The 242,016-nt window shown below is 46.0% G+C and overlaps 4 protein-coding genes across 11 annotated transcripts; 3 read left to right on the forward strand and 1 right to left on the reverse strand.

The window, feature by feature from the left end:
• Positions 1 to 4,478: 4,478 nt before the first annotated feature.
• On the forward strand, positions 4,479 to 31,659 carry mims1a (mitochondrial inner membrane scaffold 1a). Of its 3 annotated transcripts, XM_085992304.1 has the most exons (5): positions 4,479 to 4,692; positions 5,233 to 5,398; positions 16,959 to 17,487; positions 26,560 to 26,671; positions 30,869 to 31,659. In XM_085992304.1, exons 3-5 carry the CDS (start codon positions 17,003 to 17,005, stop codon positions 31,100 to 31,102), a joined length of 831 nt encoding a protein of 276 aa, XP_085848430.1. In that variant the 5' UTR covers positions 4,479 to 4,692; positions 5,233 to 5,398; positions 16,959 to 17,002; the 3' UTR covers positions 31,103 to 31,659. The 3 variants fall into 3 exon arrangements, with proteins under 3 accessions (XP_085848430.1, XP_085848429.1, XP_085848431.1); XM_085992303.1 differs by lacking the exon at positions 5,233 to 5,398 and having other exon boundaries at positions 4,480 to 4,692; XM_085992305.1 differs by lacking the exon at positions 5,233 to 5,398 and having other exon boundaries at positions 4,485 to 4,586.
• Positions 31,660 to 41,012: 9,353 nt separating this feature from the next.
• LOC147114563 (tyrosine-protein phosphatase non-receptor type 2-like) lies at positions 41,013 to 143,578 on the reverse strand. 5 transcript variants are annotated; one of them, XM_085992309.1, is made up of 11 exons: positions 143,289 to 143,576; positions 118,687 to 118,777; positions 101,792 to 101,854; positions 101,552 to 101,652; positions 83,353 to 83,451; positions 81,215 to 81,352; positions 79,742 to 79,951; positions 78,894 to 79,055; positions 67,141 to 67,349; positions 59,157 to 59,258; positions 41,013 to 41,271 (listed from the first exon to the last, which is right to left on the reverse strand). In XM_085992309.1, exons 1-11 carry the CDS (start codon positions 143,343 to 143,345, stop codon positions 41,256 to 41,258), a joined length of 1,248 nt encoding a protein of 415 aa, XP_085848435.1. In that variant the 5' UTR covers positions 143,346 to 143,576; the 3' UTR covers positions 41,013 to 41,255. The 5 variants fall into 5 exon arrangements, 4 of the variants coding, with proteins under 4 accessions (XP_085848435.1, XP_085848433.1, XP_085848434.1 ...); XR_015078957.1 differs by lacking the exon at positions 41,013 to 41,271 and adding an exon at positions 60,041 to 60,108 and having other exon boundaries at positions 59,202 to 59,258; positions 143,289 to 143,578; XM_085992307.1 differs by lacking the exon at positions 41,013 to 41,271 and having other exon boundaries at positions 41,765 to 59,258; positions 143,289 to 143,578.
• On the forward strand, positions 143,129 to 202,076 carry LOC147114564 (uncharacterized). The gene is made up of 2 exons (XM_085992306.1): positions 143,129 to 143,236; positions 199,968 to 202,076. Exon 2 carries the CDS (start codon positions 200,070 to 200,072, stop codon positions 201,753 to 201,755), a length of 1,686 nt encoding a protein of 561 aa, XP_085848432.1. The 5' UTR covers positions 143,129 to 143,236; positions 199,968 to 200,069; the 3' UTR covers positions 201,756 to 202,076.
• Positions 202,077 to 212,614: 10,538 nt separating this feature from the next.
• Positions 212,615 to 236,264, forward strand: seh1l (SEH1-like (S. cerevisiae)). Of its 2 annotated transcripts, none has more exons than XM_085992313.1 (9): positions 212,615 to 212,841; positions 214,158 to 214,208; positions 216,078 to 216,224; positions 218,064 to 218,275; positions 223,296 to 223,394; positions 225,742 to 225,882; positions 228,265 to 228,422; positions 230,331 to 230,493; positions 235,393 to 236,264. In XM_085992313.1, the coding sequence occupies exons 1-9, from the start codon at positions 212,731 to 212,733 to the stop codon at positions 235,601 to 235,603; spliced, it is 1,293 nt and encodes a 430-aa protein (XP_085848439.1). In that variant the 5' UTR covers positions 212,615 to 212,730; the 3' UTR covers positions 235,604 to 236,264. The 2 variants fall into 2 exon arrangements, with proteins under 2 accessions (XP_085848439.1, XP_085848440.1); XM_085992314.1 differs by lacking the exon at positions 235,393 to 236,264 and adding an exon at positions 234,539 to 234,931.
• Positions 236,265 to 242,016: the final 5,752 nt, after the last annotated feature.

Below are 242,016 nucleotides of genomic sequence, written 5' to 3' on the forward strand. Positions count from 1 at the left end.
CTGCTTTACGTCTTCAAAGCTTTGCTTTCTTTGTCCAGTGCTTTGTAATAATCGCTCAAATGTCTGGTACATTCACTGCCAGGTCAAGGCTGCTGAAAATGAAGCTATGCCTATCCGTGGAACAGTAGCAGAGCAAATTTATCCCAACTTATCTTTTTGTTAGAATCTTAAAAGTTCCAAGTATGTAGGAGGGCACAATACCTCAATATCCGTACAACACCCTGCCAAAGGTCAATTCTAGGGCTCTGGAGCACTGGTCCACTCTTCACATCTCCTCGCTATCACAAGTAAGTAGTAAAATGGCTTAAATTCTCAGATTGGAAACATTTATTTTAAATGTTTTCTGTTCTCTTGCAACAATAATTCAATTGAACCCTCAGCAAATTTATTTGGATGGTAAGAAAGCTTGGATCTATCGCAAAATAATCTCTTTAGCACAAATATCTCGAACCTTCCATTTCTAATGTAAAATTCCTATTACTGGGCAGCCCAGCTCAACCCAGAATAATTTAAACCAACAACCAATGAGAAAGTCACTTCATGTTCATACAGAAATCTCATTAGCACGCACAAGTCAAGTTCTTAACCTTGCTGCGATCATAAAGGGGCAGCTTCCTGCATGATGTGCAATCTGTTCATGCAATATACAATCACAGGGTGATTAATATTGATTTGACATTTGACGTTATCTTTTACGAACAAACCAAATCTGATTTTTGCTGGGGAGTCTGGAATTCAGGTTTAAAATCTAAGCAGATAAAAATTGTTCAGTTCAATTAGCTTATCTCAAATAATTCAATTAAGCCTACTTAACTGCTAGCCATAGAATTTAAGCTGGATAAATCTTTCTTTCAATCCCGACATGTACAACAGCTCCTTATACAAAACTGTATAGGGATATTCTATCTATTCTTGATAAAGAACAGGGACTAAACCACGTAAAAACTTGTGCTGGATGGTCCACAGAATACAAACCAACAATTACTTGTATTTATATAGCGCCTTTAATGTAGTAAAACGTCCTAAGGAGAGAGAAAAAGAAAGAAAGTCCCAACGCGGCAGCCAATTTGCGAACAGCAAGCTCCCACAAACAGCATTGTGATAATGACCAGATAATCTGTTTTTGTTATGTTGATTGACGGATAAATATTGGCCAGGACACTGGGGCTAGCTCCCCTGCTCTTCTTTGGAACAGCTGGAGTACTGTGTGCAGTTCTGGTCACCACACTACAGGAAGGATGTGATTGCATTGGAGAGGGTGCAGAGGAGATTCACCAGGATGTTACCTGGGCTGGAGCGCTTCAGCTATGAAGAGAGACTGGACAGGCTGGGGTTGTTTTCCTTAGAGCAGAGAAGGCTGAGGGGGAACCTGATTGAGGTGTACAAAATTATGAGGGGCATAGATAGGGTAGATAGAAAGGAACTTTTCCCCTTAGTAGAGGGATCAATAACCAGGGGGCATAGTTTCAAGGTAAGGGGCAGGAGGTTTAGAGGGGATTTGAGGAAAAACTTTTTCACCCAGAGGGTGGTTGGAATCTGGAACTCACTGCCTGAAATGGTGGTAGAGGCAGGAACCCTCACAACACTCAAGAAGCATTTAGATGAGCACTTGAAATGCCATAGCATACAAGGCTACGGACCAAGTGCTGGAAAATGGGATTAGAATAGACAGGGCTTGATGGCCAGCGTGGACACAATGGGCCGAAGGGTCTCTTTCTGTGCTGTATAACTCTATGACTCTATGACTATGAGTGCCATGGGATCTTTTACATCCACCTGAGTGAGCAGAGGGGGCCTGGATTTAACATCTCATCTGAAAGACGGCACCTCCATCAGTGTGGCACTCCCTCAGTACTGCAATGGAGTGTCAGCCTAGCACCTCATCTTCCGATTAGGCACTTTACAGCCTTCCGGACTCAATATCGAGTTCAACAATTTCAGATCATAACCTCGGCCCCTATTACATTTTTACTTATATTTTTTATCCACACCTTTGTTTTGGCCTTTCCCCCCCCCCCCCCACCACTTTCTTTTTTTTCTCTCTCCCACATGGCAGCTGTCTCCCATTCTGCCAGCACATTTCACACCTAATCTAGAGCCGTCTTTTGTCTCCACTAGTCCTATCACCATCTCGTCTCGTTTTGAATACCTCTTAATGTCTCTTCTTCTCTTTTGTTCTCTCCCAGTCTGGCCTCTTAATCTATTTCATTTCCTGTGCTTCTTTAGTCTTGACAAAGGGTTTTCACCCGAAACATTGACTCTATTTTCTCTCCACGGATGTTGCCTGGCCTGCTGAGTTTTTCCAGCATTTTCTGTTGTTATTTCAGCCTAGCTTTATGTGCTCAAGTCGCTGGAGTATTGAACCCACAACCTTCTGACTCAGAGGCAAGGGTGCTACCAACTGAGCCATGGCTGATACTATAAGGTGATATTGGGGCAGGTGACCAAAAGCTTGGTCAAAGAGGTAGGTTTTAAGGAGCGTCTTAAAGGAGGAAAGAGAGGTAGCGAGGCAGAGAGGCTTAGAGAGGGAATTCCAGAGTTTAGGGCCGAGGCAGCTGAAAACATGGCCACCAATGGTGCAGTGATTGAAACCGGGGATGAGCAAGAGGCCAGAATTGGAGGAACACAGATATCTCGGAGGGTTAAAGAAAGAAAGAAAGACTTGCATTTATATAGCGCCTTTCATGACCACCGGATGTTCCAAAGTGCTTTACAGCCAATGAAGTACTTTTCGAAGTAGTCACTGTTGTAATGCAGGAAACAGGGCAGCCAATTTGCGCACAGCAAGCTCCCACAAACAGCAATGTGATAATGACCAGATAATCTGTTTTTTTATAGTGATATTGATTTAGGGATAAATAGTGGCCAGAACACCAGGGATAAATAGTGCCATAGGGACTTTTAAGTCCACCTGAGAGAGCAGACGGGACCTTGGTTTAACGTCTCATCCGAAAGACGTTGTAGTGCTGGAGGAGAGAGGAAGGGTGGCGAAGGCATGGAGGGACTTTTGAAAACAAGGATGAGAATTTTAAAATTGAGGTGTTGCTTAACCGGAGTTGATTGAGGGATAAATATTGGGGATTACTCCAAACTGTGAAGTGGACAAGCTGCCATGGCTCTACAAAAGTTGAGCACAAACTCCTCCGGCTTTTGAATTTGACAAGACTTTTTCCTGCTTGCCTTCTTTAGCTCCCCTGCCACCCCACACTGCCAAGGTACTGACTTGGATAGAGAACTGGTTGGCAGACAGGAAGCAAAGAGTTGGAATAAACGGGTCTTTTTCCGAGTGGCAGGCAGTGACTAGTGGAGTGCTGCAGGGATCGGTCCTAGGACCCCAGCTATTCACAATATATATAAATGATCCAGACGAGGGAACTAGATGTAATATCTCCAAGTTTGCAGATGACACAAAGCTGGGTGGGCGTGTGTGCTGTGAGAAGGATGCCGAGAAACTCCAGTATGATTTGGACAGGTTGGGTGATTGGGCAGAAGCATGGCAGATGCAATATAACGTGGATAAATGCGAGGCTATCCACTTTGGTGACAAAAACAGGAAGGCAGATTATTATCTGAACGGCAACAGATTGGGAGAAGGGGAAATGCAACGAGACCTGGGTGTCCTTGTGCACCAGTCGCTGAAGGTAAGCATGCAGGTGCAGCAGGTGGTTAAGAAGGCAAATGGTATGTTGGCCTTCGTAGTGAGAGGGTTCGAGTACAGGATGTCTTGCTGCAGTTGTACAGGGCCTTGGTGAGACCACATCTTGAGTATTGTGTGCAGTTTTGGTCGCCTCATCTGAGGAAGGATATTCTTGCCATGGAAGGAGTGCAGCGAAGATTCACCAGGCTGATACCTGGGATGGCAGGAATGACGTATGAGGAGAGATTGGGTCGATTGGGCTTATACTCACCGGAGTTTAGAAGAATGAGAGGGGATCTCATTGAAACTTATAAAATTCTAACAGGACTAGACGGACTAGATGTAGGAAGGATGTTCCCGATGGCCGGGGAGTCCAGAACCAGGGGTCATAGTCTAAGGATAAGGGGTAAGCCATTTAGGACAGAGATGAGGAGGAATTTCTTCACCCAGAGAGTGGAGAACCTGTGGAATTCTATACCACAGAAGGCAGTTGAGGCCAATTCATTAAATATATTCAGGGAGTTAGATATATTTCTTAAGGCTAAAGGGATCAAGGGATATGGGGAGAAAGCAGGGACCGGGTACTGAGTTTGGATGATCAGCCATGATCGCATTGAATGGCGGAGCAAGCTTGAGGCGCCGAATGGCCTGCTCCTGCTCCTATCTTCTATGTTTCTATGTGATGTAACATTGCCAACTTTAGGACACACGTGGAGCCAGTCAATCAAGGGATGAGGAAGGCAAATTGGGAGGGTGGTGTGGGAACTAGCGCGGAGCCTTCTGGGAGGTGTAGTCCGACGGCCGCGGGCCTCCCAGGAGCCGGGCCGGGTGACGGACTACAATACCCGGAGTTCCGCGCGGCCCCCACGGCCGACGCATGCGCGGTGGCGGCCCGGGGGCTAGTGGAGGCAGCCGCCATCTGTATTTGCCGAACTGGAGCGTGGAGTCGGTGAGAGCTGCGAGCGGCGGCGGCCCGGAGGGCGGCATAAAGAGCAATATAACAAAAAAAAACACTTCTCAGCTCGCTCGGAAGGGGATGCGGGTTTTAATTACGGGTAAGAGGGGTGTTTTTAAAAATAAAAGGGATGGTGTTTTTCCTCCCCTCACACCGGAGCCGTGTGTCGCGGGGGAGCGGCCAAGGCCCGAGTTCAGGCGGCCCTTTAACCAGGGGGAGGAGAAGGTCTCTGCTCAGGGAGGAGGGCTGGTGCTGGTGCTGCAGGGTCACCCCGGCCTCAAGCAATGTCTGCCATGCCCTTTATAACCCAGCAAATCTAGAGTGGGTGGGTGCTGACTGGTATTCCTTCCCCAAGGTTAAAGAAAGAACAGACTTGCATTTATATAGCGCCTTTCACGACCACCGGACGTCTCAAAGCGCTTTACAGCTAATTAAGTACTCTTTTCCCCCCCCCCCCCACCCCCTGAAGTGTTGTCACGTAGGGAAAGGCGGCAGCCAATTTGCGCACAGCAAGCTCCTGCAAACTGCAATGTCATCATGACTAGGTCATCATGACTAGATCATCTGTTTTTTTTAGATTGAGCAATATATGTTGGCCCCAGATCACCGGGGATAACTTCTTTTGCTCTTCTTCCAATAGTGCCCGTGGGATCTTTTACGCCCACCTGAGAGGGCAGCCGGGGTACCTCGGTTTAACGTCTCATCCGAAAGACAGCGCCTCCGACAGTGCAGCACTCCCTCAACGCTGCACTGGAGTGTCAACCTAGATTGGAGTGGGACTTGAACCCACAAACTTTCTGACTCGGGTGAGGGTGCTACCCACTGAGCTTCTGGCTGTCACTTGAAGCATGTTAACAAGGGGGCGGAGGGTCCCTGCTCACGGCGAGCTGCTGTGAAAGGGTCACCCTGGCCTAAAGCAATATCTGCAATGCCCTTTATTAGGTTTGGAACAGATGGAGTGTCACTGGTATTCTTTCGAAGGTAGAGAGGGTACAGAGGAGATTTACGAGGGTGTTTGTTGCCAGGACTGAAAAAGTTTAGCTATGAGAAATGTAGAGGAACAGAGGGACCTTAGAGTGTAAGTCCACAGATCCCTGATGGTAGCAGAACAGGTGATTAAGAAGGCATATGGGATACTTTATTAGCTGAGGCATAGAATAAAAGAGCAGAGATATTATGCTAGAACTGTATAAAACACTAGTTAGGCCACAGCTAGAGTACTGCGTGCAGTTCTGGTCACTGCACTACAGGAAATATGTTATTGCATGAGAAGGTACAGAAGAGATTTATGAGGATGTTGACAGGACTGGAGAATTTTAGCTATGAGGAAAGATTGGATAGGCTGGGGTTGTTTTCTTTGGAACAGAGGAGGCTGAGGGGTGATTTAATTGAGGTGTGTAAAATTGAGAGGGGCCTAGATAGAGTGGATAGGAAGGACCTGTTTCCCTTAGCAGAGAGGTCAATAACCAGGGGGCATAGATTTAAAGTCATTGGTAGAAGGATTAGAGGGGATTTGAGAAGAACCTTTTTTTTTCACCCAGAGGGTGGTGGGGGTCTGGAACTCACTGCCTGAAAGGGTGGTAGAGGCAGAAATGCTCATCACATTTAAAAAGTACTTGGATATGCGCTTGAACTGCTGTAACCTACAGGGCTACGGACCATAGAAACATAGAAGATAGGAGCAGGAGTAGGCCATTCGGCCCTTCGAGCCTGCTCCGCCATTCAATGAGATCATGCCTGATCATCCAAATTCAGTACCCTGTCCTTGCCTTCTCCCCATATCCCTTGATCCCTTTAGCCTTAAGAAATATATCCAACTCTTGAATATATTTAATGAACTGGCCTCCACCGCCCTCTGTGGCAGAGAATTCCACAGGTTCACCACTCTCTGGGTGAAGAAATTCCTCCTCATTTCAGTCCTAAATGGCCTACCCCTTATCCTTAGACTATGACCCCTGGTTCTGGACTCCCCCACCATCGGGAACATCCTTCCAGCATCTAGTCTGTCCAGGCCTGACAGAATTTTATAGGTTTCGATGAGATCCCCTCTTAATCTTCTAAACTCCAGTGAGTATAAGCCCAATCGACACAATCTCTCCTCATACGTCATTTCTGCCATCCCAGGTATCAGCCTGGTGAATCTTCACTGCACGCCTTCCATGGCAAGAACGTCCTTCCTCAGATAAGGCGACCAAAACTGCACACAATACTCAAGGTGCGGTCTCACCAAGGCCCTGTACAACTGTAGTAAGGCATCCTTGTTCCTGTACTCGAACCCTCTTGCTACGAAGGCCAACATTCCATTTGCCTTCTTAACCGCCTGCTGCACCTGCATGCTTACCTTCAGCGACTGGTGCACAAGAACACCCAGGTCTCTTTGCACTTCCCCTTCTCCCAATCTATTGCCATTCAAATAATCTGCCTTCCTGTTTTTGCCACCAAAGTGGATAACCTCACATTTATCCACATTATAGTGCATTTGCCATGTTTCTGCACAATCACCTAACCTGCCCAAATTGTACTGGAGTTTCATGACCTCCTCCTCACAGCATACCTTCCCACCCAGCTTTGTGTCGTCTGCACATTTGGAGATATTACATCCAATTCCCTCGTCCAGATCATTAATATATATTGTGAACAGCTGGGGTCCTAGGACCGATCCTTGCGGTACCCCACTAGTCACTACCTGCCACTCGGAAAACGACCCATTTATTCCAACTCTTTGCTTTCTGTCCGCCAACCAGTTCTCTATCCAAGTCAATACCTTGCCCCCAATCCCATGTGCCTTAATTTTGCACGCTAATCTCTTATGCGGGACCTTATCGAAAGCCTTCTGAAAGTCCAAATACACCACATCCACTGGTTCTCCCTTATCTACTTTACCAGTTACATCCTCAAAAAATTCCAGTAGATTAGTCAAGCATGATTTACCTTTTGTAAATCCATGTTGACTTTGTCCGATCCTGTCACTGCTTTCCAAGTGCTCTGCTATTACATCTTTTATAATGGACTCTAGCATTTTCCCCACTACCGATGTCAGGCTTACCGGTCTATAATTCCCTGCTTTTTCTCTGCCACCTTTTTTGAATAGTGGGGTAACATTAGCTACCCTCCAATCCATGGGTACTGTTCCAGAGTCTATCGAGTTCTGGAAGATGACCAGCAATGCATCTACTATTTCTAGGGCAACTTCCTTAAATACCCTGGGATGTAAATTATCAGGCCCTGGGGATTTATCGGCCTTCAGTCCCATCAATTTTCCTAACACCATTTCCCTACAAATACTGATTTCTTTCAGTTCCTCCCTTTCATCAGACGCTATGTTCCCCGGCATTTCTGGGAGGTTATTTGTGTCCTCCTTTGTGAAGACAGAACCAAAATATGTATTTAGTTGGTCTGCCATTTCTTTATTCCCCATTATAAATTCCCCCGATTCTGACTGCAAGGGACCTACGCTTGACTTCACCAATCTTTTTCTCTTCACATATCTATAAAAGCTTTTACAGTCAGTTTTTATGTTCCCTGCAAGCTTACTCTCATATTCTATTTTCCCTTTCTTAATTAATCCCTTGGTCCTCCTTTGTTGAATCCTAAACTGCTCCCAATCCTCAGGATTATTGCTTTTTCTGGTCAATTTGTATGTCCTCTCCTTGGATCTTATGCTATCCCTAATTTCCCTTGTTAGCCACGGTTGAGTCACCTTTTTTTGTTTTATTTTTATGCCAAACTGGGATGAACAACTTCTGTAGTTCATCCATTCGGTCTTTGAATGTTTGCCATTGCCTATCTACTGTCAACCCTTTGAGTGCCATTCCCCAATCAATCCTACCCAACTCGCTCCTCAGACCATCGTAGTTCCCTTTATTTAAATTGAGGACCCTAGTTTCTGAGTCAACTACTTCATTCTCCATCTTAATGAAGAATTCGATCATATTATGATCGCTCCGACCCAAGGGGCCTCGTACAACAAGATTGCTAATTAATCTTTTCTCGTTACATAATACCCAGTCTAAGATGGCCTGATCTCTGGTTGGTTCCTCGACATATTGGTCCAGGAAACCATCCCGTAAACACTCCAGGAATTCCTCCTCCACAGTATTGTTACTAATTTGGTTAGCCCAATCTATGTGTAGATTAAAGTCACCCATGATGACTGCTGTGCCCTTATTGCACGCTTCTTTAATTTCCCTTTTAATGCCATCCCCAACCTCCACCTTACTGTTGGGAGGTCTATATACCACTCCCACTAATGTTTTTTTCCCCTTATTATTTCTCAATTCTACCCATACAGATTCCACATCATCAGAGCTAATATCCTTCATTACAATTGTGTAAATCCCTTCTTTAACCAGTAATGCTACCCCACCTCCCTTTTTTGCCTATTTTTCCTGAATATTGAATACCCCTGGATGTTGAGTTCCCAGTCTTGGCCATCCTTGAGCCACGTTTCCGTAATCCCAACCAAATCATATTCGTTTACCTCTATTTGCGCAGCCAATTCATCCACCTTATTACGAATGCTCCTCGCATTAAGACACAAAGCCTTCAGGCTTGTTTTTTTAACGCTGAAAACCAAGAGCTGAAAAGTGGGATTATCCTGGGTAGCTCTTTTTCAGCCAGCACAGACACGATGGGCGGAATGGCCTGTTTCTGTGCCATAAATTTCTATGATAGTAATTATTGCACATGGACTGATCTGAGTAAGATTTACATTTCTATAGCGCCTTTCACAACCTCGGGATGTCCCGACGTGCTTTACAACCAATGAAGTACTTTTTCTGAAGTGTTGTAATGGAGGAAACGCAGCAGCCAATCTGCGCACAGCAAGCTCCTGCAAACAGTAATGTGATAACGACCAGATAATCTGTTCTAGATGTTGATTGAGGGATAAATATTGGCCAGGACACCGGGGATAACTCCCCCGGCTCTTCTTCGAAATACTGCCATGGGATCCTTTACATCCACCCGAGAGGGCAGACGGGGACCTCGGTTTAACGTCTCATCTGAAAGACGGCACCTCTGACAGTGCGGCACTCCCTCAGCACTGCACTGGAGTGTTGGCGTAGATTGTTGTGCTCAAGTCTCTGGAGTGGGACTTGAACCTGCGACCTTCTGACTCGGGCAAGAGTGCTGCCCGCTGAGCCACGGCCGACGCCGAGCTCCCGCAAACAGCAGTGTGATAATGCTCAGACATTGGCCTGGATTTTGAGGTCAGTGGTGAAGGGACGGCGCTCGCCGCCGACCTTGAAAAGCTGCCCACAGTGACTTAGTCGGCTCTAGAGTGCCGATTTCCTCTATTCTGATGTAACTTTGAATCAGCAACAACAACTTGTATTTATTTAGCGCCTTTAACGTAGTCCCAAGGTGCTTCACAGGAGTGTTGTAATGAAATCTGTTTGTCTTGATCCTGTATTCGTTTTGCACTCATGTATATTACCCTCCCCACTGTGTATAGTTTCACTTCCTCTTTCCTGACTAACCTGGGAGGTTCCAGGTCTTGGCTCTTGGCTCCGCCCCTGACTTCTCTTACATAAGGATCCCAGGATCTGTATGACTCATTCCTGTGAACCAGTCGGTGTGTTGAGATGTTAGCTCTGATCTTAGTGATTAAAAGCCAACTTGTTTAAGTCTATAACTTCTAGTTTTGTGGTTATTGAAGGCCCATCAAGTGTTAAAAGAAAAAAAAATTGACACCAAGCCACAAGGAGAAATTAGGGCAGGTGGCCAAAAGCTTGGTCAAATAGGTAGGTTTTTAAGGAGCGTCTTAAAGGAAGAAAGAGAGGTAGCGAGGCAGAGGGGTTTAGGCAGGGAATTCCAGAGCTTGGGGCCCAGGCAACAGAAGGCATGGCCGCCAATGGTTGAACGATTATAATCAGGGGTCCTCGAGGGCAGAATTAGAGGAGCGCAGATATCTTTGGGTAGGGGTTGTGGGGCTGGAGGAGATTACAGAGATGGGGAGGGGCGAGACCATGGAGGGATTTGAAAAAAAGGATGAGAATTTTGAAATTGAGGTGTTGCTTAACCGGGAGCCAATGTAGGTCAGCGAGCACAGGGGTGATGGGTGAACGGGACTTGGTGCGAGTTAGGACACGGGCAGCCGAGTTTTGGATCACCTCGAGTTTACGTAGGGTAGAATGTGGGAGGCCAGCCAGGTGTGCGTTGGAATAGTCAAGTCTAGAGGTAATGAAGGCATGGATGAGGGTTTCAGCAGCGGATGAGCTGAGGCAAGGGCGGAGACGGGCGATGTTAGAGGTGGAAGTAGGCTGTCTTTGTTATGCTGCAGATATGTGGTCGGAAGCTCATTTCAGGGTTAAATATGACACCAAGGTTGCGGACAGTGTGGTTCAGCCTCACAGATGTTCGGGAGAGGGATGGAGTCAGTGGCGGGGACTGAAAACAATGGCTTCGGTCTTCCCAATTGGAGAAAATTTCTGCTCATCCAGAACTGGATGTTGGACATGCAGTCTGACAATTTAGAGACCGTGGAGGGGTCGAGAGAAGTGGTGGTGAGGTAGAGCTGGATGTTGTCAGCGTACATGTGGAAAATGATGCTGTTTTCTCAGAAGATGTCACCAAGGGGCAATATGTAGATGAGAAATAGGAGGGGGCCAAGGATCGATCCTTGGGGGACACCAGAGGTAACAATGCAGGAGCGGGAAGAGAAGTCATTGCAGGTGATTCTCTGGCTACGATTAGATAGATAAGAATGGAACCAGGCGAGTGCAGCCCCACCCAGCTGGACGACGGTGAAGAAGGATGGATTGGTCAACTGTGTCAAAGGCTGCAGACAAGTCAAGAAGGATGAGGAGAGATACTTTACCTTTGTCACAATCACAAAGGATGAATCTTGAGAGAGAAAAGAAAAATAAGAAAATTAACATTTAAAATAAAATAAAAAATCTCTGCACCAATTTACTGTGCGCACGAATGAGATTGAACAGTTTAATTGTTCCCTTTTCTGGGCTGGAGAGATTGAGTGGCAATGCAGGTCCATAAATCACCTAACTAAAAGGGTACTTGCACTGTTAAATCACAACCCTAACTTTCTGTGGTGAGTTTCATTGGCAATTAATGTACAAATCCAGTAATTTCATGAAACTCACGGGGAGCTTGAGGGCGAGCTGCCATTTTCGCAAGGCGAGTGGTGCAAATCATCCAGCAATATGTGGAGATTCACAATTCACTGCGTAGCTCTTTTTAAAAATTGAATTAGTTCCTGGGATGTGAGCATCGTTGGCAAGGCCAGCATTTATTGCCCATCCCTAATTGCCCTTGAGAAGGCAGTGGTGAACCGCTGCAGTCCGTGTGGTGAAGGTACTCCCACAGTGCTGTTAGGGAGGGAGTTCCAGGATTTTGACCCAGCAATGATGAGGGATCAGCAATTTTTTTACAATTCAGGATGGTGTTCCCATGCGCCTGCTGCCCTTGTCCTGCTAGGTGGGAGGTGCTGACAAAGAAGCCTTGGCGAGTTGCTGCAGTGCATCTTGTAGATGGTACACACTGCAGCCACGGTATGCCGGTGGTGGAGGGAGTGAATGTTTAAGATGATTAATGGGATGTCAATCGAGCCGGCTGCTTTGTCCTGGATGATGTCGAGCTTTTTGAGTGTTGGTGCTGCACTCATCTAGGCAAGTGGAGAGTATTCCATCACACTTCTGACTTGTGCCATGTAGATGGTAGAAAGGCTTTGGGGAGTCAGGAGGTGAGACACTCACCGTAGAATACCCAGCCACTGACGCGCTCTTGTAGTCACAGTATTTATGTGGCTGGTCCAGTTAAGTATCCTGTCAATGGTGACCCCCCAGGATGTTAATGGTGGGGGATTCGGCGATGCTAATGCCATTGAATGTCATGGGGAGGTAGTTAGACTCTCGCTTGTTGGAGATGGTCATTGCTTGGCACGTGTGTGACGCGAATATTACCTGCCACTTATCGGCCCAAGCCTGAATGTCGTCCAGGTCTTGCATGCGGGCATGGGCTGCTTCATTATCTGAGGAGTTGCGAATGGAACTGAACACTGCAGTCATCAGCGAACATCCCCACTTCTAACCTTATGATGTGGGGAAGGTCATTGATGAAGCAGATGAAGATGGTTGGGCTTGGAACACTGCCCAAAGGAATTCCTGCAGCGATATCCTGGGGCTGAGATGATTGACCTCCAATAACCACAATCAGCTTCCCTTGTACTGGGTGTGACTCCAGCCAGTGGAGAATTTTCCCCCTGATTCCCACCTGGAATTCAGCTCCTTTGTCCATGTTTTGACCAATGCTGTAATGAGGTCGGGAGCCGAGTGGTACTGGCGGAACCCAAACTGAACAACAGTGAGCAGGTTATTGGTGAGTAAGTGCCATTTGATAGCACTGTCGATGACACCTTCCATCACTTTTCTGATGATTGAGAGTAGACTGATGGGGCGGTAATTGGCCGGGTTGGATTTGTCCTGTTTTTTGTGGACAGGACATACCTGGGCAGTTTTCCACATTGTCGGGCAGATGCCAGTGTTGTAACTACTGGAACAGCTTGGCTAGAGGCGTGGCTAGTTTTGGAGCACAGTTCTTCAGCACGACAGCAGGGATGTTGTCGGGGCCTTTGCTGTATCCAGTGTGCTCAGACGTTTCTTGATATTTTCCTCGCCACAAGTTGTTGGACGATTCACTCATTAATAACGACGAACGCCATTAAACTCTCTGTTATTTTGGCAGCAAAATCTGGGCCAGTGTTTGAATAGTTTTCCTGAGATGGGTGAACATCCTTTAACGTCTGCGGTAATGCACTACTTCTCCCCAGTGTCCTGACTTCCAGTAACATCCTCTCTCTATCCTGCAGAAACAAACTTAACATCTTTCAACATAAATATGTACAAACACATTATAGTTTATATATACAAACTATACAAAAATAATTAAATATATAAAATGTCAATTACTATTGTAATATAATACTTAAATTTAAACTAATCATGGTAATTTGTGTATATTAGTTCACTAAAGGAATAAAACGAATTATCTAACACTTATAGCTTTGATCCATTATATTTTTAAGTCCATGCATAAACTATAAAATATCTCATGGAAAGAAAAGCAGCCTTAATCATCAGCTTAATGACTAGTGTTAGTCAGTGGCTCATTGGTAGACCCTTGCCTCTGAGTCCGAAGGTTGTGGGTTCAAGTCTCACTCCAGAGACTTGTCTCATCTGAAAGATTTTTGTGCTCGTTAAACCGAGGTCCCGTCTGCTCTCGCTGGTGGACGTAAAAGATATTTCGAAGAAGAGCAGGGGAGTTCGCCCCAGTGTCCTGGCCAATATTTATCCCTCAATCAACATCACTTAAATCAGATTATCTGGTCATTATCACATTGCTGTTTGTGGGAGCTTGCTGAGCATTAATTGGCTGCCATGTTTCCTACAACAGTGACTACACTTCCAAAAAAAAAGTACTTGGCTGTAAAGCGCTTTGGGCCATCCGGTGGTCGTGAAAGGCATGATATAAATGCAAGTCTTTCTTTTCTTTCCTTAGTTCAGTTAGGCTTAATGAGTTTTTAATCTGCTCTCCTTGTGTCCGAGAAGGTAGGTACTGCATAGCAGGTAATACCAGTTATAGTCAGGAGTCAAGGTTTGACATGTGGAAAATGGTGGCCCTACCGTGCAGCACAGAAGGCAGTGTAGGGAGTGGTCATTTTTGCTTTTAATTGGAAACTTGTTTTGTCCCAGACTTTATTTCAATTTTGTAAACTCAGCTGTTGAAATGAAGGAAGCCTGCAAATGGGCAGCACATTTTCCAGAGCGTTGGACCTAACCGCCTTCCAACAGTCCCTGTACTTTCATTGAGCAACTTCTGCATTTTAATGTTATCGTTCAGTTATAGTGACTGTAATCTTTCTGATAGCTTATTATTCCTTGAACTTATTTGCTGTATGATGCCTAACCATTTCAAGCTATTTTTCAGCAGTATATATTCTTGTACAGGAAACTTCGTGATATCCGGCACCGACGTGATGCCGATCTATGAAAACTTCCGGATAGACCAGCGCTAATGTTGAAGGATACGGAGGTTTTCATCTCCGTATCTGACAACAAACACTGTTGCTTAGCAACAGCTTGTAAACAGTCGGCCCGTACCTTGGAAGCGTCTCTAGCTTAGCAACAGCTTCAGAGAGGCTTTCCAGAGACTGACTGACTTTAAAAAATGCTAGGAGAAGAAAAAAAAACTAACAAAACGGCTGCTGATTTCTGCTGTTAGATCGAGGTTTCCGGCCATACAACCTCCGGATAAACCAAAGTTTCCTGTATATAGTTGTTCCTGCTGGTATTTGTAATTCATCCCTGTATCCAATCATGTTGTGTAACTTTGTTTTACGTGCCATTTCTTGTCATTCTTCCTGTGCCTCCCCCAACGCACCCAAATTTCATTGTGTACACTTAGCACACAATCTAGGCTAACAATGCAGTACTGAGTGATTTCTGCATTCTTGGAGGTTTGAGGTATTAAACTCCCTGTTCAGATGCAAGCAGCAGATCCCATAAAAGAAAGACTTAGATTTTTGTAGCACCTTTCATGACCACCGGACGTCCCAAAGCACTTTACAGCCAATGAAGTACTTTTGAAGTGTAATCACTGTTGTCGGAAATGCGGCAGCCAATTTGCACACAGCAAGCTCCCACAAACTGCAATGTGATAATGAGCAGATAATCTTTTTTTTTTACTAATGTTGATTGAGGGATAAATATTGGGCAGGACACCAAGGATAACACCCCTGCTCCTCTTCAAAATAGTGCCGCGGGATCTTTTACGTCCACCTGAGAGAGCAGACGGGGCCTCGGTTTAACGTCTCATCTGAAAGACGGCACCTCCGACAGTGCAGCACTCCCTCAGCACTGCACTGGAGTGTCGGCCCAGATTTCTGTGCTCAAGTCTCTGGAGTGGTGTAGAGATTAGGCCGATTAGTAGCTTTTCTCTAGTCTTCCAAATAATCAGGATCAACTGCAAACCAATATGGTGGGTTTAATCAGAGTTTAAGATGGAATATAACATGCTGGTGACCAGCAGCTGGTACCGGTCCCGATCGGACAGACTGCTGGCGTGCGTGAACAGTTCTCTGGCTTGTGGCCTCTCTCCCTCTCGTCTAGAACCTCCGAGTTGGTGAGCATGGGATCACTCTCGAGCATTCGACCAGCCCAACTTCTGCTTGGCTCTGCCCTCCACCGTCTGCACGGACAAGCCCCCACGGTGTTACTTTTATTCACTTTATAGGGGTTGGCTTGAGGCCAAATTATCGACAAGACCATTTAACCTATAGAGGTTCCCCATAAACCTCAGTACCCAATGTGGCATCAAGTTCTTTGTCTCGACTTCGAGATGAAGATCCTCCCTCCAGGAGGGGTCTTCACAATCATTACACATGCTTTATTGTTTATACGTTTTGAAGGCCTCCCTATCGGAATTTCTCTTACCTCCCTTGTCCCTGTCCTCCCTAGTTTGGAGTCAGATAAGCCATTCTCGGCCATCGGATGTTCGTAACTGCTTGTTATCAGTTATTTATGTTCATGCTGTTCATGCAGCTTTAGCTATGCAAAACTAACTATTGTATTGTCAGTCTATTGTACCATGGACTGGATCATTAAATTCCCAAAGATACCTTCTATTCTCATACACTGGTTAACTTACATATTTTAAAGCAGTTTTGTTAAACAAAGTCAAAATCCTAACTTAGGATTATAATATGGTTATTAGTAGTAATGGAAGAAATATAGGCATTGGGCCTTGGTTGGTTAAATTAAAGATACATAAAGCAACCTTCCTAGTACACAAACAGCAGACAGCTAGCCGAGAAGCAAGGTTATATGTGACCGTCACAGTGCAAAATGTTATAACATCCGCAGGGAACCAAAACATAAGCAGACTCTAAGCATCTATCTAGTTATTCTAACACTAGTCTGAAAGAGACTTTTTGACTCCAGTTCTAATACCATCTTGTAAACACAGCATTATTCGTGTCACAATTTTGTTCGCATAACCATATACATTTTGGATACCCCTGATTTCTAATGGTGGGACTCGAACCCACGACTTATCGCTGCTGTTTGTGGGACCACTCTGCACAAATTGGCTGATGTGTTTGACTACATTTCAGAATAATTATCATTGATTAAAGTCCCTGTAGGGTAGAAGGCCCAAGTTCCTCGGTCTGGGTCTCTCATGTAAGTGGAAAGGATTGGGTTTATTAATATAAAATGGAAGGTCAAACACATTCTATTGAAAGCGAAAGGACAGCATTCGGTATGTGGAATGACTGAAATAGGTGCAAAACTGGTCTAGTAGTCAAGGACTGAGAAATGTTTCTCTAACACTTCCCTGTTTTCTTTCCAGTTCTTCATCACTGAACCAGAAATTGTTAGACTGGAAACTTCAAAATGCAGCGGTACTTCGTTCAGGCTGTCCTCTGGCACTCGAAACGAGCTTGCAGTGCCCGACCATGTGTCACTCGCATATTTCCAGCTGCGTGTGGGAAAATGCCTCTTATACCACACCGCGGGCAACTCCTGCACACATCGTGGCCAGTCATTGCCTCCGAACAGAAAAGGCCAAATCTGCAGGAAGAACCCTTCTCCACACAGCTCAAGGGCATCGACCAAACCAAACTACAGGAGCCCAAGACTTTGCCGGGGAACGACCCACAGCAAGATACCTTGTCGGACTCGGTTCAGGAAACGTACTTTTCCCACACAAAACTGACTCAAGAGGCAGCAGCTGTGGAAACGGATCCCCTTCAGGACCCTTCAATCGGGCTCTTTCAACGATTCAAAAAGACATTCAAACAGTATGGGAAAGTCATGATCCCAGTGCATCTGCTAACGTCCACTATATGGTTTGGTACATTTTATTATGCAGCAATTAAGTAAGTAAGTTGCAAGTTATGTCCACCCGTGGGTTTTAAGCTTTCAAAAACTCTCTAGGTTGGAAACACCTATTTATTGGAGCCATCCTCCAAAATCTAGTACAGGAAACTTTGTGATATCCGGCACCGATGGGACCGAGCTGTTGCTGTCCCATTAAAACTGCCGGACAAACCAGCGCTAATGTTAAAACATACAGAAGCTTTTGAGCTCCGTATCTAGCAACAAACCCTGCAACAGCTTCTAAACAGTCGGCCGTAGCTTGCAAGCGTCTCTGTAGCTAAGCAACAGCTTTAGCTAGACCTTGCAGAGCCTGACTAGTGGGAAAAAAAAGCAATGAAAAGAAAAAAAGCTTACTGAACCGACTCCTGAATTTTGCCGGTGGCTCGAGCATTCCGGACAGTTAACCTCCGGATAAACCAAAGTTTCCTGTATTGGGAATTGTTTTTTATAAATTGCTCTGAGAATTTTATTTATTTTTAAAGCTAATAGGATTATGAGTTAAAAATTTGCCGAACCCAGAATCAGCGCTGTAAGCACCTCTGCGGTGAGACATAAGAACGTAAGAATTAGGAGCAGGATTGGCCATATAGGGCCCCTCGAGCCTGCTCCGCCATTCAGTAAGATCATGGCTGATCTTCGACCACAACTCCACTTTCCCGCCCGATCTTCATATCCCTTGGCTCCCCTAGAGTTTAAAAAATCTATCGATCTCAGCCTTGAATATACTACCACAGCCCTTTGGGGTAGAGAATTCCAAAGCTTCACAACCCTCTGAGTGAAAAAATTCCTCCTCATCTCAGTCTTAAATGGCTGGCCCCTTATCCTGAGACTATGCCCTAAGAAGGCAAATGGTATGTTGGCCTTCATAGCGAGAGTGTTTGAGTACAGGAGCAAGGATGTCTTGCTGCAGTTGTACAGGGCCTTAGTGAGACCACACCTTGCGTATTGTGTGCAGTTTTGGTCGCCTTATCTGAGGAAGGATGTTCTTGCCATGGAGGGAGTGCAGCGAAGATTCACCAGACTGATACCTGGGATGGCAGGAATGACGTATGAAGAGACATTGGGTCGATTAAGCTTATATTCGCTAGAGTTTAGAAGAATGAGAGGGGATCTCATTGAAACTTATAAAATTCTTACAGGACTGGACAGACTAGATGCAGGAAGGATGTTCCCGATGGCGGGGGAGTCCAGAACCAGGGGTCACAGTCTAAGGATAAGGGGTAAGCCATTTAGGACAGAGATGAGGAGGAATTTCTTCACCCAGAGAGTGGTGAACCTGTGGAATTCTCTACAGACAGTTGAGGCCAATTCATTAAATATATTCAAGAAGGAGTTAGATATATTTCTTACGGCTAAAGGGATCAAGGGATATGGGGAGAAAGCAGGGACAGGGTACTGAATTTGGATGATCAGCCATGATCTCATTAAATGGCGGAGCAGGCTCGAGGGGCCGAATGGCCTACTCCTGCTCCTATCTTCTATGTTTCTATGCCCCCCTAGTTCTAGACACTCCAGTCAGGGGAAACAACCTCTCCGCATCTGCCCCTGTCAATCCCCTTCAGAATCTTGTATGTTGCAATGAGATCACCTCTCATTCTTCTAAACTCCAGAGAGTATAGGCCCAATCTACTCAATCATCACAGGACAGCCCCTCTCATCCCAGGAATCAATCGAGTGAACCTTTGTTACACCGCCTCCGATGTGGAGACCAAAACTGTGCACAGTACTCCAGGTGTGGTCTCACCAAGGCCCTGTACAATTGTAGCAAGACTTCCTTACTCTTATACTCCAACCCCCTTGCAATAAAGGTCAACATGCCATTTGCCTTCCTAATTGCTTGCTGTACCTGCATGCTAACTCTGTTTCCTATACGAAGACACCTAAATCTCTCTGAATACCATTTTAAAAATATTCTGTTTTTCTATTCTTCCTACCAAAGTGAATAATCTCTCATTTCCCCACATTATATTCCATCTGCCACCTTATTGCCCACTCACTTAACCTGTCTGTATCCCATTGCAGCCTCTGTGTTCTCCTCACAGCTTACTGTCCCACCTACCTTTGTATCATCAGCAAACTTGGATACATTACACTCATCCCCTCATCTAAGCCATTAATATATATAATAAAAATAGCTGAGGCCCCCCAAGCACTAATCCTTGCTGTACCCCACTAGTTACAGCTTGCCAACCTGAAAATGACCCGTTTATTCTTGCTCTGCTTTCTGTCCATTAGCCAATTCTCTATCCATGCTATCAATCCCGTGAGCCCTAATTTTGTGTAGCAACCTCTTATGTGGCACCTTATCAAATACTTCTTGAAAATCCAAATACACTACACCCACTGGTTCCCCTTTATCTACCCTGCTGGTTATAACCTCAAAAATTCAACATACAGGAAACTCTCGATTTACCTGCACCTTAATAACTGGAAATCTCTGTTAACCGGCAAAATTCAGGAGTAGGTTCAGGTAAGTTTTACTTCATATTAGTGGCCGTTCCTGGATCTGTGGCTGTGTAACCGGGGTTCCTGCACCTGTTGCTAAGCAACAGGGACGCCTGGATCTTGTGGCCGGGGTTCCTGCACCTGTTGCTAAGCAACAGGGATGCCTGGATCTTGTGGCCGGGGTTCCTGCACCTGTTGCTAAGCAACAGGGATGCTTGGTCTGTGGCCGGGGTTCCTGCACCTGTTGCTAAGCAACAGGGAAGCCTGGATTTGTTGCTGTGTACGGAGCTCTCGTACCTTTTACTATACCTCTCTGTAATCTGGACTTTTTGATAAACCGGCACCACGCCGGTCCCGTCAGTGCCGGATTTTAAAAAAAAGTTTCCTGTATTTGTCAAACACAATTTCCCTTTCATAAATCTGTGTTGACTCTGCCTAATCATAATATTCCAGATCATCATAGCTCGCGTTTTTAAAAAAAATTCTCATGTCACCTCTGGTTCTTTTGCTAATCACCTTAAATCTGTGTCCTCTGGTTACCTACCCTCCTGCCACTGGAAACAGTTTCTCCTTATTTATTCTATCAAAACCCTTCATGATTTTGAACACCTCTATCAAATCTCCTCTTAACCTCCCCTGCTCTAAGGAGAACACTCCCAGCTTCCCCAGTCTCTCTACATAACTGAATTCCCTCATCCCTGGTACCATTCTAGTAAATCTCTTCTGCACCCTCTCCAAGGTCTTGGCATCCTTCCTAAAGTGTCGTGCCCAGAATTGAACACACTGCTGAGGGCTAACCAGTGTGTTATTAAAGTTTAGCATAACTTCCTTGCTTTTGGACTCTCTTCGTCCATTCATAAAGCCAAGGATCCCATGTGCTTTTTTAACGGCCTTCTCAACTTCAAAGATTGGTGTGCGTACACCCCCAGGGGTCTCTGTTCCTGCACCCCCTTTAAAATTGTACCATTTAGTTTATATTATCATAAACAAATTGATCTGTTGAGTTGACAAATTCCGATCTTTGTTGCTCAAGGTGAGGTGTGGTGGTGGGGGGGTGGGTGGAGAGCAAGGCCTGACATCCTTATGGTTGACTGTGTGTCAGGGAAACAGAACCCAAAATACCTCTCTCCTACCGTCATTTGCTGCACTCCGTGTGTTCCTGCCGCTCGCCTCCTCCCTGACCCTTTTTGTGCTCTCAGGTACATCTTGGTTTTATGAGAATAAAGAAAAGATCTTGCATTTCTATAGCGCCTTTCACAACCTCAGGAAGTCCCAAAGCACTTTACAGCCAATGAAGTCTTGTTGTAATGTAGGAAACGCAGCAACCAATTTGCGCATGGCAAGCTCCCACAAACAGCGATATGATAATGACTGGATAAGCTGTTTTTAGTGATGTTGGTTGAGGGATAAATATTGGCCAGGACACCGGGGAGAACTCCCCTGCTCTTCTTCGAAATAGTGCCTTGGGTTCTGTTATGACCACCTGAGAGAGCAGACAGGGCCTTGGTTTAACGTCTCATCCAAAAGACGGCACCTCTGACAGTGCAGCACTCCCATAGCACTGCTGGGAGCGTCAGCCTAGATTTGTGTGCTCAAGTCCCTGGAGTGGGACTTGAACCCACAACCTTCTGACTCCGAGGCGAGGGTGCTACCCACTGAGCCACGGCTGACAGTTAAAGTATTTAAGGGAAAACTTGCACTTTCAGTACTCCTGACACGTGCCGGATTAACAGATGGAAAATATCAGCTTGGGCACGTGCAGTTTCTCTGAGCCTCTGGCATGTGCCAGGAGCACACAAGCCAGAAATCTACCCGTTGGAGCACTTAGTGAGTTTTCTGACTGATGGGAGGAGATTTTCAACTTGCTGCCCGAGAGTAAACTGGTGTTGTCGACCCACCCTGTTCCGCCACCCGCCCCATTATTATTTCAATAGTAATGAAAAGCAGGCGGTTTCTAGAACAGGCAGGCAATCCGCAACACCTGCTTTACACCTGGGCAGCAAGTTGAAAATCTACCGCATAATCTTTAATAAACCCAAACAAACACAAATGACCTCAATAGTCAGTAAATTCAGTTACTCAAGTTTCATATATTAAAAAAAGGTTGACATTTTTTTAAACTGAATTCTTGGCAAAAAACAAACGCTGGACAATCTTCAAACCGCACTTGTTCTAATTACAACTATCTATCTGTAAGAAGTTCATGCTAGAAAACATAATTTGTCATGCTAGAAAACATCATTTGTCAATACATTTAAACATTAACTTGCCCAAAAATAGAAGCCGGGAATTTCCTTGGAGCTGCTGGACTTGAGTTTCCGCCACCGCTTCCGGTGACGTAGCAGGGAGTAACCTCAAGGTCATTTGCAGAACTCCGTCTCCAGTTTGTTTCAGTAGTGATTTTGGAAAAAGCACGAAACTCAAATCCTCAGCAGATGAGACGCAAACGCCCTGTGCCCTGCGACTTGTTCGAATGCACAGATTGCATGTTCGGACATCCTGCAAGCTCTAGCTGGTTAGAATACGGAGGTCAAAATATCCAGTCTGAGCCCAGGCTTTCAAGACGTGTGTTGTGTGCCCTTGGGTAAAAGCCTTTTAAGGCATAAAAGGAGATTTAAAATGTAATCATATAACTTTCTTGACATTTTAATTTTATTTAAAACCTTAATTTTTTTTAAAAAGGCCGGGCAAAAATGTTTCCAAAAAAATCATTTTGAATGATTCGATTGGTTCATGAATTGTGGCTTTGAAAGTTGATGCAACAAAATAGGGAAATAATGACCTACAAATTTACAATTCAAAAAGTTCAACGTGTGACCAAAAATTATGACCCCAGCAAGTAACGTTTGTCGATGGGAAAAATATGCCCTACCCAGGATTTTTAATAAAATAACAAAATATATGCAGTCGTAGTTGTAGTCCAAGTTGTAAATAATTAAAAATGGTAACTAGCAGTAAAAAAGTTTTAATTTTTGTTACAAGATTTTCTTTCCTCCCCTTTCACAGTACCAATCAGTACAACTGTACAATGCTCCACAAATTGTACAAGGAATGGTACTGCTGGAGGATGAGTATCAATAAAACCAGGCATTTAAGTGTGGGAGCCGCACTGAATTTATCTAAAAATATTCTGGTAATTCGACATGATCTATATTCACACACAGTCTTAAGTTTTTTTTGTGGGGTGGTGGAGGAAGTGAGTGGTGGGGGGAAGAGAAGAGGAGGTGTACTTTCATGCATAATGGATAAAACAACTTGGCATTAGACAGAAAGTTGGTCTGATATTATGAAGCTACAGCAGTGACAGTGACCAAGAGCCTACCCAATGTCAAAAGTTCCTCGTTAGTCCTGTTTTTTTTGTTTTGGTCGATCAAACCAGTGGTTTGAAGAAAAACTTCGATTTGGAATATTAAAAGTTCTTTGCAATTGTCACTGTGCAGCACCCTTCTCCAGTCAGGAAGGGGACATTTACTCCCAAGATTGGAGCTTGCTGCACAGGGAAGCACGACCAGAAACGGTGCACTTTACTCTACCTCGGTACCTGCCCCAATTAATATTTTTCAGTTTTGTACTCTTTCATAGAATCATAGAAACTTACAGGAGGCCATTCGGCCTGTTGCGCCTGCACTTAGACCCACATCCTCGCCTTCTGTCCGTAGCTTCCTCATCCTCAAGTACCCGTCCAACTCCCTTTTAAAATCATTTATGGAATCAGCTTCTACCACCTGTTCAGATCCCGACAACTGAGTGAAAACATTTCTTCTCCTCTCCCTGGTTATTGATTCACATGCCAGAGGGAGTCATTGGTCCATATTTATTCTTACCAAAACATTTCATCATCTTGAAAATCTCTATTACAATTCACAATTCAAATCGCTTTATTGGCATGATAAGTTACATCTTATGTTGCCAAAGCATCAAAATACATTTATGGTTGAGCACATAAACGCAGTTCTATTCATACAGTGTATAAACAGGTATATCCCTGAGTGTATAAATATACATTCGCATTGTTTATATATATTCATTTCTTAGTTTACTGGTTGTCCCTCTGTTCATGGCAAGCTGTAACATAGTGTGCCGCCAGTGTTACACAGCTTCTCTCTTCTCCCAGTAGGAATGGGAGTTTTTGGTTGTCATTCAGATTTCTGAATTCAGGGCATATTTGTGAGAATTTTTGGTAGAAATTCTCCCTGATGTCCTGATATTTTCCACAGGCTGTGAGGAAGTGCATCTCTGTCTCCACTACTCCCTGACTGCAGTGAGAGCATATCCTGTCTTCTCTTGGCAGCCTGGTCTGCCTGTGTCTGCCTTTTTCGATCGCTAGGCTATGTTCGCTAAGTCTGTACCTTGTCAAGGTTCTTCTCCGTTTGTTATCCTTTACCATGGTCAGGTAATCAGCTATGTTGTATTGTCTGTTTAGGGCCAAGTAGCAATTGAGTTTGCTTTGGGTTTTTGTTGTTTCTGCCCAATATGTCAGATATTTTTCCTTTTGCTTAGCGACGATTGTGTTGGGTCGAATTCTTTGTGTTACCCTGTCACTGTCCTGGGGCTGGTTATTGTTAGTATTGTTAGTAGTTACTTCACTGAGTCCCAGGACTAGTTGACTGAGGGTATTCTTCTTTATGGTCAGCTCTTGGCATTTCAGGGCGTCATAGTGATAGCATTGGGGGTTGCTCATTTGTAGGTGATTCCAAAATTTGGTGGCTCTTTTTTGGATAGTGATTATTAATGGATATTGGCCTAGTTCCGCCCTGCATGCATTGTTTACTGTTTTCCATTGAGTCCGGAGGATACTTTTACAGAATTCTGCATGTAGGATCTCAATTGGGTGTTTGTCCCATTTTGCGAATTCTTGTTGAGTTAGCGGTCCCCATACCTCACTGCCATAGAGTGCAATTGGTTCAATTACTGATTTGAAAATTTTGAGCCAAATGCTAATTGGGATTTCTATTTGGATTGATTTTTTGATGGCATAGAAAGCCCTTCTTGCTTTCTCTTTCAGTTCATTCACAGCCAGTTTGAAATTTCCCGTAGAACTGATTTTTAAGCCCAAGTATGTGTAGTTAGTGGTTTGTTCAATTTTGGTTGTTCCTACTGTGAAATTTATTTTGGGTCCCTGATGTTTGGATCTTTGCTGGAACACAAGGACTTTGGTTTTTTGGGGATTTATTGTCAGGGCCCAAGTCTGGCAGTACGACTCCAGCAGGTCCAGGTTCTGCTGTAGACCCTCTTTAGTTGGTGACAGCAGAACCAGGTCGTCTGCATAGAGGAGGAATTTAACCTTGGATTCATATAGGGTGAGGCCGGGTGCTGTAGATTGTTCAAGTAGTTTTGCCAATCCATTTATGTAAATATTAAAGAGTGTCGGTGAGATTGGCGAGCCCTGCGTCACCCCCCGCCCCTGTGGGAAGTATTTTGTTTGTTTGTCTCTATTAGGTCACCTCTTAACCTTCTCTGGTCCTAACTTTTCCAACCTTTCCTCGTAACTGAAGTCCCTCATCCTCCTCTGCACCCTTTGTAAGTCTTTCCTGAAGAGTGGTGCCCAGAATTGTCCACAATACTCCAGCTTTTTTTTTATACGTTCCTGGGATGTGGGTGTCGTTGGCAAGGCCGGCATTTATTGCCCATCCCTAATTGCCCTCGAGAAGATGGTGGTGAGCCGCCTTTTTGAATACAACTGAGTGGCTTGCTGGGCCATTTCGGAGGGCGGTTAAGAGTCAGCTGTGGGTCTGGAGTTGTGTATAGGCCAGACCGGGTAAGGACGGCAGATTTCCTTCCCTAAAGGTCATTAGTGAACCAGATGGGTTTTTACGACAATCCAGTGGTTTCATGGTCACCATTACTGAGATACTAGCTTTCCAGATTTATTTAATTAACTGAATTTAAATTCCACAACTGCTGTGGTGGGATTTGAACTCGCGTCTCTGGATTACTCGTCCAGTAAGCTAACCACAATGCTACCGTTCCCGTAAGGTTTATAAAGTTCTGTGTTGTCTCCTGAGCACTTTATTTATTCCTACAACATCCCTCTTTAATCAAAGCCCCCATTATTAATCTCGTTTGTGTATTACAGTATTCCAGTTGACTGGGTTATCCAATGAAAGGTTCAGTAACTGTTGCTCATTAAGTAGTTACAAATAATAGTTTTCATCAATTGAATTTCCCTTTTTTTAAGTCCTGCAGCATTTGGAGTCAGTGACGCACAGCACCAGAATGTGAGCTTTTGCCCAATGTTTAGCATCTGTTGTTTCACTGTAGGTCAGGCACTCCACTGCACAAAAGGGGACCAATTAAAGGGATAGCCATCTCCTGGTAACTCTTGCACAGTCCTGAGCACCCAAATAGGGCATGGGCAACCATCCTCGTCATTTGATGTATATTTCCCAGTAAGACACGGTTCGAAAAAGGAAGAGAATTACTTTTATAAAAAAACCAGAAAATTGGAAATAAATGAATTACGTTCAAAAATTGCGTTTAAAAGTAACTCCACGGCCAGTATGTGTTCAGTGTAGTACTTGCACTGTGGTGATCAGCGCACTGCTGTATTTATTAAAAGTAAAATGGAGTTTTCTTTTTTGAAAAAGACACATTAGATGCTGAAAAAAACTTCTTTTTATTTTCAGAGGTATTAATGTGACTCCGTTTCTCGAGTTTATAGGAGCACCGAAAACTATAATACATATTTTGAGTCATTCTCAGAGTGGACATGCATTGACTGCTTATGCATTGTATAAGGTGAGTAACGTGTTAAATTGAGCAGGGTTTTGCATTGCTAGTAACTTGTTGATCTGCTGCACTGTATAGTATTTACAGCACAGAAACAGGCCATTCGGCCCAACGGTTCCATGCCGGTGTTTATGCTCCACACGAGCCTCCTTCATCTAACCCTATCACCATATCCCTCTATGCTTTTTGCCGCAACCACTCCCTGTGGTAGCGAGTTCCACATTCTCACCACTCTCTGGGTAAAGAAGTTTCTCCTGAATTCCTTATTGGGTTTATTAGTAACTATCTTATATTGATGGCCCTTAGTTGTGCTCCCGCCCACAAGAGGAAACACCTTCTCTACGTCTATCCGATCAAACCTTTTCATAATAAATCTATCGGGTCACCCCTCTGTCATCTCTTTTCTAGAACATACGAATTAGGAGCAGGAGTCGGCCCCTCGAGCCTGCTCCGCCATTCAATAAGATCATGGCTGATTTGATTACTCCACATTCCCGCCTACCCCCGATAACTTTTCACCCCCTTGCTTACCAAGAATCTCTCTACCTCTGCCTTAAAAATATTCAAAGACTCTGCTTCCACCGCCCTCTGAGGAAGAGAGTTCCAAAGACTCACGATCCTCTGTGAGAAAAAATTTCTCCTCATCTCTGTCTTAAATGGGCGACCCCTTATTTTTAATCAGTGACCCCTAGTTCTAGATTCTCCCACAAGAGGAAACATCCTCTCCACATCCACCCTGTCCAGACCCCTCAGGATCTTATGTTTCAATCAAGTCACCTCTTATTCTTCTAAACTCCCAACAGATACAAGCCTAGCCTGTCCAACCTTTCCTCATAAGACAACCCGCCCATTCCAGGTATTAGTCTGGTAAACCTTCTCTGAACTGCCTCCAATGCATTTACATCCTTCCTTAAATAAGGAGACCAATCCTGTACACAGTACTCCAGATGTGGTCTCACCACTGCCCTGTACAACTGAAGCATAACCTCCCTACTTTCTGTATTCAATTACCCTCGCAATAAACGATAACATTCTATTAGCTTTCCTAATTACTTGCTGTACCTGCACAGTAACCTTTTGTGATTCATGCACTAGGACACCCAGATCCCTCTGCCTCTCAGAACTCTGCAATCTCTCACCATCTAGATAATATGCTTCTTTTTTATTCTTCCTGCCAAAATGGACAACTTCACATTTTCCCACATTATACTCCATTTGCCAGATCTTTGTCCACTCACTTAACCTATCTATATCCCTTTGTAGCCTCCTTATGTCCTCTTCACAATTTACTTTCCTACCTATCTTTGTGTCATCAGCAAATTTAGCAACCATACCTTCGGTCCCTTCATCCAAGTCATTTATATAAATTGTAAAAAGTTGGGGCCCCAGCACTGATCAATGTGGCACACCACTCGTTACATCTTGCCAACCAGAAAATGACCCATTTATGCCTACTCTTTGTTTCCTGTTAGCTAGGAGAAAAGAGCCCCAATATAATAGCAAAATACTGTGGATGCTGGAAATCTGCCTGTTCAATCTTTCCTGATAGGTATAACCTCTCAGTTATAGTATTGTTCTAGTAAAGCTTTTTTGCACCTTCTCTAGTGTCTCTATATCCTTTTTATAATATGGAGACCAGAGCTGAGTTTATAATTTGTTTTTTTAAATCAGGGTAGTGTTTGGGTCTTATTTTGTTACAACAACAACGACTTGCATTTATATAGCGCCTTTAATGTAGTAAAACGACCCAAGGTGCTTCACAGGAACAATTATCAAACAGAATTTTGATCTGTTAAGTGGCTAGGCAGACAAATGGCGAATGAAATTTAATACTGATGAATGTAAAGTACTGTACTGTGGAAGAAGGTATAAGGAGATAATACAATTAACATAGGGAGACTTGGAGAGATGGCCGAGAGTGACAGTAACCTTGTCACTTTCAATGTCCAGACAATGTGGAGAAGCCTAACCAGATCACTGGCGTGAGGGTGGGGGGGGCAGTAATGTGTTCTTTGGCACCCATCGCACTGCTGTGCATCAGCTCCTAGCATTATGGGATGCTTGGGCCTGTTCATTGACCCTGTGTGAGGCATATTAAGAGCCAGCGTACCTGTTGTGCACTAGGCTCATTAAGGTCCTGTTTTTAAAAAAAAAATGTAAGTAATGCTACGCACCATTAAGTGTTCACAGCACCTGACCAGTGCTCCAGATATTCAGCATTTATATCAAATCACGTCACTCCCCTCAATTTGGGTCTTGCAGTGTTTTGCTGTTGATCTGTTTGCCTCTTACTGATTCACTGCCTCCCATGCTGCATTGCTGTAGTGGGAGACCGTTACTGGAAGTTCGCCGAGAGCGCTTGAGCTTCACCAGATCTGTTCCTGTTTTTCCCAGGGAACAATAAGAGGTGTTTTGGGCATCTCTCTGGGCATTCCTCCGCTTGCAGTTTGAAGAGGAGACCGGTGCATTTGCATCTCGATAGAGCAGTGAGCCACCCATCCTTGTGCTTCTGCAGCCACACCTGAGAAACAAAGTTTTTTTTTTTTTTATATTGCCCACCTCTAATTGCCCTTTGATACAACCGAGTGGCTCGCTGGGCCATTTCAGAGGGCAGTTAAGAGTCAACCACATTGCTGTGGGTCTGGAGTCACATATAGGTCAGACTGGGTAAGGACGGCAGATTTCCTTCCCTAAAGGGCAAACCAAATGGGTTTTTATGACAATCTGGTAGTTTCATGGTCACTAGCTTTTTATTCCAGATTTATTTAATTAACTGAATTTAAATTCCTCAGCTGCCGTGGTGGGATTTGAACTTGTGTCTCTGGATCATTAGCCCATTAACGTAACCACTATGCTATCATACCCTTTAATATCAGGAACTGCTCTCCAGGTGACTACGGCCTTGATTTTCTTTTTAAGCCATTGGGTCTTTCCAAGCAACAGGAGGAGATAGTTGTCAAATCTCCCAACTTGGAGTACAACTTGCATTATGTAGGGGTGGGAAGCCTCGTTTTGCTGGCTCCCACAACTCCTCAACTAACCCATGGAAAACAGGCAGCGACATCATCTGGCTGGATTTCCCAAAGTGCTACCCCTTTAATGAACAGAATGTGGTTTCACTCCAATCCAGTGTAGCTACCTGTGACCAGTGGGAACTGAGCTGTGCATGTGCTACTCTGGAGTTGCCATGATCTATTTCATGGCAATCCATGGCATAGTTATTCATGGGCCATGGCGGTGGACCAAGGCACCCACTGCCTGGGGAAAAACCCATAGACAAGAAATGAAAAGCTGCATAATGAGGCATACTGTGCTACCAGAATCTTGATGGAGCATGCCATCAGCATCCTTCTTAGGCAGTCCCTCGGGACCGAGGATGACTTGCTTCCACACTAAAAATGAGTTCTCAGGTGACTGATGAGTCCAATGCGGGACCTACAATCTCTGTCACAGGTGGGGCAGACGGTGGTTGAAGGGGTGGGTGGGTTGACATGCGCTCCTTGCGCTTGGCTTCCGCTTGCTCCCGGCAAAGGGACTCGAGGTGTTCGGTGCCTTCCCAGATGCTTCTCCTCCACTTTGTGCGGTCTTGGGCCGGGGATTCCCAGGTGTCGGTGGGGATGCTGCACTTTTTCAAGGAGGCTTTGAGGGTGTCCTTGAAGCGTTTCCTCTGCCCACCTGGGGCTCTCTTGCCATGTCGGAGCTCCGAGTAGAGCGCCTGTTTTGGGAGTCTCGTATTGGGCATGCGGACGATGTGACCCGTCCATCGGAGCTGATCGAGCGTGGTCAGAGCTTCAATGCAGCATCGCTTAGAATTGCTACCAATCGGGGAGTGCTGCAGTGCAACCCGGCAACAGTGTCTAAAATTATTGCCGCCTGTTGTGTTTTACACATTTGCCCTGAAAAAAAAAAAAGTCCTTGCTGTAGAGCAAACAGCAGAAGACTTTTCAAGGAAGTTACAGTTTTGTGAAATTAATACTTGACACCCCCATCTCTTTCCCCCCCCCCCCCCCCCTTCAGTAAAACTCATGGCTATCTGACGATACAATCTACACTTATCAACTTCTATTTTTGGTCAGGATTTATGTGTGTTTTATTATCCCTGGCTAACCGTGACATTCAGCCCTGCATCTTTACAGGATCTGACTTTTCAAATCTTTAGAACTTCTACTGTATATTAATTTTTTTTTAAACTTTTCTATTCTATAGCTTGCCACACCAGCCAGGTACACTGTCACTTTGGGAGGAACGTCCTTTGCAGTTAAGTATCTCCGCTCTCATGGCTACTTGTCGACACCACCTCCCATGAGGGGATACATACAGGATAGAATGGAGGAAACCAGAGAGCGATTTTCAGAAAAAATGGAAGAAACAAAAGAACTGCTAGCTGATAAAATACAAGAAACCAAAGACATGGTCTCCTTTAGGAAGAAAAAAGAATAAATCTGCGGACGACAAGCTTAAAAAAAAATTCCAGCCATTTTAAATTTGAAAAATCTACCACCTCTTCTGATTTTCGAAGTGGTGATGGTGTACACTTTGTGAAGTAACACTGTAAACTTTTGCTATCTAGGAATTGCCAATGGTTTGTTGCGGTACAAAGTACTGTTGAAACTGTTTTCGAACAACTAGATAATTTTGGGGTGTAACCTTTTAATAACGTGGGGTGGTGGTGAAAGGTAACCAAAAAATGGGAGTTGCCTCTCGACAGATTTCCTATATCCAGCAGTGTAAGGAGAAAAGGAAATACTGCAGATTATTCTTGTACTGTAGCCACTAAATAGTCTGATTTAACTTTAGAATATTTCAAAGTAGTTCAAAACCCTGGTTGTATACTGTAATACCTTTTAAAACCATTTCAGTCACTGACTGTCTGGACTGTCTGCTGAAGAAATTCTATTGTGTGTAATGTGATGACTTCAAAAAAAATAAAATACAATCACTTCTAATATGAATCACTTAAAAATAAGTGGTCACATTTCAGTGATTTTCAGCATGGCTATAGATGTGAATTACTAAATGCTGGCTATTTCTGAGCTGCAATCTGAAGCTGACCAGCACACTCCACTCTGCAAAGTTCCCTGAACAAGCAATTGAACTCTGACTGACCTGCATCAATGTTTACTTAAAGAAGGGACACTACCCACCTTAACAGAATAATATATTGTGCATTACATGGTATAACACTCCTGTCATAACTATTTCAAGGGTGCAATTTCTTGCTGAGCAGGGAGGGAAGGATCAACTAATGAGGTGCTGTACCTGATCTGATTATCAATTGCCACGGCACGCATTCTATTTTTTTTTAATCTAGACAATTGGGGATTTTATCTTCACAATATTATGTTTGTTATATAATCACAGAATCACAGAAACCCCACAGTGCAGATAGAGGCCATTTCGGCCTCTATCCACGTTACCCCTACACCGACACATATCCCACCCTATCCCCGTAACCCCCCGTATTTAATCCCCCTAACACTAAGGGTCAATTTATCATAGCCAATCAACCTAACCCGCACATCTTTGGACTGTGGGAGGAAACCGGAGCACCCGGAGGAAACCCACGCAAACACGGGGAGAATGTGCAAACTCCACACAGACAGTGGAAATGTTTTGTACAAATGATACTTGAACTGAATTTTGACCGTACCAAAGTCAGTCTCAACGTTTGGTCCAAGATGACGTTTGGTAGTTGAGTTGTTGAGGATTGTGGTCTCTTGTACACAACCATCTATTTGAAGAACAAAATAATCCGCCTACTTTGAAATTCAGCCTTTGGCTCTTGATAAGAGCTAGCTGTCCCAAGCTGGCCTGTAAATTCCTCTTCAAGGAGAGGGAGGCCCAGTAGAGCTGTATCAATGATTAATGCAGAATCAGACCTACATCTGCCTACTTAAAAACTCCCAAATTTTGAGATTGTATATCCACTTCTGTACATAATCTGTTTAAATTATATCTTATATATCAGATGGAACTTGCCAACATCCATTTCCTTAATGTCATAATGAGACTCGAGTTGAACTGCAGTGGCTCATTAAGATCATTTAATCTTTATAGTTGCTTCAATATGGTTTATTCATTAATAAACGAGTTAGAAAATTAATCAATTATTTGCTCTTTTTGTTTTACTCCACTATCTTGGGTAATTTTTTAAAAAGGTTTTCTTGCTCCCTAGTGATGCAGAAAGTATATGCAGTGAGAAACTGAGAAATACAGTCCAGGCAGGTGCCAGATTTGATCCCTGAGTTGGGTGAACTCAGCCAGGGAAGCAGCTGGCTATACAATTAGCCTCCGTGCCGTTGGAATAAACGGGTCTTTTTCCGAGTGGCAGGCAGTGACTAGTGGGGTACCGCAGGGATTGGTCCTTGGACCCCAGCTATTCACAATATAAATAATCTAGATAAGGGAACTAGATGTAATATCTCCAAATTTGCAGGCGACACAAAGCTGGGTGGGCATGTGTGCTGTGAGGAGGATGTCGAGAAACTCCAGGATGATTTGGACATGTTGGGTGATTGGGCAGAAACATGGCAGATGCAATATAACGTGGATAAATGCGAGGTTATCCACTTTGGTGGCAAAAACAGCAAGGCAGATTATTATCTAAATGGCAACAGATTGGGAGAAGGGGAAGTGCAACGTGACCTGGGTGTCCTTGTGCACCAGTTGCTGAAGGTAAGCATGCCAGTGCAGCAGGCGGTTAAGGCGGCAAATGGTATGTTGGCCTTCGTAACGAGAGGGTTTGAGTACAGGAACAAGGATGTCTTGCTGCAGTTGTACAGGGCCTTGGAGAGACCACATCTGGAGTATTGTGTGCAGTTTTGGTCGCCTTATCTGAGGAAGGATGTTCTTGCCATGGAGGGAGTTCAGCGAAGATTCACCAGGCTGATACCTGGGATGGCAGGAATGACGTATGAGGAGAGATTGGGTCGATTGGGCTTGTACTTGCTGGAGTTTAGAAGAATGAGAGGTGATCTCATTGAAACTTATAAAATTCTGACAGGACTGGACAGACTAGATGCAGGAAGGATGTTTCCGATGGTCGGGGAGTCCAGAACCAGGGGACACAGTCTAAGGATAAAGGGTAGGCCATTTAGGACAGAAATGAGGAGGAATTTCTTCACCCAGAGAGTGGTGAACCTGTGGAACTCTACCACAGAAGGCGGTGGAGGCCAGTTCATTAAATATATTCAAGAAGGAGTTGGGTATATTTCTTAAGGCTAAAGGGATCAAGGGGTATGGGGCGAAAGCAGGGACCGGGTACTGAATTTGGATGATCAGCCATGATCGAATTGAATGGCGGAGCAGGCTCGAGGGGCCAAATGGCCTACTCCTCCTATCTTCTATGTTTCTATGCTCTTCTGGATTCGGGAGGTAAGTTTGTTCAGGATTCTGGCTACTGCCTTTCTCTAGTGACTTCCAATATGAGTGTTGATATTAGGAGAGAATAAGATCAGGCTTGGGTGTGATGCCCTCCACCTCCTGTGAACAAGTGGCCAGATAAGACTCGCTGACTAGGATTGTGCAGAAATAATCACCAGCAAAAGGCAAGGCTGAAGCGTTTGCAGCCAGAAGGGCCGAGTGGATGATCCTTCTCTGCCTCCCCGAGGTTCCCAACCGGTCTTCAGCTAGTTCAATTCACTGCCGTGATGCTAAGATACAGCTGAGCACACCACACACGAGAGGCTACGCTGACAACAACCTGGCAGTAGTGCTGAAGATCTGTGCTCTAGAACTCACTGTGCCTCTAGCCAAGCTGTTCTAGTACAGGTACAACACTAGCATCCACACGACAGTGGAAAATTGCCCAGGTATGTTCTGTCCACAAAATCAACTTGTATTTATATAGCACCTTTAATGTAGTAAAATGTCCCAAGGTGCTTTGCAGAAGTATAAGACACAATTTGATGCCGAGCCACATAAGGAGAAATTAGGGCGGATGACCAAAAGCTTGGTCAAAGAGGTAGGTTTTAAGGAGCATCTTAAAGGAGGAAAGGGAGGTGGAGAGGTTTAGGCAGGGAATGCCAGAGCTCAGCTTAGGCAACAGAAGGCATAGTCACCAATGGTTGAGCAATTATAATCAGAAGTGCACAAGAGGGCAAAATTCAAGGAGCACAGATATCTCGGGGGGTGGGGGGAGGTGGAGGTGGTTTGTGGGGCTGAAGTCAATGGAGATCAAGGGAAAACTCCAGTGGCTGGAGTCATACCTGGCACAAAGGATGTTGTATGTTGGAGGCCAATCGATTCAGCTCCAGGACATAAATAAACATTAAAAAAATAGGAGCAGGAGTCGGCCATTTGGCCCTTCGAGTCTGCTCTGCCATTCAACAAAATCATGGCTGATCTACCTCAACTCAACCATCCCGCACTATCCCCTTAATTCCCTTAGTTTCCAAAAAATTATCGACCTCTGACTTGAAGATACTCAACAACTGAGCATCCAAAGCTCTCGGTAGAGAATTCCAAAGATTCACAACCCTTTGAGTGAAGAAATTTCTCCTCATCTCAGTCCTAAATGGCCAACCCCTTATTCAGAGACTGTGACACAGTATTCTAGATTCCCCAGCATTTTCTCAGCGTTAACCCTGTCAAGCCCCTTACTGCAAGAGTTCCTCAAGGCAGTGTCCTTGGCCCAACTATCTTCAGCTGCTCCATCAATGATCTTCCCTCCATCATAAGGTCAGAAGTGGGGCAGTTAGTTGATGATTGCATAGTGTTCAGCTTCATTTACATTTCCCCAGATAATGAAGCAGTCCATTATCACATGCAGCAAGATCTGGACAACAGCTGGGCTTGGGCTGGCAAGTAACATTCGCACCACCTAAATGCCAATGACTATCTCCAACAAGAGAGAGTCCAACCACTTCCCTTTGACAATCAACGGCAATACCATCACCAAATCCTCCACTATGAATATCGAGGGGGGGTCACAATTGACCAAAATCTCAATAGGACAAGCCACATAAATGCCGTGGCTACCAGATTAGGTCAGAGGCTGGATATTCTGTGACAAATGGCTCACCTCCTGACTCAACAAAGCCTCGCCACCACCTGCAAGGCACATGTCAGGTGTGTGATGGAATACTTTCCACTTGCCTGGTGGGGTTCAGCTGCAACAACACTTAAGAAGCTCAACGCCATCCAGGACAAAGCAGTCCACTTGTTTTGGAAGTCCATCCATTGCCTTAAACATCCATTCCCTCCACCACAGGTGCACCGTGGCTGCAGTGTGTACTAGCTTCAACAATACCTTCCAAACCCGCGACCTCTACCACCTAGAAGGACAAGGGCAGCAGGTGCATGGGAACACCACCATCTCCAAGTCACACACCATCCTGACTTGGGCCATATATCATCATTCCTTCATCGTCGCTGGGTCAAATTCCTGGAACTTCCTACCTAACAGCACTGTGGGGGGCACCTTCACCACACGGACTGCAGCGGTTCAAGAAGGTGGTTCACCACCACCACCACCTACTCAAGGGCAATTGGGGATGGGCAATAAATGCTACTCTTGCCAGCGACACCCACATCCCAAGAATTAATACAGAAAATATATTTTTAAGCTATCTAAATTTCCACAAGATGGCACTAGAATCTCAATTCTCTCAAAAAGGGTTACTGTAATATTATTGTTCCACCACTTCACAAGTACTTCAGTCCACTGCATGGAGTCCTGATAGTAAATGCCATTTGAAGATTATTACTTGACTAGTTTTATGTCTTAATTTGTAATGGTTTGGAAGGAATGCTACTTGTTTTTGAATGAACACCTACAAATCCATAAGTAATAGCAACTAACTAAATAATTTAACAAATAGATCTACTTTCAATTAAATCTATGTACCTCCAGTTAGCTGCCTAACTCTTAAACTCCTCCAACTTACTATCTCCCCCTCCACCTTCAAAAGCCTCCTCAAAAATCTCTCACCATGCTTTTGGTTTGGTAATCTCTAGTCTGTTTAAAGCACGATAGGGCATTTAGTTATGACAGATGGTAATTGGAACATTTAGTCAGATGGTCATGGCCCTGGGAGTTCTCAATATAGACACTGGAGCCCATGAGGTTTCACGTCTTTATGTCAAACAAGGCCAAGGAAACCTGGTGATTACTCCCTTCTGCCTCCCACCGCCCAAACTAACAATGTTGCTCCATGTTGGAACATCAAAGACCTACCCACCAATAACCTACTTGCTAAAACTCAGTTTACATTCCACCAAAACCACTCGGGTCCAGCCTTAATCCAGACATGGATACAAGAGTTGAATGTCAGAGGAGAGGTGAGAGTAGCTGCTCTTAACATCCAGGCTGCATTTAACCAAGTATGGCACCAAGGAGCCCCAGCAAAACAGAGATCAATGGGAAAATCCTCCAGTAGCTGGACTCATACCCAACACCAATGAAGATGGTTGTGGTTGTCAGAGGTCAATCATCACAACCCCAGGATGTCGCTGTAAGAGATCCCAGGACAGTATCCTTGGCCCAACTATCTTCAGCTGATTGATCAATGGCCTTCATTCTGTCATTAAATAATTAAAGGGCTGGATAGCATCCCTATTGATAGATTATTCCAGTTTAATAGATTGGGGAGGACCAGGGGACAAGAGTTTAAACTATGAAAGAGTAGGAATAGATGGGATGCTGGGCGGTTCCTCTTTTCCCAGAGTAGTGAGCCTCTGGAATACATTGCCCGCTGGTGTGGTGGGTGCTGACTCTACATGCCTTCAAGAGGGAGCTGGACCAGTTCTCAACTAGTGCAGAGATTGCATCCATTAGAAATCAGGGGTGTCCAAAATGTATATGGTTATGCGAACAAAATTGTGACCTGAATAACGCTGTGTTTATATGATGGTTTTAGAACTGGAGACAAAAAGTCTCTTCAGACTGGTATTAGAATAATTAGATTCAGGAAACTCTTTGGTATCCGGCACCGACGGGACCGGGATGTTGCCGGTTGATTAAAATTTCCGGATGACGGAGAGGGTTATCTACCGAGGCTATTTTTAACAAACAAAAATAAAAAAATCAAGAAATGTGCAGTATACAGTAATTGGGTACTCATCTACAGAATCATAATCAACTTTATTGTCATTGTTAGTGCACAAGTGCAGTACAACAAAATGTAGGCTTGCGGCTCCCGAGAGTGTACATTTAGATTAAGACATTTAAACATTCAACATTCATTTGGCTTGTAATACATTAACATAAATATAACCATAATAAAGTGCATTGGCAGATGTGCAGGCTTTAGCGTTTATTTGTGGAGTTCAGTAGGATGACAGCCCTGGGAAAGAAGCTGTTCCTAAATCTGGTCGTTCGGGTGCGAATGCATCTGTAGCGTCTCCCAGATGGCAGGAGGGCGAACAGACTGTGGCTGGGGTGGGTAGGGTCTTTGATGATGGTCCGTGACCTCCGTAAACAGCGTTTCTGGTATATGTGCTCTATGGTCGGTAGCCGGGTGTTCTGTTAAATGGATGGTGGAAGATGCTTGATTAAGTACAGTACTGCCAGTTGAGGGTAATCCATAACTCTTTAATTACTTAACAGTAAAACAAAACTTATAAACAGAAAAATGGCAGATCGGAAGAGACTACCAGCAGCGCGGGAAAGTCAGACTCCTGTTACTGAGGTGTTCCGACTTCCGACAGCGCCAAGAAGCCGAGTAGTGGCAGTTTGGAGAACTACCCCCCGACTAACTCGGCCACCGTGGGGGACTCGGCAACATTTCCGGTTACTGAGGTGTTGTTTTCGGAGTATGAATTTTGTCGCTTAATAGAGAATTCCGGATATTTAGGTGCCATTTAAACGAGTTTCCTGTAGATGCTTAGAATCTGCTTATTTTTGGTTCCCCGCGGATGTTATAGCATTTTGCACTGTGACGGTCACATATGACCTTGTTTCTCGGCTTGCTGTCTGCTGTTTGTGTGCTAGGAAGGTTGTTTTACGTATCTTTAATTTAACCAACCAAGGCCCAACTTCTTCTTCCATTATTGCTAATAACCATATTATAATAACAGAAAATGCTGGAAATACTCAGGCCAGGCAGCATCCGTGGAGAGAGAGAAACAGAGTTACCAGCATTTTCTGTTGTTATTTCAGATTTCCAGCATCCGCAGTATTTTGCTATTGCAACCATATTATAATGTTGTTAGGATTTTGACTTTGTTTATCAAAACTCCTTTAAAATGGGTAAGTTAACCCGTGTATGAGAATAGAAGATATCTTTGGGAATTTAATGATCCATTCCATGGTACAATAGACTGACAATACAATAGTTAGTTTTGCATAGCTAAAGCTGCATGAACAGCATGAACATAAATAACTGATAACAAGCAGTTATGAACATCTGATGGCCGAGAATGGCTTGTCTGACTCCAAACTAGGGAGGATAGGGCCAAGGGAGATAAGAGAAATTCCGATAGGGAGGCCTTCAAAACGTATAAACAATAAAGCATGTGTAATGATTGTGAAGACCCCTCCTGGAGGGAGTATCTTCATCTTGAAGTCGAGACAAAGAACTCAATGCCCAATTGGGTACTGAGGTTTATGGGGAGCCTCTATAGGTTAAATGGTCGTGTCAATAATTTGGCCTCAGGCCCACCCCTAAAAAGAGAATAAAAGTAACACCCTGAGGGCTTGCCCACACAGACGGTGGAGGGCAGAGCCCAGCAGAAGTAGGGCTGGTCGAATGCTTGAGAGTGATCCTATGCTCACCAACTCGGAGGTTCTAGACGAGAGGAAGAGATGCCACAAGCTAGAGAACTGTTCACGCACACCAGCCGTCTGTCCAATCGGGACCGGTACCAGCTGCTTGTCACAGTCGTATGTTTTTGTTGTATAACTAGCATGTTATATTCCGTGTTAAACTCTGATTAAACACAATATACCCACGATATTGGTTTGCAGTCAATCCTGATTATTTGAAAGACTAGAGAAAAGGTACTAACTGGCCTAATCTCAACACATCCTATAGAAGGTAAGTGTCTTTATAGATAACACTTAGTCCATGTGTTCTCCTGGACTGGTTTAGATAACATGAGGGGATCAGAGAGAAATTTTCCAGAGTATTTTTTTCCTCATTGGACTTGGTTTTTTTTCCTCTCCCAGGAGATTATATGACTGCGATGGGAGGGTTGGGGGCGGGGGGGAGAAGTTTTTAGTCATGATGCTCAGGCCATCATGGTGTGGAGCAGGCTTGATGGCCCAGCCCGTCAATTTCATATATTTGTATATGATCAGGAGTGGAGCCATTTGCTGATTATTCTACAGTGTTTGACTCCATTTACAACTCCTCCAATAATGGAGCAGCCTATGCTAACGTACAGCAGGAGCTGGACAAAATCCAGGCTTGGGCTGACAAGTGGCAGGTAACAAGTGGCAGATAAATGGCAGGTAACAACCATCTCAAACAAGATAAAGCAGCCACTTCGCCCTGACCGTCTCCATCACCAATCAATGTGTTGCGGGGTGGGGGTCTCCACTGACCAGAAGCTTAATCAAAACAACCGTATCAATACTGTAGCTACAAAAGCAGGGCAGAGGCTGGGTACTCCGCAATGGGTGGCTCACCTCCCGACTCCTCAAAGCCTCGCCACCATCTACTCAGCTCAAATCAGGAATGTGATGGAAAACTCACTACTTGCCTGGATGGCAACAACATAAGAAGCTATACATCTGGACAGAGCAGTGTGCTTGATTGGCATCGGTTACTGGGCCCGATATCCACCCTCTCCACTACCAGGGCAGTGTGGCTGGTATTACCTATAGGATGCACTGCAGCAACTCGTCCAGGTTACTTCGACAGCAGCTCCTAGTCTGATGACCTCCAACACGGAGGACAAGAGCAGCAGGATCATGGGAACATTATCGCATCCAAATCACATACCATCCCTACTTGGACACATATCTCCATTCCTTCATCCTGTATTTCCCAAGCTAACAACACCAGAAGGAGTGCAGCAGTTCAAGGCGGCCATCACCATGAATAATAAGTGTAGTCTTGCCAACATCACCCATATCCCAAGAACAAAAATAAATATATATATTAATAGAGGGGAGAAATAGAAAAGGAAATAAGAAATCAACATCACAGGCATAGAAATGAAAACTAGCCATTTCAGTATGAACTGAAATGTGTTGTGCATTAAAATGTAGTATTAACTACATTAAAAGGGTCACTTGAAATTTAAATCTTGCCAATGATGTACAATACTCGTTTCCTTTATAAAATACAGCAACAATTTGTTTTCAATTCAGAACATTTAATGCAGATCAAAGGTATAAAAATACAACACAATGAAATGACTAAAGTACAAAGCCTTTTCTATTATTAATTTTTTTTTGTTGCAACACAGGCTATAATAAGCATTATAAAACATGTGACAATACATGAAATCCACTCCCTCCGCAGAAGTCCCGTGGGGCCAGGTGTGTGTTTTGTCTCCTGCATCTAGTAGTTTACGCTGTAAACAGTTACATGTGAGGTCTCCTACAGGAGCAGACCTCACTGTCCTTGTAGGTTTTTTTTTTCCTGTTTTCCACGGCCGATAAAAATAGTTGCAGAATGTGGCATCTGTTCTGTGGAGTTAGCAGTCAGACAGTCTTTAGCCTATGACATACAATGCAGAACATATATTCAGTGCAACAGTTCCACTGTATCCATACATTAATAAGTACTTCACAAGCATAGTCATTAAGAACCCAATGGATAATATTCATGGCGGCTGGAGATCAGTTATTGAATTCAAGTTCTTTATGACGTTCTCTCAGAGATTGTAACAGCTGACTTGCAGAACTTCAGTTTCCAGATCATTTAAAAAGAGCTGTTGTGTTAGTTGCTAGCATATGAATCTAAATTTGTATGAGGCTTGGATTTGTTCTCATTTCACGCTAACTTCTCTAATTCAACAATGCGTACAGAGTGAATCAGTCTGACCATGGGGCCTGAGCAAATATCGAACCATTTCAGGGTTTCCTCTTATTTTGGCTGCAACACTTGTCCAATGTGATGAACACGTTGCATCTTAGAATGCAACTCTCTGGATCCTGAAGCATGTTTAAAACAGTGAGAACGTTTTAATAAAAGAGAAGTAGAACAGTAACCAAGGATTTCAAATCATTTTTAATACTTTATATAGGAAAACAGCCTAAATATGATTGGCATTTGTACACGGTTACAAAGGAGATTTACTACCTCTGATTATATGCCTTTACAATACAGAACTGGGAGCAAACATTAAACAGTAAATTGGTGTATTAGGAGGTAAATTTCCAAACAATGACTTTGCTTTACAGTGAAGACAATCTAAAATATTTGCATAAATCTATTTTCTGGTAGTTACCAGTCTTCAAAACATACCAGTAGAAGATGGGGAAACATTTTTTAACCCCTTAAATAGACTGAGCTGATAATTCATGAGCTGGTTATGCTTTATACCAGAGGCAAGTGGGGTACGGTACCATAGTGGTTATGTTACTGGACTAGTAATCCAGAGGCCTGGACTAATGATCCGGAGACATGAATTCACAATCCCACCATAGCAGCTGGGGAATTTAAATTCAAAATAATTAAGTAAATCTGGAATAAAAACAGTAATGGCGGATTGTCATAAAAATCCATCTGGTTCACTAATGTCCTTTAGGGAAGGAAATCTGCTGTCCTTACCCGGTCTGGCCTATATGTGACTCCAGACGCACAGCAATGTGGTTGACTCTTAACTGCCCCTCTGAGATAGCCTAGCAAGCCACTCAGTTGTATTCAAGGCAGTGGCTTCTCAAGGGCAATTAGGGATGGGCAATAAATGCTGGCCTTGCTGGTGACATCCACATCCCGTGAATGAATAAAACTAAAAATCCCTCAGATCACAAGATAGCTGCGGACAAGAATGGCCATTTGGCCTAGGCATCCAGAAAGAATAGTCTTCCCCCATCACAGCTTTCAACCGTTTGTTAAATGCTTCCGGGACTTTTGCCTGTACTACCCTATCCAGAACCTGTAGACGTTCCACGTGTTAATTACTTTTGTGTGTGAAGGACTGACTACCTGACATCATCCATATGATTTTTTTTTGACACCATACCTAAAACATGCAAAACAAATTGCGTATTTTTTAATTATTAAAAGGTATTCAAAGGTGCACATGTGGATACATTCAAGTGATAGAACTAATGCAATAATCTTTTTTTCTGTGATGCATCACTGAGGACAAAGGTTTGTACAGATTTTTATATTGTTCTGCCTTAAATTCAAATATTCTAACACTGTGGTATCAGTCTTTACCAGGCACAGACACGATGGGCCGAATGGCCTCCTCCTGTGCTGTAAATTTCTATGATTCTATGAAATATGAAAAATTACATTATATATATATTTTTTGATGTCATTGCAAAGTATTATTCTCCAAAATGTAATGAAACCCTATATTAGGACTAAGACCACACACAATGAGATTTAGGGTGATGCCCTATGCAAATCTGATAAAATATAGTTTTAAAAGTTTTAATTTTCCTACTGTTTCCTCTCAGAGTGGGACTGAAGTTGAAATGAAACATCTTGTTTTTAAATGCGCTTCTAAGAAGCCTGATTAATTACATGGATTTTTAAAAACCTTAGTTCTATACCCTGATTTTAATTAGAAATTACTTCCAGGGTGAAAACTGGAATCAAATACTATATATTAACAATTCTTGCATTTGACACAAACGTCCTGTCCAGACCTCGCTACTGTGAGTCACACTTTTTGTAATCACATTTAACATCAAAACTGCCTATGTCAACATTTATAATGGAAATCTTCATGTGAACATTATATTAGCAAAACCCCCTCTCAACATTGTCGACCTTTTACCATTGTGTTTGCTGGTGATTATCTGCCATTTGTTCCTCTTTCAAAAATTCAAATGATTAGATATTTGCCAATAACATTGAAGTTATCCATTAAATGTTTTTACACCTTTCAAGTTTTTAACTTGAAGGCCATGGCCGGGACTTGGTATTTGTGCCTGGATCGGTGACTCTGTAGCTGAAGGTGGATCTCCAGTCTGGGCATGAACAGCCTGTACAATTTACCAGCTGTAACATTTAAGCTAGCCAAATGATAAGAGAATGAGAGGGAACTATTACAACAAAATCAAATTACGGAGGTGAGTGAAAGAGAGAAAAACATACTTCATTAGCTGTAAAGCGCTTTGGGACATCCTGAGGCTGTGAAAGGCGCGATATAAATGCAATTCTTTCTTTCTACTGATTTATGATTGCTTTAAAAGTCTTATTCAGGTAAAATGTGTGCGAGTGCATGAGAGAAAACGAGAGAAAGAATGGAAGAAAGAAACATGGACTACTGATTTGCGATTGCTTTAGTTGCTGTGTGAATTATAAATACACTCTATAGTCTTCAGAAAGCTATTCATCCGAGTGGGATAGAGACACACACACATATACGTACTCATTTTAACTGATAACACGGATCCCGATTTTAATTCTTACAAAATCACAGTTGAACTTTGAAAGCAAACAAAGCCTTTAATGATCTTCTGTGGTTCACCGATGCTTAGAAAATATAAACATTTTAATTATGGACACATGCGAGAGGGTGGCAGGGGGGGGGGGGCGAAGTAGAGAGACTGACAGAGAGGAGAAAGAGAAATGTGTTTACACAGTGCCTTCTACATCATCAGGACTCCTTCAAGTGGTTCACTGTTAATGAATTACTTTTTCCGAGTATAGTTTTTTGGTCGGAAAATGCAGCAACCAATTAGCACACAGCAAAGCTCCAAACACAACAATGAGTGAATGAACAGTTAATCTGCTTGTTGGTTGAGGGATAGATGTGGGACGAAGATTCCCAAGGTATACATACACCGGAACCTGGAGGTGCCAAAGATGGTCAGCTCACCGAGCATCACCCCCAGGACCTGGATTCAGTGTAGGACCCGCTTCAGCGACCTGACAAAAGCAGCAAGGATGAGTGCAACTCTTCATTTCTCCATTTCTCTCAGTAACACCTGGCAGCAGTCCTCCCCTGCATTACATCCTTCACCACCAATGACAAGGGCACATGACACCATCACATTCTCATTCCAATCACACACATCTTGCTTGCTCCCTTCATAGCAACCACCAAACGGCATTCTGTTCTCGCATGGTAGCAATTGCAAAACAATTAACTCCTCTCACGGGTCCTTCCTCACTTCACACCCCAGCCACTTGCTTTCCATTCAACACCCCCCCCCCCCATCCTGCTTGCTTCTTCTCCCTCAGCAGATGCACTACATGCAGAAGCCCCACACGTGCACTTTCTTGTTCAGTAGCCGCTCATTAACTCTCACCCTCTCTTCCTGCAGGACAAAACAGCGCACAACACAAAAGCAGAGGCGTAAGACTGGGAGAGCACCAAGCAGCAACATGGCCCTTGTCTAATGGAGCAGGAATCTCTGAAACCCAGTGGCTCTTCAAGAGCGATGTGCATTGGAGATGACGAGGCTGGTGGCTTATCTGATTAGGGTCTCTGCCTATTACTTGTACCACTTTATCTACCTCAAAAAAAAACAATCACACATTCAGCCAGCACGACAACTTCAGGCTGCATTGTGAAGCCTGTTATCTGCTACTGTCCAGCCTGTCAGCACCATGCTAACGTTTCTCCCTTTTCTCTACATCCTTCGCCAGAGCAAGACCCTCTCGAAGACACCACAGAAGAGAACAATCCTCCTGAAGATGCACCGTCGTGCACTTCATTCCTCCCGAATACTAGCAGAGAGACTGGCAGCCCAGGTGGGTTAGACAGTCAGTTAGAGGAGTCTGCACTGGAGAGCAGGAGTGGGTTACGGTGGCAGAGACAGCCCAGGACACGGCTGGCCGGAGGGCGAGGTCATCAACCAGCTCTGCTGAGCGGGTCAGAGATGCTGACTTCAAGGGTCCAGCCTTGGAAAGAAAATGGCTTGCATCATGCAAGTGATTCTATGTGGTATTGGAGGGCCTACCATGGCGTTTCTGCACCGTAGCTGAATTTACAGAGCAGTCCACTTGCAGCTTGTCGTCCTGTTGCAAGGCACTCCACAGTCTACCTTGGACTTCGTGGCCACCTCCAGGGATGCTGCAGCCAGGCCCTCACACCAGGAGTCTGTTACAAGCCTTAGCAGGCTTTGATGGAAGCTGAAACGGTTGTCATCCAGACTCGGGGCTCTAACGTGTGCGCCACTTGGAGGGACTGATCGGCCACATGGGGTTTTCAAGGCACCACTCATCTCCTAGTCTGCTCTCCCTCAGTTCAGTGGGAGTAATGAGCTGCAGCCCCCATGGGACTGGCAGTGTGGCGGCACGCGTTGCCTTCTCTCCAGATGTCAGCATGTCCACTCCCTCAGCAGCACCACCCCTACCATACTGCCAGAAAGCCAGTTGGACCGGACAGCCCCAGTAACAGCAGAAGAGCTAGTCTGCAGCCGGGCCCTTGATGGCTCGAGCTCGTGGAAGTCACTGGCCACGAGCATCTCAAGGGTCCCGACATGAGCAATAGCAAGCTTCCACCAGATTAGCTGATGCCACAGGGAGAGAATCTGGTACGAGTAGTCAAGTTAGAAAACCTTCAGAAAGGCACCATGGGTTGACACTTGAGTGAGAAATAAATTCAAGGCAATTATTGTGTTTGGCATTAATCACCTTTGGCACTTTGGTCTGCAATGTCTTTTCATAGCAGCTTCTGAGTCTGCATCATCAGCAGGTCATTCATGTAAAAGTTGGCTGAATGGTTTCAATGTTCTTTAATGCAGGATTAAGGGAATGGTAAAAGATGTAACAAGGACTGTTAATATAGAGGGTCTTTTGTGTAAATTTTATGGGGAAGGGAATGATCAGGTCACCGGAACTGTCGTGCCATCAACTGGTCCCTGGGATCTCTGGCTGCAATACGCTGCGCTGTGCTGGCCTCCTTCTTCGACACCCAAGCCTTCCTCGTCAGATGATGGCAACAGGTGCAATCTCTGGATTGCCAGGTTGTGGAACACGCAGCACACTACAACGATGCGGAAGACTTTCTCTGGAGGGGGTATTGTAGGGAGCCCCCAGACCTACCCAGGAACCTGAATCTTTGCTTCAACTGCCCGATAGTGTGCTCAATGATGGCAGGAATGACGTATGAGGAGAGATTGGGTCGAATGGGCTTATACTCGCTGGAGTTTAGAAGAATGAGAGGGGATCTCATTGAAACTTATAAAATTTTAACAGGACTATACAGACTAGATGCAGGAAGGATGTTCCTGATGGCGGGGGCGTCCAGAACCAGGGGTCACAGTCTAAGGATAAGGGGTAAGCCATTTAGGACTGAGAGGAGGAGGAATTTCTTCACCCAGAGAGTGGTGAACCTGTGGAATTCTCTACCACAGAAGGCAGTGGAGGCCAAGTCATTAAATATATTCAAGAAGGAGTTAGATATATTTCTTAAGGCTAAAGGGATCAAGGGATATGGGGAGAAGGCAGGGACAGGGTACTGAGTTTGGATGATCAGCCATGATCTCATTGAATGGCGGAGCAGGCTCGAGGGGCCGAATGGCCTACTCCTGCTCCTATCTTCTATGATGCTGCTGGTGGTCCCACGGCTCTGGTTGTACCCGAGATAACTGAGCATTGCAATGTTGTTAAAGTTTCACATCATAAATCAATTTGATAAAGTTGCAATACTTTTTTTTTTTTACGAGCTCCAAGCAGAGCTCAATATGCTGTTACCTCCCATCTATATTACTCAGAACCGCCATGTGTGTTATACAGTTCATGAGATCTCCGTACTATTGGTACAGTTTAGGGAGTCATCACTCACAGTTAAGGAGTCATAACCTCTTTCAGGCCAGTCTGTCTCCCACCAGCTGACCAGTGCAGCTGTTTAAAGGATAAAGTAAATGTGTTGGCTTCATCTCATGTTTGGATGCTGATGTGAGAGGAGTTGTGAAGCAAAAACAGACAAAAGAGAGTCTAGAAAATACAATTACTATTACTTTCAGTAGGGAAGAGACACGCTCTGTTATCTTCTGCTACATACAGCACAGCTCGATTACAGCAAGTTCATGAATATTGCAGCATTCTAAAATTTGAATGAAACTAAAGCACTGTTCTCACTGAACGCGAACAGAGGCTGCACCTCATTTCAAACTTAAGTTTCTCTTGCACCTTCAGAATCCAAATTTAAAGTAGAATGCAGACACGTAAATTTAAGGGTGCTCCGTGAACACTTAGATGCCAAAAGCTTTGAAATGCATGGCAGACACTTGAAGAAAGTCACAATTAGCAACTTTATTTCTGGCTGCCATAACTTTCGCAGGTGGGGATGGTTAACGTCTGTACAGGCCAGTGATCACAAAACCACATTCTGGCTTGTACAAGTGGATAGTGCCAATGTAGAAGAATCAACCAGCAGAATCTCTCTAGGTGACTCTTGACACCTCCAGAGATAGCAGCGCTGCCACTTAAAATCTGGGCTGCCATCAGCAAACAGTGCTGCAAGGTAGATGCAATTTTCACACAACTCTTGCTACAAAGTGTTAGACTTACCGTGAATACGTACATGTAACATGTGCATTATTACACAATATTAACAATGACTGAACAGGAAATAAATGAGTGCAGTATTTCCAAATGAGAGAAACTGGAAATATTGACAATTAATATGACTAATAAGGTGAAATAAAACATGAAGAAATACAGCAGCATTGCCACGGAAACCAGATGCCAAAACTAGGGTTACATTCACTGAAAACTGAAAAGAAAGAAATTAAGTAAAATATTTATGAAATTATAAATGAATTATTAACCCAGTTAACTTGTTACTTATTTCTGAGGCTCTTCCCCGAGAGTGGAAACCTCCTGTTTCTACGCTCAGAGCCTGCACCTGTTGGTCAAACGCACTGAATCTGCTCCTCAAACACATTGGGTCAGACTTTGCTGTGAGCAGCTAACGACTTGCACTTGCCCATAGACTTTCTATGTGGTTTTCGCACGGCAAGCTACAATCAGCGGGACGTCCAAACAGCCCAAGCAAACCGTGCCTCTCCTTAACCAATCAGATTGAAGAATCGTTAATGAGCAGCGCAGCGTCTAAACCAGGAAGTGCAAGTTAGAATCGTGAATTCAATGTCAAATCAGGTACAGAAAGCAAAAGTGAGGGGGAAAGAAAGATTGGATTAAGAGAACGAGATAAAAGAGAATGAGAGAAAATGTTAATTTTTTTAAAATCTTCAACATTAAAAGCTGAAGGAATGAGACTCCACACTTGTAAAAGTTAATATTCAGTGCTCGAGAGGTTGTCTGGCAGCAATTAAGACTTGTCACACCATTAAAAGGGCACTTAGGCTGGAATGGACAAGCTCTAACTTTCTGTGGCAAGTCTATCTATCATGCAAGTACAGGAACTTCACACCGTTCAATACATTTGAATGGGGAGCCAGGTGGCGAGATGCCGTTTTCGCAGAGCATACGGAGGAGTGATGCATCGCGGACGGCAACCTCCAGATTTTCGCGTCTAACTGCGAAGTTGTTGTCCGCTTTGTGCATAAATAACGGTGAGCGCGGTTAGCTGTAATAGGGCAATAGGAGGGAGTGCAGCGAAGATTCACCAGACTGATGCCTGGGATGGCAGGAATAACGTATGAGGAGAGATTGGGTCGATTGGGCTTATACTCGCTGGTGTTTAGAAGAATGAGAGGGGATCTCATTGAAACTTATAAAGTTCTAACAGGACTAGACAGACTAGATGCAGGAAGGATGTTCCCGCTGGCAGGGGAGTCCAGAACCAGGGGTCACAGTCTAAGGGTAAGGGGTAAGCCATTTAGGACAGAGATGAGGAGGAATTTCTTCACCCAGACAGTGGTGAACATGTGGAATTCTATACCACAGAAGGCGTAGAGGCCAATTCATTAAATATATTCAAGAAGGAGTTGGATATATTTCTTAAGGCTAAAGGGATCAAGGGATATGGGGAGAAGGCAGGGACAGGGTACTGAGTTTGGATGATCAGCCATGATCTCATTAAATGGCGGAGCAGGCTCGAGGGGCCAAATGGCTGACTCCTGCTCCTATCTTCTATGTTTCTATACCATAATCACCACTTCAATTACATGTTCCTTACCTTCAAATTAAAATGTTTAAGATGCAGTGTCTGTGATAGGCTTTCAAGCCACAATACTACACACTAGCCTGCAAAATGGTTTGAAGTATGCGGTATCTAGATTACCACCTTTACAAATCACAACCTAAAGTATTCTAGGCAAGGTTAATGAGAACTATTTGTAAATATATTACACTGTGGCGTAACGCTGAACAAATCATTAATATTTCAACACAGAAAATGTTGCCCCAACTCTTTTAGAAAGAACTGAAGAGCACACTTTGACTGAAAAGGTTTGAATATATACAGGAAACTTTTTTATCCAGCACTGACGGAACCGACATGGTGCCGGTTGATCAAAAAGTCCGGATTACAGAGAGGTATAGTTACCAAGGCACGAGAGCCCCATACATGGCCACAGGTGCAGGAACCCCGGTTACACGGCCACAGATCCAGGAACCCCGGTTACACGGCCACTAATATATAAGAAAACTTACCTGAACCTACTTCTGAATTTTGCCGGTTAAGAGAAATTTCCGGATATTTAAGTGCCGGTTAAGAGAGAGTTTCCTGTAATTTCTTTTGTTAGAAAAAGTTTAATATGATCTAACTTCATTCAACAAAGTAAGAGTATGGGTCACAAATCCGCAAGGAGTACACTATTTTCAGGGGTGCATTAAAAAAGGTACCTTTCCCTCTTTCCAATGGCTTAGACAATAAATTGCACATTATTTAAGAGTTTACATCTGCTACAATTACAAAAAAATGCTCAAACCAGTAGTAATTATTTTGATGCTTTTGCAAGTATCCCTTATAAAAGCGTACTGATCATCTAGTATTTGTAGATGTGCAAACTATTAAGTGCTCAGAAGATCAACTTAAGTGTCTAAGTGAGGTTTAATACAAAAAATATTAACGGGATACACAGAAATATTAGAGACCCCTATTCTGCATGTGTGTGTTAAAATTCATCAACTACTTTTCATGACACCGATTATAGATTTGCACCAATTCTGTTTGGCCTTTGTTGTCAGAAACAGCAATGTTCAGGTCCAATACTGCAGTTGTTATTCACAAGCCTTTAAGGGAGCTGAGAGATCACTAAATGGAGTGCAAGAGCAGGAAGGATTGCATGGATTAATATGGGGCACAACTTGCAGAAGTAAAACAACTAGAGGCAGCGCCTGCCAACATGAGCTGGACATTGACGAGCAATAGTGAGCTGTGTGCTGCACTGGTACCAATGATCTCTAGATTGGGGATATAATGCCAAATAGGATATAAATCAACAATGGAAGAAATTAAGGGATGGAAAAAGTACATACTAATGTCTAGTTCGATAAAAAATACTCCACGAATTCTTATCTGCTCTCATCTGAAGGCGCTGACTTTTAGCTGGGTACGATTCAAAGCTCACCCGTCCTTGGTACCAAGTGGCCATTTTTAAAAAAAATGTGGGAGCCTCAACAGTGTAATATATATATTTTTTAAATCAGAATGCATTGTAATTACTGACTGACAAAATTGCATTGTGCAGAAATCATGCATTCCTACTTCTCGCTTTTTTTCCTCCTTTTTTGGGCCCCCGAGTATTGGATTGGCTTAGGGAGGGCCACGACAGTCGAGTGCTCGCTAAACGAGAAGGTTTGAAATTACACATTAGGACATATCTAGGCAGTATTTTGGCACTAAATCTCATTTTAAAAGGCGCTTATGCTGATCTTCGGAACTCTTATTTGCTTGCAAATCTACAAGTAATCACTCGCATATTTCAACCACTGTGCAAAAATACAACCAAGCTCTTTAAAGGGTTAAGTTTGACGTGTATTTTAAATGTGCATTTAGTTTTCCTTCTGCGAATTCACAAGATTAGAAGTTCAGCCCATTTTAGCTCATCAATCTCGAGTTCCCCCATGACGGCATCCAACTGTTTTTTAAATTACCCCAGCTCTTCCCTCCACTGCCCTACAATGAATCACATTCCAGTGTTAATCACTCATTATGAAGGAGAAGTTCCTGGCATCAGTCCTAATTTCCCATGCGCCAGTTTGAACCTCTGCGTCTTTACATTACTTCCATGGCATACTATGATACATGTCTCTAAGCGCTCCCCACCGTTACTTTCTTTTATAGCTGAAAAGTCAACGTTTGCCCAATTTTTCTTTATAAATTAACTCTCGGACACTGCCGTCCATCAGCCGCGCCATACGCAGGGGACCTCAGCTCCGGACCTCAGGCGCTAGGCAGGGGGAGGGGCCGGAGAGAGGGACAGAGGGGAGTGGGGGAGCGGGTGGGCGAGGGGAGGGAGGGAGACAGGGGAGGGGAGGGAGGGATAGGACAGGGAGAGGACATGACAGGGAGAGGGGGACACACACAGGGGCAGGGAGACCAAGCGCCCCAAAATTGCCCTCGCAACGCGGGGCTCCCCAGCTAGTCTTATATAGTTTGAAATTTTACGTTGAAGGTGATTTGTAAAATCCTTACCGAAGAAACCCTCTGGCCTCGATTTTCCAATCGCACCTACCTAGAGCTGGCAGTAACGGCCAGTGGTTAAACAAGAACGATTGAAAATTCAAGGGTCCGGAGTCTCAGAGTCCAGTGCGGCGAGCGAAAGGAGTGAGTTTGTGTTGGATATTAGCCACTGGTTCAGTCCAGTCATATATTTACCATTAGAAGTCTGCTACTAACTAAATACACTGGCCTGGCTAATGCTCATTTCAAGAGGACAGAACAAATATTTCATGGCGCGTTCTTAACAGCTAAATCCTCCACCAGGATTTCTGTTCCGATCACTCCGAAACAGTTCCCACTGGAAAATGGACATATACGGGTGCTGGGTGAGGTCAGAATCAGGCTTGGATGCAATCCATCATTGAACAACCTGCTAACATTTGATGCGTGACCTCACAGTACAGAGTTATGGCTTGTCAAAGTGCATCTCAGCCCAAGTCAGAGGTTTCGGGAGAAATTGTGGACGTGGAGGGAAATAAGAAAGAGTTAAAGCAAGCTGTAGCAAAACACTGAAGCTTTGGTAAAGCATTATGATTTCAAGACCTCTTTCCTTCCGTCTACCTTCCATTCAATGTAATTTAATTTAATTTAAGGGGGGCTGCAACAAAGATTTGCTGTGTGACACCTCAAATCAGCTAAAATGGGCCAGATGCTTAGAAAGCAGATTTCAAGAATCACCACCGGCCTCATTTCCCTTCCCCAATCATGTTCTCATCTTCCCCTCTCCCCTCCAGATTATGAGCAATTATCCAAAGATTTTACCCTTCGATGTACAAAATGGCCAAAGCTTCCCTAAAGGGTGCGTCATTTCATCTTCCCATCAGGTGGCTGAAGTTTTTAAGGAAAACTGTCTGAATACACAAACTTGTATCTTTGACAGCAACCTAATCATATTGCTACAATAATACCACTAAAACTTCAGCTATTTTTCCTAGAAGTGTAATTACTTTGGTTCCATTTGGAAAAAATGCACTACGATTTCCCTCATTTTTGATACAGTATTACAATAGGGAAAGTTTTTTTTAAATTCATTCACGGGATGTGGGTGTCATGAGCAAAGCCAGCATTATTGTCCATCCCTAATTGCCCTTGAGAAGGTGGTGGTGAGCTGCTTTCTTGAATACAACTGAATGACTTGCTAGGCCATTTCATAGGGGCAGTTAAGAGTCAACCACATTGCTGTGAGTCTGGAGTCACATATAGGCCAGACCGGGTAAGGATGGCAGATTTCCTTCCCTAAAGGGCCTTGGTGAGCCAGATATGTTTTTACGACAATCCGGTAGTTTCATGGTCACCATTACGGATACTTGCTTTTTTATTCCAGATTTATTTAATTAACTGAATTTAAATTCCCCAGCTGCCGAGATGGGATTGCCCAGTAGAAGGCTTGTTGAATGTACACAGTTTTTGCTACTGCATCCTGCACCAAGGAATGATAATGCCACATCAGTATACCTACGGTTTTTCCACTTGCCATTCTCCTGACCTCAACCATGCAGTCTGGAAAAAAGGTAGCAGGTGCTTTATCCATGAGGAAAGTGGGAGGAAAAAGTATTTCACCCCAGCATTTTTAGGGGAAACTATAAGACTACTTGACTCATTGAAACATACAAGATTCTGAATGGGATTGACAGGATAGATGTGGAGAGGTTGTATCCCCTGGCTGGAGAGTCTAGAACGAGGGGGAATAGTCTCAGGATAAGGGGTCGGCCTTTTAAGATGGAGATGAGGAGGAATTTCTTCCCTTAGAGGGTTGTGAATCTCTGGAATTCTGTCCCAAGGAGCTGTGGATGCTCAGTCGTTGAGTATATTCAAGGCTGAGATCGATAGATTTTTGAACACTGGAGGAATCGAGGGATATGGGGATCAGGTGGGAAAGCGGAGGCGAGGTCGAGGATCAGCCATGATCTTATTGAATGGCGGAGCAGGCTTAAGGGACCGTATGGCCTACTCCTGCTCCAAATTCTTACATTCTCATACACTTTTTGTTTTATTTTTATTTCAAGTATTTTTATTCTCCCCCTCCTTCTTCTTAGGCAGTCCCTCGGAACTGAGGATGACTTGCTTCCACATTAAAAGTGAGTTCGCAGGTGACTGCTGAGTCCAATGCGGGACCTACAGTTTCTGTCACAGGTGGGGCAGATGGTGGTTGAAGGGGTGGGTGGGTGGGGTGCTTGGGTTGATGTGCGCTCCTTGCGCTGCCTGCGCTTGCTCCCGGCGAAGAGACTCGAGGTGTTCAGCGCCTTCCCGGATGCTTCTCCACTTTGTGCGGTCTTGGGCCATGGATTCCCAGGTGTCGGTGGGGATGTTACAATTTTTCAAGGAGGCTTTGAGGGTGTCCTTGAAGCATTTCCTCTGCCCACCTGGGGCTCGGTTGCCATGCCGGAGCTCCGAGTAGAGCGCTTGTTTTGGGAGTCTCGTATCGGGCATGCGGACAATGTGACCCACCCATCGGAGCTGATCAAGCGTGGTCAAAGCTTTGATGCTGGGGATGTTGGCCTGAGCAAGAACACGGACGTTGGTGTGCCTATCCTGTCAATGGATTTGCAGGATCTTGCGGAGGTAGCGTTGGTGGTACCTCTCCAGTGCTTTGAGGTGCCTGCTCTACATGGTCCATGTCTCTGTGGCATACAGCAGGGCAGCTATCACTGCTGCTCTGTAGACCATGAGCTTAGTGCCGGGTTTGAGGTCCTGGTCTTCAAACACTCTCTTCCTCAGGCGGCCGAAGGCTGCACTGGCACACTGACGGTGGTGTTGGACTTCGTCGTCGACGTCTGCCCTTGTTGACAGTAGGCTCCCGAGGTATGGAAAGTGGTCCACGTTGTCCAAGGCCTCGACATGGATTTTGATAATCGGGGGGCAGTACTGTGTGGCGGGGGCAGGTTGGTAGAGGACCTTTGTCTTACGGATGTTTAGTGTAAGGCCTATGCTCTCGTACACTTCAGTGTAGGTGTTGACGATGGTTTGGAGTTTGACCTCAGTGAGCGCTGACGCAAGCGTCGTCTGCATACTGTCATTCGACGACAGAGGATGGGACGACCTTGGATCTGGACTGGAGGCGACAGAGGTTGAACAGTTACCAGTTTGTTCTGTAAATTAGCTCCACTCCAGTGGGGAGCTTACGGAGGGTGAGATGGAGCATTGCTGCAAGGAAGATCGAGAAGAGCGTTGGTGCGATGACACAGCCTTGCTTGACCCCAGTTTGTACGTGAATTGGGTCTGTGGTGGAACCGTTAGTCAGGATCACGGCTTGCATGTCGTCGTGAAGCAGGCGGAGGATAGTGACAAACTTTTGAGGGCAGCCGAATTTGAGGACACTACTCCTAATCCCTCACGGTTGACAGTGTCGAAGGCCTTTGTGAGATCAAAGGCGGCCATGTACAGCGGTTGGTGCTGTTCCCTGCATTTCTCTTGTAATTGACGTGCGGTGAAGATCATGTCCATTGTGCCCTTTAGTGGGCGGAATCCGCATTGCGACTCTGGGAGGAGCTCTTCAGCCACTGGGAGAAGGCGATTGAGGAGGATTCTTGCGATGACTTTCCCTGTGGCAGACAGCAGGGAAACTCCTCTGTAATTACCGCAATCGGACTTGTCACCTTTCTTGAAGATGGTCACAATTACAGCGTCTGAGATCCCCTGGCATGCTCTCCTCCTTCCAGATAAGAGAAATGAGTTCATGAATTCCCGCCAGTAGTGCTTCTCCGCCATGTTTTAGTGCCTCGGCGGGGATTCCATCTGCTCATGAGGCCTTGTTGTTCTTCAGTTGTCGGATGGCCTTTTCAACCTCATGCCGGGCTGGGGTTGTGCCGAGGTGGTGGCGGGTTGCGTGCTGTGGGATGGAGTTGAGGACACTCGTGTCGAAGACAGAGTCGTGGTTAAGGAGATCTTCGAAGTGCTCCTTCCAGCGGGCACTGACTGCCTCTCTGTCCTTGATGTGTACCTCTCCGTTCTTGGCCCGCAGTGGGGAAGAGCCTTGGGTGCTTCGGCCGTTGATGATCTTGACTGCGCTAAAGAATCCACACACGTCGTGGCTGTCGGCTAGCTGCTGGATCTCCTGCGCGTTCTCCGCCCACCATCTGTTCTTTAGGTCGCGAGTTTTTTTGTTGGACCATTTACAACAAAAACCGGGTCCAGTCCTCACCTGATGTTTGTTTCCAATAATCAACTTCAGTGGTTAAAAGGAACCTCACCTATGGCTTTGCACTTCACTAGTGGATTAAGCTAACTGGTTCTGAAAAATATGCCAATTTAATTCAGTTTCAACCCAGATAGGTCAAACTTTACAAGTTCTTGCTCAAACCAGTCACAGTACCCAAAATGTGAAAGCCGTGCATATAAAATCATCAAAATAATGAAGACCGTTGTGGCCGTGGTGTAGCTGCAGAAGCTCTCTGCCATTTGATCTATCCATTTTTTCCCCAATTCGACAAGAACTACAATAGTGAACCTCGCTAAATGCATGTCAGCTGGATCAAAGATTTTAACAACACTGACACAATTTTCAGATGCAATTGCTTTTATGGTACTAAAATATGCCTAGAACATAGAAAATTCTTCATATATGGGACTACAACATCAGTCCTACACGAGAAGAAAAAACAGAATGAGAAATGGAACTATCAAATGTCCACAGTTCACATGCATACTAAAGAGTTCATGAAAAGGAACAGGAAGCGAGTGCACATCCAGTACATGAAAGCAAGTATTACCTGCAAATGTGCCTCCGGTCACATTCAGGAATGAGGCGGGGGGGGGGGGGGGGAAAGCAACCTTTACTCTTCAATACAAAATTGTAACGACAGTACTGGATATCCTTAATGCATTACATATTGCTTATGGTTGTCAGTTATTACTCAAGTATAAATTATTGATACATTCCATTTTTAGCCCAAGGCTTACAACTTCCCCCCCCCCCCCCTCCATGGGATTGAAAAAAAATAACTGGTCCAAGAACTGGAATTTTCTCTTTTTGTAAAAAAAAATGGAGCCACGCAAAAAATGGTCTGAACTCCACTGGACACATCAATAATAAATAGGAAATTGTAATGGGCAATACCAGATTTCCACCACTAAAGAATGCTAATGCATTGACAGAGCTCACCAACAGTGTTCCAGCTAAGCTGCACAGATGCTCAGTCATCTGGAGGGTCCCGTATGGGCCGCTCACTGGCTTTTCCATTGTAGATACTGCGCATGCGCAGAAATTTGAATGGGCCGCGCATTGAGGGGGGGGGGGGGGGGTGGGGGGAAGTCAGTGCAGCTTACGGGGGGGGGGGGGGGGGGGGTGACATTGCTCACTAATCATATCTTGCGGCAATGTTAGAGTATTGCAAGAGTACATTGGAGCGCAGGTCTGCACAATTTACGTCGTCAGGTCCTGGACCAGTAAGTTTACAACAACCCCTCATTTTATAATGTGATGCGTCGTCTCCAGTACAAAGATACAATAGAATGAAATACTCCTCAGACTAAATTTTATTCAACTGGTCTTACTGGAATGTAAAACTGTAACAAATTTTAAATGTGATCTGTTGGTGTTAACGTCAACAGATTGCCCCCTTCCCTACCCAATACATAAGCTTGTTCCACCATTTCATCTTAGGATAGTCACATTAACCATCACTAGCAGGAAACACTTCTCAACTCTTTAACCCACAGAAGCAACTTTGGATGTCTTGCCAGCATTTACACATCAGTATCTTTACAATGTGGTCAGTGTTTTGTTAAAAAAAGAAAAACTAAGATGTTGTTATTTCTAATTATAGATAGTATGTCTATGGAATCGAAATGCCAACTAAATAATTAAAAATAAGTTACTGTTAAGTTTTCATACATAAATTGAAAAACGTACTTCATACATCCATGAAAAATGAAAGCCCTGGCTACAGAAAGTTAAGGACAGCGCATTTCTTTTGGGAAACCTCTATGGGTTAAGGAGTTAACTAGCATTTTATACATACATAATGATCCAAAAAATAATCCACAAATACTTCAGTCACTGTTTGTTTTTTTTATATAAGAAATTAAAAATTGTATTTCCAAAAGGCTTCCTATGCCTTTGCTAAGTGAACACCTGTACTCTGTGTGCACAGCCCTATAAACAAAAACAAAGGGAAAATACATCATCTAAAAATAACTAATATTGAATATTTTAAGCCTGAGGTGTTTTCCTTTTAATCTATAGAAATGCTTTAAGTGTACAGCAAATTCTGCTGATTGGAAAGATGAGAAAAAAAAAAGTTTAAGAAATTCAGAACAGCAGCAGGCCAAAGCAATAAAGCAAGAGGCCCAGTGGCAAGGCAGCTAATGGTTTTGCTTTCTGCTGCTCGCTGGTTTGACATTTATGGGAATGAACACTCGAACCTTCCCACCAAATTAAATGTGCTTTGTCAGATGCCCAGGCTGCTAGGTACAGGTGTCCCACCCATGCAGCAAAAATAAAACGCCATCTTCCTCGTGGAAAACACCAGCTACAACAGGAGAAAGACTGCTTTTAATGGAAGCACAATTTTTAACTAAATGTTTATTGCAGCACAGGTCTGATAATGTATTTACAACAGGATTTTTTTTTTCTTCTCTGTTTGGTGGTTTTAATTATCCAATATAAGAACCTGAGAATCTGCGTTGCAAACTTTTGAGCGAAACCCAGTACCTCCACTCTAGGTGCGTCCTCCTCTGACCTGTCAATTCCTCAAAAAACAGCTCGTTCTTGTGCCAGGGAGATAGGATTCCTCGGCACCTTGCACCTCGGATGCAATATGCCACTGAACACCATTAAATGCACAGTTACATAATTTATCATTGGAAGTACATGGAGCAGCACACAACAGCTCCAACTGCAAGAGTAGCAACTGCAGCAATGTTAATGAGAACAGGTCTCCAATATAACCACCTTTTTCGCTTCATCTCAGTTTCACTTAGCTTCTGCTTCATTCGCTGTACCTTCTGCACCGTGTTGGCGATCCTATCCTCGCGAAGTCGTTTTCGAAGGTTACTGAAAAGACAAACGGGAAAATGATGCATCGAAAGCCAAGGATAAATGACCAAGCTCAACTGGAACTGTTCAACCAAAAATAAAAAACCCATTTAGTGTAGTTCTCTTGCATACAGCACAAAGGGGCAGCATGTGGCTCTGTGGGACACTGACTCACAACAACTTGTATTTATATAGCGCCTTTAACGTAGTAAAACATCCCAAGCCATTGTACAGGAGTATTTTAAGACCAAAAAACTTGACACCGATCCAATAAGGATAAATTAGGGCAGGTGACCAAAAGCTTGGTCAAAGAGGTAGGTTTTAAAGAGCGTCTTAAAAGGAGGAAAGAGGGGTAGCGAGGCGGACAGGTTTAGGCAGGGAATTCCAGAGCTTAGGGCCCAGGCAACAGAAGGCACGGCCACCAAAGGTTGAGCGATTATAATCAGGGATGTTCAAGAGGGCAAAGTTAGAGGAGCGTAGATATCTGGGGGGGGGGGGGGGGGGCGGTTGTGGAGCTGGAGATTACAGAGATAGGGAGTGGCGAGGACATGGAGGGATTTGAAAACAAGGATGAGAATTTTGAAATTGAGGCACTGCTTAACCGGGAGCCAATGTAGGTCAGCGAACACAGGGGTGATGGGCGAACGGGACTTGGTGCGAGTTAGGACATGGGCACACCTACGACTGAGACCCTGACCTCAGTCACGTCAAGTACAGCAGCACTGAGCAGACAACATTACCTCCCTGCATTGGCAGCAGGGTGGATTCCAAAGAGTAAATCATCAAGAGGCCAATCTTACACTAGTCACCCGCTCAGAGCAGTATCTGTAGAGGCTTGGGAACAAGTCACCCTCAGATATTGCAAGGTCTGAAAGGAAGGGAAAGAAAATGGAAGAGGTGCCAAAAAGAAAAATATATTAGTTCTATTACACTAAAGTTGAGTTTTGTTTTAGTAAAAACAGAATGCAACAATTATTTTTGATGTTTTTGTCTGCACATCTCCTATGATGCAAATAATTCCAATAGAAGCACACTATCAGATATGAAAATTGCTTTTTTTTTAAAAAGTCACTCATCCGGCCCTCTTCATGTCATGAAATTAAAGAAATCTCTCGTGTAAGTTCAAGATTACCTGCCATAGTTGTCGATCTTTGAACAAAGTTCTACCTCCACATACAAACATCAATTACTATTAATTCTGTTGGTTTTAGGGGAGAGGGTAAAATTCACTTAGGAACATGACCGCTCAAAAGAACTCAAGAAACCGTATAGCCATCTTTGTCAAGTGATCTTCCCCTACTCCAACATACAAGAGTTTTCATTTTAAACCATGACATGAGCTCCTTGACCAAAAAAGATGACATTGAGATTCAATACAGAACGGTGACAACACACAAAAAGTTAAGTAGCTTAAATAAATGCCAGGTCAGAAAGAGAATCAAAGGGTAAGCTAGGAGATAGCTCTGTATGCAGATGTTGGACTTCTTTCAGCGTGAGAAAGACCCTAAGTAATCAAACGTTCTGCTTCATTCACCTTCCACTTATGAACCTAATATGTTCCAGAAACAAAGAGAATTTACATATTCGGACCAGCCTTGGTGCATTGCAGCCCTTTTTAAAACAGTAATTTTTACTAAAAGCTGACATCTGCTTTCGGTCATTCCCCGCTCTACATGTTGGCCCATAATATAGTCAACCCTAACCTTGTAGCTTGCCAGTGAATAATACAAGGAAACACTACATTAACAACTTGTTAACCTCTGTTCACTGGGTAACAATCAAGAATGACAACTTTGGCTGATTTTTTTCCATCCCACGCCCAGGTGCTTTAAAGCCAATTATAGTGCTCGAACTGTTGTCCTGGCTAAGATCAACAAACTCAGCACAGGCCAAGAGTCGAATTTCAGACCTTGTACTGCACCACTGGTTTTACCCACGAGGCCACTTGGGGTTATATTTCAGGTTAACGGAGGGACCACAAATTGGCAGAAAAAGCATGATTTTCTGAGGCAAAGGGAACTAGGAGAAGGTGTAAAGGTGAAAAGACTACTCTGCCCATGTGCTAAACAAGTTACAGTGGATTCATCACTAAAAATATGCAGCTTCAAAATAAGGCATAGTGCAGCAACAGCTATACAAGGACATAAGAACATAAGAGGTAGGAGCAGGAGTAGGCCATACGGCCCTCTGAGCCCTCTCCGCCATTCAATAAGATCATGGCTGATTTTCAACCTCAACTCCACTTTCCCACCCGACCTCCACATCCCTCGATTCCCCTAAAGTCCAAAAATCTATCTCAGCCTTGAATATACTCAAAGACTCAGCATTCACAGCCCTCTGGGGTAGAGAATTCCAAAGAGTCACAACCCTCTGAGTGAAGAAATTACTCCTCATCTCAGTCTTAAATGGCCGACCCCTTATCTTGAGACTATGCCCCCTACTTCTAGACTCTTGAGCCAGGGTCAGTATCTACCCTGTCAAGCCCTCTCGGAATCTTACAGAAACATAGAAGATAGGAGCAGGAGTAGGCCATTCGGTCCCTCGAGCCTGCTCCGCCATTCAATGAGATCATGGCTGATCATTCAAATTCAGTACCCTGTCCCTGCCTTCTTCCCATATCCCTTGATCCCTTTAGCCTTAAGAAATATATCTAACTCCTTCTTGAATATATTTAATGAACTGGCCTCCACCGTCCTCTGTGGCAGAGAATTCCACAGGTTCACCACTCTCTGGGTGAAGAAATTCCTCCTCATCTCAATCCTAAATGGCTTACCCCTTATCCTTAGACTATGACCCCTGGTTCTGGACTCCCCGGCCATCGGGAACATCCTTCCTGCATCTAGTCTGTCCAGGCCTGACAGAATTGTATAGGTTTCGATGAGATCCCCTCTCAATCTTCTAAACTCCAGTGAGTATAAGCCCAATCGACACAATCTCTCCTCATATACGTCATTCCTGCCATCCCAGGTATCAGCCTGGTGAATCTTCGCTGCACTCCTTCCATGGCAAGAACATCCTTCCTCAGATAAGGCGACCAAAACTGCACACAATACTCAAGGTGCAGTCTCACCAAGGCCCTGTACAACTGCAGCAAGACATCCTTGTTCCTGTACTCGAACCCTCTCGCTACGAAGGCCAACATACCATTTGCCTTCTTAACCGCCTGCTGCACCTGCATGCTTACCTTCAGCGACTGGTGCACAAGAACACCCAGGTCTCTTTGCACTTCTCCTTCTTCCAATCTACTGCCATTCAAATAATAATTTGCCTTCCTGTTTTTGCCACCAAAGTGGATAACCTCACATTTATCCACATTATAGTGCATTTGCCATGTTTCTGCCCAATCACCCAACCTGTCCAAATCGTACTGGAGTTTCACGACATCCTCCTCACAGCATACCCTCCCACCCAGCTTTGTGTCGTCTGCAAATCTGGAGATATTACATCCAATTCCCTCGTCCAGATCATTAATATATATTGTGAACAGCTGGGGTCCTAGGACCAATCTTTGCGGTACCCCACTAGTTACTGCCTGCCACTCAGAAAACGACCCGTTTATTCCAACTCTTTGCTTTCTATCTGCCAACCAGTTCTCTGTCCAAGTCAATACCTTGCCCCCAATCCCATGTGCCTTAATTTTGCACGCTAATCTCTTATGCGGGACCTTATCGAAAGCCTTCTGAAAGTCCAAATACACCACATCCACTGGTTCTCCTTTATCTATTTTACCAGTTACATCCTCAAAAAATTCCAGTAGATTAGTCAAGCACGATTTACCTTTTGTAAATCCATGTTGACTTTGTCTGATCCTGTCACTGCTTTCCAAGTGCTCTGCTATTACATCTTTTATAATGGACTCTAGCATTTTCCCCACTACCGATGTCAGGCTTACCGGTCTGTAATTCCCTGCTTTTTCTCTACCACCTTTTTTGAATAGTGGGGTAACATTAGCTACCCTCCAATCCATGGGTACTGTTCCAGAGTCTATCGAGTTCTGGAAGATGACCAGCAATGCATCTACTATCTCCAGGGCCACTTCCTTAAGTACCCTAGGATATAGATTATCAGGCCTTGGGGATTTATCGGCCTTCAATCCCGTCAATTTCCCCAACACCATTTCCCTACAAATACTGATTCCTTTCAGTTCCTCCCTCTCATTAGTCCCTATGTTCCCCGACATCTCTGGGAGGTTATTTGTGTCCTCCTTTGTGAAGACAGAACCAAAATATGTATTTAGTTGGTCTGCCATTTCTTTGTTCCCCATTATAAATTCCCCTGATTCTGACTGTAAGGGACCTACGCTTGACTTCACCAATCTTTTTCTCTTCACATATCTATAAAAGCTTTTACAGTCAGTTTTTGTGTGTTTCAATGAGATCACCTCTCATTCTTCTAAACTCCAGAGAGTATAGGCCCAATCTACTCAATCTCTCTCCTCATAGGACAGCCCTCTCATCCCAGGGATCAATCATTGCACCGCCTTGAAGGCATGTAGGTCCTTTCTTGGATAAGTAGACCAAAACTGTGCACAGTGTTCCAGGTGTAGTCTCACCAAAGCCCTGTACAATTGTAGTAAGTCTTCTTTACTCTTGTACTCCAACCACCTTGCAATAAAGGCCAACATGCCATTTGCCTTCCTAATTGCTTATTTTGACACACGGTCCCAAGACCATACAAACCTGTAGATTAAAAAAAGTTCTGATCCCAATTTGTTGAGAATGATGCTTAAGTACCAAATGTTGCATTTTATGGGTGTCTTTCATCAGGCATCAATAACAGCAACATAGATGTTCAGTGAGCTTGAAGATGGTGCTTATTCCGACTAGCATTTATAGATACAAACTAATTGCTGATAAATCACGAACAGCCTGTGCTGGTAGTCTTAGCATCTGTGGTGCAACCTTTTCCATTAAGCCTTCATGGTGCAGGGTTGACTGGACGTCAACAGTATGGTCACTTTAGCCAGGCTCTCTCCTCAGTCATACTATCAGGTGGAAGGGTGCCAGATGTCATTCCATCCAAATTAGAAGATCATGACAAACTGACTGACACCAAGAGCTAAGACGTCAGACAGCCATGTCTTAGACAACCAGCAAGGATAGCAATTGTCTTTCCCATCTGATGTTGGGAAGGATCTGCACAGAGGGGAAAAACGTGACAAAGAGGAACACTTCCTTCTCGGAGATCAAAAGCCATCAAAGGCCACTGCTGTCAGGTTTTGAAACTTGCAGTCTCTTATTATGGAAGGTTATATTTTCAGCTATCCTCGTCCGTCAAAGATACAGCAAGTTGCTTTTATACAGACTATTTGTTTATGAGGCATCCTGAAATATATGATACCAAGTGGATTTGACAAGCCTAATTTGGAGGACGACTTAAAGTTAAAATATGACTGTGGAATAAGTGAACGCGAGTGCAAACTAGTAAAAGTCAAGTTCTAGACTGAGATCAGGAGGCATTTCTGCACACAGGCAGTGTTGATACTTGGAACAGTCTTACAGGTAGGGGAGTGGAGTTAAAAGCTCTTCAATCATTCAAGAAGCAATTAGATGTTGCGATGGCAGGACCATAGATCTCTATGAAACAATGAGCTCGGTGGACCCGATGGCCACCCTCATCTGTACTTATATTTGTGAGATCGACATGTCTACAATGAAGAATAAGCAGGACCAAATATCTCCTTGTTATGTATCTAACCACTGTAGTGTTGTCAATGAATATGTTCGCTAAATTGTTCTGGACATATCTTCCATCATTTCCAAACCCAGCTCCCTCTGGCACACAACATGCAAGCAAGGGAAATATTGGATAGCAACGCAAGGGGAAAGAGGGATTGCATCAGTCTATCAAGCATGTTGATTTTGTGAGACCACTGTCTTAACGCATTGAATGCTACATCAGTGGCTATTAATTATATGTTGTATAGATTATGATTGTTTATTTCTTTCTAGCCCTCGTTACAAATTTAGCATTTTCTATGCCGCCTGACAATTTAATAAGGACGAACAAACTTACATTTATATAGCACTTTTCACATCCTTATGACATTTGAAAGCGCTTTGCAACCAATTAATAACTTAAAAGTCAATCAAAGTTGTTTTATAGGCAAACACAGCAGCCAATTTTTACACAGCAAGATCCCACAAACAGCAAGATGAAGAATTGCCAGGTAATCTGTTTTTGGTGTGTGTTGGCTGAGTGAGAAATGTTGTCCAGGACACAGGAATATTCCCTGCTCTTCTTAAAAAGTACCACGGGGTCGCTTATATGCACCTGAACAAGATTGGCCCTTGGTTTAATGCCACATCTGAAAGACAGTGCCTGACAATACAGTGTTATACTACTGCATAGAATGTTAGCCTAGATTATATACTTAAATCCCAGAATGGGGTTTGAACGCACAATCTTCTAACTCAGAACAAGAGTGCTACCAACAGACCCGTGTTGTTAACTTACACAGAAGATATATAGAATCAATCTATAGGATGACTGAGGAACAACACTGAATCAAAATTTTATAATGATAAAAAATAAAATGTAAAAACACTCTGATTGAAGCTGCCCAATGGCTTCCCCCCTTCCCTTCCCTCCCCCCAAATCTCATCAGCACCATGTCTAAATTTAGGATCAAAGGGCATCTAGTAAGCTATCCAGCAAATCCAACAGTAACATACTAAAGTTCCAGTGTTGCAGTACTGTTATTCTTATTGAATTGTCCTCCAAAATAGGTGGATTTATTATGAAAAAAATATTGGTCAAGCTACCAGATAAAGCACTTTGCAGTAAATGAGGACCCCCATCTCCTGAGGGATGGTCTGGGAAACAAAAACATTCCTTTTGGCTAACCAATCACATGGATACTACAACATCAATTCCCCATTCTCCCAGCTGAAGGGGAAAAAATATGGCGTTGGATGGCAGATGTGGATTTGTTTTCCAAATATAAATAGCATAATGCACTACAGTGCTACATTACAAAGAGGGGACCAAGTTTCAAATCTTAACCTCAGGCATTTGCATTAAATCTGCTGCAAGTAAGGTGCCAATCTTATCTGGGCCATTTGGGAAGTACCAAGGCAAGGAAACTGTGGCTCAGTGGGTAGCACCTTCGTCTCCGAGTCAGAAGGTTATGGGTTCAAGTCCCACTCCAGGGACTTGAGCACATAAGACTAGGCTGACACTCCAATGCAGTGCTGAGGGAGCGCTGCACTGTCGGAGGTGCTGTCTTTCGGATGAGACGTCAAACCATCTGCTCTCTCAGGTGGACGTTAAAGATCCCGTGGCACTATTTTGAAGAGGAGCAGGGGAGTTATCCCCGGTGCCCTGGCCAATATTTATCCCTCAGTCCACAGAACAAAAACAGATTATCTGGTCATTATCACAGTGCTGTTTGTGGGAGCTTGCTGTGCGCACATTGGCCGCTTAGTTTCCCACATTACAACAGTGACTACACTCCAAAAGTACTTCATTGGTTGTAAAGCGCTTTGAGACCTCCGATGGTTGTGAAAGGTGCTTTCTTTCTTTCTAATAACAGGGAGCGTAAAAATAATAGCAGAAATATCACCACAGGCAACACTGGCATGGACCACCGAGATGGGAGATTCTAGGACTGGGGGGCATAGTCTAAAAATTAGAGCCAGAGCTTTCAGGAGCTAAATTAGGAAACCAAGGGTATTAAGGGATATGGGTCAAAGGCAGGTACATGGAGTTAGGTCGCAGATCAGTCATGATCTCATTGAATGACGGAATAGGCTCGAGGGGCTGAATGGCCTACTCCTGCTCCTATGTTCCTATGAGATGACCCCTGCTATGTTCCCAAAGGAGTACAAAGTATATACTAGATGGAAGAAAAAAAGGGTCACTGATCTCTTTTTTTTTTGAACAATCTCACTTTACATACTTTGTTTTGTTGTCTGTGTTTTCTTGTACTTTGCCAAAAGTTTCTTCCATGGATATGTTATTTTCTGCACCTGCGGTTTCCTCTGCTGGTAAATGAGGAGCCCTATTCTCATTATGCCGTGGAAGGTTGCGTTTTGGAGGTTGGGGAGGTGGAGATGCACGGTCTGTTACAGGATCCTGGTCTTCGTTAGAAAGCTCTTTCCACCTTTTCTGTGAACGTACAGAAAAACCAAGTAAAACCTTTTTTCGCTTCCCTGAGGATTACAGCACAGTGCAAAAACCATGCTCAGCCTTATCACAGCAACAATATCAATTTCTTTTCAAAAGACATAAGCTTACAAAAGGACTAGGGAAAAGCACCAAGTGTTTTTTGAATGAACAGTCTTGCCAATCTTCTCACCCATTTTCACAAACTTAATGATCCAATAGGTCACAAATTCACAATGTAGGTTTAGATTAAACTTTTCGGAACACCTCAGTTCAGTCTGCAAGCACGACTTCAAGCTTCCGGTCGCCTGTCACTTTAATTCTCCGCTCCACTCCCACTCTGACCTCTCTCTCAGCCTCCTACACTATTCCAATGAAGCTCAACATAAGCTCGAGGAACAGCACCTCATCTTTCGATTAGACACTTTACAGCCTTCCGGACTCAACAGAGTTCAGCTATTTCAGATCATAACCTCTGCCGCCACTTTTTCCAGACGGCAGCTGTTGTTGATTCTGCTTTTCCCATTTACACCTCCTCTAGACCCATCTTTTGTTTTCTTTCTTGTCCCATAACCACTCCCTTTTGCCTTGCACCATCATCCCTTTTGTCATTCAATCTCTCCTGCCTTCTACCCTACCACAGACCTTCCCTTTTGTTCTTTCCTCCCCTCCCACCTTTCCCTGCCCCTGCGCTTGCTTAAAACCTGTTACATCTCCAACTTTTTCCAGTTCTGACGAAGGGTCATCGACCTGAAACGTTAACTCTGTTTCTCTCTCCACAGAAGCTGCCTGACCTGCTGAGTATTTCCAGCACTTTGTTTTTATTTCAGATGAAGCTGGTTCTTTGGCTCATTGGTTTGATCCTTTCTCAATACCAGCCCTATTCGCTGTTACAGTATTAGCTTCTCAAATGGCAATGTTTCTACTATGTTATTGATCCAAAGATCTCATTTACCTGACCCACCCCAAGAGATAACATTTTGTAACAAAGCATCATATATTTCTTTGCATACAATAAGCATGAATCAAATGAACTAAATATTTTTTATGTTAAATCTTATAAATTGCTAACCCATGGAAACTTCAAATGTAGCACTCTAAAGATAGGAAGAAAATTCTCAAAAGATATGTTTTGGGTCACAAAACATTAAAACTAGTTTCCTGATTGGTCAGAAACAGTTTCTACAAACTGTGCTATATGTTTTGGTTTTACAATGCTGCACGGAATAGATCCTGGAATTTAAGAGGCTCATGTTGGATAATGACCTTTCACGTTAAGAAACAGTGTCACTGGCATCAAAGAAAAAGTTCAAAGACAACAAAAACAAAGTTTTACGGCTTATTTTTAAAGTTTACTTTATAAATAATCCAAAAGCAAGCTGTATTAAGAAGTATGTAAGCTTTATCTAGTAAACCACCTTCTATTATCTGTAAACCCGTGAGGGAGAAATTATAGCAAATCTTCCTAAAATAGGTTAAATATGTGAGGTAAAATCCACAATAAGGTAGATGCATATGGTCTGTGGTGCGTGGTCCCTTTAAGGGGCTGCGCGGCCCATTCACGCATGCGGGAACTTCAATATTGCAAAAGCCGGTCACGGGGTGCACGGGACCTGCAGAGAACGTTGGTGGCAATTATATAAATACTTGCTCTGCATTACAACAACAAGTAGTATTTATATAGCGCCTTTAACATAGTAAAATGTCCCAAAGCGCCGCACAGGAGTATTTTAAGACAAAAAATTTGACACCAATAAACATAAGGATAAATTAGGGCACGTGACCAAAAGCTTGGTCAAAGAGGTAGGTTTTAAGGAGCGTCTTAAAGGAGGAAAGAGGGGTAGCGAGGTGGAGGTTTAGGGAGGGAATTCCAGCGCTTAGGGCCTAGGCAACAGAAGGCACGGCCACCAATGGTTGAGCGATTATAATCAGCGATGCTCAAGAGGGCAGAATTAGAGGAGCGCAGATATCTCGGGGGGGGGGGGGGGGGGGGGGGTTTGTGGGGCTGAAGGAGATTACAGAGATAGGAAGGGGCGAGGCCATGGAGGGATTTGAAAACAAGGATGAGAATTTTGAAATCGAGGCGCTGCTTAACCGGGAGCCATTGTAGGTCAGCGAGCACAGGGGTGATGGGCGAATGGGATTTGGTGCGAGTTAGGTCACGGGCAGCCGAGTTTTGGATGACCTCAAGTTTACGCAGGGTGGAATGTGGGAGGCCAGCCAGGAGTGCGTTGGAATAGTCAAGTCTAGAGGTAACAAAGGCATGGATGAGGGTTTCAGCAGTGGATGAGCTGAGGCAAGGGCGGAGACGGGCGATATTACAGAGGTGGAAGTAGGCTGTCTTTGTTATGCTGCGGATATGTGGTCGGAAGAAAGTTTTCTTTGGGTGTAGATTTCAAATGTGCATGCATGGATGAAACATTTAGATTGATAATGTTAAAGGACAAATGTACATTTACAGTTAGCACTAAACACAATTATAACCCTTCACACGATAACACAGACAGACCAAGCGAGTGGGCAAAACTATGGCAGATGGAGTTCAATCTGGGAAGTGTGAGGTCATCCCTTTTGGATCCGAGAAAGACAAATCGGAATTTATTAATGGTGAGAGACTGCGAGCTGTGGAGGAGCAAATGGATTTAGGTGTTCATTTCAGCAAATCACTAAAAGCTAGTGCACGGGAATAAAACGTAATCAAAAGGGTTACTGGAATGTTGGCCTTTATCTCAAAGGGGCTGGAATTCAAAAGTGAGGAAGTGATGCTCCAGTTGTAGAGAGCCTTGGTCAGACCCCATCTGGAGTATTGCGCTCGGTTTTGGACACCGTAGAAAGATATCTTGGTATCAGGAAAAATATATTGGTCTTGGCGGGGGTACAGCGCAGAATGATACCGGGGCTTAAAGAGTTAAATTAGGAGGACAGGTTGCGTATTCCCTTCAGTTTAGAAGGTTCAGGAGTGATCGAACTGAGGTCTTTAAAATGTTAAAATAAGTTGATGTGGTAGATAGAGAGTTATCCGCAGCATAACAAAGACCGCCGACTTCCACCTCTGGTGGGGAAATGTAGAAAAAGGGGGCATAATCTTAAAATTAGAGCTAAACCATTTAGAAGTGAAATCAGGAATTCTCTCCTCCAAAATGCTATGGATGCTGGGTCAACTGAAATTTTCAAGACAGAGATTGAAAGATATTTGTTAGGGAAGGGTATCCAGGGATATGGAGCAAAGGCGGGAGATGGAGTTGAGATGCAGATCAGTCATAGAGTCATAGAGTAATACAGCACGGATAGAGGCCCTTCGGCCCATCGTGTCCATGCCGGCCATCAAGCCCTGTCTAATCTAATCCCATATTCCAGCATTTGGCCCGTAGCCTTGTATGCTATGGCATTTCAAATGCTCATCCAAATGCTTCTTAAATTTTGTGAGGGTTTCTGCCTCCACAACCCTTTCAGGCAGTGAGTTCCAGACTCCAACCACCCTCTGGGTGAAAAAGTTCTTTCTCAAATCCCCTCTAAACCTCCCGCCCTTTACCTTGAATCTATGCCCCCTAGTTATTGACCCCTCTACTAAGGGGAAAAGCTCCTCAGCATCCATCCTATCTATGCCCCTCACAATTTTGTACACCTCAATCATGTCCCCCCTCAGCCTCCTCTGCTCCAAGGAAAACAAACCCAATCTGCCCAGTCTCTCTTCATAGCTGAAGCGCTCCAGCCCTGGTAACATCCTGGTGAACCTCCTCTGCACCCTCTCTAACGCGATCACATCTTTCCTGTAGTGTGGCGACCAGAACTGCACACAGTATTCCAGCTGTGGCCTAACCAGTGTTTTATACAGCTCCATCATAACCTCCTTGCTCTTATATTCTATGCCTCGGCTAATGAAGGCAAGTATCCCATATGCCTTTTTTACCACCTTATCCACCTGTTCCGCCGCCTTCAGGGATCTGTGTACCTGCACACCCAGATCCCTCTGACTCTCCGTCTTGCCTAGGGTCTTTCCCTTCATTGTGTATTCCCTTGCCTTGTTAGACCCCCCAAAGTGCATCACCTCGCACTTTTCCGGGTTAAATTCCATTTGCCACTGTTCCGCCCATCTGACCAACCCATCTATATCGTTCTGCAGACTGAGGCTACCCTCCTCGCTATTTACCACCCTACCAATTTTAGTATCATCCGCGAATTTACTGATCATACCCTTTACATTCATATCCAAGTCATTAATGTAGACCACAAACAGCAAGGGACCCAGCACCGATCCCTGTGGTACCCCACTGGCCACAGGTTTCCAGTCACAAAAACAACCTTCGACCATCACCCTCTGCCTTCTGCCACTAAGCCAGTTTTGTATCCAATGTGCCAAGGCACCCTGGATTCCATGGGCTCTTACCTTCTTGACCAGTCTCCTGTGCGGGACTTTATCGAAGGCCTTACTGAAATCCATGTATACCACATCCACTGCGTTACCCTCATCCACACACCTAGTCACCCCCTCAAAAAATTCAATCAAATTAGTCAGACATGATCTTCCCTTGACAAAGCCATGTTGACTATCCCTGATTAATCCTTGCCTCTCCAAGTGGAGACAAATTTTGTCCCTCAGGATTTTTTCCAGTAATTTTCCTACCACTGATGTTAGGCTCACTGGCCTGTAGTTCCCCGGTTTTTCCCTACTACCCTTCTTGAATAATGGTACTACATTAGCGGTTCTCCAGTCCTCTGGCACATCCCCTGTGGCCAGAGAGGTCCTGAATATATGTGTTAGAGCCCCCGCAATCTCCTCCTTTGCCTCACACAGCAGCCTGGGGTACATTTCATCCGGGCCTGGGGATTTATCCATTTTTAGGCCAGCTAAAACCGCCAATACCTCCTCCCTCTCGATGTTAATATGTTCGAGCATATCACAGTCCCCCCGCCCTATTTCTATGTCTACATCGTCCTTCTCCATAGTGAAAACAGATGCAAAAAATTCATTTAGAACCCCTCCTACATCTTCCGGCTCCACACACAGATTGCCACTTTTGTCCCTAATGGGCCCTATTTTTTCCCTAGTTATCCTTTTACCCTTAATATACTTATAAAACATCTTCGGATTTTCCTTTATTTTGCTCGCCAGTGTTATTTCATGGCCCCTCCTTGATCTCCTAATTTCTTTTTTAAGTATCCCCCTGCACTTTTTGTACTCCTCTAGGGCTTCCTCCGTCTTTAGCCTTTTGTATCTACCAAAAGCCCTCCTTTTTTTCCTAATCCATTCCCGTATATCCCCTGACATCCACGGTTCCCTGTGGTTTTTGGAACCACTCTTGACATTTATGGGAACATGTTGCCCTTGTATGATCTCAATCTCCCTTCTGAAAGCCTCCCATTGCTCCGATGCGGATTTTCCTACAAGTAGCTGATCCCAGTCCATTTTGGCCAGATCCTGCCTTATCCTATTAAAATCGGCCTTCCCCCAATTTAGAACCTTTATTTCCGGCCCATCCCTGTCCTTTTCCATGACCACCTTAAATCTTACCATATTATGGTCACTATCACCAAAGTGCTCACCTACTAGCACTTTTTCCACTTGGCCGGCCACATTCCCTAGAATTAGGTCCAGTACCGCCCCCTCTCTTGTAGGACTTTCTACATGCTGGCTCAAAAAGCTCTCCTGGATGCACTTTAAGAATTCTACACCCTCTGAGCCTTTCACACTTTGACTATCCCAGTTAATATTGGGGAAGTTGAAATCCCCCATTATTATTACCCTATTATTTGCACATTTCTCTGAGATTTGCCTACATATCTGTTCCTCTATTTCCCCCTGACTGTTTGGAGGCCTATAGTACACTCCCAGCAAAGTGCTTGCCCCCTTTTTGTTTTTAAGCTCCACCCATATGGCCTCATTAGAGGACCCTGCTAATATATCATCCCTCCTTACTGCAGTAATTGACTCCTTAATTAATATTGCGACACCCCCTCCTCTTATACCTCCCCCTCTGTCTCGCCTGAAGATTCTGTACCCCGGAATATTGAGCTGCCAGTCTTGCCCCTCCCTCAACCATGATCTAATTGAATGGTGGATCAGACTCGAGGGGCTGAATGGACTACTCCTGTTCCTATGTTCCTAACAGTTTGCATACGTGTAGCCATTTAACGTAGAAAACATCCCGAGGCGCTTCACAGAGAGTAAGGGAAAGCAGGGCGAGATTAGGAGGATGCCAGAAAGTTGGATCGAAAAGATAGGCTTTGAGAAGGCTTTCCATAGGGCTGAGGGACGTGGAGAAGCAGAGGCAGCAGCTGACATTCAGTTCCATGGCAGTCAACGCAACTGAGTATCAGGCGCTGTGAAGAACAGGCGGCCTATCCGATACTGCCTGGTTTGCGGCACCTGCCGAGACGAATTTCTAGGCCAGAGAGTTTGTGTCTGCCTGATATGGCGTGCACACTCTGCCTCTAGGGACACACCAAACTCAGCAGTCAGGAGAGCACAGGCACAGGTTTACAGGGCCAAGCGTTAGGGAATTGGAAGTGTGTGCCGAGTTACTGCTGAAGTTTAACCAACTAAAACCATTCTACCTACGAGCACAGAGCAATGATAAGTTTCTTGTTGCTTGTTCACTGGATTCACCCTACCTTTGGCTCTACTGACTTTGAGTTATTTGGAGCACAATGGGAAGAATCTGGTTCCCACTGACAGGTTTACACCACCAAGTTCTATCTCTCATCAAGAACAACTTGTATTTGTAAGGCAGCCAAGTAACAGACATCTTAGAGCACTTAACAAGGGAGTAAGCGCTCTACTCGGAGCTCCGGCACAGCAACAGAGCCCCAGGTGGGCAGAGGAAACGCTTCAGGGACACCCTCAAAGCCTCCTTGAGAAAGTGTAACATCCCCACCGACACCTGGGAATCCCTGGCCCAAGACCGCACAAAGTGGAGGAGAAGCATCCGGGAAGGCGCCGAACACCTCAAGTCTCTTCGCCGGGAGCAAGCGGAAGCCAAGCGCAGGCAGCGCACGTCAACCCAAGCACCCCACCCACCTGCCCCTTCAACCACAGTCTGCCCCACCTGAGAGAGACTGTAGGTCCCGCATTGGACTCATCAGTTACCTGAGAGCTCATTTTTAATGTGGAAGCAAGTCATCCTCGGTTCCGAGGGGCTGCCTAAGAAGAAGTCTGCAACTCGAGGAACTTCGGCTCAGTTGTTGAGCTGGAGTCTGAGCTGCAGACACTGCGATGCATCAGGGAGGGGGAAGAGTTACCTGGACACTTTGTTCCAGGAGGCAGTCACACCCTTTAGGTTAAGTAGTACTTTAGAGTTCGTCAGTAGTCAGGGACAGGAGGGTGTGATTGCGAGTCATGTAGGTATGGGGACCCAGGATGTAATGATGGAGGAGCCTCAGCCCTGGACCTTGTCCAACAGGTACGAGGTACTTGCTGCCTGTATGGATGAGAAAAAGGACTGCAGGGAGGATGGACAAACTGACCATGGTACAGGGGGCCATCCAACTGGGGGCAGAAGGAAGGAATGTGGTAGTGGTAGGGGACAGTATAGTCAGGGGGATAGATACTGTTCTCTGCAGCCACGAAACAGTGTCTTGAAGGCTGTGTTGCCCGACCCTCATGGCTGGAGAAGAACTTGGAGTGGGAGGATCCAGTTTTCATGGTCCATGTAGGATCCAACGACATAGGTAGAACTAAGAATGAGGTTCTGCTGAGGGAGTTTGAGGAGCTAGGGTCTAAATTAATAAGCAGAACCTCAAGAGTAATAATCTCTGGATTACTACCTGAGCCACGTGCAAATTGGCATAGGGTCAAGCAGATCAGAGAGTTAAATGCGTGGCTCAGAGTGGTGTGGGAAGAAAGGGTTTCAATTCATGGGGCATTGGCACCAGTACTGGGGAAAGAGGGAGCTATTCCATTGGGACGGGCTCCACTTAAACCGGGCTGGGACCAGCGTCCTGGCAAATCAAATAACTAGGGCTGTAGATAGGGCTTTAAACTAAAAAAAGGGGGGTAGAGGGGAATTTTAGAAATCTAAAGAGAAAGGTCAAGGCAATAGAGCAGTGTAGCGATTTGGGTAAAAATAAGCAGAGTGTAACAGGAAGGGCCAGAGAGTTTAACAGTAGCAGTGCAGCAGAGAATAAGATCAAAGCTGGGAATAATGGTAAAACATTTAAATTAAAGGCTGTTTATCTGAATGCATGAAGCATTCATAACAAGAGATAAATGTGTTTGATCTAATAGCCATTACAGAGACGTAGTTGCAAGGTGACCAACATTGGGAACTAAATGTTCCAGGGTACTTGACGTTTCAAAAAGACAGGCAGAATGGAAAAGCAGGAGTGTAGCCCTGATAATAAAGGATGACATAAGGACTGTAGAGGGAAAGGATCTCGGCTCGTGAGATCAGGAAGTAGAATCATTTTGGGTGGAGATAAGGAATAACAAGGGGCAGAAAACACTGGTGGGAGTAGTATATAGGCCCCCTAACAGTAGCTATACCGTTGGACAGAATATTAATCAAGAAATAGTAGGAGCTTGTAACAAAGGTAATGCAATAATCGTGGGGGACTTTAATCTTCATATAGACTGGACAAATCAAATTGGCAAAGCCAGTCTGGAGGACTAGTTCATGGAATGCATTCGGGACAATTTCCTAGAACAATACGTCATGGAACCAACCAGGTAATGGGCTATTTTAGATCTTGTATTGTGTAATGAGACAGGGTTAATTAGCAATCTCATAGTAAAGGATCCTCTGGGGCAGAATGATCATAATATGATAGAATTTCACTTTAATTTTGAGAGTGATTTACCTCAGTCTGAAACTAGAGTCTTAAACTTAAATAATGCCAATTACATAGGTATGAGGGGCGAGTTGGCTAAGGTAGACTGGAAAAATAGATTAAAAGGTATGGCGGTAGATAAGCCGTGGCTAACATTTAAAGAAATATTTCATAATTCTCAACAAAAATACATTCCATTGAGAAACAAAAACTCCATGGGAAAAGTGATCCATCCGTGGCTAACTAAAGTAGTTAAGGATAGCATTAGAGTGAAAGCAGCAGCTTATAATGTTGTGAAGAATAGTAGCAAACCTGGGGATTGGGAGAGTTTCAGAAACCAGCAAAGGATGACCAAAAAGGGAACAAATAGAATGAGAGAAAACTAGCAGGAAATATAAAAACAGATTGTAAGAGCTTCTACAAGTATGTAAAAAGGAAGAGAGTAGCAAAAGTAAACGTTGGTCCCTTAGAGGCTGAGACAGGAGAAATTATTATGGGGAATAAGGAAATGGCAGAAACATTAAACAAATAATTTGTATCTGTCTTCACAGTAGAAGACACAAAAAGCATACCAAAAATGCTGGGGAACCAAGGGTCTAATGAGGGTGTGGAACTTAACGTAATTAATATAAGTAAAGAAAAAGTACTAGAGAAACTAATGGGACTAAAAGCCAACAAATCCCCTGGACCTGACGGCCTACATCCTAGGGTTCTAAAAGAGGTGGCTGCAGAGATAGTGGATGCATTGGTTTTAATCTTCCAAAATTCCCTAGATTCTAGAACAGTCCCAGCGGATTAGAAGGTAGCAAATGTAACAGCTATTAAAGAAAGGTGGGAGAAAGAAAACAGGGAACTACAGGCCAGTTAGCCTGACATCAGTTATCAGGAAAATGCTGGAATCCATTGTTAAGGAAGTGGTATCAGGGCACTTAAAGTCATCACACGATTAGGCAGAGTCAACATGGCTTTATGAAAGGGAAATCGTGTTTGACAAATTTATTAGAGTTTTTTGAGGATGTAACTAGCAGGGTAGATAAAGGGAAACCAGTGGATGTAGTATATTTGCATTTCCAAAAGGCATTTGATAAGGTGCCACATAAAAGATTATTACACAAGATAAGGGCTCATGGAGTTGGGGGTAATATAGTAGCATGGATAGAGGATTGGTTAACAGACAGAAAACAGAGAGTAGGGATAAATGGATCTTTTTCAGGTTGGCAGGCTGTAACTAGTGGGGTGCTGCAAGGATTAGTGTTGGGGCCTCAGCTATTTACAACCTATATTAATGACCTAGATGAAGGGACAGAGTGTAATGTATCCAAGTTTGCCGACGATACAAAGCTAGGTGGGGCAGTAAGCTATGAGAACACAAAGAATCTGCAAAGGGATATAGATAGACTAAGTGAGTGGGCAGTAAGGTGGTAGATGGAGTATAAGGTAGGGAAATGTGAGGTTATTCACTTTGGTAGGAAGAATACAAAAACAGAATATTTTTTAAATGGTGAGAAACTTTTAAATGTTGGTGTTCAGAGAGATTTTGGTGTCCTCGTGCAAGAAACACAGAAAGCTAGCACGCAATAAGGAAGGCAAATGGCATGTTGGCCTTTATTGCAAGGGGGTTGCAGTATAAGAGTAAGGAAGTTTTGCTGCAATTGTACAGGGCCTTGGTAGAACCACACCTGGAGTACTGTGCACAGTTTTAGTCTCCTTATCTAAGGAAGGATATACTTGCCTTGGAGGCGGTGCAACGAAGGTTCACTAGATTGATTCCTGGGATGAGAGGGCTGTCCTCTGATGAGAGATTGTGTAGAATGGGCCCACACTCTCTGGAGTTTAGAAGAATTAGAGGTGATCTCATTGAAACATACAAGAGTCAGAGGGGGATTGACAGGGTAGATGCGGAGAGGTTGTTTCCCCTGGCTGGAGAGTCTAGAACTAGGGGGCATAGTCTCAGGATAAGGGGTTGGCCATTTAAGACTGAGATGAGGAAGAATTTCTTCACTCAGATGGTTGTGAATCTTTGGAATTCTCTGCCCCAGAGGGCTGTGGATGCCGAGTCGTTGAGTATATTCAAGGCTGAGCTCGATAGATTTTTGGACTCTAGGAGAATCAAGGGATATGGAGATCGGGCAGGAAAGTGGAGTTGATGTCGATGATCAGCCGTGATCTCATTGAATGGCGGAGCAGGCTCGGGAGGCTGTATGGCCTACTCCTGCTCTTATTTCTTATGTTCTTAAAAAAAGTAGTCAATGAAGAAGAAAATAATTAAATTGCACCAGGGTGCGGAATCTTTGGTGAGGTTCTTTTTTTAAAAAAAGCTCCGATGAAAGGAATACCCATATGGGAGAAATTAACAGAAAAATAAATTCATGAGCAGTACTTTTATTTCCGACCAGTGCCACATCAAGAAACTCTATAGTGGGCGTATGCAATCATTTATCATTTTGGTAATGCCCACATCAGCCTGGGCACTGCCGACAGCTACTGGGGATGCCTGTGCTGTAGCTGCACTCATCTAGCCCAATAACATTCTTATTTGCAAGCTAACTTGCTGCTGCCCAAGTTCTTTAGGATATGAAACAATGTGGAAGTTGCAATCATGAAAAGAAACATGGCCAATTCCCTAAATGAAACAATGCTGAGAAAGAGTTTCTTCTTCCTGCTGCTCCTCCTCCTCCTCCTCTCCCACGCTTCACACCACCTTTCTCCTTGGAGAAGGTGAATTCCTATTCTGGGATGGTCAGTTATGTCACAGAGCAAAATTAATAACTAAATTTTTACCTGTACAGATGAGTCTCCCATGATATATTTTGCTCCCTCTATAACCGCCATGTATGAAAATCTCAACTGATCTGGAGTCTGTATAAGTCCCATCCGATACTTCCTCATTTCTAACAGTACTTGTCTGATGTCCACAGAAGAAGGATCTTTGCGTTTCTCCATCTAGAAGAAAAATACCCTGCTCAGCAGACAATTTAGTCCCTAAACATAACAGGTAGTTAAATAAAAAGGTTTGTTATGTTTCCTATGTTTGTTTATTCCCACAATGGCCTCAACTGTTTTAGGCACCATGGTGGGACAAACTATTGAAGTACCAGCATGCCTTTGCACAGAACTGGTTGACAAAGACTCAATGCCCTCTAAGCCACATTCAGATTTCTGCCATAATTTCTGTTGTGGGTAGAGGGAGGTGCGGTGCGCAGTGAGCAGGACTGGTTCCCTGCCCACAGGACAAAGGAAAATTACAGGGCGTTGTCCTAAGGCGATCGTACACACCTCCTTGTGGCAAGCTGACAATGGCATTGCCAAAGGCCTGGGAACAGATCATTTGTCCATATAATCAGCTCCAGAAAGTTGGCTCAGGGAGTTTATCCTGCTAAAATGTCAACTTGAACTGAACTCCACAAGTCATTTTATCAGCACCGTTCCAAATTTGATGGGTAACTTGTTCCACCGGCTGAACATTAAATCAACCTTTGGCATTAAAATTGGGCTTTACGTGGCATGCAAAATAATGCCATAATGGATCACAGGATATAAAAAGGTATCTAGCATAGAGTTAATGTACATCTAAAGAGGGAAAAAAATCATGGTATTTTCAATAACTCATTAACTGCACGATTACTCACCAAAAGAAGACATGTATCTACTAATGAGAAGGTACCAGATCGTCCAATGCCTGCACTACAATGAACTACGGCAGGACCACACTCGGCGCTCAAGGAGCCAGACTCTCTCACTTTTAACAGAAAATTAAGGAATGAAGCAGGGGATTCTGGTACTCCAAAATCAGGCCAAGTGGTATAATGAAAGTGGAAGATCTCTCGGGTCTCTCCAGTCTATTGAGACAAAATAAGAACAAGAGACACAAGTTAAATTGTTGCTAACAACATTTAAAAAAACAACTCAATTACAGCATTTCCAAATTTACAGTTCACCATTTTCAAGCTATATAAAAACTCCTAAGGTCAAGAAGTTTTAACTCTATAAAAAGGGAAATAACTCACAAACTGTAAAAATTCCACTTTCTTTGGGGCCATTACCTAGAATCAAGATTCTCTTTAATTAATGTTGAAAAAGGTGGTACATTCTGAGGATTTAATTTTTTAAGAAAGAGAACATTTACTTAGGTTTTAGACTTCGTAGGAGTCCTATTAAATGAGTTTCAGATAAAAGTCTTCCAGCAACTCTGAATCCAAGACAAATCGGTAGAACCTTTGTTGGAACCCAGTATCATAATACTCATTTACTAATATACAATCAAAGCAGTGTTTGCATTTATACAGTGGCTTATGTTGAAATAACTCAATATGAACCCATATTGGCCATCTTTTATGATTTTATTTCTATCCAGTTGTTCCATGATCTTATCTTTAAAAAGGGTTCCCATAATTTTACCCACAATGGACGTCAAACTCACTGGTCTGTAGTTTCCACTTTTGCTACCTTTTTTAAAAATAGGAATAACTTCTGCCTTTCTCCAGTCCCCCGGTACCTCTCCAGTATGCAGTGATTTCTGGAAGATTTGTGCCAGAATTCCTGCAATTTCCTCCCTTATTTCCAGGTTTTTCCCAAAAGGCAGGCTAGATGCTTGCAACAAACATTCAAAGGCTATGCAAATGAAGTGGGAGTGACCCCTCACTTCATTTTCCTAGATCTCCACTTGCCAGAGGCCTATAATTAGTGGGCCTTAGTCAGTGTGCTCAGGTCCCCCTCAGAATGAAGGATCCAGGAGGGGCAGGCTCAAAGTCATAAAAGCCAAAATCATTTTCCTTTTTCTTTCAGGGCCAGCAAGGTGGGAATTGGAAATGGGTGCTTTCCGGCCATTGTCTTTGAACAGTAGCCAGAAGGCCCTGAAACAACCTTCTCCCCCACTCCTCATCTCGGTCCACGGTTCTGCAAGTAGCAGGAATGAGCCAAATGAACATCAGGCCCAAGGTAATTCGGTAAATACAGGCAGTTTCAGGTCAGGCAGATCGCACATCGGTTGCGCTCTAGCTGACTTGTGAGGAGGTGGGAGGAAGTCAGCCCTACAAAGTAAGTTTAATCATCACTACCACCGCACTTGTATAATTGGCAATTTCAGTTACATATCCCCTTACAGAGGTTCTTTGCAATTGCAGCTGCCGCACAGTGTAGTATGATTTTACATCTTCAGACAACAATCTTAAGCTGAACTCAGTGTCTTCAAACAACATTACTTCCTCTTCCTTGCTTGGCCAATACTGTTCACACTTTACCTGCAATGCAAAAGATAATATTTACAGTTTCGTTTTTCAGGAGACTAAGAAACACATAAGCTCACTAAAACAAAAGCTGTAAATAGTTATAGGGTTCAGGTGCATTCATTAAATTGCAGTCAGCTACTATTCTGTTAGTACAGGAAACTCTCGATTTACCTGCACCTTAATAACCAGAAATCTCTGTTAACCGGCAAAATTCAGGAGTAGGTTCAGGTAAGTTTTACTTCATATTTGTGGCCGTTCCTGGATCTGTGGCTGTGTAACCGGGGTTCCTGCACCTGTTGCTATGCAACAGGGATGCCTGGATCTTGTGGCCGGGGTTCCTGCACCTGTTGCTATGCAACAGGGACGCCTGGATCTGTGGCCGTGTACGGGACTCTCGTACCTTTTACTATACCTCTCTCTAATCCAGACTTTGATAAACCGGCACCACACCGGTCCCGTCGGTGCCGGATAAAAAAGTTTCCTGTACCCAGTATTTTAATTGACCGAGTTCCACAGGGGAGGCAGATAGAAAATTTGATAAGTAGAAGACAGTTTTATCCCTAAGTGGATCAATTTAATGTCTTCAATATATGCGGTATTATTATGCAACATATAATATTGAAAACAATCAGTCATATACAAGTATCATTTTAATTAGAGGGATCTGCATATTTAAATTTCATCCTCCATCAACCAACTTCTTGGGACAGAAAGTATGTCAATCTGGGGGGGGGGGGGGGGGTGGGGGGGAACTATATAGCTGATAACACAATTGCCTTAAACCTCAGAATAAGACCCTTAAAAACTAAAAAAAACCTTTTGTAATGGCTACCTTCACCATGCATCTGAAAAAAGAATTGCGTAATGAACATGGCAAAATCACTGGCCAGAACTTACTATTTAGGGTTGGACAGGAAGAATGGCTACTTGAGTGAGGTAACGGAGGGTAGGCGGCTCCCCGTGGAACCATATCCCAGCGTGAATCAACGCCTTTAGGAAAGGAGAGAATGCTGGGTGGGGGGGGGGGGCGGCGAGTGTGGGAAGCAAGTCAACAGTAACTACATTGATTGAGATGAACTTTTTCCAGTTTAACTTAAATTGCAGTTAGTAAATTATTTTGAGTAGCCGATTATATTTGGACGGCACTGCTAACATTTTCAAAAAAAATTAGGAAACATAAATCATTGTCCTATATTCTTCTCCTCAACCATGTGGCACTGTCACCGCAAAATAGGATTTTCTTCCCCCGTCCACTAGGCTCCAGATTATCTTGCAAGCCAGTAAGGTTGTACTAGCTGGACAAGCAGGAGGGAGCTTATCAGTGCTCTGAAAAGGTAAGCTGCATTATTGTAGCGCTTAAAACTTCAGCAGTACCCCTGCACACACTTAGGAGTCCCTAAGCCTTGGCTCTGCCAATAGGCACTTTAAGCTCTCTGGATTTAGATAAGAGGGCTGTGTCCTTATGGGAAGAGTACACACTCTGTATTGGGCAAATAAAAATTCTATGGGTACAGATTTGTCAGTAGCTTTCTTCAGAGAAGGTTTCCATGCATCAAACATCTGGTTAACCAAAAAGAAACCCCACATATGTCGCAATATTTTCCTGACTGGAAGGGGAAGCAGGCAACCCGTCATCAGGTCGATACCAATGCTATCAGCCAAGAGAAGCTGTACAACATCACAGTCGGTGATGCTTTTCAGGGGGAGCAGTCATAACTCTATTCAGTGCCTCCTCCAGATGGGGTACACGAGATCAGGAAATCATGTGGTGACTCTACTTCCAAACACACAGGAAGTCTTGAACACCAGGCCAACTAGCGTGCTCATTTTAACTAGGGCAGGAGGGCAAGAACTTCCTCTATTTGCAGCTTATTACTCGAATGGCAATTTGTCATTTCGTGGCAACATTAAATCTAAGTTACTAGTTGGACATTTTGTTGGAGGCTTAACACCAAGTTCATGTGGTTAAAGTCAAGCTACAAATATTAAAAGTTCTATAATATTTCACTTACTGATCCCTTTTCAATTATACGATTCAGCATCACAACTGCTCTGCTTTTTTGTTCCCATACCATTTGCCAGAAATGACCACAGGAGTTGGGAAGGGGACCCTGTTAGGAGAAGCACACATATAGTAATACACTGGAATCAATGTCATTAAAAAGAGCGATGCATGACTGCATGTATAATACAAGGCACTGCCCTTACCTGTGAATCTGAAGTTACTTCACTATACATGGCAATAAATACAGGTTATTAATCCCTTATCCGAAACCCTTGGGGCCAGATGTGTTTCGGAATTCGGAATTTTTCAGATTTCAGAACGGTAGGGGTATCTGCAGCTCTTTTTGACATTTTCACAGTGAAATTAAACTCAAAATCACAAAAAATATCAGAGAGCAGCAGACGCATGTGTGACTGGTAGCAGCGCTAAGACACAACTGACGCCTCACACCTGCGTGGGTCAAGCATCGGCCGCGTCGGGTCATGTTTGGCGCCACTCGGTTCATGTCATGCACACGAGTGATGCTCTACGAAAAAACTTTCGGTGTTCAGAGCTTTTCGAATTTCGGAATTGCGGATAAGGGGTTGTGGACCTGTAATCTAATATTTTATTTTTAATTATTTTCAGATTTTACTGAACTACCATCAAACACTGTCAACTATTCACATCTCAAGGTAAAACTTTCAGGGTTGCTCAGCACTGTATGCAGTGTTACTGTTCTCAACTTCCGTCCCTACAAGCTGCCAGTGCTGTAGTAGCTGTTAGTGGCCTAATATAGAATCATAGAATGGTTACAGCACAGAAGGAGGCCATTTGGCCCATCGATCCCGTGCTGGCTCTCTGCAAAAGCACTTCAGCCAGTCCCGCTCCCCCGCCCTTTCCCCATAGCCCTGCAAATTTTTTCTCCTTCAGCCACTTGTCCAATTCCCTTTAGAAAGCCATGATTGAATCTGCCTCCACCACCCTTTCAGGCAGTGCATTCCAGATCATAACCACTCGCTGCGTAAAAATGTTTTCCCTCATGTTGCCTTTGGTTCTTCTGCCAATCACCTTAAATCTGTGTCCTCTGGTTCTCGACCCTTCCGCCAATGGGAACAGTTTCTCTCTATCTACCCTGTCCAGACCCCTCATGATTTTGAAAACCTCTATCAAATCTCCTCTCAATCTTCTTTGCTCTAAGGAGAACAACCCCAGCTCCTCCAGTCTATCCACGTAACTGAAGTCCCTCATCCCTGGAACCATTCTTGTAAATCTTTTCGGCACCTTCTCGAAGGCCTTCACATCCTTCCTAAAGCAAAGTGCCCAGAATTGGACACAAAACTCCAGTTGAGGCCGGACCAGTGTTAAGAAACATAAGAAATAGGAGCAGGAATAGGCCACTTGGCCCCTCGAGCCTGCTCTGCCATTCAAGATGATCATGGCTGATCTTGGGCTCAAAGCCACTTCCCTGCCCGCTCCCCATAACCCTTCACTCCCTTATCTTGCAAAAATCTGTCTATCTCCACCTTAAATGTATTTAATGACCCAGCCTCCACAGCTCTCTGGGGCAGAGAATTCCACAGATTTACAACCCTCTAAGAGAAGAAATTCCTCCTCACCTCAGTTCTAAAAGGGCGACCCTTTATTCTGAAACTGTGCCCCCGAGTTCTAGATTTCCTCACGAGGGGAAACAGCCTCTCTGCATCTACCTTGTCGGGCCCCCTCAGTATCTTATATGTTTCAATAAGATCACCTCTCGTTCTTCTAAACTCCAATGAGTATAGGCCCAACCTGCTCAACCTTTCTTCATAAGTCAACCCCCTCATCTCTGGAATTAACCTAGTGAATCGTCTCTGAACTGCCTCCAATGCAAGTATAGTGCTTTATAAAGGTTCATCACAACTTTTGCTTTTGTTCTCTATGCCTCTATTTATGAAGCCCAGGATCCCGTGTGCTTTTTTAACCGCTTTCTCAACCTGCCCTACCACCTTCAAAAATTTGTGCACATATACCCCCAGGTCTCTGTTCATGCACCCCCTTTAGAATTGTACCCTTTAGTTTATATTGCCTCTCCTACCAAATTATATCACTTCGCACTTTTCTGCGTTAAATTTCATCTGCCACGTGTCCGCTCATTCCACCAGCCTGTCTGTGTCCTCTTGAAGTCTATCACTATCCTCCTCACTGTTCACTATACTTTCAAGTTTTGTCTCATCTGCAAATTTTGAAATTGTGCCCTTGATATATATCAAGAAAAGCAGTGGTCCCAGTACCGACCCCAGGGGAACACCACTGTGTACTTTCCTCCAGTCCGAAAAACAACCTTTCACCACTACTCTCTGTTTCCTGTCACTTAGCCAATTTCATATCCATGCTGCCACTGTCCCTTTTATTCCATGGGCTTCAACTTTGCTGGTAAGCCAAGTATGTGGCACTTTATCAAACACCTTTTGGAAGTCCATGTACACCACGTCACCCGCATTGCCCTGATCAACCCTCTCTGTTACCTCATCAAAAAACTCAATCAAGTTAGTTAAACACGATTTGCCTTTAAACTCCAATTTATTTTTTGGAAAGTTTTTTGCTCCAATTTTCCTTATACTGTGACTTATGCTGAGAGTACACTGCCACAGATATCAGCAGCAACCACTGCTACTCCAGCAAAAATCAGATAACACAGAGTAGATATCAAACATTATTGGTTTCAAAAAAAATTCATTGAATTGGTATTTACATTTTTTTTTGTTTGTGTGAGGATAACTATTCCCAATATTGCAGTTTTCTTCCCTCCTTTCTCTGGTCTTCCAATACCACAGGTAGTCAAGAAGACAACCTGCTTCCAGAACTTCACTATGTATATGGAGCAGCCTGGAGACAAGACTCCCTATCTCACATCATATGGAGCGTCATCGGGTTTCAGCTCATTGTCCCCCAACCGCCACAGCAGTAACTCATCATGTGCAGAATCATAGGCAAACCCACTTTTACAATTCAGGCACATAGAAGATAGGAGCAGGAGTAGGCCATTCGGCCCCTCGAGCCTGCTCCGCCATTCAATGAGATCATGGCTGATCATCCAAACTCAGTATCCTGTCCCTGCCTTCTCCCCATATCCTTTGATCCCTTTAGCCTTAAGAAATATATCTAACTCCTTCTTGAATATATTTAATGAACTGGCCTCTACTGCCTTCTGTGGTAGAGAATTCCACAGGTTCACCACTCTCTGGGTGAAGAAATTCCTCCTCATCTCTGTCCTAAATGGCTTACCCCTTATCTTTAGACTGTGAACCCTGGTTCTGGACTCCCCCGCCATCGGGAACATCCTTCCTGCTCCACACACTCCATATACTTTCCCCCATGCCCTAGCGAAAGGTTCACAGCCACAGGCAAGATCCCATTCCCTGTGAACCGAAACATGATGTTATTGGTAAAGTCATCTGTAATCATGGGCCACAGGGTGAACAATGAACCCTTTTACCAAAGAGGTACATACTTGAAATAATAGATTACCACTATAAACTCCTGATCTATCCAACCGACTGTCAAATACTCTGACAGACCAGGGCCTCGATATTTATTGGGGCGGGGTTTCAGAGTGAGGAGGAGGAGGAGTTGTGGTCAGGAAACACGGAAGTGCAGTTTCAACAACCGAACCGCCTCCAGAGAGCGCATTGGCTGTCCGTCCCTCGTCCCACCTCCATTAAAACCGGTTGAGTTGGAGGAGGGTTGGGTTCCCATTTGAAAGTTTCAACATTTTTACTTCCCACCCGACCCAAACCCACCCGTTTTTGGTGGGTTGAAATTACCCGCCATATGTCTCAGGCTAAAACTACAAATCGGGTTTATTCAGAAACAAAATCAGCAGAAGAATCAAAAATAGCACATAGAAACATAGGAAAACTAGGAGCAGGAGTAGGCCATTCGGCCCTTCGAGCCTGCTCCACCATTCAATATGATCATGGCTGATCCTCTATCTCAATACCATATTCTCGCTCATTCCCCATACCCCTTGATGCCTTTTGTGTCTAGAAATCTATCTCCTTCTTAAATATATTCAGTGACTTGGCCTCCACAGCTTTCTGTGGTAGAGAATTCCACAGGTTCACCACCCTGAGTGAAGAAATTTCTCCTCATCTCAGTCCTAAATGTCCTATCCCGTATCCTGAGACTGTGACCCCTCGTTCTAGAACCCCCAGCCAGGGGAAACATCTACCCTGCATCCAGTCTGTCTAGCCCTGTCAGAATTTTATACGTTTCAATGAGATCCCCTCTCATTCTTCTAAACTCTAATGAATACAGGCCTAGTCGACCCAATCTCTCCTCGTACGACAGTCCTGCCATCCCAGGAATCAGTCTGGTGAACCTTCGCTGCACTCCCTCTATGGCAAGTATATCCTTTCTTCGGTAAGGAGACCAAAACCGCACACAGTACTCCAGGTGTGGTCTCACCAAGGCCCTGTATAACTGTAGTAAGACATCCTTGCTCCTGTACTCAAATACTCTTGCAATGAAGGCCAACATACCATTTGCCTTCCTAACTGCTTGCTGCACCTGCATGTTTGCTTTCAGTGACTGGTGTACAAGGACACCCAGGTCCCTTTGTACATCAACATTTCCCAATCTAGCACCATTTAAATAATACTCTGCCTTTCTGTTTTTCCTACCAAAGTGGATAACTTCACATTTATCCATGTTATTCTGCATCTGCCATGTATTTGCCCACTCACTCAATTAGTCTAAATCGCATCGAAGCCTCTTTGCATCCCCCTCACAACCCCATCTAGTTTCGTGTCGTCAGCAAACTTGGAAATATTACATTTGGTTCCCTCGTCCAAATCATCATTGATATATATTGTGAATAGCTGGGACCCAAGCACTGATCCCTGCGGTACCTCACTAGTCACCGCTTGCCATCCCAAAAAGGACCCATTTATTCCTACTCTCTGTTTCCTGTCTGTTAACCAATTTTCAATCCATGCCAGTATATTACCCCCAATCCCATGTGCTTTAATTTTGCACACTAACCTCTTATGTGCGACTTTATCAAAGGCCTTCTGAAAATCCAAATACACCACATCCACTGGTTCTTCCTTATCTATTCTACCAGTTACATCCTCAAAAACTTCAGTAGGTTTGTCAAGCATGATTTCCCTTTCATAAATCCATGTTGACTTTGTCTAATCCCATTGATATTTTCCAATTGTCCTGTTATCACATCCTTTATAATAGACTCTAGCATTTTCCCTACTACTGAGGTTAGGCTAACCGGCCTGTAGTTCCCTGTTTTCTCTCTCCCTCCTTTTTTAAATAGTGGGGTTACATTTGCCACCCTCCAATCTGCAGGAACTGTTCCATAATCTATAGAATTTTGGAAGATGACAACCAATGCATCCACTATTTCCATGACTACCTCTTTTAGTACTCTGGGATGCAGATTATCAGGCCCTGGGGATTTATCGGCTTTCAGTCCCATTAATTTCTCCAGCACTATTTTTTTACCAATACTAATTTCCTTTAACTCCTCCTCCTCCTCACTAGACCCTTGGTTCCCTACCATTTCTGGGAAGTTATTTGTGTCCTCTTCCGTGAAGACAGAACCAAAGTATCTGTTTAATTGCTCAGCCATTTCCTTGTTCCCCATTATAAATTCTCCCGTTTCTGACTGTAAGGGACCTACATTTGTCATCACGAATCTTTTTCTTTTTACATACTTGTATGCTTTTACAATCCACTTTTAGGTTCCTTGCAAGTTTACTCTCATACTCTATTTGTCCTCGCTTAATCAATCTCTTGGTCCTTTTTTGCTGAACTCTAAACTGCTCCCAATCCTCAGGCTTGCTACTTTTTCTGGCAACTTTATATGACTCCTTTTGGATCTAATACTATCCTTAATTTCTTTCGTTAGCCATGGCTGGGCCGCTTTTCCTTTTGTGTTCTTGCGCCAGAAAGGTATGTATAACTGTTGCAATTCATGCATTCATTCCTTAAATGTTAGGCATTGCCTATCCACCGTCATGCCTTTTAATGAAGCCCCCCAATCTATCATAGCCAACTCATTCCTCATACCTTTGTAGTTTCCTTTGTTTAGGTTTGGGATCCTAGTTTCAGATTGGGCTTCTTCACTTTCCATCTTAATGAAGAATTCTATCATGTTATGGTCACTCTTCCCTAAAGGACCCCACACAAGATTATTAATTAACCCCTTCTCATTGCACAATACCCAATCTAGGATAGCTTGTTCCCTAGTTGGCTCCTCAACGTACTGGTCTAAAAAACCATCTCGTACACACTCCAGGAATTCATCCTCCACAGAATTATTGCTAATTTGGTTTGGCCAGTCTATATGTAGATTGAAGTCACCCATGATTACTGTAGTACCCTTCTTACATGCATCTGTAATTTCCCGTTTGATGCCATCCCCTACATTACCACTACTGTTTGAAGGCCTATAGACAACTCCCACCAATGTTTTCTGCCCCTTGGTGCTTCTTAGCTCCCCCAGACTGATTCTACATCTAGATTTTCTGAGCCAATATCCTTTCTCACTATTGCTCTGATTTCATCCTTTACTAACAACGCCACCCTAACTCCTTTTCCTTTTTGCCTATCCTTCCTAAATATCGAATATCCTTGGATATTCAGCTCCCAGCCTTGGTCACCCTGCAGCCATGTCTCCGTGATTGCAATTATAACTTATCCGTTTACATCTATTTGCGCTGTTAATTCATCTACCTTATTACGAATGCTTCGTGCATTCAGATACAGTGCCTTCAGATTTGTCTTTTTAACATTTTTAGACTTCAACTTTTTTTTGTACTATGGCCCTATTTGTCTTATTACCATTTTTCTCACCCAGACCCTATTTGTTAGTGCACTCCTTTGCTTGTACGCTCTGCCCCTTCCTGACACAATCTGGTTATCCTTCCCCCAATCACTTTTCTGCACTGCTTCCTGGTCTTTTCTCTTTAGCATTTTAGATTTCTCTCCACCGGGACCCTCACCACCTCCCCCCCGCCCCTTATTTAGTTCAAAGCCCTATCTACCTCCCTAGTTATTCGATTCACTAGAACTCTGGTCCCAGCATGGTTCAGGTGTAGTCCGTCCCAACGGAGCAGCTCTCTTTCCCCAGTACTGGTGCCAGTGCCCCACGAATCGAAACCCACTTCTCCCACACCAATCTTTGAGCCACACATTCATCTCCCTGATCCTACGCCAATTTGCTCATGGCTCCGGTAATAATATCACCTTTGTGGTTCTGCTTTTTAATTTAGTCCCTAGCTCAAACTCTCTCAGCAGAACCTCTTTCTTTGTCCTACCTATGTCGTTGGTTCCTACGTGGACCACTACAACTGGATCCTCCCCCTCCGAGTTCTTCCCGTGTCCTTAGTAGGAGTGCACTAACAAATAGGGTCCGGGTAAGAAAAATGGTAATAAGACAAATAGGGCCACAGTACAAAAAAATGTTGAGATCTAAAAATGTTAAAAAGACAAATCTGAAGGCACTGTATCTGAATGCACGAAGCATTCGTAATAAGGTAGATGAATTAACACTGTAAATAGATGTAAACGGGTAAGTTATAATTGCAATCACGGAGACATGGCTGCAGGGTGACCAAGGCTGGGAGCTGAATATCCAAGGATATTCGATATTTAGGAAGGACAGGCAAAAAGGAAAAGGAGGTGGGGTAGTGTTGTTAGTAAAAGGATGAAATCAGAGCAATAGTGAGAAAGGATACTGGCTCAGAAAATCAAGGTGTCCTTTACCCTGGCACCGGGTAGGCAACATAGCCATCGGGGCTCACGCTCCTGGCTGCAGAGAACAGTGTCTATCCCCCTAACTATACTGTCGCCTACTACAACCACCTTCCTTTTTACTCCCCCCCACTTGAACGGCTTCCTGTACCACGGTGCCGTGGTCAGTTTGCTCGTCTTCCCTGCAGTCCCCGCACTTGTCCACAAGGGTTGCAAGAACCTCGAATCTATTGGACAAGTGCAGGGACTGAGGCTCCTGGATCCCCGTACCTGCCTCACTCGCAGTCACACCCTCCTGTCCCTGACCTCGTGTCAATTCTAAAGTATTTAATCTGAGGGGTATGGCTGCCTCCTGGACACACAGATAAATCACACTGGTTCACTAACTCATAAAATCTGTTACAAAACAATAACATTTCTTAATGCTCTCACAGATTTCAGAAGCAACACTTCTAGTTTAGACTGGCTTGCTAAGGCAAAGTTTATAAGTCAAATCAGATATTCACTGAATGTCAAACTAGCCTCTGCTTGTAGCTGCAGTATGAAAGTTGCTTCGTTTCAAAGGTGGAAACACTGCATCGGGAAAACCTGTCGGGCAGATACTGTGCGCATTAAAACCTTATTTGAGACTGACAACTTTATTTAATTGTGGAAGATACCTGTTTAATCTTCTTTTACCCTGGCGTAAATTTATTTTGAAATCTGAACTGGCACTGGTTTTCCGGTTTGCACCCGTGAAGTAACGCAACTTTTATCGAGGTGGGAAGCTTTCCCGCCCCTACTGATTTTAACATGTTCTGAAGTATGAAGTGTAAACTTCTGATTACATATTTTATACTACTCCTCCCAAGCAGGGGAAAAGTTTTGAAATGTAATTGGGGGGGGGGGGGGGGGGGGGGGGGGAAATCAGAAAACAAACTCCTCAATACTGTGCAGCTTTTACATTTTTCGTGTGATTTTACTAAAATACTGAATGTTTAGATTTCCCCCCACCCCATAAACCGGTCAACTACCATAGCTCCATAAAATATTAAATATATACATAAATAACCTTCTAATATTTAAACTAAGATAGATCTCCAATTTGTCAAACCCATATCCCACCGTTCTATGGGTCCATACATCACAGTTCCAAGTTTTCTTTATTGGATTGGAACAAAGTGTAAACGTAGCAAAAACTCTTACAACGAGCCATTAAAAGTTAAATGCAAATCATGTGGGGGTTTATTTGTATGAGGAAGAGATTAATTTTGAAAATCCAGTTCTGTCAGGGCCATTGTTTTGGAAAGCTACTGTATCAGTTGACTTAAAATATTTTTAAAGTAAAAAAAAACCAAGCAAGCGTTTTTAAGACTTCCCCTGCTCTGCTTCTATTTCGGGCCGTCCTTCAGCACAGTGCTAAAATCCTCTAAGATTATACTGCCAGAGTGTGGAAAGTTACCAGGGTCAATATCAGAGGGCAAGCATATCAAAATACATACCGTCAAATTTCTATATTGTGACAATCCTATTTGAGTCCTTATTTAGTCATAAAGTTGTCCGGTAAATCAGACAGACAGGGAAGAAAGGCAACATGCTAAGTTTTAGTATGCTGGTTCCCTCTCCGCGGATGCTGCCTGACCGACTGAGTGTTTCCAGCATCTTTTGTTTTTATACTAAGTTTTAGGCTTGATTGCGTAGAAAAGGGCCAAATGTAATTGGTTAAGTAACTCAATGACCTCTTGAACTGTCAAGCCGAGGTCAAGTCCCAGTCTTGACTATGTTTGTATTGAAGCTTCTCCCTTGTCCAGATAGCAAGCTTCTTCAGTCTCAGCGCAACCATCTGCGCTAAAAAGCCACTGCTGAAGCATGTGGCCAGGTCTGCAGGGTCAATCACTTCACCCTACCAAACAAGACAAACTGGGGATGTGGGAATAGGGACAAAGAAGGAACCAAAAAAAGGAATTTCTTATACTATTTAATATTACAAGTGCTTAGAAATAAAAAGTTCAAAAAATTCTTAAACAAAATTATAAAATACTACAATCTAGAACTCGAGATTTTAATAAGTTGTAACAAAACTATGGAATTTCATTTGGCAGCAATGTGCATCTGTATTTTTTTCTCTTCCATCTCTTGTTGCAGTACAGTACAGCCTTTTGGTGCCTCATCCAAGTGGCTGTTTATCGTGTGCAGGACTAGATGCTCAGTAAAGTCTTTTGACGGCAGAGACCATCACAACCTATCCGACCTGGCCTTCACACAAGTTACACTCGCGCACACTTTCCAACAGGGGTCACGGGATATTAATTAAGAGTGGAAACTCTTTCAGAGTTTCCCCTTCCCTATTCCAGCGGCACTGAGGCCAACTGTAAGGCTTTAAATGGCTCGGTGGCGGAGATCAGCTAACTCCACGCAGGGAAGGAAATCTGCCGTCCTTACCCGGTCTGGCCTATATGTGACTCCAGGCCCACAGCAATGTGGCTGACTCTTAACTGCCCTCTGCGGTTCACAAAGACGGCTCACCACCACCTTCTCAAGGGCAATTAGGGATGGGCAATAAATGCCGGCCTTGCCAGCGACGCCCACATCCCATGAACTAATTTTAAAAAAAACTACCATCGAACCTGCTGTGTGCGACTTGGTACCAAGCTGGACAGTGCCTTCATCTGTTATACTGTCAGGGAGTACGCGCCCGTCTTTGAACACACATGCACAAAAAATAAAACATCTGCGGCAAAGTTTAAAGCATATTGCCTTCCACCAACTCACTACCTATGGAGGCCTTATCCCAGGAGCCCACTTCAGTTCTTTTGAAAGGAGGCAGCAGCAAAGAAACTTGCCAAATTCCTTCAGATCAGAAGGCACAGGTTTAGTAAGCTTGAATATGGTAGTTGACCCATATCCACAGAATGAGTGAGACAATAACAGCAGTTGCAATTCTTCCTCAGCCTCCGTGTATTCAGGTTTCAAGTGGAAAATGATGCTTGAAAAACAGAAAAGCAAACCAGCAGGTACTAAACATAACTTCATTTCAAGGCCATCTTGGAGCACAGACGTGCAGGAACAACTGCCAATTTTATTTGGTAAGCTAGGTATCTGACACACAGAGAAACCCATCACCAAGCCACATACAGAAAGAAAAGACATGCATTTATATAGCGCCTTTCACGACCACTGGACATCCCAAAACGCTTTACAGCCAATGAAGTACTTTTTTTTGACGTGTAGTCGCTGTTGTAATGTAGGAAACGCGGCAGCCAATTTGCGCACAGCACGTTCCCACAAACAACAAAGCGATAATGACCAGATAATCTGCTTTTAGTGATGCTGATTGAGGGATAAATATATTGGCCAGAACACCGAGAAAGTCACACAGGTAAAGCTTTTTTGCGTGCCTGATATAAAGTCCCCAATCCCCCCCTCCCACCCACCCCAACACAAACAAAGACAAGTCCACTCACTTAACATTTTGTTGAAACAAACTTCTACCCAGATGACCAAATGTTCTTGATTCGATAAACTCAGACTGCTACGCTCTGTAGATATCAACAAAATGATAACCCTTTGAAAGAAATTAAGTATGTAATAACATAAATTTCTGCCAATTAAATTTCCCAAAATAAGTGGAACTCCAAAGTAATTTTAACATGAATTTTGTTTTGGTCTTATGTATTAGGTAGCTCTCTGTCAAAATAAATGAAAACATGAAGTGTACCAGCCCCATTTGCAGAAATAAGGGCAAGCAAACAGTTTAAAACTAAGTTTAGATCACAAGAAATTATTAAGTGGATGTAAAATAGTTTCTGCGACAAGATTAAAATCGCAATAGGTATCATTTACCAATTTTTAAATCACTCTTTTTCCATGAACTGAGCATACTGGGTGCTCACCAACTGACAGCCAACAGCCTGCAATAACTGCCACGTGAAACCCGAGCGAGACAGGCAACAGCCCTTAATTGAGTAACTGCTATAAATATATATAAGGATAAGTGCAGAAATATACAAGGCCCGCACCAGCGAGCAGTTTCCACTGAGCATCTCAACCCTTAATAACATAGGAACACAAGAACTAGGAGCAGGAGTAGGTCATTCAGCCCCTCGAGCCTGCTCTGCCATTCATTAAAATCATGGCTGATCTTTGACCTCAACTCCACTTTCCTGCCCGATCCCCATATCCCTCGATTCCCTTAATATCCAAAAATCTATCGATCTGTCTTAAATACACTCAACGACTGAGCCTCCACAGCCCTCTGGGGTAGAGAATTCCAAAGATTCACCACCCTCTGAGTGAAGAAATTTCTCCTCATCTCAGTCCTAAATGGCCGACCCCTTATCCTGAGACTGTGGCCCCTAATTCTAGACTCCCCAGCCAGTGGAAGCATCCTCCCAGCATCTACCCTGTCAAGCCCCTTAAGAATTTTATATGTTTTAATGAGATCACTTCTCATTCTTCTAAACTGTAGGGGCTATACAATCTCTCTTCCTAAGACAACTCCCTCATCCCAGGAATCAGTCTAGTGAACCTTCCTTGCACTCTCTCTATGGCAAATATATCCTTCCTTGTGTAAGGAGACCAAAATTGTACACAATACAGGAAACTTTCTGATATCCGGCACCGACAGGACCGAGCTGGAGCCGTAACATCAAAAGTGCCGGACATACCAGAGTTAATGTTTAAACATACGGAACTGAGAAGCTCCATGTGAATCAACAAACCCACAGCTTCAAAACAGTCAGCTGCAGCTGCAAGCATCTGTAGCTGAAGCCGTTGCTATAGCTACAGGCCTTGCAGTGCTTGACTGGGAAAAAAAAAGCAACGAGAACTAAAAAAATATAGAAAACAGCTCCTGATTTTTGCCGTTAGATCAAGTATTCCGGACATATAACCTCCGGATAAACCAAAGTTTCCTGTACTCCAGGTGTGGTCTCACCAAGGCCCTATATAATTGCAGTAAGACGTCTTTACTCTTAGCCTTTATTACAAAGGGTATAACAGCATTTGCTTTCCTAATTGCTTGCTGTACCTGCATGTTAACTTTCTGTGATTCGTGTACAAGGACACCCAGCATGGAAGGTCCCCTGGATACTATGAGGATATTCACTACTGAAGGGAGGCAACCCTCCTTTATCGAAGCTGACCCTCTTCACAGAAATTCCATCAAATGTAATTTCCCCAAATCCACTACTGGCTCAGAGAGCTTAATTGCTATGCAATACGATCATGCAATTCCCAGGTTTGAATTACGGTCTGTGCTGAATTTGCTAACCTCAGTCAGGGAGGTGAAGGGGTACATTAATTAGCTTCAGCTCCCCCAAATTCAGAAGGGATAAATACACTCAGGATTTCTTAATCGCTATCCAGTGATTCTTGCTGCAAGGGCACATAGCCTAAATTTGGCATTATTTTAACATTCGGGTGAACCCGATTTAAAAATAAAATACATTTAAATGGGCTAAAATAACACAGATTGCAAGATGTAAGCTTGTGTGGTACCAAGAAGATCTCAAGTTCAGTTCATGCTGAAATTAGCTGATCACAACCAAGGCAGCAATTGGGGCTCCAGTTAGTATCAGCATTCTGGAGCTAGGGATGGGGGTGGATGAATGAAATCAGGGTTCTTGCTCCGTACTGCTATGCAGTGATGACTATTGGAAGTGCGTGTGTGGGCGTTCTATGCGAACAGCATCTGTGATGCCCTCAATTGGCAAACACCCTGCTGACATTTACTGTCAGGTTCCATCTGAAGAATGACCATTTGCACAAGGTAACCAGGGGCTGTGGCACCTGTGGAACACTATGTCAGCCTGCAGGAGAGGACAGAAAATCAGAAAACAACTTTAAAAAAAGGAATCCTACTGAGATGCATTGCATAACAAGAGTTTTTTTTCTCTCATGTTTCTTTGCAGCGCATTGTTTCATTGACTCTTCACCATCAAAGCACTCTGATCCTACATCATTTGATTCATATAATTCACCAGGCTCAGCTGATTCATAAATCAATGAAAAGCCACTTCCATTAGGGCCAAAGGAGGCTTGGATGGTCTGTTGATTGGGCATGGTGCCCATAGCACTGCAGTACCCAAGTACTCGTCACTGCTATGGTTATGGCTACCTAATGCGTAACTAGAGGAAATTACAGCTCATCTAAGACTGGACGTTGTACAGGAAACTCTCGTTTAAACGGCACCTAAATATCCGGAATTCTCTATTAACCGGCAAAATTCTCGCTCCGAAATCAACACCTCAATAACCGGCAATGTTGCCGAGTCCGAGTCTCCCGCGGTGACCAAGTTAGTCAGTGGGGGTAGTTCTCCAAACTGCCACTACTCGGCTTCTTGGCGCGGTCGAAAGTCGGAACCCTCAATACCCCTGTAACAGGAGTCTGACTCTCCCGCGCTGCCGGTAGTCTCTTCTGATCCGCCATTTTGCAGGGGTACTGTGTGTCTCCCACGCTGCTGGTAGTCATTGCATTGCATTACCCTCAACTGGCAGTACTGTACTTAATCAAGCATCTTCCACCATCCATTTAACACAACATTCTGTAGGTGAGTACCCAATTACTGTATACTGCACATTTCTTGATTTTTTTTATTTTTCTTTGTTAAAATAGCCTCAGTAGATAACCCTCTCCGTCATCCGGAATGTTTGATCAACCGGCAACACGGCGGTCCCATCGGTGCCGGATACCAAAGAGTTTCCTGTACAAGCAATCAGACAATACAGAGGCAGCGGAGAGGTCAAGAGACACAGCAAAGCTGTAGAGCGGGAAGTCATCATGCATATGTGGAAGTGGACTCCCATGTCTTTAGGTAAGGTTACCAAGGGGCAGCATGTAGATGGGGAAGAGGAGAAGGGCAAGGATACATCCTTGGGGGACTCCAGAGGTAATGGTGAGGGGGCAAGCAGGGATGCCATTTCTGAAAATGCACTGGCTACAATCGGATAGGTTCAGAGTGGAACCAGCGAGTGCAGTCCCACTGAGCTAGACAACGTAGGTGAGACAGAGGAGGATGGTTTGGCCGGCAGTGTAAAAAACAGAGAGATTAAGAAACACGAGGAGGGATAATGCACCATGGTCACAATCACAGAGGATATCACTTGTGATTTTGATTAGGGCCCCTTCAGTGCTGTAACCTGATTTAAAGAGATTCAAACATGGGCTTGCAGGAAAGATGGAAGTGGATTTGGGAGGCGACAACATGTTCAAGGACTTTATAAATGAAAGGGAGGCTGGAGATGGGGAGCTGGTTTGCAAGGACAGAAAGGTCAAAAGGTGAGTTTTTATGAGGAGCAGGGTGATGATGATGGGTGTGAAAGGGAGAGGGACAGTACTAAGAGGGAACCATTTACAAAGTCAGCTGGTCTAGGGATGGAAGTTGGGTGTTCAGCAGTTTAGTGGGAATGGGGGCAAGGGAGCAGGCAATAGGGCTCATAGCCAAGATGAGCTCAGAGAGGACATGAGGGGAGATAGGAGTGAAACGAAAGAAAGACTGGTTCAGGGCTAAGGCAGGGGGATTCTGTTGGGAGGTTTGGCTTAGTGGGCAAGGGGATGGGGTGGTGGGGGAAAGAGGGGGAATGAGGTGTAAGCAATCAAGGCAGCTGAATGAATGGTCTCACCTTAGCAACAAATTAGTCCATGAACCCCTCACACTTGTTGGAGTTGAGGGTAGAGGGGGCAGGAAGAGTTTTAAGGAAGTTTTGGTAGTGGAGAAAAGAAGGTGGGGGGGGGAAGGAGTTGTGGGGGGAGGGGGTCATCACTGCTCTTCAGGATGATTCTGAAGTACAGGAAACTTTGGTTTATCCGGAGGTTGTATGGCTGGAAACTTTGCTCTAACGGCAGCAATCAGCAGCCGTTTTGGTTAGTTTTTTTTTCTTCTCCTAGCATTCTTTTAACAGGCAGGCTCAGCTTCAGAGACGCTTCAAGGTACGGGCCGAGTGTTTATGAGCTGTTGCTGAGCAACAGTGTTTGTTGTCAAATACGGAGATTTTCATCTCCGTATGCTTCAACATTGACTTTGCATGTCCGACACTTCTGATATATCGGCAACACACCGGTCCAGTCGGTGCCGGATATCAGAACTTTTCCTGTAGTGGGTTGTTTTGGCAGAGGACAGTCAGCCCCAATAGCGGCTGAATGTGGTCTAGCCAGATCTGGTGACTAATGGCTAAACCAGTTATGCACCAGACACGTGCAAGTCTGGGCCCCTTGGATTTGAGCGAGCAAAGATGGGGACCATACCAAGGGGAACGACCAGGATGGGAGAATAAAGGTTTTACTGGGGACAAGGGTTTCCAGCTCCTCTCTCCAATCCCTTAATAATTTTAAACACCACTATCAAAGCACCTCTTAATCTCTTCTGTTTGAATGAAAACAGCCACAATTTTTCCAAGTCTTTCTTCATATTAGTATTTCCTCACACCAGGTAACGTCCTGGTGAATTCGCTACTGCCACAATATCCTTCCTATAGTGTGGAACCCAAAACTGCACGCAGTACTCCGACTGCAGTCTTACCAAGGTTTTATACAGATTCACCATAGCATCATAACTTTTATATTCTATACCTCTTGGCGTAAGACCCTGTATCCATTCGCTTTTTTATGATCTGATTCACTTGCTTTTAATGTCTTGTGAGCTTCCACATCACCCAGCTTTCCCCCAAAGTAAAATTACTTTTAAAACCGAAGCATTCCACATCACATTTACCAACATTGAATTCTATCTGCCACCTTTTTGCCCATACCACCATCTTATCAATATCTCTTTGCAGCTTATACAAGGAGGTAAGAATTAGAAGCAGGAGTAGGCCATATGGCCCCTTGAGCCTGCTCCACCATTCAATAAGACCATGGCTGAATGTCGACCTCAACTCCACTTTCCCGCCCGATCCCCATATCCCTCGATTCCTTTGATTCCCAGAATTATTTACTATACCTACTATTTTAGGAAAAAAAAACTTGCATTTATATAGTGCCTTTCGCGACCACCGGACGTCCCAAAGCGCTTTACAGCCAATTAAGTACTTTTTGAAGCGTAGTCACTGTTATGAGGTAGGAAACGCAGCAGCTAATTTGCGCACAGCAAGGTCCCACAAACAGCAATGTGATAATGACCAGATAATCTGTTTTTGGTGATGCTGATTGAGGGATAAATATTGGCCAGGACACCGGGGATAACTCCCCTACTCTTCTTCGAAATAGTGCCATGGGATCTTTTACGTGCACCTGAGAGGTTTAACATCTCTTCCAAAAGACAGCACCCTCCGACAGTGCAGCACTCCCTCAGTGCTGCATTGGAGTGTCAGCCTAGATTTGTGTGCTCAAGTCTCTTTTTAGGATCATTTGTAAATTTTGACACCGCTCCCTCTAGTCCTATATCCAAATCATTGATGTAGACAGTGAACAGAAGTCGTCCCAGAACAGAAAACTGTGTGGCACCACTATATACTTCCAAACACTGAGAAACTGGCCTAACTCCTGCTCAGTTTCCTCCCTTCTTACCAATTTGCTACCCTCCTCCTAATTTTTATCAAAGAAGAAAATTAAGTTACAGGAAACTTTGTGCTATCCGGCACCCACGGGACCAAGCTGCTGCCGTTGCCTCAAAACTGCTGTACTCTCCAGAGTTAATGTTGAGAGATAGGGAGATTCTTATCTCCGTATTTGACAACAAACACTGTTGCTTAGCAACAGCTTCTAAACACTCGGGTGTGGCCCTAAAGCTCTGTAGCTGAAGCTGTTGCTATAGCTACAGACCTTGCACAGCTTGACTGTTCAAACAAAGCAAAAAAAACAAACAAACAGAATAAAAAACGGCTGCTGATTTTTGCCGGTGGCTCCAGATTGCCGGATAGCTCACCTCCGGATGGCACAAAGTTTCCTGTACTATGAACACAGCTATAAGTCACAGATGTACAGATTCCAACTCAGGCAAAACAGTAACTACATTAAAAAGTGATCAGACAGAAACAACCACATAGAAAAATTAATATATCAAGTCCTTTACCAAATGCAATGTAATAGCTCTCCAATTTGTCATAATGGCATTAGCCAAAGTAAAAAGACAAGTTGACTGAAGCAACATAGGCCTCAATCAAGCAACTGTGAACACCAAAAATAAACAAGTTTCAGGAGCAGCGATCTTGCAAAGTTTGAAACTTGCTGAAAAATTAATCTGACCTACTCATGCATAAATACTTTCTCCTTGCGCCAACCGAGGAAAAATAACGGTGGTACCCTCCCAAAACAAGGCCTATATATAGACATCTGCCAATTGCAAATGGATGACCATCAGCCTTTGAACTCCATGCGCAGCACTAAAAGCCTCAAAAGAAATGCATTCCTATAGGAATTTCCCTGTTCATTTGGGGGTTGGAGGTTAAACGAATTGGGAATCAACGCATTTTTCACATAACACTACCGCAAAAATTTCAATATTCTCAATCGCACTCTGCAACAATCACTCTTTGTGGTTCATTCTACATCTACCTACCTGGGTTAAAATGTAGTTTCTCTGGGCCTCTTCCATGACAATTAGGCTTGCATTGATATAATCATTGTCTGCTTTCTGAAGCTGAACACGGCTGTGGTCAACTACAATTAAAAAATAATTTAAAAAAATATATTAATACTTTAATGGAGACGTCAGATCACAATTAACATTTTAGATCATGTTACACTTATACATGCAGTATAAAATAAGAAGTACTAAAACTTAAATGGGGTGGTGGACCTGGATTTGAATCCGGATCAACTGATGAAATGAAAGTCTCCTTCCTCAATTGGCAGCAGGGGGCTGAAATGAAAGGAGAGGAGATTGAGCAGTCTCAAACCATTAACCTAGCTCATGGGATACCTGTTCTGGGAGTACTTGATCCCGACACTGGCTGCACGAAATGGAAAAATACTCCATCCTCACCTTGATTCAATAAGAATGGGGCACGGAGAACTTGAACACTCAACTTAGGGTTTATGAATACAAGATTTCCTCCCGAACCAACTCCAAGCAGCCAGCCGCCTGATCGTACCTGCCGCCCTGCTCCCCCCAACCCTAGCCCGATAGTCCCAGCAGGCGGCCCAGTCCATTTTGGGAGCCAGACCTCATCAGCATTCAGCCAGTGGGCTGCGGGTGGAAAACAAGCTCCGCGGGGCGTTCCACCGGCTCTGGCCGCCGCAACAACATGGAGTGGCCTCCGGGCCGGAGAAGCAGCAGCAGCGCAGGCTGGTTTTGTGGAGCCCCGGAAGAGCACTCCTACCCCGCCAAGCCACATAAAGATACAGAAAAACTTACCCGCGGGCTCCTCTCTGGCTGGACTGCCAGTTAATACTGGGCGAAGCGGGCAAGAGGCAGGCTTCAGCCAGTACTAAGCGGCGCGCCCGTTAAGCTGCGCTGTCTGGCAGTCCCGCGCGGGAAGCTTGCCAGCTTCACAATGAAAAAAAACCACGCATCCACGAAAATTTGAATGGGCCCCACACACCACCCCCCCCTCAAAAAAGAGGGAATATTGGCCATAATACCCCGATTTGCGTTATTAAAAGGGCGCACTGCCCGACTCAGGCAGGCACGCCAGCCACCCAGCGGCAGGCCCATGGGAAGATTACACCGGCCACAGCGGGAATAGGGCTGCAAGACATTCTCCACTATTTTTAAGGTCGCTACCTCCCCTGGCCTCAAAATCTCCCCACCCTCCCAAAGAATATATTACTTTTCTCTAATTTCATTCAAAGAACATTTTCTACTTCACAATTTCAAATACTTCTGTACATTCCTTGAATTATTTCATTCACAGAAAATAAAAAAAAGCTAAAGTAAAACTGCAAGTGATATTTGCTATTCAAAGGTTAAAAGGGAAACCTACACTAAAATTATGATTCAATTAACAGGGATGTTTTAAAACTCTTACCCAGTAATTTCAAAGTGCCAACAGTACCATAGCCATTTTTGAAGCTCACTCACTGTTATTATATTAGGGGCAAGTCAATTTGCTTTCAGTCTGGTCCTAGAAACAGCATGCAAGATAAAATGACCAGTTAATCTGGTTTTGGCGGTGCTGCCTCAGGAATAAACACCGGCAGGACAATATTTTCTTCAAATACATCCACCTGAACAGGCAAACAGAACGTCTAACAATGCAACACTCCCCGAGCACTGCACTGAAGTGTCAGCCTACATTATGTGTTCAAGTCCGTAGATGGGTTTGAACTCTCAATGTTCGACTTAGGGGCACCACCCCCAATGCTTCTGCACCCAGAGAGCTGCCCCAGTGGAAAAAAAGACAGACTTGCATTTCTATAGCGCCTTTCACGACCACCGGACAGCCAATGAAGTACCTTTTGAAGTGGAGTCACTGTTGTAATGTAGGAAATGCAGCAGCCAATTTGCGCACAGCAAGCTTCCAGAAACAGCAATGTGATAATGACCAGATAATCTGTTTTTGATGATGTTGAATGAGGGATAAATATTGGCCAGGACACCGGCGATAACTCCCCTGCTCTCCTTCGAAATAGTGCCATGGGGTCTTTTACATCCACTTGAGAGAGCAGACAGGGCCTCGGTTTAACGTCTCATCCAAAAGACGGCACCTCCGACAGTGCAGTACTGAGGGCGTCTCGGCCTGGATTTTTGTGCTCAAGTCTCTGGAGTGGGACTTGAACCCACAACCTTCTGAATCAGAGGCGAGGGTGCTACCAACTGAGCCACAGCTGACCCCCAGTGTTGCAAGAACCTTCCTCTCTGGTGCTCCCTGACCCTGTGACATCCCCCCCCCCCCCCCCACAAAATAATATTGCAAAAACCCCAAGCCCCCCACCCCATCCCAGTGCTGCTAGACCTCAGAGCCTGTACCAGTGCTAGATCTCAGTAGCACTCGCGATGCTGGTCACTATCTACTAATACTACTTGATCGAATGCATTGTGTACGCACACGACCTTGACTCAGTGAGCAATGTCACTCGAGATCTGCTAGTAAAGCAGAAAAACTAATTTGGCAAGAATCACAATAAACTGTTGTGGAGTATAGTGTGGGTGGGGTGAAGGAAAGCACAATGAGCAACATTTCCACTTGTGGTAGCCTGTAAGTTGCCACTATTATCAAGCCAGCCCAACTAAGGAAATATATATTTTATATATTACATCTGTATTTTGCTGTGCAGCAAGTTCAATAAAACTCAACCTGGGCCAAAGTTGAAAATGTAAGAAGAAGTGGTCTGAACTCCCTGCCAGCGTTCTATGGATGAGAATGATTTATAAAAGTTAAAGAGCAGCAGAAAAATAGACGACAATGGATATTTTGTTTAAATGAAAAATCTCTCATTTGGAACAATTAAAACCGACATAAGCCTGACCATTAATGTTTGCCTTCACCAGGTTCTCACGACATAAGTTACATTATGATGTAGAACTGCTTGTGCAACCACTCTGTGTAGAGAGTGTGTGTAATATTTTATTCACCCCAACAGTACCTTTAAATATATTTATAAAATTAAGAGTTAAAAATGCAACCTCCCAAATTTAAGTTTTAAAATGATGGTAACTATGTAGACGACACAAATATTCACTAATGGCTGTACTGTACTGAAAAGGCTTACATTTTAAATAAAACACAACTATCATTTGTTTGGAGTAATTTAACACAGCAGCATACGAGTCATTCTAAATAAGCTGCATTTTCCAAAATAGACACATGAAGCTCGTTTCTACATCATTATGGGTCCAATAACGTTTCCATAATCATGTTTACAATGCTTACATCTCAGGTGCCAACAGGAAAAGTTCTACTCTTTCTGGTAAACCAAAGCGCTAGTGTTCTCGGAAAGATGACATCACTGTTGCAGAAAGATGAACTAATGTAATACTATGAATAGTTCCTGATGCAGCCTACACATAAATACAGCTGCTTAACTCTTTAACTGCTGGGGAGATACATCCTTGAATTAGAATATTTAACATTAAATTATCATTGTGTGTAAAATTAGTGTACAAAAAGGTTTACACATTTTATCAGGTCACTAAATGAGGTTCATATCCCTGTGGAGTTGCTGATCGTGGATTCGGTATAGCCATGATCTTTAGGAAGCTCTTATTCAGTTGCAGCAAGCTGCTGCAGGGAACTGTGTTATCCGGAGGCTAAATGTCCGGCAAGCTCAAGCCACCGGCAAAAATCAGGAGCTGTTTCGTTAGGTTTTTTTTCTTTTGTTGCTTTTTTCTCAACAGTCAAGCTCTGCAAGGTCTCGCTGAAGCTGTTGCTAAGCTACAGAGACGCTACAGAGAGTACGGCCGACTGTTTAGAAGCTGTTGCCAACAGGGTTTGTTGCCAGATACGGAGCTCAAAATCTCCGTATGTTTCAACATTAGCGCTGGTTTGTCCTGCAGTTTTGAGGGAATGGCAACAGCTCGGTCCCGTCGGTGCCGGATAGCACAAAGTTTCCTGTACTTTCTTTAGTCGGGAAAATGGCTGGAATCTATTGTTAAGGAAGTGGTATCAAGCTACTTACAAAATCATAAGATGATTAGGCAGAGTCAACATGGTTTTACGAAAGGGAAATCATGTCTGACAAATTTATTAGAGTTTTTTCAGGATGTTCTTCTTCTTAGGTGTAACTAGCAGGGTAGATAAAGGGGAACCAGTGGATGTAGTATATTTACATTTCCAAAAGGCATTCGATAAGGTGCCACATAAAAGGTTATTACACAAGATAAGGGCTCATGGGGTTGGGGTAATATAGTAGCATGGATAGAGGATTGGTTAACAGACAGAAAACAGAGAGTAGGGATAAACGGATCTTTTTCAGGTTGGCAGGCTGTAACTAGTGGGGTGCCGCAAGGATCAGCACTGGGGCCTCAGCTATTTACAATCTATATTAATGACCTAGATGAAGGGACCGAGTGTAATGTATCCAAGTTTGCTGACGATACAAAGCTAAGTGGGACAGTAAGCTGTGAGGAGAACACAAAGCGTCTGCAAAGGGACATAGGTAGATTAAGTGAGTGGGCAGTAAGGTGGCAGATGGAGTATAATGTAGGGAAATGTGAAGTTATTCACTTTGGTAGGAAGAATACAAAAACAGAATATTTTTTAAATGGTGAGAAACTTTTAAATGTTGGTGTTCAGAGAGATTTGGGTGTCCTCGGGCAAGAAACACAGAAAAGTTAACATGCACGTACAGCAAGCAATAAGGAAGGCAAGTGGCATGTTGGCATTTATTGCAAGAGGGTTGCAGTATAAGAGTAAGGAAGTCTTGCTGCAATTGTACAGGGCCTTGGCGAAACCACACCTGGAGTACAGTGCAGAGTTTTAGTCTCCTTATCTAAGGAAGGATATACTTGCCTTGGAGGCAGTGCAACGAAGCTTCACTCGATTGATTCCTGGGGTGAGAGGGCTGTGCTATGATGAGAGATTGTGTAGACTGGGCCTATATGCTCAGGAGTTTAGAAGAATGAGGTGTGATCTCATTGAAACATACAAGATTCTGAGGGGGATTGACAGGGTAGATGCTGAGAGGTTGTTTCCCCTGGCTGGAGTGTCTAGAACTCGGGGGCACAGTCTCAGGATAAGGGGCAGGCCATTTAAGACTGAGATGAGGAGGAATTTCTTCACTCCGAGGGTTGTGAATCTTTGGAATTCTCTACCCCAGAGGGCTGTGAATGCGAAGTTGTTGAGTGTATTCAAGGCTGAGATAGATAGATTTTTGGACTCTAGGAGAATCAAGGGACATGGAGATCAGGCAGGAAAGTGGAGTTGAGGTGGATGATGATCTTATTGAATGGGGGAGCAGGCTCAAGGGGCCGTATGGCCTAATCCTGCTCCTATTTCTTAAGTTCTTATGTTTCTTTGTCCCCCCCCCCTTATGACTCTATATATCTTTGGCTCCAATCTTTGTTTTTGTACCTTGATTTGCCTCCACAATATTGAATCATGTCCATTGTCAGTGTTTGTCATGATCTGTCTCTCGCACGTGTATCGGTCTGTATTTCACTGTGTTCCATCTCTGTCAGCTGATCAGTCAATCGGCTATCGTGCTGAAGACTTGTGCTCCAGAACTAGCCATGTCTCTAGCCAAGCTGTTCCAGTACAGCTACAACACTGGCATCTATCCGACAATGTGGAAAACGGACCAGATATGTCCTGTCCACAAAAAACAGGACAAATCCAATCCGGCCAATTACCGCCCCATCAGTCTATTCTCAATCATCAGCAAAGTGATGGAAGGTGTCGTCGACAGTGCTATCAAGCGGCACTTACTCACCAATAACCTGCTCACCGATGCCCAGTTTGGGTTCTGCCAAGACCACTCAGCTCCCAACCTCATTACAGCCTTGGTCCAAACATGGACAAAGGAGCTGAATTCCAGAGCTGAGGTGAGTGACTGCGCTTGACATCAAGATAGCATTTGACCGAGCGTGGCACCAAGGAGCCCGAGTAAAACAGAAGTCAATGGGAATCAGGGGGAAACGCTCCACTGGCTGGAGTCATACCTAGCACAAAGGAAGATGGCTGTGGCGGTTGAAGGTCAATCATCACAGCCCCAAGACATCGCGGCAGGAGTTCCTCAGGGCAGTGTCCTAAGCCCAGCCATCTTCAGCTGCTTCATCAATGACCTTCCCTCCAACATAAGGTCAGAAATGGGAATGTTCGCTGATGACTGCACAGTGTTCAACACCATTCACAACTCCTCAGATAATGAAGCACTCCATGCCCGCATACAACAAGACCTGGATGACGTTCAGGCTTGGGCTGATAAGTGGCAGGTAACATTCGCGCCACAGAAGTGCCAGACAATGACTATCTCCAACAAGCGAGAGTATAACCACCTCCCCTTGACATTCAACGGCATTACCATTGCCGAATCCCCCACCATCAACATCCTGGGGGGTCACCATTGACCAGAAACTTAACTGGACCAGCCACATAAATACTGTGTCTACAAGAGCAGGTCAGAGGCTGGGTATTCTGCAGCGAGTGTCTCACCTCCTGACTCCCCAAAGCCTTTCCACCATCTACAAGGCACAAGTAAGGAGTGTGATGGAATACTCTCCACTTGCCTGGATGAGTGCAGCTCCGACAACACTCAAGAAGCTCGACACCATCCAGGACAAAGCAGCCCGTTTGATTGGCACCCCATCCACCACCTTAAATATTCACTCCCTCCATCACCGGCGTACCGTGGCTGCAGTGTGTACCATCTACAAGTTGCACTGCAGCAACTCGCCAAGGCTTCTTCGGCAGCACCCCCCAAATCCATGACCTCTTCCACCTAAAAGGACAAGGGCAGCAGGCGCATGGGAACACCACCACCTCCAAGTTCCCCTCCAAGTCACACACCATCCTGACTTAGAGGTATATCGTCGATCCTTCATCGTCACTGGGTCAAAATCCTGGAACTCCATGTAGGGTTCTCAAAATTCCCACATTCCCCAAAGGTTATGGATAAAGGGACCCTGTATGGACAAGTTATTAAAAAGGGTACCCAAAATGGCTTCTGAAATCTCGTGACCAAAACGTACAGGATTTTAAAAGCAAGGCCCTGCAAAAGGCAGGCACTTTCAAAACCCGAAACGAAACCTAACATGCATGAATCTGTGAAAGGCTTTGTAAAGCCAGACAGCTAGGTAAACACAGAATATGCATTCTTCATCTTGGAACAGATCAAGTCAGAATGCGCCTAATCTTGAGGCCATTAAGTTTCTGCATACATAATCGGTAACAGCTCACAGTAGCCATCAAGCCAGGAAAAGGACAACTAAATTTCATAAATAACAAACAGCCAGGATATCGGAGCCATTAAACCAGGAGACAACTGCCCTAAAAGCCGTTAAAGTGGATGACCGTAATCACTTTGGACGAGCCCGCCAAAAGTTAGAAAAGGGACTGACCTGATTTGGCGCACAGATAAGGGATGAAGAACCGGGTATAATTGTAGGCCCACCGGTAGCCAAGGTCTCTTGCTCTCTCTTGCCGCTTGCTCTTCGCTCTTGCCCCTGGCCTCGTCGCGGGCTCTCTTCTCCCTCCCCGCGCTGCTCGACACCAAGGACGCCCATTACTACACCGAGGGCCGAACGCGGGAGGAGAACGAGACCCGATTCAATTACGCACAGGACGTACGGGGCCACGAATGGGCAGGCAAGACGAGACGAGACAAGACGAGAAAAACGGTAAACCGGTAAAGGCAGAGAAGGGCAGCGGAAAGACGCATTGGGGGGACAAACGGCCTAGTTATAAGCTGGCGTTTGATGAATAAACTGGCATTCAAAGCATGGGTAGGAAAAGCATATTGACAATATAAACCACCAACCGAGCCCCAACCGTAATAAAACCATCGGCGACCAAACCGCCAGAAGAAGACGACGACCCATCGCGACAAAGTACCCAACGAAGACGTTAACGGAGGAAAAGGAGGGTGCTTCGCACAAACAACTCCATCGCCGCGCCCTGTGACCACATGACGACGACGAACCCCAAAGGACAACAAGAGTAAACCCCAAAACCCACAACCAGTTAAATCAACAGGTTTCGAATTGGTGAGCATGAATCCCGGGCCCCTCATAGCTTAATCTAGTTAGGTATTGGGGGTGGGATAAGGGTAAGGGGATTTTAATGTGTTTGTTCCCTCGATGTGCCGTGTGCTCCCCATTCCCAAAAAAGTGTATTGTTCTTATATGCCTGCAATTATCCTAGTAATTCTCAGTATTGTGATTTTGTTTTGCCTTTAATAAAAATTATGGTTTTCTTGCACCGAACCAGTTGTCTACTCGATTTTCTGTATCGCCGCCTGTACCTAAGTCCGGTGTCTAGAACCCAGGGGGTGTGGGAGCGATTCAAGCCGCTCAGAGACAGTCAGGGGCAGAGCTGACTGGGCACACGCCAAAAAACCCCTACACTCCCTAGCTGTGGGAGTACCTTCACCACACAGACTGCAGCGGTTCAAGGCGGTGGCTCACCACCACCTTCTCGAGGGCAACTAGGGATGGGCAATAAATGCTGGCCTTGTCGGCGACGCCCAGATCGCACAAGCGAATAAATAATTTCAAAAACCCGCATGGCCCTTTCTCGGTGCGCTTCTCTCTCCTATCTCACTGGCATAGTTTTCTTTCTGTATGTGTCATATTTGTATTATTTACCCTGGTAGTCTGTGCCTGATGTCTGCTTTTCTGAAACTGTATTTGTGTTATATAGATTTTTACACATCCGATTCTTTCCCTCAATGTATTGTGTTTTGTCCCTTTTCTGAAATGAATGCAAGGAATTCTCCCAGTGAAATGGAAGCACCACACAAAGCCCCAGATTGAGGATCTAAACACTTAGGTGCTCCAAAAGAAAAGGGCATCAAAGAAAAACAATGCCACGCATCTCTGCCGACGCCACTATATGCCGCCACAGCAGGGGAGTTGCCAGTGGTCTCACTTGGGTAATCCAGCATCTTCCACGGGTGGGGGGCAGCACAGAGAATGATTTTTATCAATATCAGCCAGTACAAACAATTCAGCTGCAAATCAACATTCTTATTTCACCATGCACAACCTGACGGTTCAGATTGAGAAAGCAGGAACAGGCTGGAGAAGTCCAAGAAAAATGACCTACCCGTCACAATCTAGATCAGGGTGTTTATTGGAATGTATCCCACACATCTGACAAAGTTGACATCGACCAGAGTCGAACTACCTAACCTGACAATCCCAGGCATATGGCTCTAGATTTAGAAGCATTCTGTTTTTTGGACTTACCGCCTGGGGCATCACTCAGTGGGGAGTCTTTCCAGTACCCAAAACTGTCAGGGCAGTTCTGACGAAAGGTCATCAACCTGAAACGTTAACTTTGTTTCTCTCCCCACAGATGCTGTCTGACCTGCTGAGTATTTCCAGCATTTTGTGTTAGTATTTTGGATTTCCAGCCTCCACAGTATTTTGCTTTTGTTTTGAATTATAGACCAAAGAAAAGGAGAATCCAACAGATAAAAATCCTTCTCTTCCCCTCCCTCCCAGAACCACGATAGGGTTTCCCCTTGTCCTCACATTCCACCTCACCAGCCTCCACATTCAACAGATCATCCTCCACCTCCAGCATGATCCCACCACAAAACACATCTTCCCCTGCCCCCGCACCCACCCCACCCCTCACTTTCAGCATTCCAAAGGGACCGTTTCCTCCACAACACCCTGGGTTCAGTCTTCAATCACCCCCAACACCTCCTCCCCTTGCCACAGCACCTTCCCGATCAAGCGCAGGAGATGTAACGCCTGCTCTTTCACCTCCTCCCTTCCCACCGTCCAGGGCCCCAAACACTCCATTCAGGTGAAACTTTGCAGCCTTCCGGACTCAACACCGAGTTAAACAAATTTAGATCATAACCACTGCTCCCATTTTTCTGAGAACAGCTGTTGCTGATGATTCCACTATTCCCATTTACACCCCCTCTAGACCCATCTTTTGTTTCTTTACTTGTCCCATTACCATCCCCTTTTGCCTCGCACCATCATCCCTTTTGTCATTTTATCTCTCCTGCCTTTCAAGCTGTCAGACCTTCCCTTTTGTTCTTTCCACTCCCCCATTCCCCGGCCTCTGTACTTGCTTAAAACCGGTTACATTGCAAACTTTTTCCAGTTCTGACAAAAGGTTATTGATTTGAAACGTTAACTCTGTTTCTCTCTCCACAGATGCTGCCTGATCGCCTGAGTATTTCCAGCATTTTCTGTTTTTAATATTAGATAAAACTTGATGCTGGTCATAATTATAGAACAGGATGGAGCATTGGAGGGAGGTTAGAGTTGACCAAGAAAAGTGAAGCAAAAACCTCAGCTGCCTCTTTTGTTAAAGCAATTTTATTAAAAGTGAAGTTGGCATTACTTTCATTACTCTGTTCTTTTTAACTACTGTGACTCATTGCGGAAAGTCCCTTCCATCATAACAGGTTTCAATCTTCAAATGAGAATCAAGTCACAGGAAGCAGGCTTTACGCAGAAATGAGTGTCTTCAGTGGCTTCATCTACCCCATTTTTAACCACCCACTGCTCCAGGATCATCCTAGGCCTATATTCTCCAGAGTTTAGAAGAATGAGAGGTGATCTCATTGAAACATACAAAATTCTTACAGGGCTCGACAGGGTAGATGCAGGGAGGATGTTTCCCCTGGCTGGGGAGTCTAGAACCAGGGGTCACAGTCTCAGAATAAGGGGTTGGCCATTTAGGACTGAGAGGAGGAGAAATGTCTTCACTCAGAGGGTGGTGAATCTTTGGAATTCTCTACCCCAGAGGGCTGTGGAGTCTCAGTCGTTGTGTATATTCAAGACAGCGATCGACAGATTTTTGAATATTAATGGAATCAAGCAATATGGGGATAGAGCAAGAAAGTGGAGATGAGGTAGAAGATCAGCCATGATTTTACTGAATGGCGGAGCAGGCTCGAGGGGCCGAATGGCCGACTCCGGCTCCTGTTTCTTATGCTGAAGGCCAAAGATAAACCTGGATTCTTTTCCCACCACCAACCACCTCCTTAAATTACACTCCCTGTCCCCTCCACTCTCACCTCAAGAATTTTTAGTCGTGCATGGACTTCTTTGTCCCCAAGATAAAATCTATCCATTCAGCTGCTTCTCCAGTTTTCCCCCTTTCCCACCTCCCCCAGACCCTCAACTCCCTTCTCTCTCTAGTTTCTTGCCCATCTCCCTCCAAGCTTATTGCATCAGAGACCCAACTCCTCCTTCCTTAACTCCATTCCCAGTTTCTCTTCATTCTAGTTGACATTTAAAGGGCTTCCTCTCCTCAGGAACCAACCCCTTTCCTTTCAAAGCTGTCATCGCTCCCCAGCTCAAAAAACCCACCCTTAACACCATTGTCCTTGCCAACCATCATCCCATCTCCAACCTCCCCTTTCTCTCCAAAGAACCTGAATGTGTTGTCACATCCCAGATCCACGTCCATCTCTCCCAGAACTCGGTTTCAATCTCTTCAATCAAGTTCACACCCCTCCCACAGCATCAAAACAGCCCTAACCAAACCTTCAAATGATATTCTCTGCGATCGCGATCATAGTGCATTATCCCTCCTTGTCCTCCTCAACTTCAGTTCAGCCTTTGGCACAGTCAACTACACCATCCTCCTCCAACACCCCTGCTTTGCTAAGACCGCCCTTGCATGGTTCAACTCTTACCTATTTGCCGATAGCTAGATCATCGCAACCAATGGCTCCTTTTCCCACCCCAACACCGTCACCTCATGTCAGGGATCAATCCCTGCCACCCACCCCCCCATCTCTCATCTACACCATTGTCAACATCATCGGCAGACACGGACTCATCTTCCATATGTACACGGATGACACCAACATCTACCTCTCCACCACCTCTCTCAACCCCTCCTCTGTGCTGGCAGACTTCTTGCCCAACATCCAGTCTTGGCTGAACTGCAATTTCCTCCAGCTTAATACTGGGAAACCCAACACCATCATCTTCAACCTCTGTCACAAACGGGAGCAGATCTTTTGCTTTGCACACCAGTGACTTGACGTCAGATAGGCAGATGTTAACAGGAATGCTCATTATTTGACTTCTTAAAAAATGTATATGAATTACCAAATGTTTTTTGGAAGAACTGTAATGCTAGTGATTGTACTAGCAACGCCAATGATACCTCTACTGGTGCACCCAGCCTCGACAAGTCTAAACAGGATACATAATTCTCAAGTTCATCAGAGGAAACTTTCGTGCAGAATCTAAACTCATGCTCCTATTTTGTATCTTGTCTCATCTTGTCTTTGTGTATTCACACATCACATGCCTAGCAATTGTGTGCAAGTTGCTGGGGTGCACTGGATGTCTGAAGCTGAATTATGACCCATATCTGCATGCATTAAGGTCAGCAGTTTTACTTGTGTGCCACATGGACCCCATTCAAGGAGAAGCATCGACTACCAGAGGAGGGGGCTGCGGACTCTCCACATGCATTTGTACTGAAGGTGCCAGTTTTGACTGTTCCCTGGAAAACAGGCACCTTCTATTGTACACAAGGGACGCACTGACTCCCAATCAAGGTTTGGATATGAAGTGCTTGAGGTGCATTTATAGTCTATTCGTAACTCAACCAGGAATTTCTACTTTCAATCCAAGTACACAGCGCTCCTCAGACTGAAGAACGAAATGCCACTGAGCTCTACAAACAGCAACTGCTTAGCTTGCAAAATCCCAGCCAGCAAATCTTTTTTTTTTAATCTGCCGTTGGGATTTTAGAAGATGAACTATTTCCATTTGCAGCACTCAGCTGGAGATTTGTAATTCATTAGAATACAGAAGTATTCCTACATACATTAATAGTGCTGCAGATTCTTCCGTCCTTCTAATCAGTTCCCTCGCATTTCCAATCCCTCAGACAAAAGAATTTAACTTTTTATAAAATCTAGCACACATTACGATCATTAAAAATCCTGCACATGGCATGCCCTTCCCAGCCATAAACATTATTTTCTGTCGCACTTTGTACGTCAACATTTATAATGGGAAACCATTTGCCAACATTTATAATGACAAAACCGTATATAAATGTTTTACCATTATGATCGGTTGATAAATTAATTGAATTATTCAAATGAATAATATTTGTTCACCGTTTCTCAGCTCAGTAACTGAAATTTCTAATGTCCAAAATAAAGTTTTAAACAAAATAAATAGAGCATATTTCACAATAACACTACAGAAATTAACCACTGACTTGTCCTTTGTGTCTTTTAACACCTTCATGAATGTTTTTACTTCAAGGCCTCAGCCCATCTCAAATGTCAGAGCTTTGACTGGATAGGTTTGCCTCAACGGTTAAACAGAGCTTTCAACCACATCTGTGCACTCTGAGCATGTGCACAGATGTACAGGGCCTTGGTGAGACCACACCTTGAGTATTGTGTGCAGTTTTGGTCGCCTTATCTGAGGAAGGATGTTCTTGCCATGGAAGGAGTGCAGCGAAGATTCACCAGGCCGATACCTGGGATGGCAGGAATGACGTATAAGGAGAGATTGGGTCGATTGGGCTTGTACTCGCTGGAGTTTAGAAGAATGAGAGGGGATCTCATTGAAACTTATAAAATTCTAACAGGACTAGACAGACTAGATACAGGAAGGACGTTTCCGATGGTCGGGGAGTCCAGAACCAGGGGTCACAGTCTAAGGATAAGGGGTAAGCCATTTAGGACAGAGATGAGGAGGAATTTCTTCACCCAGAGTGTGGTGAACCTGTGGAATTCTCTACCAAAGGCAGCAGTAGAGGCCAATTCATTAAATATATTCAAGAAGGAGTTAGATATAGTTCTTACGGCTAAAGGGATCAAGGGATATGGAGAGAAAGCAGGGACAGGGTACTGAATTTGGATGATCAGCCATGATCTCATTGAATGGCGGAGCAGGCTCGAGGGGCCGAATGGCCTACTCCTGCTCCTATACACTATGTTTCTATGTGCAGTTTGCAAACTTTCCCAGCACTCAATCTGACCATTAGCATGACACGGAGAGTGCGGAGAGAATTTGAGAGTTCCTTTTGTTCTTTTTCCAAAAGGCTTTCAAACAATGTGGAGAGATTGAATTCTGCAAGACTTATTTCAGGCAAACCTAACATTTATCTAAATTTATTAACAGACGCTATTTTTCCATTACGAACTGCTCACAGACAGACATCGAAGAAAAAGGAAAGGAAAGAGCTTGCAACCTCAGGACGTCCATAGTTAAAAAAGAAAACAAAGGCACAATTTGCAAAGACTGTATTTCTTTTTTAGTCATATACCTGTATGTTTGTGTTGAAGATTCAGTACAAAACATGATCTCTTCTGAGCCACTTTGAGGCTTAAAGATTTGAAAATTGTGCAAACAATGAACTTTGAAACATTTTGTGAGGCCATTTTTGTGTATGGAAATTGATGCTAATTAAAGGTTGTACAAGTTAGCAAACTCACCAAGTGGACTGAAGGGTAAATTATTCGTTTTTAAGTCAGGAAAATGCACACTTCCAGCTTGCAATTTTCCATCCATTCATTTTAAGAAGCAAAACATTTACCCCTTAAGTGCTTTAAGGCAGAAAAATAAAGACAAAGAACCCTCTAATCGGAAAGCGACATGAACACAAACGGGGCTATGAAAGGTTGGGGAGCACAGGCTGAGACATTCAGGAATGTAGTGAGGAGTTGTGACCTCAGGCTATGTGTCCCATTCTCCTGGGCTGCCTCCCCCACAAGGCTGCTAGATCTTGCTTCCCCCACGGTACTGCAAGATCCCAATAGCCACCCCCATGTAAGACTGTGCCCACCCATGTTCCAAAAACCCATCCCCAGTCCTGAACCCAGGAGCTCCTTCCCCAGACTTCCCTCCCCATCTTCCAGTTCCCAGCACCCCATCTCTGCTCACAACCCAGATTCCAGAGCCAGCCACAATGCTCACTGATCCTGAGACCACCCTCCACCATGCTCCCAAATCCAAGGATGTGCCTCATCATTCCCAAAATCTACCTTTCCAGTGTTCCTGTAATTTCCCTCTCCCCTCATTCAGACACTGGGACTTCCTTCTTAAAATACTGCTAGATTATTAGCCGCCACTCCAGTACTGGCAGACTCCAGGCCCCCATTACAGTGCTCCAAGATCCCATAACTTCCCCAATACTGATAAATCAGTGGCCATGGTAATGCTACTTCCCAAAACACACCTGGTTCTTATTTTTTTTAAACCTGTCTCATCATGAGCAATGCTAAGGGAGATCTGCTAGTGTAGTTTAAAGGCTGCAGCATACATCAAAAACCACTCATGGTTCACGCTACCAGTTTAGGTATGAGAGCCCAATATATTACAACCTTGTAACCTATAGGTTTAACACACTCTTTCTGATGCAACTACAAGGAACAGTTAGATAGATCACAGCCGACACTGTCAACAACTCCCCTGAGGATTTTGTCCCAAGATAACTAATCAGCAAGAAATAACATCATTTACTGGAAACAGATAATATACTTTCACATTACTCTGCAGACAGCTGCAGAATTTACATAGAACCAACATGTTGCACAGCCGGTACTTTTTATTTTCATCTCCGTACAGATCTGAATTCCTTTTGAGAATGTAAACAATAAGTGTTTAACCCTATAGACCTATGGTTGTATAAATTTAAAAAGGGAGTCTCACCTACATTATTCGTTTTTCTTCTGTTGGATAAATGCGTACACGTGCACCGAGGGGGGAGAATGCAATCCCCACAGTAGAACTGTCTGCTGACACTCACTAATTAGGCCAGTGACTCTCAAACTATGGGGTCAGGCATATCCAGGTGAAAGAAAGGGCGAATTTGCATTTTATATCGCACCTCTCATGACCATAGGACATCCTAAGGTGCTTCACAGCCAATTAAGTACAACTGAAGCATAAACACTTGTAATGCAGACAACAGTGGCAGCCAATTGATGCACAGCAAGATCCCACAAACAGTAATGAGATAAATGAGCAGCTAAATTGTTTTTGGTGGTGTTGGTTTAGGGATAAATGTTGGCCAGGACGCTGGGAGAACACCCTTGCTCTTCTTCAAATAGTACCCTGGGATCTTTTACATCCACTTGAGGGGGCAGATCGGGCCTCGGTATAATGCGCACGTCTCTAGACCGAGGTTTTAAACCTTTTAAGTCAGAGTCAAGAATGCTCGACGAAAGGAGGATCGACTGGTAATTACTAAATATCTTGCGTTGACTTTCTGGCAACTTTTGCTATTATAAATTCCAATCTCCACCCTTAAAATGCGAACTGCCTATGTAAACATGTCACCACTCTGTAACCCTAGTGTCAGCTGTGGCTCAGTGGGTAGCTCTGAGTCAGTGGGTTGTGTGTTCAAGTCCAAATCCCATTCCATATACTTGAGCACAAAAATCTAGGCTGATATTCCAGCGTACTGAGGGAACGTTGCACTGTCGGAGGTGCCATCTTTCAGATGAGACGTTAAACCGAGGCCCCGTCTGCTCCCTCAGATGGACGTAAAAGATCCTGTGGTACTACTTCGAAGAGGAGATGGGGAGTTCTCCCCGGTGTCCTGGCCAATACTCATCCCTCAATCAACATCACTAAAACAGATTATTCGGTCATTATCACATTGCTATTTGTGGGAGCTTGCTGTGTGCAAATTGGCTGCTGTGTTTCCTACATTACAACAGTGGCTATACTTCAAAAAGTACATCATATAATAAAGCGCTTTGGGACGTCTGGTGGTCGTGAAAGGCACTATATAAATGTAAGTCTGTCTTTTTTTTGTAATTACACTCTTCTGTCACTGCAAGTACGGCAGTGCCACTATTAGCAGGAAGATGCAATTATAGTGTGACAAGAAAACATTGGCAATTTCCGTTATAAATTTGCACAGAATTTATAATGGAAAAGAAAAATAATGTAAAACTTTAAAATAGGACATCTCTGTGCCGCAGTGCAAGTATCCCCTGTCCACTTCACCTGAAAACTATACTTAGTTTTGACTCTCCATGTGTAACACCACGATATCGACTGCTATTTAATATATATGTTGGCTTTATTGCTATTGTCACCAAGGTACCTGAAAAGGTAACATGTAACCCCGTCCACAGATTAGGCCATGTGACATTTACAGAGCACAACATCTAAAACATTCTACTTACAAGGGCTGACATCTCTGTATCTGTTTCGAATCCGGTTTTCTGGATGTTTGGCTACTTCGTAGGGAAAGTCTCGAGATTCATTTCGAATTTCCTGCCATCGAAAGTAAAAAACTTTCATTAACATTTGCACACAATAATCAAGGGGCACCACAATGCATCTTCTTTTTGACGTGTACTTTTTTCAATCCTGCAGCATTTATATAAACAGTTTTATACAAATTATTACAAACCTTTACAATTTCATGTAGGAAAGAACTTACATTGAACAAAAGAATCTAGCTTCCTGAAAAGTCGATCATACTGGTTTTATTCTGTAAGATTCCAGATCTGTTTTAATGACAGCGCCCATGACATCAAACGAACCAATTCAACCAGTTTGTATTAAGCTTCTGAATCAAACCAATTAACATTCATCTTTATGCTATTTTAATTAAATTATCAATAATCCAACCAAGAATGAAAAAGAACTTGCATTCATTGAATGTGAAATGTTTTTGGATATTTGAGATACAGGATAAGTGCCTTATTTCTCAGAAATGTCCCAAAGCACTTTACATCCAATGAATTACAGTACTTTTGAAACTCACCAAGGCTTCTTCGACAGCACCTCCCAAACCCACGACCTCCACCGCCTAGGACAAGGGCAGCAGGCGCATGGGAACAACATCACCTGCAAGTACCCCTCCAAATCACACACCATCCTGACTTGGAAATACAGGAAACTCTCGTTTAAACAGCACCTAACTATCCGGAATTCTCTATTAACTGGCAAAATTCATACTCCGAAAACAACACCTCAATAACCGGAAATGTTGCCGAGTCCAAGTCTCCCGCAGTGGCCGAGTTAGTCAGTGGGGGCAGTTCTCCAAACTGCCACTACTCAGCTTCGTGGCGCTGTCGGAAGTCCGAACACCTCAACAACAGGAGTCATAGAAGATAGGAGCAGGTGGTCATTCGGCCCCTCGAGCCTGCTCCGCCATTCAATGAGATCATGGCTGATCATCCAAATTCAGTACCCTGTCCCTGCTTTCTCCACATACCCCTTGATCCCTTTAGCCTTAAGAAATATATCCAACTCCTTCTTGAATATATTTAATGAATTGGCCTCTACTGCCTTCTGTGGTAGAGAATTCCACAGGTTCACCACTCTCTGGGTGAAGAAATTCCTCCTCATTTCTGTCCTAAATGGCTTACCCCTTATCCTTAGACTGTGACCCCTGGTTCTGGACTCCCCGACCATCAGGAACATCCTTCCTGCATCTAGTCTGTCCAGTCCTGTCAGAATTTTATAAGTGTCAATGAGATCCCCTCTCATTCTTCTAAACTCCAGCGAGTACAAGCCCAATCGACCCAATCTCTCCTCATAGGTCATTCCTGCCATCCCAGGTATCAGCCTGGTGAATCTTCGCTGAACTCCTTCCATGGCAAGAACATCCTTCCTCAGATAAGGCAACCAAAACTGCACACAATACTCAAGATGTGGTCTCACCAAGGCCCTGTACAACTGCAGCAAGACATACTTGTTCCTGTACTCAAAGCCTCTCGCTACGAAGGCCAACATACCATTTACCTTCTTAACCGCCTGCTGCACCTGCATGCTTACCTTCAGCGACTGGTGCACAAGGTCTCGTTGCACTTCTCCTTCGCCCAATCTATTGCCATTCAGATAATAATCTGCCTTCCTGTTTTTGCCACCAAAGTGGATAACCTCACATTTATCCACGTTATATTGCATCTGCCATGCTTCTGCCCAATCACCCAACCTGTCCAAATCATCCTGGAGTTAGTTTCTCGGCATCCTCCTCACAGCACACACGCCCACCCAGCTTTGTGTCGTCTGCAAATTTGAAGATATTACATCTAGTCCCCTCATCTAGATCATTAATATATATTGTGAATAGCTGGGGTCCAAGGACCGATCCCTGCGGTACCCCACTAGTCACTGCCTGCCACTCGGAAAAAGAGCCGTTTATTCTATCTGCCAACCAGTTCTCTATCCAAGTCAATACCTTGCCCCCAATCCCATGTGCCTTAACTTTACACGCTAATCTCTTATGTGGGACCTTATCGAAAGCCTTCTGAAAGTCCAAATACACCACATCCACTGGTTCTCCCTTATCTATTTTACCAGTTACATCCTCAAAAAATTCCAGTAGATTAGTCAAGCACGATTTACCTTTTGTAAATCCATGTTGGCTTTGTCCGATCCGGTCACTGTTTTCCAAGTGCTCAGCTATTACAGCCTTCATAATGGACTCTAGCATTTTCCCCACTACCGATGTCAGGCTTACCAGTCTGTAATTCCCCATTTTCTCCCTACCACCTTTTTTGAATAGTGGGGTAACATTAGCTACCCTCCAATCCATGGGTACTGTTCCAGATTCCATCGAATGTTGGAAGATGATTTCTAGGGCCACTTCCTTAAGTACCCTAGGATGTAGATTATCAGGCCCTGGGGATTTATTGGCCTTCAGTCCCATCAATTTCCTTAACACCATTTCCTTACAAATACTGATTTCTTTCAGTTCCTCCCCTTCATCAGACCCCATGTTCCCCGACATCTCTGGGAGGTTATTTGTGTCCTCCTTTGTGAAGACAGAACCAAAATATGTATTTAATAATTGGTCTGCCATTTCTTTGTTACCCATTATAAATTCCCCTGATTCTGACTGCAAGGGACCTACGTTTGACTTCACCAATCTTTTTCTCTTCACATATCTATAAAAGCTTTTACAGTCAGTTTTTATGTTCCCTACAAGCTTACTCTCATATTCTATTTTCCCCTTCTTAATTAATCCCTTTGTCCTCCTTTGTTGAATCCTAAACTGCTCCCAATCCTCAGGTTTACTGCTTTTTCTGGCCAATTTACATGTCCTCTCTTTGGATCTTATGCTATCCCTAATTTCCCTGGTTAGCCACGGTTGAGTCACCTTCTTTGTTTTATTTTTATGCCATACTGGGATGAACAATTTCTGTAGTTCATCCATGCAGTCTTTGAATGCTTGCCATTGCCTATCCACCGTCAACCCTTTGAGTGACATTCCCCAATCAATCCTACCCAACTCGCGCCTCAGACCATCATAGTTTCCTTTATTTAAATTCAGGACCCTAGTCTCTGAGTCAACTACTTCATTCTCCATCTTAATGAAGAATTCTATCTGACTCTTCCACGCTGCTGGGAGTCTCTTTAATACAACATTCTGCAGGTGAGTACCCAATTATACTGCACATTTCTTGATTTATTTATTTTTGTTTGTTAAAAATAGCCTCGGTAGATAACCCTCTCCGTCATCCGGAATTTTTAATCAACCGATACCATCCCGGTCCCGTCGGTGCCGGATACCAAAGAGTTCCCTGTATATTGGCATTCCTTCATCGTCGCTGGGTCAAAATCCTAGAACTTCCGCCCTAACAGCACCGTGGGAGTACCTTCACCTCACAGACCACAGCAGTTCAAGGTGGCGGCTCACCACCACCTTCTCAAGGGCAAATAGGGATGGCCAATAAATGCCGGCCTTGCCAGCGACACCCACATCCCATGAATGAATAGAAAAAAATGCAGTCACTATTCTGTACATGAACATGGCAGCCATTTTATGCACAACAAAGTTCCACACACAGCAATGAGATGATAGACTAATCTGTTTGTGATGGTATTACTGTAGTTACAAAGTTAGTACTGGACCAGGCCCACGAATTTAAAACACTAATCCAATCTTGCGTTTTGCTGAGGTCAATGTGTATGTCCACAAAGCACACAGAAAATATACATTATCTACCTGGTAGGGTCTTCTGCAAATGCTAAGCATTCCTTCCATATTTTAGGATTACAAAGTAGCTTGATGTGTATGCTCAACACATGAATCGATCATGTTGCAGATAGGTGATGTCTATCTTCTATGTTTCTGTTTCCTGAGGTTAGGTGCCCAAAACTGAACAGTACTCCAGATGGGGTGTGACTAAGGCTCCATAAAACTAAAGCATCACTTCCAACCCCTTTGAGATAAAGACCAATATTCCATTTGCCTTTTTGATTACTTTTTGTGCCTACTCTTAATCTGCCCCAAGCTTCTTCCCTGCAAGACAGTAGTAAGATAGGACGCATGCAACCATCCATTTGGTTATCTGCTGCTTAGTCATCTTCTGTTCTTGCACCATATGCAGGTCTCTGATTTCCTGTAACTGATTGGCCCGGAAATTCGGGTCTCCACGGGTGAGTACACACAGGGTACTTACCCGTGGGCCCGCTGGAAGTGCCGGTTTCCTGCATGCACTGCGCATGCGCGGGAAACCGGCACTTCCGTTCCCCTGAAAGCAGGGGTTCAGAGTTCGAACGCGTGCGCGGGGGAGGCTGCACGTGCGCATCAAACTTACGTTTTTTTTGCAGGTTTTCCCGGGAGGGTAAGTCTCCAGAAGTTACATTTAAAATTTGACATCCATAAGGTAACAGTGAATAGCGGCAGACAAAAAGCACTAGAAAATATTTTTATAGGAATACAAATATATCTCCCGTGCAATGTTTATTGCAAGTCAAAATATATACTTTTTATAATAGGAGTATCACCAACAAAATATGATGAGGAACCCCTACAGCAAGTGCGACACTTAAAGGAATAGGAGATGCAGTTTTCAAACTACGTAAACAGGTGTGGTTATCTTTACATTTGTTTTTTGCTAATCTAACAGTACTTTTTATACACTATAGCAACTATACACTATAGCTGCAACTATAAAGATTTAAATTATGTATATTTAGAATTGGGATTGTTAACAGCATTTAATGTGTGTATGTATTGGTTTGATAGAAACTGCGTATCTGTATTTGTAGCATAAAGAGCATTTTTGGAATAAAAGAGCATGAAGGCTGTATTAGAATAAAACCTAAATTAAACTGTTACTGTGGAATGTTGCTATTACATTGGTTAATTGTGTATTACTCACACAGTACAACTAGATGTACTTCACATGTATCTTTACTTAAACATCTACCACCATTCAGTAACCAAGGAAGTAACGCACTCACAATGATCAACAAACACTCGCACTCTGCCTTTCAATTTACCATTTTACCAATAAACACACAAAGAAAGGTTGAAGTACAGGTGCGTACACCGTGCAAACATGAGTACCGAGATGACATGCCCAATGAATGTGCCCATTATTCATTTTTTAATTCACTAATCAGGAATGCAATTGGCCACATCTGGATTCCCAATTAGCCACCTGTGGTTACCAGCTAACATTGGACGACAATGCACTAAAGCAGTGCAGCACAAGCAAGTCAGTACAGGAGAAGCGAGAGGGAGGGTAGGCCATCAGGCCTCATGAAGTGGCCAAGAGCAGACAAAACAGTGCCTGAACAAATCATGGTTTTCTCAAAAGGAACTCAGCATGAAGCAGTCATATTCAACCGGTTTCATTATTGTTGTTCATGGTTTTCATTTGAGCATAGATGGCAAAGTTTATGGAATAGCTTGTTTTACCCAGAGTCTGACTGAACTACAAGTGCAGCTGATAGGAAAAGGAGAACAAACATGATTACAGCAAAAGTTCTTATATTTTAAACCAAACAGTTTTAATGATATATCTAGAAGAATGTCAAGGCATACACGTATTTTTTTTTCCAGCATCACTGCTGATGCTTCAAAACATGCAGGGCAGTCAATCTGCTAATCGTAAGGAGATAGCAGGATGTTTCATGCAGTCGTTGACTCTAATATTCGGTTGGTCCGAATGTCTGAAGGAGATCTAACAGCTTCCCCCTCGGCGTCCATGACGCCTCCTTCTTCTTCCACCACGTCTTGTGTCTCTTCCACCACGTCTTCTGTCTTTTCCACCACGTCTTCTGGCTCTTCTATAACTTCTCCTAGAGTGGCTTCTTGGCATAGTGGTACTTTGGCTTCCCTCTGACTACTGCGACCACTGGAGAAATGTTGCCATTTTATACAGTGCTCGGGTTGTCATTTTCCCCATGACACCCATTGTGATGCGTACATGTGCATGACACCCATTGTGATGTGTACAAGTGCTTAACATGTTAACATATGCCCTTATATTGTGTTTCTGCCCATATTGATGTACACTGTGCATTTGCTTACATTTTGTGCCCTTTTATGGTATTGATGTGCATGTGTAACTTACATTTTGCTGCATTTGACCCTCATCATCCCTTATTAGGTATTGTTGTGGACGTTAAATGCAGTTATTTAAATGTCACTAATGTGGTGGTTGTGTGCAACCGTATAAAAATACTCCACTGCAGACCCTGTTTTTCTTCTGTAGTATAGCATAAAACAGGACCAAGGAGGTGGGCAGTTGAGTTTGAACAGGGAGGCAGCGGAGGTGGTGCCAGGACTAAAGCATGCCTGAGAAGTGCAGCTAAGATGGGGGCCTGAAACGAAGCAAAGGGATAAAGCAGATCCAGGGCATAAGCCAGATGAGCAGCCCTGAACTGGAGCCAAGGCACAGCCAGGTGTTGCATGCCTGAAGTGGAGCTTAGGATGAGGGCCCAAAATGGAGTGGAATAAAGCAGAACAAATGAAGTGGAGTCAGAGGAGAGCAGGCCTCAATTATAGCCACACACTGGACCTAAAGTGGAGCTGAAAGAAAGCCACCAGAATAGTCCTGAATCAGAACCATGTAAAAAGAGGCAATGATAAAAATCATACTTAAAAATAATAAAAATTATTTAAATTCTATTGAGAAAATGTGAGTTTCCTTTTCTACTGGGGGAACTTTCAGGCCCCCCCCACTGGGCAGAAATGGGGTGACATACCACCACGTTCCTGCCGGCAGTGTGGCCGACTATCTCCCCCAAGAATCTACTGCTGAGCACCTCCCCTCCTGAGTTTCTGCCCGGGGGTAGCCTGAAAATATCCCCTAAAGGAGTAGATTTTAACACTTGGGTGGCCAAATGTACCAGGATCACTCACCCGCCTGTACCAGGAGCAAAAGAGGCCAGAGCCATTGAGAGACCTGGACCTCATTTATTTGGAACCGACAAGCTGTGCCCGCCCCAAATGGCTGTTCTGATGCTGCTCGCTGGATCTGGACCAGCACAATATCAATTTATAAATGGAGGGAGAGGACTTAGTGGACATCCTTCTCCCTCCATTTCTACTCCCTATTTCCTCATCTACTAAGGGCTTAGTGTCGGCTGAGACCGCAACACATTTCCTCTTCTCTTTTGCCCCTTTATATTCCCGGCTGCCTCTTCTGCCCAATTTGACACAGGATAGCAGAGGAAAATCAGGCCCATATAATTACAGGTTTTTAAAACCCAAGCTTCGGGTCACTTGATCATTACCTTTTTTCTCCCACTTTGGTACCTGTGTTCAAATTGAGTCCACAAAGAAGGCATCCTCTTTTAGGAAGGTAAAAGTCTGGTAACCACTAACCCAGTAACAGTGACTGCATAATGCCTTTTTATTAACTATTTTTTAAACCTGGCCAGCCACTTTCAATCAGATTCCTACCCAGATGTTTATCCAGGTCTCTTTTGAAGGCATTAACTGCTTTTTCTTGAGCTTCTGTTCCATGTATGCAATACTCTCTGGGGAAATAAATATTATATGGAATGAAATCACATTGGCATGCTTATGTGTTGTAAAATTCCTTTGTCCACAATTTTAATGCAATTTATTTTTGTTGGGTGTTTACCTCTATTCAAACCAAAGGATTCTATTGAAATGCATGAAGCATTCCTATGGTAATACCGCACCTCACGGCTACCTCTGATGTGAATTTGCCTGGGAGTTCTCTCGCTGGCCCGCCATTAATTAGACAGAAGAGCTGCTGAATCCCCAGGTGTAAATGGTGTTCATGCCTCTTTGCTGGTGTTTCTGCAACTCTTCCGCCAAAGTTACGGTGGAATTTCACCCCTCTAGTGTCACTTGAGGCCTGTTATTTCTGAACCGGTGTCCTCCAGCTCTGTTAAATGGCCCGTTAGCACATACACTACATTGTTTTAGTGTCTGGATATCGGCTGCCTTTATTGCCCATCCTAGTCGTGAGAAGGTGGTTGTGGGCTGCTTTCTTCAGCAGTTATTTCTACAATTAGTTAAGTGGTTTGCAGGGCCACGAGTTGGGCTTTCCAAATTTTTGAAGAGAACATCACCAATGACCTGTACAATGTTAGGATAGTTTCCTCTGACTTATAATGAAATGTTGAGTTGAATCCCAGTTCTTGACTAGCTTCACTGAGGAGTTTCATATTGAAAAGTTATTTTTGAATTGTCAAAACCTTTTCCACTTTTGCTCATGGATGTCTCATGTTTCCTTTTCAAATGTGCAGCACCAATTTATCGCCAACCCTCAACACATTTGTTACTTGATCCATGACCCTTTGAACACTTCCCCCTTACACTCGTCACCTGGCCAAACCTTAGTGTCATCAACAAATGTTGTGGTATATATAACTGCTGGGCGTCATGAACATCAGGGGACTTTGTCATTCTCCTGAATCCAGAGCTTTCATTGTAGGTTGAAGAGACGATTGGTCAGTGCTGAATAAGCTCGCAGTAGACTGTGTACTCAGTGTAGAATTAAATTACATCGAATTTCCAGCACAGAAACAGGCCATTTGGCTCAGCTGGTCCATGCTGGTGTTTGTGCGCCACAGAAGCCTCCTCCCACCCTTCTTCACCGAACCCAATCTGCATATCTTTCTATTCCTTGCTCCCTCATGTACTTATCTAGCTTCGGCTTAAATGCATCTCTGCTAGTCGTCTCTCAACTACTCTATGTGATAGCAACTTCCACATTCTAACTACTCTCTGGGTAAAGACGTTTCTCCTGAATCGTTATTGGATTTATTTATGACTATCTTATATTTATGGCCCCTAGTTTTGGACTCCTCACAAATGGAAACATCAAGTAGAAAGAGGAGGCGGTGAAATCATCCAGAGTTTCCAATGCTGATAGTAGCCAGTAAATTCTGCTGGAAAAGCTTGTTTATAGACATGCATTGAGGACAGGGTTAGATTCATTTTGGGATGAGAGGGGTGTCCTATGAGGAGAGATTGAGTAGATTGGGCCGATACTCTCTGGAGTTTAGAAGAGAGGTGATCTCATTGAAACATACAAGATTCTGAGGAGGATTGACAGGGTAGATGCTGAGAGGTTGTTTCTCCTGGCTGGTGAGACTAGAACTAGGGGTCATAGTCTCAGGATACGGGGTCGGCCATTTAAGACTGAGGAGGAGGAGGAATTTCTTCACTCACAGGGTTGTGAATCTTTGGAATTCTCTACCCCAGAGGGCTGTGGATGCTGAGTCGTTGAATATATTCAAGGCTGAGATAGATTTTTGGACTCTAGGGGAATCAAGGGATATGGAGATCGGGCGGGAAAGTGGAGTTGAGGTTGAAGATCAGCCACTATCTTATTGAATGGCAGAGCAGGCTCGAAGGGCCGTATGGCCTACTCCTGCTCCTACTACTTATATTCTTATATATATAGGTGGGGGGAGAAGAGGGAGCGGAACTAGAATGGCTGAGATCAACGTGGGCAGGATGGAATGGCACCTCGAAGACTGCGATTGGGGAGCCGGAAGCAGCATGGAGGGTAACAAAGTCACGAGGCAGGAAAATATTAACTCTAAGTGTAAAAAAAAGATAAATTTACCCGAGGAAAGGGCAATAGTACAACAACTTGCATTTATATACAGCCTTAAATGTAGAAAAATATCTCAAGGCGTAATCAAAAAAGCATGCACTGAACCAAAGGATGTGATATTAGCAGGGGTGACAAACAGCTTAGTCAATGGAGATATGTTTTAAAGAGAAGCGAGAGTTGGAGGGAATTCCAGAGCATGGGGCTTAAGCGGGTGAAAGCACAATCGCCAATGCTGGGCAAAAGAGCTGGGGAATGCACAAGAGGCCAGCGTCGGAGGAACGGAGAGTTTGGGGGATGGGTTCTAGGGCAGGAATTTTAAAACAAAGATGAGTTTTAAATCTGAGGTATTGGAAGGCCAGGAGCCAAAGTAATCGAGCAAAGACAGGGATAATGGGAGAGTAGGATTTGGTGAGGGATAGGATGAGAAGAGAGTTTTGAATGAGCTGAAGTTTACAGAACTTGAATAATGGTAAGCCGAATACTCACAGCTGGAGGTGAAAAAGGCATAACTGTGGGTTTCAGCAGCGGGTGGGGTGCGGACGAGTGACGTTATCGAGGTGATGGGAGAGGATATGGGGACAGAGCTCAGTTTGGAGCCAAATAGGACGCCAAGATTACGGACAGACTGGATCTGCCAGGGAGGGGGATGGAGTTTGTGGCAGGGGCCGAAGATAATGACTTTGGTCTTCTCGATGCTTAGCTCAAAATAATTGCGGTTCATTCGAGACTGGATGTTGGGCAAGCAGTCTCAATACAGAGGCAATATAGGGGTCAAAAGTTGAAAAAAAATGGCAGGCATACCAGAGCAATTCATGCCACGGCACTATCTGGTAGCTGGGCACCTGCAACTATACCAGGACAAGTGACTGCTACATAAGAAGTCCCATTATAAATGTTTACATACAAAACCCCATTATGAATGTTTACACAGCAATTTTAGATGTTATATGTTGACATAAAAGCAACAGGAAGTAAGGTTTGTGGACGGGAAATACACACCATACACAAGGCTTTTAATGATATATTAATGGTAGATTTTCAATGGTTTGCTGATGAAGTCAGAGGTGAACACTGTTCCAAGGGAAAATGCTGGGGTGTAGAAGTTGGGGCAGAGTGCATATATCCAATGAAAGGCTTCAGAAAGGAATTTCTTAAGCATTCTGCCCAGAAACAGTACTTTTTAAATTGCTTCCTGGAATGTAACGCCCTTCAAAAAAAGGTCTTTCAGTAATTTTATTGGTTCAGCTTTCCCTTGCATAAGAAACTTGCGTGCAATTAATAAACTCCAATCATTAATAATTATTAATAACCAAATAAAGTGGAAGAAATCTCAACTAAGGAGGACTAAGTAATAATTACTATAGATAAATGTACTGAATACGGGCTCGATGCCAGAGTGTGACGGACTGGAAATAACGCTAAACATAGCATTTTTAATCGATAAAGTAACGAGCAGATCTCCATTTTGTCTTTAAATTGCTCTCTGGATTTGGCTGAAGACAGGAAAGCCGCATTTATTGCTCATTCCTAACTGCCCTGAGAAGGTGGTGGTGGGCCTTTCCTGTAGCCCTTGGTGATGCTGCTACCATACATAGATTGATTGTGCACTGAGAGTCTGAGATTACGTGGGCCGAGAAATTCGGGTCGGGGGCTTCCCGCGGGTGCAAGCCCCCGACCTGCACTTACCTTGCGCGCCGGCCGTTGAACTGTGAGCCCCCGTGGGATTCCGATCCTGGGCCTGCTCCAGCTGCCGGCGCGCAGTGCTTGCGTATCCCAGGGGCGCAGTTACTTTGATGCGTCCCCTGGGATCACGTGGGCCATGGGGAGCCAATCGGAGCAGGGAATGCTTCATTCATAAGTTTGACAGGAAGACCTGTCAAACCTATAAATACTATAAGCCCCAAAACATCACTAAATCTTCAAATAATTTTTTTTTTTTTTTTTTAAAAACATCACATTTTTAAAATAAACTATAAATTACATGAAATAACTATTTTAAATAATTTAAATTTTTGAAATTTTTTTTTAAATTTTCTAACGGGGTTAAAAATAAACTTACCTTTCTTTAAAGTATTCAAAAATAATAAACCTGTGGAAAAAATGTTTTAATTTTAATTAATACACCACTTACCTTGTAAAAAGCAGGCCTTACGACTGCTTTTTAAATGTCTAACTTCTGGAGACTTACCTTCCCGGGAAAACCTGCAAAAAAAACCTAAGTTCGATGCGCACGCGCAGCCTCTCCCGCGCACACGTTCAAACTCTGAACCCCTTCTTTCAGAGGAACGGAAGTGCCGGTTTCCCGTGCATGCACAAAGCCGGCACTTCCATTGGGCCTACGCGCGAGTACCCCGTGCGTACCCGCCCGTGAGGACCCGAAGTTCTGGGCCCAAGGAGAGTTGCTGGAGAGTGGGGAGTGCACAACTTCTGTGTTCAGAATTTAGAACGACGATTGTAAGAGATCGCCCCAGAAATCATTTGGTTTTGCTGATTCATTCCAGTGAAATAGAAGTTTTTCACTAGAAAACAATCCAGTCTACTCCTCTTAATTCAAGATTGCTAAATTGAAGTTACCAGATAATCCAATTTCTTAACTTGGAATTCGCAATTCACTGGGTTTTTTCTTAATTATCATGGATAGACAGTACCACAGTACTTCAATAAAGCTTATATTATATAAATAGATGCATTGAAAATGAAAGAGATCCTGGGTTACTGATTGCCAATAAATTGAAACCATCACAACAATGCTCGGCGGCAGTGAGTGAAGCAAATCAGACGTTGGGATGTATTAAAAGGTCAATATTCAGCCGAAACAGTGAGGTAATCCTACCTACCACTTTATAAATCATTGGCGCGACCGCACTTAGAACACAGTTCTGGCTGCCACAGTAAAAAAAGGATGTTGCAGCGATTTGAAAGGATACAGAAGAGAGCAACCAGAATGACTGAGGGAGTGGAGGGATTGGATTATGAGGAGCAATTGTGTAAAATGGGCCTATTCTCACTGGAAAAAAGGTTGAGAGGTGATATGATTGCTATTTTTAGGACTGTAACAGGACTAGATAATGTAGACCATGACCAAGATATTTCACCTTGTCCAGAACAGTAGAACCAGAGCACACAGCCTGCGCTTGAAGGCGGGTAAATTCAAAACCAATTTGCAGAAACAATATTTCAGTGAGCGAGCAGTCAATAAATGGAACAGGCTCCCTAGGCAGATGGTGGAAGCGGTTAATATTGATTCAAATGCAAATTAGATCCATTTCTTTCAGAAAATAACTTTTTAGGATACAGTTTAAGAGTTATTTGAGACAAGACCTATGGTTCCAAAGCTCTCCACCACTGGGGTTTTGCTCGTGTCATTTCTGGGTCTGTTGTTGACTAATTATTAGAGACTGATTGCTACGAATAGTCAACAACCCCATTATCATTGCATCATGCGGCTACCAGGATGGTAGAAGGTGAACTGGATGATTTTTTTTGGTCTAGCAATTCCTCTGTTCCCAATCAACAATCCATATTTTCAAGTTCTCAGTACAAAGGAAGGTAGAGTCATAACCATTTAGGGTGCATTACATAATCTAAATATTTCTCTGTCCTCATGCCCAGTGTGCCTCTCCAAAATTCATGCTCTACCTATTCTCAACTACTTATGAAAAAAAACGATATTTGCCACAATTTGATTGGCTTTGCTTCTGCTACTCGCTGTCGGCAGCTGTTGCCAATGCGCGAGGGGAAGTTTCGTGTTTGCAGTTTTCATTCCTGCTCATCAGAAATCCATGCATACATATAATAATTGTATTACAGTAAAATATCAGATCTTCCATAACGTTACTCGTGATAAGTCGGTTGGTGTACTGTTTTATGGCAGGAGTTTTATGTGGCGTGATGTAACACACAATGTATTATTCCGCTAATTGTTGATAAATAAATACAAGCGGAGATCCAAGTGTTTAATTGTTGTTTGAGCAGAGAACTTGGCAAACTTGTCAAGTTTCAGCACCAGGTCAGAGGCACCCAGCATTAAGTAACTGGCCTTTTTATCTCTTCTTTATGGATCATTTTGCATCTGTAACAAAGTATAACGTCTAGCCCTTGTACCAGTGGATGTCCTGTCACATTTCAGACTCATCATGCGCCGATATGCTTCTTTAATTCTGAGAACACGTTTTATAACAACAATATGGCGAGATTAGAAATCGATCATAAGGAAATAGCAGGCTTGTTAACTGAGTACTCTGTATCCACTTTCACAGAAGAGGACAACATATCAGCAGCACAAGGGAACCTAAAAATAAGTCAAGGGGAGGAATTTAGTGGATTTAATACAAGTTTCTAAAATGGTAATGGAGAAAATAATGGGACTTCAGATACACAAATCACCAGGACCCAATGGTTTTCACCCAAGCTATTAAAAGAAATAGGTGCGGAAATTGTGTTGGTTATAATTTTCCAAAGCTCACTAGATTCAGGAATTATGCCGTTGGATTAGAAAACAATGGAGTGACATTTGCAATTTAAGGGAAAAACCAGATAACTACAGCCCTATTAGTCTAAAATCAATTGTGGATAAGTTATTGGAATCTATCCAAGACTTGCGCTTTAAGGGTTAAATTTTGAGGTTAGGTTTTATAAACTTGGCTTCTATTCCCTTGAGTTTAGATGGCTGAGGGCTGTATCAGCAGATCAGAGTGTCACTATGGATTTGTGATTGGTAGGTTATGTCTGACGAATCTAGTTTCATTTTTTGAGAAGGTCACTAGCATGGTGAAGAGGGGGTTGTCTATGGATGTTGTCTATATGGAATTCCAGAAAGAATTTGATAAGGTTTTGCACAAGAGACTATTAACAAAAAAATGAGTGCGCACAGAATTGAAGGTAACTTTGTGACATGGTTGGGAAGTAGGAGACAGAGAGTAGAGATAAAGGGAATGTTTCCTGATTGGGGGGGGGGGGGGGGGGGGGGGGGGGATGTGACAACTGGAGTTCCCCAGGGACATGAACTGGGGCCTCAGCTTTTCACCATATATATTAATGGCTTGGATGAAGGAATAGAGTTGTATATCCAAGCTTGCAGATGCCACTAAGTGTGGAGGTACAGTAAGCTGTGTGGATGGAAGGAGGAAACATAAACATAGAAGATAGGAGCAGGAGTAGGCCATTCGGCCCCTCGAGCCTGCTCCGCCATTCAATGAGATCATGGCTGATCATCCAAATTCAGTACCCTGTTCCTGCCTTCTCTCCATATCCCTTGATCCCTTTAGCCTTAAGAAATATATCCAACTCCTTCTTGAATATATTTAATGAATTGGCCTCTACTGCCTTCTTTGGTAGAGAATTCCACAGGTTCACCACTCTCTGGGTGAAGAAATTCCTCCTCATCTCTGTCCTAAATGGCTTACCCCTTATCCTTAGACTGTGACCCCTGGTTCTGGACTCCCTGACCATCGGGAACATCCTTCCTGCATCTAGTCTATCTAGTCTGTCTAGTCCTGTTAGAATTTTATAAGTTTCAATGAGATCCCTCTCATTCTTCTAAACTCCAGCGAGTACAAGCCCAATCGACCCAATCTCTCCTCATACGTCATTCCTGCCATCCCAGGTATCAGCCTGGTGAATCTTCGCTGCACTCCCTCCATGGCAAGAACATCCTTCCTCAGATAAGGTGACCAAAACTGCACACAATACTCCAGATGTGGTCTCACCAAGGCCCTGTACAACTGCAGCAAGACATCCTTGTTCCTGTACTCAAACCCTCTCACTACAAAGGCCAACATACCATTTGCCTTCTTAACCGCCTGCTGCACCTGCATGCTTACCTTCAGCAACTGGTGCACAAGGACACCCAGGTCTCGTTGCACTTCCCCTTCTCCCAATCTATTGCCATTCAGATAATAATCTGCCTTCCTGTTTTTGACACCATAGTGGATAGCCTCGCATTTATCCACGTTATATTGCATCTACCATGCTTCTGCCCAATCACCCAACCTGTCCAAATCATACTGGAGTTTCTCGGCATCCTCCTCACAGCACACAAGGAAGTTATAAAAGGGACATAGGCAGAGTAAGTGAGTGGGCAAAACTGTGGCAGGTGGCGTTCAATGTGGGGAAGTGTGAGGTCATCAACTTTAGATCTAAGACAGACAAATTGGAATATTTTCGGAGCTGTGGAGGGGCAAAGGGATTTAGGTCTCCATGTACACAGCTCACTAGAAGCTAGTACATCGGTACACAAAGTAATCAAGAAGGCTAACGGAATGTCAGCCTTTATCTCAAGAGGGTTGGAGCTTCAAAGTGAGGTGGTGATTATTTCAACTGTTCAGAGCCTTAGCCACTCCCCATCTGGAGCACTGCCTTCATAGTTGGCATCGAACCCCAGGAAAGATATATTGCCAATGGATGGAAGAGGTACAGCGCAGATTCACCAGAATTAAAGGGTTAAATTTTGAGGTCAGGTTTTATAAACTTGGCTTGTATTCCCTTGAGTTTCGATGGTTGAGGAGTGATCTAATCAGGGTATCTAAAATTATAGAGATTCAACAGGATAGATACAGAGAAACTATTTCCTCTGGTTGGGAATCCAGAACAAGAGAGCAACATTTTAAAATTAGAGCTCGGCCATTTAAGAGTGAAGTCAGGAAGCAATGTTTCTACGCAATGGGCAGTGGAAATCTAGAACTCACTATTCCAAAAGGCTGTGGGTGCAAAGTCAATTGATATTTTCCAGACTCTCTCGGATAGATTTTTGCGAGGCAAGGATATCAATGGATATCGAACAAAGGCAGGTAAATGGAGTTGAGGTATAGATCAGCCAGGATCTGATTAAATGATGAAACCGGCTCGAGGGGCTGAATGGCCTACTCTTGTTCCTATGTAACAGACATTGTGCACTGCAGCACAAAACGTATTAACAGGTCCAGGGAGTTTGTCCATTTCCATGGCAAACAGATGTTATTCTGGACTTTTACCAGTGTTTGGGGGCCAAATTCCAGGAAAACCATAAATAGGTGGCCTTGACTACTGTATGTTCCTTCACTTACTTATTTCCTTTTTACTCTGCCATGATACATAGTAAGATGGCAGTCAATATATAGATGGCTGGCAGATACGTGAGGCTCAACAGTGGTGAGTTGGGGTGAGTTGGGGGTGGGGAGGCGGGGTCGCTGCTATTTGGTATATTTAGTGGGTGGATCGGTGGAACTGCATATTGTGGAGTGCGAACCTAGTTTGGTAGCACTACAGCAGGGCACACAGGGGTTGGTTTACTGGATTGTTCCTGGGATCTGGCAGTAGTCAGGGCTATGTGTTGGATGAGCAGGCACTGGGACGGCAGGAAATTACAGGGTTTGGGGGCATGGTTAACCGTCAGCTGTGGCTCAGTGGGTAGCACCCTTGCCTGAGTCAGAAGGTTGTGGGTTCAAGTCCCACTCCAGGGTCTTGAGCACAAAAATCTAGGCTGACACTCCCAGTGCAATGCTGAGGGAGTGCTGCACTGGCGGAGGTCCCGTCTTTTGGATGAGACATTAAACCGAGGCCCCGTCTGCTCTCTCAGGTGGACGTAAGATATCCCACGGCACTATTTTGAAGAGGAGCGGGGGAGTTATCCCCGGTGTCCTGGCCAATATTTATCCCTCAACATACATAACAAAAACAGATTATCTGGTCACTATCACATTGTTATTTGTGGGAGCTTGCTGTGCGCAAATTGGCTGCCGCGTTTCCCACATTACAAGTGACTCCACTTCAAAAGTATTTCATTGGCTGTAAAGCGCTTTGAGGCGTCCGGTGGTCGTGAAAGGCGCTGTATAAATGCAAGGCTTTTTTTCTTTATTAGGGTGGGGTGAGGGGAGCACTGGAATTTTTTTAATACTGTATTAGTTCTTGGTATGTGGATAATGCTGGCAATTTATTGTCCATTCTTAATTACCCTGAGGTGGTGGTACTGGGCCTTTTTCTTGAACCGCTGCAGTCCTTGTGGTGATGGTGCGCCTCCAGCGTTGCTATGTCCTAGTTAGTATAGTGCATGATTTGGAGGGCGCCATGGAGATAATGGTGTTCCCACAACACTGCTGCTCTTGTTGCCCTCAGAGGTAGAGACTGCGGGGAAGGGAGGTGCTGTTGATGACAAGGGAGTTGACCTGGCAGCATCTAGGGTGGATAATCCCATGATGACACAGCACTGTAGAAGGTGCCCGTGTCTGGAACATTGAACAGGATCCTAGGGTGTGTCACAACGAGGATCCAGGTTCCCAGGGTCTGGTAGCATTGAGAAAGGGTATAGTGAAGTGTTGCAACATGATAGGGCTCCCAGGGCATGTCAACACAGATCATTCTTTCCACTTCTCAAAAAGTGCAGCACATTTACAATAACGTCCATTTAGTTGGGTTCCGGGAGACCAGTGTCCACGAACGTACTCACCGCATTTATATTAAATATAGCTCCATTAGCTTAGTCAATGAAATCCAAGTCTATGATCCTGTGCCAGGATAAGTGAACCACATCTAGCATTGTAAATGCAGTGACAGAATCCAAAATAACAAGTACCAGTGTAAAACAACAAGTTATTATTATATTTATATAGCGCCTTTCACATAGTAAAACATCCCAAGGCGCTTCACAGGAGTATAAGACAAAAAATTTGACACCGAGCCACAGAAGGAGAAATCAGTGCAGGTGACCAAAAGCTTGGTCAAAGAGGTAGGTCTTAAGGAGCGTCTTGAAGAAGGAGAGAGGTGGAGAGGTTTAGGGAGGGAATTCTAGAGCTTAGGGCCTATGCAACAGAAGGCACGGCCACCAATGGTTGAGAAATTATAATCAGGGATGCTCAAGAAGCCAGGATTAGAGAAGCGCAGATATCTTTGATTTGGGGGGGGGGGGGGGGGGGGCGGCGCGGAGGCTGGAGGAGATTACAGAGATAGGGAGGGCCAAAGCCTTGGAGGGATTTGAAAACAAGGATGAGAATTTTGAAATCGAGGCATTGCTTAACTGGGAGCTAATTTAGGTCAGCAAGCACAGGGGTGATGGGTGAACGGGACTTGGTGCGGGTTAGGACAGAGGCAGCAGAGTTTTGGATGGCCTCAAGTTTACGTAGGGTAGAACATGGGAGGCCAGCCAGGAGTGCGTTGGAATAGTCAAGCCTAGAGGTAACAAAGGCATGGATGAGGGTTTCAGCAGTGGATGAGCTGAGGCAAGGGCGGAGACGGGCGATGTTACGGAGGTGGAAGTAGGCTGTCTTTGTTATGCTGCAGCTATGTGGTCGGAAGCTAATTTCAGGGTCAAATATGACACCAAGGTTGCAAACAGTGTGGTTCAGCCTCAGACAGATGTTAGGGAGAGGGATGGAGTCAGTGGCTAGGGAACGGAGTTTGTGGCGGGGACTGAAAACAATGGCTTCGGTCTTCCCAATATTTAATTGGAGAAAATTACTGCTCATCCAATACTGATGTCAGACGAGCAGTCTGACAATTTAGAGACCGTGGAGGGGTCGAGAGGTGTGGTGGGGAGATAGAGCTGGGTGTCGTCAGCGTACATGTGGAAACTGACGCTGTTTTCAGATGATGCCGCCAAGGGGCAGCATGTAGATGAGAAATAGGAGGGGGCCAAGGATAGATCTTTGGGGGACACCAGAGGCAACAATGCAAGAGCGGGAAGAGAAGTCATTGCAGGTGATTCTCTGGCTACAATTAGATTGATAAGAATGGAACCAGGCGAGTGCAGCCCCGCCCGGCTGGATGACGGCAGAGAGGCATTTGAGTAGGATGGAGTGGTCAACCATGTCGAAGGTTGCAGAAGGACGAGGAGGGATAGTTTACCTTTGTCACAGTCACAAAGGATGTCATTTGTGACTCTGTTAAGAGCCGTTTCGGTACTGTGGCAGGGGCGGAAACCTGATTGGAGGGATCCAAACATGGAGTTGCGGGAAAGATGGGCACAGATTTGAGAGGCAACAACACAGTCAAGGACTTGAGAGGAAAGGGAGGTTAGAGATGGGGCGGTAGTTTGTAAGGATGGAGGGGTCAAGGATTGTTTTTTGGTTTGACTCCATGAAGCCAGTGTCTGTAAGTCCCCTTGCCATAATTATACTACTAAATCTGGTTCACAGCAGCACAATCGGTGACCAAGTATAACTGAGCCTACGAGTCTGCTACTGGTCTATGAAAAGCAGATTTAAAAGTATAAACACTAGAAATTAGCTCTCAGACACCAAGCTCCAGGATTCCAAATGAAAAAGACAAATCATCGTGGCTCTAGTCAACAATCTGCCACCAAGATAGGACGTCACTGTTAACCAGTGTAAACACGGAGAGCCACCATACAGGTGCCAGTCAGTGTCCCACAATCCAAACTAAACAATTAGTGAGACCCTCTTTGCATTCCTATTCAAATTTGTGGAGAAGCGGTAATAGTTTTGAGTAAGAAATCACACAACACCAGGTTATAGTCCAACAGCTTTATTTGAAATCACAAGCTTTCGGAGCGCTGCTCCTTCTTCAGGTGAAGTGGAGAAATGCATAAAGACACAGCTTATATAGTCAGAGAATCATGTCAGATGTTTACAGGTAACCTTTCCAACTGCCATTTGTCACACCTCGGCAGAGAGATAATCACAGCAGTCAAAGGTGTGAATGGTGTCCAAACAGGTCAGTCAGGGAAACATTACATCAAAGAACAATGTCACCCGAGCACAACGCAACGCCATCCACGCTCTCAAGACCAACCGCAACATCGTCATCAAACCAGCAGACAAAGGAGGTGCCATCGTCATACAGAACAGAACGGACTATTGCAAAGAAGTATACCGACAACTGGACAACCAGGAACACTACAGACAGTTACCCGCAGATCCGACCAAAGAACACACCCGCCAACTCAACAGACTGATCAAAACCTTCGATCCAGACCTTCAAAGCATCCGACATGCTCTCATCCCACGTACTCGCCGCGTGGGTGACTTCTACTGCCTCCCAAAGATACACAAAGCCAACACACCTGGACGTCCTATCGCATCAGGCAACGGAACCCTGTGTGAGAACCTCTCTGGATATGTCGAGGGCATCCTGAAACCCATCGTACAGGGAACCCCCAGCTTCTGTCGCGACACTACAGACTTCTTACAGAAGCTCAGCACCCACGGACCAGTTGAACCAGGAACACTCCTCGCCACGATGGACGTCTCGGCACTCTACACCAGTATCCCCCACGATGACGGCATCGCTGCGACAGCCTCAGTACTCAACACCAACAGCCAATCTCCAGACGCCATCCTACAACTCATCCGCTTCATCCTTGACCACAATGTCCTCACCTTCGACAACCAGTTCTTTACCCAAACACACGGAACAGCCATGGGGACCAAATTCGCACCACAATACGCAAACATCTTCATGCACAAGTTCGAGCAAGACTTCTTCGCTGCACAGGATCTCCAACCAACGCTATACACCAGATACATCGACGACATTTTCTTCCTATGGACCCACGGCGAAGAATCACTGAAAAGACTACACGATAACATCAACAAGTTCCATCCCACCATCAAACTCACCATGGACTACTCCTCAGAATCAGTCTCATTCCTGGACACACGAATCTCCATCAAAGACGGACACCTCAGCACTTCACTCTACCGCAAGCCCACGGACAACCTCACGATGCTTCACTTCTCCAGCTTCCACCCTAACCACGTTAAAGAAGCCATCCCCTATGGACAAGCCCTGCGAATACACAGGATCTGCTCAGACGAGGAGGAACGCGATGGACACCTACAGACACTGAAAGACGCCCTTGTAAGAACGGGATATGACGCTCGACTCGTCGATCGACAGTTCCGACGGACCACAGCAAAAAATCGCATAGACCTCCTCAGAAGACAAACACGGGACACAACCAACAGAGTACCCTTCGTCGTCCAGTACTTCCCCGGGGCGGAGAAACTACGCCATGTTCTTCGCAGCCTTCAACATGTCATCGATGACGACGAACACCTCGCTAAGGCCATCCCCACGCCTCCACTACTCGCTTTCAAACAGCCGCCTAACCTCAAACAGACCATCGTTCGCAGCAAATTACCCAGCTTCCAGGAGAACAGCGACCACGACGCCACACAACCCTGCCACAGCAACCTCTGCAAGATATGCCAGATCATCAACACAGATACCATCATCACACGTGAGGACACCACCCACCAGGTACATGGTACATACTCATGTGACTCGGCCAACGTTGTCTACCTCATACGTTGCAGGAAAGGATGCCCCGGAGCATGGTACATCGGCGAGACCATGCAGACACTGTGACAACGGATGAACGGACACCGCGCAACAATCACCAGGCAGGAGTGTTCCCTCCCAGTCGGGGAACACTTCAGCAGTCAAGGACATTCAGCCTCCGATCTTCGGGTAAGCATTCTCCAAGGTGGCCTTCGAGACACACAACGCAAAATCGTCGAGCAGAAACTGATAGCCAAGTTCCGCACCCATGAGGACGGCCTTAACCGAGATCTTGGGTTCATGTCACGCTACATGTAACCCCACCTGATGCAGGGTCATCCAGACTCGAGTCGACATTGGCTTGTTCTCTCTACACAGATGCGGCTGGACCTGCTGTGATTTCCAGCCAAAAAAAATGTTTTTTGTCTGTTTTTTTGTTTTTCATACAGACCCCAGCATCTGCAATATTTGACCCCTTGTGACCCCACCCCATTGTTCTTTGATGTAATGTTTCCCTGACTGACCTGTTTGGACACCATTCACACCTTTGACTGCTGTGATTATCTCTCTGCCGAGGTGTGACAAATGGCAGTTGGAAAGGTTACCTGTAAACATCTGACATGATTCTCTGACTATATAAGCTGTGTCTTTATGCATTTCTCCACTTCACCTGAAGAAGGAGCAGCGCTCCGAAAGCTTGTGATTTCAAATAAAGCTGTTGGACTATAACCTGGTGTTGTGTGATTTCTTACATTTGTCCACCCCAGTCCAACTCCGGCATCTCCACACCATAGTTTTGAGTGGAATAGTTAAGTGTCAGCCATGGCTCAGTGGGTAGCCTCCGAGTCAGCTGGTCGTGGGTTCCAAGTCGCACGCCAGAGACTTGAGCACAAAAATCTACGCTGACACTCGACTGTCGGAAGTGCCGTCTTTCGGATGAGACGGTAAACCGAGGCCCCGTCTGCCCTCTCAGGTAGACGTAAAAAATCCCATGGCACTATTTCGAAGAGCGGGGGGGGTGGGGGGGAGTTCTCCCTGGTGTCCTGACCAATATTTCTTCTTCTTAGGCAGTCCCTCGGAACCGAGGATGACTTGCTGCCACATTAAAAATGAGTTAGCAGGTGACTGATGAGTCCAATGCGGGACCTGCAGTCTCTGTCACAGGTGAGACAGACGGTGGTTGAAGGGGCGGGGTGCTTGGGTTGACGTGCGCTCCTTGCGCAGCCTGCGCTTGGCTTCCACTTGCTCCCGGCGAAGAGACTCGAGGTGTTCGGCGCCTTCCCAGATGCTTCTCCTCCACTTTGTGCGGTCTTGGGCCAGGGATTCCCAGGTGTCGGTGGGGATGTTACACTTTTTCAAGGAGGCTTTGAGGGTGTCCTTGAAGCGTTTCCTTTGCCCACCTGGGGCTCTCTTGCCGTGCCGGAGCTCCGAGTAGCGTGTTTGTTTTGGGAGTCTCGTATCGGGCATGCAGACAATATGATCCGTCCATCAGAACTGATCGAGCGTGGCCAAAGCTTCAATGCTGGGGATGTTGGCCTGAGCGAGAACACCGACGTTGGTACGCCTATCCTTCCAATGGATATGCAGGATCTTGCAGAGGCAGCGTTGGTGGTACCTCTCCAGTGCTTTGAGGTGCCTGCTGTACATGGTCCCTGTCTCCATGGTACATGGCCTGACCAATATTTATCCCTCAACCAACATCACTAAAACAGATTATCTGGTCATTATCACATGGCTGTTGGTGGGAGCTTGCTGTGTACAAATTGGCTGCCGTGTTTCCTACATTACAACAGTGACTACACTTCAAAAAAAGTATTTCATTGGCTGTAAAGCGCTTTGGGACACCCTGAAAGGCGCTATATAAATACAAGTCTATTTTTCACTTTCTATTTGAATTGGTGGAGCTGTAATGAGTACCTAAAAGCAAAAATATTAAGTGACTGTCATACCTAAATTAGTAAGAACGTGCAGAACACTGAGCTGGGGAGGGAAGAAAGGAAAGAAAGAACAGACTTACATTCATATAGCGCCTTTCACGACCACCGAACGTCCCAAAGCGCTTTACAACCAACAAGTATTTTTTGAAATGCAACCACTGTTGCAGTGTAGGAAACGTGGCAGCCAATTTGCATACAGCAAGCTCCCACAAACAGTAATGTGTTAATGACCAGCGATGTTGATTGAGGAACAGATATAGGCCAGGACACCAGGGATAGCTCCCCTGGCTCCTCTTCAAAATAGCGGCTGTGTGGGATCTTTTACATCCACCTGAGAGCGCGCAGACCAGGGCCTCGGGGTTTAACGTCTCATCCGAAAGACGGCACCTCCAAACAGTGCGGCGCTCCCTCGGCACCGCGCTGCGAGCAAGCGTCGGCCTGGATTTAAATTGTGCGCAAGTCCTCACCCCCACGGAGTAGGAACCTTCTGACTCAGAGGCGAAGGGTGCTACCCACTGAGCCACTGGCTGACACAGGCAGGTGCGTGAAGTCCCAAGTTACAAACCACCTGCTGCTGGGGAGTGGGGAAACCACACACACATCCCCTTTAAAACCAAGCCATTAACCTTCGGCCAAAAAAAAACCTTTAAGCAGGCGCAGGCGCAATGCGCGGGGGCTCTGGCGCCCCCAGTGGGCTGACCGCGCTCGACTTCCGTTAGCGGACAGCCCGACTCGCACCGTCCGACTTTCCTGAGATTCCCGCAGTTCGGTGCACTTCTGAGAGGACGGTAAATAATAAGGCCCAACTTTACTCTCTCTCACACACACACACAAACTTACCAAATAGGACTGAGGCCAGCGGCTTTCCCCGTCGATCTCGGCGAATTTCTGTTCCATATTTTAAGCATGTAAAAAGGGGACGAAAGTCGATTTCCGTTTCGTTTCTCTTTTTTTTAACTATTTTCTTTTTTTTTTTGCTTTCACGCCGCCGGGTGAACTTTTCCCTCACACCATAAACACTGGCGGCCTCTCGGCTCCGCTCCGGCCGCTGACATGAAAACACAGGCCGCGTCGCGGGTAGCGGTGGCGCAACACGCATGCGTCCGAGCGGGAAGAGGGGAGGGGGAGAGCGAGCGCATGCGCAGTGAAGAGGGGGCGGGACCCGAAAGTGGCGTCACCACCTGTTCAGACTCAACTGGATGCTGCTGTGTTGGTGCTATCAACGAAAACTGAAACTTAACAAAAAAATACATCAAATAGAAACTTAACAAATTAAATTAAAGCTTTTTCCAGTTCTGATGAAGGGTTCCAGACCTGAAACGTTAACTCTATTTCTCTCTCCACGGATAAGCCATTTAGGACTGAGATGAGGAGGAATTTCTTCACCCAGAGAGTGGTGAACCTGTGGAATTCTCTACCACAGAAGGCGTAGAGGCCAATTCATTAAATATATTCAAGAAGGAGTTGGATATATTTCTTAAGGCTAAAGGGATCAAGGGATATGGGGAGAAAGCAGGGACAGGGTACTGAAATTGGATGATCAGCCATGATCCCATTGAATGGCGGAGCAGGCTCGAGGGGCTGAATGGCCTACTCCTGCTCCTATCTTCTATGTTTCTATGCCTGGCCTGCTGAGTATTTCCAGCATTTTCTGTTGTTATTTCAGATTTCCAGCATCAGCAGTATTTTGCTATTAAATTTAATTAAAGTTTGGTTACTGGGGTTGATGAAGCACTCCAGTCCCTACGGTGCCCACCGGTGACAGAAGGCCTCGAGCGTGCCAGCGAACACCGCGTGCTCCATCTCCAGGGCCGCCTGGGCGCGAACGTGACCGCGGAAGAGAGGCAGGCAGGCAGTCGGGCCGAACGACCGCCTCGACCGCCCTCTGCCTGGACTAGTTGATGGCCACCTTGGCCAGGCCCAGGAGCAGTCCCACGAGGAGGTCCCCCGATCTGCCCGCTCCCCTCCGCACCGGGTGACCAAAGATAACCAGTCTGGTGTGTGTGAGTCAGACACACTGCCAGTGAACTCTGTGTCTGTGAGAGTCAGACACACTGCCAGTGTACTCTGTGTCTGTGAGAGTCAGACACACTGCCAGTGTACTCTGTGTGTGAGAGTCAGACACACTGCCAGTGTATTCTGTGTGTGAGAGTCAGACACACTGCCAGTGTATTCTGTGTGTGAGAGACACACTGCCAGTGTATTCTGTGTGTGTGAGAGTCAGACACACTGCCAGTGTATTCTGTGTGTGTGAGAGTCAGACACACTGCCAGTGTACTCTGTGTGAGAGTCAGACACACTGTCAGTGAACTCTGTGTGTGAGAGTCAGACACACTGCCAGTGTATTCTGTGTGTGAGAGTCAGACACACTGCCAGTATATTCTGTGTGTGTGTGAGAGTCAGACACACTGCCAGTATATTCTGTGTGTGTGTGAGTCAGACACACTGCCAGTGTATTCTGTGTGTGTGAGAGTCAGACACACTGCCAGTGTATTCTGTGTGTGAGAGTCAGACACACTGCCAGTGTATTCTGTGTGTGAGAGTCAGACACACTGCCAGTGTATTCTGTGTGTGTGAGAGTCAGACACACTGCCAGTGTATTCTGTGCGTGAGAGTCCGACACACTGCCAGTGAACTCTGTGTGTGTGAGAGTCAGACACACTGCCAGTGTATTCTGTGTGTGTGAGAGTCAGACACACTGCCAGTGTACTCTCTGTGTGTGAGAGTCAGACACACTGCCAGTGTATTCTGTGTGTGAGTCAGACACACTGCCAGTGTATTCTGTGTGTGTGAGAGTCAGACACACTGCCAGTGTATTCTGTGTGTGTGAGAGTCAGACACACTGCCAGTGTACTCTGTGTGAGAGTCAGACACACTGCCAGTGTACTCTGTGTGTGAGTCAGACACACTGCCAGTCTATTCTGTGTGTGTGAGAGTCAGACACGCTGCCAGTGTATTCTGTGTGTGTGAGAGTCAGACACACTGCCAGTGAACTCTGTGTGTGTGAGAGTCAGACACACTGCCAGTGTACTCTGTGTGTGTGAGTCAGACACACTGCCAGTGTATTCTGTGTGTGTGAGTCACACACTGCCAGTGTACTCTGTGTGTGTGAGAGTCAGACACACTGCCAGTGTACTCTGTGTCTGTGAGAGTCAGACACACTGCCAGTGTACTCTGTGTCTGTGAGAGTCAGACACACTGCCAGTGTATTCTGTGTGTGTGAGAGTCAGACACACTGCCAGTGTATTCTGTGTGTGTGAGAGTCAGACACACTGCCAGTGTACTCTGTGTCTGTGAGAGTCAGACACACTGCCAGTGTATTCTGTGTGTGTGAGAGTCAGACACACTGCCAGTGTATTGTGTGTGTGTGAGAGTCAGACACACTGCCAGTGTACTCTCTGTGTGTGAGAGTCAGACACACTGCCAGTGTATTCTGTGTGTGAGTCAGACACACTGCCAGTGTATTCTGTGTGTGTGAGAGTCAGACACACTGCCAGTGTATTCTGTGTCTGTGAGAGTCAGACACACTGCCAGTGAACTCTGTGTGTGTGAGAGTCAGACACACTGCCAGTGTACTCTGTGTGTGTGAGTCAGACACACTGCCAGAGTATTCTGTGTGTGTGAGTCAGACACACTGCCAGTGTACTCTGTGTGTGTGAGAGTCAGACACACTGCCAGTGTACTCTGTGTCTGTGAGAGTCAGACACACTGCCAGTGTACTCTGTGTCTGTGAGAGTCAGACACACTGCCAGTGTACTCTGTGTCTGTGAGAGTCAGACACACTGCCAGTGTACTCTGTGTCTGTGAGAGTCAGACACACTGCCAGTGTATTCTGTGTGTGTGAGAGTCAGACACACTGCCAGTGTACTCTGCGTCTGTGGGAGTCAGACACACTGCCAGTGTATTCTGTGTGTGTGAGAGTCAGACACACTGCCAGTGTATTCTGTGTGTGTGAGAGTCAGACACACTGCCAGTGTATTCTGTGTGTGTGAGAGTCAGACACACTGCCAGTGTATTCTGTGTGTGTGAGAGTCAGACACACTGCCAGTGTATTCTGTGTGTGAGAGTCCGACACACTGTCAGTGAACTCTGTGTGTGTGAGAGTCAGACACACTGCCAGTGTACTCTGTGTGTGTGAGAGTCAGACACACTGCCAGTGTACTCTGTGTGTGTGTGAGAGTCAGACACACTGCCAGTGTATTCTGTGTGTGTGTGAGAGTCAGACACACTGCCAGTATATTCTGTGTGTGTGTGAGAGTCAGACACACTGCCAGTGTATTCTGTGTGTGTGAGAGTCAGACACACTGCCAGTGTATTCTGTGTGTGAGAGTCAGACACACTGCCAGTGTATTCTGTGTGTGAGAGTCAGACACACTGCCAGTGTATTCTGTGTGTGTGAGAGTCAGACACACTGCCAGTGTATTCTGTGTGTGAGAGTCCGACACACTGCCAGTGAACTCTGTGTGTGTGAGAGTCAGACACACTGCCAGTGTACTCTGTGTGTGTGAGAGTCAGACACACTGCCAGTGTATTCTGTGTGTGTGAGAGTCAGACACACTGCCAGTGCACTCTCTGTGTGTGAGAGTCAGACACACTGCCAGTGTATTCTGTGTGTGAGTCAGACACACTGCCAGTGTATTCTGTGTGTGTGAGAGTCAGACACACTGCCAGTGTATTCTGTGTCTGTGAGAGTCAGACACACTGCCAGTGTACTCTGTGTGTGAGAGTCAGACACACTGCCAGTGTACTCTGTGTGTGAGTCAGACACACTGCCAGTGTATTCTGTGTGTGTGAGAGTCAGACACACTGCCAGTGTATTCTGTGTGTGTGAGAGTCAGACACACTGCCAGTGTATTCTGTGTGTGAGAGTCCGACACACTGCCAGTGAACTCTGTGTGTGTGAGAGTCAGACACACTGCCAGTGTACTCTGTGTGTGTGTGAGAGTCAGACACACTGCCAGTGTATTCTGTGTGTGTGTGAGAGTCAGACACACTGCCAGTATATTCTGTGTGTGTGTGAGAGTCAGACACACTGCCAGTGTATTCTGTGTGTGTGAGAGTCAGACACACTGCCAGTGTATTCTGTGTGTGAGAGTCAGACACACTGCCAGTGTATTCTGTGTGTGAGAGTCAGACACACTGCCAGTGTATTCTGTGTGTGTGAGAGTCAGACACACTGCCAGTGTATTCTGTGTGTGAGAGTCCGACACACTGCCAGTGAACTCTGTGTGTGTGAGAGTCAGACACACTGCCAGTGTACTCTGTGTCTGTGAGAGTCAGACACACTGCCAGTGTACTCTGCGTCTGTGGTAGTCAGACACACTGCCAGTGTATTCTGTGTGTGTGAGAGTCAGACACACTGCCAGTGTATTCTGTGTGTGTGAGAGTCAGACACACTGCCAGTGTATTCTGTGTGTGTGAGAGTCAGACACACTGCCAGTGTATTCTGTGTGTGTGAGAGTCAGACACACTGCCAGTGTATTCTGTGTGTGAGAGTCCGACACACTGCCAGTGAACTCTGTGTGTGTGAGAGTCAGACACACTGCCAGTGTACTCTGTGTGTGTGAGAGTCAGACACACTGCCAGTGTACTCTGTGTGTGTGTGAGAGTCAGACACACTGCCAGTGTATTCTGTGTGTGTGTGAGAGTCAGACACACTGCCAGTATATTCTGTGTGTATGTGAGAGTCAGACACACTGCCAGTGTATTCTGTGTGTGTGAGAGTCAGACACACTGCCAGTGTATTCTGTGTGTGAGAGTCAGACACACTGCCAGTGTATTCTGTGTGTGAGAGTCAGACACACTGCCAGTGTATTCTGTGTGTGTGAGAGTCAGACACACTGCCAGTGTATTCTGTGTGTGAGAGTCCGACACACTGCCAGTGAACTCTGTGTGTGTGAGAGTCAGACACACTGCCAGTGTATTCTGTGTGTGTGAGAGTCAGACACACTGCCAGTGTATTCTGTGTGTGAGAGTCCGACACACTGCCAGTGAACTCTGTGTGCGTGAGAGTCAGACACACTGCCAGTGTATTCTGTGTGAGAGTCAGACACACTGCCAGTGTATTCTGTGTCTGTGAGAGTCAGACACACTGCCAGTGTACTCTGTGTGTGAGAGTCAGACACACTGCCAGTGTACTCTGTGTGTGAGTCAGACACACTGCCAGTGTATTCTGTGTGTGTGAGGGTCAGAGACGCTGCCAGTGTATTCTGTGTGTGTGAGAGTCAGACACACTGCCAGTGAACTCTGTGTGTGTGAGAGTCAGACACACTGCCAGTGTACTCTGTGTGTGTGAGTCAGACACACTGCCAGTGTATTCTGTGTGTGTGAGAGTCAGACACACTGCCAGTGTATTCTGTGTCTGTGAGAGTCAGACACACTGCCAGTGAACTCTGTGTGTGTGAGAGTCAGACACACTGCCAGTGTACTCTGTGTGTGTGAGTCAGACACACTGCCAGTGTATTCTGTGTGTGTGAGTCAGACACACTGCCAGTGTACTCTGTGTGTGTGAGAGTCAGACACACTGCCAGTGTACTCTGTGTCTGTGAGAGTCAGACACACTGCCAGTGTACTCTGTGTCTGTGAGAGTCAGACACACTGCCAGTGTATTCTGTGTGTGTGAGAGCAGACACACTGCCAGTGTATTCTGTGTGTGTGAGAGTCAGACACACTGCCAGTGTACTCTGTGTGTGTGAGAGTCAGACACACTGCCAGTGTACTCTGTGTCTGTGAGAGTCAGACACACTGCCAGTGTACTCTGTGTCTGTGAGAGTCAGACACACTGCCAGTGTATTCTGTGTGTGTGAGAGTCAGACACACTGCCAGTGTACTCTGCGTCTGTGGGAGTCAGACACACTGCCAGTGTATTCTGTGTGTGTGAGAGTCAGACACACTGCCAGTGTATTCTGTGTGTGTGAGAGTCAGACACACTGCCAGTGTATTCTGTGTGTGTGAGAGTCAGACACACTGCCAGTGTATTCTGTGTGTGTGAGAGTCAGACACACTGCCAGTGTATTCTGTGTGTGAGAGTCCGACACACTGCCAGTGAACTCTGTGTGTGTGAGAGTCAGACACACTGCCAGTGTACTCTGTGTGTGTGTGAGAGTCAGACACACTGCCAGTGTATTCTGTGTGTGTGTGAGAGTCAGACACACTGCCAGTATATTCTGTGTGTGTGTGAGAGTCAGACACACTGCCAGTGTATTCTGTGTGTGTGAGAGTCAGACACACTGCCAGTGTATTCTGTGTGTGAGAGTCAGACACACTGCCAGTGTATTCTGTGTGTGAGAGTCAGACACACTGCCAGTGTATTCTGTGTGTGTGAGAGTCAGACACACTGCCAGTGTATTCTGTGTGTGAGAGTCCGACACACTGCCAGTGAACTCTGTGTGTGTGAGAGTCAGACACACTGCCAGTGTACTCTGTGTGTGTGAGAGTCAGACACACTGCCAGTGTATTCTGTGTGTGTGAGAGTCAGACACACTGCCAGTGCACTCTCTGTGTGTGAGAGTCAGACACACTGCCAGTGTATTCTGTGTGTGAGTCAGACACACTGCCAGTGTATTCTGTGTGTGTGAGAGTCAGACACACTGCCAGTGTATTCTGTGTCTGTGAGAGTCAGACACACTGCCAGTGTACTCTGTGTGTGAGAGTCAGACACACTGCCAGTGTACTCTGTGTGAGTCAGACACACTGCCAGTGTATTCTGTGTGTGTGAGAGTCAGACACACTGCCAGTGTATTCTGTGTGTGTGAGAGTCAGACACACTGCCAGTGTATTCTGTGTGTGAGAGTCCGACACACTGCCAGTGAACTCTGTGTGTGTGAGAGTCAGACACACTGCCAGTGTACTCTGTGTGTGTGTGAGAGTCAGACACACTGCCAGTGTATTCTGTGTGTGTGTGAGAGTCAGACACACTGCCAGTATATTCTGTGTGTGTGTGAGAGTCAGACACACTGCCAGTGTATTCTGTGTGTGTGAGAGTCAGACACACTGCCAGTGTATTCTGTGTGTGAGAGTCAGACACACTGCCAGTGTATTCTGTGTGTGAGAGTCAGACACACTGCCAGTGTATTCTGTGTGTGTGAGAGTCAGACACACTGCCAGTGTATTCTGTGTGTGAGAGTCCAACACACTGCCAGTGACTCTGTGTGTGTGAGAGTCAGACACACTGCCAGTGTATTCTGTGTGTGTGAGAGTCAGACACACTGCCAGTGTATTCTGTGTGTGAGAGTCCGACACACTGCCAGTGAACTCTGTGTGTGTGAGAGTCAGACACACTGCCAGTGTACTCTGTGTCTGTGAGAGTCAGACACACTGCCAGTGTACTCTGCTGTCTGTGGGAGTCAGACACACTGCCAGTGTATTCTGTGTGTGTGAGAGTCAGACACACTGCCAGTGTATTCTGTGTGTGTGAGAGTCAGACACACTGCCAGTGTATTCTGTGTGTGTGAGAGTCAGACACACTGCCAGTGTATTCTGTGTGTGTGAGAGTCAGACACACTGCCAGTGTATTCTGTGTGTGAGAGTCCGACACACTGCCAGTGAACTCTGTGTGTGTGAGAGTCAGACACACTGCCAGTGTACTCTGTGTGTGTGAGAGTCAGACACACTGCCAGTGTATTCTGTGTGTGTGTGAGAGTCAGACACACTGCAAGTATATTCTGTGTGTGTGAGAGTCAGACACACTGCCAGTGTATTCTGTGTGTGAGTCAGACACACTGCCAGTGTATTCTGTGTGTGTGAGAGTCAGACACACTGCCAGTGTATTCTGTGTCTGTGAGAGTCAGACACACTGCCAGTGTACTCTGTGTGTGAGAGTCAGACACACTGCCAGTGTACTCTGTGTGTGAGTCAGACACACTGCCAGTGTATTCTGTGCGTGAGAGTCCGACACACTGCCAGTGAACTCTGTGTGTGTGAGAGTCAGACACACTGCCAGTGTATTCTGTGTCTGTGAGAGTCAGACACACTGCCAGTGTACTCTGTGTGTGAGAGTCAGACACACTGCCAGTGTACTCTGTGTGTGAGTCAGACACACTGCCAGTCTATTCTGTGTGTGTGAGAGTCAGACACGCTGCCAGTGTATTCTGTGTGTGTGAGAGTCAGACACACTGCCAGTGAACTCTGTGTGTGTGAGAGTCAGACACACTGCCAGTGTACTCTGTGTGTGTGAGTCAGACACACTGCCAGTGTATTCTGTGTGTGTGAGTCACACACTGCCAGTGTACTCTGTGTGTGTGAGAGTCAGACACACTGCCAGTGTACTCTGTGTCTGTGAGAGTCAGACACACTGCCAGTGTACTCTGTGTCTGTGAGAGTCAGACACACTGCCAGTGTATTCTGTGTGTGTGAGAGTCAGACACACTGCCAGTGTATTCTCTGTGTGTGAGAGTCAGACACACTGCCAGTGTACTCTGTGTCTGTGAGAGTCAGACACACTGCCAGTGTATTCTGTGTGTGTGAGAGTCAGACACACTGCCAGTGTATTGTGTGTGTGTGAGAGTCAGACACACTGCCAGTGTACTCTCTGTGTGTGAGAGTCAGACACACTGCCAGTGTATTCTGTGTGTGAGTCAGACACACTGCCAGTGTATTCTGTGTGTGTGAGAGTCAGACACACTGCCAGTGTATTCTGTGTCTGTGAGAGTCAGACACACTGCCAGTGAACTCTGTGTGTGTGAGAGTCAGACACACTGCCAGTGTACTCTGTGTGTGTGAGTCAGACACACTGCCAGAGTATTCTGTGTGTGTGAGTCAGACACACTGCCAGTGTACTCTGTGTGTGTGAGAGTCAGACACACTGCCAGTGTACTCTGTGTCTGTGCGAGTCAGACACACTGCCAGTGTACTCTGTGTCTGTGAGAGTCAGACACACTGCCAGTGTACTCTGTGTCTGTGAGAGTCAGACACACTGCCAGTGTACTCTGTGTCTGTGAGAGTCAGACACACTGCCAGTGTATTCTGTGTGTGTGAGAGTCAGACACACTGCCAGTGTACTCTGCGTCTGTGGGAGTCAGACACACTGCCAGTGTATTCTGTGTGTGTGAGAGTCAGACACACTGCCAGTGTATTCTGTGTGTGTGAGAGTCAGACACACTGCCAGTGTATTCTGTGTGTGTGAGAGTCAGACACACTGCCAGTGTATTCTGTATGTGTGAGAGTCAGACACACTGCCAGTGTATTCTGTGTGTGAGAGTCCGACACACTGCCAGTGAACTCTGTGTGTGTGAGAGTCAGACACACTGCCAGTGTACTCTGTGTGTGTGAGTCAGACACACTGCCAGTGTACTCTGTGTGTGTGTGAGAGTCAGACACACTGCCAGTGTATTCTGTGTGTGTGTGAGAGTCAGACACACTGCCAGTATATTCTGTGTGTGTGTGAGAGTCAGACACACTGCCAGTGTATTCTGTGTGTGTGAAAGTCAGACACACTGCCAGTGTATTCTGTGTGTGAGAGTCAGACACACTGCCAGTGTATTCTGTGTGTGAGAGTCAGACACACTGCCAGTGTATTCTGTGTGTGTGAGAGTCAGACACACTGCCAGTGTATTCTGTGTGTGAGAGTCCGACACACTGCCAGTGAACTCTGTGTGTGTGAGAGTCAGACACACTGCCAGTGTACTCTGTGTGTGTGAGAGTCAGACACACTGCCAGTGTATTCTGTGTGTGTGATAGTCAGACACACTGCCAGTGCACTCTCTGTGTGTGAGAGTCAGACACACTGCCAGTGTATTCTGTGTGTGAGTCAGACACACTGCCAGTGTATTCTGTGTGTGTGAGAGTCAGACACACTGCCAGTGTATTCTGTGTCTGTGAGAGTCAGACACACTGCCAGTGTACTCTGTGTGTGAGAGTCAGACACACTGCCAGTGTACTCTGTGTGTGAGTCAGACACACTGCCAGTGTATTCTGTGTGTGTGAGAGTCAGACACACTGCCAGTGTATTCTGTGTGTGTGAGAGTCAGACACACTGCCAGTGTATTCTGTGTGTGAGAGTCCGACACACTGCCAGTGAACTCTGTGTGTGTGAGAGTCAGACACACTGCCAGTGTACTCTGTGTGTGTGAGAGTCAGACACACTGCCAGTGTACTCTGTGTGTGTGTGAGAGTCAGACACACTGCCAGTGTATTCTGTGTGTGTGTGAGAGTCAGACACACTGCCAGTATATTCTGTGTGTGTGTGAGAGTCAGACACACTGCCAGTGTATTCTGTGTGTGTGAGAGTCAGACACACTGCCAGTGTATTCTGTTGTGAGAGTCAGACACACTGCCAGTGTATTCTGTGTGTGAGAGTCAGACACACTGCCAGTGTATTCTGTGTGTGTGAGAGTCAGACACACTGCCAGTGTATTCTGTGTGTGAGAGTCCGACACACTGCCAGTGAACTCTGTGTGTGTGAGAGTCAGACACACTGCCAGTGTATTCTGTGTGTGTGAGAGTCAGACACACTGCCAGTGTATTCTGTGTGTGAGAGTCCGACACACTGCCAGTGAACTCTGTGTGTGTGAGAGTCAGACACACTGCCAGTGTACTCTGTGTCTGTGAGAGTCAGACACACTGCCAGTGTACTCTGCGTCTGTGGGAGTCAGACACACTGCCAGTGTATTCTGTGTGTGTGAGAGTCAGACACACTGCCAGTGTATTCTGTGTGTGTGAGAGTCAGACACACTGCCAGTGTATTCTGTGTGTGTGAGAGTCAGACACACTGCCAGTGTATTCTGTGTGTGTGAGAGTCAGACACACTGCCAGTGTATTCTGTGTGTGAGAGTCCGACACACTGCCAGTGAACTCTGTGTGTGTGAGAGTCAGACACACTGCCAGTGTACTCTGTGTGTGTGAGAGTCAGACACACTGCCAGTGTACTCTGTGTGTGTGTGTGAGAGTCAGACACACTGCCAGTGTATTCTGTGTGTGTGTGAGAGTCAGACACACTGCCAGTATATTCTGTGTGTATGTGAGAGTCAGACACACTGCCAGTGTATTCTGTGTGTGTGAGAGTCAGACACACTGCCAGTGTATTCTGTGTGTGAGAGTCAGACACACTGCCAGTGTATTCTGTGTGTGAGAGTCAGACACACTGCCAGTGTATTCTGTGTGTGTGAGAGTCAGACACACTGCCAGTGTATTCTGTGTGTGAGTCCGACACACTGCCAGTGAACTCTGTGTGTGTGAGAGTCAGACACACTGCCAGTGTATTCTGTGTGTGTGAGAGTCAGACACACTGCCAGTGTATTCTGTGTGTGAGAGTCCGACACACTGCCAGTGAACTCTGTGTGTGTGAGAGTCAGACACACTGACAGTGTACTCTGTGTGTGTGAGTCAGACACACTGCCAGTGTATTCTGTGTGTGTGAGAGTCAGACACACTGCCAGTGTATTCTGTGTCTGTGAGAGTCAGACACACTGCCAGTGAACTCTGTGTGTGTGAGAGTCAGACACACTGCCAGTGTACTCTGTGTGTGTGAGTCAGACACACTGCCAGTGTATTCTGTGTGTGTGAGTCAGACACACTGCCAGTGTACTCTGTGTGTGTGAGAGTCAGACACACTGCCAGTGTACTCTGTGTCTGTGAGAGTCAGACACACTGCCAGTGTACTCTGTGTCTGTGAGAATCAGACACACTGCCAGTGTATTCTGTGTGTGTGAGAGCAGACACACTGCCAGTGTATTCTGTGTGTGTGAGAGTCAGACACACTGCCAGTGTACTCTGTGTGTGTGAGAGTCAGACACACTGCCAGTGTACTCTGTGTCTGTGAGAGTCAGACACACTGCCAGTGTACTCTGTGTGTGTGAGAGTCAGACACACTGCCAGTGTACTCTGTGTCTGTGAGAGTCAGACACACTGCCAGTGTACTCTGTGTCTGTGAGAGTCAGACACACTGCCAGTGTATTCTGTGTGTGTGAGAGTCAGACACACTGCCAGTGTACTCTGCGTCTGTGGGAGTCAGACACACTGCCAGTGTATTCTGTGTGTGTGAGAGTCAGACACACTGCCAGTGTATTCTGTGTGTGTGAGAGTCAGACACACTGCCAGTGTATTCTGTGTGTGTGAGAGTCAGACACACTGCCAGTGTATTCTGTGTGTGTGAGAGTCAGACACACTGCCAGTGTATTCTGTGTGTGAGAGTCCGACACACTGCCAGTGAACTCTGTGTGTGTGAGAGTCAGACACACTGCCAGTGTACTCTGTGTGTGTGAGAGTCAGACACACTGCCAGTGTATTCTGTGTGTGTGAGAGTCAGACACACTGCCAGTGTATTCTGTGTGTGTGAGAGTCAGACACACTGCCAGTGTATTCTGTGTGTGAGAGTCCGACACACTGCCAGTGAACTCTGTGTGTGTGAGAGTCAGACACACTGCCAGTGTACTCTGTGTGTGTGTGAGAGTCAGACACACTGCCAGTGTATTCTGTGTGTGTGTGAGAGTCAGACACACTGCCAGTATATTCTGTGTGTGTGTGAGAGTCAGACACACTGCCAGTGTATTCTGTGTGTGTGAGAGTCAGACACACTGCCAGTGTATTCTGTGTGTGAGAGTCAGACACACTGCCAGTGTATTCTGTGTGTGAGAGTCAGACACACTGCCAGTGTATTCTGTGTGTGTGAGAGTCAGACACACTGCCAGTGTATTCTGTGTGTGAGAGTCCGACACACTGCCAGTGAACTCTGTGTGTGTGAGAGTCAGACACACTGCCAGTGTACTCTGTGTGTGTGAGAGTCAGACACACTGCCAGTGTATTCTGTGTGTGTGAGAGTCAGACACACTGCCAGTGCACTCTCTGTGTGTGAGAGTCAGACACACTGCCAGTGTATTCTGTGTGTGAGTCAGACACACTGCCAGTGTATTCTGTGTGTGTGAGAGTCAGACACACTGCCAGTGTATTCTGTGTCTGTGAGAGTCAGACACACTGCCAGTGTACTCTGTGTGTGAGAGTCAGACACACTGCCAGTGTACTCTGTGTGAGTCAGACACACTGCCAGTGTATTCTGTGTGTGTGAGAGTCAGACACACTGCCAGTGTATTCTGTGTGTGTGAGAGTCAGACACACTGCCAGTGTATTCTGTGTGTGAGAGTCCGACACACTGCCAGTGAACTCTGTGTGTGTGAGAGTCAGACACACTGCCAGTGTACTCTGTGTGTGTGTGAGAGTCAGACACACTGCCAGTGTATTCTGTGTGTGTGTGAGAGTCAGACACACTGCCAGTATATTCTGTGTGTGTGTGAGAGTCAGACACACTGCCAGTGTATTCTGTGTGTGTGAGAGTCAGACACACTGCCAGTGTATTCTGTGTGTGAGAGTCAGACACACTGCCAGTGTATTCTGTGTGTGAGAGTCAGACACACTGCCAGTGTATTCTGTGTGTGTGAGAGTCAGACACACTGCCAGTGTATTCTGTGTGTGAGAGTCCAACACACTGCCAGTGAACTCTGTGTGTGTGAGAGTCAGACACACTGCCAGTGTATTCTGTGTGTGTGAGAGTCAGACACACTGCCAGTGTATTCTGTGTGTGAGAGTCCGACACACTGCCAGTGAACTCTGTGTGTGTGAGAGTCAGACACACTGCCAGTGTACTCTGTGTCTGTGAGAGTCAGACACACTGCCAGTGTACTCTGCGTCTGTGGGAGTCAGACACACTGCCAGTGTATTCTGTGTGTGTGAGAGTCAGACACACTGCCAGTGTATTCTGTGTGTGTGAGAGTCAGACACACTGCCAGTGTATTCTGTGTGTGTGAGAGTCAGACACACTGCCAGTGTATTCTGTGTGTGTGAGAGTCAGACACACTGCCAGTGTATTCTGTGTGTGAGAGTCCGACACACTGCCAGTGAACTCTGTGTGTGTGAGAGTCAGACACACTGCCAGTGTACTCTGTGTGTGTGAGAGTCAGACACACTGCCAGTGTATTCTGTGTGTGTGTGAGAGTCAGACACACTGCAAGTATATTCTGTGTGTGTGAGAGTCAGACACACTGCCAGTGTATTCTGTGTGTGAGTCAGACACACTGCCAGTGTATTCTGTGTGTGTGAGAGTCAGACACACTGCCAGTGTATTCTGTGTCTGTGAGAGTCAGACACACTGCCAGTGTACTCTGTGTGTGAGAGTCAGACACACTGCCAGTGTACTCTGTGTGTGAGTCAGACACACTGCCAGTGTATTCTGTGCGTGAGAGTCCGACACACTGCCAGTGAACTCTGTGTGTGTGAGAGTCAGACACACTGCCAGTGTATTCTGTGTCTGTGAGAGTCAGACACACTGCCAGTGTACTCTGTGTGTGAGAGTCAGACACACTGCCAGTGTACTCTGTGTGTGAGTCAGACACACTGCCAGTCTATTCTGTGTGTGTGAGAGTCAGACACGCTGCCAGTGTATTCTGTGTGTGTGAGAGTCAGACACACTGCCAGTGAACTCTGTGTGTGTGAGAGTCAGACACACTGCCAGTGTACTCTGTGTGTGTGAGTCAGACACACTGCCAGTGTATTCTGTGTGTGTGAGTCACACACTGCCAGTGTACTCTGTGTGTGTGAGAGTCAGACACACTGCCAGTGTACTCTGTGTCTGTGAGAGTCAGACACACTGCCAGTGTACTCTGTGTCTGTGAGAGTCAGACACACTGCCAGTGTATTCTGTGTGTGTGAGAGTCAGACACACTGCCAGTGTATTCTCTGTGTGTGAGAGTCAGACACACTGCCAGTGTACTCTGTGTCTGTGAGAGTCAGACACACTGCCAGTGTATTCTGTGTGTGTGAGAGTCAGACACACTGCCAGTGTATTGTGTGTGTGTGAGAGTCAGACACACTGCCAGTGTACTCTCTGTGTGTGAGAGTCAGACACACTGCCAGTGTATTCTGTGTGTGAGTCAGACACACTGCCAGTGTATTCTGTGTGTGTGAGAGTCAGACACACTGCCAGTGTATTCTGTGTCTGTGAGAGTCAGACACACTGCCAGTGAACTCTGTGTGTGTGAGAGTCAGACACACTGCCAGTGTACTCTGTGTGTGTGAGTCAGACACACTGCCAGAGTATTCTGTGTGTGTGAGTCAGACACACTGCCAGTGTACTCTGTGTGTGTGAGAGTCAGACACACTGCCAGTGTACTCTGTGTCTGTGCGAGTCAGACACACTGCCAGTGTACTCTGTGTCTGTGAGAGTCAGACACACTGCCAGTGTACTCTGTGTCTGTGAGAGTCAGACACACTGCCAGTGTACTCTGTGTCTGTGAGAGTCAGACACACTGCCAGTGTATTCTGTGTGTGTGAGAGTCAGACACACTGCCAGTGTACTCTGCGTCTGTGGGAGTCAGACACACTGCCAGTGTATTCTGTGTGTGTGAGAGTCAGACACACTGCCAGTGTATTCTGTGTGTGTGAGAGTCAGACACACTGCCAGTGTATTCTGTGTGTGTGAGAGTCAGACACACTGCCAGTGTATTCTGTATGTGTGAGAGTCAGACACACTGCCAGTGTATTCTGTGTGTGAGAGTCCGACACACTGCCAGTGAACTCTGTGTGTGTGAGAGTCAGACACACTGCCAGTGTACTCTGTGTGTGTGAGTCAGACACACTGCCAGTGTACTCTGTGTGTGTGTGAGAGTCAGACACACTGCCAGTGTATTCTGTGTGTGTGTGAGAGTCAGACACACTGCCAGTATATTCTGTGTGTGTGTGAGAGTCAGACACACTGCCAGTGTATTCTGTGTGTGTGAGAGTCAGACACACTGCCAGTGTATTCTGTGTGTGAGAGTCAGACACACTGCCAGTGTATTCTGTGTGTGAGAGTCAGACACACTGCCAGTGTATTCTGTGTGTGTGAGAGTCAGACACACTGCCAGTGTATTCTGTGTGTGAGAGTCCGACACACTGCCAGTGAACTCTGTGTGTGTGAGAGTCAGACACACTGCCAGTGTACTCTGTGTGTGTGAGAGTCAGACACACTGCCAGTGTATTCTGTGTGTGTGATAGTCAGACACACTGCCAGTGCACTCTCTGTGTGTGAGAGTCAGACACACTGCCAGTGTATTCTGTGTGTGAGTCAGACACACTGCCAGTGTATTCTGTGTGTGTGAGAGTCAGACACACTGCCAGTGTATTCTGTGTCTGTGAGAGTCAGACACACTGCCAGTGTACTCTGTGTGTGAGAGTCAGACACACTGCCAGTGTACTCTGTGTGTGAGTCAGACACACTGCCAGTGTATTCTGTGTGTGTGAGAGTCAGACACACTGCCAGTGTATTCTGTGTGTGTGAGAGTCAGACACACTGCCAGTGTATTCTGTGTGTGAGAGTCCGACACACTGCCAGTGAACTCTGTGTGTGTGAGAGTCAGACACACTGCCAGTGTACTCTGTGTGTGTGAGAGTCAGACACACTGCCAGTGTACTCTGTGTGTGTGTGAGAGTCAGACACACTGCCAGTGTATTCTGTGTGTGTGTGAGAGTCAGACACACTGCCAGTATATTCTGTGTGTGTGTGAGAGTCAGACACACTGCCAGTGTATTCTGTGTGTGTGAGAGTCAGACACACTGCCAGTGTATTCTGTTGTGAGAGTTAGACACACTGCCAGTGTATTCTGTGTGTGAGAGTCAGACACACTGCCAGTGTATTCTGTGTGTGTGAGAGTCAGACACACTGCCAGTGTATTCTGTGTGTGAGAGTCCGACACACTGCCAGTGAACTCTGTGTGTGTGAGAGTCAGACACACTGCCAGTGTATTCTGTGTGTGTGAGAGTCAGACACACTGCCAGTGTATTCTGTGTGTGAGAGTCCGACACACTGCCAGTGAACTCTGTGTGTGTGAGAGTCAGACACACTGCCAGTGTACTCTGTGTCTGTGAGAGTCAGACACACTGCCAGTGTACTCTGCGTCTGTGGGAGTCAGACACACTGCCAGTGTATTCTGTGTGTGTGAGAGTCAGACACACTGCCAGTGTATTCTGTGTGTGTGAGAGTCAGACACACTGCCAGTGTATTCTGTGTGTGTGAGAGTCAGACACACTGCCAGTGTATTCTGTGTGTGTGAGAGTCAGACACACTGCCAGTGTATTCTGTGTGTGAGAGTCCGACACACTGCCAGTGAACTCTGTGTGTGTGAGAGTCAGACACACTGCCAGTGTACTCTGTGTGTGTGAGAGTCAGACACACTGCCAGTGTACTCTGTGTGTGTGTGTGAGAGTCAGACACACTGCCAGTGTATTCTGTGTGTGTGTGAGAGTCAGACACACTGCCAGTATATTCTGTGTGTATGTGAGAGTCAGACACACTGCCAGTGTATTCTGTGTGTGTGAGAGTCAGACACACTGCCAGTGTATTCTGTGTGTGAGAGTCAGACACACTGCCAGTGTATTCTGTGTGTGAGAGTCAGACACACTGCCAGTGTATTCTGTGTGTGTGAGAGTCAGACACACTGCCAGTGTATTCTGTGTGTGAGTCCGACACACTGCCAGTGAACTCTGTGTGTGTGAGAGTCAGACACACTGCCAGTGTATTCTGTGTGTGTGAGAGTCAGACACACTGCCAGTGTATTCTGTGTGTGAGAGTCCGACACACTGCCAGTGAACTCTGTGTGTGTGAGAGTCAGACACACTGACAGTGTACTCTGTGTGTGTGAGTCAGACACACTGCCAGTGTATTCTGTGTGTGTGAGAGTCAGACACACTGCCAGTGTATTCTGTGTCTGTGAGAGTCAGACACACTGCCAGTGAACTCTGTGTGTGTGAGAGTCAGACACACTGCCAGTGTACTCTGTGTGTGTGAGTCAGACACACTGCCAGTGTATTCTGTGTGTGTGAGTCAGACACACTGCCAGTGTACTCTGTGTGTGTGAGAGTCAGACACACTGCCAGTGTACTCTGTGTCTGTGAGAGTCAGACACACTGCCAGTGTACTCTGTGTCTGTGAGAATCAGACACACTGCCAGTGTATTCTGTGTGTGTGAGAGCAGACACACTGCCAGTGTATTCTGTGTGTGTGAGAGTCAGACACACTGCCAGTGTACTCTGTGTGTGTGAGAGTCAGACACACTGCCAGTGTACTCTGTGTCTGTGAGAGTCAGACACACTGCCAGTGTACTCTGTGTGTGTGAGAGTCAGACACACTGCCAGTGTACTCTGTGTCTGTGAGAGTCAGACACACTGCCAGTGTACTCTGTGTCTGTGAGAGTCAGACACACTGCCAGTGTATTCTGTGTGTGTGAGAGTCAGACACACTGCCAGTGTACTCTGCGTCTGTGGGAGTCAGACACACTGCCAGTGTATTCTGTGTGTGTGAGAGTCAGACACACTGCCAGTGTATTCTGTGTGTGTGAGAGTCAGACACACTGCCAGTGTATTCTGTGTGTGTGAGAGTCAGACACACTGCCAGTGTATTCTGTGTGTGTGAGAGTCAGACACACTGCCAGTGTATTCTGTGTGTGAGAGTCCGACACACTGCCAGTGAACTCTGTGTGTGTGAGAGTCAGACACACTGCCAGTGTACTCTGTGTGTGTGAGAGTCAGACACACTGCCAGTGTACTCTGTGTGTGTGTGAGAGTCAGACACACTGCCAGTGTATTCTGTGTGTGTGTGAGAGTCAGACACACTGCCAGTATATTCTGTGTGTGTGTGAGAGTCAGACACACTGCCAGTGTATTCTGTGTGTGTGAGAGTCAGACACACTGCCAGTGTATTCTGTGTGTGAGAGTCAGACACACTGCCTGTGTATTCTGTGTGTGAGAGTCAGACACACTGCCAGTGTATTCTGTGTGTGTGAGAGTCAGACACACTGCCAGTGTATTCTGTGTGTGAGAGTCCGACACACTGCCAGTGAACTCTGTGTGTGTGAGAGTCAGACACACTGCCAGTGTACTCTGTGTGTGTGAGAGTCAGACATACTGCCAGTTTATTCTGTGTGTGTGAGAGTCAGACACACTGCCAGTGTATTCTGTGTGTGAGTCAGACACACTGCCAGTGTATTCTGTGTGTGTGAGTCAGACACACTGCCAGTGTATTCTGTGTCTGTGAGAGTCAGACACACTGCCAGTGTACTCTGTGTGTGAGAGTCAGACACACTGCCAGTGTACTCTGTGTGAGTCAGACACACTGCCAGTGTATTCTGTGTGTGTGAGAGTCAGACACACTGCCAGTGTATTCTGTGTGTGTGAGAGTCAGACACACTGCCAGTGTATTCTGTGTGTGAGAGTCCGACACACTGCCAGTGAACTCTGTGTGTGTGAGAGTCAGACACACTGCCAGTGTACTCTGTGTGTGTGTGAGAGTCAGACACACTGCCAGTGTATTCTGTGTGTGTGTGAGAGTCAGACACACTGCCAGTATATTCTGTGTGTGTGTGAGAGTCAGACACACTGCCAGTGTATTCTGTGTGTGTGAGAGTCAGACACACTGCCAGTGTATTCTGTGTGTGAGAGTCAGACACACTGCCAGTGTATTCTGTGTGTGAGAGTCAGACACACTGCCAGTGTATTCTGTGTGTGTGAGAGTCAGACACACTGCCAGTGTACTCTGTGTGTGTGAGAGTCAGACACACTGCCAGTGTATTCTGTGTGTGTGAGAGTCAGACACACTGCCAGTGTATTCTGTGTGTGAGAGTCCGACACACTGCCAGTGAACTCTGTGTGTGTGAGAGTCAGACACACTGCCAGTGTACTCTGTGTCTGTGAGAGTCAGACACACTGCCAGTGTACTCTGCGTCTGTGGGAGTCAGACACACTGCCAGTGTATTCTGTGTGTGTGAGAGTCAGACACACTGCCAGTGTATTCTGTGTGTGTGAGAGTCAGACACACTGCCAGTGTATTCTGTGTGTGTGAGAGTCAGACACACTGCCAGTGTATTCTGTGTGTGTGAGAGTCAGACACACTGCCAGTGTATTCTGTGTGTGAGTCCGACACACTGCCAGTGAACTCTGTGTGTGTGAGAGTCAGACACACTGCCAGTGTACTCTGTGTGTGTGAGAGTCAGACACACTGCCAGTGTACTCTGTGTGTGTGTGAGAGTCAGACACACTGCCAGTGTATTCTGTGTGTGTGTGAGAGTCAGACACACTGCCAGTATATTCTGTGTGTATGTGAGAGTCAGACACACTGCCAGTGTATTCTGTGTGTGTGAGAGTCAGACACACTGCCAGTGTATTCTGTGTGTGAGAGTCAGACACACTGCCAGTGTATTCTGTGTGTGTGAGAGTCAGACACACTGCCAGTGTATTCTGTGTGTGAGAGTCCGACACACTGCCAGTGAACTCTGTGTGTGTGAGAGTCAGACACACTGCCAGTGTATTCTGTGTGTGTGAGAGTCAGACACACTGCCAGTGTATTCTGTGTGTGAGAGTCCGACACACTGCCAGTGAACTCTGTGTGTGTGAGAGTCAGACACACTGCCAGTGTACTCTGTGTGTGTGAGAGTCAGACACACTGCCAGTGTATTCTGTGTGTGTGAGAGTCAGACACACTGCCAGTGTACTCTCTGTGTGTGAGAGTCAGACACACTGCCAGTGTATTCTGTGTGTGAGTCAGACACACTGCCAGTGTATTCTGTGTGTGTGAGAGTCAGACACACTGCCAGTGTATTCTGTGTCTGTGAGAGTCAGACACACTGCCAGTGTACTCTGTGTGTGAGAGTCAGACACACTGCCAGTGTACTCTGTGTGTGAGTCAGACACACTGCCAGTGTATTCTGTGTGTGTGAGGGTCAGAGACGCTGCCAGTGTATTCTGTGTGTGTGAGAGTCAGACACACTCCCAGTGAACTCTGTGTGTGTGAGAGTCAGACACACTGCCAGTGTACTCTGTGTGTGTGAGAGTCAGACACACTGCCAGTGTACTCTGTGTCTGTGAGAGTCAGACACACTGCCAGTGTACTCTGTGTCTGTGAGAGTCAGACACACTGCCAGTGTATTCTGTGTGTGTGAGAGCAGACACACTGCCAGTGTATTCTGTGTGTGTGAGAGTCAGACACACTGCCAGTGTACTCTGTGTGTGTGAGAGTCAGACACACTGCCAGTGTACTCTGTGTCTGTGAGAGTCAGACACACTGCCGGTGTATTCTGTGTGTGTGAGAGTCAGACACACTGCCAGTGTACTCTGCGTCTGTGGGAGTCAGACACACTGCCAGTGTATTCTGTGTGTGTGAGAGTCAGACACACTGCCAGTGTATTCTGTGTGTGTGAGAGTCAGACACACTGCCAGTGTATTCTGTGTGTGTGAGAGTCAGACACACTGCCAGTGTACTCTGTGTGTGTGAGAGTCAGACACACTGCCAGTGAACTCTGTGTGTGTCAGAGTCAGACACACTGCCAGTGTACTCTGTGTGTGTGAGTCAGACACACTGCCCGTGTATTCTGTGTGTGTGAGTCACACACTGCCAGTGTACTCTGTGTGTGTGAGAGTCAGACACACTGTCAGTGTATTCTGTGTCTGTGAGAGTCAGACACACTGCCAGTGTACTCTGTGTGTGTGAGAGTCAGACACACTGCCAGTGTATTCTGTGTGTGTGAGAGTCAGACACACTGCCAGTGAACTCTGTGTGTGTCAGAGTCAGACACACTGCCAGTGTACTCTGTGTGTGTGAGTCAGACACACTGCCCGTGTATTCTGTGTGTGTGAGTCACACACTGCCAGTGTACTCTGTGTGTGTGAGAGTCAGACACACTGCCAGTGTACTCTGTGTCTGTGAGAGTCAGACCAGTGTACTCTGTGTCTGTGAGAGTCAGACACACTGCCAGTGTATTCTGTGTGTGTGAGAGTCAGACACACTGCCAGTGTATTCTGTGTGTGTGAGAGTCAGACACACTGCCAGTGTACTCTGTGTCTGTGAGAGTCAGACACACTGCCAGTGTATTCTGTGTGTGTGAGAGTCAGACACACTGCCAGTGTATTGTGTGTGTGTGAGAGTCAGACACACTGCCAGTGTACTCTCTGTGTGTGAGAGTCAGACACACTGCCAGTGTATTCTGTGTGTGAGTCAGACACACTGCCAGTGTATTCTGTGTGTGTGAGAGTCAGACACACTGCCAGTGTATTCTGTGTCTGTGAGAGTCAGACACACTGCCAGTGAACTCTGTGTGTGTGAGAGTCAGACACACTGCCAGTGTACTCTGTGTGTGTGAGTCAGACACACTGCCAGTGTATTCTGTGTGTGTGAGTCAGACACACTGCCAGTGTACTCTGTGTGTGTGAGAGTCAGACACACTGCCAGTGTATTCTGTGTGTGTGAGAGTCAGACACACTGCCAGTGTATTCTGTGTGTGAGAGTCCGACACACTGCCAGTGAACTCTGTGTGTGTGAGAGTCAGACACACTGCCAGTGTACTCTGTGTGTGTGAGAGTCAGACACACTGCCAGTGTATTCTGTGTGTGTGTGAGAGTCAGACACACTGCCAGTATATTCTGTGTGTATGTGAGAGTCAGACACACTGCCAGTGTATTCTGTGTGTGTGAGAGTCAGACACACTGCCAGTGTATTCTGTGTGTGAGAGTCAGACACACTGCCAGTGTATTCTGTGTGTGAGAGTCAGACACACTGCCAGTGTATTCTGTGTGTGTGAGAGTCAGACACACTGCCAGTGTATTCTGTGTGTGAGAGTCCGACACACTGCCAGTGAACTCTGTGTGTGTGAGAGTCAGACACACTGCCAGTGTATTCTGTGTGTGTGAGAGTCAGACACACTGCCAGTGTATTCTGTGTGTGAGAGTCCGACACACTGCCAGTGAACTCTGTGTGTGTGAGAGTCAGACACACTGCCAGTGTACTCTGTGTGTGTGAGAGTCAGACACACTGCCAGTGTATTCTGTGTGTGTGAGAGTCAGACACACTGCCAGTGTACTCTCTGTGTGTGAGAGTCAGACACACTGCCAGTGTATTCTGTGTGTGAGTCAGACACACTGCCAGTGTATTCTGTGTGTGTGAGAGTCAGACACACTGCCAGTGTATTCTGTGTCTGTGAGAGTCAGACACACTGCCAGTGTACTCTGTGTGTGAGAGTCAGACACACTGCCAGTGTACTCTGTGTGTGAGTCAGACACACTGCCAGTGTATTCTGTGTGTGTGAGGGTCAGAGACGCTGCCAGTGTATTCTGTGTGTGTGAGAGTCAGACACACTCCCAGTGAACTCTGTGTGTGTGAGAGTCAGACACACTGCCAGTGTACTCTGTGTGTGTGAGTCAGACACACTGCCAGTGTATTCTGTGTGTGTGAGAGTCAGACACACTGCCAGTGTATTCTGTGTCTGTGAGAGTCAGACACACTGCCAGTGAACTCTGTGTGTGTGAGAGTCAGACACGCTGCCAGTGTACTCTGTGTGTGTGAGTCAGACACACTGCCAGTGTATTCTGTGTGTGTGAGTCAGACACACTGCCAGTGTACTCTGTGTGTGTGAGAGTCAGACACACTGCCAGTGTACTCTGTGTCTGTGAGAGTCAGACACACTGCCAGTGTACTCTGTGTCTGTGAGAGTCAGACACACTGCCAGTGTATTCTGTGTGTGTGAGAGCAGACACACTGCCAGTGTATTCTGTGTGTGTGAGAGTCAGACACACTGCCAGTGTACTCTGTGTGTGTGAGAGTCAGACACACTGCCAGTGTACTCTGTGTCTGTGAGAGTCAGACACACTGCCAGTGTATTCTGTGTGTGTGAGAGTCAGACACACTGCCAGTGTACTCTGCGTCTGTGGGAGTCAGACACACTGCCAGTGTATTCTGTGTGTGTGAGAGTCAGACACACTGCCAGTGTATTCTGTGTGTGTGAGAGTCAGACACACTGCCAGTGTATTCTGTGTGTGTGAGAGTCAGACACACTGCCAGTGTACTCTGTGTGTGTGAGAGTCAGACACACTGCCAGTGTATTCTGTGTGTGTGAGAGTCAGACACACTGCCAGTGTACTCTGTGTGTGTGTGAGAGTCAGACACACTGCCAGTGTATTCTGTGTGTGTGAGAGTCAGACACACTGCCAGTGTATTCTGTGTGTGTGAGTCAGACACACTGCCAGTGAACTCTGTGTGTGTGTGAGTCAGACACACTGCCAGTGTATTCTGTGTGTGTGAGAGTCAGACACACTGCCAGTGTACTCTGTGTCTGTGAGAGTCAGACACACTGCCAGTGTACTCTGTGTCTGTGAGAGTCAGACACACTGCCAGTGTATTCTGTGTGTGTGAGAGTCAGACACACTGCCAGTGTACTCTGTGTGTGTGAGTCAGACACACTGCCAGTGAACTCTGTGTCTGTGAGAGTCAGACACACTGCCAGTGAACTCTGTGTCTGTGAGAGTCAGACACACTGCCAGTGTACTCTGTGTCTGTGAGAGTCAGACACACTGCCAGTGAACTCTGTGTCTGTGAGAGTCAGACACACTGCCAGTGTACTCTGTGTGTGAGTCAGACACACTGCCAGTGTATTCTGTGTGTGTGAGTCAGACACACTGCCAGTGAACTCTGTGTGTGTGAGAGTCAGACACACTGCCAGTGTACTCTGTGTGTGTGAGAGTCCGACACACTGCCAGTGAACTCTGTGTGTGTGAGAGTCAGACACACTGCCAGTGTACTCTGTGTGTGTGAGAGTCAGACACACTGCCAGTGTACTCTGTGTGTGTGTGAGAGTCAGACACACTGTCAGTGTACTCTGTGTCTGTGAGAGTCAGACACACTGCCAGTGTACTCTGTGTGTGTGAGAGTCAGACACACTGCCAGTGTACTCTGTGTGTGTGAGAGTCAGACACACTGTCAGTGTATTCTGTGTCTGTGAGAGTCAGACACACTGCCAGTGTACTCTGTGTGTGTGAGAGTCAGACACACTGCCAGTGTATTCTGTGTGTGTGAGAGTCAGACACACTGCCAGTGAACACTGTGTGTGTGAGAGTCAGACACACTGCCAGTGTACTCTGTGTGTGTGAGTCAGACACACTGCCCGTGTATTCTGTGTGTGTGAGTCACACACTGCCAGTGTACTCTGTGTGTGTGAGAGTCAGACACACTGCCAGTGTACTCTGTGTCTGTGAGAGTCAGACCAGTGTACTCTGTGTCTGTGAGAGTCAGACACACTGCCAGTGTATTCTGTGTGTGTGAGAGTCAGACACACTGCCAGTGTATTCTGTGTGTGTGAGAGTCAGACACACTGCCAGTGTACTCTGTGTCTGTGAGAGTCAGACACACTGCCAGTGTATTCTGTGTGTGTGAGAGTCAGACACACTGCCAGTGTATTGTGTGTGTGTGAGAGTCAGACACACTGCCAGTGTACTCTCTGTGTGTGAGAGTCAGACACACTGCCAGTGTATTCTGTGTGTGAGTCAGACACACTGCCAGTGTATTCTGTGTGTGTGAGAGTCAGACACACTGCCAGTGTATTCTGTGTCTGTGAGAGTCAGACACACTGCCAGTGAACTCTGTGTGTGTGAGAGTCAGACACACTGCCAGTGTACTCTGTGTGTGTGAGTCAGACACACTGCCAGTGTATTCTGTGTGTGTGAGTCAGACACACTGCCAGTGTACTCTGTGTGTGTGAGAGTCAGACACACTGCCAGTGTACTCTGTGTCTGTGAGAGTCAGACACACTGCCAGTGTACTCTGTGTCTGTGAGAGTCAGACACACTGCCAGTGTATTCTGTGTGTGTGAGAGCAGACACACTGCCAGTGTATTCTGTGTGTGTGAGAGTCAGACACACTGCCAGTGTACTCTGTGTGTGTGAGAGTCAGACACACTGCCAGTGTACTCTGTGTCTGTGGGAGTCAGACACACTGCCAGTGTATTCTGTGTGTGTGAGAGTCAGACACACTGCCAGTGTATTCTGTGTGTGTGCGAGTCAGACACACTGCCAGTGTATTCTGTGTGTGAGAGTCAGACACACTGCCAGTGTATTCTGTGTGTGTGAGAGTCAGACACACTGCCAGTGTATTCTGTGTGTGAGAGTCCGACACACTGCCAGTGAACTCTGTGTGTGTGAGAGTCAGACACACTGCCAGTGTATTCTGTGTGTGTGAGAGTCAGACACACTGCCAGTGTATTCTGTGTGTGAGAGTCCGACACACTGCCAGTGAACTCTGTGTGTGTGAGAGTCAGACACACTGCCAGTGTACTCTGTGTGTGTGAGAGTCAGACACACTGCCAGTGTATTCTGTGTGTGTGAGAGTCAGACACACTGCCAGTGTATTCTGTGTGTGAGTCAGACACACTGCCAGTGTATTCTGTGTGTGTGAGAGTCAGACACACTGCCAGTGTATTCTGTGTCTGTGAGAGTCAGACACACTGCCAGTGTACTCTGTATATGAGAGTCAGACACACTGCCAGTGTACTCTGTGTGTGAGTCAGACACACTGCCAGTGTATTCTGTGTGTGTGAGAGTCAGACACACTGCCAGTGTATTCTGTGTGTGTGAGAGTCAGACACACTGCCAGTGTATTCTGTGTGTGAGAGTCCGACACACTGCCAGTGAACTCTGTGTGTGTGAGAGTCAGACACACTGCCAGTGTACTCTGTGTGTGTGAGAGTCAGACACACTGCCAGTGTACTCTGTGTGTGTGAGAGTCAGACACACTGCCAGTGTATTCTGTGTGTGTGTGAGTCAGACACACTGCCAGTATATTCTGTGTGTGTGTGAGAGTCAGACACACTGCCAGTGTATTCTGTGTGTGTGAGAGTCAGACACACTGCCAGTGTATTCTGTGTGTGAGAGTCAGACACACTGCCAGTGTATTCTGTGTGTGAGAGTCAGACACACTGCCAGTGTATTCTGTGTGTGTGAGAGTCAGACACACTGCCAGTGTATTCTGTGTGTGAGAGTCCGACACACTGCCAGTGAACTCTGTGTGTGTGAGAGTCAGACACACTGCCAGTGTATTCTGTGTGTGTGAGAGTCAGACACACTGCCAGTGTATTCTGTGTGTGAGAGTCCGACACACTGCCAGTGAACTCTGTGTGTGTGAGAGTCAGACACACTGCCAGTGTACTCTGTGTGTGTGAGAGTCAGACACACTGCCAGTGTACTCTGTGTCTGTGAGAGTCAGACACACTGCCAGTGTACTCTGCGTCTGTGGTAGTCAGACACACTGCCAGTGTATTCTGTGTGTGTGAGAGTCAGACACACTGCCAGTGTATTCTGTGTGTGTGAGAGTCAGACACACTGCCAGTGTATTCTGTGTGTGTGAGAGTCAGACACACTGCCAGTGTATTCTGTGTGTGTGAGAGTCAGACACACTGCCAGTGTATTCTGTGTGTGAGAGTCCGACACACTGCCAATGAACTCTGTGTGTGTGTGAGTCAGACACACTGCCAGTGTACTCTGTGTGTGTGAGAGTCAGACACACTGCCAGTGTACTCTGTGTGTGTGTGAGAGTCAGACACACTGCCAGTATATTCTGTGTGTGTGTGAGAGTCAGACACACTGCCAGTGTATTCTGTGTGTGAGAGTCAGACACACTGCCAGTGTATTCTGTGTGTGTGAGAGTCAGACACACTGCCAGTGTATTCTGTGTGTGAGAGTCCGACACACTGCCAGTGAACTCTGTGTGTGTGAGAGTCAGACACACTGCCAGTGTATTCTGTGTGTGTGAGAGTCAGACACACTGCCAGTGTATTCTGTGTGTGAGAGTCCGACACACTGCCAGTGAACTCTGTGTGTGTGAGAGTCAGACACACTGCCAGTGTACTCTGTGTGTGTGAGAGTCAGACACACTGCCAGTGTATTCTGTGTGTGTGAGATTCAGACACACTGCCAGTGTACTCTCTGTGTGTGAGAGTCAGACACACTGCCAGTGTATTCTGTGTGTGAGTCAGACACACTGCCAGTGTATTCTGTGTGTGTGAGAGTCAGACACACTGCCAGTGTACTCTGTGTGTGAGTCAGACACACTGCCAGTGTATTCTGTGTGTGTGAGGGTCAGAGACGCTGCCAGTGTACTCTGTGTGTGTGAGAGTCAGACACACTGCCAGTGTACTCTGTGTGTGTGAGAGTCAGACACACTGCCAGTGTATTCTGTGTGTGTGAGAGTCAGACACACTGCCAGTGTACTCTGTGTGTGTGAGAGTCAGACACACTGCCAGTGTATTCTGTGTGTGTGAGAGTCAGACACACTGCCACTGTATTCTGTGTGTGTGAGTCAGACACACTGCCAGTGAACTCTGTGTGTGTGTGAGTCAGACACACTGCCAGTGTATTCTGTGTGTGTGAGAGTCAGACACACTGCCAGTGTACTCTGTGTCTGTGAGAGTCAGACACACTGCCAGTGTACTCTGTGTCTGTGAGAGTCAGACACACTGCCAGTGTATTCTGTGTGTGTGAGAGTCAGACACACTGCCAGTGTACTCTGTGTGTGAGAGTCAGACACACTGTCAGTGTACTCTGTGTGTGTGAGAGTCAGACACACTGCCAGTGAACTCTGTGTCTGTGAGAGTCAGACACACTGCCAGTGAACTCTGTGTCTGTGAGAGTCAGACACACTGCCAGTGTACTCTGTGTGTGAGAGTCAGACACACTGCCAGTGTACTCTGTGTCTGTGAGAGTCAGACACACTGCCAGTGTACTCTGTGTGTGTGAGTCAGACACACTGCCAGTGAACTCTGTGTGTGTGAGAGTCAGACACACTGCCAGTGTACTCTGTGTGTGTGAGAGTCAGACACACTGCCAGTGTATTCTGTGTGTGTGAGAGTCAGACACACTGCCAGTGTACTCTGTGTCTGTGAGAGTCAGACACACTGCCAGTGTACTCTCTGTGTGTGAGAGTCAGACACACTGTCAGTGTACTCTGTGTCTGTGAGAGTCAGACACACTGCCAGTGTACTCTGTGTGTGTGAGAGTCAGACACACTGCCAGTGTACTCTGTGTGTGTGAGAGTCAGACACACTGTCAGTGTATTCTGTGTCTGTGAGAGTCAGACACACTGCCAGTGTACTCTGTGTGTGTGAGAGTCAGACACACTGCCAGTGTACTCTGTGTCTGTGAGAGTCAGACACACTGCCAGTGTACTCTGTGTGTGTGAGAGTCAGACACACTGCCAGTGTACTCTGTGTGTGTGAGAGTCAAACACACTGCCAGTATATTCTGTGTGTGTGTGAGAGTCAGACACACTGCCAGTGTATTCTGTGTGTGTGAGAGTCAGACACACTGCCAGTGTATTCTGTGTGTGAGAGTCAGACACACTGCCAGTGTATTCTGTGTGTGTGAGAGTCAGACACACTGCCAGTGTATTCTGTGTGTGAGAGTCCGACACACTGCCAGTGAACTCTGTGTGTGTGAGAGTCAGACACACTGCCAGTGTATTCTGTGTGTGTGAGAGTCAGACACACTGCCAGTGTATTCTGTGTGTGAGAGTCCGACACACTGCCAGTGAACTCTGTGTGTGTGAGAGTCAGACACACTGCCAGTGTACTCTGTGTGTGTGAGAGTCAGACACACTGCCAGTGTACTCTGTGTCTGTGAGAGTCAGACACACTGCCAGTGTACTCTGCGTCTGTGGGAGTCAGACACACTGCCAGTGTATTCTGTGTGTGTGAGAGTCAGACACACTGCCAGTGTATTCTGTGTGTGTGAGAGTCAGACACACTGCCAGTGTATTCTGTGTGTGTGAGAGTCAGACACACTGCCAGTGTATTCTGTGTGTGTGAGAGTCAGACACACTGCCAGTGTATTCTGTGTGTGAGAGTCCGACACACTGCCAGTGAACTCTGTGTGTGTGTGAGTCAGACACACTGCCAGTGTACTCTGTGTGTGTGAGAGTCAGACACACTGCCAGTGTACTCTGTGTGTGTGTGAGAGTCAGACACACTGCCAGTGTATTCTGTGTGTGTGTGAGAGTCAGACACACTGCCAGTATATTCTGTGTGTGTGTGAGAGTCAGACACACTGCCAGTGTATTCTGTGTGTGTGAGAGTCAGACACACTGCCAGTGTATTCTGTGTGTGAGAGTCAGACACACTGCCAGTGTATTCTGTGTGTGAGAGTCAGACACACTGCCAGTGTATTCTGTGTGTGTGAGAGTCAGACACACTGCCAGTGTATTCTGTGTGTGAGAGTCCGACACACTGCCAGTGAACTCTGTGTGTGTGAGAGTCAGACACACTGCCAGTGTATTCTGTGTGTGTGAGAGTCAGACACACTGCCCGTGTATTCTGTGTGTGAGAGTCCGACACACTGCCAGTGAACTCTGTGTGTGTGAGAGTCAGACACACTGCCAGTGTACTCTGTGTGTGTGAGAGTCAGACACACTGCCAGTGTATTCTGTGTGTGTGAGAGTCAGACACACTGCCAGTGTACTCTCTGTGTGTGAGAGTCAGACACACTGCCAGTGTATTCTGTGTGTGAGTCAGACACACTGCCAGTGTATTCTGTGTGTGTGAGAGTCAGACACACTGCCAGTGTATTCTGTGTCTGTGAGAGTCAGACACACTGCCAGTGTACTCTGTGTGTGAGAGTCAGACACACTGCCAGTGAACTCTGTGTGTGTGTGAGTCAGACACACTGCCAGTGTATTCTGTGTGTGTGAGAGTCAGACACACTGCCAGTGTACTCTGTGTCTGTGAGAGTCAGACACACTGCCAGTGTACTCTGTGTCTGTGAGAGTCAGACACACTGCCAGTGTATTCTGTGTGTGTGAGAGTCAGACACACTGCCAGTGTACTCTGTGTGTGAGAGTCAGACACACTGTCAGTGTACTCTGTGTGTGTGAGAGTCAGACACACTGCCAGTGAACTCTGTGTCTGTGAGAGTCAGACACACTGCCAGTGAACTCTGTGTCTGTGAGAGTCAGACAGACTGCCAGTGTACTCTGTGTGTGTGAGAGTCAGACTCACTGCCAGTGTACTCTGTGTCTGTGAGAGTCAGACACACTGCCAGTGTACTCTGTGTGTGTGAGTCAGACACACTGCCAGTGAACTCTGTGTGTGTGAGAGTCAGACACACTGCCAGTGTACTCTGTGTGTGTGAGAGTCAGACACACTGCCAGTGTATTCTGTGTGTGTGAGAGTCAGACACACTGCCAGTGTACTCTGTGTCTGTGAGAGTCAGACACACTGCCAGTGTACTCTCTGTGTGTGAGAGTCAGACACACTGTCAGTGTACTCTGTGTCTGTGAGAGTCAGACACACTGCCAGTGTACTCTGTGTGTGTGAGAGTCAGACACACTGCCAGTGTACTCTGTGTGTGTGAGAGTCAGACACACTGTCAGTGTATTCTGTGTCTGTGAGAGTCAGACACACTGCCAGTGTACTCTGTGTGTGTGAGAGTCAGACACACTGCCAGTGTATTCTGTGTGTGTGAGAGTCAGACACACTGCCAGTGAACTCTGTGTGTGTGAGAGTCAGACACACTGCCAGTGTACTCTGTGTGTGTGAGTCAGACACACTGCCCGTGTATTCTGTGTGTGTGAGTCACACACTGCCAGTGTACTCTGTGTGTGTGAGAGTCAGACACACTGCCAGTGTACTCTGTGTCTGTGAGAGTCAGACCAGTGTACTCTGTGTCTGTGAGAGTCAGACACACTGCCAGTGTATTCTGTGTGTGTGAGAGTCAGACACACTGCCAGTGTATTGTGTGTGTGTGAGAGTCAGACACACTGCCAGTGTACTCTCTGTGTGTGAGAGTCAGACACACTGCCAGTGTATTCTGTGTGTGAGTCAGACACACTGCCAGTGTATTCTGTGTGTGTGAGAGTCAGACACACTGCCAGTGTATTCTGTGTCTGTGAGAGTCAGACACACTGCCAGTGAACTCTGTGTGTGTGAGAGTCAGACACACTGCCAGTGTACTCTGTGTGTGTGAGTCAGACACACTGCCAGTGTATTCTGTGTGTGTGAGTCAGACACACTGCCAGTGTACTCTGTGTGTGTGTGAGAGTCAGACACACTGCCAGTGTACTCTGTGTCTGTGAGAGTCAGACACACTGCCAGTGTACTCTGTGTCTGTGAGAGTCAGACACACTGCCAGTGTATTCTGTGTGTGTGAGAGCAGACACACTGCCAGTGTATTCTGTGTGTGTGAGAGTCAGACACACTGCCAGTGTACTCTGTGTGTGTGAGAGTCAGACACACTGCCAGTGTACTCTGTGTCTGTGGGAGTCAGACACACTGCCAGTGTATTCTGTGTGTGTGAGAGTCAGACACACTGCCAGTGTATTCTGTGTGTGTGAGAGTCAGACACACTGCCAGTGTATTCTGTGTGTGTGAGAGTCAGACACACTGCCAGTGTATTCTGTGTGTGAGAGTCCAACACACTGCCAGTGAACTCTGTGTGTGTGAGAGTCAGACACACTGCCAGTGTACTCTGTGTGTGTGAGAGTCAGACACACTGCCAGTGTACTCTGTGTGTGTGTGAGAGTCAGACACACTGCCAGTGTATTCTGTGTGTGTGTGAGTCAGACACACTGCCAGTATATTCTATGTGTGTGTGAGAGTCAGACACACTGCCAGTGTATTCTGTGTGTGAGAGTCAGACACACTGCCAGTGTATTCTGTGTGTGAGAGTCAGACACACTGCCAGTGAACTCTGTGTGTGTGAGAGTCAGACACACTGCCAGTGTATTCTGTGTGTGTGAGAGTCAGACACACTGCCAGTGTATTCTGTGTGTGAGAGTCCGACACACTGCCAGTGAACTCTGTGTGTGTGAGAGTCAGACACACTGCCAGTGTACTCTGTGTGTGTGAGAGTCAGACACACTGCCAGTGTATTCTGTGTGTGTGAGTCAGACACACTGCCAGTGTACTCTCTGTGTGTGAGAGTCAGACACACTGCCAGTGTATTCTGTGTGTGAGTCAGACACACTGCCAGTGTATTCTGTGTGTGTGAGAGTCAGACACACTGCCAGTGTATTCTGTGTCTGTGAGAGTCAGACACACTGCCAGTGTACTCTGTGTGTGAGAGTCAGACACACTGCCAGTGTACTCTGTGTGTGATTCAGACACACTGCCAGTGTATTCTGTGTGTGTGAGAGTCAGAGACGCTGCCAGTGTATTCTGTGTCTGTGAGAGTCAGACACACTGCCAGTGAACTCTGTGTGTGTGAGAGTCAGACACACTGCCAGTGTACTCTGTGTGTGTGAGTCAGACACACTGCCAGTGTATTCTGTGTGTGTGAGAGTCAGACACACTGCCAGTGTACTCTGTGTCTGTGAGAGTCAGACACACTGCCAGTGTATTCTGTGTGTGTGAGAGTCAGACACACTGCCAGTGTATTCTGTGTGTGTGAGAGTCAGACACACTGCCAGTGTACTCTGTGTCTGTGAGAGTCAGACACACTGGCAGTGTATTCTGTGTGTGTGAGTGTCAGACACACTGCCAGTGTATTGTGTGTGTGTGAGAGTCAGACACACTGCCAGTGTACTCTCTGTGTGTGAGAGTCAGACACACTGCCAGTGTATTCTGTGTGTGAGTCAGACACACTGCCAGTGTATTCTGTGTGTGTGAGTCAGACACACTGCCAGTGTACTCTGTGTGTGTGAGAGTCAGACACACTGCCAGTGTACTCTGTGTCTGTGAGAGTCAGACACACTGCCAGTGTACTCTGTGTCTGTGAGAGTCAGACACACTGCCAGTGTATTCTGTGTGTGTGAGAGCAGACACACTGCCAGTGTATTCTGTGTGTGTGAGAGTCAGACACACTGCCAGTGTACTCTGTGTCTGTGAGAGTCAGACACACTGCCAGTGTATTCTGTGTGTGTGAGAGTCAGACACACTGCCAGTGTACTCTGTGTGTGAGAGTCAGACACACTGCCAGTGTATTCTGTGTGTGTGAGAGTCAGACACACTGTCAGTGTACTCTGTGTCTGTGAGAGTCAGACACACTGCCAGTGAACTCTGTGTCTGTGAGAGTCAGACACACTGCCAGTGAACTCTGTGTCTGTGAGAGTCAGACACACTGCCAGTGTACTCTGTGTGTGTGAGAGTCAGACACACTGCCAGTGTACTCTGTGTGTGTGAGAGTCAGACACACTGCCAGTGTACTCTGTGTGTGTGAGAGTCAGACACACTGCCAGTGTACTCTGTGTGTGTGAGAGTCAGACACACTGCCAGTGTACTCTGTGTGTGTGAGAGTCAGACACACTGCCAGTGTACTCTGTGTGTGTGAGAGTCAGACACACTTGCAGTGTACTCTGTGTGTGTGAGAGTCAGACACCCTGCCAGTGTACTCTGTGTGTGTGAGTCAGACACACTGTCAGTGTACTCTGTGTGTGTGAGAGTCAGACACACTGCCAGTGAACTCTGTGTCTGTGAGAGTCAGACACACTGCCAGTGTATTCTGTGTGTGTGAGAGTCAGACACACTGCCAGTGTACTCTGTGTGTGAGAGTCAGACACACTGTCAGTGTACTCTGTGTGTGTGAGAGTCAGACACACTGCCAGTGAACTCTGTGTCTGTGAGAGTCAGACACACTGCCAGTGAACTCTGTGTCTGTGAGAGTCAGACAGACTGCCAGTGTACTCTGTGTGTGTGAGAGTCAGACTCACTGCCAGTGTACTCTGTGTCTGTGAGAGTCAGACACACTGCCAGTGTACTCTGTGTGTGTGAGTCAGACACACTGCCAGTGAACTCTGTGTGTGTGAGAGTCAGACACACTGCCAGTGTACTCTGTGTGTGTGAGAGTCAGACACACTGCCAGTGTATTCTGTGTGTGTGAGAGTCAGACACACTGCCAGTGTACTCTGTGTCTGTGAGAGTCAGACACACTGCCAGTGTACTCTCTGTGTGTGAGAGTCAGACACACTGTCAGTGTACTCTGTGTCTGTGAGAGTCAGACACACTGCCAGTGTACTCTGTGTGTGTGAGAGTCAGACACACTGCCAGTGTACTCTGTGTGTGTGAGAGTCAGACACACTGTCAGTGTATTCTGTGTCTGTGAGAGTCAGACACACTGCCAGTGTACTCTGTGTGTGTGAGAGTCAGACACACTGCCAGTGTATTCTGTGTGTGTGAGAGTCAGACACACTGCCAGTGAACTCTGTGTGTGTGAGAGTCAGACACACTGCCAGTGTACTCTGTGTGTGTGAGTCAGACACACTGCCCGTGTATTCTGTGTGTGTGAGTCACACACTGCCAGTGTACTCTGTGTGTGTGAGAGTCAGACACACTGCCAGTGTACTCTGTGTCTGTGAGAGTCAGACCAGTGTACTCTGTGTCTGTGAGAGTCAGACACACTGCCAGTGTATTCTGTGTGTGTGAGAGTCAGACACACTGCCAGTGTATTGTGTGTGTGTGAGAGTCAGACACACTGCCAGTGTACTCTCTGTGTGTGAGAGTCAGACACACTGCCAGTGTATTCTGTGTGTGAGTCAGACACACTGCCAGTGTATTCTGTGTGTGTGAGAGTCAGATACACTGCCAGTGTATTCTGTGTCTGTGAGAGTCAGACACACTGCCAGTGAACTCTGTGTGTGTGAGAGTCAGACACACTGCCAGTGTACTCTGTGTGTGTGAGTCAGACACACTGCCAGTGTATTCTGTGTGTGTGAGTCAGACACACTGCCAGTGTACTCTGTGTGTGTGTGAGAGTCAGACACACTGCCAGTGTACTCTGTGTCTGTGAGAGTCAGACACACTGCCAGTGTACTCTGTGTCTGTGAGAGTCAGACACACTGCCAGTGTATTCTGTGTGTGTGAGAGCAGACACACTGCCAGTGTATTCTGTGTGTGTGAGAGTCAGACACACTGCCAGTGTACTCTGTGTGTGTGAGAGTCAGACACACTGCCAGTGTACTCTGTGTCTGTGGGAGTCAGACACACTGCCAGTGTATTCTGTGTGTGTGAGAGTCAGACACACTGCCAGTGTATTCTGTGTGTGTGAGAGTCAGACACACTGCCAGTGTATTCTGTGTGTGTGAGAGTCAGACACACTGCCAGTGTATTCTGTGTGTGAGAGTCCAACACACTGCCAGTGAACTCTGTGTGTGTGAGAGTCAGACACACTGCCAGTGTACTCTGTGTGTGTGAGAGTCAGACACACTGCCAGTGTACTCTGTGTGTGTGTGAGAGTCAGACACACTGCCAGTGTATTCTGTGTGTGTGTGAGTCAGACACACTGCCAGTATATTCTATGTGTGTGTGAGAGTCAGACACACTGCCAGTGTATTCTGTGTGTGAGAGTCAGACACACTGCCAGTGTATTCTGTGTGTGAGAGTCAGACACACTGCCAGTGAACTCTGTGTGTGTGAGAGTCAGACACACTGCCAGTGTATTCTGTGTGTGTGAGAGTCAGACACACTGCCAGTGTATTCTGTGTGTGAGAGTCCGACACACTGCCAGTGAACTCTGTGTGTGTGAGAGTCAGACACACTGCCAGTGTACTCTGTGTGTGTGAGAGTCAGACACACTGCCAGTGTATTCTGTGTGTGTGAGTCAGACACACTGCCAGTGTACTCTCTGTGTGTGAGAGTCAGACACACTGCCAGTGTATTCTGTGTGTGAGTCAGACACACTGCCAGTGTATTCTGTGTGTGTGAGAGTCAGACACACTGCCAGTGTATTCTGTGTCTGTGAGAGTCAGACACACTGCCAGTGTACTCTGTGTGTGAGAGTCAGACACACTGCCAGTGTACTCTGTGTGTGATTCAGACACACTGCCAGTGTATTCTGTGTGTGTGAGAGTCAGAGACGCTGCCAGTGTATTCTGTGTCTGTGAGAGTCAGACACACTGCCAGTGAACTCTGTGTGTGTGAGAGTCAGACACACTGCCAGTGTACTCTGTGTGTGTGAGTCAGACACACTGCCAGTGTATTCTGTGTGTGTGAGAGTCAGACACACTGCCAGTGTACTCTGTGTCTGTGAGAGTCAGACACACTGCCAGTGTATTCTGTGTGTGTGAGAGTCAGACACACTGCCAGTGTATTCTGTGTGTGTGAGAGTCAGACACACTGCCAGTGTACTCTGTGTCTGTGAGAGTCAGACACACTGGCAGTGTATTCTGTGTGTGTGAGTGTCAGACACACTGCCAGTGTATTGTGTGTGTGTGAGAGTCAGACACACTGCCAGTGTACTCTCTGTGTGTGAGAGTCAGACACACTGCCAGTGTATTCTGTGTGTGAGTCAGACACACTGCCAGTGTATTCTGTGTGTGTGAGTCAGACACACTGCCAGTGTACTCTGTGTGTGTGAGAGTCAGACACACTGCCAGTGTACTCTGTGTCTGTGAGAGTCAGACACACTGCCAGTGTACTCTGTGTCTGTGAGAGTCAGACACACTGCCAGTGTATTCTGTGTGTGTGAGAGCAGACACACTGCCAGTGTATTCTGTGTGTGTGAGAGTCAGACACACTGCCAGTGTACTCTGTGTCTGTGAGAGTCAGACACACTGCCAGTGTATTCTGTGTGTGTGAGAGTCAGACACACTGCCAGTGTACTCTGTGTGTGAGAGTCAGACACACTGCCAGTGTATTCTGTGTGTGTGAGAGTCAGACACACTGTCAGTGTACTCTGTGTCTGTGAGAGTCAGACACACTGCCAGTGAACTCTGTGTCTGTGAGAGTCAGACACACTGCCAGTGAACTCTGTGTCTGTGAGAGTCAGACACACTGCCAGTGTACTCTGTGTGTGTGAGAGTCAGACACACTGCCAGTGTACTCTGTGTGTGTGAGAGTCAGACACACTGCCAGTGTACTCTGTGTGTGTGAGAGTCAGACACACTGCCAGTGTACTCTGTGTGTGTGAGAGTCAGACACACTGCCAGTGTACTCTGTGTGTGTGAGAGTCAGACACACTGCCAGTGTACTCTGTGTGTGTGAGAGTCAGACACACTTGCAGTGTACTCTGTGTGTGTGAGAGTCAGACACACTGCCAGTGTACTCTGTGTGTGTGAGAGTCAGACACACTGCCAGTGTACTCTCTGTGTGTGAGAGTCAGACACACTGCCAGTGTACTCTGTGTGTGTGAGAGTCAGACACACTGTCAGTGTATTCTGTGTCTGTGAGAGTCAGACACACTGCCAGTGTACTCTGTGTGTGTGAGAGTCAGACACACTGCCAGTGTATTCTGTGTGTGTGAGAGTCAGACACACTGCCAGTGTATTCTGCGTGTGTGTGAGAGTCAGACACACTGCCAGTGTATTCTGTGTGTGTGTGAGAGTCAGACACACTGCCAGTGTACTCTGTGTGTGAGTCAGACACACTGCCCGTGTATTCTGTGTGTGTGAGAGTCCGATTCACTGCCAGTCTACTGTGTGTGTATGTGTGTGTGTGTGTATATTTTGGCCAGAACACCGGGGATAGCTCCCCTGCTCTTCTTCGAAATAGTACCATGAGATCTTTTACTTCCACCTGAGTGAGCAGACGGGGCCTTGGTTTAACATCTCATCCGAAAGATGGCACCTCCGACAGTGCAGCACTTCCTCAGTACTGCATTGGAGTGTCAGCGTAGATTTTTGTGCTCAAGTCTCAGGAGTGGGCGTCTCCCACAACAGTGACTACACTTCAAAAAGTATTTCATTGGCTGTAAAGCGCTTTAGGACATCCTGTGGTTGTGAAAGGCGCTATAGAAATGCAAGTTTTTTTTAACTGTGTGTGAGACTCAGACACACTGCCAGCCATGGCTCAGTGGGTAGCACTCTCGCTTCTGAGTCAGAAGGTTGTGGGTTCAAGTCCCACTCCAGAGACTTGAGCACAAAAATCTAGGCTGACACTCCAGTGCAGTGCTGAGGGAGTGCTGCACTGTCGGAGGTGCCATCTTTCGGATGAGACGTTGAACCGAGGCCCCGTCTGCGCTCTCAGGGGGATGTAAACGTTCCCATTGCACTATTTTGAAGAAGAGCAGGGGGAGTTCTCCCTGGTGTCCCTCAATCGACATCAATAAAACAGATTATCTGGTCATTATCACAATGTTGTTTATGGGATCTTGCTGTGCACAAAATGGCTGCCGCGTTTCCTACATTACAACAGTGACTCCACTTCAAAAAGTAATTCATTGGCTGTAAAGCGCTTTGGCTCATCCTGAGGCCGTGAAAGGCTCTATATAAATGCAAGTCTTTTTTACTTTGTGTGAGACTCAGACACACTGCTAACCTGCTCTCTGTGAGAGACAGAAGCAGACTCACTGGAAGTCTACTCCGTGTGAGGTCTAGACTGGTTGCCAGACTCCTTACTCCATGTGAGACTCAGCCTCCTTGGTAACATGCTCCGTGCGAGACTCTGATTCACGAGGGCACCTTGTGACTTTATACCAGATTGTGGAGTGTTGTAAAGCTCAGAGGAAGTCCACTTACATTGCTTTCATTAGGCTTTTTTGCTTCATTCCTCGTGGCGCACTCTATTATACCCTACATAGAATGGCTAAACCTTCATAGATCAGAGGGTAGATAATGATGCTGCGACCCAGAAGAGGGTGCCCTTCCTCACAAATTGTGGCATTACTCTAAAAATCTCTCCCGCGCACCGCCACCCGAGCCATGGGAATGGTGGTGGGTGCCATAGCCAGAGCAGGGGTGTTGCTATCGATAATGACCCTAAAATATGTTTATTGGGATTAATAATGGAGTTAAAAGTATTTATGCAGAATGATATCAGTATTCTGGTAGTGAAAGGCTCGGAACATAAGATATCCACCTACATATTCCCACTACAACAAAAACAACTTGCATTTATATAGCGCCTTTAACATAGTTTCACACTAGCGTTAACAAACAGAATTTGACACCAGGCCACATAAGGAGATATTTAATGGCCCAGAACTTCAGGTACTCACCCGTAAGCCCAATGGAAGTGCCGGTTTCCTGCATGCACTGCGCATGCGCGGGAAACCGGCACTTCCGTTCCCCTGAAAGCAGGGGTTAAGAGGTGGAACGCGTGCGCAGGAGAGGCAGCGCGTGCGCATCGAACTTACGTTTTTTTTGCAGGTTTTCCCGGGAAGGTAAGTCTCGGGGTACTCATGCGTGGACCCGATGGAAGTGCCGGTTTCTTGCATGCACTGCGCATGCGCGGGAAACCGGCACTTCCGATCCTCTGAACGAAGGGGTTCAGAGGTCGAACGCGCGCACAGGGGAGGCTGCGCGTGCGCTTTGAACTTAGGTTTTTTTTGCAGGTTTTCCCGGGAGGGTAAGCCTGCAGGATTTACACATTTAAAAAGCAGGCGTGGTCAATTAATTAAAATTAAAACATTTTTTCCACAGGTTTATTATTTTTAAATACTTTAAAGCAAGGTAAGTTTATTTTTAGCCCCGTAAAATTATTGTTTAAAATAGTTATTTAATGTAATTTATAGTTTATTTAAAAAGTGTGATTTAAAAAAAAAATTATTTGAAGGTTTACTGTTATTTTGAGGCCCGTAGCATTCATAAGTTTAGACAGGTCTTCCTGTCAATCTTATGAACGGGCTTTTCCCTCCTCCGATTGGCTCTCCATGGCCCACGTGATCCCAGGGGCCGCATCGAACTAACTGCGCCCCTGGGATACGCAAGCACTGCGCGCCGGCAGTTGGAGCAGGCCCAGGATCGGAATTCCACGGGGGCCCACAGCACAACGGCCGGCGCGCTAGGTAAGTGCAGGTCGGGGGCTTACACCTGCAGGAAGCCCCCGACCCGAATTTCTGGGCCATTAGGACAGGTGAACAAAGGCTTTGTCAAAGAGGTAGGTTTTAAGGAGCGTCTTAAAGGAGAAGAGAGAGGTAGAGAGGCGGACAGGTTCAGGGAGGGAATTCCAGAGCTTAGGGCCGAGGCAGCTGAAGGCACGGCCGCCAATGATGGGGCGAAGGGAGTCGGGGATGCGCAAGAGATCAGAATCGAAGGCGTGCAGAGATCTCGGAGGGTTGTGGGGTTGGAGGAGGTTGCAGAGACAGGGAGGAGGTGAGGCCATGGAGGGATTTGAAAACAAGCATGAGAATTTTAAAATCGAGGCGCTGCCGGAGCGGGATCCCATGTAGGTCAGCGAGCACTGGGGTTGCTGGGTGAAAAGGACTTGGTGCGAGTGAGGATACGGCCAGCAGAGCTCAAGTTGATGGAGGGTGGAAGAATGGGAGGCCAGCCAAGAGAGGCGAGTACAGTCCCCAAGAATATAAATCTGAGGAGACTGTTGACCATTTGACGTGCTGATGGGTTTCCACCCACGTCAGATACCTGGCTGACCAAAAATAAAGGCTCCACAATGGCTGAGTAAGTGTGGTAAACCACTGTTCTACCTGTCTGTGTCTGTATGTGTATTCCAATAGGTACAGGTCTGGACATGCCTCGGCTGACTCCTCCCACTATTCCAGGTATATAAGTGACTACCTCCCAGTCCCTTAGTATTCTGGACGGGTCGACCACTCGAGACAAGACCTTCATTCTTTAGTTAATAAAAGCCTGATTGTTACTCGCTCAACCTCAGTCTTTTGAGTAATTGATGGCGCATCAGTAAGTTTATCCAATGACTAGCTAAGCCATGCAGACCATAATCATCCTAGGTTGGATTTCTGGTCTCTGGTGGTTCAGCCGATCTCAGTAGAATCGTCAGTCGGAGCGCTGACATTGGCAAAAAAAAAAGAAAGGCTTTCAGTTCTACAGCGCCTTGCGTGACCTCAGGACGTCCCAAAGTGCTTTACGGCCAATGAAGTACTTTTTGACGTGTAGTCACCTTTGTAGTGTAACGGAGCGAGCTCCTGCACAGAAAAGAGACGTCTTTGTTTAAATTTAGATTTGTAACAATTTCCTCTAAACTTTCAAGTAATTTCATTTTTTTTTTACTGTTTTTAAACCTAGAATTATGTTTTATTTTATTCGGGGAAAACTTCTGTATTTTTAAAAGTGAAATAATTCAGCAGTTGATTAAAAAAACCTCCTCTGCCAAGTGTTGATAACTATGGGTGCTTTCTGAGAAGGATGATGTCAGCATGATACTTGTTGCAGTGCAGCGGTTCTATAAGGAAGCAGATGACCATGTGATCCCAATGCTTAAATGAAAAGAACTTGCATTTATATAGCGCCTTTCACCACCTCAGGGCGTCCCAAGGCGCTTTACAGCCAATGAAGTACTTTGTGGAGTGTAGACACTGTTGTAATGTAGAAAAAACAGAATGTAGGAATCGCGGCAGCAATTTGCGCACAGCAAGCTCCCACAAACAGCAATGTGATAATGACCAGATAATCTGTTTTTAGTGATGTTGGTGAGGGATAAATATCGGCCAGGACACTGGGGAGAACTCCCCTGCTCGTCTTCGAAAATAGTACCATGGGATCTTTTACATCCTCCTGAGCGAGCAGACGGGGCCTCGGTTTAACGTCTCATCCGAAAGACGGCACCTCCGACACTGGAGAGTCAGCCTAGATGTTTGTGCTCAAGTCTCTGGCGTGAGACTTGAACCCACAACCTTCTGACTCAGAGGCGAGGGTGCTGCCCACTTAGCCACGGCTGGTTGTTCTGTCCAACCTCCTCCTGCCTTGCCCCCGCCCTCTCTGCTAATGTTAAAGGCAAAACACTGCGGATGCAGGAAATCTGAAATATAAGCAGAAAATGCTGGAAACACTCAGCAGGTCAGGCAGCACCTGTGGAGAGAGAAACAGAGTTAACGTTTCCGGTCTGTTTTTACCTGAAACATTAACCCTGCTTCTCTTTCCACAAATGCTGAGTATTTCCAGTATTTTTTGTTTATATTTGGCATGGGAGCCACCTTATCCGGCCCTGAACTCAGTCCGGTGCTTTGAATTGTGCTCTCCTGTGGCCTGATTTGAATCAGACAAGTGCCTCTTTTCACAGTTAAACCCTTAAACATTCTCGTAAAGGCAGATTCAGAACGGCAAATTCCGGGAATTCAGTCAGTCAAGTTCGAAGCATTTCAAAGACTCTGATGAGGACTATTACATTCAGTACTCTGCCAGCTCTTCAGGTATCTATGGAAACACCAGCTAAGCCTTCCTGCTGCCATTGATCAACCGCAGAGAAAATCCTGGTGGTTCAGCATCGAGAAAGCAAGTTGAAAGTAGAAGTAACAATTGTGGTATGAATGAGATCAAGGCCCTGAAGTAGCCGAAAGGGATAAAAACAAGTAAATCCCCAGGGTGCTGAGAGAGACAGGGGTGCGAGCTGTTAACAGCACCTGCCCGGTTAATATGATGCCTGTTTTTAAAAAGATGGCAGAACATACCCAGCCAACCACAGACCTATCGATCCATCTCACACCAATATCAGGTAAAATAACGGAATTGATTATCGGGAGTATGCTTGAGGATTACCTGAATAACAATAACCGAGTAAATAGTAACCAACACGGACTCAGAAGGGAAGGTCCTATCTAATGTTCTCCCTAATTGTTTTCTTGGTGCGCAGCCGCTTTAAGGGGCTGCGCGGCCCATTCACAGTTTTGCGCATGGTTTAACGTTGGTAAAGCCAGTCCCGGGCTGCACGGGACCGGCAGAGAGCTGCGTGGCTGCGTAGCTTACTGGGAACGTTGGTCCTATCTGCCGGCGTTCCCTCTAATTTTTATTTTAGCTGGGCGCGCCCTTTAAATTTTCTGTACCCTCTCTTTTCCAGCGCCACACCCGGTGAGTGGCCTGCACAGGACCTCCGGATCGCTGCGTGGCCACGCAGCTTAGGGGGGAACGTTGCTATCTGCCATTTTACCTGACATGTGATATACCACAGTGTACGCAGACTTCCAAAAAGCCTTGAATAAAGTTCCACATGAAAGGCTGAAATTTTATCTTAAAGTGTTGGGGATTTAAGGTAGAAACTAATAATAGATAAAAATTGGCAATGGGCACTTGTTACTTGTAATGGGAGGAACGTCGGGGTGGGAGCAGTAAAATCTGAGCAGACACCAAGAGAACTTCAAAGGGAACTGGATGTCGGACAAGCAGCCTGACAATTTAGAGACTGGAGGGGTCGAGAGAAGTGGTAGTGAGGTAGAACTGGGTGTCATCAGCGTACATGTGGAAACTTACACTGTGTCACCAAGGGGCAACATGTAGATGAGAAATAGGAGGGAGCCAAGGATAGATCCTTGGAGGACACCAGAGGTAACGATGTGGGAGCGGGAAGAGAAGCCATTGCAGGTGATTCTCTGGCTACAATTAGATAGTTAAGAATGGAACCAGGCGAGTGCAGTCCCACCCAGCTGGACGACGGTGGAGAGGCATTAGAGAAGGATGGAGTGGTCAACCGTGTCAAAGGCTGCAGACAAGTCAAGAGGACTTCAAAATATAACTGAGCAAAACAACAACAACAACGTGTATTTATATAGCGCCTTTAACGTAGTAAAGGGTCCCAAGGTGCTGCACAGGAGTGTTACAAGACAAAAAATTTGACACTGAGCCACATAAGGAGAAATTAGGGCAGGTGACCAAAAGCTTGGTCAAAGAGGTAGGTTTTAAGGAGCGTCTTAAAGGAGGAAAGAGAGGTGGAGAGGTTTAGGCAGGGAATTCCAGAGCTTAGGGTCTAGGCAACAGAAGGCACAGCTACCAATGGCTGAGCGATTATAATCAAGGATGCTCAAGAGGGCAGAATTAGAGGAGTGCAGATATGGGGGTGGGGGGCGGGAGGCGGAGTTTACAGAGATAGGGAGATAGGCCATGGAGGGATTTGTAAACAAGGATGAGAATTTTTAAATCGAGGCATTGCTTAACCGGGAGGCAATGTAGGTCAGCGAGCACAGAGGTGACGGGTGAACGGAACTTGGTGTGAGTTAGGACATGGGCAGCCGAGTTTTGGATGACCTCAAGTTTATGTAGGGTACAATGTGGGAGGCTAGCCAGGAGTGCGTTGGAATAGTCAAGTCGAGAGTTAACAAAGGCATGGATGAGGGTTTCAGCAGCGGATGAGCTGAGGCAGGGGCGGAGATGGGCGATGTTCCGGAGGTGGAAATAGGCGGGCTTAGTTATACCACAAATATTGGCTAGGGAATGGAGTTTGTGGCGGGGACCAAAAACAATGGCTTCGGTCTTCTCAATATTTAATTGGAGAACATTTCTGCTTGTCCAGAACTGCAAAAATGGCATAATCTTGCTGCTGAAATAGGAGCAGGTGTTTGCCATTCGGCACTTGGAGCCTGCCCCAGCATTCAATAAGATCATGGCTGATCTTCTGCCTCAACTCCACCTTCCAGCACTATCCCATATCCCTTGATTCCCTTGATATCAAAATATCTTATCGATCTCTGTCATGAATATACTCAACGACTGAGCATCCACAGCCCTCTGGGGTAGAGAATTCCAAAGATTCACAACCTTTTGAGTGAAGAAATTTCTCCTCATCTCAGTCCTAAATGGCCGACCCCTTGGTCTGAGACTGTGACCCCTGGTTCCAGACTTCCCAGTCAGGGGAAACATCCTCCCTGCATCTACCCTGTCAAGCTCTGTAAGAATTTTGTATGTTTCAATGAGATCACCTCTTCTAAACTCTAGAGAATATAGGCCTAGGGGGAAAAATTCAGTTGCTTTGCCCCTCCCGTTAACGCCCCAAGGGGTGCAAAACACCTAGCGCCCGGGCGTGGCGCCACTAACGCCTCCCGCAAAATTCAGCGGGAGGTTAGCGGCGGCGAAAGCTGGTAGCGCCCTGCAGCCCTGCACCTCCAATGATGTCATCGCCGTGCACAGCGCCCCGGCCGCAGATTTGGCTCGCACCCCTGACCTACCAGCAGACGCTATATCTGACAGGGTCGGGGGCGTACGTGCGGCCGGAGCGGTGATAATTAAAGGTCAGGTGCCGGGCGGCCATTTTTTTTTGGGCCACCTGACAGCACCTGCCCCCTCTCACCTCCTGCTGTGGGGTGTCGGCCGTGATCGGGCATCCCGGCGCTCCTCTTGAGTGCCGGGCTCTTTTGCCGGCACCATGCTCCCCAGTGGTCCAGCAGGGCCCCGGTGTGCGCTGCGCTAGGCCCCTCCCCTTTATGCGCTGCTGCACGTAGCGCCGTGATATTCAATGGGAGCGCCCCAAGAGGGAGGGGGAGTGCTTCCAGTAGCGCCCCGCCTCCTGCTTGGGGTGCTACCATTGACTTTCGGGCGCGGGCGCGCTAAAAGTAGCACCCCGGCGAAGTTATTGCCCCAAAGGGGGCGCGAGCCCATTTTCCCCCCCTAATCTCTTCAATCTTTCCATGTAGGACAATCCCCCCATCCCAGGTAAGTTGGTTTAATTAGTGACAACGATTAACAACGAAAGCATGAAGTGAAAATAGGTTGTGCAGCACTATAAGCAATACCACATGACATGAATCAGTCATTCATGAAAGAAAGACTTATGAAATAATACTGAGCGGCCTATGGGTGGCGCTGTTCAGGGAGAGTATTAATACTCGGGCACGGGCCCAGCTTTGCAGGACATTCTTAACAGGAACTAGTGAAGGACAAAACTAGACCTCCATGTTGTAAAACAGTTGATTAAAGCTTTGTTTAACGCTTAGACCAAGTGCCTAGTAGTTTTCTTACGTCACCACACACCTTAATTAGTATGTTGGGCAGCATCTGTGGAAAGAACGTAGGAGGTAACATTGTCAAGAGGCCCAACTCATAATGTAAACTCCTTTATTCTCCCCACAGATGCTGCCTGACCTGCTATGTGCTTGCAGCATTTTCTGTTTCTGTTTCAAATTTGGTTTGGCCTCTGCAATTTTTTTGCTTTTCGTTAATTGGTATGTTTTCCGATTTCAATACAGTTAAACACACACACCTACCAATCTGAAACGTTTATTCAAAGGCCTTCAGGAATTTTGACGCCTATCCAATTCTTGGCCAGGACCGAGAATTTTATATTGTGATTAATAATCGCATGACAACAAAAGTGTCAGATTACTTGGAAAAAAATAATCTACTTTCATTTTTCTGCATTAAATTATGCAATCAATAAGTACAGTAAACACTGGGGGAAATTAATGAACTATTCAATTGAGCTCAATAGCTTGTGTATATCTCAGTGTCAACACTTGTAAGGTATTCTGCAAACTAAGGCAAGCCGTATGTCAATCATAACAATAAGGCTAAGAAGGAGGAACAACCTCTCTAGCAGGACTCGCTATTTTCGCCAGACAGTGCCATAGGCTGCTGTTAGATCGAGGAAGACAACACCTGTCTTAAGGCTTTTCTGAAAGTCATTTTCAATGAAGGTGATTGGAGCAAGTACTTGATCACACGGTGGAAACCAGCTTGGCCTGGGCTCAGCACAGCATCGACGACTGGAGATATACGTTGGAGGAGCAGTCGCTCAAGCATGTTATGGCAAACACTCAAGCAGGAGATTAGTCGACAACTCACTTCTAACTGTGGGTCCTTGCCTTGCTTAAGTAGACTAGTGATCTTTGCACAGCCTCATACTACTGAGATTTGGCCTTAAAGGACAACATGAATGAAGAAAAGTGGGGTTCTACAGGGCTCAGTAAGAACATAAGAAATAGGAGCAGGAGTAGGCCAATCGGCCCCTCGAGCCTGCTCCGCCATTCAATAAGATCATGGCTGATCTGATCCTAACCGCCAATCCACTATCCCAGAACCATCTCCTGAATCTAACAGAATTAGACACACGAAATAGGAGCAGGATCATGTGTATGTAACCGTTCTACCTTTAAGAGAACTATTGTATGTAACCGTCCACCTTTAAGAGAACTATTTTAGGTGTTGCACTACTTTATCTTGGCTGCTGTATACTGTAATACCGGGAGTGACCACACCGGTATATAAGTGCTGTGTAAGGATTTATTGGGCAGATTCGCCCTGACCTTCGAATAGTAAAGTCCTGTTAAAGTTACTCTTGTAGTCTGTGTATTAATTCACCATATAACCCACAGACTTTACAGTGGCGACGGGTTCGATCTTACCCTGCGGCAGCGACACACCCGAAGCAGTTAACGAGCGTCGAGAAGAGGCACCCGCCCTCGTCGTTCGGCTGAGAGAAGACTCGAGTCTGCAGAGCAAGGAAGAAGGAAGGATTCAGACACGAAGCCTTCCATCAGCAACAGGCTGTTATTGTCCCTTCTGCCACGGCGGTGAGTGAGCCGATCAGCCAAGAGAAGCAAGTCGGCCACGTTGACTGTGAGTAGGGGGAAAATAAAAAGAAACGGAGGATAAGGGCGGTGAACTCGACCACGGTCGGGGGAAAGGAACCGGACAGAAGTCGGGCCCAGAGGCGCTGAGACTGGGGCAGCGTAGGGCATGGAAGCCGCGGTACAAGCGGGAACGCAGCCGGTGTGAGAGACCGGGCTACAAGCGGGGACGCAGCCGGTGTGAGAGACCGGGCTACAAGCGGGCTGGGAGACGCAACAGCGTCGTGAGACAGCTAGACCACGACCGGCGAAAAAGGCCGGGCAGCTACCAAGGCCACGAGGCGCTGCGACCGGGATCGTAAGGCGCGGGAAGATATAAAAATAAATAAAACCGCGGAGAACTCAGCCGCAGCCGGGGGAGGAAAGGACCGGACTGCGAGAGGGCTGGGAGGCGCGATTGGAAGCCGCTGAGGGAGAGACAGAGCCCGAGTGAAGGGGGAACGGGACCGAGCGAGGGAAACCGAGCGAGATTCCGCCCAGCGGCTGGAACTGTTCGCCGCCAACGGGTTGTCCCCAGCGCCGGTTGCCGGCCGAGAAAAGGGAACAAGGAACGCACTGAAGCCGGCGCGCAGGCTGCGAACTCCGAAAGCCAGCGGTCGTCGCCCGAAGGAAAGCTTACCCCTCCCGCCAGGGGAAGAAACGCGGGAAGCTGCCAGTAGGCGGGGGAGAAGACAGAAGCGGGAAACCGCCATTTTGAAAGTGGGCGGGGAAGAAGACAAGCGCGGGAAACCGCCATTTTTGAAAAAAAAAAGTAACGAACAAATTCGTTGTGGTTTCTCAAAAAGATAGTGAAGATGCCTAAGCATGGTAACATCAACAACTTTGATTCCGAGGTGGAAGATTGGGCCACGTACGTAGAACGCATCGAGATATATTGTGAGGCCAATAAAATAGCAGATGATGATAAAGCTCTCACCTTATTAAACGCAATGGGGGCGAAGACATACGGGCTATTGAAGCATCTTCTATCACCAGCTAAACCGGCGGATCAGACTTTCGCTGATATTGTTGCTGTCCTGAAGGATCATTTGAACCCCACACCGCTGATGTTGGCGGAACGATTCAAATTTTATGCGAGAACGCAACGGAAAGAGGAAAGCAACGCGGAATACTTGGTCGAACTGCGTAGACTAGCGAAATACTGCCAGTTTGGGGAAAATCTGACAGAGGCATTGAGAGACAAGTTCGTGTGCGGGTTGTCGAAGGAAGGAACACAAAAGCGACTGCTCGAAGAGAACGATCTTACACTTGACAAGGCTGTCCTTATTGCAGCATCACACGAAGCAGCCGCGAGAGGCACTGTGGAAATGCAGCTGAAGGCAGCGGTACTCAGCGTGGATCAAATGACTTCGGGTACAACAAAATGTTATCGTTGTGGGAAGACAACACACGACCAGAACCAATGCTGGTTTAAAAACCAGGAATGTAGAAAATGTGGCAAGCTTGGTCACATAGCTAAAGTATGCCGGTCAGGAAAGAAGACCAACAACAGAAAAAAGTCACCGCAGGAAAAGTACAGCAAGGTACACAAGGTGGCTGAGAAGAGTTCAGATGAACAGAATTTGGATTCAGACCCGAACGGCCAGGAACTGGGTAGTCTGAGAATTTACAATGTGAGTAAGGAAGCTGACCTACAAACTATCTGGGTCACACTAAAAGTAGCCGGAGTCCAAGTGAAAATGGAATTGGACACAGGATCAGCCCTATCGGTCATAAATCGAAGGGATTACAACCGGCTATTCTCACATATACCCTTGAGAGATACCAAGATCGTATTGCAGACATACACGGGGCATAAAGTATACCCCATGGGAAAGATACAAGTCAAGGTGAGAGACAGGGGCAAAGAACACCAAGGAATGGACTTATATGTACTACCTGAGGGAGGTCCACCACTTCTGGGACGGGAGTGGATCAGGGAAATAAACATGGAATGGCACTATATACAATACAATACAAATCGCTTTATTGGCATGATAAGGTACATCTTATGTTGCCAAAGCATCAAAATACATTTATGGTTGAACACATAAACGCGGTTCCATTCATACAGTGTATAAACAGGTATATCCCTGAGTTTATAAATATATTTTCGCCTTGTTTATATATACTCTTGTCTTAGTTTACTGGTTGTCCCTCTGTTCATGGCAAGCTGTAACATAGTGTGCCGCCAGTGTTACACAGCTTCTCTCCTCCCCCAGTAGGAATGGGAGTTTTTGGTTGTCAGTCAGATTTCTGAATTCAGGGCATATTTGTGAGAATTTTTGATAGAAATTCTCTCTGATGCCCTGATATTTTCCACAGGCTGTGAGGAAGTGCATCTCTGTCTCAACTACTCCCTGACTGCAGTGAGAGCATATCCTGTCTTCTCTTGGCAGCCTGGTCTGCCTGTGTCTGCCTTTTTCGATCGCTAGGCTATGTTCGCTAAGTCTGTACCTTGTCAAGGTTCTTCTCAGTTTGTTATCCTTTACCATGGTCAGGTAATCAGCTATGTTGTATTGTCTGTTTAGGGCCAAGTAGCAATTGAGTTTGCTTTGGGTTTTTGTTGTTTCTGCCCAATATGACAGATATTTTTCCTTTTGCTTAGCGACGATTGTGTTGGGTCGAATTCTTTGTGTTACCCTGTCACTGTCCTGGGGCTGGTTATTGTTAGTATTGTTATTAGTTACTTTATTGAGTCCCAGGACTAGTTGACTGAGGGTATTCTTCTTTATGGTCAGCTCTTGGCATTTCAGGGCGTCGTAGTGGTAGCATTGGGGGTTGCTCATTTGTAGGTGATTCCAAAATTTGGTGGCTCTTTTTTGGATAGTGATTATTAATGGGTATTGGCCTAGTTCCGCCCTGCATGCGTTGTTTACTGTTTTCCTTTGAGTCCGGAGGATACTTTTACAGAATTCCGCATGTAGGATCTCAATTGGGTGTTTGTCCCATTTTGCAAAATCTTGTTGTGTTAGTGGTCCCCAGACCTCACTGCCATAGAGTGCAATTGGTTCAATTACTGATTTGAAAATTTTGAGCCAAATGCTAATTGGGATTTCTATTTGGATTGATTTTTTGATGGCATAGAAAGCCCTTCTTGCTTTCTCTTTCAGTTCATTCACAGCCAGTTTGAAGTTTCCCGTAGAACTGATTTTTAAGCCCAAGTATGTGTAGTGAGTGGTTTGTTCAATTTTGGTTGTTCCTACTGTGAAATTTATTGTGGGTCCATGTTGTTTGGATCTTTGCTGGAACACAAGGACTTTGGTTTTTTGGGGATTTATTGTCAGGGCCCAAGTCTGGCAGTACGACTCCAGCAGGTCCAGGTTCTGCTGTAGACCCTCCTTAGTTGGTGACAGCAGAACCAGGTCGTCGGCATAGAGGAGGAATTTAACCTTGGATTCATATAGGGTGAGGCCGGGTGCTGTAGATTGTTCAAGTAGTTTTGCCAATCCATTAATGTAAATATTAAAGAGTGTCGGTGAGATTGGCGAGCCCTGCGTCACCCCCCGCCCCTGTGGGAAGTATTTTGTTTGTTTGTCTCCAATTTTAACTGCACATTTATTGTTTGTATACATTGATTTAATTACATCATATGTTTTCCCTCCTACCCCGCTTTCGATAAGTTTCAGGAATAAACCGTCATGCCAGATGGAGTCGAAAGCCTTCTGGAAATCTACAAAGCATGCGTAGATTTTGCTTTTGTTATGGTGAACGTGTTTGTCAATTAGGGTCTGTAGGGTGAAGATATGATCGGATGTTCTATAGTTTGGCAGGAATCCAATTTGGCTTTTACTCAAGACATTGTGCTCTTCAAGGAAGTTTATAAGTCTTTTGTTTATGATGCTACAGAATACCTTCCCCAGGTTACTGTTTACACAGATGCCTCGATAGTTGTTTGGGTCGATTTTGTCCCCACTTTTGTATATGGGTGTTATGAGTCCTTTGTTCCAGATGTCAGGGAAATAACCGACACTCAGAACCAAGTTGAAGAGTTTTAGGATAGCCAGTTTCAGTTTGTCGTCTGCGTGTTTAATTATCTCGTTTAGTATGCCGTCTGTCCCGCAAGCTTTTCCTGGTCGCAGGTCCTTGAGTTTTTCAAGAAGTTCTTTTTCTGTTATTATGGCGTCTAGCGGGTTTTGGTTATCTTTTATGGCCATTTCAAGCTTTTCAAGTTTTTTGCGTATTTGGTGTTGCTCTGGTCCTAGTGTGTTTTTCTGGTATAATTTTTCAAAGTGGTTTACCCATGTGTCCCCATTTTGAATGGACAAATCGTCGTGTTGTTTTTTGTGTAGTGTTTTCAAGTTGTCCCAGAAACAATTCGACTCAATGGATTCCTCCATGGAGCTGAGTGTATTCTTAATAAATTGCTCTTTTTTGGTCCTGAGTGTGTTTCTGTATTGTGTTAGCGTCTGACAATAAGTAAGGCGTAATTCCTCGTTTTCTGGATGTCTGTGTTTTTGGTTTGATAGTTTTCTAAGTTTTTTCCTCATGTTATGGCAATCATGGTCAAACCATTTTTCATAGTTTTTTGTTTTGGGTTTGTTCTTGCGAGCTTTCAAGTTTGCATTTGTTGCCAAATTATCAAAAATATTGTTTAGTTTACTAACTGCCCGGTTTACGCCTTCTTTATTGTGAGTGTATATGTTATCCAGAAAGGTGTCTAAGAGAGCTTGAGTTGATGCATTGCTAATTGTTTTCTGGTATTTTTCCGTGTCGTTTTTGGCCCATCTGTACGATTTTTTGGTGTTGTACAGTTTACTGGGTTGTGTTTCTATGTTGTTTGTTTCTGTCTTTTTGAGAAACATAGTAATTTGACTGTGATCTGACAGTGTTGTTTGTGGTTTGACTGTGAATGCTCTGAAAGAGGATGGGTCCAAGTCTGTAATCATATAGTCTACTGTGCTGCAGCCAAGAGGTGAGCAGTAGGTCGATCTTCCTAGGAGGTCTCCTATGAACCTACCATTGACAATGTACAGACCCAGGTTTCGACAGAGCTGTAGTAGCTGTTTACCGTTGGTATTTGACTGCTTGTCGCAGTTATGCCTGTATGGAAGGGAAGGGATGTCAAAGTGGTTATTCCCGAATACGTAATTGTTTCCCTGATTATTGGTGAAGTCTGGTTCTTCGCCCGTTCTTGAATTGAGGTCCCCACAGATCAACACGTTCCCCTGGGCCTGGTATTGGATAATTTCCCCCTCCATGTTGGAGAAGGTGTCCTCTTTGTAGTACGGGGAATCGATTGGAGGGATATAAAGTGCGCAAATGTAAACATCTTGGGTGTTTGAGATAATCTCCCTCTCAAGTTTGAGCCACATATGGTTTTCGCCCTTTTTTATAAATTTGATGTAATTCTTAAGTTCTGTTTTAAACCAGATCAGTATGCCTCCGGAGTCTCTGCCTTGGGTTACACTTGGTAATTTATTGGAGGGGACCACTAGCTCAGTGTACCCTTGGGGACAGCCGGTGTGTCCTTTTCCTTTATACCAAGTTTCCTGTAAAATGATAATATCTAGATCTTTAGTTTCCTCTATGAACTCTGGGGTCCTACTCTTCACTTCTCGCAGTGAAGAGCGTAGACCTTGGATATTCCAGGTCGAAATATATAAGGATTTCATGTTAAGTTTTATCTTTTTCTATGATAGGTTAAAGAGTGGTACGTGTTTGTCGTGTCTAAGTGTGGGGAAAAAAAAGATCACCCCAGTTGTCTACAAAAGTTAATACAATTTGGTTACAGTTCTTTCTATTAATTAGTCCTTGATCCATAAGGCGGAAGTAGATGCTGCTGCACATCTGCTTATTGTCTCTTAATGGATTGTTTCTGTCTGAGGTATTGCGTACGTCCTGTGCATCTCTCCCTCTGTCTGGCTGGTAGCGGTCCTATTCCCCTGTGGGACAGGAGTGGTGCAGGTCTGATAATGTTGTTTTGCATGGGGATCCTCTCCGGTCTCGGTTGGTGTGGTGGTGGTCTTTGTAGTGTTCCTGATATGTACCCCGCTGATCTCTGGTGGTCGGGGGGGGGGTCCTCTTGGAGTCTGGGTATGGACCCGGTTAAAAGCGACGTCCTTCAGGGCTTTAGCAAAGATCGATATTTTTTGCCTTTGGATGTGGACGTGGTCGTAAAGACATTCTTCATCGAGGGTGGGGTGTTGGGCCAGGTGTACGTTGTGGTTTGATTCGCATTCTGTTGCTATGCTGGCATTTATCTCATGAATTGTGTTGTTGTTGAAGTCTGTTCTCGGCAATATTGTGGAAACAGTGATTCTAGTGTTTGGAAATGTACTGCTTGCCTTCCTAATCATTGCTCTGAGCGATGTTGCTACCTCTTTCTGTTTGGCCTTTAGGTCATTTGTGCCCGTGTGTATTATTATGTGTTGGGGGGAGCCTAATCTGGCTTTGGTCAGCCATCCCATGGCTCTGTCTGTTGTTGGGCACCAAATCTTTTCTACTTTACTTCTAGGGAAGAGCTTTTTCTCCCATAGAAATTTCCCATTTGAGTCTATGAGTATTACGACGTCAGCCTTGTTTGTGTTTACTGTCTGGTGGCTTTCGCCTGGACTCATAGTGTGTGTGCTGGGCTGGGGTGTCTGGTGTGTGCGTACCTCTTGTGAGCGGCTCGCTTGTGGTTCCATGGTGGTGGGGGAAGATTGCGAGTCAGCATGCTGGTCGGTCTGTGTGGCACCCCTTGTATTGTGTGTCTGTTGCTTTTGTTCCGTGTGGGAGTGCAGCCGTTCCGTCCGGCTCTGTCTTGTCTTATCTCTAGTCTCTGGTTGCTGGTCTAATGGTGTTTTCTCTCCTCTATGGCTCTCTTCTTTTTCCTGCAGCTCTTTCACCTGATTCTTAAGTAGATTCACCTGGTTATCAAGTCTATTCAGCTCTCTCTTGTGTCTCTCCCTCTCCTGCTTTTGTTTGTCATTCAATTTGAGGACCTCCTCTCTAAGTTTAACCATCTCTATCTCTAATTGATAAAATTTATCTTTTGGTTGTATCTGGCTGTGTGATCCCGGGGTATGTGTCTGGTCGGCCCTGGAAGGCTCACTCACTTCCTGGCTAAGCTGGTCGGCCCTGGAAGGCTCACTCACTTCCTGGCTATGCTGCTCTTCTCTTGGTGGGCTGGGAATGGTAGGGGAACTATGTGTGGCTTCCTCCGTGGTAGTTATGCTGGGGTTTGTCAGTTGTATCGTGTGGCTGTGGTTCCCCGGGGTTAGTGTCTGGTTTGAACTGTGTGGCTCGTTCATCCCTTGACCATGCAGATTTTCTCCTGGTAAGTTGTCAATGTTGGGGGGAGTGCGGGCCACTCTGGGGCTGTTCATTCCCCTCGTAGTTGATCTTTTCAGTGTCCTGAAGGCCGTTGCAAATTTGTCGAGGTTGCCTTGCACTAATATTGTTCCGGTATTGTACGCGTTGACAGTCGTGATTGAACTGTCTCCTGGTGTGTTAATTTTCATTATGGACCCATTTGCGGTATTTTTTAGCTTAACACTGGTATAGTGTGATTTTATTGCTCTGATCCAAGCCGCTGGCTGATCTGAGTAGAATATGAGGTTACTTTTTGTCCCATTGTTGTAACAGTCAGTAAAGAGAGTTTCTGGTTTTTCTCTCATCTGAGCATGCTTGATCGTTTTTATAGCTTTTTTTGTGGTGTTGGGGGGAATCTGGAAGCGGGGCTGTTGTGGATCTTCTGATTCGCTCATTTTTGGTAAAGTATTGTTGATCTTAGAATAAGCTTTTCTGGGGCCCCGGGTTTGGTGTTACCCTCTCCCTGTTCGCGAACTTTCCCGGTCCCCCTCTCCGACCCCGTGGTCCCTGGGCCTCGGCTCCTGGGTTCACCCTTCTCAGGTCTGAGTCTGTGAGCCACTGTTTCCCGGTGCCTTCGGGCTGTTCCCCTCCCCCTCAGAGGTCTCTGGGCCTCTGTTTCGGCCTGGCTCCTCGGGCCTTTCCCTGGGCCTCCCTCCCTGGGCCCTGTACTCACGGTCTTGGTTGCGAGCCTTCTGGTTGCTCTCCTTCTCCTCAGAGGTCTCTGTGCCTGCTGGCCTGGCTCCTCGGGCCTTTCCCGTGCTGGATTGTTGGGCTGTGGCCCGAGTCCCCTCGGCTGTGCTGATTGCTGGATTTCCGGGCTGCGTTCCGAATCTCCTCGGCTGTGCCGATTTCTGCAATGCGGCCCGAGTCCTCTCCGCTGTGCCGATTGCCGGGCTGCGTTCCGGATCTCCTCGGCTGTGCCGATTTCTGGGATGCGGCCCGAGTCCTCTCCGCTGTGCCCGTTGCCGGGCTGCGTTCCGATTTCTGGGATGCGGCCCGAGTCCCCTCGGCTGTGCCGGTTGCTGGACCGCTGGGCTGCGGCCCGAGTCACCTCGCCTCCTCGAACTCGGTCCCGATGCCGCCGACTCAACCACCGCTGCTGAAGCCCCGTGTGGCTGCCGTTCACTGGTTTGTGTAGTTCTTCTCTTGTTTCTTTTTTTTTTTTGCTTTGGCTTTTTTTTTTCCCTCTATTTTCCTCTGGGTTTTTTTTTTCTTTGGTAGTCTTTCTGGCGGTCTTTTCCTTCTCTACTTTGTCTAGACTAATCTAAACTTAAACTAACCTAAACTAAACTAACTTAACTAGAACTAAATTTAATTTTAAAACCTTTTTAAAAATTGAAATGAAATGAAACTTTTTTTCCCCCACTTTAGACACTAAAAACACTAAAATCTCAGCAGCCCATCTTCAGCACTACCTAAAAGCAATAACGAGTGAGAACTCGGTGAAGACAATCAGCTCAGACTCTGAAACGGATGACGACAAGACCAGCCCAGGTGCGAAAGACAAGTCTAAAAATGGACTTGCTGACTAAGGTTGGAAAAACGAAGGAGTGCATAAATACTAATGCTTCAAAGGAGAACAAAGTTTCAGAACAGAATTCCACTGAACAACAACAACATAGTTTGGCAGAGAATTCTGAGTCTGTCCAGTTTACAGACATGCACAAGTCTGAGGAACACCGGGCTCGAACTCAACTCCATTTCAAATTACAACAGCAATTAGAACAATTGAGTTGCCGTCTCGAGCAAGAGATAAAAGCAATGAAAACGTTCTTTGACACAGAGTGGGAGAATCTGGAAAGACAACAGAAACAGCTGAGGGAGAAAAGGGAGCAGGAGCACACAAACCGTCTGCGCAAGGAGGCCAAACGAATCAAAGCTGATTCGGTTTCTGAAGGTGCGTGCTCTAATCTGGTGGAGCAAGATGTTCAGCAACTGAAGGCGCTTGTTAGCAGATTGCAGGCAGAAAAGGCTGAGTTGGTCGCCATGAATTCCGAGCTCCTACTGAAGTTGGGTGCAGCATCACCGGACGATTCATTTGTGGAAATTCGAATGGGGGAGGCTGCGGATGATGGTGAAGTAGAAACAGCAAAGGAGCCCCAGGGCAAGGTTATAAACAGCCCTGCAGCTACTGGGAAACGGATGAGGTCAGAAGAGTTAACGGTCAGCCAACTCCTTCATATGCTGAGGGACAAGACTCTGAAATGGGAACAATTTGAACACGAGCTTCAATCTTCAAAGGAAAGGGGTTCGGAGCTCTCAAAAGTTATTGAAATAGCTGAGGTTGCAACACAGACTGAGAAGATGGCAGCAGAGCAACCCTTGGATGCCAAAAGTACGCTGACTCACGTCAATGTTGAACAACAAAATGCTGAAACAGCTGCTCCAGTAGAGGGATTGAATAGTACGATCAATCAATCTCCGAAGGAAGTTGAAGCATTGAAATCACGAATGAGGTCATTAATAAAAGACTTGCAGGAAGCCCAGAAAAAGCTGGAGGAAGCTGAACACATGAAGAAGTCTCTTCAGGAGAGATGTCGGGACTTGGAACAAAAGCTGGCTAACGTCCAGCTGGGCATGGAGGAAATAAAAGACCCTCTCGCTGGCCTAGCTCAGGACGACACCGATTATTACCATGTCCTGTTGAACGACACCGAATATAACGATGACCTGTTCTGCCCAGCTTGTGGGAAAATCTTCCGAAGTGCACAAACCCTGAAGAATCACAAAAAGTCTAAGAAACACTGGGAGATGGTGGCGCTGCTAAGGCAACAGGAGAAAGAGGAGGAGGAACTGTGCATGCGGCTGGCAGCGGAGCACAGAGAGTCTCCAAGAAGCAGGAAAGGAAAAGACGAAACAGAAGAAGATTTCCCATCTGAACCATTATCACCTCTACCAGATCACGCACGTGGTCCCTCCGAACGGAGCCAAATCAGTTTGGAAGTAGAAAAACTTCCCAAGGTACTCAAGCTTTTAGAAATCAACAATGCTGGTTCAGAAGTGACGGAAGTTCAAGCTGTTAAGTCCAGCGAAGGACTATTGGATGAGTCACTCCAGCAACGTGAACCGACTACACCACAGGAAACTGCTACACCACCGAGGCGTTGTCCGGACCGAGTCAAGGAGCACAGGAGGCGCCTCCAGAGACTGAATCTGTGAACTGTTTTCCGCAGAGACTGAATCTGTGAACTGTTTTCCGCAGAGACTACATCTGTGAACTGTTTTTAAATGAAGTTGGATAGATGTTATGATGTTATGTTTAATGGGGAATAAGTATGTTGTAAGCTAAAAAGGGAGGATTGTAGTGTATGTAACCGTTCTACCTTTAAGAGAACTATTGTATGTAACCGTCCACCTTTAAGAGAACTATTTTAGGTGTTGCACTACTTTATCTTGGCTGCTGTATACTGTAATACCGGGAGTGACCACACCGGTATATAAGTGCTGTGTAAGGATTTATTGGGCAGATTCGCCCTGACCTTCGAATAGTAAAGTCCTGTTAAAGTTACTCTTGTAGTCTGTGTATTAATTCACCATATAACCCACAGACTTTACAGATCAGGCTACATGGCCCCTGGGCCCGCTCCGCTACCCACAGGGCCATGACCGATCCGAACCTAGACTCATGTCCAATTTCCTGCCCGCTCCCCGTAACCTTTAATTCCCTAGGTCCCTTGCTTTTTGTGCTATGTCAATGATTTAGACTTCAATGTAGGGAGCATGGTTAAGAAGTTTGCAGATGATACAAAAATTGGCCATGTGGTTGATAGCGAGGAAGAAAGCTGTAGACTGCAGGAAGATATCAATGGACTGGTCAGGTGGGCAGAAAAATGACAAATGGAATTCAATCTGGAGAAGTGTGAGGTAATGCATTTGGGGAGGACTAACAAGGCAAGGGAATACACAATAAATGGTGGGACACTGAGAGTGCAGAAGATCAGAGGGACCTTGGAGTGCATGTCCACAGTGTTGCATTTGCAAAGATAATCCAGAGGCCGTAAGCAGAGTTCAGTTCATGTTGCTTTTTAATGGCTGCTCCACACACACACTCCCAGGCAAAAGCAATCGAATACCTATACACAATATAACAGCACTATCAAACTCCATGTGCTCAGGCCAAGGCAATCGAGTACCTATCACCAATGTCAGACATAACACACAGATCCCCGAAGGTAGCAGGGCAGGTAGATAAGATGGTTAGGAGGGCATATGGAATACTTTCCTTTATTCAAGATTCAAGATCATTTTTTGCCATATGTAACTAGTACAATGGAATGCTTACTCCCCACTCACTCCCACAATACAAGCATATAATATAAAAGCAAAAAAATAAAAACAAGTATAAATAAAAACAATAAGCAAATAAGCAAAAAGTATAGCAATAACAGTCCAAGTTGCAGGATATGATGAATAGTGCAAAAAAGCCTCAATTACCACTGGAAATAATAGTAATGTAATATGGTAAATATATGGTAATATGAATATAATATATATATTTACATAAACATGTAACTATAATATATGGGGCAGTGCGGTTAGCAGTTCAGTAGGCGCACTGCCTGTGGATAGAAACTGTTCTTAAACCTGCTGGTCCTGGTTCGGATGCTGCGGTACCGACGTCCGGACCGCAGGAGGGAGAACACTTTGTGCCCAGGGTGATTGGGGTCCTGGATGATGGAGTGGGCCTTGTTCCGGCACCTGGTCTGGAAGATCTCCTCGATGGACGGAAGTGCACACCCGATGATCTTTTCTGCCGTATTCACAACTCTCTGGATGGCTTTCTTGTTCTGTGCAGTGGTGTTACCATACCACACATTGACACCACTCGTCAGGACACTCTCTATGGTGCCGCGGTAAAAGTTCACAAGCCACTGTGTGCTTATGCCGCATTTCCTCAGGCACCATAGAGGGTAGAGGCGCTGGTGTGCCTTCTTCAGCATAGCCTCAGTATTATGGTTCCAGGCCAGGTCATCAGAGATCTGCAGTCCCAGGAATCGGAAGCAACTGACGACTTCCACTGGTGTCCTGTCTACGCTGATGGGGCGATGGTTCCCTCGGTGGCTTCTGAAGTCCACGATGAGCTCCTTAGTTTTGCCAACGTTCAGGGCAAGGTTGTTGTCATTGCACCATCTCATCAGCTGGACTATCTCATCTCTGTACTCCGTCTTGTCATCGTTGCTTATCAGGCCAATTACTGTGGTGTCGTCGGCAAACTTGATAATCCGGTTGTTGCTGTGTATGGCTGTACAGTCATGTGTAAACAGAGAGTACAGCCAAGGACTGAGGCAGCAGCCTTGTGGCGCTCCGGTGTTGAGAACCAGATTGGATGAGGTGTTGTTCCCTATTTTCACCACTTGAGGCCTACCAGTCAGGAAATCCAGAATCCAATTGCAGATGGGGGTGCCCAGGCCTAGGTCCCTCAGTTTCAGGACCAGCTTGGAGGGAACAATAGTATTAAATGCAGAGCTGTAGTCAATGAACAACAGGCTAACGTAAGTGTTCCTCCTGTCTAGGTGTTCCAGGGCAGTGTGTAGTGTTAGGGAGATGGCATCGTCTACAGACCTGTTCGCCCTATATGCGAACTGGAACGGGTCCAAGGAATCGGATATGATGCTGCTTATGTGTGTCATGACCAGCTTTCCCAGGCACTTCATGGCTATAGATGTTAGAGCCACGGGACGATAGTCATTGAGGCCTGTTACCTTGGTCTTCTTAGGTAACGGCACAATGGTTGTCCCCTTGAAGCACACTGGTACAACAGACTGCTGCAATGAGATGTTAAAAATGTCCGTGAACAGAGGAGCCAGCTGGTCTGCGCAGGTCTTGAAGACACGGGGTGAAACCCCGTCTGGGCCGGCTGCCTTCCGTGCTTTCACCCTCCTGAAGGTTCTCCGGACCTCGGATTCAGTCAGCTGTAATGTGTAATCCTCTGGGTGGCTGGGGGTTTTGATGGCTGGCTCAGTGTTCTCCCTCTCAAAGCGAGCATAAAAAGTATTCAGTATTAACCAAGTCATAGAATATTATAGCGGGGAGGTTATGCTTGAACTGTATAAAACACTAATTAGGCCACAGCTAGAGTACTGTGTGCAGTTCTGGTCACCACATTACAGGAAAGATGTGATTGCACTAGAGAAGGTACAGAGGAGATTTACGAGGATGTTGCCAGGATTTTAGCTATGAGGAAAGATTGGATAGGATGGAGTTGTTTTCTCTGGATCAGAGGAGGCTGAGGGAAGATTTAATTGAAGTGTATAAACTTATGAGAGGCCTAGATAGAGTGGCTAGGAAGGACCTGTTTTCCTCAGCAGAGAGGTCAAAGGGCATAGATTTTAAGTAATTGGTGGAAGGATTAGAGGGGAGTTGAGGAGAACTTTTTTCACCCAGAGGGTGGTGGGGGTCTGGAGCTCACTGCCTGAAAGGGTGGTAGAGGCAGAAACCCTCATCACATTTAAAAAGTACTTGGATATGCCCTTGAAATGCTGCAACCTACAGGGCTACGGATCAAGAGCTGGGAAGTGGGATTAGGCCGGAGAGCTCTTTTTCAGCCGGCACAGACATGCTAGTGCTGTTGCTGTTGAGGGTTTAAACTAGCTTGGCTGGGGGAGGGGAACCTGAGAATAGATTCAGAAGGGAGAGAAGCAAAGCTGACATTGGAAAGCTAAAAAGTAGAAAGTGAATTTGGAAGACGAGGAAACAACGGCTAGAAAATAGAAAACGAGAGTTTGACAGTGCTAAATGGTATATACTTCAATGCAAGGAGTATAAGGAATAAGGCAGATGAGCTGCGGGCACAGATAGACACTTGGGACTATGATATTATAGCTATTACTGAGACATGGCTGAAAGAAGGGCAGGTATGACAGCTCAACATTCCTGGTTACAGGGTTTTCATACGGGATAGAGAGGGGGGTAAAAAAGGAGGGGGCCTAGATAGAGTGGATAGGAAGGACCTATTTCCCTTAGCAGAGGGGTCAACAACCAGGGGGCATAGATTTAAAGTAATTGGTAGGAGGTTTAGAGGAGATTTGAGGGGAAATTCCTTCACCCAGAGGGTGGTGGGGGTCTGGAACTCACTGCCTGAAAGGGTGGTGGAGGCAGAAACCCTCACTTGGATGTGCCCTTGAAGTGCCGTAACCTGCAGGGCTACAGACCAAGGGCTGGAAAGTGGGATCAGGCTGGATAGCTCTTTGTCGGCCGGCGCGGACACGATGGGCCGAAATGGCCTCCTTCCGTGCTGTAACTTTCTATGATTTCTCTGAGCCACTTTTAGTAGGTGACTGGCAACGGCATTGGCTGGCACAGATAGTCGGCCTATGTTCTTGGATGTTGAGCAGCACCCAGGCGACAGATGAGACTCCAGCTTTTCCAACACGAACGAGTAAAATCCACCCACGGAGTTGGCTCTTCCCAACGGGCCCAATGAGGAGCATCAAGCGATTCAAGCAGGTGGTCCGCAGTATCTGGGTTGCTGGATTCCTGGTACGGTTTCAATACCGCAGTGCACTTTTTATGCAACACATCAAAGTTCTCAGTGCACCCACTATGAATAATCGCTTTATCAGTGAAAGAAATGATGCAACCAACAACTCAAGTCAAAGTTCCTGGTCAATCGGCTAATAACGAAAGCTCTTCTATGACACACAACTCAAGTCAAAGTTCCTGGTCAATCGGCTAATAACGAAAGCTCTTCTATGACACACATAGTAACGTGAGCTTTAAGTGACGTGTTCTGCAACCTTTCGGTTTCCACATAAACTCTGGCTTTGTTTCAGTTCTTTGCATATGTGATTATGTCTGGATTTTTCAACTTCCTCTTAATATTTTGACTAAAATTATATTCATTATCAACATTACTGGTGGGTTTTGGGTTGGGTATTCTTATCCAAAAAGCTCTGCCAGAAAAATATTTCTTAGGTTGTAATGTGGCTGGTGTGGTTTACAATTCCTACAAAGTTCTAACTTAAAAACGGAATATGTACCGGAAATATCGAGCATCCCCTGCCGCGTCCTGTGTCAGCAGTGGCTCAGTGGGTAGCACTTGAGTCAGAAGGTTGTGGGTTCAGGTCCCACGCCAGGGACTTGAGCACAAAAACAATCCATGCTGACACAGCGCCGCCTGACGGTCGCTGTGAGGTACAACAGGCGGACACAGTGCCACCTGCCGGTCACTGTGAGGTACAACAGGCGGACACAGCGCCACCTGATGGTCACTGTGAGGTACAACAGGCGGACACAGCGCCGCCTGACGGTCACTGTGAGGTGCAACAGGCGGACACAGCGCCGCCTGCCGGTCACTGTGAGGTGCAACAGGCGGACACAGCGCCACCTGACGGTCACTGTGGGGTACAACAGACGGACACAGCGCCGCCTGACGGTCACTGTGAGGTACAACAGGCGGACACAGCGCCGCCTGACGGTCACTGTGAGGTACAACAGGCGGACACAGCGCCGCCTGACGGTCACTGTGAGGTACAACAGGCGGACACAGCGCCGCCTGACGGTCACTGTGGGGTACAACAGACGGACACAGCGCCACCTGCCGGTCACTGTGGGGTACAACAGGTGGACACAGCGCCGCCTGCCAGTCATAGAAACATAGAAACTAGGAGCAGGAGTAGGCCATTCGGCCCTTCGAGCCTGCTCCGCCATTCAACGAGATCATGGCTGATCATCCAAACCCTAGCACCCGGTCCCTACACCGACAGCCATCCCACCCAAGCCCTATCCCCGTAACCCCACGTATTTAATCCCCCCCTAACAGTCACTGTGGAGTACACCAGGTGGACACAGTGCTGCCTGCCGGTCACTGTGGGGTACAACAGGTGGACACAGTGCTGCCTGCCGGTCACTGTGGGGTACAACAGGTGGACACAGTGCTGCCTGCCGGTCACTGTGGGGTACAACAGGTGGACACAGTGCTGCCTGCCGGTCACTGTGGGGTACAACAGGTGGACACAGTGCTGCCTGCCGGTCACTGTGGGGTACACCAGGCGGACACAGTGCCACCTGCCGGTCACTGTGAGGTACAACAGTCCTCACAGCGACAACTGCCAGTCACTGTGGGGTACACCAGGCGGACACAGCGCCACCTGCCGGTCACTGTGGGGTACACTAGGCGAACACAGCGCCAGCTGCTGGTCACTGTGGGGTTTGAATTGACAAACTTTTGAGGGCAGCCAAATTTGAGGAGGACACTCCATAATCCCTCACGGTTGACGATGTCGAAGGCCTTTGTGAGGTCAAAGAAGGCCATGTACAGCGGTTGGTGCTGTTCCCTGCATTTCTCTTGTAGTTGATGCGTGGTGAAGATCATGTCCATTGTGCCCCTTAGTGGGCGGAATCTGCATTGCGACTCTGGGAGGAGCTCTTCAGCCACTGGGAGAAGGCGATTGAGGAGGATTCTTGCGATGACTTTCCCTGTGGCAGACAGCAGGGAGACTCCTCTGTAATTACCGCAATCGGACTTGTCACCTTTCTTGAAGATGGTCACGATTACGGCGTCTGAGGTCCCCTTGCATGCTCTCCTCCTTCCAAATAAGAGAAATTAGTTCATGTATGTCACCATCCTCCGCCTGCTTCACAACAACATGCAAGCCCTGATCCTGACCAACGGTTCCACCACAGACCCAATTCACGTACGGACCGGGGTCAAGCAAGGCTGTGTCATCGTACCAACGCTCTTCTCGATCTTCCTTGCTGCAATGCTCCATCTCACCCTCAGTAAGCTCCCCACTGGAGTGGAGCTAATCTACAGAACAAACAGGAAACTGTTCAACCTCCGTCACCTCCAGTCCAGATCCAAGGTCGTCCCATCCTCTGTCATCGAATTACAGTATGCAGACGACGCATGCGTCTGCGCACACTCTGAGGCTGAACTCCAAACCATCGTCAACACCTTCACTGAAGCATACGAGAGCATGGGCCTTACACTAAACATCCATAAGACAAAGGTCCTCTACCAACCTGCCCCCGCCACACAGTACTGCTCCCTGATTATCAAAATCCATGTCGAGGCCTTGGAAACCATGGACAACTTTCCATACCTCGGGAGCCTACTGTCAACAAGGGTAGACGTCGATGACGAAGTCCAACACCGCCTTCAGTGTGCCAGTGCAGCCTTCGGTCGCCTGAGGAAGAGAGCGTTTGAAGACCAGGACCTCAAACCCAGCACCAAGCTCATGGTCTACAGAGCAGTAGTGATACCCGCCCTCCTGTATGCTTCAGAGACATGGACCATGTACAGCAGGCACCTCAAAGCACTGGAGAGGTACCACCAACGCTGCCCCCGCAAGATCCTGCAAATCCATTGGCAGGATAAGCACACCAACGTCAGTGTTCTCGCTCAGGCCTACATCCCCAGCATCGAAGCTTTGACCACGCTCGATCAGCTCCGATGGACAGGTCACATTGTCCGCATGCCCAATACGAGACTCCCAGAACAAGCGCTCTACTCGGAGCTCCGACATGGCAAGAGAACCCCAGGTGGGCAGTGGAAACGCTTCAAGGACACCCTCAAAGCCTCCTTGAAAAAGTGAACATCCCCACCAACACCTGGGAATCCCTGGCCCAAGACCGCACAAATTGGAGGAGAAGCATCCGAGAAGGCACCAAACACCTCAAGTCTCTTCGCCGGGAGCAAGCGGAAGCCCAGCGCAAGGAGCGCACGTCAACCCAAGCACCCCACCCGCCTGCCCCTTCAACCACCGTCTGCCCCACCTGTGACAGAGACTGTAGGTCCCGCATTGGACTTCTCAGTCACTTGAGAACTCATTTTTAGTGTGGAAACAAGTCATCCTCGGTTCCGAGGGACTGCCTAAGGAGAACTGTGGGGTACAACAATCTATCACAGTGCCGCCTGCCGGTCACTGTGAGGTACAACATGCAGACACAGCGCCACCTACCGGTCACTGTGAGGTACACCAGGCGGACACAGCGCCACCTGCCGGTCACTGTGAGGTACACCAGGCGGACACAGTGCCACCTGTCGGTCACTGTGGGGTACACCAGGCGGACACAGCGCCACCTGCCGGTCACTGTGGGGTACAACAGGCGGACACAGCGCCGCCTGCCGGCCACTGTTGGGTACAACAGGAGCTCCTCCCAGAGTCGCAATGTGGATTCCGCCCACTAAGGGGCACAATGGACATGATCTTCACCGCGCGTCAACTACAAGAGAAATACAGGGAACAGCACCAACCGCTGTACATGGCCTTCTTTGACCTCACAAAGGCCTTCGACACCGTCAACCGTGAGGGATTATGGAGTGTCCTCCTCAAATTTGGCTGCCCTCAAAAGTTTGTCACCATCCTCCGCCTGCTTCACGACGACATGCAAGCCGTGATTCTGACCAACGGATCCACCACAGACCCAATTCACGTACGGACCGGGGTCAAGCAAGGCTGTGTCATCGCATCAACGTTCTTCTCGATCTTCCTTGCTGCTATGCTCCATCTCACCCTCAGTAAGTTGCCCGCTGGAGTGGAGCTAATTTACAGAACAAACGGGAAACTGTTCAACCTCCGCCGCCTCCAGTCCAGATCCAAGGTCGTCCCATCCTCTGTCATCGAATTACAGCATGCAGACGATGCTTGCGTCTGTGCTCACTCGGAGGTCGAACCCCAAACCATCGTCAACACCTCACTGAAGCGTACGAGAGCATGGGCCTTACACTAAACATCTGTAAGACAAAGGTCCTCTACCAACCTGCCCCCGCCACACAGTACTGCCCCCGATTATCAAAATCCACAAGGCCTTGGACAACATGGACCACTTTCCATACCTCGGGAGCCTACTGTCAACAAAGTCCAACGCCGCCTTCAGTGTGCCAGTGCAGCCTTCGGTCACCTGAGGAAGAGAGTGTTTGAAGACCAGGACCTCAAACCGGCACTAAGCTCATGGTCTACAGAGCAGCAGTGATACCCGCCCTCCTGTATGCCTCAGTAACATGGACTATGTACAGAAGGCACCTCAAAGCACTGGAGAGGTCCCACCAACGCTGCCTCCACAAGGTCCTGCAAATCCATTGGCAGGATAGGCGCACCAACATCAGTGTTCTCGCTCAGGCCAACATCCCCAGCATCGAAGCTTTGACCACGCTCGATCAGCTCCGATGGACGGGCCACATTGTCCGCATGCCCGATACGAGACTCCCAAAACAAGCGCTCTACTCGGAGCTCCGACACGGCAAGAGAGCACCAGGCGGGCAGAGGAAACGCTTCAAGGACACCCTCAAAGCCTCCTTGAAAAAGTGCAGCATTCCCACTGACACCTGGGAATCCCTGGCCCAAGACTGCACAAAGTGGAAGGGAAGCATCCGGGAAGGCACCGAACACCTCGAGTCTCTTTGCCGGGAGCAAGCAGAAGCTAAGCGCAAGGAGCGCACGTCAACCCAAGCACCCCACCCACCTCTTCAACCACTGTCTGCCCCACCTGTGACAGAGACTGTAGGTTCCGCATTGGACTCATCAGTCACCTGCGAGCTCATTTTTAATGTGGAAGCAAGTCATCCTCGGTTCCGAGGGACTGCCTAAGAAGAAGAACTGTGGGGTACAACAATCTATCACAGTGCCACCTGCCGGTCACTGTGAGGTACACCAGGTGGCCACAGCACCACCTGCCGGTCACTGTGAGGTACACCAGGCGGCACAGCGCCACCTGCCGGTCACTGTGGGGTACACCAGGTGGACAGAGCGCCACCTGCCGGTCACTGTGGGGTACACCAGGCGGACAGAGCGCCACCTGCTGGTCACTGTGGGGTACACCAGGCAGACAGAGCACCACCTGCCGGTCACTGTGGGGTACACCAGGCGGACAGAGCGCCACCTGCCGGTCACTGTGGGGTACAACAGGCAGACAGAGCACCACCTGCCGGTCACTGTGGGGTACACCAGGCGGACAGAGCGCCACCTGCTGGTCACTGTGGGGTACACCAGGCAGACAGAGCACCACCTGCCGGTCACTGTGGGGTACACCAGGCGGACAGAGCGCCACCTGCCGGTCACTGTGGGGTACACTAGGTGGCACAGCGCCACCTGCCGGTGACTGTGGGGTAGACCATGCAGACACAGCACAGCCTACATTTCGTTGTACTGCACATGTGCACTAACAATGACAATAAAAGTTGATTTGATTTGAACAGGCAGACACAGCGCCACCTGCCGGTCACTGTGAGGTACAACAGGTGGCACAGCGCCACCTGCCAGTCAATGTGAGGTACACCAGGCGGCACAGCGCCACCTGCCGGTCACTGTGGGGTACACCAGGCGGATGGTGGCATAGCGGTTAGCACTGTTGCCTCACAGCGCCAGGGACCCGGGTTCGAATCCGGCCTCGGGCGACTGTCTGTGTGGAGTTTGCACATTCTCCCCGTGTTTGCGTGGGTTTCCTCTGGGTGCTCCGGTTTCCTCCCACAGTCCAAAGATGTGCGGGTTAGGTTGATTGGCTATGATAAATTGACCCTTAGTGTTAGGGGGATTAAATACGTGGGGTTACGGGGATAGGGTGGGATATGTGTTGGTGTAGGGGTTACGGGGGTCGGGTGGGATATGTGTCGGTGCAGGCTCGATGGGCCGAAATGGCCTCTATCTGCACTGTGGGGTTTCTGTGATTTCTGTGATGACACAGCGCCACCTGCCGGTCACTGTGGGGTACAACAGGCGGACACAGCGCCACCTGCCGGTCACTGTGTGGTACAACAGGCAGACAGCGTCACCTGCCGGTCACTGTGGGGTACAACAGGCGGACACAGCGCCACCTGCCGGTCACTGTGGGGTACACCAGGCGGACACAGCGCCACCTGCCGGTCACTGTGGGGTACAACAGGCAGACACAGCGCCACCTGCCGGTCACTGTGGGGTACAACAGGCGGACACAGCGCCACCTGCCGGTCACTGTGGGGTACAACAGGCGGACACCGCGCCACCTGCCGGTCACTGTGGGGTACACCAGGCGGACGCAGCGCCACCTGCCGGTCACTGTGGGGTACAACAGGCGGACACAGCGCCACCTGCCGGCTTTCTCCCGTTATTCCGGCCCGAGTGAGAGGCGCCAAAGTCTGGGTAACCGCGAGTGCTGCCGGAGGCCGCCGCCCGGGACTGATTTTATTTAGTTTCCATCTTATCGAGGGCAGAGGGAGATGTTCGTGGCCCGGAGCATCGCGGCCGATCACAAGGACCTCATCCACGATGTTTCCTTCGACTTCCACGGGCGAAGGATGGCGACCTGCTCCAGCGATCAGAGCGTCAAGGTGCGGGGAGGCCTCGGTTCAGGCCTCAGTCCATCCAGGGCCCGAGGGGAGTGTCCAGTCCCAGGGAGAGTGTCCAGCCCCAGGGACCGGGGGGAGCGTCCAGACCCGGACCCCGGGGGGGAGCGTCCAGCCCCAGGGACCGGGGGGAGCGTCCAGCCCCAGGGACCGGGGGGAGCGTCCAGACCCGGACCCCGGAGGGGAGCGTCCAGTCTCGGACCCCGGAGGGGAGCGTCCAGTCCCGGGCCCCGGAGGGGAGCGTCCAGTCCCGGGCCCCGGAGGGGAGCGTCCAGTCCCGGGCCCCGGAGGGGAGCGTCCAGTCCCGGGCCCCGGAGGGGAGCGTCCAGTCCCGGGCCCCGGAGGGGAGCGTCCAGTCCCGGACCCCGGAGGGGAGCGTCCAGGCCTGAGCCCCGGGCTGAGAGTTGGCCGACTGCCGGTCTTTCCCAGGCAGGTTCCCAATGTCTTTCAATCTGCCGCAGTCACGGTGGGCGGAGAGCCCGGGAGTCCCAGGAACAAGTGTGGGCCATGTCGCCCCTCGAGCCTGTTCCGACATTCAGTCAGATCATGGCTGATCTGCGACCTAACTCCATATACCTGCATTTGCCCCGTCTCCCTTAATGCCTTTGGTTAACAAAAATCTATGAATCTCAGATTTAAAATTAACAATTGATCTAGCATCAGTTGCCATTTGCAGAAGAGAGTTCCAAACTTCTGCCACCCTTTGTGTGTAGAAGTGTTTCCTAATTTCACTCCTGAAAGGTCTGGCTCTAATTTTTAGACTATGCCCCCGAGTCCTAGAATCCCCAACCAGCGGAAATAGTTTCTCTCTATCTACCCTATCAGTTCCCCTTAATATCTTGAAAACTTCGATCAGATCACCCCTTAACTATGTTCCTCTAGACTTGACTATTCCAACACACTCCTGGCTGGCCTCCCACATTCTACCCTACGTGAGGCCATCCAAAACTCGGCTGCCCGTGTCCTAACTCGCACCAAGTCCTGTTCGCCCATCACCCCTGTGCTCGCTGACCTACATTGGCTCCCGGTTAAGCAACACCTCGATTTTAAAATTCTCATCCATGTTTTCAAATCCCTCCATGGCCTCGCCCCTCCCTGTCTCTTTAATCTCCTTCAGCCCCACAACACCCCCGAGATATCTGCGCTCCTCTAATTCTGCCCTCTTGAGCATCCCTGATTACAGACCTTTTACTACCGATAAAGATACTACTGATATGGGAAGGGGGGAACTATTGATGCATTAATCTCTGTTTGTGATATCCGTTGAATATTTTATTTAAACCAATGCTTTGTTGTAACAGGTGTGGGACAAAGGTGAAACTGGGGAGTGGCACTGCACGGCGAGCTGGAAGGTAAGGAGCTGCTGCCTGTCGCTTGTGAGTAGTGGGGGGCTCAGGACAATGACAGTGCCTCTTGCCTCATCTACACTGTGTACATGTTGACACCAATGTTCCCTTTAAACTGTGCAGCCGCGCAGGGGTCCCGGGGCAGCCGGTGAAAAAACTGTGCGTGTGCAGAATTTTGAATGGGCCACATGGCCCAAAATGAATTGTAGGGACCATTGGTTGACACGTACACCAAATCGCAATAGTTTCTTTCTGTGTGTGCGTGTGTGTGCTTACATTGTATCCGATCTCACAAGGACTCTGAACTTGGGAGAAAATCAGACTCCATAATTTCTCCCTGCCGAATGACCATTGTTTTAGCTCAAAACACCGGATGCTGACAACATCGCTGGAGGGGTCACTGAGTTCACAGGTGGAAGCTGAAGCTAAATGCAGCTAAAGCACCGTGTGTTGGTGGTCATGTCGGCTAGTTTCAGTGCAGCTCCTTCACATTGTTCAAATCAGCAAATCCTCCAAGTGACTGACTCTGTGCAATAACCTTGGAAAAACAGAAATTGGAAAAAAATCAAACTGTTCTTCGTGTTAATCATAGTTCTTTCGATGCTTTGACTCTGTAATAGTGAGGCTCCCTCTGTGTTGAGTCAATATCAAAGTGTCCATTGGTTCAAATATGTACCTTGTTTGGATAAAATGCTGTTTCCTGTCGAGAACAGGACTCCGTATGACTGCTTAAAAGAGTTTAGCTTATTACATAACAATTTTATAAGTGAGTATTTACATGGTAGAGAATAGAGGTATGTATTGTAAAGTTATACAGATAAAAGAGGAAGGATATTCATCTGTCTCCGATGCTGTTCTGAAGCCTGGTGTCTGTGTTGAGGGGTGGGCGGGGGGGGGTGGGTGGTGGTGGTGTGAGAGCAGTGATTCTCCCTCAAATCCATTTCCTACTTCCTCTTTTTGCTTGTGGGAAAGACCCCCGAGCTCCACTTAGTAACTGCACACAATGGCACTATTAACCTTCTGGATTGTTGGGGATAGCAAGTGAAAAACCAGCATCTTACAACTCTGGTTCAGGGATGAGAGCTTCAGGGTGCTCTGCTACCTTGTCCTGGTAGGAAAGTCTCACATCTTTGGGGGCGGGGGGGAAGGGAAGGGAAGAAATAAACCTTTTACTGCAAGTAATGTATAGTAGAAAGACTCCAGTTGGAATGGTCAAAAGAAAGATGATTAAGTGGAAGCTAGATAAACACATGAGGGAGAAAGGAATAGAATGTTATAAGAACATAAATAATAAGAGCAGGAGTCGGCCATACGGCCCCTTGAGCCTGCTCCGCCATTCAATAAGATCATGGCTGATCTTCGACCTCAGCTCCGCTTCCCCGCCTGATCCCCATAACCCTAGAGTCCAAAAATCTATCGATCTCAGTCTTGAATATACTCAGCGATTCAGCATTCACGGCCCTCTGGGGTAGAGAATTCCAAAGCTTCACAGCCCTCTGGGGCAGAAATTCCTCCTCATCTCAGTCTTAAATGGCTGACCCCTTATCCTGAGACTATGACTGTCAAGGCCTCTTAAGAATTTTATACGTTTCAATGAGATCACCTCTCACTCTTCTAAAATCCAGAGAATAGAGGCCCATTCTACTCAAATCTCTCCTCATAGGACAACGCCCTCATGCTAATAGTTGGATGATGTAGGGGGTGGGAAGAGGCTTGTGTGGAGCAGAAACACCGGCCTGCATAGACCAGTTGGGCCGAATGGCCTGCTTCTCTGCTAAGTAATTCTATGATCGGCAGTCTCACTGAGCAGCATACCATTGGAGCCACTCTGCTCTCTATCCTAATGGACGGTGTTTTATCCAACCTGTTCTGTAGACGCACAGTGGGTCAGTATGGCGAGTGACGTGGGCCCACCCAGAGTTTGGCCAAGTGCTCGCCTCCTGCTCCTTCGATCGGACCGCAGCTGTGTGGGAGGAGATAGTGGGCGAGTCGAATGACAAACTGCGGGGACAGAGCCATTGGGTGAGTTTGGATCTTTTCACTGCTGCCGGCGCTGGGTTTGGTTGGTGCCGCGGTGTTTGCGGTGGAGCGAGACGGATGACAGTTTTCCCACATTCCAGTCCCCCAATCAATGAATCCATCTGAGATATTAAATCAATTTATAAAGCTCAGCATATCATCTTGAGACAATGCTCCATTAATTGGCAAAACAATGATTCAGGGTGAAATATTAATTTTTATGCACGTAATAAAATGGTCAGAAATGCCTTAATTGCCAGTCAGCTCGATGTATTGTGAAATGAGGTAGATGTCCGCTAAAGAAAATGTAAGACTTGCATTTCTGTAGCGCCTTTCACAACCTCAGGATGTCCCAAAGTGCTTTACAGCCAATGAAGTACTTTTTTGAAGTGTAGTCACTGTTGTAATGTAGGAAATGCGGCAGCCAATTTGCACACAGCAAGCTCCCACAAACAGCAATGTGATAATGACCAGATAATCTGTTTTTTAGTGATGTTGGTTGAGGGATAAATATTGACCAGGACACCAGGGAGAACTCCCCTGCTCTTCTTCGAAATAATGCCATGGGATCTTTTACGTCCACCGGAGAGGGCAGACGGGGCCTCAGTTTGATGTCTCATCTGAAAGACGGCGCCTCCGACAGTGCAGCACTCCCTCAGCACAGCACTGGAGTGTCAGCCTAGATTTTTGTGCTCATGTCTCTGGAGTGGGACTTGAATCCACAACCTTCTGACTCCGAGGCGAGAGTGGTGTGCATCTGGTTTTTCAGGATTTTTATTTATTAATACTCGCTTTAGCCGTTCTGTTACAAATTAGGCAAAGTCCTCTCAGTGGACATAGAGTCATAGAGATACACAGCACAAAAAGAGGCCTTTCGGCCCATCGTGTCCGCACCAGCTATCAAGTCCTGTCTATTCTAATCCCATTTTCCAGCACTTGGTCCGTAGCCTTGTATGCTATGGCGTTTCAAGTGCTCATCCAAATGCTTCTTGAATGTTGTGAGGGTTCCTGCCTCCACCACCCTTTCAGGCAGCGAGTTCCAGATTCCAACCACCCTCTGGGTGAAAAAGTTTTTCCTCAAATCTCCTCTAAACCTCCTGCCCCTTACCTTGAAACTATGCCCCCTGGTTATTGACCCCTCTACTGAGGGGAAAAGTTCCTTTCTATCTACCCTATCTATGCCCCTCATAATTTTGTACACCTCAATCAGGTTCCCCCTCAGCCTTCTCTGCTCTAAGGAAAACAACCCCAGCCTGTCCAGTCTCCTCATAGCTGAAGCGCTCCAGCCCGGGTAACATCCTGGTGAATCTCCTCTGCACCCTCTCCAATAGAATCACATTGGGCACATTGCTGTGAGACAAAATGTTCCCTGCGTTCACTTCTTATTAAACCAGCACCAGAAGGCTGTGGCTCTTTAACGGAATATTGCTCTTAGCCTTCACAGTTGGGCTTACCTCCTGCATTAGGGAGAGAGAAGGCGGGGGAGGGGGGTGGTGAATTCAGTGAGGATTCCTGCATTTGTGCTCCTGATTGTTGTCCTTTGGTCCGTACTGGAATGTGTACGTGTGTCATTGTCAGGCGAGAATAGGACTAGGTTCAGCTGCGATGCCCCTCGCAGTCCAATAGCCTACCACTTGTAGAGGCTGACGTATGAGGAATGGCCGCAGGCGCAGTATTGGAGGGCAGCTGGATCCATTGAAATTGTACGCTAGGAAAAGTCGGCGTCTCCAGCAGAGATGGGGATATGGGGAAGAATATTGGAATAAAACGGGGGGAAAAAAAGATGTTGTGACTGGCTGCATGCACATTAACAGGCCTGTAAATGCCTATACCTCCAAACAGGTGAAGAGGACTACCCTCGTGGACAGCAGAACCTCGGTGACGGATGTGAAATTTGCCCCGAAACACATGGGTTTGGTTCTAGCCACATGCTCCGCAGACGGTGTTGTGCGGATATACGAGGCCCCAGACGTCATGAACCTCAGTCAGTGGTCATTGCAGCATGAGATCTCGTGCAAGTTGAGCTGCAGTTGTATCTCCTGGAACCCCTCCAGGTGAGAAGGTGCACGAGCCATATGGGTATTTTGGCACCAAACAACACACTTGAGAACATTTTCATTTAACCCAGTGTACCAATTGTGGATAAAACAGCAACCGCGTAAAGGTAGCGCATAACTTTGGTTAATAGTGAGCATTTTTACTTAGTTAAAAGAAAAAAAACTTGCATTTATATAGCGCCTTTCACAACCACCGGCCGTCCCAAAGCGCAATCACTGTTGTAATGTAGGAAATGTGGCAGCAAGATCCCAGCAATGTGATCATCTGTTTTTTAGTGATGTTGATTGAGGGATAGATACTGGCCAGGACACTGGGGGTAACTCCCCTTCTTCGAAATAGTGCCGTGGGATCTTTTACGTCCACCTGAGAGAGCAGACGGGGCCTCGGTTTAACGTCTCATCCGAAAGACGGCCCCTCTGACAGTGCAGCACTCCCTCAGCACTGCACTGGGAGAGTCAGCCTAGATTTTTGTGCTCAAGTCTCTGGAGTGGGACTTGAACCCACAACCTTCTGACTCGGAGCCGAGGGTGCTACCCACTTGAGCCAACGCTGACACTGAATAATAATATGACTAATTGAGGGTGCCTTTCAAAGTTCGGAATAAATTTATGTTGAACTGCTGTAGAGGCTGTTATATGTAAATAAAATTGATGAGATTTCTTCCTTCGCTGCTGCTACCACATTGAGGTGAATAGCATAGCTGCATTTAAGGATAAGCTAGATAAACACATGAGGGAGAAAGGAATAGAAAGTTTTTTACTAATGGTAAGTGCACCCTTTAAGCACAGTGAAGGTTGTTACGCTGAGAGTGAGGGCTACTTCTGTGACTCCCAACAGATTTAATTGCATGTTGCCATTATTTGTATATAGGGCTTAAGAATTATAGAAATTTACAGCACAGAAAGAGGCCATTCGGCCCATCATAGAAACATAGAAGATAGGAGCAGGAGTCGGCCATTCGGCCCCTCGAGCCTGCTCCGCCATTCAATGAGATCATGGCTGATCATCCAAATTCAGTACCCTGTCCCTGCTTTCTCCCCATATCCCTTGATCTCTTTAGCCTTAAGAAATATATCCAACTCCTTCTTGAATATATTTAATGAATTGGCCTCCACTGCCTTCTGTGGTAGAGAATTCCACAGGTTCACCACTCTCTGGGTGAAGAAATTCTTCCTCATCTCTGTCCTAAATGGCTTACCCCTTATCTTTAGACTGTGATCCCTGGTTCTGGACTCCCCTGCCATCGGGAACATCCTTCCTGCATCTAGCCTGTCCAGTCCTGTTAGAATTTTATAAGTTTCAATGAGATCCCCTCTCATTCTTCTAAACTCCAGCGAGTATAAGCCCAATCAACCCAATCTCTCCTCATACGTCATTCCTGCCATCCCAGGTATCAGCCTGGTGAATCTTCGCTGCACTCCCTCCATGGCAAGAACATCCTTCCTCAGATAAGGCAACCAAAACTGCACACAATACTCAAGGTGTGGTCTCACCAAGGCCCTGTACAACTGCAGCAAGACATCCTTGTTCCTGTACTCGAACCCTCTCGCTACGAAGGCCAACATACCATTTGCCTTCTTAACCGCCTGCTGCACCTGCATGCTTAGCTTCAGCGACTGGTGCACAAGGACACCCAGGTCTCGTTGCACTTCCCCTTCTCCCAATCTATGGAGGTTCAAATAATAATCTGCCTTCCTGTTTTTGCCACCAAAGTGGATAACCTCGCATTTATCCACATTATACTGCATCTGCCATACATCTGCCCAATCACCCAACCTGTCCAAATCATACTGGAGTTTCTCGGCATCCTCTTTGTGTCGTCTGCAGACTTGGAGATATTACATCTAGTTCCCTCGTCTAGATCATTAATATATATTGTGAATAGCTGGGGTCCAAGCACCGATCCCTGCGGTACCCTACTAGTCACTGCCTGCCACTCGGAAAAAGACCCGTTTATTCCAACTCTTTGCTTCCTGTCTGCCAGCCAGTTCTCTATCCAAATCAGTACCTTGCCCCCAATCCCATGTGCCTTAACTTTACATGCTAACCTCTTATGCGGGACCTTATCGAAAGCCTTCTGAAAGTCCAAATACACCACATCCACTGGTTCCCCCTTATCTATTCTACCAGTTACATCCTCAAAAAATTCCAGTAGATTAGTCAAGCACGATTTACCTTTTTGTAAATCCATGTTGACTTTGTCCGATCCTGTCACTGTTTTCCAAGTGCTCTCGTGTCTGCCGGCTGAAAAAGAGCTAGCCAGCCTAATCCCATTTTCCAGCTCTTGGTCCGTAGCCCTGTCGGTTACGGCACTTCAAGTGCATACCCAAGTACTTTTTAAATGCGATGAGGGTTTCTGCCTCTACCACCCTTTCAGGCAGTGAGTTCCAGACCCCCACCACCCTCTGGGTAAAAAAAGTTCTCCTCAACTCCCCTCTAATAGAAGTCATAGAGAAGTCATAGAATTTTACAGCACAGAAAGAGGCCCTTCGGCCCATCGTGTCTGCGCCGTCCATCAAGCCCTGTCCAATCTAATCCCATTTTCCAGCATTTGGTCCATAGCCTTGTATGCAATGGCATTTCAAGTGCTCATCCAAATGCTTCTTGAATGTTGTGAGGGTTCCTGCCTCTACCACCCTTTCAGGCAGTGAGTTCCAGACTCCAACCACCCTCTGGGTGAAAAAGTTCCTCCTCAAATCCCCTCTAAACCTCCTGCCCCTTACCTTGAATCTATGCCCCCTTGTTATTGACCCCCCTACTAAGGGGAAAAGTTCCTCTTTATCTACCCTATCTATGCCCCTCATCATTTTGTACACCTCAATCAGGTCCCCCCTCAGCCTTCTTTGCTCCAAGGAAAACAACCCCAGCCTGTTCAGTCTTTCTTCATAGCTGAGGCGCTCCAGCCCAGGTAACATCCTGGTAAATCTCCTCTGCACCCTCTCCAATGCAATCACATCCTTCCTATAGTGAGGCGACCAGAACTGCACACCGTACTCCAGCTGTGGCCTTACCAGCGTTTTGTACAGCTCCATCATAACCTCCCTGCTCTTATACTCTATGCCTCGGCTAATGAAGGCAAGTATCCCATATGCCTTTTTAACCACCTTATCTACCTGTTCCGCTGCCTTCGGGGATCTATGTACATGTACACCAAGGTCCCTCTGACCCTCTGTACTTCCTAGGGTCCTACCACTCATTGTGTATTCCCTTGCCTTATTTGTCCGTCCAAAATGCATCACCTCGCACTTTTCAGGGTTAAATTCCATTTGCCACTTTTCCGCCCATCTGACCAACCCGTTTATATCGTCCTGTAGCCTGAGGCTTTCCTCCTCGCAATTTACCACCCCACCAATTTTCGTGTCATCTGCGAACTTACTGATCATACCTTTTACATTCTCCTCCAAATCATTAATGTAGATCACAAACAGCAAGGGACCCAGCACCGATCCCTGAGGTACCCCACTGGACACAGGCTTCCAGTCACAAAAGCAACCTTCGACCATCACCCTCTGCCTCCTGCCACTCAGCCAGTTTAGGATCCAACGTGCCAAGGCACCCTGGATCCCATGGGCTCTTACCTTCTTGACCAGTCTCCTATGCGGGACTTTGTCAAAAGCCTTACTGAAGTCCATGTATACCACATCCACAGCATTTCCTTCATCCACACACCTAGTCACCCCCTCGAAAAATTCAATCAGATTGGTCAGACATGATTTACCCTTGACAAAGCCATGCTGACTATCCCCGATTAATCCTTGCCTCTCCAAGTGGAGACTAATTTTGTCCCTCAGAATCTTTTCCAATAATTTCCCTACCACAGATGTTAGGCTCACTGGCCTGTAATTTCCTGGTTTATCCCTGCTACCCTTCTTGAATAATGGTACTACGTTAGCTGTTCTCCAGTCCTCTGGTACATCCCCTGTGGCCAGAGAGGTTCTGAAAATTTGTGTCAGAGCCCCTGCAATCTCCTCCTTTGCCTCACACAGCAGCCTGGGATACATCTCGTCCGGGCCTGGGGATTTATCCACTTTTTGGCCTGCTAAAACCTCTAGTACCTCTTCCCTCTCGATGCTAATATGTTCAAGTATATATCACAGTCCCCTTGCCCGATTTCTATGTCTACATCGTCTTTCTCCATAGTGAACACAGATGCAAAAAATTCATTTAAAACCCCGCCTACATCTGGCTCTACACACAGATTGCCACTTTGGTCCCTAATGGGCCCTACCCTTTCCCTGGTTATCCTCTTGCCCTTAATATACTTATAAAACATCTTAGGATTTTCCTTTATTTTGCTCGCCAGTGTTATTTCATGGCCCCTCCTCGCTCTCCTAATTTCTTTTTTAAGTATGCCCCTGCACTTTTTATACTCCTCTAGGGCTTCCTCCGTCTTAAGTCTTTTGTAACTGCCAAAAGCCCCCCTTTTTTTCCTAATGCATTTTTGTATATCCCTTGTCATCCAAGGTTCCCTTTGCTTGTTGGTCCCACCCTTGACCTTTACGGGAACATGTTGGCGTTGTACTCTCTCTATTTCCCTTCTGAAAGTCTCCCACTGCTTTGATGTGGATTTTCCTATAAGTATCTGCTCCCAGTCCACTTTTGCCAGATCCTGCCTTATCATATTAAAATCGGCCTTCCCCCAATTTGGAACCCTTATTTCCCGGGCCGTCTTTGTCTTTTTCCATGACCACCTTAAATCTCACCGAATTATGGTCACTGTCGCCAAAATGCTCTCCTACTGACACTTCCACCATTTGCCCGGCTACATTCCCTAGAATTAGGTCCAGTACCGCCCCCTCTCTTGTAGGACTTTCTACATGTTGGCTCAAAAAGCTCTCCCCCCTAGTTATTGACCTCTCTGCTGAGGGAAATAGGTCCTTCCTATCCACTCTATCCAGGCCCCTCATATTTTTATACACCTCCCCATAACCTCCTCTGTTCCAAAGCAAAACAATCCCAGCCTATCCAATCTTTCTATATGCTATAAACTTTTTTCCCCCACATTTTTCTTCACAGTTCCCGTTCTCACCCCCCTATGATAGCGGTGGGAAGTGACGACAGCAGCACAAACGTAGGTGGGAAAGTTCAAATTTACGAATACAATGAAAACACCAGGTAAGCCACGAAGCAGTGCGTGGAAAATACACCGTTTTTTTTGTTGTTGCCGTTTTTCTCCCTGATGGTGCCCACCCATGCTGGAATCAAAGTTCCACGGACAGTTTCTGTCCGTCAAGGCGCAACCCAAGTGCTAGGTCTTCGCGTGCCAACCCAGACAGTGAACATCAGCAGGCTTTTCAAGTGTGGGAAACAACCCGCAACCAAGCCGGATCGTGAACCTGCCCTTAGCCGCACAAGGCCTTCCAGCGAGCGTCAGTAGCTCAGGTTCAGAAACAGGGACCTTAGTTGGGTTTTATCTCCCCCTTGATCCCTGGGGCTTCTGAAACCAGCTGTAGCATTATCTCACTGCTGTCCCAACTGAGATCCCTTTAAAGCACAGGATATTGCTGAAACTTGGGACCCTTCTGGTCTCGGGTGTACAGCTCAAGGTGCATGTATTTACTGAACCATCACAGGTCTCTGCAATACCGGCCCGTATATTCCCATCCCTACGGGTGGGTACGAGGTGTGTACACACGTGTAGGGACATCGGAAATGCCAGTTTCAGGCATGCGAAGCGCATGCGCTGAAAATCAGCATTTCCGACCTGTCAAGCAAGATCGGACGCCTGCCCTGGAGAAGGGCCTCTGCGGGGGAGAGTTCCGCTTTCTGGAGAACCTCCGCCCGCAGAAAACCCTTAGAAATCTTACGCCTGGTAAAAGCAAGCGTAAGGCCGGTTTTTACCAGCATAAGAGTTTTTAAAAGTTTAAAAAAAAAAATAATAATTTCACTCATTTATAATTTAAAAATACTTTTAAAAAGGTAAGTTTATTTTTAGCCCCGTAAAAAACTTTAAATTTTTTTTCAAAATTATATTTTTGTTTAAAATATTTAATTTAATGTAATTTTAACTCATTTTAAAAACGTGAAGGTTTTTAAAAAATGTATTTAATGTTTTAGTGTCTTTTTGGGGTGATCTCCATTCATATAATTGACAGGTCTATCTGTCAAAAGTATGAAGGGGGATTCCCTTCTATTGGCTGGCCTGGCCCACGTGATCCCAGGGACGCTTGCGAACCGCCTGCGCCCCTGGGGATACGTGGGCCCTGTGCATTTCGACTGGCGAGGCCCAGGAGCGGAAGTGTCCGCACCTCGGGAGCCCTCAGGTAAGAGGGTAGATTTTTTTCCGATAGGAGGCATCTGCACGCAGGAAGCCTCCGATCGGAAATTACGGGCCAATATTTTTAATAATTTACCTCTGCCTGAATCTGGCAGGATTGTAACAAAGGAACAAGCCAGTGAGAGGTAACGATCTGAGACCTCTTCATTAATACCTGACTTAAAATTTATCTTTTTGAAATAGGGTTAAAACTAACATTGTGGCAGGTATTTGACTTTAGTTTAAAGAACAAATTATTTTTCTCTAACAAAATCTCTTGAGCAAGGTGTCCTCACTTTTGTCTACAGAAAGTACATGTGGTGCTGCTGTGCAATGACATAATAAATATATATAAAACTAGCTGAGAAAGAAAGACTTGTATTTATATAGCGCCTTTCACGACCTCAGAACGTCCCACCCAATGTAGTACTTTACAGCCAATGAAGTACTTTTGAAGTGTAGTCACCAACGTTCCCTTTAAGCTACGCAGCCGGTGAGCAGGCTTCCCAATGCAAAAAAAACGTGCATGCACGGAAGTTTGAATGGGCCGTGCAGCCTGTTAAAAGGGCCGTGCGTCACCGAAAAAATTACAGTGAACATTGGTAGTCACTGTTGTAATGTAGGAAACACGGCAGCCAATTGCATGCAGCAAGCTCCCACAAACAGCAGTGTGATAATGACCAGATAATCTGTTTTAGTTATATTGATTGAGGGATAACTATTGGCCAGGACACTGGGGATAACTCCCCTGCTCTACTTCGAAATAGTGACCGTGGGATCTTTTACGCCCACCTGAGAGAGCAGACGGGGCCTCGGTTTAACGTCTCATCCCAAAGACGAAAAACAGTGGATAATTCCTTGATGGACTATAATTATAACTTTTAATGTGTGTGTATGACTGATAACACTTTCTTTGAGCAGCAATGTTAACTAACGAGCATGAAAATGAAAAGAGTAACTGCAGTTCCTCCCAGCTTTGTAATCTGCACGTCCACGGAATGCTTTCGGTGTCTCGAAAGCAATTACTTTCATCTGTTGGAGCACATTTTTGACACTGCCTTGCTCCCATTGCCCTCCCACTCGTGAAGGAACTCTTAGGCTAGATAGCCGCATTTTCAGTTTTGAGGGTTGAAGTCAGAAGAAAACATGAGCAAAGCTGGAATAAATGATATGAATCCTGATTTGATATTTGTGTTTTGTTTTTAGGAAGTACGCAAAAGCAGAAACCCTAATTACCGTTACCGATCCTGTGCACGATATTGCATTTGCACCAAACCTTGGAAGGTCTTTCCATATTCTTGCAGTAGCAAACAAAGATGTCCGAATTTTCACACTGAAACCTTTAAGGTGGGAAGTCCTAATTCCTGGTTTACCTACTGTATTTAATATCCCCAAAGCCATTTAGTATTTAAGCTATGAGAGAGAAAGAATTTGCATTTATGTAGCATCTTATCGTGGGTGTTCCAAAGTACCACCACACATACAATCATTTTGAATTGTAGTCACTGTTGTTTTGTAGGAGAATGCAGTAGGTATTTTGCAAATAGCAGTGATAACTAGTTGTTCTATATTTTTTGATGATGTTGTGGTGTTAGTTGAGGGAAGAATGTTGGCCAGAGCGGCTCTTCATATAGTGCCGTGGGATCTTTATCATCCACCTGAGTGGGCAAAGGATTGCATTTCCGACAGTGAGCACTCCCTCAAGAATAAGAAAGAAAGAATTTGTATTTATATAGCGTCTTTCGTGACCTCAGGACGTCCAAAAGCACTTTACAACTTGCATTTGTAAAGCGCCTTTTAATGTAAAAAAATGACCCAAGGCGCTTCACAGGTGTGGAATCAGACAAAAATTGACACCGAGCCAAAGAACGAGACATTCGGACATTTGGTAGGTTTCAAGGACGAGAGAGAGGCGGAGAGGTTTATGCAGAGAGGGACTTCCAGAGCTTAGAGCCGAGATGGCTGAAGGGTGGAGTGAAGGGAGTGCGGGATTCACCAGAGTTGGAGGAATGTAGAGTTCTCATAGGGCTGGAGGAGATTACAGAGATTTTAACACCGGGATCAACATTTTAAAATCGAGGCGTTGCCTGGCCAGGAACCAATGTAGGCCAACAAGCACGGGCGAACGGGACTTGGTGCAAGTTAGGTTACGGGTAGCAGAGTTTTGGGATGAGCTCCAGTTTATGGAGGGTGGAAGATGGGAAGCCGGGCAGGAGAGGATTGGAATAGTGAAGTCTAGAGGTAACAAAAGCATGGATGGGGGGTTTCAGCAGCAGGTGGCTGAGGCAGGGACAGAGATGGGCGATATTACGGAGGTGGATGTAGACGGACTTGGTGATGGAGAGGATATGGAGTCGGAAGCTCAGTTCCGGGGTCAGACAGGACTCCGAGGTTGCGAACAGTCTGGTTCAACCCAAGATGGTGGCCAGGGAGGGGGATCGAATAACTGACGAGGGACCGGACTTTGACAAAGACAATGGCTTTGGTCTTCCAAATGTTTACAGCCAATGAAGTACTTTAGAAATGTAGTCACTGTTGTAATGTAGGAAACGCGGCAATAAATTTGTGCACAGCAAGAAAATAATGACCAGATAATCTGTTTTAGTGACGTTGATTGAGGGATAAATATTGGCCGACGTGTCCGCCTGGATTAAGTGCTCAAGTCTCTGGAGTGCGGCTTGGAACCACGACCTTCTGACTTGGTAGCGAAGGATGCTCCCCACTGAGTCACGGCTGATGCTTAACTCCGTGTTTCAAATCGCACCATTTGACTGATTAGCACCTCATACGTTTTTAAAAACATTCTCCCAAAAGTAAAATATTCTGTGAATGTAAAAGTGTGTTTATAAATTTTTCTATTCTGTCTATTAATTTAATGCATGTCTAAACTTGATCATTATTTTACGATACCAGTTGGGTTGTACCTCTCCCCGTCACAACTGTTCATAATTGTAAGACAGCGATTCTACCAATTAGGACAGGAAGCCATAACAATTTTTTTTTTTTTTAATTATAAATATTTTTGTTTTAATAAAAGAATGAAGGGAGAGGTTAAGAGAAATTTCAGTTGTTCAGACATGGAATGCCGGATTGGAAACAGCAGTAGACACAACAACAAGTTGCATTCATATAGCCACATAAGGAGAAATTAGGACAGATTGGTCAAAGAGGTAGGTTTTAAGGAGCATCTTAAAGGAGGAAAGAGAGGCGGAGAGGTTTAGGGAGGGAATTCCAGAGCTTAGGGCCTAGGCAACTGAAGGCACGGCCGTCAATGGTTGAGCGATTATAATCAGGGATGCTCAAGAGGCCAGAATTAGAGGAGCGCAGATATCTCTGAGGGTTGTGGGGCTGGAGGAGATTACGGAGATAGAGAGGGGTGAGGCCATGGAGGGATTTGAAAACCAGGATGAGAATTTTAAAATCAAGGCGTTATAAAGCTTTTAGAAGGCAAGTGGATAAATAAAAACAATATGTGGAAAGGACGGGGGAATGGGACGAAGTGTTTAGCTCTTTTACAGAACAGTTGAGCTTAAGGGCCTCCTCTGCTGTAAGATTGTATGATTTAACAATACTACTGAAAAGATCCTTTTGATGAATAACTCCCGGCCCGAGACTGCTGCATTTTGTTTCACCCTGATCCTTCAATAGTAATCTGATGACTTCTAAACTGTTGCGCAGCCAATAAAAATAAGCATTAAACCTTTATCATCATCTTTTTCCTCCCCCCAGAAAAGATTTGAGCTGTTCGGGAGGGCCAACCAAATTTGAGATTCAGACAGTGGCACAGTTTGATAACCACAACTCGCAGGTATGGCGCGTGAGCTGGAACATCACTGGTACGGTCTTGGCGTCCTCTGGAGATGATGGATGTGTCAGATTATGGAAAGGTGATCTTGAATTTCTAAGCATAATGGGGTAACGTCAAACAATTACTTGGATTGTATGGTATTGTAATTATTGAGAGGTGTAGTTGAAGATTGGTAATTTGCCGATCTCCGTACAGGTGAGTGACTGAGGTGGTTTTATTTCACTTTATTTGACTTCCCATTGTGCTGTTGGCATTATTACCCTGTTACACAGGGATATTGTCACATGGACATTTAACATCGTGATCTACCCACTACAAGTTTTGTAGTAATGTGACATTTTCAGCTGTTTAAATAAGGATAAAAAATATTATTCCAACCTTCGGTTTCATCTGCAATATGACTGCTGGTGTAAACCGAAAGCTGGTTATGCAACTTCTAGGATGGTTGGTTATTATTTAATGGCCCTACAAGATGGTCATTGTTGTTAAGAGACCAAAGAACTGAAAGGAGAGTTGTACCACCTTGTGTAGCTGATTACTTTGGTGTGAAACTGAGTTTTGAAACACCACTGGCTGCTACTTTTCTTGTACCTCATTTTATAGTTGTGCCCTGGATCTGTAATCTAATTTCAGCCACGCAACTTGATTCCCTGATTCATAGAATAAGGCGCTCTATTTTGCAGAGCAGTTTTATGAATCGGGAGTGGGTGGTGGTGCGGGGGGGCATACACAAAAACAACACTTTTCTGACAGTGGGCTCCCTCAATTGCTCATCAAATGCATCCCGGCCGTACAGATCAGGGTTTGCAGAAGGAGCACTACACTTGACCTCAGTCCCCTCCCGGGTGACGGAGGGGTAAAGTGGCCGGGGTTCCAGCTCCTGACTGATATCCAGTGAGCATTATTGGAAGTGAACCTTGATGAATGGCTGTGAAGAACTACAGTACTAGAAAAGCCAGCCTACACTCAGCATCTTACTGCCACCAGCGCTGTATGTCTGTACACCAGCAAGGACCCAGCACCTTCAGGAGAGAGGTGGTGCGGGGGGGTGGAATTGGTGAGAAGTTTTTTTAAAAAGCTGTTCTCGAACATCATTAAGAGGCAGAGGATGAAGGTAAGGGGAAAACCACTGGATGGGAGAACAAACTGATGCTTGGAAACTTTGACCAATGGAAATTATCCAGGTGAGTCTACCAGTTTTTAGTTCATCTTGATTGATACTAATTATCATTAGGACAAGGCCCAACCAATTTAATAGACCCAGATGGAAATGAAGTACACTGGAGAAAGAATGAAGCTGGACTCCTTTGTCTGCCTCAGCCTATTTACTGCTGAAACCTTCATTCATGCTTTTGTTGCCTCCAGGCTTGACTATTCCAATGCTCTCTTGGCCGGCTTCGCATTTTCTACCCTCTGTAAACTTCAGCTCAAGGCTCAAGTCCCATTCACCCATCACCCCCGTGCTCGCTGACCTACATTGGCTGCCGGTCCGGCGACGTCTCAAACTTAAAATTCTCGTCCTTGTGTTCAAATCCATCTATGGCCTCGCCCCCCTCCCAGTCTCTGGAACCTCCTCCAGCCCTACATTCCTCCGAGAACTCTGCGTTCTTCAATTCTGGAATCCCCAATTTCCCTTGGCCCTCCATTGGTGGCTGTGCATTCGGCTGCCTAGGCCCTTACCTCTGGAATTCCCTCCCTAAACCTCTTGGCCTCTCTTTCCTCCTTTGAGACGCTCCGTTAAAAACTACCTTTGGCCAAGCTTTTGTCCTATTATCTCCTTGTGTGGTTCGGTGTCAAATTTTGCCTTAACGCTCCTGTGGAACGCTACATTAAAGGCACTATTTATAACTGTGGCATAGGTCGCGGGTTTGAAAGCACATTGATCCATCCCGTGAAATGCATGAAATGTTCATTTGTGTTCACTGGGGTTCTTTAATGCTTAAAATGCATACCACTGTCGACTGACGTTCCGATGATTTTTTTTCAGCTAATTACATGGACAATTGGAAATGTACTGGCATATTGAAAGGAGATGGAAGTCCTGTAAATAGTGCCTTAAACCAACAGTCATTGGGAATTCTTAATTCTTCCTCCGCATTAAGCAATACATCCTTACAGAGTACACTTAATGGATCATCTGCTGGAGGAAGGTAGGTTGATAGTGCCTTCAGTTCAGAGGCACTGATGCAGATTTTAGAGAAATTTAGCCAGCTGGGGGCTAATAAGTTTCATTTGACTCTTGATTTTCAAGTGTTAGCCAAGTTGGCATTACACTGCGGCATTTGAGCGCTGGGTCCGATGGACACTAGGGCCATGTGTCAAATCCTGTAGCAAATGCTGATTGGCTTCACTGAAACTTTCCTCTTTTTAAGCTGGAAGTCATCTGTTGTGAAGAATGTGTAAGGGGTGATGTGAGTGAGACCCCACTGAGAAGGTGGGTAGGTAATTTGGGCATCTGCCAGTACTGTTCTGTAACAGCTGCTGGGTGGTGTAGATCAGTGTTTCTCAAACTGGGGTCCGCGGACCTCCCGTAGAGACTTTCCAGGGGGTCCGCGGCCAGAGGTAATTTCAAACCTGCTCCTCTTTATAAAACCCCACAACACCAGGTTATAGTCCAACAGCTTTATTTGAAATCACAAGCTTTCGGAGCGCTGCTTCTTCTTCAGGTGAAGTGGAGAAATGCATAAAGACACAGCTTATACTCAAGTCGACATTGGCTTGTTCTCTCTACACAGATGCGGCCGGACCTACTGTGATTTCCAGCCAAAAAAAATGTTTTTTGTCTTTTTTTGTTTTTCATACAGACCCCAGCATCTGCAATATTTGACCCCTTGTGACCCCACCTCATTGTTCTTTGATGTAATGTTTCCCTGACTGACCTGTTTGGACACCATTCACACCTTTGACTGCTGTGATTATCTCTCTGCCGAGGTGTGACAAATGGCAGTTGGAAAGGTTACCTGTAAACATCTGACATGATTCTCTGACTATATAAGCTGTGTCTTTATGCATTTCTCCACTTCACCTGAAGAAGGAGCAGCGCTCCGAAAGCTTGTGATTTCAAATAAAGCTGTTGGACTATAACCTGGTGTTGTGTGATTTCTTACATTTGTCCACCCCAGTCCAACTCCGGCATCTCCACACCCTTTATAAAACCAACACTGATTCGGTTCTTGCGAATTATTCTCAACGGCTGGGCCCGCCTCCTCACAGAGGCCCCCAGCACTTGCTCACTTTGCAACAACGAGCGCTCCCTGCCGGTCGTGCCGCTCCCTCTCCCTGGCACCGCGAACCTGTGCCACCCTCCCGACACGTGATCCGAGCACCTGCGTGGGGGGGTGGGGGGGCCTTCAAACCCGTGCCTGAGCGCGTTCACGCAAACACGTGCAATCCTACAGTACAGCCGTTGCAAACCATGCCAGTGGGACAGTGCGGCGGTGAGTCGTGCTTCCAGCAGCATCCCAGCTTGTGCACGGGAGCGCGTGTCCTCACTCACCTTGGCCAGCCTGCTGACGGCTTTAAAAATTGTCCAGCACTAAGTGGCTAACAGTGGCCATCTGTTGCTGCGGAGTACCCAGAATTGGTGTGAGAAGCAGGCACACCCATCTCTCTGCAATCAAGTTTGAGAACCGCTGATCACCCGTGAGCTTCCAATGGGCATCTTCCCCCAACATGGAGTTGAAGTCAGGAACTTGCCATTTGGAGAGTTGAGTACTGTGGCAAGCTGTGTCCAAAGATCAAGCTGCTGTGTAATCATGCTGCTCACTGCTGCTTTTATTTTAAATTATTACTCCTTTTTGATTCTACATTAGCTTTTACTTTTGAAGATGTTTGAGTGACGGTGGCACATTATTTCATTTATTACCTATTTATTATAAAGAGGAATCTTTCTGACCCCTGGCATAAATTCCAAAAATGAACAGGACCTGCTCTTAAATTCTTCATTTACTTCTACAGATTAATTTAAAAAAAAACAAGAGTATAGTCATAGCCGCACACTAGATTGCACAACAATAAACTTCTCCAGATGTGGAAATAACAATAGAAACTGTGTCCACTGCATGGTGTCCATAACTCTGAAGTGGATGTTACCTTGAAGTATTGATGTATGTAACACTGAAATAATGAAGCACATTTGAAATAATGAATGCCCAAACTTATAAAAGAAAAAAAAAAATTATAACAAGCAATGTTTCCTGTACGCTGCGCTTTTTAGTGCATAGTCCCTTTAAATTTCCGCGCACGCGTTGTATTTGCAATGGTGAAGCCGGTGAGCGGCCTGCGCGGGACCTTTCCCATTGCAGCCACGCAGCTTAGAGGGAACATTGATAATGAGCACTAAATACTGTTCTGTATATTATTGCAAATGCTTAGAACTTGAAACCAACCTCATGGCGCACAGTAGTGTCTGCTGCACTTAAATCTACACAACTCTGTGCTTGTACTGAATGGGTTAAAATAATTTATAATTTAATTTGCCCGATTGTAAACCAAACCCCCCCCCCCCCCCCCCCAAACATGTATGAGACATCAGTACTCTGGGAGTTGACAGTGAAGTGTACACAGGTTTTTTTGTATCTAGGTCATACATTAAGAGTGCATGTGGGTTTCTTTAGCTCCCTATCAGAGATGGGTTGCTTGGGAACTCTGTCCGCTTTCCCCTCACTAACCCAGGGAGGCCAACGCTGACCAGATATCAAAACTGGGACCATCATGATTTGCGTAACTCCGCGACTCACTAGATGAGCTTGCTCAGGGGAGCTCTGGGACTACATGTTCTTTGACCAACACTCGCTCACCATTTTCACACATTAGTAGCCACGTGGTCTCTTTTTTAAATGCAAGAGCATTTCTTCCACTGCAATGAGCACCTGAAATTGAGATGTGAAGACCAGTAAAATTTATTGTTATTGTCTTGAAGGAACATTTTCAATGTAAAGAAAACCCAGATATCAAGTAATGTAATTAAAAGGAAAAACCGGAGAGGGATGTTTCCTACTTAGCTGGAGGTGTTTTTAATTTAATTACTGATTCTAAGGCCAGTGGAGATGACCATTTCAACTCTTCTGTCAAATTATGGAGGCACTTCATTCGCCCCAGATATTGGAGTACAGGAAACTCTTTCTTATCTGGCACCAACGGGACCGGTGTGGTGCCGGTTTATCAAAAAGTCCGGATTACAGAGGTATAGTTAAAAGGTACGAGAGTTCCGTACACAGCAACAAATCCAGGCTTCCCTGTTGCTTAGCAACAGCTGCAGGAACCCCGGCCACAGACCAAGCGTCCCTGTTGCTTAGCAACAAGTGCAGGAACCCCGATTACACAGCCACAGATCCAGGAACGGAAACTAATATGAAGTAAAACTTACCTGAACCTACTCCTGAATTTTGCCGGTTAACAGAGATTTCCAGTTATTTAGGTGCCGGTAAATCGAGAGTTTCCTGTAGCTTCATAGTAAATCCTGTAAAATGCCAATCAGGACCTGGTTGTTATTTTTGAGCCAGGAAAAGATGCTGCTGGATGAGCACTGCTCTGTATTCATAGGGGAGAAAATAATGAGGGTGTTTTCTCTGGCTAGAAATACTCGCTTTTCTCTGGCCCCATTAGTTGTTGGTGGTGATGGGGGCAGAGACAACACAATCTCGAGGCTTTTTGTCAGTGCTGCTCTCACCCAACTTACTGCAGATTCAGTCTCTGATTCCCCCCCTGCCTGTCCTTTTCTGGGGAGGCAGTGTTCCCTGATGATTTGGTTAAGCTCAGGAGCTTTGCAGTGTGGAAAACTGCAGGGGCAAACAATATTTAACTTGGCACAGAGCATTGGTCCTAAAGCAGTGTGCCATCTGGAGGTACCTCTTTCCTTCCTCCCCCACACCCCACCCCCTTCCCTTCTAGAAATACTCCATTTTAAAATTTGAGTTTATGTATACTGTGGTGCTGAACAGTGGTTGTGGACATTGCTTGCACATCCCTTCTGTGTACAAGATTTGTATTGACTTATCAAAGAAACAGACCTTGGGAGCTATCGGCAGAGCATTTGGATTTCTCTGTTTAACTGTCGAAGTGAAGTTGCATTTGAAATGTTCTCTTTTTTTCCCTCCAACCCAAAAATATATAATGGAATAGAAAGGATTACAAACATTTGCAAATTTGAAATGTGGTTAAGCAGAGGTATATGTTCATTTTTTTTCCTTTTAGGAAACCTTGATACATCTTGCCTTCTACACACATTATGCCCTTTTCAACAGAAAGAAAACACAGCTGATCTCAAGCTAACCGGAATAACTTTGCTGTTTTGCTGCTTGTTGCATGCACACAGGAATGAAAAGTGAACCCCCTTTTCCCCTCCCCAGCGTCATCTGATACCTCCCGAGACCAACCAGCAACCTGCTTACTAATAAACCTTGGATGGAAGGCTTTATAAAATTACATTTTTTTTTCCGTTTGCTAGTGTTTCCCCCCCCGCCCCCACCCCGAACAAGTTTGACATTGTTCTGAAACAGTCGGCATCAATGTACAGGACACTCAGAGGAGAGGCGCATGTTGCTTTTACATTATAGAAGAAGGCTTGGAATAAATCTATTTTGCATCTTCTGTAGCCATGTGTATATATAACATTTAAGATGACAATAAACATCACTTCCTTTATAAAAAATTTTTTTAAGGAAAACACTGCAAAAGTATTAAGGCTGAAAGGTGAATAGAGTTTAACTAAATTGATTTTGAGATGCATAAACAGCAACTGCACACATAATGACACCATGCATGCTGTGAGCATTCCAATGTTTGTATTGATTCATATTGTGTTCACATAATGATACAGGAACTGTTTGAAAGTACAGGTGAAAGATAGTTAAAGGGCATTGAACTGTTGCATGGGATTGCCTTACTGTGGTCAGTTTCCTGAACCAAGACCCGGTGTTTTAGTTTGTTTATTTTTTTAGGCATGTGTACCTTTCATTTTCTTATATTCACCACTTTTTCTCTGTCTTCTGTTCTTTTTTCTCCCATTTTTATCTCTCACCTGTGTGTTCCCATCTACATCGTTTCAGGTCTTTCTTTTCCCCTTCGGACCATGCTCGGGCCGGATCAAGATGGTCCAGTTATGCCCAGCCTCTTCCTCTTCCTCCTCCTCCTCCTCCTCCTTCTATGGCAGAACAGTCTTGTGATGCTGATACAACCCACCTTCAGTATCGTAACCCTCACAATCGATACTCCTCCAGAACTCTTAATTCCTTGCCAGAGAATGAGGGGGTGCAATAAAAAAAAGCCTACTTATGCAGAGCTGGTAATTGTGTATGTTTCTGCTAACTTATTTTCACCTTTCCTCACTTCGACTGTACAGAGTAAGTTTCTCAATCGATGGTTTGTTGGATTAGTTCTGTCACTCGTGTATATGAATTGTGTAGATAATCTGATGTTGAAAAGTCTCTCTTAAATCAAACCAGCAGCTCCAAAATACTCGAGATTGGAAAGCTGCAGTTGACTCCTGTATACGAGGACAGTTAGTAGACCAAGTTAAACGGAAAGAGTTGTGGTGTGCCTTAGAAATGCCTACTGTTAATTGATTTTTAATGGAGATTAATCTGTATTCTAAGTTAATTTTGAAAGAAATACATGTTTTTCAAATTATTTGACCATATCAATTTTTGTTAAATATAATTTCTTGTGTTATGTTTGAGAGAAAATTCTGTATGTTTTAAATGTTACCGACCTCAAACGGGAGTGGTGCATGCAGTGCGCCTGTTGGCAAGATGATCATGGAAGCTGTGCTGGTATTTGCCATTCCAGTGTTTGAGCTGAAGTACACCATCATTTAAACATTTATATAGGCAGCGGTACAGAATTAAACGGAATAATGGATTGAGTGTAAATTTAGTTACACGTTTTTGTTAAAACAATAAAGACATATGCAAACAACTGACTTGATTGTAATTTGTGTGTGCTCGTGCATGCACACGGGGGGTTGCATGTCAGTAATCAAGTCATTGAGTATTGATCTCTCAATAGATTTTACTTAATATTATTTGTCTCTTAAGTAGCATAACTTTTTTTTATTCATTCATGGGATGTGGGCGTCGCTGGCAAGGCCAGCATTTATTGCCCATCCTTAATTACCCTCGAGAAGGTGATGGTGAGCCGCCTTCCTGAACCGCTGCAGTCCGTGCGGTGAAGGTACTCCCACAGTGCTGTTAGGGAGGGAGTTCCAGGATTTTGACCCAGCGACGATGAAGGAACGGCGATATATTGCCAATTCAGGATGATGTGTAACTTGGAGAACTTGCAGGTGATGGTGTTCCCATGCGCCTACTGCCCTTGGCCATTATAGGTGGTAAAGGTCGCAGGTTTGGGAGATGCTGCCGAAGAAGTCTTGGCGAGTTGCTGCAGTCCATCTTGTAGATGGTACACACTGCAGCCACGGTGTGCCGGTGGTGGAGGGAGTGAATGTTCAAGATGGTGGATGGGGTGCCAATCAAGCGGGCTGCTTTGTCCTGGATGGTGTTGGGCTTCTTGAGTGCTGTTGGAGCTGCACTCATCCAGGCAAGTGGAAAGTATTCCATCACACTCCTGACTTGTGCCTTGTAGATGGTGGAAAGGCTTTGAGAAATCAGGGAGATGAGACACTCGCCACAGAATACCCAGTCTCTGACACCTCTATGTGGCTGGTTCCCAAAACTGCTGGTAGACCCATCCTATAATACCAGTAGCTGCAGCCAGAGAGAAAATGGGAGTTCTGGTCAAGGTCTGAAGGCTACTTTAGGTTTTAGGATTAAAGTTTAGACATAGGTTTTAAATTTAGGGTTGGGGTTAGAGGTTATGGTTAGGGGTGATTAAAAAAAGACTTGCATTTATATAGCGCCTTTCACGATCACTGGATGTCCCAAAGTGCTTTACAGCCAATGAAGTACTTTTTGACATGTAGTCACTGTTGTAATGTAGGAAACGCAACAGCCAATTTGCACAGCGCAAGCTCTCACAAACAATAATGTGATAATGGCCAGATAATCTGTTTCAGTGATGTTGATTGAGGAATAAATATTGGTCAGGACACCAGGGATAACTTCGCCGCTCTTCTTCGCAATAGTGCCATGGGATTTTTACATCCGCCTGAGAGGGAAGACGGGGCCTCGGTTTAATGTTTCATTGAAAGACAGCGCCTCCAACAGTGCAGCACTCCCTTAGTACTGGACTGGAGTGTCAACTTAGATTTTTGTGCTCAAGTCTCTGGAGTGGGACTTGAATCCACAACCTTCTAACTCAGGAAAGAGTGCTACCCACTGAGCCACAGCTGAATGAATTAGAGGTTTGGGTTTCGGAAAAATGGGGATTTACAAAGTTGTGCATTGTACGTTTTCAGCGCCTTGGGACGTTTTACTACGTTAAATGCGCTATATAAATAAGATGTTGGTGTACGAGATCTGAGCTGAAATCTGCAATTAGCTCCGTGTTGCCTACAGAAACCGCCATTGACGACACACTGTCACTAAACACCTCCGTTATTCTCGCGAGTGTTACCACATGGCCCAACCCACCTGGCCCTCTCAAGCCCCGGAAGCTTTTTAAAAAAAATTATTTTTATATATATATTGTCAGTTTTTGGGGAGCAGAGTGGAGATTTTATGAACACGAACTTGTGTGTACTCGAGACAAACAACTGGCTTGTCCTGAGACAATTCGATGCGTATAAAATAAAAGAAACTATGAATTTTTAAAATGAAAACAAATCACAGAGACGAAGGAGACGATAGCAAGTAAATGGTTCTGATGCCTTCTTGTGAAGAGTGGTGCAGCTGCAGATGGAAAGCTAAGTTCAGAGTGGTTTTATTGGCGGTTTGCTCGGGTTCCGCCTTTGAATGAGCGCTCGCTGCGCTAATAACGGACAAGCGTTCTACGTTCTAATCGTGCGCTCATAACGAACAAGCGTTCTACAGTCTAATCGCACGCTTGAACGCTAATAACGGATAACGGTTCTACATTCTAATCGTGCGCTCAAACACCAATAAAATAGACGGGTTCTACGTTCTAATCGTGCGCTGAAACACTAATAAAATGGACAAGCGTTCTACAGTCTAATCGTGTGCTCGAACACTAATAACGGAATAGCGTTCTAATCGCGCTCGAACGCTAATAACGGAATAGCGTTCTACGTTATAATCGCGCTCAAACGCTAATAATGGAATAGCGTTCTACGTTATAATCGCGCTCGAACGCTAATAACGGACAAGCGTTCTACGTTCTAATCGCGCTCGAATGCTAATAATGGACAAGCGTTATACATTCTATTCGTGCGCTCGAACGCTAATAACGGAATAGCGTTCTACGTTCTAATCACGCTCAAATGCTAATAACGGAATAGTGTACTACGTTCTAATCGCACTTGAACGCTAATAACGGAATAGCGTTCTACATTCTAATCGTGCGCTCGAATGCTAATAACGGAATAGTGTTCTACGTTCTAATTGTGCACTCGAACGCTAATAACGGAATAGCGTTCTACGTTCTAATTGCGCTCAAACACTAACAACTGAATAGCGTTCTACGTTCTAATCGCACTCAAACGCTAACAGAATAGTGTTCTACATTCTAATCGCGCTCAAACGCTAACAACGGAATAGCGTTCTACGTTCTAATCGCGCTCAAACGCTAATAACGGAATAGCGTTCTACGTTCTAATCGCACTCAAACGCTAATAACGGACAAGCGTTCTACGTTCTAATCGCGCTCAAGCACTAATAACGGACAAGCGTTCTATGTTCTAATCATGCGGCGGACCTGCGGGAAACTCGGCAGCGGTGGTGACTACAAGAGGCGGCAGAGACCAGGTAGGCCTCAGGGCGGCGGAACTGCGGGAAACTTGGCAGCGGCGGTGACTGCAAGAGGCGGCAGAGACCAGGTAGGCTCATCAATCTCCAATCTCAGAGAGAGGGAGAGAAGTAAAAAGTAATCGGAAGTGTGACATCACCAGAAAGCAGGTAAGTGATTGGTTAGTGAGTATTTCTCTTTTTTAAACTTTAACTCTGTGGTTTATAGTTTCTAAGCTCTCTGTGGTGTAGCGGGGACTGTTTGTAAACCAGGGCCCTTAAATATATCATTTAACTGTAGTGTAATTGGTGGGATTGATTTGATTTATTCTGAATTAATTAAAGGATAAGTCATGGCAGCACAGCTCGGCCCTGTGGCATGCTCCTCCTGCGCTATGTGGGAACTCAGGGACACTTCCTGTGTCCCTGACAACCATGTGTGCAGGAAGTGTATCCAGCTGCAGCTACTGGCAGACCGCATTGCGGCGCTGGAGCTGCGATTGGATACATACTGGACCATTCGCGATGCTGAGGACGTCGTGGATATCACGTTTAAGCAGTTGGTCACACCGCAGGCAAAGGTTGCACAGGCAGAAAGGGAATGGGTGACCAACAGGCAGAGTAGTAGGCGCAGGCTGGTAGTGCAGGAGTCCCCTGTGGCCATCACCCTCTCAAACAGATATACCACTTTGGATACTGATGGGGGGGATGGCTTACCAGGGGAAGGCAGCAGCAGCCAACTTCCTGGCACCAGGGGTGCTTCTGCTGCACAGGACGGGAGGAAAAAGAGTGGGAGAGCAATAGTGATAGGGGATTCTATTGTAAAGGGAATAGATAGGCGTTTCTGTGGCCGCAAACGAGACTCCATGGTGGTGTGTTGCCTCCCTGGTGCAAAGGTCAAGGATGTCTCAGAGCGGCTGCAGAACATTTTGGAAGGGGTAAACAGCCAGTTGTCGTGGTGCATATAGGTACCAACGATATAGGTAAAAACCGGGATGAGGTCCTAAAAGCTGAATATAGGGAGTTAGGAGGTAAATTTAAAAATAGGACCTCAAAGGTAGTAATCTCAGGATTGCTACCAGTGCCACGTGCTAGTCAGAGTAGAAATAGAAGGATATTTCAGATGAATACGTGGCTAGAGGAATGATGCAAGGGGGAGGGATTCAAATTCCTGGGACATTGGGACCGGTTCTGGGGAGGTGGGACCAGTACAAAACGGACGGTATGCACCTGGGCAGGGCCGGGACCGATGTCCTAGGGGAGTGTTTGCTAGTGCTCTGGGGGAGGGTTTAAACTAAAATGGCAGGTGGTTGGGAACCTGAGCGGGGAGACAGAGGAAAGGGAAACAAGGATAAAAGCAAAAGACAGGAAGGAGAAAAACAAAAGTGGCAGACAGAGAAATCAAGGGTTTAAATCAAACATGGCCACAGCAAATAATTCTAAAAGATCTAAGAGCGTTAAAAAAACAAGCCTGAAGGCTTTGTGTCTTAATGCGAGGAGCATTCATAATAAGGTGGATGAATTAGCTGCGCAAATAGAGGTAAACGAATATGATATGATTGGGATTACGGAAACATGGCTCCAGGTGGCCAAGGCTGGGAACTCAACATCCAGGGGTATTCAATATTCAGGAAAGATAGGCAAAAAGGAAAAGGAGGTGGGGTAGCATTGCTGGTTAAAGAGGGGATTAACACAATTGTAAGGAAGGATATTAGCTCTGATGATGTGGAATCTGTATGGGTAGAACTGAGAAATACCAAGGAGCAGAAAACGTTAGTGGGAGTGGTATATAGACCTCCAAACAGTAATGCGGAGGTCGGGGATGGCATTAAAAGGGAAATTAGAGAAGCGTGCAATAAGGGCACAGCAGTTATCATGGGTGACTTTAATCTACATATAGATTGGGCTAATCAAATTAGTAACAACACTGTGGAGGAGGAATTCCTGGAGTGTATACGGGATGGTTTCCTGGACCAATATGTTGAGGAACCAACTAGAGATCAGGCCATCTTAGACTGGGTATTATGTAATGAGAAAGGATTAATTAGCAATCTTGTTGTGCGAGGCCCCTTGGGTCGGAGCGATCATACTATGATAGAATTCTTCATTAAGATGGAGAGTGAAGAAGTTGACTAAGAGACTAGGGTTCTTAATTTAAATAAAGGAAACTACGATGGTATGAGGCACGAGTTGGGTAGGATTGATTGGGGAATGTCACTCAAAGGGTTGTGGGTGGATAGGCAATGGCAAACATTCAAAGATCGCATGGATGAACTACGGAATTTATTCATCCCAGTTTGGCATAAAAATAAAACAAAAAAGGTGACTCAACCGTGGCTAACAAGGGAAATTAGAGATAGCATAAGATCCAAGGAGAGGACATATAAATTGGCCAGAAAAAGCAGTAAACCTGAGGATTGGGAGCAGTTTAGGATTCAACAAAGGAGGACAAAGGGATTAATTAAGAGGGGGAAAATAGAGTATGAGAGTAAGCTTTCAGGGAACATAAAAGCTGACTGTAAAAGCTTTTATAGATATGTGAAGAGAAAAAGATTGGTAGGTCCCTTGCAGTCAGAATCAGGGAAATTTATAATGGAGAACAAAGAAATGGCAGACCAATTAAATACATACTTTGGTTCTGTCTTCACAAAGGAGGAAACAAATAACCTCCCAGAGATGTCGGGGAACATAGTGTCTAATGAAAGGGAGGAACTGATAGAAATCAGTATTTGTAGGGAAATGGTGTTAGAGAAATTGACGAGATTGAAGGCTGATAAATCCCCAGGGCCTGATAATCTACATCTGAGGTTACTTAAGGAAGTGGCCCTAGAAATAGTAGATGCATTGCTGGTCATCTTCCAAAATTCGATAGAC

Source organism: Somniosus microcephalus, chromosome 7 (assembly GCF_052327205.1).
Source record: "Somniosus microcephalus isolate GS21.2 chromosome 7, FLI_Smic_1.0, whole genome shotgun sequence".
Lineage (NCBI taxonomy): Eukaryota > Metazoa > Chordata > Chondrichthyes > Squaliformes > Somniosidae > Somniosus > Somniosus microcephalus.

Coding starts and splice junctions, on each gene's coding strand:
- mims1a (XM_085992304.1), top strand. CDS start 17,003: ATGCAGCGGTACTTCGTTCAGGCTGTCCTCTGGCACTCGAAACGAGCT. Junction 17,488..26,559: donor TTTTATTATGCAGCAATTAA/GTAAGTAAGTTG, acceptor TTTTATTTTCAG/AGGTATTAATGTGACTCCGT. Junction 26,672..30,868: donor CTGCTTATGCATTGTATAAG/GTGAGTAACGTG, acceptor TCTATTCTATAG/CTTGCCACACCAGCCAGGTA.
- LOC147114563 (XM_085992307.1), bottom strand. CDS start 143,345: ATGGAACAGAAATTCGCCGAGATCGACGGGGAAAGCCGCTGGCCTCAG. Junction 101,653..101,791: donor TGATCCGGATTCAAATCCAG/GTCCACCACCCC, acceptor TTTTAATTGTAG/TTGACCACAGCCGTGTTCAG. Junction 83,452..101,551: donor GAAACTACATTTTAACCCAG/GTAGGTAGATGT, acceptor TTCTCCTAACAG/GGTCCCCTTCCCAACTCCTG.
- LOC147114564 (XM_085992306.1), top strand. CDS start 200,070: ATGACGACAAGACCAGCCCAGGTGCGAAAGACAAGTCTAAAAATGGAC.
- seh1l (XM_085992313.1), top strand. CDS start 212,731: ATGTTCGTGGCCCGGAGCATCGCGGCCGATCACAAGGACCTCATCCAC. Junction 212,842..214,157: donor CCAGCGATCAGAGCGTCAAG/GTGCGGGGAGGC, acceptor TTGTTGTAACAG/GTGTGGGACAAAGGTGAAAC. Junction 228,423..230,330: donor ATGTGTCAGATTATGGAAAG/GTGATCTTGAAT, acceptor ATTTTTTTTCAG/CTAATTACATGGACAATTGG.